Here is a 243,793-nt window from a genome sequence, read left to right as displayed (position 1 = left end):
TCTTTGGATCGACGTGCCCTCACCCCTCGAAGATGGATTGTCCTGAGATCTTCTAAATAAAATAGAGCTGTAACACTGATTTGTCTAAGAGCTATAACACGGTCCGTTCGAGACCTGAGAGCTGTGACACGCCGAGGGGGCTTTAATGTCCATCACTCCAAATCTTTGTTGTGATGAGACAAAAACTGAGGAATACATTTGCCTGACAGTATCCAGTATCCCCTCTGTTTTGAGGATGGTGACCACTGGGGACAGAGATCTCCAACTCTCTGCCTCTTGTTCCCAGACCTTTGGTCTCCTGTGACTTGCGTTTCAGTCTCTTTTCTGTGGAGGATAACTTGGTTGGCTAAGTCTTCTTGAAGACTGTGCTCTTTTTGCCAGCACCAGTGCCCTCCGTGCTGAAAACTCCAGGAACTCCATGCCTTCATTCCTTTTGTACTTTGTGTGGTCTCCTATTTCTTCCATGTCAAGTGTTAAAGGAGGAAGGGCTGCGCTATAACAAAGGCATTACAGGGGCGCAAAAATGACATCGTGCAGTTATGTAACAGTGACCGTCTTACAAAAGTTTCCAACACCAGACCATTCCCATTGTTGCTCCAGAAGACAAGAGGGATTATAAAGATGAACGTGTGACACACGGAATCAGACAACGGGCCCCAAGGACTTCACAAGCTGTTCAAGGAGGCAGAAGATCTCATCTGAAACCACTGAAAGGGAAGAGGAATCCTCGGATACAACAGGCACATAATAGGGAGGAGTTAAGAAGCTGCCAAACAGGATTTAACTCACAAAGAGCTTTAAAGTCCACCTCCGGAGTTTTCCTATCCTACATAGCAGCAAAAGAGGCCAAGCTCTGAAATTACCATGGGAACCTAATTTTGCTTTACAAATGCTGGCTCCTGGCCAGATTTCTGAAGATCAAGTCAACAAAGGTTTTCTTTATCAGCTGAAGTTCTCAGATTCCTATGCTAATAAGTACTATCAATGTAAGCAGGAGACTGATAACCAAAGAGAAAGAGAGAGATTTTAAAAATGTATTGAGTATATTCTAAACAAACTAAGACATCCTAGTGGCAAGAAGAAAATGTCACTATTTTACTTTTTGGAGCATTTTTTACAAATTCAATTGAAATAATGATTGAAGGCAGATTGAATGCTTTATACCCTGTGTGGCCCATGAATCAGCAGCAGCATCACATGGGAGAATGGAAGAAATAAAAGTTCTCAGGAGTATCCTGGTGGTCCAGTGGTTAAGACTCAGGGCTCTCACTGCCAAGGGCCTAGGTTCAATCCTTGGTTGCGGAACTAAGATCCCATAAGCCATGCAGCATGGTTAACAAAACAAAGGAAAGAGAGACAGAGAGAGAAAAATACAAGTTCTCAGGCTTCAACCCAAACCTGCTGAACTGGAATCAATATTTTAACAAGATTCCCAGATCATGTGAACATTAAAGCTTGTGAAGCACTGTGTATGTAACTTTTACATTATTATATATAATAAAGGCACATATCTGTTCCTGAAAGCACCTTTGGAACAATGCAATTAATATATTAAAATAATACCTATTTCATATAAGATATAAGTGATACTGTTAATATTACAAAATTGTTCTCCTTAGATCTTGCATAACTTAGATTTTTTTAGATACACATTTACTTTTACTTTGAAATCATTTATGTGTTAGGAAAATTAGCAAAAACAAGTCACTTTGAATTTTCAGATCTTCAGTTTGAAGGAAGATTTAAAAGCTTTTTTTGGCCGCACCCTTGGTTTGTGGGGTCTTTTGTCCCTGACCAGGGATCAAACTTTGGTCCTTGGCAGTGAGAGAGCCTGGAGTCCTAACTACTGGACCGACTAACTGAGAGTAAAATCAAGGATCCTGAGGCTCTTGAAGTTCAATGGGCAACACCAAGAGGATCATGGTAGCCATGTTTAGGCATTAGGTAGAAATCTGTTTTTAGCTGAAACCTAATTTGGAAATTACTCTTCCTGAGGAATGAATAAGATTCTGTACCCAGTTCCATTGTAACCATGAGAGAAGGGCAGCAGGCTGTGAGGATAAGGTCTGGGGCAAACAGTCTGCGTGAACACAAGGCCGACACATTGCATTCCCGGGTGAGACACAAAAAATGTAAGGAGAGGCTTGTTAGCAAAGTGTTGGACAGAAGCAAACCCTCCCTAAGAGTCCACTAAGTCAAAGTTTGTTCTTAGTTCCACCCTTGAGCAATTGTACACAAGACCCAAGAAATCATTCTGCTGTGAATAAGGATGAATCTGAAAGAATGAAATAAAACCCTAGTGATCAGCACAAGATCCACAGAGTAGAATCAGCAGAACCCCAAATACAATATGAAAAATGGTCCATATCTGCCTAGTCTCCAGTTTCCTTAGTAAAGAACAAGAAGTCACTATCAGATTCTCCTTTATGTGCGTTGATAGTTTATTGTAACGACTTCCCTTAGAGGTCCAGTGGTTAAGAAGACATGCTTTGACTGCAGGGTCATGGGTTCTATTCCTGTTGGGGAACTAAATTTCTGCCAGTCGTGTGGATCCCCCCCAAAAAAGAGTTGGGGCAGCTCCAAACTTTTCTATCACATTCTTTGGCAAAGAGAACAAACTCACAGCAATATTGCAGATCTCAGCATGTGCAGTGATATGTTAGAGCTATTTACAGTGACTTGAAACTTGCGATGGTATTATATGATTCTTCTTTGGTCCAGGCTTCTGAGTCGCTTCCATGAAGAATGAGGACATTTCTGGCACTCAAAGCTCCACATGAGTCTTTGCCAAATGTCTGTGCCTGATAGCAACTCTAAACAGTTTATTCAAGGACTGGTCTTGTGACTTCCACAGTGTTAGGAACTATTAATATGTTTTTCCATGTGGTTCCTCTAGAGTAGAAGGAATAAAGGGAATCGGGGGTGTGGGGGTAGGGTGCGAATAGACCAGATGGAGAACTGAAACAAGGAGATACACTGCTCTGATTACTAGGATTGGCCAAGATAGAAAAATGATGATGGAATAAATGGATTTGAACTCTACATGTAGGTAACTTCAAAGGAAAGTCTACCTCCTGGCAACACCGATAGGGGCCTAAGCCCAGGAAGGAGTTGCAGGAGGGATCTTCAGATCCACAACTCTGCTCCTGTAGCATACTCAGGCATCCTTGCCCCCTCACCACACTCTAACTCATAGAAGTCTCCAGGTGTCTGAAGGCTTTCAGACCATTCCGTGACCATTCCACATGGGTATTTCTTCTCAGGTGTATGGTTGCCTCATACTCTTAGGAAGTTCACTCAAGATGACCTGAGGATGCCAAGTCAAGAATGCAACCTATAATGTGCAGAAGCTTTTAAGGTTAATTAGGTCCCATTTGTTTATTTTTGCTTTTATTTCCAATATTCTGGGAGGTGGGTCATAGACGATCCTGCTGTGATGTATGTCAGAGAGTGTTTTGCCTATGTTCTCCTCTAGGAGTTTTATAGTTTCTGGTCTTACGTTGAGATCTTTACAGTCTTATGGACTCTGTGGGAGAGGGAGAGGGTGGGAAGATTTGGGAGAACAGCATTAAAATATGTAAAATATCATGTATGAAACGAGATGCCAGTCCAGGTTCGATGCACGATACTGGATGCTTGGGGCCAGAGCACTGGGACGACCCAGAGGGATGGTATGGGGAGGGAGGAGGGAGGAGGGTTCAGGATGGGGAACACATGTATACCTGTGGTAGATTCATTTTGATATTTGGCAAAACTAATACAATTATGTAAAGTTTAAAAATAAAATAAAATTTAAAACAACAACAACAAAAATAAAAAATACAAAAAAAAAAAAAGAATGCAACCTATAATACTCACACATGAATACCAATGGCCAGTAGAGACTTCTATCCTTTTCTATTCTGAGTATGGTATCTGTAGTCTGCATATACTGTATCATGTTCGTCAACAGCATCCAAACACTAACAGATTCATCATATCCTGAGATGTCCCCCAATAACCCATTTGTTAGTACCAGGCAGCCATATCTTCGCTGAATGGGTGGTTGTGATGATGGAACTTGGCTTGATTATGAAATAGGAGAAGCCTTTCATCCATTGTGGAACTATCTCTTTCAGCATGGAGCCTCCCCCTCCCACCTTCCCAGGAAGTTCCCTGAGAAGCTACCCTCAAAGAGAGGAAGAGAGGAACATTACAAACCATGACGAAGGAGTTGTCTTGCTAAGTGAACCGGGCCACTCCTTCATTTGCAAGATTTAAAGCAAAACTCCCAAGAAAGCACAATTGAAGATTCTGAGTTCAGTTTTGGGTCATTCAAGTGAGAAAGTCTAAGCTGAAACTGAAGATTTCCTGGACAAATAAGCTATAAATTGGGTTTCCCAGGTGGCGCTGGTGGTAAAGAACCCACCTGCCAATGCAGGAGATGTATGAGATGCAGGTTGGATCCCTGGATTGGCAAGATCCCTTGAACGAAGGCATTAGAACCCACTCCAGTATTCTTCACTGAAAAATCCCATGGACAGAGGAGCCTGATAGGCTATGGTCCATAGAGTCTCAAAGAATCAAACATGACTGAAGCACCTCAGCAAGCAAGCATGCATGGAAGCTATAAATTAGCACCAGTGAAATGAAATTCACTAATGTATCTGAATTCTGCATGGTGTTTCACACATGGTTATGTGACTTAGGCTCTCAGAAAGAGACAGATAATCAGGTTCAGATCTACAAGAAATAGAATCCAACCTACTAAACTGTGAAAAATTCTGAAAGAGATGGGAATGCCAGACCACCTGACCTGTCTCTTGAGAAACTTGTATACAGGTCAGGAAGCAACAGTTAGAACTGGACATGGAACAACAGACTGGTTCCAAATAGGAAAAGGAGTACATCAAGGCTGTATATTGTCACCCTGCTTATTTAACTTATATGCAGAGTACATTATGAGAAATGCTGGGCTGGAGGAAGCACAAGCTGGAATCATGATTGCCGGGAGAAATGTCAATAACCTCAAATATGCAAATGACACCACCCTTATGACAGAAAGCAAAGAAGAACTAAAGAGCCTCTTGATGAAAGTAAAAGAGGAGTGTGAAAAAGTTGGCTTAAAGCTCAACATTCAAAAAACTAAGACCACAGCATCCGGTCCCATTACTTCCTGGCAAATAGATGGGGAAACCATGGAAACAGTGGCTGACTTTATTTTTCTGGGCTCCAAAATCACTGCAGATGGTGACTGCAGCCATGAAATTAAAAGATGTTTACTCCTTGGAAGGAAAGTTATGACCAGCCTAGACAGCATATTGAAAAGCAGAGACATTACTTTGTCAACAAAGGTCTGTCTAGTTAAGGCTATGGTTTTTCCAGTAGTCATATATGGACGTGAGAGTTGGACTATAAAGAAAGCTGAGCACCGAAGAATTGATGCTTTTGAACTGTGGTGTTGGAGAAGACTCTTGAGAGTCCCTTGGACTGCAAGGAGATCCAACCAGTCCATCCTAAAGGAGATCAGTCCTGGGTGTTCATTGGTAGGACTGATGTTGAAGCTGAAACTCCAATACTTTGGCCACCTGATGCGAAGAGCTGACTCATTGGAAAAGACCCTGATGCTGGGAAAGATTAAGGGCAGGAGGAGAAGGGGACGACAGAGGATGAGATGGTTGGATGGCATCACCAACTCAATGGACATGGGTTTAGGTGAACTCTGGGAGTTGGTGATGGACAGGGAGGTCTGGCGTGCTGCAGTTCATGGGGTCTCAAAGAGTTGGACGTGACTGAGCAACTGAAGTCAGTGAGTACTAACTTAATCAGATGTAAAAGTTACTACAGGTTTTTGCAAATTCACAGAATATCCAGTAGAGATAAGAACTAGGATTGAAAGCTATGTCCGTCAACAGGAAAAATATGTCTGAAATCCTGCCACCAAGCTAGGCTTGTGAGGATACCCTTGCTACTGCCACTGGCCACACTTGCTCTAGACCCTGGACCTTGTTGTTAGAACCATGACCCCCACATCTCTGGAAACTGACTGTAGTAGTACTACCTAAGCCAGGTGGATTCTGTCTAGGTTGCTCTCGTGGCATCAGTAGTTCCTAGGTCAAACTCTTGTGTGGGTAAGTTCAATTGACAGAGATTAAGTAGGTATCTGGCCAAGTGGGTAGGAAAGAGGGCACTGCTAGGCGTGACCCCTTTCCCCTTCTAACCCCGACCAAATTTTGTTCTGATGTCTGTACTCCATGCCACCCTGTGATTCAGAAAAGATGAATTCAACTACCTCAGGAGTTGAATCTAGACCTTTTAGGGATTCCATTGCCTTGCCAGTGCATCCAATTTTAACCAGTAAGATGTGAGGATAAATCTGTTACAAGTAATATAGATACCAAGACACTCAGTTCTAACTTTAGGTGAACAAGAGAAAACAAGGCCTTAAATGTCCTCTGTACCAAAGAGAGCTTCATAATCTCATGTGTTTCATCAGTGCTCTTTACTGTGTGTGTGTGTGTGTGTGTGTGTGTGGTATCGGGAGAGAGCTGGCCTACTCTCACAAGGGGATATGAATAGGGGTGGGATCAGAATAGGGGTGGGATCCTTAGCACCATTTCCCCCCATTAAGTTCTTTAGTCATAGTACATGGAGTCTTGAGTGTTTCCAGGACACATGCCAATACCTGGGTCTAAAAAACAGTCATCAGCTTAAACACATCAAAAGAAAACTATAATATTGAGACAGTTATTTAACTAAATATTCATACAACACAACTAATGACAACTCCTTTCATTGCCAATTCTGATGTTTATAAACATGTTAGTGAAAGTGATTTGAAAGGCCTGATTTTCTCACCACACAGAAATTTCTAAACATATACACTGTTTGTAAGGATATCTATGGATAGAGATGTTAGAGTCAATCAAGGAAATGTTTTGCTTGTAGCCACAAAATTTCACTTCCCTGGTGGCTCAGACGGTAAAGAATATGTCTGCAATGCAGGAGACCTGGATTCGATTCCTGGGTCGGGAAGATCCCCTGAAGGGGGAAATGGCAATCCATTCCAGTATTCTTGTCTGGAGAATCCCAAGGACAGAGGAGCCTGGTGGGCTACAGTCCATGGGGTCGCAGAGAGTCAGGCACGACTGAGCGACTTTCACATACATACAAAATTTCAAAGCAAAATCCTTTCCCAAATGATTCCAACATTAAATACCTTCAGTAGAGTGTGAGTGTGTTTTGACATGGAAACTAATGTGGGGTGGGACTTATCAGAAATGTTCGGAGGCAAGGCCAGTTCTGTGGACATGTAACCAGGGCATTAGCACAGGGCCCCTATGTTTAGAAGGTGCTTCCCAGGTCGTGCTAGTGGCAAAGAATCCCATCAATGCAGGAGACTCAAGAGACTTGGGTTTGATCCCTGGGTCAGGAAGATCCCTTGGAGTGGGAAATAGCAACCCACTCCAGGATTCTTGCCTGGAAAATCCCATGGACAGAGGAGCCTGATGGGCTACAATCCATGAGACTGCAAAGAGTCAGACCTGACTGAGCACACCTCTTTAGAAGGGCCCTGAGATTGGTTTAATGATTTGCTGTTGTTATCTTGGAAGTCTTGATAATTTAAAAAAAAGGAACCTAGTATTTTCACTTGTCACTGGGCCCTACAAATTGTATAGCTGGTTCAGTCCAGAACTTAATACGATTTCAAAACAGCCCTGGGTGGAGCTATGCATCATTCTAAAACAATAAGGCTATTGCTTCCTTTGCTTGCTGTTTTTAAGTACTGTGTTTAATTCATTTGAAAAATGTATGAGATTTTATATATTTTAAAAGTTGGGAAAATATTAAACTACATGAAAAGACAAAACTCCCATTAATCAGAGACACAGACCAAGATCAGAAGGCATTACAAACAGTGCCAAGAATTTACAAAAAAAATAACGGGTGCCTCAAAATTAAATTCAGACTAAGCACTTCAAAAGGGATTGGTGGCCAAATTGCATCTAGGCTGGGAACCAAGAGTAAACAAACATTTACCTCCACAGATTAAATTTTAAGTTGGCTGCAGGACATTTTCAGCTAGTTCAGATAAAGTTGTGATATAGTTGTGTTCACAATCCATCAAAGTGCTGTCTAGACAGAGGATGGCATTTTCTGTTTGGGGAAATCAGGGGAGGAAAAACCTCAGGGCCACATCCTGCTGATATTCAAGGGGACTCAATGGCAGGATAAGGCCCTGAGCATTCACTTCACCCTCCCCTTTCCTCCCACGCCCTGGGGAGTCAAGGGCCAGGTGAGGACACTGCCATTGGTAGACATAAAAGGAAACCTCAATCCGGAGACTGGTGAGTGGAGACACACACTCCCTAGGAGTCCCCAGTGCTCTCTGGACAGGATGAGGGGAGGAGAACCAGCGGGAAGGGACTGGTTCATCAGCTTCTTCATCAGTTTTATTCATTACATAAAATTTATATTAATTTGCTGGCTAATTTTTTTTACTCTAAAAATAATATCTTCTCATCATGCAACATTAAAAAACAGAAAAAAATAGAAGAAACCACCTATAATTTTACTTCTTTAAGACAAACTATTACATCATTAATACTTAGATACCTTTCTTTCTGGTCTCCCACAGTAATGTATATTTTTACATTTACTGTTTAAAATATATGTTCATATTGTACATATAAAATTTTGTTTCCTTTTTCCTCTTAAATGGTACAACACAATCAGGATAAATAATGTAAAAACTAAGATGATTCAAATTAAGTCCAAATATATCAGTTTTTATAGTAAGTTAATAATGATTAGTTTTACAAAATAAGAGAAAGAAAATATCATGTTGGAGGAAAACAAAAGCCAGACCTATACTGTTTACCAAAAATGAAACTAAACCAGAAAATCTATCAAGTTGAAAGAAAAAAAAAGAACATTATCAGATACCAGGTAATACTAGCTAAAAGAAAGTGGTAGCCATAGTCATATTATACAAAATATCCTTAATCCATAGCATAAGATCTGAATAAAAATGAAAATATTGCGTATTAAATTTCATAGGATGCAGATAAACTGTACTTATCAAGAGTTACATGTTATCTGTATCCAGGGCACCTGTATTTGGTTATCTGTGTCTATTTTACAACATAGTTGTTCCAAATTCCTTTGTTTTCTTGGCATACAGTTTTTTTTTTTTTTTTACATTTAAAATTTTTAAACATTTTTATTGAAGTATAGTTGATGTACAGTGATATTATATGCTACAGGTATGCAATATACTGATACAGTCTTTAAAGGTTATACTTTATTTACAGTTATCATAAAATATTAATACGATATAAAATAGGGATAGGATACCCACTCCAGTGTTCTTGGGCTTTCCTGGTGGCTCAGACAGTAAGAATCCACCTGCAGTGTGGGAGACCTGGGTTCGATCCCTGGGTTGGGAAGATCCTCTGAAGGAGGACATGGCAACCCACTCCAGTATTCCTGCCTGGAGAATCCCATGGACAGAGGAGCCTGGGGGGCTACAGTCCACGGGGTTGCAAAGAGTTGGACACAACTGAGCAACTAAGCACAGCATCGCTTATTTTTCACCTGGTAGTTTGTACCTCTTAATTTCTTATTCCTCTGCCCCTGTATTGCCCCCCTTTCCCTCTCACCACTGGTAAACACTAGTTTGTTCTCTGTATCTGTGAATCTGCTTTTTTTGTTGTTGTTATTGTTGTATTCACCAATTTGTTGCATTTTTTTAGGTTCCACATATAGGTGATATCATTCAGTATTTGTCTTTGTCTGACTAATTTCACTTAGCATAATTGGGCATATGTTCTTTTGTAGCGGGGTGTGTGGGGGAGCATATGCTCTTACTGCATCCCATCTCCCCGGCCCCAGATCCCTCCACACACATATTTTTGATACAGATAGGCATGATCAAAATACTTATATTTGGGTAGTTGCTACAAGATGGTTTCAGAAAAACATATTCCCATTTTTTTCTAGATTAAAGAGATTATTCACTTTAGGCCCTTTGTGTGCATCAGGACACTGTTGAAGGAAAGGTAAGTTTCCCAGTCATCCTAGACTCCTTGGTAACCCTCTCCAGAGTGGAAACTATTAAGTATCCACATACATGCAGGGAGGATGCATGCTACTGTTTGAGGGTTTCCACAAAATAAACATATAACAGTATTCTTTTCTGTCCTGTACTTTTCATCTCAGGATATATTTTGGATAATCTTTGATATTAGATAAAGCAGATAGAGCTCTACCTCATTCTTTTTGTTTCCCTGGTATTCCACTGTATTAATATAACCAGTCCTCCACTGATGAGCAGACATATCGTTGTAGCCCTTGCTTTTACAATCAATTTTGTGACAACATCTTTCTTCAGAGATGTCAACACACAGGCATGATCGTATCTTTAGGATGTGTCCCTGAAATACATGCTGTGTTGAAACACACGTCTGTCAAAATTTTTAGATTTCTTTTTTTCATAAAATGTCACCGAGATGTTTAAAGACGCCTGTTTTGACTCTCTAGCCAACACATTTCTTTATCTTTTGCACTCTGTAAGGTGAAAAATTGCATATTATTGTTTTGAGTTTCCCTAATTCTGAGCAAGATATTGAGCATCTTATCTGTGGTTCATAAGAAATTTGCATTGTTCCCCTATGATCAGCCTTGATCTTTTGTTCAATTTCCAGTTGGGCTGTTAGTATTCTTCTTACTGGTTTATCTGATATCATTGTAAATGAAAGGAACAATCCCCTTCATCTCCAGCATGCTGCTAAGTCGCTTCAGTCGTGTCCGACTCTGTGTGACCTCGTAGACGGCAGCCCACCAGGCTCCCCTGTCCCTGGGATTCTTCAGACAAGAACACTGGAGTGGGTTGCCATTTCCTTCTCCAATGCATAAAAGTGAAAAATGAGAGTGAACTCGCTCAGTCGTGTCCGACTCTTAAGGACCCCATGGACTGCAGCCTACCAGGCTCCTCTGTTCATGGGATTTTCCAGGCAAGAGTCCTGGAGTCGGGTGCCATTGCCTTCTCTGTATCTCCAGCATAGTGATTGCAATTATCTTGTTTTCCTAGCTTGTCATTTTCATTTATGTGATTTTCGCCATACAGCAAACTTCTATTTTTAATAAATCCATTTTAACAGTCTTGTTCTTCATGGTGTCTTGGTGTCTGTGCTTATGACTTTGGTTTCCTAACAAACTATTTTTATTTATTTATTTGGCTGCTCTGGGTCTTAGTTGTGTCATGCAGACTCTTTTAGTTGTAGCTTGTGGGATCTAGTTGCCTGACTAGGGATTGAACCAGGCCCCCTGAGTTGGGAGCATGGATTCTTAACCACTGGACCACCAGGGAAGTCCTTGAGTTTATGACTTTTAAAGAAAGTTTTCTCTGAGTCAAGATTATTAGAAAGAGATCACCTATGTTTATTTCTATAACCTTTATAGATTCTGTTTTTAAAATATCTAAATCTTTGACTCATATATATTATATATATATGGTGTAAGGTATGACATGTGTACCAAGTTTTATCTTTTCCAAATAACCTATTACTTTAATACCATGTATTATTGCTTCTTTTTTTTCCTTTTTAAAAAATTTAAAAAATATTTTTGGCCTTGCCTTGTGGGATCTTAATTCGCTAACCAGGGATTGAACCCAGATCCTCAGCAGTGAAAGCACTGAGTCCTATCCACTGAACTACCAGGGAATTCCAATTTAATGCTATTTATTCAGTCCAGTCTGTTGTATTTTATTATTGTGCTGGTGCTAAACTTTAATTATTTTGCATTTATTTTCCAAGTTGTCAATTCATGTTTTTTTGTTTGTTTTTTAACATTTATTTATTTATTTGGCTGTGCTGGGTCTTAGGTGTGGCATGTGGGATCTAGTTCCCTGACCAGGGATCGAACCCAGGCCCCCTTCATTGGGAGTGTGGAGTCTTAGCCACTGGACCACCAGCGAAGCCCTTCAACTTGTATTTAGTTCCTTTCTACTATGTTATCCTTCCTTGGTGGCTTCCCTGGTGGCTCAGATGGTAAAGTGTCTGCCTGCGATGCGGGAGACCTGGGTTCAATTCCTGGGTCGGGAAGATCCCCTGGAGAAGGAAATGGCAATCCACTCCAGCACTCTTGCCTGGAAAATCCCATGGACAGAGGAGCCTAATAGGCTACAGTCCATGGGGTCACAAAGAGTCAGACACGACTGAGTGACTTCACGTTATCCTTATCCTTATGTACATTTATTCCTTATCCTTATCCTTACATACATTTATTCCTTAAGTCCTTAGATTTCTTCTTGGAGCTTTTGTTTCAGACAAGCCATAGTTGCTTTCATGGATTAGTATTTACCCCAAATTTATTTTCGGATTCCTGACATGTGCTGTCAGAGATTTCTGATGGAGACTTGGCTCTGTAGGGCAAGCCTACTGCTTAGGTAAACAGGTAGGCTCCACTGTCCAGGGGGAAAGATTATTTACCTTGGAATTATCTCCACTGTTTGGGGGAGAGTCACAATTATGTCAATGTATGGTGCGTAGGCCTCCTATAACATGAGTTGTCTTGCTGTAACCTTGACTGTTCAGTTTGGAGCCATATAAATTGCTATGTAATGTTAGTCCCATGTGAGGGAATAAATTTTAACTGGACCTTCTCTTTTGAGTGGCTGCAGACCTCTATTGTGAAGGAAATGGGGGAAGGTGGGTCTGGTCTGAGAGGCAAGAGATTAGGACATATCAGACATAGCCCTTCAGAAGCTGGACAGTATTATGGAAAGTGATGGGGGACTTTCCTGGTGGTACAGTGGATGGGAATCTGCCTGCCAATGCAGCGGACACTGGTTTGGTCCCTGGCTCAGGAAGATTCCACTTGCTGTGGAGCAACTAAGCCAGTATGCCACAACAACTACTGAGCCCATGAGCTTCAACTACTGAGTCCTCCTGCCTTCAGTCTTTCCCAGAATCAGGGTCCTTTCTAATGAGTCAGTTCTTTGCATCAGGTGGCCAAAGTATTGGAGCTTCAGCAGCAGTCCTTCCGATGAATATTCAGGACTGATTTCCTTTAGAACTGACTAGTTATGATCTCCTTGCAGTCCAAGGGACTCTCAGGAGTCTTCTCCAACACCACAGTTCAAAAACATCAATTCTTCAGTGCTCTGTTTTCCATACATGATGACTGGAAAAACCATAGCTTTGACTAGATGGACCTTTGTCAGCAAAGTAATGTCTCTGCTTTTTAATACACTGTCTAGGTTAGTCATAGCTTTTCTTTCAAGGAGCAAGTGTCTTTTAATTTCATGGCTGCAGTCACCATCTGCAGTGATTTTGGAGCCCAAGAAAGTAAACTCTGTCACTGTTTCCATTGTTTCCCCATCTATTTGCCATGAAGTGATGGGACTGGATGCCATGATCTTTGCTTTTTGAATGTTGAGTTTTAAGCCAGCTTTTTCATTCTCCTCTTTCATTTTCATCAAGAGGCTCTTGAGTTCCTCTTTGCCATAAGTGTGGTGTCATCTGCATATCTGAGGTTATTGATGTTTCTCCCGGCAATGTTGATTCCAGCTTGTGCTTCATCCAGTTCAGCATTTCACATGATGTACTCTTCATATAAGTTACATAAGCAGGGTGACAATATACAGCCTTGTTATAATCCTTTCCCAATTTGGAACCAGTCCATTGTTTCATGTCTAGTTCTAACTGTTGCTTCTTGACCTGCATACAAGTTTCTCAGGAGGCAGGTAAGGTGGTCTGGTAGTCCCATCTCTTGAAGAATTTTCCATAGCTTTGTTGTGATTCGCCACAGTTAAAAGCTTTAGTACAGTCAATGAAGCAGAAATAGATCTTTTTCTGGAACTCTCTTGCTTTTTTTATGATCCAGTGGATGTTGGCAACTTGATCTCTGGTTCCTTTGCCTTTTCTAAATCCAACTCCCAGTAATTTCTCCAATGTATTTAGCTCCCTATAGTTTGCATTTCTGAAAAAAAAAAAAAAAAACCACAAAACCTAATCTCCTTTTCCTTTGTCTTGTAACATCATGAATCTATGTTTCTTTGTTAAGATGCTATACTTACCCTAAGTTCTAAGGACCCATTTGAGTTAACACTGCATTTCTCTCACATGCCTGCATGCTGCACATGTCAATAAAACTGTCTTTCTCTTGTTTATCTGTCTTCTATGAGTTGACCTTCCAGGGCCCCAGTATTTTGGAAGGGTAGAAGAAAAAGCAACTTTCTCCTCCTCTAATTGGTAAAATGTAAATAACATTGAAATTTACCTTACCAGTTTTCAAGTGTGCTGTTCACATTGTTGTACAACTGTCATCAATATCCATCTCCAGAACTTTCTCATCTTCCCAGACTGAAACCCTGTACTGATTAAAACAGCTCCCCACCCATCCCAAACCCCCATCCTCTGGCAAATACCATTCTACTTCCTGTTTCAAATACTGGAATGGGTTGCCATTTCATTTTCCAGGGGATCTTCCCCACCCAGCGATCGAACCCAGGTCTCCCACATTGTAGGCAGATTCTTTACCATCTGAACCACCAGGGAAGTCCATTCATATACATGAAATTATTGCCAAAGGCAAATTCACGTGCCCAACGCACAGTGAGGCTAAACAAATGCAAACCAGAGGTTAGAGCAGAGAAAGGTTTACTGCGGGGCCAAGAAACAGGAAGATGGCTTGTGCTGAAAAAACAAAAAGTCCCTGATGCGTGTCAGGGAGTTTTTGTAGGCAAAATTTGAGGTGAGGGCTGCAGGTGGTATGACTTTCTTCTGACTGGTTGGTGGTGAGGTAACAGGAAGGTGCTCCAGGGATCCTGGGTTCAGCCAGAAGCAGCTCCACTTGGATGGGGGCCCTAGTTTCCCTAGAAGAACTCAAAGGTATCGTTAAGTATATTCCTTGAGGAAGAACCGGGCTTCTGCTTTAATCTCTGCACTATAGTTTTTTGATTGTTCCTCCTGTGTCTTTGCATCCCCTTACCCCCTGAATCTTGATTCCAGCTTGTGTTTCTTCCAGTCCAGTGTTTTTCATGATGTACTCTGCATATAAGTTAAATAAGCAGGGTGACAATATACAGCCTTGACGTACTCCCTTTCCTATTTGGAACCAGTCTGTTGTTCCATGTCCAGTTCTAACTGTTGCTTCCTGACCTGCATACAGATTTCTCAAGAGGCAGGTCAGGTGGTCTGATATTCCCATCTCTTTCAGAATTTTCCACAGTTTATTGTGATCCACACAGTCAAAGACAGAGGCAAAGTCAAAGGCAGAAAGTGGAGAGGAACTAAAAAGCCTCTTGATGAAAGTGAAAGTGGAGAGTGAAAAAGTTGGCTTAAAGCTCAACATTCAGAAAACGAAGATCATGGCATCCGGTCTCATCACTTCATGGGAAATAGATGGGGAAACAGTGGAAACAGTGTCAGACTTTATTTTTCTGGGCTCCAAAATCACCACAGATGGTGACTGCAGCCATGAAATTAAAAGACGCTTACTCCTTGGAAGGAAAGTTATGATCAACCTAGATAGCATATTCAAAAGCCCAGACATTACTTTGCCAACAAAGGTCTGTCTAGTCAAGGCTATGGTTTTTCCTGTAGTCATGTATGGATGTGAGAGTTGGACTGTGAAGAAGGCTGAGTGCCTAAGAATTGATGCTTTTGAACTGTGGTGTTGGAGAAGACTCTTGAGAGTCCCTTGGACTGCAAGGAGATCCAACCAGTCCATTCTGAAGGAGGTCAGCCCTGGGATTTCTTTGGAAGGAATGATGCTAAAGTTGAAACTCCAGTACTTTGGCCACCTCATGTGAAGAGTTGACTCATTGGAAAAGACTTTGATGCTGGGAGGGATTGGGGGCAGGAGGAGAAGGGGACGACAGAGGATGAGATGGCTGGATGGCATCACTGACTCGATGGATATGAGTCTGAGTGAACTCCAGGAGTTGGTGATGGACAGGGAGGCCTGGCGTGCTGTGATTCATGGGGTCGCAAAGAGTCGGACACGACTGAGCGACTGAACTGAACTGAACTCCCTGAATAGTAACTGTTGCCACCTTCTCTTTGGTATTGAGGAAAGCCTAGGTGGCTGAAGTCTTTTTCCTGCAAACAAGAAATGAGGGACAGGGAAGGGGCCCCACAGCATCCTGCCCCATTTCAGAATAGTTGTCACTTGGTGACTTTCAATACTTCTGGCCACCAAATGGTGCAATTTTTCCCCACACTAACCAGTTCTCCAGAAACCAACATGTTACTTTCTCCGCACATCTCACCCTCTCCTCCCTCTCCCCATGTTCGTAAGTCTGTAGTTACTTCTTCTATTTTCTGTTCCTCCTTAGAGCAAAATTTCTCACAGGAGCTGTGTACAACCATTGTGTCCACACTTTTACACACCATTTTCTGCTCAACACATCTTATAGCGTTTCTACCAGTGGTCATGTATGGATGTGAGAGTTGGACTGTGAAGAAAGCTGAGCGCCGAAGAATTGATGCTTCTGAACTGTGGTGTTGGAGAAGACTCCTGAGAGTCCCTTGGACAGCAAGGAGATCCAACCAGTCCATCCTAAAGGAGATCAGTCCTGGGTGTTCTTTGGAGGGACTGATGCTGAAGCTGAAACTCCAATACTTTGGCCACCTCATTCGAAGAGTTGACTCATTGGAAAAGACTCTGATGCTGGCAGGGATTGGGGGCAGGAGAAGGGGACGACAGTTGGATGGCATCACCAACTCGATGGACAAGAGTTTGGGTAAACTCCGGGAGTTGGTGATGGACAGGGAGGCCTGGCGTGCTGAGGTTCATGGGGTCGCAAAGAGTCGGACACGACTGAGTGACTGAACTGACTGAACTGACCACTGTCTTTAAAATACTGCTTTTGCTAAGTCAACAAATACCTCATCTTTGCCAGATGTAATTGTTACTCTTCTGTATTCAAATTACTAACTTCTCAGAAGCAGAAGCAGAAGATTGCAGAGAGACATATCAACAACCTTAGATATGCAGATAATACACCCAAATGGCAGAAACTGAAGAGGAGCTAAAGAGCCTCTTGATGAGGGTGAAAGAGGAAAGTGAAAAAGCTGGCTCAAAATGCAATATTAAAAAAATTAAGATCTTGGCATCCAGTTCCATCACTTTATGGAAAAATAGAAGGGGAAAAGTGGAAGCAGTGACAGATTTTATTTTCTTGGGCTCCAAAGTTACTGTGGACGGTGACTGCAGTCATGAAATTAAAAGATGCTTGCTCCTTGGAAGAAAATCTATGACAAACTTAGATAGTGAATTAAAAAGCAGGTATCACTTTGCCAACAACATTTTTTTGTTTTAATACTAGAACACAGTGAACTTTATTTCCATTATTTATATTGTAATGAACGTCTTCACTCAAAGTTTGGACTCTAAGGATGGAAATTGCTTGGTTGTAAGCTCTATGAGAGAGCTGGACTATAAAGAAAGCTAAGCACCAAAGAATTGATGCTTTTCAACTGTGGTGTTGCAGAAGACTCTTGAGAGTCCCTTGGACTGCAAGGAGATCAAGCCAGGCAATCCTAAAGGAGATCAGTCCTGAATATTCATTGGAAGGAATGATGTTGGAAGCTGAAACTTCCACCTGATGCAAAGAGCTGACTCACTGGAAAATACCCTGATGCTAGGAAAGATTGAAGGCAGGAGGAGAAGGGGGTGACAGAGGATGAGATAGTTGGATGGCATCGCCAACTTGATGGACATGAGTTTGAGCAAGTTCTGAGAGTTGGTGATGGACAAGGAAGACTGCCATGCTGCAATCCATGGGGTAGCAAGACTCAGACACAACTGAACGACTGAACTGACTGACTGAAGCTGTGTGAGGGTATGAAATATACAGTTCTTTTTATTTATTTATTTGGCTGTGGTTGGTCTTAGTTGTGGCACGGGGGATAGTTACCTGACCAGGAATCAACCTTGGTCCCCTGTATTGGGAGCTCAGAGTCCCAGCCACTGGACTACCAGGGAAGCACCAACATACATTTCATTTAGATGCAATTTGCTACTTTTACACCTACAGCTTCCCTGAGAGCTCATATCTAAAAGGAACGAAAGGAAGTCTGTTCAGAAAACAAACAAAAATTGTTAAGTTTATTACGTTTGGGAAGAGTGTTTCTGCTTTTAAATCCCTGAATGTTATATATCTGTGCTGTGCTTAGTCTCTCAGTTGTGTCTGATTCTTTGTGACCCCATGGACTGTAGCTGACCAGGCTCCTCTGTCCATGGGATTCTCCAGGCAAGAATACTGGAGTGGGTTGCCATGCAGTCATCCAAAGGATCTTCCTGACCCAGGGATGGAACCCAGGTCTTCTGCATTGCAGGCAGATTCTTTACTGTCTAAGCCTATCTATGACTATCGAAAACAAAGATTAAACATTAACACTATGCAATACCAGTTAATTTTATAAATATCTTTCTTACCTCAAGTTGTATTTATTTTGGCTTAATATTTAATAAGCCAAATAATTTTTAGTGAAGAAAATATGGAACTGATGATGGTAATTTTAAAGGGATGGAAAGCAGATTATGATGATAACTTTGGTGATGTTATATACTGTATTTTTAAAAGTTGACATGAGAAAAGCTAAGTCTGCCCTTCCAATTTTCTTGATTGGTTTTGGAAAAATATATAATGACATTTTCATCATTATTGAATGATACAAGGTATTTTTGTTGTCCCAAAATCCTCTGTGTGCCACTCTTCATCCCTCATTCCCATCCCCAACCTCTGGCAACCACTGATCTTTTAACTATCTCCGTGGTTTGCTTTTTTGGTCATATAGTTAGCATTACACAGTATGTAGCCTTTTCAGATTGAATTTTCACTTAACAAGTCGCTTCAATCATATCTTACTCTTTTGGCCCTATGGACTGTAGCCCACCAGGTTCCTCTGTTAATGGGATTCTCCAGACAAGAATACTGCATTGGGTTGCCTTGCTCTCCTCCAGGGGATCTTCCTGATCCAGGGATTGAACCCACATCTCTTATGTCTCCTGCACTGGCAGGTGGGTTATTTGCCACTTGTGCCTCTTTCACTTAGTAGTAAGCATTGTTTCCTCCCTTGCATTCATGGTTTGGTGCATGCGTGTCCTTTTTGTGCCAAATAATATTCCATTGTCTGGCTGGGCCAATTTATTTATCCATTCATTTACTGAAGGGCTTCTTGGTTATTTCCAAATTTGGGGAGTTATGAATAAAGCTGTTATAGACATTTCACAGATTCAAAAAAATTCCTTTTTCGTTTAAAATTAAACATATAATGAACCAGCTCACTTCCAATATGCATCCAAACCAGACTGAAGAGGCATCTCCTTTCTTCTACTTCATGCTCTCTCCATGTTTGTATTAATTGCATTGTTAATGTTAGCATACTATTTTCTCCATTTTCCATTCATTTGTTTTAGACAACGCTACTGCTGCTAAGTCGCTTCAGTCGTGTCCGACTCTGTGCGACCCCATAGACGGCAGCCTACCAGGCTTTTCCGTCCATGGGATTTTCCAGGCAAGAGTCCTGGAGTGGGGTGCCATTGCCTTCTCCTTAGACAATGCAGGAAAATGCAATAAAACCCCCAAATGGATCAAGAAGTGTCATTAAGGTAGAGATGGTTGTTTTATGAAAATCGAAAAATTGACTTATAGGCAGAGATGGATGGCTCATACTCAAAAACTCCAAACTCCCAGATGGTTTTGGGGTCGACATTTCTATAGGCAAAATTTGGGGTGAGGGCTGCAGGGTGAGTGACTTTCTTCTGATTGGCTGCTGGTGACCTAACAGAGCAGCGCTCCAGGAATCCTGGGCTCAGCCTAAAGTAACCATCTTCCACGTGGGTGGGTGGGGGGCTTAGTTCTTATGCAAGAACTCAAAGATAAGGATTGTTATGTTTATACCTTGAGGAGGAACCAGGATCCTGCTTTAATCACTGCACTTTGGTTTCCTCCTGATTCTATTAGCAACTATTTGAATTTGCTTTTTGGAACAGGGAGGTTTAGAAGTCTGAAGTTTGTATCCAACAAATTAGAAATGGGGGATAAAAAAAGAAAGGCTTTTGTGCTCAGGAGGCCCCTGCAGGGTTTTGCTTGGTTACAAACTTATTCAACCTGAATAACTGAAGCTAAAAGCTGTTTTGTTGTGTTTTTTTTTTTTTTTTAATTTAAGTATGGGACCCAACTGAAGAGACTTAACACACATGCACACATTGTTGATTTACAAAGTTGTGCTGTCATTATTAATAAAAAACATGATTTTAGTCAAGGTACATGGGAAATTATCAAAGTGATCTTGTTATAAGCACCAAGAACTTTGATCTTTCCTCATTTAGGGTGGAAGGGACCAGAAACTGCTGAGCTGGTATGAAGGCCACACAAATAACTAAACACTTACTGGGAGTCAAAGTTTTTGTTCATTCAGCCCAAGTTACTCATTCAGTGTATTCTAGACACCCGTCCACACACACTGTCCATCCACCAGACCAGGCTGAACTATGCATCCAAATCAGAATTCATCATTTATTGATTTTTAAGACCTTGGACAAGTTCTGTACTTAAGCCTCATCTGTGAAATAGGGATGATTATAAGTACTTAATTAGGGCATCCTTATAGTTAGAAGTTGGCTTTCCAGGTGACTCAGTGGTAAAGAATGGGCATGCCAATGCAGGAGACCTGGATCCTGACAATCCCCTGAAGGGAACGGCAACTCACTCCAGTAATCTTGCCTGGGTAAAGCCCATTGACAGAGGAGCCTGGAGGGCTGGCTACAGTCTAGGAAGCACAAAGAGTCAGACCCGCCTTTGCGACTAAACCACAACAACATAGTTAAAAGTCAGGTCAGGTCCCCAGAAATGCGAACCAACTTCATGTTTCGTGACACATGTCACTGTTAACCCACTAGGAGCTGAGTATATGATGAAAGAAATCATAAGTGAGTCTGCCTCTCTGCAGATTCCCTTTTCCCAATCTAAGTGTGTGCTTCAGTCCTGTCCGACCGTGTACCACGTTAAGGACTGTAGCCCCCCCCAGGCTCCTCTGTCCCTGGGGATTCTCCAGGCAAGAATACTGGCGAATTGGAAGCAGCTGGGTTGCTATGCCCTTCTCCAGAGGATCTCCCCCACCCAGGGATCGAACCCCCATCCCCTGCCCGGTCTCTTAGGACTCCTGCTTTGGCAGGCGGGTTCTTTACCAATAGCGCCACCTGGGAATCCCTCCCAATCTAAAAGGGCAGCGAAACGCGCAGAGGTCCCTACACAATGCAGCAACACGAGTGCCAACAGCCTGTCCCCAGTGGCAACATTCACTCATCTTCCAAAATCGTTTTGAGTTCTTCTAATCCTGTTACTTTTCTTTGGCTCTTGACACTCTGCAAACGTAATTTGTGCTAAACCATGCTGTTGTCCGACGTCAAAGGCTTGGCCGCAGGTCGGAGGACTTCTCAGAGGACCATAGTTTGGTACTAAGAGGACAGGGTGCCTGGAGCTCCAACTGTTCACGCCTTCTGTCAGCTTTTTCAGGATATTTGCAAAGTCGCAGCCGAAGGGGCGTTTCCGAGCAGCGGGGGGCGGGCAGATACTGCGCCTCCCCTCTCCACGTTCTGGGCCGGGGGGCGGGTACCCGGCTGGGAGCAATAACTAAGGCCGCGTTCGCAGCCAGGTGCGAGCACGTGGACGCCTAGGCGCTGAGCTCCGTGTTGCCGGGCGGTCCGTTTACCCTCCCTTCGCCTCGTACCTTCGCCCGCCTCCGGGCAACCTCAACCCCGGCCAACGTTAGGCGCCTCCGCCGCCCCTGCTCGCGGCCTGTGGCTCTGGGCTCTGGGCTCCCGGCGATCCGGCCGCGGAGCTTTGCCGGCGTCCTCCGGGCGGGCCCGGGAGGCGGCGCGGCCTTGGGAGGCGGGGACCCGGCGGGCCGCAGGCGCTCGGCTTCCGGAAGCCAGTGGTTCTCCGGCTCCCGCTGCGCGGACCGGCGCGGCGGCCTGAAGTCCAGCATCCCGGCCAACACCTCCCGGAGCAGCGGGCGGCACCGACGCTTCAGCGGCTGGATCCCAAACCACGCTCGCCCAGGCCGGCAAGATGCAACCGGTGTACCCGGAGGTGAAGCCCAACCCGCTGCGGAACGCGAACCTCTGCTCGCGCATATTCTTCTGGTGAGCGCCCCGCCTGGGCCGTGATACCCCCGCCGCCGTGGGGCGGGTACCTGATGCCGCCTTCGCCTTTCGGGGGCAGAGGCGCTTTCCGTTCTCCCTCAGGCCGCCCGGCTTCTTGCCGCCGGTGGGGCCGCCCCGCGCCGGCCGCGTGGTCCCCGTCGGCTCGCCGGCTTGCGGGGGTGTGGGGAGCAGGCCGAGGAGGGGGACGTGGTCGCGGGGTTGCCGGCTATCCCGGTATATTTGCTCGCCGCTCCGGCAGCCTCCGGTTCCCAAAGCAGGGGGAGCAGCTGGAGCCGGAGGCGGAGAACGGAGGCTGCCCATGGGGAGTCACCGCCCCGCCGGAGAATGGACCGGACCCTCCCCCTCACCCCGCTGCCCCCCTCCACCCTACCCTTAGCCGGCTTCTCCAATACTGCTCTGGGAATTTGCTCTTTCGAGCTAGAGCTGCACTTTTTTTTTCGTTTTTTACGCCCCCTAAGCAAGCAGCTCATGAGCAGCTTCCTTTATGTAATTAGCGCTCTGGACCAATTGCCGTCTTCCAATAATGTCTCCATCTTTAACCATATTCCTTATGTGACATCTGCCGGCCAGTTGCACCCGGCTGTCTGTCTGTCTGTGACCGTGTCTCTCTCCCTCCCTCTCTGTCTGTGTGCGTCTGGTACCTAATTAAGGCAAATTTGTAATGGGTAAAGAGACAATTTTTATGTAATGAATGGGGACACTGTTCTTGAACATGTTTTGCTTTTGCCTGGGACACAGCGACGACTGGCTTTTGACCACCCGCTTTCCTATTGTGAATATTTATTTACCCTTCCACCTTTGAGGACTACTCTGGGCTTGGGGTCCCTGAAGCCTGTGGGGTCTTGTCCAGATCTCTAGCCTTCAGAGAAGCGATTTGTGGTTGTTCCTATAATTTCAGGCAGGGCAGGCAGGGCAAGGAACTCTCCAAGACAGTTTTTGTGGATTTTAAAAATGTATGTATGGAAATGGAAAGTGAGGACCTCATTGATTGTGGTAGGCACCCATTTCCAGTTTTCCTGTGGGAGCAGATGGAGCTATTATCTTTTACAGCTGAAGGTACTGAAGCATAGAGATTGAGGAAGTTGCCTACATCATATAGTGAGTAAGTAGTGGAGTGGGATCCTGAACTAGGCAGTCTGACTTCTGAGCCTGTGATTCCTGTGTGTAACTCCAGTTCTGTTAACTGTTCTGTTTAACCAACTGTTTCTGTTGGTATGCTTACTTGTTCCTAAATGCACAAAGAAGGTGATTCCAAACACACCTTTGTTCTTGTAGACAATTCAGGTTCTTGCTGTGGGAGATGATGCATGTGAAACATCTATAATCAAGCTTTAGGGCTCAGACCTGCCGCATCCTCCTCACCTGGGAGCCTGTTGTTGTTCAGTCGCTCAGCTGTGTCCGACTCTTTGTGACCCCATGGTGTGGAAGACACCAGGCTTCCCTGTCCATCATCATCTCCCTCAGTTTGCTCAAACTCATGTCCATCGAGTTCCTGATGCCATCCAACCATCTCATCCTCTGTCGTCCCTGTCTCCTCCTGCTTTCCATCTCTCCCAGCATCAGGGTCTTTTCTGATGAGTCAGCTCTTCACATCAGGTGGCCAGAGTATTGGAGCTTCAGCTTCACCATCAGTCCTTCCAATGAATATTCAGGATTGATTTCCTTTAGGATGGCCTGGTTTGATCTTCTTGCAGTCCAGGGGACTCTTCAACACCACAGTTCAAAAACCTCAGTTCTTCGGTGCTTAACCTTCTTTATGGTCCAGCTCTCATATCCATACATGACTACTGGAAAAACCATAGCTTTGACTATATATGTGGACCTGGGAGCCTGTTAGAAATGCAGTTTTCCTGCACTCATTCTAGATCGGTTCTGTAAAATTAGAAGCTCTTGGGATGAGGTTTAAAGAAGCGTTCCAGGTGATTCTGATGGCAGGTTGATGCTGGCAACTGCTTTTTAAATTTTTTTTTCTGGCAGCTGCTTTAAGCCACTCCTTGCACTGGCATTCAATATAATCTTTTAAAAAGGGATCCAGACTTCCCTGGCAGACCAGTGGTTAAGACTCTGCTCTTGTAGTGCAGGGGGTTGACGATCCAGAGGAGAGGGGTTTCAGAGTTTGCAGACTTAGTTGTTGACCATAATTGACCATAATAGCTGTCTTGTATTCAAAGCCTGAAGTACCTTAGTGATTTCCTTCTGTACCCAACTTCACTACCAAGGGAATGATGAACTGAGCCCAGCCAGGAAGTTTTGCCCAGAGAGAAGGCTCACTTTGTAGAGAAAAACCAAGTTTTCATGTTCTCATTGGGTATATACTTTAAATTTCATCTGCAGTTTAGTGTTTCACAGCAGTTTGCAGGTAGGGTATAAGGATATGGATATTGGTGATTTTACCAATATGGGTGTTGGTATTGTTGTGGATTTTATAGAAAAATATACATTTTTTTATATTTTGTAAGAAATTTAAAACTATAAGGCAAGAAAGGAAGAATAAGGATTTGTTTTTATTAGCCAAGTACACTTAATGATATTTTGATTGTTTCTTAGTCTTTCCCCTAGAAATTTTTATGCACACCTGCTTACCCATAAACAGAGTATTCGTCTTTTGTATAAAACAAAATCGTTTTGAGTATTGAAGCTTTCTTAATTTTCTTTGGTTAACATTTAATATAAATCTTCAAAACATGGTATTTAATTGCAATTTACGCAGTCTTTCACTTTTGTTTAACAGTTTATTGCTGGTTATGATGTGATGAATATCCATGACCTTGTATTGTGGTGCATCTTTGCTTTTTCTATATTCTCAGACATAAAATGACCAGTGAAAGGCCAAATTGGTTTCCATAAGGTTCGGACCAATTTGCCCTCTTCACAGCTGTTTGTGAGCTTATTTAAGTGTCAGCTTTGAATACCTAAATTAATTCTTCTAGGTCTAAGGTTAATATCAAACGGTCTTTGCTTTTTGGCCCCGCCATGAGGCATCCGGGATCTTAGTTCCCTGGCTGGGGATGGAACCTGTGTCCCTTGGCAGTGGAAGAGTAGAGTCTTAACCACTGGACCCCCTGGGAAGTCCGATAATATCAAACATTTTTAATTTCAGTTTGTTTGATTTGTAAAAATAGAACCTTTTTTTGGTGCCTACTGACCGCTTATTTATTTTTTTGAATTGTGTATTAATAGATTTTTTTTTCCATAGGCATTTATATTTTTAAATAACTTGTAAAAGCACTTATAATTTTACAGATTTTCATTTCTCTGAATTTAAAGGTTTTAAATGATATGTGATTAAGTATATCAAGCTTTTTGGTTTCTCCTGTTGCTTTTATAATATGTCTTTGTAAAATCCCAGCATCATTTAAATCTCTGTAGGCATTTTATTTTAATCTTATTTCATTTCTAACAATAAAGCCAAGTAGAATTTCATTTTTTCCTGAAACAGCCCATTTTCCTGTCATGGTTTATTGAATAATTCTTGCTCATCCCTGTTATTGAAAATAAAGAGCACAGTTAACGAACTGTCTCCAGCTGGGGAATGGATTCTCCAGTCTGCTAAGACTCTCCCTGGCGATATCCTTGCTGTCCTGCACTTCAGCCCCCTGGGGTGTGCTCTGCATTTCTCAACCACCTTCGTCCCAGAGGCCAGCAGGTTGAGGGCTAGTACAGGACCTATCCACAGAGATGAGGGTTGAGTAGGGTCTTGGACCAGATGCACTTGTTCCATCAGTCATTCAGTTCAGTCGCTCAGTTGTGTCCAATTCTTTGTGAGCCCATGGACTGCAGCACACCAGGCTTCCCTGTCCATCATCTTCTGCAGTTTGCTCAAACTCATGTCCATCGAGTCTGTGATGCCATCCAACCATCTCATCCTCTTTCATCCCCTTCTCCTCCTGACCTCAATCTGACCTCAATCTTTCCCAGCATCAGGGTCTTTTCTAATGAGTCTGTTCTTCACATCAGGTGGCCAAAGTTTAAGAGCTTCAGCTTCAACATCAGTCCTTTCAATGCATATTTAGGACTGATATCTTTTTGGATTGACTGTTTGATCTCCTTGCACTCCAGGGGACTCTGAAGAGTCTTCAGTAACACCACAGTTCAAAAGCATCAGTTCTTCAGTGCTCAGCTTTCTTTATGGTCCAACTCTCACATCCAAACATGACTACTGAAAAAGCCATAACTTTGACTATGTGGACATTTGTCAGCAAAGTAATGTCTCTGCTTTTTAATATGCTGTGTAGGTTTGTCATAGCTCTTTTTCTAAGGAGTAAGCATCTTTTAATGTGGCTACAGTCACTATCTGCAATGATTTTGGAGCCCAAGAAAATAAAGTCTGTCACTGTTTCCATTGTTTCCCCTTCTATTTGCCATGAAGTGATGGGACTGGGTGCTGTGGTCTTCTTTTTTTGAACATAGAGTTTTAAGCCAACTTTTTCACTCTCCTCTTTCACTTTCATCAAGAGGCTCTTGAGTTCCTCTTCCTTTTCTGCTATAAGTGTGGTATCATCTACATATCTGAGGTTGTTGATATTTCTCCCAGCAATCTTGATTCCAGCTTGTGCTTCATCCAGCTTAGCATTTTGCATGATGTACTCTGCACATAAGTTAAATAAGCAAGGTGACAACATACAGCCTTGTTGTAATTCTTTCCCAATTTGGAACCAATTTGGAACCAGTCTGTTATTCCATGTCTGGTTCTAACTATTGCTTCTTGACCTGCATACAGATTTCTCAGGAGGCAGGTAAGGTGGTCTGGTATTCCCATCTCTTGAAGAACTTTCCACAGTTTTTTGTGATCCACACAATCAAAGACTTTGGCATAGTCAATAAAACAGAAGTAGATGTTCTTCTAGAACTCTCTTGCTTTTTTGATGATCCAACAGATGTTGGCAACTTTATCTCTGGTGCCTCTGTGTTTTCTAAATCCAGCTTGAACACATGGATGTTCTCAGTTCGTGTACTGTTCAAGCCTGGCTTGGAGAATTTTGAGCATTACTTTGCTAGTGGGAGAGATAAGTACAGTTGTGTGGTAGTTTGAACATTCTTTGGCATTGCCTTTCTTTGGGATTGGAATGAAAACTGACTTTTTCCAGTCCTGTGTCCGCTGCTGAGTTTTCCACATTTGTTGGCACATAGAGTGCAGCACTTTCACAGCATCATCTTTTAGGATTTGTAATAGCTTAGCTGGAATTCCATCACATCCACTAGCGTTGTTCATAGTGATGCTTCCTAAGGCCCACTTGACTTCACACTCACGGATGTCTGGCTTTAGGTGAATGATCGCACCATCGTGGTTATCTGGGTCATTAAGATGTTTTTTTGTGTAATTCTCCTGTGCCACCTCTTTTTAATATCTTCTACTTCTGTAAGGTCCATACTATTTCTGTCCTTTATTGTGCTCATCTTTGCATGAAATGGTCTTTTGGTATATCTAATTTTCTTGAAGAGATCTCTAGTCTTTCCCAGTCTATTGTTTTTCCTCTTTTTTTTTTGCATTGATCACTTAGGAAGGTTTTCTTATCTCTGCATGATATTCTGTGGAACTCTGCATTCAGATGGACATATATCTTTCCTGTTCTTCTTTGCCTTTCGCTTCTCTTCTTTTCCCAGCTATTTGTAAGGCATTCTCAGACAACCATTTTGCCTTAAATCGTAATTCCCCTGACACTGACCACATTTCAGTTAATGAACTGTCCCCTTGCAAAGGGAGTGTGGTTGTGGAAACTGCCATTGATGTCAAGACAGACTCTCTAGAGACTCGTGTCAGAGAATCTGATGACATGAGGGGGATGTGAACTGGCTGAGTGCTGAGATGGTTTAGGGAGGTTGGTTCTGTTAGGTCCTCAGTAACTATCGATGGTGAATACATATAAATGTTTAATTTCAAACTAGGATTCTTGGCACCATTTTCAGAATTCCACTTGTATGAATCTTGTTGTTCTTCATTAACAGTCAGAAATCCACATGTTGTTGATGGAGTCTGGGTGAGCTCTCCGGGGCTCTTTCTCTGGCTTTGTTCTGTTCTGCCTTTTTAGACACATGTAATTTTTTTAATTAATTAATTTGGCTAAGTTGGATCTTAGTTGGGGCATATAAACTCTTAGTTCGGGTAGGCGGGATCTAATTTCCTGACCAGGGCTCAAACCTGGATCCCCTGCATTGGGAGTGTGGAGTCTTAGCCACTGAACCCCAGGGAAGTCCTCCTAGGCATTTAGTTCGATTATTTTTGGTGATTTTATACAATAACTCCAGCTCCAAGGAAGATGCAGAAGGATCACCCTAAAGGTGTATTAAAGTTTACTACTAAGTCCTTGGGCTTCCTTCATAGCTCAGTCGGTAAAGAATCTGCCTGCGATGCAGGAGACCCAGATTTGATTCCTGGGTTGGAAAGATCCCTGGAGAAGGAAATGGCAACCCATTCCAGTATTCATGCCTGGAGAATCCCTTGGACAGAGGAGCCTGGCAGGCTACACTCCATGGGGTCGCAAGAGTCGAACATGACTTAGCGACTAAACTACTACTACTGCTACTAAGTCCTTACCGTGAAATAAACAGTGTAACAGATTTAACTCCTGTAGTTTATTCTCGATATTGGGGTTTTATACTCCACATCTGGTCAGCCTGAGAGATGGCAACTAGTGTCCATTCAGATGTGTCAAGTGAGTAATTTGCTTTTCTGAGTCATCCACGGGTCCCCCAGTGTGTTGACTCCCTTCCCTTTGTTGACCTGAAACAGACTGTCAAGATATTTCTCCCGCAAAGATGGGTTTATGTGGGAACAGCAGAGAATTGCAGTCTGCAGCCATGGGAAGCCATGTGCAAGTCTACAAAGGAGAAGGAAGGAGAACTCTTATAGAGGGAAAGGAGACTTGGCAGAGTTATTGTAGTGAACAGAATCCATGGCTTTTCACTGGCTGAATCCTTGCCAGGAAAGGAAGATTGTTACCTCTTGCCACTGGGCTCTGATATTGTTGCAGTCAGGAGAGCTCCCCTTCCTGGTCTCCCAACTATGTAATTGAGGTTTCTCTGTGTGTTAATTTTTTACACCTGTGTGTCTTTCCCCCCAGACTATGTCTCCTCTGTGATGTGTGGAACATTTTCATCCTAAATCTTGCCTGTAATGTTTCAATGGAGCCAGAGAACACTGTCCTTCTTACCATGAGGCCATTACTATGGGTTTGAGTAAGATAAACCTCTTTGAGTGTTTTCTGTAATGAGTTTGATCTCTGCTCCAGGAAGATCCCCTGGAGAAGAGAATGGCTATCCACTCTAGTAGTCTTGCCTGGAGAATTCCATGGACAGGGGAGCCTGGCGGGCTATAGTCCATGGGTTACCAAGAATCTGACCCAACTGAGCAACTAACATTATCTGTTAAACTTGCCAGTGCTGTTCTTACTAGTGAGTATACAGCAGTTTCTCAGCCCTCAATATGATTGACTCACCTTGTTGGCCCTAAAGTTTGAATGCCTAATCCCTCCCACTTTATATTATTTATTTTTTAAATCAATAAATTAAGATCTTTTTGTTGGGAGTTTTCAATGTCAAACTCAAAAATTAATAGACTGAATAGACAGAAAAATAGAAGGATATAGGAGACCCAAAAAGCACTATGAACCAGTTCAACATGGTTAAGATTTATACAATTTTCACACAACAGCAGGATGCAAATTCTGTTCACGTTCCCATAGATGATAAATCTCTCCAGTGTTGAGGAGACACTGATACATATCCAGGGTCATGAAACAAGGTGCAGAACTTTCATGGTCTAAAGGTGTTGAAATCATACAGAGTCTGTTCCCTTATTACTGTGGAATTATGTTAGAAACCAATATCAAAAGATACTTGAAAATAACCTACATATTTTCAAGATCTGCACCCTGTTTTTAAGTTCCTCTCAAAGCATGAGAACAGCTGGCTTGTTCACTCTTGTGGGGACTCAACAAGGTATTGGGGAGGAAGGGGGCTTCCTGTGTGCGGAGATAAATATACCTGGTCCTTGACTCCTTGGATAGTAAACCCTCGTTGCACCTGGTTTTGTCTCCCTTTTACCAGAGTAGGACATTGAGGAGCTCAGAGTTAAGTCAAGGTGACAAATTCCAGAGTATGGGCTATGACCTCCGTGTTGCTGTGTGTATTTCCTCACCCGGGGCACACAGAATGCCTGGATTGACTGAGCTTATAAGGGTGATTGAGTGGAAATCTCACATTTGTCAACAGAAAGCTCGTGAACATAAAGTTGCTCACCCAATAAATTGCTTTTATTTTTCAGACCCTTGTTGGTGTGTTTTGTTGGTGAGGATGTGACAGATTATGTGATAAACCCATCTGGCTACTACTTTAAACTTCTACTGAAGAGATTTCTCAACTCTGAAGAGATTTCTCAACTCGGCAGTGTACCTTCTTCCCTTTCTGTAAAGAGAGAAAGTTGTCCTGGTTTTTTTTTTTTTTTTTCTGTTCAGAGAGGAGGTTTAACAATTCCATTTCTAATTACAGTATTTCCCATCAGTTTAAAAAAAAGCTATTTACAAGAAGCATTATTACACTGCTGCTACTGCTGCTAAGTCGCTTCAGTCATGTCCGACTCTGTGCGACCCCATAGACGGCAGCCCACCAGGCTCCCTCGTCCCTGGGATTCTCCAGGCAAGAACACTGGAGTGGGTTGCCATTTCCTTCTCCAGTGCATAAGAGTGAAAAGTGAAAGTGAAGTCGCTCAGTCGTGTCCGACTCTTAGCGACCCCATGGACTGTAGCCCACCAGGCTCCTCCATCCATGGGATTTTCCAGGCAAGAGTACTGGAGTGGGGTGCCATTGCCTTCTCTGATTATTACACTACTTCTACTTTTAAATTCATTAAACACTTCTAAATATCTAGAAAGACTAGATATTTCATATATGAACTTACTTATCCACTATGTACACGGTACTGTTAAATAAAATTGCACACACCTAATAATGGTTATAATTTGTGGTATCTTCTAAATATGACCATTTTGGCCTGAACCATTTCCTACCTCACTTCCTTCTCTCTACCACCAATTGTCCTGTTTTTAAACAGAAATTCAGTTCTGTTGCTCAGTCATGTCTGACTCTTTGTGACCCCATGGACTGCAACACGCCAGGCTTCCCTGTCCATTACCAATTCCTAGTTGCTGCTGCTGCTGCTGCTGCTGCTAAGTCACTTCAGTTATGTCCGACTCTGTGCGACCCCATAGACGGCAGCCCACCAGGCTCCCCCGTCCCTGGGATTCTCCAGGCAAGAACACTGGAGTGGGTTGCCATTTCCTTTTCCAGTGCATTAAAGTGAAAAGTGAAAGTGAAGTTGCTCAGTCGTCTCTTAGCGACCCTATGGACTGCAGCCTACCAGCTCCTCCATCCATGGGATTTTACAGGCAAGAGTACTGGAGTGGGGTGCCATTGCCTTCTCTGACCAACTCCCAGAGCTTGCTCAAAAACTCTGGGAGCTTGCTTAAATAGAAGGAAGATGGCTTAAACCTTAAGCCTGGGCCTGTAGGGGTTGGTGTATTGGTGCCTCAGATTACACAGGTGGCGTTTATATGAGTTCTGAATGTTCGTTGAGCAACACAGTTTGTTCACTTGTAAAACAATACATTTTTAATAGCACAGGTAAGTGCCTCCGGCATATCAAGCCCTCAATAAATGGGGACACTGAAGATTATTGCAAGACCCTCCCTCCCTCCCTCTCTCGAGTGGATTTGGTCTTCTCTGCTAGGAGCCACTCAGAAAGTAAGTTGAAGTATTTTGAAGGGAAATTCCGCAGGGCCGCCTTCTCATCAGCCCCGTTCCTCAGGAGGGATTCCTTTCCTGTAAAGGGGGGAGACCTTCTTAGAAATCCTTACAGGAAGGATGAAGTGCCACTGGAAGGAATCCTGCAGAGCCAGCCGCCAGCTCATAGACACAAAGAGGGAATCAGTTGCCTTTGATTTCTGGGAACTGGCCTCTTTAGTGAGGGCAGAGCAAAGTTAGGGAGTAGTACCTAGTGCTGAACATGTGTGGAAAGGTTGGGCTGGGGTTGGGTGAGGTTCCTGTGGGTGAGATTAAACTCCACTTGCAAACTGCGGGTGAACCCGAGGCCGGCCTCGCCATTCTGTGACTCCCAGTCATCTCCGGCTGATTCTTCTGGAAAGTCTTACTCTGAGAGGTTGGTGGCAGGCGAACGGCGGGTGGGGTGTCCACACACAGGTTGAATCCAGCTGGCCCAGAGCCACACAGACAGCCTGTCTGTGGTTTAAAGCCGCACTGTGGTTTCCTCCTGCTCACGTGTTTAGGCTAAATTCTGGCAAGAATGTCAAGGCAGGCAGAGGTGAACATGAGCACCGCTGCAGCCCCCTGTATGTGGAAGAAGCCACCGGCCCAAGCGTGGTGAAGCGTGTGGGCCTGAGTGAGGTCAGGAGCCCCTCCAGGCTGGCGGCGGCCTCCAGGCAGGAAGGGGTCATCCTCCACACTTCCTGCCTCCTTCGTGCTCACTTCCTCCGGCCTCTTTCTGCTTCCTGCCCCTGCCTTCTGTGTTCTCTGCTTTATTTTGTAGCTCATTTTTAAACTTTTAAATTTATTTTTAAATGTTTTTATCTTTTGGCTGCGCTGTGGGGAATGTGGAATTTTTAGTTCCCTGGCCAGGGATTGAACCCCTGCCCCCTGCACTGGAAGTGTGGCATTTCAACCTCTGGACTTCCAGGGAAAGTCCCTCTGTTTTGTTTTTTATCTCTGCCCTCCCTCCCTCCCTCCTTAGAAAATTAGCCCCACTTGGTAGTCCCACAGAAGTCCGCAGTGAGGTTTGGTGATCTTTGAAGATGTGGGTTGAGGATTATCAGTGGAGGGCCTGGCCTCCCTCCATTTCCTCTCTCAGCTCCCCTCCTGCTGAAGTAAGAGGCAGGGTCTCCTCTCATTGTGGGCACAGCCACGCTGAGCACTCCTGGACTCGCTGAGATATTCAAGAATACCTTGCTACCTTAAGCAGATTTCTATACTACCAGGTAGAAGGCTGTCACAACCATGATTAATGTTTGTATCGATAAAAGATTGGCCAAGCACAGCCACTTTCTTTGCCTCCAGCTGAAGAAACTGAGGTGCAGAGAGGTTAAAAAAATTTCATGTCCAAAGCAACACAAATTTGTAAATGGGGAGGAGGCTGTTATTTCAGCTTCAGATGTTGAAAGTCAAGTGCCAGAGACCCTTGGATGGCAGAGAATGAGTTACATACAGCTCTAAGAGTGGTGTGAGCCAAGAAGACAACAGGTGGTGCTTGTAAAAAAAGCTATATTGTATCTTCATTTGTGCAGAAATTCTCAAGTCCATTTCCAAAAGCATATTACACTACAAATGATGCCTTTATTCCTAAACATTTAACAATCTGGTGTTGATGTTCAGTCTTAAATTTCTGACGTGTCCCCTGGTTCCTAATGGGTGTTAGCATTTGACTTGATTGTAGAGCAAAGCAAAACCTTTGTGTTCCTTATATCCTGGTCTTTTGACAGGCCAGGATCCTAGTATTCTTGCGCTTGCATCTTTTTGTTTTATTTATTTTAAGATTTTTGTTTATTTTGTTTATTTTTGTTTTTTTTTTGGCTGGGCCATGCAGCTTGTAGGATCTTCGTTCCCTCACCAGAGATCAAACCCCAGCTCTCAGCGGTGAGAGCATGAAGTTGTAACCGTTGGGTAGCTAGGGAATTCCTGCATCTTTTTATTTTGGAAGGAAATTATATGGTATGGCAGCCTCCCTTCTGCTCCTCTCCCCAACAAAAGGGGGGAAAAAAAACCCTTGATTTGATAGGAAATCAGATTAATAGTAAAATTTTTGATTGCCTGAAGTTGTAGAGCTGTTCTCAGTCTGTTTTCAAAAAGTTGCTCCTTTTGGCCTGCCTCAACTCCTGGTTTGCCCAAGACAGTCCTGATTTACACTCCTTAATCACACTGTAATTATTAACAGCACCCTGTTTTACTCCTAGCAGTATCTTAGTGATAGTGAAGTCACTCAGTCGTGTCTGACTCTTTGTGACCCCATGGACTGTAGCCTATCAGGCTCCTCTGTCCGTGGGATTTTCCAGGCAAGAGTACTGGAGTGGATTGCCATTTCCTTCTCCAGGGGATCTTCCCTACCCAGGAATCGAACCCGGGTCTCCTGCATTGCAGGCAGACGTTTTACCATCTGAGCCACCAGGGAAGCCCAGCAGTATCTTAGGTTGGGTGATAAATAATATGGTCGCTCTAACAGAGCTAAATTCATATTCCATAAAATATGTTCCTCCCTCTCCAGTGGGTTCAGTTCCTGCGTGGGGAAGATCCCCTGAAGAAGGGAATGGCAACCCAGTCCAGTATTCTTGCCTGGAGATCCCATGGGCAGAGGATCCTGGCAGGCTACAGTCCATGGGGTCGCAAAATGCTGGACATGACTGAGCACAACACACACACACACACACACACACACACACACACACACCCACCCACCCACCCACCCCCGGACACACACGCACACACACACACCCACCCCCACCCACCCACCCACCCACCCCCGGACACACACACACACACACACACACACACACCCCCACACACACCCACCCACCCACCCACCCACCCCCGGAGTTCAGCTAAACTTTGATGTATTTGAGTAATGGCAAGTGAAATCCTGTTACTGTCACCACTTGAGCAGGTATCCTTCTAAGATAATCCCTGACCTGTGATTTGTACGTGAGAGTGATGGCTGTGAAAGCTGCAAGGAGAGTGTGTGCTCCTGGAGGTGGCACTTTGGCATCTGGGTTGCGGGAATGCACAGAGTCACTGGGGCTGGAGGCACAGTGCCTAAGGGGTCTCCTGAAGGTGTATGCAAGTCCAGCCATTGAAGGTGCTTATCTCCAGCTGAACAGAAAGCCAAGACGAGGGCACTTTGAGCAGCCAGGCACCAGGGAAGCCCTGGGTCAGGTGGAGAGGCTGGCAGTTCCCCAGATGACCCGCACCCTCACCGTCTTAGGTAGCTAAGACGATAGACTGGTTACACTGCTTTTGCAGTGGGTTGGAGGAAGAATAGGCCGAGGGTTCTGAGGGGCGTGGGGGCTCCCTTGGGCTCGGCCAAGGCTGAGGACCCCTCTGCCCTGTTGGAAGGACCCCATGTCTGAGATGAGGCTCAGTAAGTGACTCTGAACTCTGTGCTGACTGTCCTGGCTGGTAACCAGCTGTGTGATCTCGATCTTGGTCCAGATCCAATCTGAGCCAGTTTCTTTATTCGCCCAATTGAACATGTTAGCATTAGCCTCGTGGGTGGATGGAAAGGAGATTTTAGATGTCAGCCACCTTTGCTGCTTTCCTCGGGGACCTCAAGCCCAGCTACTCTCTCTCTCAGGTTCCCTGGTTCTCTCCCTCCTACAGGACATTCTTTTATGCTCTCTGTTGCTTAAGAGGCAAACACTTAGCGTCTCAGGATTTTTCTTTAAGTGCTTTAGGCCTTTGGGCTTCTGCCCCACTGTTCCTTTGGCTTGGAACAGGATGAACCACTTGTCCTTCGGGTCTTGGTCCTCACCTGGCCTCCTTGGTGAGCTGTGTTCTTCACCCCGTCTAAAGTGGCCGTCCCCACCCTCAGTTGTGTCTTCCTGTTTTATTTTCTGTCTGGTTATTATCATTGTTCTTGACCTGTCTCTATAATTTGATTATCATCCCTCTTCTCAAGTTTGAACTCTGTAAAAAAAAAAAAAAAAAGACCCTATCTAAGGTCTCAGAGAAGGCAATGGCACCCCCACTCCAGTACTGTTGCCTGGAAAATCCCATGGATGGAGGAGCCTGGTAGGTTGCAGTCCATGGGGTCTCTAAGGGTCGGACACAACTGAGCGACTTCACTTTCACTTTCCACTTTCATGCATTGGAGAAGGAAATAGCAACCCACTCCAGTGTTCTTACCTGGAGAATCCCATGGACGGAGAAGCCTGGTAGGCTGCAGTCCATGGGGTCGCACAGAGTCGGACACGATTGAAGCGACTTAGTAGTAGTAGTAGTAGTAGTAAGGTCTAGAACCTAGAAAAGTGTCTTACTTAATGGGTGATGAAGATTAATTTGAATTAAAGTTATAATTCTGGTTTCCCTATAGTCCTGTGATTGAGATTCCTAGTGAAAAAAAGCTTGTGGGTTGCATCCTTTTTTATTAATAAAGGGGTCATGCATATCTTATGGTTTGAGGGCTACTTCCCAGGGGATTGAGGGAGAAAGGTCTCATCTGGATATGCCTCTCTTGACCATGGCATTCAGCTCACGGGCTGGTTTAGGGCTGGGAGACAGAACGGCCTGGAGCCAAGGTGACACTTCAGTTCAGGCGCTCCGTCGTGTCGACTCTTTGCGACCCCATGGACTGCAACACACCAGGCCTCCCTGTCCATCACCAACTCCCGGAGTTTACTCAAACTCATGTCCATTGAGTCACAGGGCATCCGTAAAGAATCTCCTGCAGAGCATTCTCCCTGCTGACAAAACCTGTTTCTGTTGTTTTTGGTTGCTTTTTTCCCACCTCTGCAAGCTTTTGTGCTTATAGGAAACTTTTTTTTTAAGCAAATGGGAGAATGTACCAAAATTATTAAGGAAGCTGTTTTAGCCTGTCCTCAGATTCACTAGGGAGTTTTCTCTCTCTCTACTTAACTTCCAATCAAATAAGCCCTTTAATAATAGATCACATACAGAGAGGCTTTTCAAAAGATGTTTTTGTTCTTTCTGGATATACAGTTAGCTATTCAAGCTAAGGGTTGTTATGTTCATAATTGACCTATAATACTTCAAAGAATGAACTGGTTTAGCTGGAATTTTCCTAAAGTCAGTCCTGTTGACTTTGTATTGCCCAGATAGAAAGTGTATGATTTATAATTAGCCTTCCCCCTTTAACTCTGAGTAATAGGCAGAAAGGCTATTAGATTTTAAATTGCTGTTAAATTTTGGACAGCTGTTCTCAATATTGTGTAAAGAATTCCACATTGTCTGTCTGGAGTCTCTGCTGAGAGACGAGTTGCCTAGAAGACAGACGGACAGAATAGTCTTAAAGAAGGACTGACCTGTTGCGGAAGAGTGGTTTTATATTCAAAGCCAGTGTGGGCGCTGGGGGTTTTTCCATCACACCCTCTGCCTTAGGGCTGTTGGGCCTTGTCTGTTTTGTTTATGGAGCTTAAGCATCTTTCAGTAGTTCAGTCGCTCAGTCATGTCCGATTCTTTGCGACCCCACGAATCGCAGCATGCCAGGCCTCCCTGTCCATCACCAACTCCCAGAGTTTACTCAAATTCATATCCATCGAGTCGGTGATGCCATCTAGCCATCTCATCCTCTGTCGTCCCCTTCTCCTCCTGTCCCCAATCCCTCCCAGCATCAGTCTTTTCCAATGAGTCAACTCTTCGCATGAGGTGGCCAAAGTACTGGAGTTTCAGCTTCAGCATCAGTCCTTCCAAAAAACACCCAGGACTGATCTCCTTTAGAATGGACTGGTTGGATCTCCGTGCACTCTCAAGAGTTATCTCCAACACCACAGTTCAAAAACATCAATTAAAAAGCATTAATTCATGACCACTGGAAAAACCATAGCTTTGACTAGATGGACCTTTGTCGGCAAAGTAATGTCTCTGCTTTTTAGTATGCTATCTAGGTTGGTCATGACTTTGCTTCCAAGGAGTAAACATCTTTTAATTTCATGTCTGCAGTCACCATCTGCAGTGATTTTGGAGCCCAAAAAAATAAAGTCAGCCACTGTTTCCCTATTTGCCATGAAGTGATGGGACCAGATGCCATGATCTTAGTTTTCTGATTGTTGAGCTTTAAGCCAACTTTTTCACTCTCCAAATATGAACTCAAATCACTGCTTTTTGGAGAAGGAAATGGCAACCCACACCAGTGTTCTTGCCTGGAGAATCCCAGGGACGGGGGAGCCTGGTGGGCTGCCGTCTATGGGGTCGCACAGAGTCGGACACAACTGAAGTGACTTAGCAGCAAGCAAAGAACTATCCTGTATAAATGACTTAACTGCCTCTTTACTGCCCTTCTCAGGGGGATGCCCGCACCCTTTCTCTCCAAGTGTGTGCGCATCTCTGCCTTGCTCCTCTCTTAACTGAACAAACTGTTTCTTTGTGTGCTTTCCCTCTTGTTGTAACGCTGTGTCTAATAATAAACTTTGTACCTACATTTACAAAAAAAAAAAAAAAAAAATCACTGCCTTTTTTTTTTTTTTTAATAACTGCATTTTCTCCTAATCATGTAGGTTGGTGACATAGAAATTCAGTGAAAAGGTAGGCTCAACTACTTTATTAGTTATTCTGTTTACTTGGAGGAAAATCATAGCTGTGTTATCAGCTGCATTTCTTTTCAAACCTCATACCATTTGCCACAAAATATTTTGGATTGTAGGGCAACATCGGCCAGGGGCTGAAGTCTCTGTCAGTGTTCCTGCCTTAAATATTAAAAATCAGTTGCAAAAAATATAAATAAATAAAAATTAGTTGCTATGCTGTATGGTTCAGTGGTAAAGGATCTGCCTGCCAATGTAAGAGATGCAAGTTCGATCCCTGGGTCTGGAAGATCCCCTGGAGGAGGAAATGGCAAACCACTCTAGTATTCTTGCCTAGGAAATCCCATGAACAGAGGAGCCTGGTGGACTAGTCCACGGGGTGTCAGAGAGTCAGCCATGACTGAGTGAATCACCAGGTCAGGTCATCTTATAGAAGCATCTGATGATCATGCCTGAGGAGAAAGAAGCTTGGGCAAAAACATGAAGAGCTGAAGTAGGTTGTTAAGAAAACCCTGGAGCCAGTTAGAAGAGGCATTGGACAGAACAAGAAGGTCATGGTGCTGCACCAAGAGTCCTCTACCCTCCCAGTGGAACAGAAGGAAATGCATCAGATGCTGCCTCAGTGAACAGGGTGCCTTTTTTGTCAACTTACTGTGTTTTCAGTGTCTTCCTCTGGGGAATTGAAGGCACAATGCGAGTCTGATAGGTGGACCTGAAGAGTCATGACCCCAGGGGAAGGGACTAGGAACAAAAAGAAGCAGTAACAGAGGGTGTTATTCCGGACTTCACACCTGAGCCAAGTTGAAAGCTACCGAAAATCTGCACAAGACAGAATTGCACCCTGAGATTCACTCCTGTGTTGAAGGGGGCCCTTGTTTGTCCCTTCTGAATGAATCATCGGAGAATGAGAATGTCTAAAAATTAGAACTATGCTGTGAGGAGACTTTGGGGGATAAAAGTTTGGAAATTTGGGGGAAGCTCCAAATAAGTGTTCTGAATAAATTGTATTTGAAATAGAGATAATTGGAATTGATGCATCTTTTTTTTTTTTGATGCATCTTCTTGATTTTTTTTTTTTTTTGATGGCAGAGTTATCTGTTATTCTTCTCCTTTTTGGGGACATAAGATCAGTGGGGACACATATGACACATAGGTTTGTTTTTGTGTTAAGTATTTTGTGCAAGAATTTAGTTCTGCCCAGAATAGACTTTGCAATATGTATTAGGGGATTTGGGGAAATGAACACAGTAAAGATAGCTTGTGGCCTCATGGGGCTTGAACCCTCCACTGAAAGTAGAGAGGGTTGATTTAGATTTCTTATTTGGCTGAAATTTGTGGCAATTCCAACAGCGGTTGGCTGGAAGGTGCTTTCTTTCCTGGCTATGGAAGGTTTTTCCTAAGTACACGAACAGTGTGAGATATTGTCTCAGGTCCCTGATATTAAGCAGTCTGCACGTCTTTGAGGTCATCCAATAATTTAGATTTCTCATGCATCCCAATTCGGGCTTCCCAGGTAGCTGAGTGAGTGGTAAAGCATCTCTGCCTGCAAATGCAGGAGACACAGGTTCGATTCCTGGGGTCGGGAAGATCCCCTGGAGGAGGACATGGAAACCGACTCCAGTATTCCTTGCCTGGAGAATCCCATGGACAGAGGAGTCTGGTGGGCTACATACAGTCCATGGGGTCGCAAAGAGGTGGACTTGACTAAGTGACTGAGCGTGCGTGTACATACACACCCATGAATGCCAACTCAGATGGCTTTTTGTTAGATTTCGTGGGCAGAGGCTTGCGATGAGAGTTCTTGGGAAAAGCTGAGGGGAAGGGTTGGAGCTTCCTGAATATTACCCAGGCTTTGGTTTAATGGTGATTTTAGGTTGAGGGAACGCTGTCCCTTCTCCTGGTTTCATGCAAAGCCATGTCATGTTCTGTGCCCTGTTTCTCTTAGGCCTAATGTCTGTTGCGCTAAATAGCAAAGGAACATGAAGTTAAGTAAGCTTCACCTTAAACCTCAAAGAAGTTCCATTGCAAACTGGAGCTATCGTGGGAGTTATTGCCAAGTTCTCATCTGCTTCTTGCAAAATTTTGGACAAACAGGTTGATATTTATATGTAGGTCTTATAAACCCTGGACTGCTAGGATGTCCAGGGCTGCAAATATTTGCCCAGGTTTTATACAGACAGTCTGTTAACGATATCTGTGGTCTCAGAGAGTAAACAACTTCCACATGGACTTCTGTGCGAGACTGGCATGGCTGGTGGGGCCTGTGTGTGAACCCAAGGCCCGTGTGTGCCCCTCTTGTCCTCTACTGCTTGGCTAGCTGTCGGTGTTCTGTCCTCTGGAGATTTCACTGTTGACAGCCCTGTGCTCTGACTCAGGGTGGCAGATACTGTTTTTAGTAGAACCCAGCCAACTAGTATCACGTTGCACATACTAAAGCAATCTGTCTGCAGCTGTCTCTGAATTCATTTGCTAGCTGCACTTTGAGACCAGAGTTAATCATAGAGCTGAGTTAAATTCTGTCATGGGTCAGGAGAGAAAGGCCAGCCGGCTATTTCTGGTGGGTCTATTTTGGCGTGTCTTCTACTGCTCATCATTGGACTGCCATCTCTGAGGCATCAGAAAGGAGAACCTCTTCGGTGGGTGGCTCTGCAGACCAGCAGTATTACCGTCACCTGGAGCTTGGGCGAAATGTACTCTCAGGTCCTGCCACAGGCTTAGTGAATCAGAATCTGTATTTGACCAAGGTCTCCAGGTGATTGAAATCCATGGGGCTAGGCCAGGCTCCTCTTGTCTTCTGCTTCGCTGAAGCAGGTTCTGAGGGTGGAAGAGGAGAGCGTGGAGAAGGTGTGCTCATCATGGTTTTAAGGTCTGGGTCCTGTGTGTGAGTCACACACAGCCCTTTTATCTCCCACATCACATGGTCTCACCTAGCTGCAGGAGGCTTGGGAAATAGAGTCAGACCATGTAACAGGAGTAAGAAAAGGAAGGATCAGACTCAGAAATGGGCAAAGCAGTGGATTAGCTGAGCTACGCTGTGGATGGAGTTCAGCTGTAAACTTTATGCCCAGCTTTCTTTTTGTTACTCCTTTTATTTTTTTCTTAACTCATTATACCAAAAGATTTAAAAAAAAATATGCTCATTGCTGATGAGAGGAAAAGATTAATTTTATTGCTAAGCTCATACAACACCAATATTATCATTGGGTGACTCACTTTCACAGAGGAAATAACCCAACATCTACGACTGATGTAAGATGTGGATTTCCCCCTAGTCTTCCCTTCCCTGTCATGATGGAAAATGGCAAGCATATATACAAAGCAGAGGGAGCACCCATCTGTGAGTGTCAGCAAGTGGACCGCCTCATGGCAAATCTTGATTCAACTCACTTCTGACTCACTTCCTGTCCTAAACATGAACTGTCCTTTTTTTTTTTTTTTTGCAAGTCTGATGAGTGAAGAATGCTGTTATGGGTTGCATTGTGTCCCTGTAAAACTTATGTGTTGAAACCCTAGTGCCCAGGACCTCAGAAAGTGACTGTTGTTTGGACATTGGGCCTTCAAAGAGATGATTAGGTGAAAATTAAGATGTTAGTGTGGGTACTAATCCAATATGACTGGTGTCCTTGTAAGAAGAGAAATATTGGACACTAGTGATGAATATGCATAGAGGAAAAGGGCCTGTGAAGACGCACAGGAAGTGGCCCTCTGTAAACCAAGGGGAGAGACCTCTGAGGACACCAACTCGGCCGGCACCTTCATCTTGGACTTTTAGCCTCCAGAACTGTGAGCAGCTTCCATAATTTTAAGTCACATAGTCTGTGGCGTTTTGTTGTAGCAGCTCTAGAAAACAAAGAATAAATGGTATATGGAATAAAAATGGTACACCTACCGTTGCTGTGTTTCTTTTCCTTTTTAAAGGAAGAGCACTGTAACCTACTTTTCTTAATAAGTCTCTGTACACATTTGTTTTACAAGTCTTTGCAGGAAAGGGTCAATATGATTATATACACTCATACAGACCTGCTAAATTATCACATTGTATATCATCTCGCTTCATATTTTTGTTTTTGCTCTGTGTCATGCAACAGGCACAGAATATTAGAAAAACAAAGCCATAGCTTTAGAGAATTATTATAAACTTAATACCTTGTAAGTTAACCAGGTCATGAAAGAAGGTTCTGCCAGCTCTGCTTGCTACCCTCCAGTATTCTATTCCAGTCACAAGCCCTTCCCTTTCCTCAAAAAGAAAATTCTGCTTCAAACTCTTCAGGGTCTATATTTAACTTTTCATCAGTGTACCTGTAATGTATTTATTTTTTTAGTTTGAGTTTTAGTTAGTCTGCATACTCTGGGTTCACATTCTGCCTCTTTTTGGAATGCAGTATAATTTACTATAGGCAGCACCTTTTGGTAACTAGCACAGATCCTATATTTTTAAAATAGCTCTAAAATATTCTAGCATGTTAGCATATTTTAGCAATATATCTGTTTTGGGGCACTTGCAATTTGGCTACTTTCTAAGGAAGTATTTCAAATATAATCATCATATCTGGACTGATTCTTTAATTCCGAACCATATAACCCATTCATCCTGAAACTACAGATGAAAATGTGTATCTCCGCCCCAGGTGCTGGTCTGTGCACTGGGGAGAGAAAGTGCTGGCCTTCTCCCCCAAGCTTCAGAGCTTAGCTCTGTGGAGTAATTTCTAAAAGTTAAATTTCTGAGGCAAAGGATACACTGGCTTTGTATTAATAGCTTTAATGAAACCTATCTGGATGGTTTTAAAGAAAAATTGGATCGATTTGAAATATGCCAATGCTGTAATTGGGTCTGTGTTGACTTTGGAGGGAAAAATAAAATTGGGTCTGGCATGGTACCTTCGAATTATTCTGATTCCCAACAAGGCTGATGTTTCCCCAGCACTGATTACTGTTGGGTTTCCTGAACAGGTTGACTGTTTCTCCCTCTGTCGTGGACCCTTGGGCTTCCCTGTTGGCTCAGTGGTAAAGGATCTGCCTGCCATTACAGGAGATGATCCCTGGGGATTTTATCTCTGGTCAGGAAGATCCCCTGGAGAAGGAAATGACAACCCACTCCAGTGTTCTTGCCTGGGAAATCCCATGGACAGAGGAGCCTGGTGGGCTACAGTCCATGGGGTCACAAGGAGTTGGACATGACTGAGCGACTCAATAACGGGCTCCTTAGCAGTGAGGCAGGGCCGTCTTCTCCTCACAGGTGTGCCTGCCTCAAGTCCTTCTGCTTACTAGTGTGGTCCCTGGTGCTTGGAATTCATCAAGAGCTTTTCTCCTACCTCCTGCCAGTTACGGATCTCCATTTCCACCGCTGTGTGGAGGCTTAGACCTCTTCCACTCCTGAGCTAGTGGTCAGTGGTGGCCAGACCGGTAGACGAGGGGTCACCAGTGACGGAGCCCTGTGCATCCCCTTTCAGGAGCTGGTCTGCTAGGCAGTATTTTGAATTCTTTGCCCATCCTTTGCTCAGGCATCCGCCACAGGTAGATTCTAAGGTGAGGGAGAGATCTTTGACTTAACCTATTGTAAGCTTCCTCAGGCCAGGTACCTCAAAGCATGAGTTTTTGCTTCTAGTCAGTCATTTAACTGACCTTGGCGTCTTGGGCCTGTTTTCCTCTCTGGGGCTCTTGGACTGCACTTAGGTTTTTCCAAAGAGGGTTCTAGCTCTCACCTCCTTTGATCTAACAGTCATTTACCACCGCCCATCTTTCCTAGAAAGACAGTTCTCCGTGTGGTTCGTGACCAAATCCACGAGAAATGCTTGCTTAAAACGCAGATTCTTCGTCTCCACCCCAGTTCTGGGGAGTCGGAACCCCAGTGAATGGGGTCTGTGTCTATTTTGAAGAAGCTTCTCAGGTGATTTCATTGTAGATTAAAATGTGGGAAGTCTATCCTAGAGCGTGTGGCCACCAGGCAAGAGGAGAGAGCTCTTAAAACATTCCTAATCTCTTCCTTCAGAGTTGGCAGAAGTGTTCATAGTGACGGAAATAGGTCTAGGACCTCAGTTGTGTGTCAGCTGAGGGAAGGACAGCAAGGTTGTGGGAGAAAGAGGTGGTCAAAGCAGGGGGAGCCAGTTGGTGAGCAGACCTCTCGGCCAGCAGAACGTTTCCTGAGGTGTGAGCTGATAATGTGTGATCATAAGCTCTAGGGAAGAGTCCCCCTTAACGCTGAAGTCTGGCCCCAACTCCCTGGAGCTGACCCAAGCCTCACAGGTAAAGGGCATGTTCCTCCCCAAGACTGCCCTCTTTTCAGAAACCAGCTCTCAGTCCCGAGGTCCCCAGGCCACCCTCACTTTTGACCAACTGGCTACAAATTTAGCGGTTCCCACCACCCCCTCCTGTTCACTAATTCATCGAAATAACTGAACACTGTTTTGTTCTGGCAAACAGATTCAAACTGGAAGGCTGAGGTCTGAGAGGGTCCTAATCTCTAGGCTTCCTTGTCTTACCCCAGTGGAAACGGGTCGTGTCACCTCCCAGCACATCAGTGTGTCATGATACTCAGAGTATGGCCAACCAGGAAATCACCCCCAAGATTTGGAATCCAGAGTTTCTATTGGGGATTCATTATGTATGCATCACGAAATGGACCGCTGGGTATGTGATTGATCTTATCTTCAGACCCCCCTCTATGGAGATCAGACTGAAAGTATGTGACTCACAGGGGCAGCCTTCTAATTCCATGGTTGGTCTTCCTGGTATGGCGAGCCCCCATCTTGAATCATCTGTTAGCATAACCTTTAGGGGGTCAGGCATGAGTCACCTTGTTAGCAAAAATCATCAGAGTTCACACTAATGTTACTTGGAAAATTCCATGGACTTAGAGGAATGAGGACAAGTAGCAGTCACAGTCTTTTTTTTTTTAGCTTTATCGAAGTAAATTGACAAAATTGTAAGATACTTGCTTTACAGTTTGAGTTGATAAATGTATGCAATGAGGAAAGATTCCATCAAGTTAACTAATACTGATATATCGATCACCCCATGGTTACCTTTTTTGGGTGAAAACATGTTAATTCTACTTTCTTAGCAAATTTCAGTTGTACAATATACTGTTAGCAACTGTATTCACCATGCTTTATATTAGACCGTCAGACCTTATTCATCTTAGAACTTGAAAGTATGTGTACTTTTACCAGCTTTCCCTTTTTATTCCCAGCCTCCTTCCAAGCCCCTGGCAACCACTTTTCTTTTGTTTCTTTAAGTTTGACTTAAAAAAGATTCTGCATGCAGTATTTGTCTTTCCCTGACTTACTTCACAAAGAAAACATGATGCCTTCTAGGTACATCCATGTTGTCACAAATAACAGGATTCCTTTTTTAAAGGCTGAATAATATTCCGTTGTTTTTATGTGTGTTGGGGTGAGTGTGTGTGTGTGTGCGCACGTATGCATGCATGCCTACACGTGTATAGTAGTATCAGTTTCTTTATCCATTCGTCACTGGACGTGTAGGTCGTTTCCTTGCCTTGAGTGCTGTGGTTAATGCTGCAGTGAGCATGGGAGTACAGGTATCTCTTTGAGATAAAGATTTCATTCCTTCGGATGTTTACCCCAAAGTAGGATTGCTGGCCTGTATGGTAGTTCCATTTTTAACTTTTGCGGAACCTGCATACTGTTTTCCGTAGTGGCTACACCAGTTTACATTCCCACCAACAGTGTATGAGGGTTCCCTTTTCTTTATATACTCTCTAACACTTATTTCTCGTCTATTTTGGTGACAGCCATTCTGACCGGTGTGAAGTGATATCTCAAAGTGGTTTTGATTTGTATTTTCCTAGTGATTGGTTATACTAAGCATCTTTTCATGGGTCTGTGGGCCATCTTTTTACTTTCTTTGAAAAAATGTCTATTCAGATCCTTCACCTGTTTTTTAATCAAGTTTTTTGTTTGTTTGATGTAAGTACAGCTACTCTGCTTTTTTTTTGTTTCTGTTTGCATAAAATATCTTTTTCCATTCTCACACTTTTAGGTTGTGTAAGCTGAAGTGACTCATACACAGACAACATAAGGATGGATCTTTTTTTTTTATCCATTCAGGTACTCTGTGTCTTTTGGAGAATTTAGTCTGTTTACATTTATAGGAATTACTTATAGATGTGGGCTTACTGTTGCTATTTTGTTAACTGCTTTCTGGTGGTTTATGCTTTGTACCCCATTCTCCTGCCCTCTGTGATCTGATGCTTTTCTGTAGCGTGCCTCTGACTGCACGCAGAACCGGATTACCCGTACAGGCTGTTTCAGGCCCAGGTCCCTGTGTTGTATTTAGTTGTCATATCTCTTTAGTATGCTTCAATATGGAATGACTCCAGTCGCTCATGTCCTTAACATTTTTGAAGAATACAGATCATTATGGTGTAGACTGTTCTTCAATTTGGGTTTATCTGGTATTTCTTCATAGCAGGAATACTGAGAGACACAGTACTCAGTAAATCTTATGCACCTGCCCTCCACTTGGCCTCATTTCTGGATGGTAACTTTTGTCACTTGATTAAGATGGTGTTTGCCAGGTTTCTCCGTGTATTAAATAATTTGTCAGCTGAAGCCACTCCCCTCTGCAATGTCATTAGAATATAGTAATGCAGTTATTTTTTATTTTTGGGTCTATCCTACAAATCTGATGTAATAGTATTGTCTTCAGTCATTGAAAAAGTACAAAGTACAAAATTGAGAAAGTAGAAAATTGGACTTTTTACTCTTGTAAAACTATGTGTATTTGTTACTTCTCTACCTGTGTTTTTCCCCTCTTTTGTTAGCTGTTTGCATCATTACTAACAGTTCAATGAGCCATCTATTTCTTACATTTTGTTTTAATGAGAATGAACATAATGTAATGTGTCTTGCTCATGAGCAGAGTTGCTCATGGATATAGTTTTTTATACATTATTATATAGAACATATATTACAGAGTTTTTAATATGTCACTGGCATGCTGATCTTAAGGAATTTAATTAAGAATTAATTTGAGGACTTCTGGTGGTCCAGCAGTTAAGAATCTGTGTGCCAGTGTCAGAGACATGGGTTCGATCCCTGGTCTGGGAAGATTCCATCTACATGCCATGGAGCAACGAAGCTCATGTGCCACAACCCTTGAGCCAGTGTGGCAGCTACTGAAACACACGTGCCTGGAGCCTGTGCTCTGCCACCAGAGAGGCCCAGGTACACAATGAAAAGTAGCCCCTGCCAGCCACAATTAGGGAAAGCCCGTGTGTAGCAACGAAGACCCACTGCAACCAAACTAATGTTTAAAAAAAGAAATTAATTTGATATAGAGTTACTATTTCAGTTTATATTACATAGGATAATAAAATAAGTTGCAGCATTTTTTAATTGATTTGACTTTCTAGGGTTAACCAGTAATAGGATGTTGAATTTTAAACTGTTGATTCACCTGGGTTATCTCTATGGTAGTCTGGTTCAGTTCAGTTCAGTCACTCAGTTGTGTCTGACTCTTTGCGACCCCATGAATTGCAGCATGCCAGGCCTCCCTGTCCATCACCAGCTCCCGGAGTTCACTCAAACTCATGTCCATCGAGTCGGTGATGCCATCCAGCCATCTCATCCTCTGTCCCCTTCTCTTCCTGCCCCGGATCCTTCCCACCATCAGAGTCTTTTCCAATGAGTCAACTCTTCCCATGAGGTAGCCAAAGTACTGGAGTTTCAGCTTTAGCATCATTCCTTTCAAAGAACACTCAGGGCTGATCTCCTTTAGGATGGACTGGTTGGATCTCCTTGCAGTCCAAGGGACTCTCAAGAGTCTTCTCCAACACCACAGTTCAAAAGCATCAATTCTTCGGCATAGCTCCAGAATTAGGACCAAGCAGAGGACAACCAAGATTAGTGTTACTAGAGGAAAGCTTCAACATCAAGATGAATCTAATTTATTTCAGTGAAGCTACATGAATTAATGAAGTCAGTGTATTGGTCACACCTACTTAATATTTCAAAGTCAATGCCTAAGTACTCTCCTTGCCTTCCACAGTCCATTGTCTACAAAATGGCTTAAAAGATTCCACAATTTCCTGTTACTTTTCTTTGTGGCTCAGCTGGTAAAGAATCTGCCTGCAGTGCAGGAGACCTGGGTTGGAAGATCCCCTGGAGAAGGGAAGGGCTACCCTCTCCAGTCTTCTGGCCTGGAGAATTTCATGGACTGTATAGTCCATGGGCAGAGAAGGCAACAGCACCCCACTCCAGTACTCTTGCCTGGAAAATCCCATGGATGGAGGAGCCTGGTAGGCTGCAGTCCATGGGGTTGCTAAGAGTCGGACACGACTGAGCGACTTCCCTTTCACTTTTCACTTTCATGCATTGGAGAATGAAATGGCAACCCACTCCAGTGTTCTTGCCTGGAGAATCCCAGGGACGGGGGAGCCTGGTGGGCTGCCGTCTATGGGGTCGCACAGAGTCGGACATGACTGAAGTGACTTAGCAGCAGCAGCGTAGTCCATGGGATCGGGAAGAGACGGACATGACTGAGTGACTTTCACTTCACTTCACTTAAGGATAAGTCAACATTTTTTTTCTTATTTAAATAATTCTTTCAGTATTTTAAGTTGTAGCTTGATCAGTAATATAGACACCACTTTAAGTGTTGACAACAGAACACAGAGAATTAGTTAGTGAGGAATGCACAAAAGCTCTCAGAAATTATAGGCTATCACACTTAAGATTTCAGCTGCCCCTGCAATCAGGGAGCAATTTGAAGATTGGCCGAAACTGGTGAAGAATCTGTCTGCAGTGCAGGAGACCTGGGTTCTATTCTTGGGTAGGGAAGATTTCCTGGAGAAGGGCATGGCAGCCCAATCCAGTATTCTTGCCTGGGGAATCCCATAGACAGAGGAGTCTGGCAGGCTACAGTGCATAGAGTCACACAGAATCATAAACAACTGAAGCGATTTAGCATGCATGCACAAAGAGGGGACTTCTGTGGCAGTCCAGTGGTTAAGACTCTAAGCTTCAAATGCAGGGGGCATGGGTTTGGTCTTTGGTCAGGGAACCAAGCTACCCCACATGCCATGCAGTGTGGTTAAAAAAAAAAAACCCAAACCCCACAGAACCTCAGATTTGTTATCGGTTGAAGCCAATTGTCAAAAAAGCAGTAATGACTTCACCTCCCTTCATCCTGTTACACTCCATGCAAATACTTTTTCTTGGTTTTGTTTTTCTGGAAAGCTTCTTTCCTTGTCCTCTCATCTCCTTAGTGAATGCCAAGTGATTCTTCTGGACTCGACTCAAGCTTTGTTCTCCTAGAAATACTCCGTAACCTCCCTCTAGCAAATGGTTCCCAGACCTGGCTGATGACTGGAACTGTCTAGTGGGGTCTTTAAGAAGACCACCCCTTGGGTTCCGTCTTGGTTCACTCTGATTCATTCATTTGGGATGGGGCTCTGGATACCTGTTGGTCTTTATTTAAAAGTAACCCAGTCTGAGCTTGTGATTTTGACTTCACTGTGGTTGGGACTGTTGGTATAAATACCAGAAGTGTGTCAAAGCACACTCTATGGCAGGGTCTGGAACTTGAGCCAGCATCAGCATCACCTGGAAGGCTTGGTATAGTATGGATGGCTGAGCCTTACTCAGCGTAGATCATGGTTGGGACTGAGAATTTGTTTTTCTGATGAGGAGTTACAGGATGCTAATCTTGTTACTCTGGGGACCACAGTTTGAGAACCTGTTCTGTACAGAAGATGCGTAAGCTGGGGGTTTGATCCCTTTATCCCTACTGCAAAAGCCAAGAAGCAGATCCTGTGTGCATAGCTCAAAACCTCACTTGCCACTTCATATCTTAATGATATGTTAACGTTGATCCCTTGTTCCCCAGCCTTAACTGCTGGAGGACAATTGAAAGTGTTAGTTGCTCAGTCGTGTCCGACTCTTTGCAACCCTATGGACTATAGCCCACCAGACTCCTCCTGTCCATGAAATTTTCCAGGCAAGAATCCCGGAGTGGGTTGCCATTTCCTTTTCCAGAGGATCTTCCCTATCCCAGGATCGAACTCTGGTCTCCTTCATTGCAGGCTGATTCTTTATCATCTGAGCCACCACTAATAGTGATGTGTTGATGTCATCATCCTTGATTTGTTGGCTAAGGGCCTCCTGCCAGTATCCTGTGGCTACTCTCTGGGGCCAACCTTTGAAGAAAAGTTCTACCCCTTTTCCAGAAAGATGGTGGGGCAGTTGTTCTGATCCAGGAGATTTTGCTACGCAGGTATTGTCGCTGTAGGTTGTCACAATTTGGGGTGAGGAGATACTACTGGCATCTGGAGGAAATAGTCCTGGGATAGTGCTCACCCTCCTACAAAGCACAGAAGTGCCTCCCACAGGAAAGAACCATGCAGCCTGAGATGTCAGCATTGCTGAGCTGGAGAACTCCTGCCTTAGAGGAAACAGTTCTAGTGAGGTGGTCGGTTTAGCTGCCTAGTTGTGTTCAACTCTTGCAAACCCATGGACTACTGTAGCCCACCGGACTCCTGTGTCCATGGGATTTGCCAAGCAAGAATACTGGAGTGGGCTGCCATTTCCTCCTCTGGGGATCTTCCTGACACAGGGATCGAACCAGGGTCTCCTGCATTGCTGTTGGATTCTTTATCCCTTGAGCCACCAGGGTCTTACTGTGAGATCTTTCTGCGTGCCTCTCACTTGTCCCTCCCTCCAGCCCCTGCTTTTAGACTCGCTGACCCAGGTCTCCCTATTTCTGTAGCCCCCTTGCCTCACCAGCCCTGCCCAGGCTGGGCCACAAAAGCCTCCAGTAATCAGGGCTGGCAGAAGCTGCAGGGAACATTAACCAGTGGTTAATAATTCGCCACAGCTAAAAGTGCTTTAAAATGCATAATTTGTTCAACAATAAATGACTTACTTGAGTGGGTTGAGGGCACTTGAATGATTAAACTGGCCTCAGCAGACCTACACATTCCCCTCTCATCAAGAGACGTAGAGAGCGTGTGTGAGTGCTCTTCGACGCTGTTTCTCCACCAGACGGTCATCCATTCATTTACTCTGCCGAGTTCTGAATGACTCACTCGGGTGCCAGGCCCAGTGAATTGCCAGGGATCGACTGGGTCCTCTGCCCTCATGGAGCTCTTATTCCAGCGAGGAGAGGGACAAAATACATAAATGCGTTATTTTTTTCTCTCAACAAATAGATTGCAGTAAAAGGGTAAAAAGAAAGCTGGAAGAAGGAAATAGAAAAGCTGGATCTGCTTTTGTAAACAAGGCAGTCCAGGCCTTTCTGTGGAGGCAGCAATTGGCTTGAGACCTGGGAGAGAAAAGGTGTTAAGTAATCATGGGGGAAATGAGAAAAAATGTCTATTCTCAGGAAGGGGCACAGCAGTCAGGAGCCAGGCGGGCTCTTGGAAACACAACAGGTCAGCATGGCTGGAACACTGCATAAAGGGGCTGGACACTGAGCGAAGGGACTGAACACTGAGCAAAGTGGGGTGGTGAAAACCTATAAAGGTCATATCATGTCTTTGCTAATTTTTCCTTTCATTCAGTATTGATTTTCTTTCTTTCTTTTTTAAATTATTTTTAAAAATTTATTTATTTTAATTGGAGGCTAATTACAATATTGTGGTGGTTTTGCCATACACTGACATGAATCAGCCATGGGTGTACACGTGTTCCCCATCCTGAACCCCGCTCCCACCTCCCTCTCCACCCCATCCCTCAGGGTCATCCCATTGCACTAGCCCTGAGCACCCTGTCTGCTTTTTTTTTTTTTTAAATGCTCCACAAGTTACTGTAATTTCTGGGAAGATGTGCCAATGTTTCTGGGGCTTTGTGTACTCCTGGGGCATCCGTGAACCCTCCTGAGAGTGTGGGCCCGCCCAGAGAGGTATTGCCCTTTATAGATTAAGTACTTGGCTTCTTTTACATGTCACTTCCTTCTCACTCTGTGGGAAACAGCTGACCCGGAGTGGCCACCTAATGTGAGGGGGGGAGGGACGAAAGCCCTCAGAGGAGGTTATTACCATGCAGCTCAGTGTTCACTGAGCTTCACCGTGTCCCAGGGGCCGTGCTGGTCACGGAGTATGTGAGGCCGTCTGCCCTCAAGGGAGCCCCAGTCTGTTATGGAGATGGTGGCCCTAAGAGCGTTGCTGTCCACACCAGTGTTGTTCAGACATAACGTTGCAACCCATTAGTGCTGCTGGGAAATTAATTTAATCAATTTCAGCTGGTATTTCTTTCTTTTTAAAAACAATTTAAAAAATTTGTGGTAAAATATGCAACATGGTATGTACCACTGTAACCATTTTCAAGTGTACCCTTGAGTGGCAGCAATGATGTTTCACCCTGTGCAACTGTCATCAATGTCCACAGGATTCTCTCATTTTGATTCTTTTGGATATGGCATATAAGTTGAATCATATGGTGTTCTCAGTGTGATGGCTTATTTCACTTAGCATAATATCCTCCAGTTTCATCTGCGTTGTAACCTGTGTCAGAATTTCCTTTTTTCAAGGCTTAGAAATATTCCAATGTGGGCTTCCCTGGTGGCTCAGTGGTAAAGAATCCACACCTGCCAATGCAGGTGACCCAGGATTGATCCCTGGGTCAGAAAGATCCCCTGGAGAAGGAAATGGCAACCCACTCCAGTATTCTTGCATGGGAAATCCCATGGACAGAGGAGCCTGGCAGGCTGCAGTCCAGGAGGTAGCAAAGGAGTCAGATATGACTTGGCTACTAAACAACAAAACAATACTCTAATGTATGTGTGTGTCATGTACCAGAAAACGTGTACCACATTTTGGTACATTTCATCATTGTCCTCTTGGGTCACTTTCACCTTTTGGATACTGTGAGTAATGCTTCTGTCATTATAGGTATACCGCCTGGCATTTATTTTGTAATGAAGTAGGATAGAATAGAAAATATCAGGGGACATGTGCCCATAGCATGGGCAGACCCAGAGCACTGATGAAGCCCGAGGTGCAGCTTTGTGAGCTCTATGAGCCTACATTAAGCTAAATGCACCAACGTTTATTTCCCACAGACTGATACACTTTGAGCAATCTGTGAAAAGCATCAAGATGACCCTCAGTTCTGTAGCCTTGGGTTAACCGGGTCCTTTTGACAAAGAAAATGTGACTTCATGTTCATATGTATTTAATTCAGCTTCTGGAATTGTTCTTTGACCTAAGTAAGGTAGTTTCTTTCCTATGCTTTGTGGTTTCTCAAATCCCAATGAAGAGCCATCAAAGCCTTGCTTGGGTAGGCAGTCATACTCCCTACTGTCAGCGGGGATACCTGGAACTTGGAACCAAAGCTCTGTCTTTCCTCATGGGGGGAGAACTTGAATAGTTTGGAAGGAAGCGCTTGATTGGAACAGGCCCCGAAAGCCTGATATTCAGAGGCGAGTCAGCACCAGGCACTCAGGAGCTCAGGGGGACTTTGGTGATGACGGAGTCCTGTATCTAGTGGTGGCCTTTCATGCTGCACTAAGTAGATAAGGTTGATCACCTGCTGGATGTGAGGTCCCTTACTTGTTAGTTCCAACAAGCACTGTTTTAATCCCTTCAAAACCTTGGGAGGTGGCCAGCGTGAGTATTATTTTACTCGTGATTCCTTGTTTTATTCTCATTGTTAACTGAATTGTGTCCAAATGTGTCAAAATAATTTTTTTCTTTTTTTTGAGAAGGGGATTAGGGTAGTTACCATGCGCGATAGTTGTAGATTCTCAGTGTTGGTTGTAGTGTGGGAAAAAATGTTGGGAAGGTATGTGGTGATAAGACAAAGGACACTATGAAGATGCGAAAGGCATGGATTAGCCAGTGGCAAGAAAAGGGAGTCAAGAAGGTCAGGGATGAAATAGAAAAGGCCTGGAAGCTGTGAGGCCGGAAGGTTTTGCCGGCCCCACAGGCTGGGAGGACCCTGGTGGGCCCCAGGACAGAGGATGTGCAGGGAGCTGGAGAACCTTGGGGAGGGAGGGGTACGCAGCCTGTACTATCACTTAGCTTAGCACAAGGATGAGAAAATGGATTCTGAGCAAGTTTTAGGAAATGAAGAAAGTTAAAGAAGAAGAAAGTTAAAGAACCTCTTGATGAAAGTGAAAGAGGAGAGTGAAAAAGTTGGTTTAAAGCTCAACATTCAGAAAACTAAGATCATGGCATCTGGTCCCATCACTTCATGGCAAATAAATGGGGAAACAGTGGAAACAGTGACAGAGTTTATTTGGAGTGGGGGGGCTCCAAAATCCCCACAGATGGTGACTGCAGCCATGCAATTAAAAGACGCTTACTCCTTGGAAGAAAAGTTATGACCAACCTAGATAGCATATTGAAAAGCAGAGACATTACTTTGCCAACAAAGGTCTGGCTAGTCAAGGCTATGGTTTTTCCTGTGGTCATATATGGATGTGAGAGTTGGACTGTGAAGAAGGCTGAATGATGAAGAATTGATGATTTTGAACTGTGATGTTGGAGAAGACTCTTGAGAGTCCCTTGGACTGCAAGGAGATCCAACCAGTCCATCCTAAAGGAAATGAGTCCTGAATATTCATTGGAAGGACTGATGTTGAAGCTGAAACTCCAATACTTGGTCACCTTATGTGAAGAGCTGACACATTTGAAAAGACCCTGATGCTGGTAAGGATTGAAGGTGGGAGGAGAAGGGGATGACAGAGGATGAGATGGTTGGATGGCATCGCTGACTCAATGGACATGAGTTTGAGTAAACTCCAGGGGTTGGTGATGGACAGGGAGGCCTGAAGTGCTGTGGTCCATGGGGTCACAAAGTCAGACACGACTGAGGAACTGAACTGAACTGAAAGAAGAAAGGAGAGAAGGTTCTAGCTTGAGCATTGCCAGTCAAGTATGGCTAATTGGATTTGGCCGAGGGCCACTTGGGGAAAGCCAGGGTGATGACATGTTTTGAAGATAGCTCACCAGCAGCGTGGGTGTTTTGATGTCATTCTGGATGGATTCCAGTGTTGTCTGTGCCAGGCGCCGTGGCACGCGAGGCTCATGGAGAGTCCATGTAGTGTGTAAGTAGTCATTGCCATGAAGGAGGTGTGCTCTCTGGGACAGTGAGGAGGAGATGCTGCTGCTGGGTAGAGATACTGGTGGGAGGGGAGGAATGGGTATCCTTGGTGGGGAGGACCACTCTTGGAGGAACTGAATTGGAGGGAGGGCTTACTTGGCAGAGATGGAATTGTTGAGCAAACGCTGTCAGTGACAAATTGGAGTCAGGGTGTGAATTGACTCAAGTCTCCCTGTCTAGCTCTTTTGTTCAGGTGGGGAGACACACTTTAGCCTCCTGTCAGTCAGCACGCCATGTGATGGGAGTGAAAACCTTCACCCCTTGATGGTACCCAGAAGGCTCGGCTTGGCTTTTTGAGATATGATATGGTGAAGGGCTTGGTGAGGGTCCTTAAATCAAGAACCGTGGGGAAATAAATCTGCCTAGTTGAGCACCGTCATCTATTTTTTGCTGGGGCTTACATGGGAATTATTCAAGAGCGTTGCCGTGGCGATGGCTGTTCTTTGTCTGACCAGACTTGGTTGTGTTCAGAGCATCACTGACCATTTCAGTTGATCTCTCAGCAGCCCAGGTGAGTGTTGTTATCTCCAGGTGTTATCCCCATTTGCTGGAGGCCAATGTCGAGAAGTTCTATGGCAAGTTGAAGTTCCTGCAACGAGAACGTGGCACAGTATCATTACATTAAAAAAAAATTGTGATAAAGGCATGCAACAAAGAATTTTGCCACCTTGACCATTTTAAAGCATACGGTTCAGTAGTGTGAAATACATTCACATTGTTGTACAGTCAGTTTCCAGTACTCTCTTCATCCTACATTCATGTGTAATTAAACAATAACTACCCACTCCCATCCTGCCCCTGGCAGCCTTCGGGCCACTTGGTTTCTCCCTGAATTTAAGTTCTTCCTGTCAGTGGAATCCCGCCGTATTTGTCCTTTGTGACCACATTACTTTACACTCCCACCAGCAGTGTGCAAGGGTTCCAGTTTCTCCACATCCTTCCCAACACTTATTATTTTCTTCCAGTCTCCTCCCTGCCTTCCCTCCTTTCCTTCTTCTAATAGCCATCCTAATATATGTGAGATAGCATCTCATTGTAGTTTTCATTTGCATTTCCCTGATGAAGCGATGTTGGGACTCTTACCCCGGGGCAAGCAGAGTTTTAAAGAGGGCCTTTCAGGGTTACGTCCCAGTGCTAATTCCCTGCGCATTTTCTGTAGGGAATGCTGCTGCTGCTGCTGCTGCTGCTACGTCGCTTCAGTCGTGTCCGACTCTGTGCGACCCCATAGACGGCAGCCCACCAGGCTCCCCCGTCCCTGGGATTCTCCAGGCAAGAACACTGGAGTGGGTTGCCATTTCCTTCTCCAATGCATGAAGGTGAAAAGTGAAAGTGAAGTTGCTCAGCCATGTCCAACTCTTTGAGACCCCATGGACTGCAGCCTCCTAGGCTCCTCCATCCATGGGATTTTCCAGGCAAAAGAGTACTGGAGTGGGGTGCCATCACCTTCTCCGTGTAGGGAATGACTGTAGGATGAAGGGCCAAGCATGTTTCAAACTTGTGTAGTGGTTATGCTTACAGATCTATACTTTTGTTTTGGAAGGAAATTGAGACCTAGAGATATTAAGGGTCATGGAGATGCTGAACTGGAGGGGATGAAGTGGAGGGAGGCCATAGTTGAGACCTGGGGTCTTCAGGACCACTGCTGGGACTGGAATCCTGGACTGGGGTTCTTTAGAGATGCCAGGAGGCCAGGGTGAGCAATACCTGAAGCTCAGTCTCTCTTATGGCTTCTTTGATAATTGAAAGACATTTCATTTATTCAACAAAGAATTCTTGAGCATCTCTTTACCTATATTATGCTGCTGCTGCTAAGTCACTTCAGTCGTGTCTGACTCTGTGCGACCCCATAGACGGCAGCCCACCAGGCCTCCCCGTCCCTGGGATTCTCCAGGCAAGAACACTGGAGTGGGTTGCCATTTCCTTCTCCAATGCATGAAAGTGAAAAGTGAAAGTGAAGTTGCTCAGTCGTGTGAGTGGGGTGCCATTGCCTTCTCTGTGTATTATGCTAGGAATAACGCAATAAATAAGAGAAATGTGGTCTCTGCTTTCATGGGTGATTATCATCTGGCTTTGGAAATTTCCTTACCCTGTCAAAATCAGTAGATGATATTCATCTTTGGGCTGTCTTTGCATATTAATCATTATCATTTAAATGATACATAATTGGTTTGAATAAGGTCTTTTAGTCTTTTGTACAGTTACTGTTTTTTCCATCAATAATAAGTAATTTGTAGAGGGATAGTTTGAGACTATGTAAATATCATGATTCACATTAAACTTTCACACTAGTTTTAACTTCTACTGATCATTTCCTGACTCTATTGTTCCCTCTATATTTGTTTCTGTTGTAGAATGCAGGCTTTCCCTTCTCCTATTTATGAAGCAGTAAAGAGTCATGGATTTTTTCATTATTACTGGGTTATCACTTATTGACACTTACTTAATATCCTAGTATCCCAGATTTGGCTAGCATGAGTACCTCAAGCTGGCTTCTTTGTCCTCTGGACACATGTTTATGATTCCTTGAGCTGTTTATTTTATGAGGCAAGTTGTCCCCGGCTTATCTTACACTTTACATGCCTGTTGGTCTCAGCCTATCAATAGTGATGCTGTTGCTGGGAATGCCTGGGGCTCTGCTCACCTGGGCCCATTCTTGTTACAGCAGCCCCCACAGACATTTTCCCCATTGGAGCCCATGCTGTGGCTGGACTTGTCCTTGTGGTTCTTGACTATGACCATCAGGGAACTTTGAAATGGCAAAGTTTATTATGCACATGTCCTGGAGGGTACAAGGCATGCCTGGGGCCACACAGCAAGGTCCTAGGCAGAGAGCGAGATGGATCATGAGCAAACCTGGACCTGTGCTTCTGCCTTGTTGGGGTCAATGGCTGGGTACATGGGGTTTCCAGTCAGTATCTGTTGGTAACTAAAGACATGAGTGAGAATTAAAGTATAGGAATGGAGAAATAAACAGTCTGTTATCAGAAATCAGATGGTCTGTTAGCAGGTCAATTAGAGCTTTCTGAAAAAGGGAGCTTCAGGAGTGGAGTGGCCTGGCTCCTTAACTAGTTGTCTAGGTGTCCTGTGTTTATTCTAGCTGAAGTCTCCAAAGTGAGTGTCTCCAAAACATAATGTCAGGCGCTTGCATTATGACCAAAAAAAGCTAATTGTCAGCTGCTAATACATATTGTCAGCTGCTAATATTTTAGTACTTTCCTGGTGGCTCAGTGGTAAAGAATCCACCTGCCAATGCAAGAGACTCAGGTTTGATCCCTGGGTTGGGAAGATTCCCTGGAGAAGGGAATGGCAACCCACTCCAGTATTCTCCCTGGAGAATCCCATGGACAAAGGAGCCTGGTAGACTACAGTCCTTGGGGTCACAAAGATTCAGATATGACTGAGTGACTTACAGTACATATGGCAGCAACATTGGACTCAGCCATTGCTTCAGGGAACCCTGGCTCCTCTTAGAAAGAATATTAAAAAGCAAAGGTCTGGGTGAAGGGGGCCAAGAGGCAGAAACTTCAGGTACAAATAAGTCAGGGAGACATTCAGCATGGTGACTATTGTTGCTAATAATGTGTCACATATTTGAAAGTTGCTGAGAGTTGTCCTTAGAAGTTCTTCTCAGAAACGAACAAATTGTAATAATGTATGTTAAAAAACCAAAACACCAAGGTCTGGGGGCTTGAATGATCTTTGGTACCAGTGTGTCATTGCTTCGAGGGTGTCTCACCATGTAGAGTTAGGGACTACGTATATATGTGTCTGTGTTTTTCCCATATTTGTATATATTTAAAACTGAAAGTGAAAGTGTTAGTCTCTCAGTTGTGTTCAACTTTTTGTGACCCCGCCATGGACTGTAGCCCATCAGACTCCCCTGTCCATGGAATTCTCTAGGCAAGAATACTGGAGTGGGTATTCTGTCAGGATTCCCTTCTCCAGGGGATCTTCCCGACCTGGGAATCAAACCTGAGTCTTCCGCATTGCAGGTGGATTCTGAGCCACCTGGGAACCTATTTCTGTAGACCTCTTTTTAAAAACAAACAAACAACAAAGCCTGTCAGAGTCGGAATCTGATTAGACAAAGATGTGTACTTTGGATATATGTCATTCTCCGTTTCTCTTAATTTTTCACAGGTGGCTAAACCCCTTGTTTAAAATTGGTCACAAACGGAGATTAGAAGAAGATGACATGTACTCCGTGCTTCCAGAAGATCGCTCCCAGCATCTTGGAGAAGAGCTGCAAGGGTGAGCACAGACAGCAGGGAGAAGGGGAAGGACAGTGAGAATTTTCACGTGTGGCTGAAGGTGTGGGGTGGAGGTGGGGGTTGCGGTTTGCCTTCCTCTGGGTTCTTCTGAGCCTCCTCTCCTGACCCTGCACGCTCAGCCCACTTTGGAGGGCTGAGCCCTGTACGTTTGTGGACGTGGAGGGAGCCCGCAGTCATGGCCCTGCAGGCCGATCTCTGTCCCTGGAGGTGGGGTCCCTGGAGGAGGGAGTCTGCCCTCTGAGCTGCTCATGGTGCTGAGAATCCAGCAAAACTTGGCAGGGGCTCTCCCCTCAAGGTGCGTTTTTCTGGTGCTTCAGTCTGCACCGCTCATCTTTCAGGAGCCCTGTGAGCAGCTTGCCCGCACCTGTGGGGCAGCCACAGAGCGCCCTGTGGTAAAGGCTTATCTCCCACCCCGCCCCTCCCCTGCGTTCCCTGTGGTGGACACCTGTTGTTTATTGTGTTTTGTTTCTCATCGCAGGTACTGGGATCAAGAGGTTTTGAGAGCCGAGAAAGATGCACGGGAGCCTTCTTTAACAAAAGCAATCATAAAGTGTTACTGGAAATCCTATGTAGTTTTGGGAATTTTTACATTAATTGAGGTAAAAGCTTTTACATACAGTGCATTGCTTTTCAGTGTATGTGGTTCAGTACTGAGATGGATGAGACCTGTGGGAGAGAGGTCACAGGATACAATGTGTCTGAAAACTTATCTGTGATGTAGTCAGTGGTTGATGTATCTTTAGAATAGACAGATGCTTAAAGTACTGGACCTCCGGGGATTATTATTTTCCTTTTAACTGATTAAAACAGTGTTATGGAAAGATGACACTGAAAAGGAGAATTTTATGCCATGTTAGAGTGTTCTTGGTGTTCAGTATGAATGCTAAGAGTGGTCCTTGATCTAAAGAAGATCCTACAACCTCAAAGAATGTGTACCCTGTGGTTTTGAGGAAGTAAACTTGGATCCGAGCCCAGAATTCATGCGTGTGCACTCAGTTGCTGAGTCATGTCTGACTCTTTGGGAAACTTTGGCCTAGTAGTCCTCCAGGCTCCTGTGTCCATGGAATTCTCCAAGCAAGAATACTAGAGTGAGTTCCCATTTCCTTCTCCAGGGGATCTTCCTGACCCAGGAGTTGAACCCACATCTCTTGCATTACAGGCAGATTCTTTACCACTGAGCCACTTGGGAAGCCTTGATCCTAGAAGACATTTTACAGGCACTCAGCATATGATTGTTAACTTGCCCAGGTCACATCTGATAAATGGTTTCCTAAGAAGGGATTGTCGCTTCTCCTCTTCTTGTGGAACAGAACCCAGGGCCCTGCATCTGGGCAGGAGCTGCTAGAACTTCCAAGAGCATACTTTTCCCCAGGAGGGTGCCCCCTCCCCACGGGCCCGGTCACCCAGGTCAGATCCCCGCTGTGGGGAGGAGCTCCAGCTTCACCATGACTTCTGTGCACCCTCCATGCTCTTTTCTTTTTTTCCCATGCTCTTTTCTATCCCTGACTGTGGGGCTGGTCTGCTGGTTGAAGGGGGATCCTGGTAGCCTGGCATTGGCAGAGGGTAGAGGAAGGAATGTACAGGGCAAACCAGAGTAGAAAGCCATTAGGTCAGTGACCTCCATGACCCTGAAGATCCTGGGTCAAGAACCCCCAGAGGACAGTCCACCTGGGGACACAGTGCCGTCAGCCCCCTGTTCTGGCTGAGCCTGCTGGGGGTCTGCTGCAGACCCCCCTGGGTGGCTCGTGCTTTCCGTGGTTCCTTAGTGCTGCCTTAGGGACACAGGCGGCCTGTGAGTGTGTGAGGGCTGGAGGGATGGAAGATGCAGTTGCTGTGAAAGGGGTGTTTTAGGTGGAGAAGGCGTGAGTTGTCCTCAGTCCATCATGTTGGGGTGAGGTGATAGGCCAGGTGGCAGGTGGGTGGCGTGGCTCTTGTTTAAAGGCTGAGCTGAACTGAAGGGCACTGCCCGCAGTGGGCAACTGGGCAGGTAAAGTCCACCCCACACAACTGGAGAGACAGAGAATCTGTCAGCTCCCAGGTGACTGAGTGGTCCTGGGAGGTTTAATTCTTGATGACCAAAGGTGGGTTGGCCTTTGCTACAAGTGAATGAGCTTGTGACTATTCTGATGACTTTAAGTTCTAAACATCCATCCACGCTGTTATGAAACCATTCCAGATCAGCTTCTTGAGATGGACCAGGGAAAAGGCGGAGGTCATAGATAGTGGCTGTGTTAGGACGTTGATAATCTGCACAGAGGTGGAATCTTCTTTGTTGTTTTTTTAGTACATGTGCTAAGTTGCTTGCTAAAAGCTGATATCCCAGTGAATCTGGGAATGCATCTGTTCAGTGAGAGTGAGAACCCCAGGTCAGTTACCAGAGTGTGGAGAAGTTTTCCTGTTCTGGTGTCTGAATACACTTTCCCACATGCAGGGTGTGTTCCAGGCCTGAGGTCTTAGGGTGGGAACCAGACAATCTCTGGGAGGGTAGCAGATTAATCAGGTGAAACTGGGCTTCCTCCCAGGAGGGAGGTTTCTTGATCTTGCTGTGTTGCGACCTTGGTGGTTTAAAGCATAAAACTAGACAGTGGCCTGTATTCCCTTGGTGACTGTTCCTATATTCCTAGGTGACTGGCATACAGTGCTAACTCGAAATTTGTGTCCTTGGGACACTGGTAGAACTGGTAAACTCTTAGTTCTGATGCATTGGAATTCAGGGAGTTCAGGGCCATTGAAGCTTAAGAAGTTTGTCGTTGTTGGCAGTCAAAAGAAGTTTGAAATCCAGCACAAACATTCCTCTTTTCCTTGACTTGCCTTTTGACACACTGCTGTTTTGGAGAAATTAGAAATCATTTCTTATGACGAAGCTAGTAAGGATCTGATTTTAGAACTCATTTTCAGGTACTCTTTTGTGTTTTCAGTGATTAAAGCTACTGAGAAAAGTGCAATGAACGTTAGTTAAATAATTGATTTTATGAAGCAGCTTTCCGGTTTTTGATCTTCTATCTATGCTGCTTGCTGATCTGTGTTAGATACTGGAAGATCTAAACTCAGCCCAGGATTTTCTAAAATGCAAACATGTTTTCTGTGTGACCTGCAGCCCTCTTTTGGTTCATCTGGTGCACAGAATGCTGCATGGATCATCCATGATTCCCACGCAGTGTGCTCTGATCAGCCACAACACAGGCAGGGCCTTCCCTTGAACTACTGGCCGCAGCACCAGTGGGAAGAGGCAGGGTGATTGCCAGTCTAGGGCGAGGCATTTAGGGTTCGGATTTCAAAACCATGAAAACCTCTCTCCTGTGAGTATTAGGAGTGACTTTAAGGGTTCGAGGAGCTCTTGCAGGCTGATGCTAATTAGAACAGAACAGAACAGCCAATGAGTTCCCAGCACGCCTGGCCTCTGTGTGTGCCTTCATGGGGACCGCAGGTGGGGAGGACAGGTCTCTGCCTGCCCAGGGCCCTCAGGGTGGAGAGGAGGGGCCTGAAACCTCTGCCTGGACCAGAGACACAGAGACCACCTCCCCAGGTCATCAGTGCTTCTCTCTGAAAGGTGAGGTCTCCATTGCTGCTGTGTAAGTGGGGTGACCTCAGAGAGCCAGAGTGGGTTCACGCAGTCCCTTCCCCTGAGAGGGGAGGAGTGGCCAGGGTTTATGTACTCTTTCTGGGAACCTTAGAAATGGCCTGGCCTTGTCCTGTCACTTGGTCTTTGTTCAAGGCCGTTTTTGCTGGTTGTCTGTGTTTTAGGTGGAAGCTGTAGGAACACGCACATATTTGTGTACGTTTTCACTTGGGAGCTCAGCTGATGGGCAGGAAGTAAACAGAATCTTCTGCGTCCCACAGTGGGCTTTGTGCCTCAACTCAGGGCTGGTTTCCCAAGAGCTGAGTGGTCTTTGCATTTATTTCCCAACCCTCCTTCCATGTGTCCCTCACTTCTGCTCCACCCAGGAGGCTGAGGAGTGGCTGCTGGTGGCAAAGAAACTCTGGGGCTGGAGTAACCCCTGAGGACTACGCCGCAAGAGAGAGGAGGAGGGAGCATTGAGCAAAGCAAGACAGGAACCTGCAGAGCAGACTTGCTGTGTGCACCCTTCGGGTTCTTAAGAGCATCATGAAAGTCACACAGTCGTGTCCGACTCTTCGACCCCATGGACTATACAGTCCATGGAATTCTCCAGGCCAGAATACTGGAGTGGATAGCCTTTCCATTCTCCAGGGGATCTTCCCAACCTAGGGATCAAACGCAGGTCTCCCACAGTGCAGGTGGATTCTTTACCAGCTTAGCCACAGGGGGAGCCCATTAATACTGGAGTGGGTAGCCTATCCCTTCTCCAGCGGATCTTCCCAACCCAGAAGTTGAACCAGGGTCTCCTGCATTGCATGCAGATTCTTTACCAACTGAGGTATCAGGGAAGCCCCTCTTAAGAGCATAGCACTAGCCATTAGGTGTTATTAATATCCACAGTGACGACCTTGAGGCCTAAATGAGGGGAATGCTTTTCAATCGTTTTTGTTTTTAAAAACATATGTTAATTTTTATTATAACAATTTTTTTTTTCAATTTCAGAATGGTAGACTTAAAATATTATATTAGTTTCACATATATAACATAGTGATTAAACATTTCTGTACATTACAGAATGCTCACCCTATTAAGTCTAGTTACCCTCTATCACCATACAGAGCTCTTCCAATATTATTGACTATATTTCCTATGCTGTACATTACATTCTCTTGCCTTTTTAATTTTACACCTGTAAGACTGTACCTTTTAATCTCCATCACCTATTCTACGCATCCCTTCAACCTGTTTTCTTTTTGAAGTCAGGAAGTAGGTAACTTATTTTTACAAGACTGCATTTATAATGGATCAGATTTCAAAAATCTGGCTAGAACTGATACTTTTCATTACTGTCCATAAGAGTGAGCTTTTATGAATGACTTTTCTCAAGAGTTCTTGTTCTGCTATGATCGCCTGTGAGCAGTGAAGAGTTGTCCAAGCTGTTTGCGAAACCAGCCTCTGCCAAAACCAGCCTCTGCCATTAAGAATACAATAGGTCTCTTCCTGGAAGTTATGTATAGTAAAGTGATCGTAGTTTACATTTGTTTTGATTCTAGTTTAAGAGCACTCTGAGCTGTTGTAACTCATTTAGTTGTCCCAGGATTCCTCTGAGGGAGGCAAGGCAGGTATTTCCAACGATGAGGACCTGGGGGTTCAGGAGGGCCCAAGAGGGGCCTGGGTCATGTGATTCGCAGGTGGCCAACCTGGTTTCTGAAGCACAGTGTTTTGATTCCTAGACCAGTGTTCTTTGTGTTCTGTCCTGAGATTTCCTCTCCTTCCACAGCCTCCACTGAAGAGTCACAGGTTTAGTTGCTAAGTCGTGTTGTACTCTTGCAACCGCATAGACTGTAGCCCACTAGGCTCCTCCGTCAGTGGGATTTCCCAGGCAAGACTGGAGGGATTGCCATTTCCTTCTCCAGAGGATTGAACCCAGGTCTCCTGCATGACAGGTGGATTCTTTACCGATTGAGCCACTAGATCACAGAGCCAAGACTTTTTTCTGACAACAGCTTTGTACTCCTCTTTCTGCTGCTTCCTGCAGTGTGGGGTTTTCTTTTTCCCTGGAGATTTTATTTCAAAAAATAGAAGAATAGAACAAGGTCGCAGAATGCATTACCCTAGAATCTGCCTTTTTGGAGTAAAGACTATTTTGAGCTGACGTTTTTGAGACAGAGACACAGGAAGGAAATCTCCATTTGTAAGGGCTTCTTCTGCTCTGTACCTGAAAGAGAGTGTTGGCCCTGAAACACAAAAGCATTTTGTCAGTGGAGAATGGATTTGCATAATGAATCCAACTCTATCTTTCTGCTTTGTTTATTCTGGGTTGCCTATTAACTTCTCATGAGCCCCCCCTCCTGCGCCCTACCCTTTAGCTGGAATGTCAAGACCTGGGTTCATATGGGTTTTTCTTGAAAGTATGATAGATCTCATGGAATTCTGCTTAAAACCCTTTGTGGTTCTTGTAAATCATTCACGATAGGTCTGTTATCCCCCCAGGCTCAGCTGCCTTGACACTGTAGGACAGGAGGATCGCAGATGCTTATGTGGGGTTAGTTTCTGCATCCAGAATCTTCCAGGGAGAGAGGGGACTTCAGTCTCCATTCCTAATTTGTTGTGAGTTTTGGGGGTCTTCCCTGAAAGCTCAATTGGTAAAGAATCAGCCTGCAATTCAGGAGACCCCGGTTCAATTCCTGGGTTGGGAAAATCTGCTGGAGAAGGGCTTAGGTACCCACTCCAGTATTCTGGCCTTGTGACTCAGCTGATAAAGAATCTGCCTGCAATGCGGGATACCTGGGTTTGATCCCTAGGTTGGGAAGATCCCCTGGAGAAGGGAACAGCTATCCCAGTCCAGTGTTCTGGCCTGAAGAATTCCATGGACTCTATAGTCCATGGGGTCGAAAAGAGGTGGACACAACTGAGCAACTTTCACTCACTCACTCAAACCAGTTTCTGGGGGCTGGGCTACAGGCATCGGAGCTCTCAGCTCCTCTTGGGTGATGCCCTCAGGATGAAGTCCACTGTGTAACGGAGGAGTGAAAACTGATAGACTGGAAGACTGATGGTTTAATTTCCCCAAATTCACTGCTTTCCCTCTTAGCTCTGGATCTTTCTCAAGTCCAGCATTGTTATCTCTTCAGTTTCTAAAGATTAGCTGCCTGTTCATTTTCCCATAAGCTCACCCACTTACTTCCTTCTGTGTTAGATGGTTTCTAGTTCCTGTGTTTTCTTTTTTTTCTCATGAATCAGAGATAACAGACTTGGGCAAGAAATGTTTAAAGCAGCACATGTGGAATCATAGATGAGGAACTGTACCCACTGGGGAGTTTCTAGCATCAAGCTGTGTAAGAAGTTCCCCTAAAAACAAGAGATAGGGTCACATGGGAGGTGCTCTCCGGAGGCTGAATACCAAGGACTCCACCAAGCAGTGTCTGCTTCAGAGACTCGAACCTCGAACCATGCGGTGTTGTGGTATTATATTGGGATCTTGTAAAAATCCTTTTTGGCTTTGCAGTTGTGAATAATTCTTGTGAAGGAATAAAAACTGTCTTCTCAGTTGGTTTGTGGAGTTGTAGTTTGGGTATCAAATATGAAGGGATTATAGGAGTAATTTTGACCTTGTTCCTGTTTATCTGGAAAGTTTTCATTTGGCTACTTTCAACTTTGATACTGAATGTTTTCTCAGTTTTATTTCTCACTCAGTTGAGGGTTAGGGTCAAGAACAGACAGAAGTGTGGACACTTTGGGTCATGGACCAGATATACTCCTTAATGAGACTGTTTGATAAACTGGGTTATTCAAGTTGGCCTCAGTGGAAAAAATCAAGATGCTAAGGCAGTAGTGATCCTTATTTTACAAAAACTAATTTTTCCTGAATTTGTTACTTCTGTTGGTATTCTCTTTGGTGGGTTTTCAATGTTAGGCCCAAGTGGAGAGCTGAGTCACAGACAATAGTGATTCCAGAGATAATCTTAAGTTTTAGGAAAGTTTGGGTTGGCGGCTGTTACCACTGGGCTTCTGGTGCAGAGCCCCAGGTCTGTAGGCTGCAGCTCTGGACTGCTCTGGGTCACACCTGGGCTGGGACTGCCTTTGTGTACAGTTTGACATTCTTGCTTCTCTGTGTAAGACTTCTTCAGACTTCTCTCTCAGTGAAGTCTATAAACAGTGTGTTTTGCAATATACTATGTGAGGGGCTTTTTAAATAAGCTCTTCATGCCCCTTGGGATGAATCATGGGGCTTGCTGGAAATGTAACAACGAGCCTTTGTGTTCTTGGGAAAACTTACTCTCATATGATCATCTTACTCATAAATATTCAGCTAAACAGTGTTCACCTTCTTTTCCCTACTAGATGAAACCTTCCATGACCTTGTGGAAGGCAAGGCCGTCAGTGAATGTGTGGGTTTGTGTGTGCAGAGCAAGACATGAGTATTGGGCTTCCGTGTTGCATTCCTGTGAAGGACGGAGACAGCATTCTGTGAATAATCTGATCAGGCATTAGTTGACTGAGCAGAAAATATGTGTTAGTTTTGTTTGCTGATTGAAGTTTTTGATTCTCCTTCCCTTTGTCCTGCATGTGGCTTCTTCGGCTTTGGACAGACAGAGCTATCAAAAGCAAACCCATCAATTATATACCTTGTCTGTATTATTAAGGAGGGACTGCTTAAAAGGAAAAACCAAATTCTGGAACAATCTCCAAACTTTCTGGCATTTTGTCCTTTGAGAATTCTGGAGGAAATGATGTCGAGGGCCAAGGTGTTTACTTTTGGTGACTTGGATTTCATGAGTGTTTGGTTTTCCTTGGTGAGAGAGAAAGGGACCTTCAAGGAGCGACAAGCGGGCAGAAGTAGATTGTGGGGTGGAGTGTCCGTTTGGCAGAGTGGGCAAGTGTTGCAGTTTTTTTGACATTAGTTTTGTGAAAGAAAATTGTTTTCCCTATGCCATACTTAAGATATAAGTCCCAATGCTTCCCAACTCATTGGTTTAGAATTGTAATTTTTGCCTTGGGGAAAAGAAGATTGTTAATATGTATTCTAAACCAGTACCTGTAGTGTTTGGCAGATGAAGAAACATGGATGACATCATTTTTTTAGCTTGGCTTCTGCTGTATTTAATTTTTGGCTCCAAGGAATATCGCAACTTCTGGGCTGGAGAGACAGTGATACAGTGTACCCTGGGCCTGGGATCCTGGGAATCTCCCAAGCCTGATTTCTTCGAGAAACTCCAGCAGAAGCTGGACTCCATTCTCTTGATCCCTGTATGTGTAGAGTTCAGGGTTGGAAAGAGGGTATCTTATGTTTGTGCCAATGTCTCAGTTTATAAAGGCTCCTGATTAGGTTGTTTTTTTTGTTTGTTTTTTTTTTAATATTTATTTATTTGGCTTCTGCAGCAGGTCTCAGTTGTGGTATATAGGATCTTTAGTTGTTCAAACTCTTAGTTGTTACATGTGGGATCTTTTTCTTTGACCAGGGATTGAACCTGAGCCCCCTGCATTGGGAACATGGGGTCTTAGCCACTGGACCACCAGGGTAGTCCCTCTTAATGAGTTTCTGATGTATTTGTGGGGAGGCTGACGATCTCCCTGTGCTGTCGTCTTCAGCTTCCCCTCCATAAAGGCTCTTAAAGCTGACAGAGTTGGCAAGAGTGGTCCTCTTGTATGTGAATGACCTTGAATTTCTGTTGGGCTGGGACACTGAGAATACAGGGGATCAGGAGCAGGCTGCCAAAAGGGCTTGTTCATATGCAAACAAATTTCTTACCTTTCTTATGCTCATCTGAAGCCAGGAGTCACTTGGTATTTTGCCAAATGGGTTCTAAAGCACTGGTTGTAGTATTTACTGAGCGTCCACAATGTACTAACCACAAGAACCCACAATGTACTAACCACAGTGCACTAAGCCTTTATTGTTTTTACCACATTTTTGCCTAGGTTAAAACTGTTGTCTGCTTGTCTTATAGAAGATAGTGTACCTGTGGATTTTTTCTTTAGATTAACTAGGAATGTTGTATTTTGTCAAGATGCCTTTTTAACAAGTAATAATAAAAGTAAAGCATGTGTTAAGAAAACCTGGTTTGGGGCTTCCCAGGCGGTGCTAGTGGTGAAGAACCCGCCTGCCAATGCAGGAGACCTAAGAGACCTGGGTTCGATACCTGGGTAGGGAAAATCCCCTGGAAAAGGGCATAGCAACCCGTAGCCTGGAGAATCCCATGCACAGAGGAGCCTGGCGGGCTACAGTACGTGGGGTCGCAAAGAGTCGGACATGACTGAAGTGACTTAGCACCCACGAATCCAATTAGGTTCAATCGTCCAACTAGATTTTACGATTTAAGGTTTGAGGGCTGAATAAAGTCTTTACTCTGTTGAGTGGGAAAAAAACCAAAACACCAACAAACCAAAGCCTAAAAGAAAACCTGATTCGGCTTGTATGTCTAATGAAGATTTTTTAAAATTTGTTTTTAGGAAAGTACCAGAGTAGTTCAGCCCATAATTCTGGGGAAAATTATTGGTTATTTTGAAAACTACGATCCCTCTGATTCTGCTGCTTTGTACGAAGCCCACGGCTATGCCGGGGTGCTGAGCGCCTGCACGCTTGTCTTGGCCATTCTACACCACTTGTATTTCTACCACGTCCAGTGTGCGGGGATGAGGCTGAGAGTAGCCATGTGCCACATGATTTACCGCAAGGTAAGTGTCACTCGGTACCAAAGTGTGTACCTCTCATGAAGTACCAGAAGCATTTTGGGAAAGTTCTCTGTCAATTACAAATTTTATAACTAGTGAAAATCGTGAATCACTATTGTACACGTGTAATATATAACATTGCACATCAAGTATACTTCAGTAAAAAAGTAAGACACATTATACCCGAGAAGAACAATTTCCTTTAATGATTATGCTCATTTACACCATGCTATGGAATTTTGCTCTTTGCATCCAGCCCATTTTGTTGTTTAAGAAAATGTTACGAAAACATAATGAAGAGATTTGTATTGAGATCAGGTCAGGACAGCTTTTGATAACGTTTATTCACAGGCTCTTGTATAATATTCAGTAAATTTATAAAGAAGTCTATAAGCATCAGAGATAAGAAGTTGATTTTTAATGTTTTCATGCCAAAATCACATAGTGGTATTAATGGAAATTTTGTTGTTCATGAAAACCTTTATTTACACAAAGTTGTATTTACTAGAAAGCTTCTGTAATTGGATCTATAAAATTAAATCTAGGAGAAAGGAATGTATTTGAGAAAAGGAATGCTTATTTTTTTTCAAACACTGCATCTAATCATATTCATTATAATTATGTTTACTAAAAAAATTAAATGGAACCCATGCCACATATAGACTCACTCATCGTGTTATATAGTTGTGATTGTTAATAACAGTAGTAAAGACAGTAGATGTTTGGATAAAACTTGAGATTTTTCATTGTTTTTAGTAATTTTGAAGAGCATTTGTTGGTTGCCATTCATTTAGTTTTTTTCATAATAGATTTCCTTTTTTTCTTTAGTAAGCAATATAGCAGTTTTAGTATGACCTGGTTTGATGATTTTAGTGCTTTTGTGCTGAGAAATACCCATAAAATTATTCCATAGGTTACCCTGGTCTTAACAAGTGTAAAGAGAGTGAGGATTTCAGGTGGATTTACAGAGAAATTGCCACTGTCAGGAGCTGAAGTGCCCTTTATAAACTTGATCCTGGGTATCTCTGCCCTGTTTACTTTTTAAAGAATTTTCATTTGACTGTATTAGATAATTTGAAATTTACTGAGATAGCAGACACACACAAAAAGGACAACAACATTGTCAATGTGTTAAATGGCTTTACTATAGTAATTTTTGCCATTGTATCTGAGCCTCACATTGTACACCTTATATATATACAATTTTTATTACAAAACAATTAAAATTGTCATTGAAGTCTAAAGCCAAACAGTTTAAATTGAAATTATCACTTCTTCATGCAGTTGCTACTTATTTAGACTTCTGCTTCCTGAGGGTACATTTGTTGGCAAAATGTGACTTGTCTCCTCATTTTCTCTTGAGCGGAGTCTTGTTAATCTCAGGGCTGGGTCATCCCCGGGGGCCTGGCATCTCACTGTCTGTGTTTGGCGGCTGCAGCATCTGAGCCAGTTTCCTCCTGCGTGATGTGGAAATGGCCGTGGTGCCCCTACACTCTGGTCAGGGGCCTTCCTTGTCGTTCATCATGTTCTTTGATATTCTATGATACCATCTACTATTTAGGAGATAGACACTCTGACTCCCCAAATTTAGCTAGATGTTTGTCTTTCCAGATCATGCTTAGCTCCCATAAATAAAGAGGAAATTTCACCAGATCCACATTGTAAAAATCTTTTGTTAGGTCTGATGGTTCAGTGAAATAAAGCTTTCTCTTTGCTGCACAGGTGAGCCAGGGTCCACCTGTTTTTCTTCCTCTTCGCACTAACACTTTGGAACATTGCCTTTGGGAAATCCGATCTGGCCCTGGCACTTTTGCTTGGATGAATGTAAACATCTCCCAAAGCCATTAATTTGCTGACTTGATTAGGCTAAGAGAATTGTCCCTTTATGAAGTCAGGTATTATTGGGGTACGTAACCAGGAATTCCAGAAACATGAGAAAGAACTTTTTCCAGCCTTGCATCTAAGATCCCTCTGGGGTGGAGAAATTCAACACTTCTATGCAGGTTACCGGCAGACTGATTCATTAGGGCAAAAGCTGGTGCTGCTGAACAGCTCTGAAAGGCCCCTCAGAACGATTGTGGTTCATGCTCAGGCCCCACCTCCTGATCTCTGGTCCTGGAAAGAAATCAGCTTGGGTGTTATAAATGGCTGCTAAGGCACAGTTGTAACTTTGAATGATCCTTTGGAATATATCATATATACAGGTGACTTATTTAATTTACCTTTTGACTGCTTTGGTAAAATTACTTTTGGTCATTGCTTTTTATTTATTTATTTATTTATTTTTGTTTTTGTTTTTTTCTTTCGGTCATTGCTTTTTTTAAAAAAAATTGTAGTAAAATATACACAACATCAAGTTTACCACTTTAACTTCTTTTTTAAAAATTAATATATTTGTTTGGCTGCACCAGGTCTTAGTTGCAGCATGTGGGATCTGTTTCCTAACCAGGGCTCAAACCCGGGCCCCCTGCATTGGGAGCGCATAGTTTTAGCTACTGCACCGCCAGGGAAGCCCCCCTTTTAACTCTTTTTAAGTGCAGCGTTTAGTGACATTAGGTTCGTTCACATTGTTGTTGCAGCCATCAGTGCTATTCATCTTCAGAACTTTTTCGCCATCCCAGACTGAAACTCTATACCCATTAAACACTGACTCCCCAGCGCCTCACCACCATTCTACTGCTCTGAATTTAATGACTCTAGATGACTCAGGTGTCAGAATTCAATTCCTTTTAAAGGCTGGATAACATTCCATTGCAGGTCTATGCAACATTCTGTGCATCCTTTCATCTGTTGTTGGACATTTTGGCTGTTCCTACATTTTGGCTGTTGTGAATAATGCTGCTGTGAACATGGGTGCACCAGTATTGGCTCAAGTCTGTGCTTTCAGTTCTTTTGAGTGCATCCCCAGGAAGCTGAATTTCTATACTATATGCTAATTTTATCTTTAGTATTTTAAGGAACTTCCAGACTCTGTTTTATTGTGATAACGTTATTTTACATCCACACTTGATCACTGATCTTTCTGTTTGACTTGAGGACTAAATGAAAAGTTTTTATAGACATGACATTTCATTTGGATTAGTGACTCCAATTGGTGGTCTATTGAAGCAGCTCAGGATGTCTATTCAGATTCCTCAGATCTCTAGGGCAATTTTTTTTCGAACTTCTTACCAAATATCGGGATTATGCAACATGGGCTGTGGTTTTTTGTGAAGTCAGCTAACTGGCATTAAGAACACAGATCCGTCAAAGGAATAGTGTTTTAAACCTTGTTGTTGTTCAGTCGCCTAGTCGTGTCTAACTCTTTGCGACCCCTTAGACTGAAGCACACCAGGCCTCCCTGTCCCTCACTATCTTCTGAAGTTTGCCCAAGTTCATGTCCATTGCATCAGTGATGCCATCCAGCCATCTCATCCTCTGACGCCCTCTTCTCCTTCTGCCCTCAGTCTTTTCCAGATTCAGAGACTTTTCCAAGGAGTCAGTTCTTTGCATCAGGTGGCCAAAGTATTGGAGTTTTCAGCTTCAGCATCAGTCCTTCCAATGAATATTCAGGGTTGATTTCCCTTAAGATTGACTGGTTTGATCTCCTTGCTGTCCAAGGGACTTTTAGGAGTTTTCTCCAGCACCACAGTTCAAAGGCATCAATTCTTCGGCACTCAGCTTTCTTCACAGTCCAACTCTCACATCCATACATGACCACTGGAAAGACCATAGCCTTGACTATACAGACCGTTGTCGGCAGAGTAACGTCTCTGCTTTTCAACACACTGACTAGGTTTGTCATCGCTTTCCTTCCAAGAAGCAATCATCTTCTGATTTCATGGGTGCAGTCCCATGAAATAAAATCACATCCGTAGTGATTTTAGAGCCCAAGAAGAGGAAATCTGTCACTACTTTGACCTTTTTCCCCTTCTATTTGCCATGAAGTAATGGGGCTGGATGCCATAATCTTAGTTTTTTTTAGTGTTTAGTCTTAAGCTGGCTCTTTCCCTCTCCTCCTTCACCTTCATGAAGAGGCTGTTTACTTTCTCTTCACTTTCTGCCATTAGAGTGGTATCATATGCATGTCTGAGATTGTTGATGTTTCTCCCTCCTATCTTGATTCCAGCTTGTAACTCATCCAGCTCAGTGTTTCTCATGGTGTGCTCCACATATAGGTTAAATAAACAGGGTTTAAGCCTTATACTGTCTCCTTTTAGAAAATCGCCAGGAGTCCCTGGTGATATTCCCAGCATGAGTCACCTATCACCTTTACAGTGAGACCAGTGTCTTAATTCCTGTCTGTTTATGGTTGGAGCACAGAAGAAGGAATACTCTGCCAGCTTCAAATCTCAAAGGGTAATAACTCCCCCAGCTTAGAGCATGGGAGGTGGACCTGGAATAGGGAAAGATAAAAAAGCAAGCTGAGCCTGCATTGAAGATAGTTGTCAATCTCCAGCCCAAGTCAGTAGTGAGAATGTCTCTCCCGTTTGCCAGTCCTGTCCTTGTCTTCATGCCTGAATGCTGTGGATGTTCAGATGCGGGACAGGCAGCATGAGAGTATCACTAATCAGGATGGTCTTGTCATATGGCACAGAGATTTTAAGAAGCATGGTCTCCCACGGTGAGTCCTGATAATGGGATGGTGTGCTCCCAATGCCAGGTAAAGCCAGAGCAGATAGTCAGGGAAGTCACTGAGTGTTCTCTGCTGCCTGTTACCCAGGGCAGATTTACCTGCAGAATCTGATCAGTTTGCCAGACTTCTTAATGTGACTGATAATCTCATCCTAATTCTCTTTAGTGTTTGTTACCCAAAGGGTGGTTTGCAGGAGAGATTTCGTCATTTGTTGTTTCAGCTTCTAAGATGACTTGATTCCCTGCAAACATCCCAATTTGCCTTTATCTTTTGTTGTAGATCTGTAGGGATTTCCCGGTGGCTCCATGGTAAAGAACCCACTGCCAGTACAGGAGACATGGGTTCAGTTCCTGGGTAGGGAAGATTCCCTGAAGAAGAAATGACAACCCACTCCAGTATTCTTGCCTGGGAAATCCCATGGACAGAGAAGCCTGGCAGGCTACAGTCCTTGGGGTACAGTCCATGGGGGTACTTGATGTAGTGTTTGAAAAACAAGAGTATTCCTGAATACTCATAGGTTCTGTATTTGGAAATTTGCCTACTTGCTAAAATTTATGTGTAATTCTAAAAATCATTCTAAAATTTACTTGTAATTCTAAAAATCATTAAAAAAAATTGGGATACTTTCCTGGTCTTCTGCCCATGTTCATACAGTCCCTTAAGTTTCTTGTCATCTGACGTGCATACTCCCAGTGGGGTGGAATGTATTTCTGCTTTCATACTGTGGAACAGATGGCTTTTTTGTGGTCTGCTTGGTGCCTTGCTTTTCGTGTTTTTGTTCTTTTCAGAGGAGTTTGCAGCTTAAGAGTGCTGAAGTGTTGTCTCTTGTTCCTAAGCAGAAGACTGTGATGTGTCTTTCGGGGAAATATGTGTGTAGGTGAGCTTGGTTCTGGTAGTGTTCTAGTGCTGCTGGCTGTGTTTGTGTGAGGCCAGTGTTTGTGAATTACCAATGGCAATTAAATAAGGTTAAATAGAAACATACATAAAAGAAGGTCATCTAAGTGTTGAGGTTGATGAAGATGCTTTTACCAAAGGCTGGCCAGAACCCTAGCCCTGTAGTTCCCTTAGGAACAATTAGTATTCACTTAGGTTCATGTTGTTGCTTAGTTGCTAAGACTCTTTATGACCCCATGGACTGTAGCCCACCAGGCTCCTCTGTCTGTGTGATTTCCCAGGTAAGAATACTGCAGTGGGTTGCCATTTCTTTCTCCAGGGGATCTTCCTGACCCACGGATCGAAATCTCCTGCATTGACAGGTGGATTCTTGACCCCTGATCCACCAAGGAAGCCCTAATTCACCTTCGTAGTGACCATAGAGTATGACTACTGATATTCATACAGTACAACTCAGAGAGGTTGTTTCTATACATTAGCATCTTAAAGAAATATTCTTACTTACCTTAGATCCGTTTACAGTTTTCATCTAAGCAATGTAGTTCTAGTTTCAGAAGTTTGTAATTTGGGGGAACTTACATGCTCCTTGTATCCACACCATTTCTATTTCATGGTTTCAGGTAACCATCATCTGTCTGAGTGAAGGACTCTTTCTCTTTCCTTTAATCCTGTCTCTTAAGACCCCTTCCTTCTCCGGATCATTTCCCATCTCTTTTGCAGACACTTGTTCAGTTAAGTTATGTTTTAAGATCAGTGATCAGGACAGCAGGCATCCTTTCTCCTGGAGCCTGAACTGGAAGTAGGAGCCCTTCCAGGGTGCCAGGAGTGGTCAAACTTGCAAACTCCTCTGGATAAATGGAGCCTGACTTTAAAAACAACCTGTGTACCAAGTGTGCTCCAGAGGAGCCTGGAGGCCTACAGTCCATGGGATCATAAAGAGTTGGACACGACTGAATGACTAATGTTTATTTTACACATGGAATGACAGATATTCAACTGATTTGGGGTAATGAAACGGCGATTTCTTATGGTCAATCTAATATCTTGCTTACGAGTTTGCAGTTATATTTCTAAGAGACCAGGATGTTGAGTATTGTTCAAGTGAGACAGTGTGGTATTTATGAAAATAGAATGACTCTCTTACAGCATCGGATACCTTGTTTGGACTTTCTCTTCTAATGGTATTTTCTAACTTCCAGATAAAATTAGAATGTGCTAGTAATGTTTCTTGCACTGTTTAGCAGTTTAAAAAATATTTTCCGCCTTTATTGCTGATATAAAATCGCATTTTGTGAAGAGTTAATCTCATCAAGGAGCCTCTGGGTGAGGATTTACTTTTCTGTGGGCAGGAGATTGAGCAAAGCAGGTTAAGCAAGGAGAGGCTGTTTGGTTTAAACTGCTTTGTTCAAAGGATATGTTTCTGTTGCTTGAGAATAAAAGGTGTCAATTGCATACTACCTGGTAACTTGCTATGTGGGGTGCAGTGCAAACTGGAAGGGAACACTTAGCTCCATGGTTCCCAAACTGCTGCACTACACATTCATGAAAATTTTAAAAACACGGATACCTGAGCCCTCTTTGTGGAAATCCATTCTAATGGCTTGGTGGTGGAGTGGGGAGCAGATTTATTTCTCACCACATGAACTGTTGGATCTTAGTTAATCATGGAGGCTTAACCACTGGGATAGCAGTGTTTTTTTTTTTTTTTTGCATGGGGGAGTTTTAAAAGGTACCAGGTGATAGTGATAGGCCTCAAATGCATTTTTAGCTTAATTTCTTTCTTGTATCTTATAACCAAGATCTTCTAGTACATTGCAGTAGCATGTGGATTAGATGTTTAACATTTCTCAGTGGAGATGCCCTTTTGAAATTGCAGCTATAAACCTGACCAATGGTGGCCATTCTGTAGTTCTCCCGTGGCTCAGATTCTAAGCTGGGAATCTCCTGTGCACTGAGTGATCAGGTTCTTATCAGGTGCACAAGTACTTGCTAGATGACAGTGTGGCAGGTCAGATGGGAGAGAGACTGGGAGCGCAGACTGAGCGCAGTCAGACCCGAGATCCAGGCTTGATTTCGCTGTCTGCTGAACTGTGAGTGAGTGAACCCACTTCTCAGAGCCTCAGTGTCCTGAGTTTAAACACTGAAGGAGACAATATATGCTTCATTGGGGTTTTTGTGAGCACTGATTTTGCAGGGCACCTGTTACAGAATCATGTATTCAGTTTAGGAGGGTGGAGGGTCATACACACAATAGGACTCTGTAGTTTGAGTGCTTTTGTATGAATCACAGTTTTCCCTCTTTGTAGACATTAGCCTTAGGCTAACTGCTCTATGCCTACATTTCCTCATTTGTAATAGTACCCAACTCTTAAGGTTGTAGAGAAGATTAAATGAGCCAATCTGTGTAAAGCGTTTAACGTAGTGCCTGGCATTTAGCTAGTGTTCACACGTTCCTGTCATCTTCATTACTGGCACTCGGTTACAGAAGGCTAGAATACCTACAATTAGATGAAATAGAAATATGGGTGTTAAGTGGTACTCAAGTGTACAGACTTAATGGTTCAGGAGAGGACCCCTTCGAAGGGTGGGTGATGTGTGCGTGTCTGTTATTCTGTGTCAGTGTGTGTGTCTGCAGCGGGCCAGTCCATGCATGGAGCAGTGTTGCAGTAGAAAGCCAAAATGATTTATTCAGGGAATTGTAGAAGCACAGTTGGCATAGCACGAGCCTCCAACATACATCTAGAAAGGAATATTGGGACCAGGGTCTTGATCATGAGCTTAAGGCTGTTGGAGTTACTGAACTGGTAAAGGGGAACCCTTGGAAATTTTGATTAAGGTAGTAAATGATCAGAGTAGTGATTTAGGAAAATGCAATGAAGGCTATTGTGTGTGGGTACATGTGAAGTTGTGAGTCAGCTGAAAAAATGATTGGAAAGGACATCACATCTGGCTATTCATTCCTTCATTTCATTCTTACTATTTTGCCCATTTAGTGAAGAGTTTAGTGAGAGTGGTGGGTCATTGAAAGAAAAAAATAATGTCTTATTTAATCTCATATGTGAACTGATATAGTACAGTACATGTTAGACAAAATAGCAAAATGAATTAGGTGTGGACTTTCTAATGCATTATAATATTCATGAGAGATGGAGAAAAGAAAGGATTCAGCTTGCAGGGGTTTATTGTAGAAGGGGAGAAAAGTGTTCGTTAGGAAATCCTAGTTCTGATAGGAATCCGCGAAGGCAGTCTGCCTTGAAACTTCGGCTGTTTCATAAGCATCGCTGGTTTGCTTACCATTATTCCAAAATTTGGGAGGAAAAACCCCAAACACCACCATCCTATAAGGGCAGGCATCATTTTTGTAGATTCTTTCCCAGTCTTTATCCAGTCACACATATTAATATAGTTACTGTGTTTATATATATGGCTTGTGTTCAGTTTCTGAGTCACTGTATTGACTGCCCTTTACCTCCTCACTAGCTATATTCATGGTCGAGTGGACTCACTGTGTTCACTAGTCTTAGGGTGACAGGTGTTTGTGTTCATGGCCTTACAGGGAATGTCTTTTTGATCCATGTTTTTTTCTTGGCTGCATATGCCAAAGTCATCTTCAGACAGGATTTATTTTGTTGCAGTTGTTTGCAAGACCGAGTTTGGTGGCACACTGTTCCACTTGAGCTGTGCCAGTCCCATAGTGACAATATGTGTACCCCTGGAGGTGGGCTGTGCGTAATGGGGAGTAATAGGTTTTTACTAGGTAACCATCTGGAAAGCTAATTGGTAATCCCTGCTTTCTTTGAAAAATTCCTCAGCAACAACCAAACTCCTATACCCTTCCATCAAAAGTCAATGTAAACAAACTCCTAAGTTTTGGGTATGTGCTGTGCTGTGTGTACTCAGCTGTGTTTGACTGTTTGCAACCTCGTGGGCTATAGCTGGCCGGGCTCCTCTATCCATGGGATTCTCCAGACAAGAATACTGGAGTGGCTTGCCATTTCCTATTCCAGGTGGGGATCTTCCTACCCAGGGATCAAACCCAGGTCTCCTGCATCTCCCTTCATTGTAGGCAGATTCTTCACCATATGAACCATCAGGGAAGCCCTCTTAGGCTTTAAAAGTCAAAGTCAAAGTCGCTCAGTCATGTCCGACTCTTTGTGACCCCATGGACTGTACAGTCCATGGACTTCTACAGGCCAGAATACTGGAGTGGGTAGCCTTTCCTTTCTCCAGGGGATCTTCCCAACCCAGGGATCGAACTCAGGTCTCCCACATTGCAGGCAGATTCTTTACCACCCGAGCCTCTAGGGAAGCCCAAGAATACTGGAGTGGCTAGCCTATCCCTTCTCCAGCAGATCTTCCCAACCCAGGAATTGAACTGGGGTCTCCTGCATTGCAGGTGGATTCTTTACCAACTGAGCTATTCGTCTTTTCCAAGACAAGTCTAGAGTATCTCTGTTTTAAGAGGCGGGTTTCTAAATCTCAGGCTTCCCTGGTGGCTCAAATGGTAAAGAGTCTGCCTGTGGTGTGAGTGACCCAGGTTTGATCCCTGGGTTGGGAAGATCCCCTGGAGAAGGAAATGGCAACCCACTCCAGTATCCTTGTCTGGAAAATTCCATGGAAGAAGGAGCCTGGCAGGCTACAGTCAGACACAACTGAAGTGACTTAGCAACGCACCTCCCACTTGAACATATCTCCCACCTCCCTCCCTATCCCACCCCTCTAGGTTTGAATTCCCCAAGTCACAAAAGCATTGGTTACCTTTACATATGGTAATGTAAGTTTCCATGCTACTCTTTCCATATAGCCCGCCTACTCCTTCTCCCTCCAGCCTGCATCTTATGGCGAATGGGATTTTAGTTCCCTGACCAGGGATTGAACCCAGGCCCCCTGCATTGGGAGCATGGAGTCTTAGCCACTGGAGCAGGGAAGTCCCTCCCTTAGCATTTTTTAAGGAGGGGGCCTGGAAATCTGTATTGTTTAATCTGTGCCCCAGGGATTCTTAACCATGGAGAAAGTTTTGGAAACTCTGTACTGGGGAATGGTGAAGGGAACAGCAGGCCAGATCAGGCTGGTGGAGATGTGGTGCCTCCCTGGAAAGGGAACGAACAGCATGTATATTCTTCTTCCTTTCCCTGGGGCTTGTGCTGCTATCATGACTCATACCTATTTTTAAACATTTTAATTTTTTTGTCTACCTGTGTTTTCTCGTCTCCATTCTTTAAAATATTTCACTGCGTTTACAGTTTTTGATTGGTGGTTATTTTCATTTTGGTCTTCAAAGGTCATTGTTTTTTAAATTGTTTCAAACAGTCAAAACATAAAATTGACTAGGTTTGCCGTTTTAAAGTCTACAATTGAGTCACTGGTGTTAAATCCATTCACATTGTTGTGCAGGCATCACCACCATGCATCATCAGGTCTCTGCCTCATGAGTGGCAGCTTTCCATTTTACTTTCTGTCTGAGTGTATTTGTCTGTTCAAGGAACCTCACATATGTGGAATCGTATAGGAGTCGTCCTTGGGTGGCTGGCTTATCACTTTGTCCTCAAAGCTAGGTTAGCTGTACTCAGTATTCATTGGAAACAATTTACTGTTTACCCAGGCCCTCAGCTGTGGCGATGACTTTGAATTAGTTATGGAGGAAAAGGAAGGCATTTCAGAGAGAACTGCATCCTCTCTGGGTGCTTTTCCGAGCAATCTGCTCTGCCTTGGTTCTGTTTTGAAGCCTTCATCCCCTGCTTCCTCTGGGACTCATTAGCTGAACTAACCGGGCCGTTTTCTTCGCTTGTGACCTCTGGGAATTCACAACTCTGGTATTTTATATGCTCCACTCCAGTGAGTGGGAGAACGTGGGATTTAGGGATATGAAACTGGGTGAAGAGTGTGTAAAGATGGCTTTCTGGGAGGAGCTTGTGCTCTTGGCTCTGTGCATTTTTCTCCTAATTCCCTCATTTGCATCAGTAAGAGAAATTAAGGCCTGGCTGGGTATGTTTGGTTGTAAAACTGTATATTGAAAACATTATTTAGGGAGCATCTCCTACTTTTGTCATTCTGTTTTTCTTTTCTGCTGCACAGATTTCATTTTCTGAAAGCATCCAAGGTGACGTCTAAGGGAAGGGTAATGCAACTAGTTCTGTGACATTATAAAAGTGAGCACCATTGGTTACTTTAGGTTTATTCCTTGTCCTCCTCAATCAAATTCAACACTTTGCTACATAGAAAACATTAGGAAAAAGGAAAAACCCTTACAAAATATTATCATTTTGACAAATTCTCAGTGAAATGATTTACCCTCAGTGAGTTTAGACTGGGTATGTTGTTTTCCCCTTGTATTCTTTTGATCTGAAAGGAAGCATACTAACAATAAAATAATTGGAAAAATGGTTCTCAGTTTAGTTGCTGTAAAAGACAGCATATGGCCTCACGTATAAGTTCTTACCACTGAGCATTCCATTTGAGAAGATAGATTATTACTTTTTAGATGTAGGAAAACATGATTCATTAAAGAAAAATGCTGATAGAAGTCTCCCCTTCCTTCTTTTGGGGTCACAGTTGATTTGTATTCTCATTAAGATTCTTCTCTTGCTGAGCCATAAATGTATATTTATGCATGTTCTTGGATCTCCTTTCTCTTCATTGTGGAGTTTTCCACCCTTTCTGTGGTTTTCCTCCTTTCTGTTGCCCTAGCTCACGTTGATCTGACCAGGGTTCTTGGTCTTCCCCAAGTAGAGGGAAATTGCCTAGAGAACCCAAAAGAAATTCAGGCAAGGTTGTACTGGGGCTCCTGCACTGGTTGTAGGAGGTAAAACGGGCTCTCCTGTTGTCTCCCCAGGTGAGGAGGCCAAGCTCCTTCCTTACGTGGGGTGAGGGTTGTGGTGGGGGTAGTTCAGGTGGTTTGCCTTTCCTTTTGTGGTGTTGAGTGTGGGGGAGGGGGCACTCTGTTTTTGCCACACCTTTGGTTTAGGTCCAAGCTTTTCAGAAATGGCACTTGGTTCTTTTTGTCTTTTTTGTATCTTTTGGTCCAGAATTTGCCCCAACTGCACATGAGCACAGTTATTTTTAGTCCCATATAGTTTCTTTGTATTTTGTAGCTCTAGGAGGGGTGTGTCCAGGTGTGAGCTTTGCCCCATTGCAACAAAAGTTCCCTGATCCCAGGCCGGGGGCAGGGCAGTTCCAAGGGTATCATCTCGGTGACTCAAAGCCCTTGGAGAGGATGAGGTCTGAGAATATGCACAAACTCCTCCTGAGGGGTTCACGTCCTTAGCCTGACCCCATGGTGGCTATCAGGGGCTTCCACCCACCAGTGGTGCTTAAAGTAAAGTGTTAGTTGCCCAGTTGTGTCCAACTCTTTGCGACCCCATGGACTGTAGCCCACCAGGCTCCTCTGTCCATGGGATTTTCCAGGCAGGAATACTGGAGTGGGTTGCCATTCCCTTCCACTAGGAGATCTTCCCAGCTCTGGGATGGAACCTGCGTCTCCTGCATTGCAGGATTGCTTTTTGAGCCACCAGGAGAGCCTGGATTGCTTGGAGTCCACATTTTGGTTCTCATACTCAGAGGGTCCCTTGTCAGCTCTGTATACGTGGTGTTCTGGTGCCTCCAGTAGGTGCTGTGGATTTAGGTGAAAGCTAATGGTACTTGCAGGAGCTAACTGCTACATCCTTCAAAGCTTGTAGAGAGCTGAGTAGGTTGTGCTGGCTTGAGTGCCAGCCATGGAAAATCAGGCCAGCAACAAGAAAAAGGCAGTGGAGTTGTCAGATGAGAGAACAGCAGGTGGTTGATCTTGTATTGACTTTGTTTTTTATTTCCTGCAGTGAGTTTTTTTGTCCACACAACCATAGAGGCAATGTGATTAGTTTTATGGCAGTTTCATTAGTTTAATAGTCACCCATTATGTTCATGCTGGGGGAAGATATTAGGCAGTTTCTGCATCCTCTCCGCAAAAGCAGAGATGAATGGCTTTAGATTATGTAATCATGTAAGCAGGTATGACAGCAACTCTAAGCAACTCTAGGCAACACTCTGGGAAAAATACAGCAGTATTCTGTTTCAGGTGAGCTAAACATACGCTTACCCTAGTTGCCTGTTGGAATAATTCCCATTATCAATTCTGAGGGGCAGGGCCATGAACCAGGAAATAAGCCAAATGCAAAATAAGTGATGAGAGCCTGAGTCTGCTTTCTGTTCTGAGTCCTTTAGGTTCTTATTCGGGGTCTGCTACTCTGATTCACTTATGATATTACGATGCCAGAACCTAGTTTAGAAATAGCAGTAGGTAATGGTGAGCTAGTCAGTTGAAGGGATAACCTGATGGCAGGGGAAAAGATAGAATTATAATGTATGAAAAACCCAAAAAGCATGGCCATTTGGAGCATTCCGTGGGACAGAAGCGCTTCTATGCACTGAGGGTCATCGGCACTGGATATAAGTCTTGCTGGTGATGAGGAGAGTGCAGCATTAAGACGGTGAACTGAGTTCTCGTCTTTGGTTTTAAAGGCCGACTGCAGCAGGGTTTGGGGGAAGATGCTGTTCAAATGAACATTGGATTCTTAAAGGATTAATACTTCTCACTAGTCTGGAAAACTCAATTCATGTGCAGAGAACATTTTTTTCTCTGCTCCTTTGATGATGATATTTGTGTGTCCATATGTGGGTTATGGAGTTTCACATCTGATTCAAAACAGTTGAGAAAGGAGACATTGTTTATTTTTCAAATGGAATGACTAATATTTTTTTACACTGTATTTTTTAAAAAGTTGAACAAAATTTATGTTTTGGCCTAGATTATCAGTTCAGTTCAGTTGCTCAGTCGTGTCCGACTCTGCGACTCCATGAACCTCAGCACACCAGGCCTCCCTATCCATCACCAACTCCCGGAGTTCGCCCAAACCCATGTGTATTGAGTTGGTGATGCCAACCATTTCATCCTCTGTTGTCCCCTTCTCCCACCTTCACTCTTTGCAAACATCAGGGTCTTTTCAAATGAGTCAGCTCTTCGCATCAGGTGGCCAAAATAACATCAGTCCTACCAATGAACACCCAAGTCTGATCTCCTTTAGGATGGACCGGTTAGATCTCTTTGCAGTCCAAGGGACTCTCAAGAGTCTTCTCCAGCACCACAGTTCAAAAGCATCAATTCTTCCGCGCTCAGCCTTCTTCACAGTCTGACTTTCACATCCATACATGACCACTGGAAAAACCATAGCCTTGACTAGACGGACCTTTGTTGACAAAGTAATGTCTCTGCTTTTTAATATGCTATCTAGGTTGGTCATAGCTTTCCTTCCAAGGAGTAAGAGCCTTTTAATTTGGCTGCAAATCACCATCTGCAGTGATTTTGGAGCCCAGAAAGATAAAGTCAGCCACTGTTTGCACTGTTTCCCCATCTATTTGCCATGAAGTGATGGGACCGGATGCCATGATTTTAGTTTTCTGAATGTTTTCAGAAAAGCCAACTTTTTCACTCTCCTCTTTCACTTTCATCATGGAGTTCTCTTAATTGTCCCATAGGTAATTTCTCTACTGCCTATCCTCCACCTCCCCATAAATGGATCCCTGCTCTGATGGAATGAATACTCCACAATTCGTAGTATTGTTCTTAATGGCCATGCGGATTCTAGCATAATCAGTAATTAGATATTTAGATTGTTTTCTAATTTTTAGTAATTTGACATGTAGATCGTTTCCAGATTTATATATTAACAAATAGCAGTGCAAATGAACCTGATTAAAGCCAAATCTTTCTAGACATGTTTAATTTCTCAGGGTGTGTGCATTGGAAAACTTTTGATATGCTAGGTTTCCTTCGAGAGTTAACTGCTTATATGCTCTTTGATGATATGAGATGTTCCTACACCGCTGCCAAACTTAGATGTCATATTTTGAGTATATTTGATTATTAGTAAATTTTCATTAACATTTTGTGTTTCTTTTGTAGTGTATTTCCTGTACATGTTCTTTGTCCCTTAAAAAAATTGGTAGGCTTTTATAATTGTTAATCAATATTTAGTTCTTGATTTATTAAAAGTTAATAACTTATTAATTAACTTAACTAATTTAGGGTCTGACTTATAGAGCAGATTTGATCCAGTTTATTTTCCTTTTATTGTTCTCATGGTAGAACTATTTTGCTTCCACAAGGAAAACAAATTTAACCAAATATTGATAATATCCCATTGTAACGTTAGTTAAGTAAATATAGAACTAAAATAATAGCATTAATTTGTATGTTGTTTTCTCTAAACTGGATGTGAACTGTTTTTACTATAACCTATAGATGCGAGTTCGATCCCTGGGTTCGATCCCTGGGTCGGAAAGACCCCTGGAGAAGGGAATGGCAACCCTCTTCAGTATTCTTGTCTGGAGAATTCCTTGGAAAGAGGAGCCTGACAGGCTACAGTCCACAGGGTTGCAAAGAGTCGGACATGAGAGCAACTGAGCACACACGAACACACTTTATTAGAACTGAAGATTAATTTTCTATAATTAATGGGCAGCAGTGTGTGGACCGAAGAAAAAACAGTACCTAGAAGTTGAGAATTATGTTTTATTTGGTGGGCCTGGAAAATCCCATGGACAGAGGTCGCAAAGAGTTGGGCACAGCAGAGTGACTAAAAAACAGCAAGCCTTGGATTAGATGATAACTGAGTTTTGTTCTGATATGGAATTCCTGTTAGATTGGTTCTGTTAGTCTGTCTGGGGCAGTTATTTCCATTTTGAACTTAGTCCAAGTACATGGTTCTTACTCTAGTTTGTAAGTCATGTCCTTCCTGACAGCTGAACTGGATGTCTGAGCTGTTTATTAGGAAGATCTCTTTCTTGTCGTTGGGTAGAATCTGCAGTCTCCTGGCACTGAGTGACCTCAGCGAGGCCCCGTGGAGTCTGCCTCTGTTCACATACAGTGATGTTCAGGCAAAGTCCTTTGGGAAATCCCCACAAGATGTTCTGGGCTTAACCTCTGCTCTTCCTGCCCAAATTGCAGCCATTTCTGCAACTTACAACATCCATTTCTTCCTCTTCAGTTCAGTGACACTTTAACTCTGCTTGGGCACAATATACCCCCAGGTAGAAAACAGGTCAGCCACAGGGCACACTTCTTCTCGGGGGTCACAGTCCTGCACTGCTGGTCTTTTACTGCCTGAAAACAGGTGCTTCGTATATTTTGTCCAACTTTATAGTTTTGCAGTGGAGGGCAAGTCCAGTACCCATTATTATTTCATGGTTGGAAGCATAAATCTGGCAGATTTGCTTGTAAGTCATGTCTTCCTCATTAATAATACTATTGTCGCATCATGTTCTGTTTTTTTTAATCCGGTGTAGCATCTGAGTGATTCTCTTGTGACCAGTTCTTGATTTCTGTGTTGGCTGCAGTGTTATAATTGCTTCATGTTAACTTTTGTTCCAAAACCAGCCTTTTGGTCCATCAATTCCAATTAGGTGGATTTTTTTTTTTTTCCCCTTTGATATTCAGTTTAAAGTCAGAGTTGGTGTGCACTTCTGCCTTCTTTTAGTTGTTAAAATTAGGGATCAAATATCTACTTCTTCAAAATATGTGTTTTCTGCATGAAAAATTACCATTTTTTTGTATATAAAATTGCCTTTAAAAAGTAAATTGGAACCTTTTAATATATCTGTTTATATTTTGCCCATGTCCAAATTCATCCAAACAAAAACAAAAACAAGACAGGGTTGGGGACTTTGCTGTTTGCTATCCTTGTGGACATGTCTGTCACCACATTGAGGGGTGAAGGACAAACGTGGGTCCCTAGAGCCCCACTGCCAGGGGTCACGCTCCTCATCCTGACATAGCTCAAGACCCCATCAAAATGGGCTCTGTTGTGTTATGTTCCAAGAGTGACTTGGTGTCACCACAGGAATCCAATTCTGTCTCTTTCATTTCAGGCCCTCCGCTTGAGTAACTCGGCCATGGGGAAGACCACCACAGGCCAGATAGTCAACCTGCTATCCAACGATGTGAACAAGTTTGATCAGGTGAGCTGCCCAAGGGATCCTCTTCCATTTTCCATCCTTCTCACTGCATTCAGCTTATTGGGATGCCAGGTTCTAGGGTTTGGTGTCAGCCAGGGTTCTGTTGAGGACATAAGACAAGGGTTCTCTTTATCCAACTCATTTCGTCTGTGTGCAACTTAGATGTAATCATGTGTATTGCCCTGTAGAGGAGAATTTTGTTTTTCTGACATTGTGTACAACATGCTTCAGTAATAGATAGGCAGCAGAGTTCTTGCCCAGCTTGGTTGGTGTCTCCCTTGGTTAGGGGTCCTTCTGGCATGGCCCTTCTTGGCACATGATGTTAGTTTGCTGCCTGATCTGTTTTCCTCCTTTCGAGGTGATGAAGGCCTGGTGGGCAGGAGTTGTTCTTTCCCCTGTGCCCTGTTCAGTGCCTGCTGCATAGGGAGCCTGTGAGGAATAATGCCAACTGGGTGGTCCCTAGCCAGAAGCAACCTACTCTCCACTGTCCCATTACAATCTTTTTTTACACTTTTTGAATAGATCACATTACCCAGGGCATTATAGCTTCTAGACAAATCTATATTGCATTAGACACCTCTCTTTCAGTTATTCATTCATCAAACATGAACAGAGGCCCCTACTCAGTTTCAGGGATGCATAAGATTTAGTTTTTGCCCTGGAGAAGCCACGACCTGTTAGGGAGGTACATACACAAATAATTACTGGAGAGTGAGGGGGAATTAGACTTTCCTGGGGTGCCGGGCAGCTGGAGGGGACACAAGGACTGAATTCTGAAGTAGACGGAGTTTGGGGAAACCCTGAGCTCACCTCTAGGGTAGACAAGATTGAAATCTTCCCAGGGCTGCCAGTCAGCTTCTCCCTGGACATTCCTGCAGCTGACCTTGCGCTGCCCTAGAACAGCATCATCTCGGGCAGATGCTTAGATTTCTGCTTTAGCAGGTTTAAAACCCACTGTGATCATTTCTGTTTAGGTTCCCATCTGTTCTTTGACAGGAGATTGTTTTAAATTGTGTCCTTATGGGTTTTGTTTTTGTATAGTCCTAAGAAGGCTTTGTCTTTTTCTTTTAAGGTAACGATATTCTTGCACTTTCTGTGGGCAGGGCCACTGCAGGCTATCGTAGTGACCGCCCTGCTCTGGATGGAAATAGGAATATCGTGTCTTGCTGGGATGGCGGTTCTCATTATTCTTCTGCCTTTGCAAAGCTGCATCGGGAAGTTGTTTTCGTCACTCCGGTAAGACAAACACTGGTTTAAAAAATTGCTAATATGTAATTGATTAACATCTACCATCTGCTTGAAGTCATTTGCTGGCTCCTCGAGGCACCATACCTGAATAAGTAGAGTGTCCTTAAGCAGAATGTACCTTAAATGATGTTATTTAAGCTTTATTAAATAGTAACAACCTTAGAGGCCCAGTGTCAGATGCATACATTTTTGTTATGCTTGTGTTAGAGCCATTTTCAGGTGTGTATATGTCTGTATCTTGTTTTTAATACGTTATAAGCACCCAAAGAGCAAGATCAGTCTTAAATATGACTTTGTAAAATAACACAGTCCCAGCAGCGTTTGTGATAGAAAAGAGACAGGTGATGTAGGACCTAATGGTGATAAATTAGAGCTGAAACAGGTCCCAGAGTGTTGGAGGTGGGTCATTGTCCAGGTTGTCAGGTGATGGAGATCTTGTGCTATTTGAAGCCCATTTAAGTTTTTTTTGTGTGTATACTTTTTCATGTTGTGTTTTTCTCTCCTTGGAATTTCATTTCCTACCTTTGCTGTGAAAAGCTGTTCCTTATCCTTCGAGACCCTGTTCTATTGCTACCAGTTCTCTGAAGCTTTTCTTGCTCTCCTTTCCCAGTGCCATTAACAACCCCATCTTTTCTGCTCCCCAGCACTTTACTCCTATTTTATTACATCACCTACACTGTCTTCCTGTTAGATTTGGGTGTCTTTCTGACTTCTCTACCCAACCACAACCTCCTTGGGCAGGTGGTTTGTATCTGACTCATTTCAGGTCTTCCTTAGCCAATACTGTAAGTTCTCCAGGTTACTTCTTGAAGTGGGCTGAATGGTTGACTCCCTAATTGAAGTCTTCCTCCGTTTGTACTCTGAGTAGGACCTGCCTGTGCTGTCAGCTCAAGAGAGCTGTAGGGAATCATTTTATCCCTGGTGCTTGGCTGTGCCCCTGCTGCTGTCGGTAAGGAAATTCTTGCTGTGGTCACTAAGGCTCGTCTCTCACGTCTGTCCCCTTAGGAGTAAGACTGCAGCCTTCACAGACACCAGGATCAGGACAATGAATGAAGTTATAACGGGCATCAGAATAATAAAAATGTATGCTTGGGAAAAGTCTTTTGCAGACCTTATCACCAATTTGAGAAGGTAAGTTTTTGTACACACACCTATTTTCTGGTTTATTTCATATTTACTGAGTGGTTTAGAAGTCTTACCAAGTTTTCAGATTAAGGTGAATTTAAAGTTCACCCTTTATACACATGGCAGGAAGGTTAAATAGAATAGGAGAGACGTCATTTGAGTAAAGGAACAGATATATATGCTTCTTACTTATACAGAAATTAAGTAACAAGTGTTTCTTAATACCATACATCCCAAATGAGCAATGATTTAAGATTTTAGCATTTAAAATGATATTTAAACTGAAACTATAACTTATATAGCACGAATGGGAAGATTATAGAGGTTGAGTGTACATGTATCAGGCCAGACTTTATGAATCAGTATTGTTCCAAACAGAGCCATAAAAATATTTTTTATGCTTTGCTTTATGTTTATAGAATGTTTTCTTCTGTTTTTCATTTAAATATCTGATGAGTGTTTGTACTCCAGCACTGGGTGCCTAGAATTCTCTGGCTGCTCCCGTCACCTCTCACTTTGCACCTTTATGGGTGCCCCTCCCTCTGCTGGGGATGCACTCCCATCTTCCTTCTTCTCTGGCCTCCGCCAGCCCTGACTGACTCCAGCTCATCTTCTCAAGTTCCTCGTCCCTGTGACCTGCCCTGACGCCACTGCTCCGAGTTAACACGCCTTTGCTCTTTGTTTCTCTGCTCCCTGCTTCTATCTGTTGTCTTCGAGTCTCTCAGTTTTGGGGTTGCTTATTCTCTTTCCTCTGATTTCATGAGCTCCTGGCAGGGACGGGCTCTGTCTTTTTGTCATCAGCGAAGAACTTAGCCCAGGACTTGTTACAAATGCTGGTTGAATGAAAGTTCAAACCTTGTCTAATTGACCCAAAATAGTGTGATATCAAGACTCCATTTAGTTGGAAGAGTGAAGTGGTGATGAAGTGTGTGGTCCTTATCTCGACGCAGAGCCCCTGGGCATGCAGTGTCTCCAGGACGTGAGGGATGGATTATCTTAATCTGTGTCCACTCTCTAGAAAGGGACCACTCACACAGGGCACTGAATGCATGTCTTGGATGCGGATGCTTCTTTTAAAACCTATTTCCTATGCTTTTTTTCCCCAGAAAGGAAATTTCCAAGATTCTGAGAAGTTCCTACCTTAGAGGAATGAATTTGGCATCATTTTTTGTTGCGAGCAAAATCATCGTTTTCGTCACCTTCACCACCTATGTGTTCCTTGGCAACGTGATCACAGCCAGCCGTGTGTTTGTGGCGGTGTCGCTGTACGGGGCTGTGCGGTTGACAGTCACCCTCTTCTTCCCTTCGGCCGTCGAGAAGGTGTCAGAGGCATTCGTCAGCATCCGAAGAATCAAGGTTTGCTGACATATAAATTTATTATGTTGTAGGTGGATTTTGTGTCTTTTTTTTTTTTTTTTTGCCTCTTTTTATTTGGTGTCAATGTGTTCCAGTTAGCTGAGGTTTAGTTTTCTTAGTGCCAAGGCTGGCAGTCATTCCAAAATGTCTCAGTACTCCCCTGCCTTCTGATACAGCTGCTGCCGCCACTAAGTCGCTTCAGTCGTGTCCGACTCTGTGCGACCCCATAGACAGCAGCCCATGAGACTCCTCTGTCCCTGGGATTCTCCAGGCAAGAATACTGGAGTGGGTTGCCATTTCCTTCTCGAATGCATGCGTACATGCTAAGTCGCTTCAGTCGTGTCTGACTCTGTGCGACCCCACGGACAGTAGCCCACCGGGCTCCTCTGTCCACGGAATTCTCCAGGCAAGAATACTGGAGTGGGTTGCCATTTAGAGTGCATTGTTAATATCATATGATCCCTGCTTACTTATAGGTGGTAGTATGAGTCGCAGGGGTACAGGCTCTTGATGACTGCAGGATGATTAAGTTGTTTGAAAGTAGGAAAAGCAAACAGATTGCATCTCCTGTGCTACCTTGAATGACTAGGTAATGACTGTGCTCAGTCCTGGCGTGAATAGGATTCCTCTCTAGGCCAGGAGGGGAGGAACTTACTGAGAGGTCCCTGCTCACTAAGTGGCCTCAGATTCACTAAGTTCTTTGTATCTATTTTTAAAATAGATTCTTTCCTCCATAGTTGTTTCACTTGATTTCTGAGCTTCCCCTTTTGATTTGCCTCTTTTTGTTTCTGCCCTTTTTCTGTTACTGCTTAATCCTCTCTAGCTGCCCTCTTCCTTTCGAACTTGTGATTCCAACATACCCACAGTCTGTCCTGTTCTCTTTTTAAAAAGTGTCTTTAAATTGCCAGAGATGAATAATTTCCATCACCAAGATAAGACCCTGTAGATATTTAAGGATTTGTGTTTTTATGAATCAGTCAAAAACGAAGATGAATTGGCTCTGTGAGGCAGCCTGGGCATGAAGTGTTTGGGCTTTATAGAACTTCTAACTTGTTTTGTTCCCATGTCTCCACAGTGATGGTTGGCCAATAGATTTCTAGTGAAATTAGCTTTGGCTGTGGTTTTGATTTTATTTTTTGGTCTTGCCATAAAATCTGAGATATTTTATGAAGTTTCTGTAGTATAAAAAAACCATTGCACCTATCAGTCTTATGAGGTCAGTTTGGTCCCCTGAGTTTATCTTTATTTCTGATGGGGCTTCTAACAACACTGTTAAGGAATGGTCCATGTAGTTCAATAAAATTTCTTTGTGCTTTCACATCTTGAAGCAGAACATTTAGGAATGGATTTGGACCATAGTAATGTTCTCAGTGACACGGTGACCTGTCCAGATGGAAGCTTCACATGTGTGTTGTGTTGCTGTGGTTTTGTTATCGCTGCTGCCAGGGCTCCCTGTGTGGTCCAGAATCTCTGAAACCCTGTACACATCATCTAATTTTATCTCCACAGCAATTGAATGAGATAAACATTAGTGTCCCTACTTTACAGATAAGGAAACAAGTTCCTGTGTAACAGGTGAAATAGCTCACCCATCCTCACGCAGCTTTCAAATGACATAATTAGGATTCTGCCGAAACCTGATTTTTTTTTTTTTTTAAACCACTGTTAACAGAACCTTGTTCGTACCTTCTGGCATGTGGAATGGTGGAATCTCTTGACTCACTCTTTTGGGCCCCCTGGGTCACCTTCTCCTCTGTCCTTGATTTAAGTAAATGCTGCTGAACCTCCAGCAGCCCTGTGACCCTCTCCCAGCACTTTCGTTCACCTGGATCTAGGGCTTTATCTATATGCATGGCCAGCCCTGCACTGCCCAGCATCATGTCCAGTAGAGTGATGCTGACTCCCTGGGAGTGTTCAAAGTTCCCGGGCTGCTTTGAGTTTTAGGGCTGGCAAGTCACGTGGAAGGAGAAGAGCAAGAACTTGGTTCCTTCTCTTCCTTGTCTTTCACCTGGATGTGTTCATGCCCAATTAGAAGGTCAAAAGGACAGCTGGAGTGGAAGAAAAGGTCAGCTGAGTTTACTGACCCAAGTGGTCAGAGCTGGGCAGGGTTTGATCACAGATGGGCTGGAGGCGTGGTGGCCATGTAGAGTTTAGAACAAGGTGTGGTATTGAGTCCTGCTGCCCCAGTGCCTCCCGCAAGCTGGGACTCAGTAGACTGGGTGGTCGTCTCCCAGGATTTCCACTCAGGTCATGTCTGGGAGCCCTAGGAAGGAAACCCACCACCCCTGCGCACCTTAGAGCGGGTGCAGTGGTGCCTTTATTTTTCTCTTAGTAATAAAAGGGGACTGAAGGCCTTGGCATTGTGCTACTGCAATAGGATTATAAATATCTTGTCTTAACTTAAAAGTACCAAAAGTCTTCAGTGTCTTTTACATCCAATGAAATGTGTCTCGGAGGTTAATATTATTCAGAAAGCTGTGTAGGTTTTCCCTTTCCAGCCACTGGGAAGTCAATCTTTTTGGCTGCAGTTCTGACGTTGATACTTTCCTGCATGACCTGTTCTGGGTCTGCACTTCATGGCTCTAATGGCCATTTAATTCCAGCTTTATCATCAGCCTGAGCCCTGGGGAAAAAAATGCAGCCAGCACTTTTGGCTCCTTTACAAGCTGGTCGTGTGTTGGAATCTCATTTAACCTCTGGAAGATTATACTGTCTTTCCCCACTCAGACCTATTATTTGTGGACAAATGCTCAATAAATTTAATTCTTCATTTAAGGCATAATTTTTCCTTTTTTTGAGTCCGTTTTATTTTTGAAAGTGATGAATTTCTAGTTGACTATACACACACTGAATATTGAGTTTTTTGGTAACACTCTTAAGCTAAAATTTTAATTTCTGCCTAGACAAGTTGGATAATATACACGTACAACCTTTTGCTTGTTGCTATGTGAACTCAGACTGTGTAAGGCTGTAGCCATGCAGTCAGTGAACAGTCAAATCCATGCAGCCACTACATGGTACAGTCTCTTCCTTTAGCTAATTCCCATGATGGGCTGACTTTGTGCAGGGCTCAGTCTTAGTTGAAGTTGGACAGTGTAAGTGAATGAATGACATAGTATCTCCTCTCTATATGATTTGCTATCCCTCTGGGGATTCAAAGGTGGGGAGGATGGTGGCAGCCTCAAAGGTTTTGAGCTGGCTCCCAGGAGGGTTAGCGTTTGAGTTGGGCTGGAAGGATGGATGAGATTAGTACTCAGGGTGTCTAGGCAGAGGCCACTTGGGGACTGTGGACTTAGGTGCTGGTGGGACATTGTGGGTATTTAAATGTGGTGGACACGTTCAGTCGTGCTGTAAAGAGATCAAGAGGGAATGGTGTTGAAGTAGGGTCAGTGGTGGTGGGGAGGGCTAGGGAAAGAACCAGCAAAGAAATATTTATGTATATCAATATTTGAAATAATTAATAGTGAGTGAGATGCTGAAATGTTGTTTCAAGAGGAATGGAGAATTGGCAGAGAGATAAGCTGTGTCAGAACAGGCAAGAGCTGGTACATGGCTGACGATGGGACAGGTGGTGTGGAGAGAGAACTCAGGCTGCAGTGGTTGAGAGTCTGCAGAGGACTGCTCAGACAACTGTCCGTCCGTCCTTCCTCCTGCTGGACACAGGCTCAGGGCAGGGAGGATTATCCGCGCCCCGTGTCCAGGTTCTCGGTGAACCTGGATGGGAGGAGGAGGGAACAAGTGGATTGTGACTCCCACCAGCTGGTCTCTGGAGAGATGCAGGGATCTCTTCTTCTTTTTCCTGCACAGAAGCAGGTTTTTATGTTGTTTTTACCAGTTATTCTTTTGAAGTTGAAGGTGCAAACACATGTGTCGCTGTGTGGCATGATAGATGAGGATGTCGAGGACTTGAAGGCTGTTCATGATGTTTAGCAGAGAAGGTCCCTGCTCATGTGTTGTTCCGTTTCTCAGACGTCCTCATGTGTTGTGTCAGTCCCCACCTGTGTTGGTGGGGATTCGGTTTGCCTCTTGGACCTAGAATTACCCGCCCTGCTTACAAGTTGCTTACAATTAACGAAGTTGCTTACAAGGATATTTTGTTTTTCTCTCATGCAAGAGTCCCTTTAAGTTGCTGTATGGATTTCCTGGGGCTGCCATAAAAAGTACCCCAAACTTGGTGGCGTAAGCCACAGAATTATGTTGTTTCACAGCCTTGGAGCCTAGAAGTCTGAAATCAAGGTGTCAGCAGAGTCAGGATCCCCCTGAATCCGTCAAGGGTAACTCATTTCCTCTCCTCTGTTGGCTTCGGAGTTTGCAGGCAAACCTTGGAGCTCCTTGACTTGTAACTGCCATCACTCCAGCCTCTGTCTCTATAATCACGTGGTTATTTTCTGTCTCTGTGTCTCTCTTCTTATAAGGACACCAGTCTTATTGGGTCCAGTGCCCACCCTATGCACTGTGAGCTCACCTTAATTGATTACATCTGCAACAACTCTATTTCCAAATAAAGTTGTGTTTTGAAGTATTTAGGGTTAGGACCTTATGATATTTTTTGAGTGAGGGGTTACAATCCTCCCCAGAACAACTTCCATGTGTATATATATATATATATATAATATACTTTATTGTATGTTATTATAATAATGTATATATATAATATACTTTATTATATGTTATAATGTGCATATATGTGTGTGTGTATATATATATATACATATACTTCATTGTATGTTATTATAATAGTATATAATATTGTATATATTATCTAGTTTGTTCTAGAGTAAACTACACATTACATACAGTTGGCATAGCAGTATATAGGCTGCATAAAGTTTTTTTTATTGCAAATTCCAAGGAAGCAATTCTTTTTGTTTATTCATTGTTCCTACAGTTTAAATAATCTGATCTGTGTGTTTCCTTCTTTTGTAGAACTTCCTGTTACTTGATGAGATAACACAGCTCCACTCTCAACTGCCATCAGATGGTAAAATGATCGTGAATGTGCAGGATTTCACTGCTTTTTGGGATAAGGTAGCAAACCTTCTGTTATAAGATCTTGACTGCTGAAAGATTTATTGGAGACTATTAAGGTTTTATATATGGCATAAATGTGATTTATTCATTTACTGAAAGTATGTTATAAAAATTCTCAATGAGGAATAAGGTTTGCATGTGATGGAGATTCAGTGTAAAGTCAGCCTAAGACATTTGGCATGTTGCTCTCAAGAGAACTATTAACCCATTTGGAACTTAAAGTACATGTGTTTGTAATGGTAGAATTTGCAGCATTGGAGAGAAAATGCCTCAGTGTGATATGGGTTAACCAACAAATACACAACCAGTTATTAAAGACAGCAGGTTTTTGGGAATCAGTGTATGTTTTTTGCCTTGATGTTGTCAGACCATCACTGCAGCCTAGTAAGACCACGCTTGCGTGCTCTGCCCTGTCTGACTCTTTGCAACCACATGGACTGTAGCCCTCCAGGCTCTTTTGTCCATGGGATTTCCTAGACAAGAATACTGGAGTGGGTTGCCATTTCCTACTCCAGAAGATCTTCCTGACTCAGGGTTTGAACCCTTGTCTCCTGTATTGCAGGCAGATCTCTTTACTGCTGAGTTAGGTTTTTTGCTGTGAGTTAGGGTGGGGGACTCCCCCATCGTAAGCTTCTGCATGGTTCTGGCTACTTTGTTGGCAGCCAGGGACTGGGAGGAGACAGCAGGTGGGCATAGTGAGCACCAGTGATTGCCAGTTGAAGGGTTGCAGTGTGTGGACACTGACAGGGAGAACTGGAAATTTTCCAGCACTTGTTTTATTTATGAAATAAAGGGCTTCCCTTGTGGCTCAGCTGGTAAAGAGTACGCCTGCAGTGAGAGAGACCAGGGTTCAGTCCCTGGGTTGGGAAGATCCCCTGGAGAAGGGAACGGCTACCCACTCCTGTATTGTGGCCTGGAGAATTCCATGGACTGTATAGTCCATGGGGTCGCAAAGAGTCGGACACGACTGATCGACTTTCACTTTCACTTAAAAAAAACAAAAAAAACAAAAAAACAATAGGGACCACTCTCAGACTTGTACATGCAGCGCCTCTCCCTTTACCAGGGACTGAATGTTTCCTGCCTCCCTGGTTCCATGGTTTTCTGTGCACATCCTCCTGCACTGGTTTGGCAGATTCTTTACCAACTGAGCTATCAGGGAATTAATCAGAGTGCGGAAGAGTAGGGTAAATAGAACCCATGGTCCAGGAGAGGGAGTTCCATGCAGGGAATTACTTGTGCAGACAGTGGAAGAGCCTCTCTGCTGGTGGCATTGGGGACCACAGTGCAAGTGTCTAGACCCTGTAGACTCGTGTGTTTTCCTGCCTGTGACACTACATATCGTGCCACTTGAGTGTGTGACATGACTTATTGTGCCACTACTTCAGATTCAGTACCTGCCTCTGCACCTACAAAAGAGTAGTATATTTCCAAATAAATAATAATATACCCCTACAGCTTTTGCACATGGAAATTCAAACAAGGTGACTTTTCCAACCTGGTAGTTGCTCCTAGCTTAGTATTACAGATTTTCCCTCCTATTTTTGTATTTCTCATCATAATACAGTTGAAACATTTATGGAAAGCAGCATTAAAATTCCGTTATAAGGGCTATTATGTAAATGCTAACATTACCAAATTTATCTTGTTCCAAACTATGCAGCATTTTAAAGTGAACTCTTTTGCTCTTAGTCCAAAGAAGTTAATAGCATGTTCTGATACTTCTGCGCAGTTTGCATTACAGTACATCTCAGCCTTCTGGCCTTGCCTAGGGAAGGAACATGTCCCTTGCTGGGCTCATTAGTAATTAGGAGCTGTCAGATTAGGTCATAGGTGAGAGAGCCCTTGGGTAGGGGGAGGGACATAGACATTGGAGATTTAGAGAGAAGTTGAGTCTGAATGAAACCCCTGCTGGGCTGGGAGGCCGGAGGAAGACATGAGCTTTGTAACCTGCTCCCCTCCATAACCAGCCGGGCAGGTGGGGGAATATGTCAGGATCCAGGTCTCATTCATGAAACCGGAGAGTGGGGCTCAGCTGATGATGCTTATCGACCCAGCATCTCCTGTGCCAGGATAACCAAGAGGGGAGGGGACCCAGTAGCAGTGAGCAGTCCAGTGCTGCCCCCTTCTGGGCACAACAGAGCAGTGCCCAATCCTGAAGCCTGAGCAGGGAGTGAATTCAGTGTCTGGCCCGGACAAACTGTGAGGGTTGGTGACAGGGAGCTGATGTTTGTAGGTGGCTCACTATTTTTAGTCTTAGCTGAGTGAAAAGTAGTAAAATAGAAGCCCTAAATGTTAGAGACGAATAAAGAATTGGAGGGTGCTTTAAAAATGTTTCTTAGGTATTAAAATCTAGCCTCTTATTGATAGCTTTGTAATTGCTATGAAACCTGGGGCTAGTATTTTAGTAATGAAAAGCCTCAAGCCCCAACGGGAAGGGAAGTCCATGATTTTTGCCCTGCCCAACTGAAGGGCTGCACCAGGAAGCTATGCTTGTGTATTTTGTCCACAGAATCACGAACCGTTGTGAGAGGAAAATAATGAAGTATTTCTGAGTGAAAAATAATTATGGAATCCAGGGGTCAATTAAAAAAAAGGAGTGAAAAGATATTTCTCTTAAAATCTAGGGATAGTTATTTTGATGATTATAAATAATTATTTTTGTTTTTAGTAAGTGACTGTATCTATAATCGGTTCAGTTTTTTCCAGAGAAATTTTTCATATAGAACATCTTTTATTAGTCTTTTGGGCATTTTATGTAATGACATTTAACTACTTTAAAAAAAATTAGCAGTTAAGAATGCAGTATATGTAATGACGCACATATACACCCTTAAGTTTGTTCATGAACATGACCTGTATTGGCATGATGAATACTTTGTTCTTCTTTGTGGATGAATACTTTGTTCTTCTTTGTGTTGGATTGTTGACCATCACAGGTAACTCCCTGGTTTGTTTTTGCTTTTACAGTAGAAGTACTTTGTTCTCTCTGTTTAGCATGTAAGAGGTATAAAATTGAGGCATTATCACTGACCCACGATGTTATACTTAATCCTTTCCCCTTTTTTTGATTTTGTTTTGTTTTTGGTGTGAAACTACAGCTCTGGTTAAATTGGAGCCTTGACTACCATTTATGCAACTTTATTTACCAAGAGCAACTATATCATATAAAATGCTCTGCTGCTTGCTGAGCATTAGTAAGACTCATTCTTTACCAAGTGAAAATACAGAGGTGTGAGAGGAGGTATCAAATTATTAGTAGAGGAGCAGGCATGATATGTTTGTATTCTGCCACCTTGTGGACAATACTGAAGTTGACATAACCAAGGGGTATAATGAAAATTCACAGTTGATTTAAAAACCTCCCATACTGGATATTCAATTAAGTATATTATTATAGTAAGTTAGTGTGCAACGTGCAGGTACATATTGAACACGTGACTTGTTATTTCAGTCCTTAAATCCTGAGAGTGTCTGGAACAGTGTCGTATTGAAATCTGGTAAAAAGTAGGACCTCCCTAAAGGCAAATTAAAGCTGTTTCAAAGATATTTTGGGATAAAAGGCCCCCAGGGCTCAGTATCTTAAAACAGGACGGAGGAAAATATGGGTTATATTAGCATATCAATGATATATTATTTTCTACACTTTTCAGAGTTCCTTGTGTTATTTTAATGAGATGAACAAAGTTTTCTAAACGTATATTTGCAGGCATCAGACACCCCAACCCTACAAAGCCTTTCCTTTACTGTCAGACCCGGTGAACTGTTAGCTGTGGTTGGACCTGTGGGAGCAGGAAAGGTAAGTTGTGACGCCTTTTGTCAGCCTGATGCGACGCCACAGCCCCTGTTAAATTCTCAGAGAGAGCCCAGAGCTGTGTATAATTCACTTTGAATTGAGGGTGTCTAGAACAGTGTTTCTCTAGGTGTGTTCCATGGAACATTAGTTTTTCAAGAAGGTTTCATGGCCAGATGAATCTGGATAAATGCACACTCTGCTTTCCTTCTTGGGGCTTCACGTTGCACATTTGGAAACTGCTTGTCAGGCTTTTGACCTGTCAGTGAAGGAAATTATTGTTCTGACAGCTGTTCAGGACAGAGTGAGATAGAGGGGTCTTCTTTTTGTGACGGTTGTCCCTCCAGGGAGTCTGGAGGTTGGAAAGGCTCTTCTGGGAATTTTGAGCATTTCCTCACATGACATGACTTGGTCCCGTCAGTGCCCAGGGTAGTGAGCGTGTAGCCACGTGCCGGAGCTAAAGGTACAGGTGAGAGCAAGACTCCAACGTCTCTGCCCTCCAGAGGCAACCAGGTTCCAGGGCAGACAGATTATTTCAGCCCAGTGTGGTAGAGTTGTGATGTGTGGACACGGACACACCACTTCTGTGTGGTAGACAAGATTTGAACGACATGCACATGAACCTCGTCTGAAAGAACAAAACACAGAGCTCTAAGTGAGGGGTATGTACACGAGAGGGTGATGAGTTCCTATATGATGGACTTTTTTGAAACATGACTCCAGAGGTTTTTTTTAAAAAAAATAATCATCTTTGGATATGTTTAGTCACAGAAAGCTTGTTAAGAACAAATATTTGATAAGTAAAGGATGCCTGGGATGCAGGGACAGCTGAATTAAACATCAGATACATGAACCATGCACCCTGCTGGGCTGTTTTATTGGTTAAGGATGTTAAACATTCTTAATTAGTCTTTGCTGAGTTTAGCATTTCATTTGGGAGAAACTATTTAGTTTCTCCAGTTTAGGTTGTTATCTGCGCTTAGTCACTCAGTCATGTCCGACTCTTTGTGATCCCATGGACGGTATCCCGCCAGATTCCTCTGTCCATGGGGATTCTCCAGGCAAGAATACTGGAGTGGGTTGCCATGCCCTCCTCCAGGGGATCTTACCCACCCAGGCATGGAACCCAGGTCTTCTGCATTGCAGGTGGATTCTTTACTGTCTGAGCCACCAGGGAAGCCTGTTTAGGTTGTTTCAGTATTATATTGATAATAATGTTACTTATCAACTGAATATATTCATTCATTAGTTTATATTGACCAATAGTGTTATTTCTTCTTTTTTTTTTTCCCCTGCAACTGCTGTTCTAAATGAAAGGATTCTATCATTTATCAAGCACCAGGGTGGGGTCGGTTGTGCTGTGGGGCGTGTGCTGTCCTGAGTGCTCCCTTTTCACACGTGTGGGTTCCTGTCTGTTTCAGTCGTCACTGTTAAGCGCTGTGCTGGGGGAGCTGCCCCCGAACCAGGGACAGGTCAGCGTGCATGGGAGGATCGTGTATGTTTCTCAGCAGCCCTGGGTGTTCTCAGGAACTGTGAGGAGTAACATTTTATTTGGGAAGAAATATGAAAAGGAACGATATGAAAAAGTAATAAAGGCTTGTGCTTTGAAAAAGGTGAGTAATGACTTTTGAGTTGCATATGCTCAGATTTCAAATGACGATCATGTTGGTTTAAGCTACAAGATCTGTTAGAAGGTCTTTTAGTGTTGTTTAATATTTGAAGCTGGTTTTCTCACGAACATTCACACACATTGCTACTCTTTGAATTCTGATGTTGTAACACAGAATGCCTTTTTGGAGGTGGGGATTGTTTCGTCTTTTGCAGTTTCATTCACTTTTACTTCTCTTTTAGTGCACAGTTACAAAACTTTATAAAAATAGCGCCATGTAATGAACCCTCATGTACCCACCCCAGGTTCACCCCGGTTCAGATGGTGGCCAGTCTTGCTGCATCTCCACTCCTGCCTTCTGCCTGCCCCACCCCCACCCTAGACTATTCTGGAGCAGATTCTAGACTTCAGATTAGTTTATCAGTAAATATTTCATTAGTTTTTCTCTCAGAGACTGAAAAGAGACCACAATATTTCAACTGAAAAATAACTCAAAATCCTGACTATCATTGGCTTTCTCATCAGTGCTTACATGCTGTTGATCATCTCACTGAGAAACCTCCTTCACCGTTTTTGGAATCCACATGAGATCTGCCTCCTGCACTTGGTTGATGCCTCCTTGGTCCCTTTCTATCTCTAGGTTTTCCTCTCCACTTCGCTTTTCCTTAGTAATTAAAGAAAAACGACTCCTTTAACATTTCTTCTTAATTACAGCCTATTTTCACTGGAGGAGAGATTGTTTTCAGAAACGGTATTGGGTTTCACAGAAAATGGAAATGGAAACATTTTACTGTACATGGAGATTTAGTAAATAAAATTAGGGAATCAGTTATGCAAACTGGGCTTACCTAGTAGGAGAATATATTGATAATTTGATGGAAGGAAAGGAAAGAAGGTAAATACTGATTAGATGCTATGTTATTTTCTTTGGTTATAAAAACCAGGGAATAATAGCATTAAAGGGCACCCCCTGGGTCAGTTCAGTGCAGTCTGGACATCCGACTGTTCTTTTATACTGTGAGGAAAAAGGCTGGACAGCCTTTCAAAGGTGTGGGGGTGAAGACCTGTGAGGAAATAGTTATTTGGCTTGAACAGTGGCTTGAACATCATAGAGTAGCATTTGATGATTTTGTGAACATAAGAGAATTGTTTGCTTGTTCTTTTTTTTTCTATTTCTTTCTCCTGAGTTGTTTTAAATAGACTTTTCATTTGCAGAAATGATGTAGGGTTGGCAGGATTGAGGTAGCTTTTTAAAAAAATATTATAAGGAAAGGGTAAGTGCAAATGTAAAGTAGTAAGAATGCCTCTGTGCGTGCTAACTCAGTCATGCCTGACTGTAACCCAGTGAACTGTACCCACGAGGCTCCTCTGTCCATGGGATTCTCTAGGCAAGAGTACTGGAGCAGGTTTTCATTTCCTCCTCCAGGAGATCTTCCTGACCTAGGGGTCAAACCCACATATCTTGAGTCTCCTGCATTGGCAGGTGGATTCTTTACCACTGAGACACCTGGAAAGTCCCAGTAAGAACAATAGCTCCCATTCATTCAGAGTTGATGTCCAGATCATCTTTGTCATTCCCATGCAAGCATACATAAAAAGGCCTATGAGTTATTAATGTTTTACCAGTGTTTTCTATGTTGTTGATAAAACTGAAGCTTAGAGAGATGAAACACCCCATCTCTACGTTTGCGGTTCAGGTTCGGATCCACGACGGTCAGTGCTTTGCTGCAGCCTTTTGGGGTGATTGGACCAGTAATGTGGGGGAGTGTCCTGGGGCTTCACACACCCTCGGGGCTGCATGTGTAACAGACTCTGGTGGGAAGGAGCCCTGCAGAACTGGGCTGCCCAGTGACGTATGTGGTGTGATGTTTATAAACATCAGCTGCCCTCCTGTTCTCTGCGTGGTCAGAGCATAGAGGCAGGGCCCCTTGTGCCCATTCCCTCCTTGGCAGGAAGGGAGCCGAGTCCCTCCCCCGATTTTGTGACTTGGCTGCTGTCCCTTTGGACACGTCCTGTTACCTGTCTGGGCATCTCACATTTCTGCCGCAAGACGAGGACGTTGGGTCAGAGTGTTTCCAAGAGGTTTTGTTGCTCCTCTGAAATGTCAGCTATGACTCTGATTACCAAGCGGTCAGCCAGGTCTGCACGACACCTGGGAACCACTTAATGCATTTTTGCAGCCTCTGCTTATCTCCTTTTGGAATCCATGTTTCAATGGATGGACATAAGACAGTCACAAACAGTAGAGGTGCCATGGGGGTATTTTTACTCGTAGAGACAGATTGCATGTGTAGTAGGAAAAAAAAAAAAGTGTGTCCTCTGGAGAGCATCATCTTGGATTGTAATTTGAGGAGTCTGTTTCCTTGCTTATAAAATGAGGGGGGTACGGGTTTATTGCAGTAAACGTGGCAACTTTTGTAAAATGGAAACCTACCAGGTTTTCAATAAATACATGCATACAAACTAAATACATACAGACAGACAAAAAAATATTTCTAACAGGTGACCCCCCCACACCTGGAAGATAAAACAGGAAAAAGGAGCATTTCGTGTATCACATGCACTAATAACAACTAGACACATGATAACTAGATCTAATTGAGGCAAGCGTTTTAAGTTCATTGAGCTGCAAACATTTCTGTAATAAAACATGAAGTAATCACATTTGGCAACACGGAATTAAGCTGATGCCGTATTCAAAGTGACAGTATAGTGAGTTACACAACACAGTTCAGGGTACAAGCCAAAATGTTTGGTCAGCTGGAGGGGTCGAGCTTAAACGACAAGGCTTAGGAGTCATGAGGCTCAGGGATTGAGTTTGTTTCTCTGTGATTTTGGCTTCTTTTCTGAACCTAACAAGGCCCCAGTTTCATCGTCTTTAAAGGAAATCGTCGTGCTCTGCCATCAGCGAAATGGAGTTACAGGTGTGATAAAAGTCAGGGTCCTCCTGCTTTGACTCAGGAATCCAGCCTTCCTCTGACAGAAACTCAACAGTCTGCTCTGTGCTGTTCCTACACCAAGAAGCCAGCGTCCCTGAAGGGCCCTCCATGTGCTCCTGGCTGATGGCATCAAACCAGCGAGCCATTTCCTAGTTTCCCTGTAGTTTGTGTGTCTGCTCTTCATTGGGAATTGGTTTTAAAAAATAAATAAATAAAAACTTTCTTGTCCATGGGAGGCATTGTATTATATGCTGAACTCAGACTTCTTCCGCTTTTACCTAATCAGAAAATGGTGGCTGGAAAATTAGGCTGACTTGGATTTTTACTTCAAATCCTGTGAAATGCTTTTCCCATTTGTGGCTGGCCCATAAATAGTTTGCAGAGTCAACAGCATACTTGGAGTCCTGGTACCGGACTCAGAGAGAGCCTGTTTCTTGGAGCCCAGCTGTGCTAAATGGAAGAGTGGACTTAAGTGCCTTTTCCAGAGCATGGCTGAGATTGCCGTGCTACAGTGTGGTGCTGTTTTGTGAAGGAAACCAAAGCAACATAAAATCTAGGCATTAAAAACTGAAAGAGTTTGCAGGGGCTGTCACCAGTAAAACAGAGACCAAGTAAACTGTGTGTGTGTGTGTTTAGGGTTGGGAATGTATCTTAAACCGGCTTACTGTATCTCCAGAAAATCAAAAGCAAGAATTAAAGTAAAATAATGATGAATTTTCACAACAGAGCAATTGCTGCCTTTCACTGGATGCACCCCTGTTAAGCTTCCAGCGAGCAGGGAGGCTGTGTGTGTGTGTGTGTTTGTGTGTGCGCGCCTGTGGCTTTCAGGGAGGGTGATGATGGAGACAGTCTCTTTCTTCTCCTTATGGTCATGTGCCTTACATGCTGTGATCCACTCGGTGAATGGGGTCCCAGTGTTGGTTTGATGAGAAGGTAAGCCTCATTCACCAGTAGCAAGTTATAATCAGTCCGTGTCCTTTTTCCATTTATGGAGGGTGTTTATACACTTTGGGTTCTCATCGCATCCTTGAGTTTAGTGACTCTTTGTTTCTGCAGCACATTTTGTAGAAGAAGAAGTTGAGACTTAGAAGGTGAGAAAGCTGCTTATCCTGGGGGCTTCACTGTGCTGTTTCTGTTCTTCCCAAATTTGCTAAAGTACAGAGAAGCTCCAGCTTCGTTTGCAGAAAAGTGCTGCTGTGCATCCTAGGATGATGCCTCAGGGTTTAGTGGATAACAAACTGTATGAACTCTGCTCGCCATGGCAGCATCACTTGAGTTACAGGCAGTCTACGGAAGCCCCCCTCCCCGCCTCCCACTGATCTGCTCACACCCACTCTGTGAGCCGTGCCCTCCTGACCGCAGTGTGGACTCGCTTCCCTCCTTTACTCTCTGTTGCCCTGAGCTGGCATCCTTTTCTTTCTCATCCTCAGTACTTGCACGCAGGTTCATTTTCCATATCGTCTGTCTCATACCATGGAAAGAAACTCTAGGGACTTTGTTTCCTCATCCCTGAATTCACTGTGCCGAGAATAATGCCTGGAGTATAATCAATCCTCAATAAATACTTCCTTGTTATCATGGTCAAATTCATAAATGCAGTGAAAACCTATGGAATCAGAACAAATGAGGTTTTTTTGATATTCAAGATTACAATTCAGTCATTATGAAATATACTCATTGCTGTTCATAAAATACTTATATGTAGAGCTAAGGCTAAAAGGTTAGGATGGCAGGAGGAGAACACATTTTAAATCTTTTTCTTTTTTCCCTTTTCTGTCTCCATGTAGGATTTACAGCTTCTGGAGGATGGAGATCTAACTATGATAGGAGACCGGGGAACCACACTGAGTGGAGGGCAGAAAGCCCGGGTCAACCTTGCCAGGTAAATGGGGTTTCAGTTGCCATCCTGCCCCTCCTCCTCTGCCACTCCTAGTGGACGTGAGCACACAGACCCCACTCAACAGGTGGGCCTGTGTGAAGCATGGTCTTGGTCCCTTCCCTGGGCTCCTGGAATGAACATGGAGTTGTTAGACACCATTGTGATTCGGAGATGAGACCCAGGGAGTGTGAAGTGTTTTATCCTAACGTCTCTCTACGTTTTCTAGAGCTGTGTATCAGGATGCAGACATCTACCTCCTAGATGATCCGCTCAGCGCAGTGGACGCAGAAGTTAGCAGGCACTTGTTTGAACTGTGAGTTTGCTCCTGTTTCCTATTACTTCTGCTTTCCAAGAACCGATTAAAAGATCAGGGAAAAGAGCTCAGGAAAGCCTTTGTGCTTCAAGAGACTCAGCTGGCTCTGCCCTGGTATCCCTCTCTCCCTTCCCTTCATTCTACAGAAGATCCATCGTAGAGACATTTTGATCATGATGAGGTCAAGATAGGAAAATACAGAAGGTGCTTCCAGGGTGTGGAGGAGAGTGGACTCTGTCCTTAGGGAGTGAGGAATAGATGGCTGATTTCCTCCTGCTACTTGCAGTTGATAACCAGACACTGTGGATGGATCCAGACCCCAGAAATAAGAAGGAAGATTTACAGTTTTTAAATCGGAGAGTGGGACTCAGTAATCTGGTACTTGGCTGCCAATCCTTTTCCTTCATCTTTTTTTTTTTTTTAAGACATGTTAAAAGTGATGTTTTCAGGACTGACATAGGGCTTCTGTGGAAAGACCTTGATGATGCTTATTATTCTGTAGGTTCAGAAATTCTGAATAAGGTATAGAATCTGAGAATGATTTGTTGCACCTCAGAATGTCTTCAGTCATTGCTCATTGCTTCATGGATTCTTACTAGAGTTTTTACTTAAATCCACAATGTATGTGTAACTTGATTGTGAAACTAGGTATCTAGAATCTGGCTGAACTCCTGACTCTCATGTTTTTTTTCTGAAATTTGTTGTTCTTGTTTGTTGTTGAGTTTGTTGCTCTTGTCTGGCCACTGAACCTCTGAAGTAGAACAACTCTGATGTTTTTCTGTGTATAATGTGTCTAAGTCACGCTAACCGAGGCCTCTGGTGGAGTTTAGACTGACCTCTTTGAAAGCTTCATGAACTCTCTCTTTCTGAAACAGTATCTGCATCTCCTCCACGGTTGGTTAGTTAGCTCCCTTGCTGCTGTTCACCTTGTTAAAGCCAATGAGCCTTCCAGCTGCACTTATTAACACCCTGCTGTGTGCACAGAGATCAGTGCCCTTACAGATGTTACTGCACAAAACCTCTTAGTTTACCAGGAGGACAGTGTGCCAGGAGAGGGAAAGGACCCACACTGGGCAGAAAAAGGAGACTTGGATGTTCAGCTCTCATTCCTGCCTCTAAGGAACCTGTCTCCTTGGCCTCTGATAGCATCCACCTTCCGGTTTCCTCTTGTGGGCTTTCTTCTGTTCATGTGCCCTGCCCTTCTGTGTTAGGCTCCTTTGCTTCTGGAGATACAAGTCAGATTGGATTAGACCTAATGTCGTTAGGGGTAACAATTATGTATTTAAAGGCCTTATCACCAAATTCTCGGGTGTCTGCATTTGAATTGGAGGGGAAATGATTGATTTACAGCAGAGCCACAACTGCAAAGTAGAGAGGCTTCAGCAGAGTCTGCAGATGTGTGAGAGAGAGAGAGACGTGTGAGGAGCGCTGAGCTCTGGATACGAGGACCTGGGATACCACATCCACTAAGCAGGATCATGGGGCGGGTTCTACCAAAGTCTGTGTGTAACTTGTGCTTAGTTTGGGGTGATGAAAACACTCTGGAGACAGATGGTGGTGATGGTTACAGAGCAGTGTGAATGGGCTTAATACCACTGAGCTGTATGCTTAAACATAGGCAAAGTGGTAAATTTCATGTTATGTAATGATATGTTTTATTAACCACAATAAAAAGGGACTTCCCTTGTAGTCAGTAGAGAATCCACCTGCAATGCAGGAGGCCCAGGTTCGATCCGTGGCTTGGGAAGATCCCTTGGAGAAGGAAACGTCAACCCATTCCAGTATTCTTGCCTGAAGAATCCCGTGAACAGAGGAGCCTGGCAGTCTACAGTCCATGGGGTCGCAAGAGTCAAACATGACTTAGCAACTAAACCACCACCACCACCACGATAACAAGTGCAAAGAAGCATTAAATTGTTCAGAACAGGAGAGCAGGGCATGTGGCATTGCTTCCAGCTGTGTGGTTTCATCCAGCTTTCCCACCCTCTCCTGATTGTGACCTGATAGAAAAGTGCCTTGTCATGGGTTTGGTAACAGGGTGTGAGCGCTGTAAGCTTCATTTGCCATTCCTCACTCCTGGAATCATTGGCAGTTCAGCCTGTTCATTTCTCTTGTACTTATCACAGAAGTTCTCAAAAGTTCTCCTTCAAACAGAGAAGTTTTTTTTATAGCTCTTGGGTTTAATGACCTTGGATGTACACTTGATAGAAGCAAGCTTGTTTGGATTGTTGTTTGCCAATCAGAACCACATTCTCTGGGGAAACTTAGGGCAGGGAGCACGAATGCAATTTAGGAAATCACTCAGCAGCAACTGAGGATGTTCTCAACGAGTTAGAAAATTGGATGGAACAACATGCTATGAGAGATGGTGGTCGTGTCAGAGCTTAGTAATGGGGAGTGTTTTCTATTAAAAGTGAGTGACTCACACTTCTACTTGCCATTAACAGTTTCCTCTAGTCTTGAATCTATATCCAAGGTGATTCAGGTTCATGAGTGTTACAACTTTATGCTGTGAGCATAGTGGGTTCTATAAGCTACAGAAGGTGAGGGGCCTTAGATGAGCTGATTAAGTCCTAGCTGTGTCCGCTGTGGATCCTGATGTGTTTCAACTCCACATTGCCAGACCCCTGCCTCCTGTGTCATCAGATCTTCATGTCTGTCTTGATCGGATTCTCATGCTGCTGTCTACACAGCTCACCCTCCCGCTCCAGCCATTCTCAGACAACCCCACCCCCACCCCAGCCCGTTCAGGAAGCAGCTCCAGGTCCTCAAACAGAGAACAGGCTTCTTTGCCATCTGCCCACCTCAGCCTTTCCAGCTCTTCCGCACACCCACTCGGTGTCCAGCTGTACTGGCTCTGTGGGGTCCTTTCTCACCCCTGTCTGTCTGTTCACACTGGTCCCTCTGTCCCAGAGCCAGGAGCAGTGCCCCAGAACACAGAAGGAAGGTGGGCCCTGCCGTTCCCTCCCGCTCCTCTAGAGGGCGCCCGTGCCCTCTGGCTTCCCACAGCCCTCAGTGGGTGCCCTTGACCATTTATGAGTCCCCCCACCCTCCATACGCTGTGAATGCAGGAAGGCGCCTCAGCCCTGCGTGTTCAGTCCCAGGACCCCTGCACCTGCTGTGTCTTCTTCCAGGATGTTTCCCCAGACAGTCTCAGGGCTCCCTTGTTTCCCCGTCTAAGACAGCAGCCCCTCTTGCTTTCCCTCAGAGCACACATCACAGCCCCATAGGCATTTCCTGTACTCTTCAGTGTCCCCCTGTGCGCAGTGCAGAGAATTCTTTGCTGTCTTGACCTGTGGGTGTATCCATGGCTTTTGGGACAGTGCCTGGTACCTCACCAAAGTTTGTTGATTGAATGAATGAAGATAGGGACTCTTATTTTGTTCATATTTGATGTATTCTATGGGATTTATCCCTTCTTAACACAGCTCTCGTATAGGAATAATTTTAAAGAATTCATCGCTGAGTCAATTTTTATGGTATGTCTTAGAAATCTTTACTCTTCAAAACTTGGAAGATTATTTTTCTAGAGATTCAGAATTAAAGTCTTACTTAGGAATACATTCCTAGCCATCAAAACTGATCACTTTATTGTGCTTATTTATATTACCTTATCTGTGGTGGAATGTCAGGAAGGAAACCTTTAAAAAACTTGTGGGTTAGTGCCATCTTGGACCTACCAGCCCATCTGCCTTCAGTGGTTAATAGCAGGTAAATTTTGAATGTAGCAAAAAATTCCATTGAAAACTGAAAAGGTATGCTTGGTCAAGAAATTTAGCACACACACACACAAAAAGAAATTTAGCACAAAAGCTGAACTAAGACTTATCAGAAGGTATAAATGAATCTTTTTGAACTTGATGAAGCGATGGCATATGTGTCTACATCCCCGGTCTTCTGACCACAGACACAGTGTCCCCTTAGGACTTTTCTGTCCTGTGTCCGAAGCACATGACAGCTTGTGGTTAGGAGTAGGGAAGGGGGCTGACATTTACTGAGCGGATTGGTGGTTTGATTTTTTAGAACATATGAATGGGTTGTCATTGGCGTTATTTTGAGATGAAGAAAGTGAGGTTTAGTCGTCAGGCTCATGAGAGGGACTGAGCTGCAGTCTGCGGCCTCCAGACTCCCCATCTGACTCACTCACAGGCTGAGCTCTGGCCCAGGTTCCTGAGATTTGCTCTGCAAGGGCCTCAGGCTCCCAGAGTACCTGTCTGGACCCCTGCCCGTGGTCACCGGGGCCCTGTAATTCTTCATTTTCACATTGAGAGAGTTTTCAGTGCAAATGAAGTAAGATTTACTTCCTGGATGCGACTGGGAATGTTGTAGAGACTAATAAAGGCCACACTTGCATTCATTTTCCATCTAATGTTACTTAGGAAGAAATGTCTATGGAACGGAGTATGGCTAAGGTTATCGAGAAAATATGACTCTTTTAGGGTGGTTAATATGTACATCATAAAGCAACATTTAAGAAACTAAGGAAAATGTATGTATATTTCTGTGACATCAATCACTGTTCTCATTCTCAACATAACAATAAAATAATTAGTATTTTAATTTAGTCAACTTTTGAAATGTCAGTATTGCTCCATTGTTTTTCATCATGAAATATGTAAATAATTAAGATCAGTTTTAGGAAAAACAGCAGCGGATGCATGTTTCGCTAGACTGGTTTTTAGAATTTTTCTTTTTTTTAGTGGAGCTTGATTCAGACTTGATGCTGAATAATTTGAGGTCCTAGCTGAATTCATCAATTTGTATTTAATTTGTATTTTTATTCATATTGGTATTTGAACTACACGTCTTTGCTGTCTTGTCTTTGTCTCATTGTGTTTTCAAAATGTATGCTTGCAGTTTGGCTGACTTCCACTAATGTGTGTTTGCATACTGTCCCTTTTCCATCTGTAGGTGTATTTGTCAAGCCTTGCACGAGAAGATCAGAATCTTAGTGACTCATCAGTTGCAGTACCTAAAAGCTGCAAGTCAGATTCTGATATTAAAAGATGTAAGTAATTTCTAGAAGTCTCTGGAATTGCTAACACAGTGGTGTGTTGAAGGCCAGGCTGCCCTGCAGGGCAGTCTGCTTGGATTTGTGACAAAGCCCTCTTAGCTTTCAGTTTTTTGCCTTCTTCTTCTTACGACCCATATCTCTTTCTGTGTCTGATACATGTGGGAGCCTGTGCAGAAGGAGAATAAGGCCCTGCCTACGTGGGGCTTGTTTTGAGAAGACAACCTCAGGTTTAGTATTGAGTTGGCCAAAAAGTTTGATCAATTTTAAGCAACAAGAAAAGACTTACTTTTCATTGTCACCAAGAACTTTATTGAAGAATATGCTCACTCACCAAGTGAACTTTCTGGCCAACTCAGTACTGTCGGAATGACCAGTTGTCTCCTGGTGAGCACACCTGGATGAGTTGGGGACCATCCTTGCAGTTGTTCTGGTCCTCCCTCACAGCAGAGCGGGGACGGCTGCCCCCTGGAATGGTTAATACTTGGTTGTTGAGTAAAATTGCTGTCTTTGTGCCACTAGTGGTTTCTGAGTGCATCTTACTAAGTAGAACGTTGTATGCAACTTTCCTTAAATAAGGTAAATGCACTTGTCTCCCAGGTGAGGACAAGATGTACAGCATATCCTCAATCATTTCCTTGTTCTGCAGTATCAAATGGTCCCCAAAGGCTTCATTGGGTTTCTCCCGGAGAGGGGCGTCCTAGCCAGCATGCGGGGCTACCTGACTTGCCTTAACCAGAGCTGTCTTCTTTGTTTCGTTTGCATCCTGGGATTTTTCCTCATATTTTGTTCACCACTGAGTGAATCAGCTGAGTCTTGTTTCATATGGTGAAAAAGTACAAATCTTCTGCAGCTTATTTTATGTAACTTTGTAAATGAGGGACGCTGCAATGATGTGTCGCACAGTTTTTGAAGAAGATGAGTCGACTGGCTGTAGCTTAAGCAGTTGCCTAATTTGGGGAAGACCAGCCGCTGGTGATGGGTTGTGCCTATGTTATCCTCGGATTTAAGTGCTTTGCTTCTGGCTTAGGTTTTTGATTGTGGCATACCAAGGCATTAGAGCATCCCGGTCTTATGACCTCCTTGCTGAGGTAGTTCTTCCGGGGGAATACTGAATTTTCAGTCGAGAACTTCCTGAGTTTGTGGGGAGGTGTTAAAGACTATGAAGTCATATCTCTTGGGTTCTCTGTGCAGGGTCAGTTTCTTCAGGCCCTGTCCTAGTCAGACATGTGGTACTGTGGCAGTGGTCAGCAAAGACTTGTCTAATGACCCTTACCTACACAGGTATGCCAGTGCCCACCTCTGTGTCAACAAATTTCTTTTACGGAATATCCTCCCTAGTGGACTTTTTAAAAATTTCTGCTTGTCTCATGAGACTTCTCTAACTTTCCATGTTGTCTTAAGAGATTGTGCTGATCCTCCCACCAAACTGTTATTTCTTGCTTTCCTAAGTGCCCAACGGACTCCATCTTTAACACATGAGCACACATTTCTTTCTCGTCCCCAAACCTTACACAGGGTTTGGCAGAGAGCACAGTGCTCACTTCTGTTCTAGTTGAACTGAACTAGATTTGTCCACCAGAAATTCAGACCTCAAGATCATTTTCTTACAAACATCATGATTTAATATCAGTTTACTTCTCTTGATTAGTGTTTACCATTAGCTTCCTAGGTGGCGCTAGTCGTAAAGAACCTGCCTTCCAATGCAGGAGACATAAGAGATGCAGGTTTGATTCCTGGGTGGGAAATATCCCCTGGAGGAGGAAACAGCAGCCCACTCCAGTATTCTTGCCTGGAGAATCCCATGGACAGAGGAGCCTGGCAGGCTATACAGTTCATAGGGTAGCAAAGAGTTGGACACGATTAAAGTGCTTTAGCATGTATAACATGCATGTATGCACGATTGGTTAGTATTATCAAATGAAAATCCATTTGGCTCAAATTTTTTTTTAATTATTTGTTTGAAATGAAACAAAGATGAATATTTTTAATGATAGAAGGTACAATTCACAAAGAAGATAGATATCATAAATGATTAGACACCTTAACAAACTCTCAAATTCTTTATTGCTGTTTTAGGGCCAAATGGTGCAAAAGGGGACTTACACTGAGTTCCTGAAATCCGGGATAGATTTTGGTTCCCTTTTAAAGAAGGAGAATGAGGAGGCTGAACCATCTCCGGTTCCAGGAAGTCCTACCCTGAGGAATCGCACCTTTTCCGAGTCTTCGGTTTGGTCTCAACAGTCTTCCAGACCCTCCTTGAAAGAGGCCACTCCAGAGGGCCAAGACGTGAGTTTCTCGTCCTACAGCATGCGTGGGTCTGTCGCTCTTGGTGGCCTCATGGACCTTCAGTCTGCTCTGTTTATGACATCTCTGTGTTCCAAAGAAGACACCAAATTTCCACGGCCTTGTTCCATGAAATTGGTAGAACTAAAACAGCATGCGGGGAGCCAGCCTGATTCGGCTTCTCCTTTTGGCGTAGGATGGAGACAAGTCCTGGTTGTACTGCTATGACTTGCATGATGTATGTGGTATTGACAGTGGAACTCTTGTTACCATAGTTAATTGTATGTGCTCTGGTGGACCCCGGCTTCCCTTATTCATCCAGATGGTTAATTTGAAGAATCCCTCATTCCTAGCCTGCTATGACTTCCATTAAATCAGCTGCTTTTGCTTTGTGTTGGAATATTCTGACATTGCAGGTGACTGATGGTATTGTTTTGCTTCAGCATCAGATGGTCTGTGACAGGACACCTCTGTCACCAAGGTGCAAAGCACCCAACACACAGCAGACACTTTGGAATGTGTTCCCATCTTCCTTTCTTATTTTTCAAGATGTGGAACCATATGTTGTCATCTCGCATATACAGTAGGCAGCAAACCTTTGGCCCATGTGACTGTGTAATATATTCTAAATCCTATAGACAAAAATGGACAAATGCACTAGGTCTCCTTTAAAATCATCTAGCAGTTTTCTCAGTGTCCAGACTCTCATTGTCCATACCCGGGATTCTGGGATGATTCTGATGAGTATTCAGATTAGTCCCTCAACTTCCACATTCAGGAACCACTCTGTCGTCACTGAGGGGCACAAATAAATTACATGGATACTTTGGTTATGTACCATTTCGTGTATTATTTTGGAGAAAGCATCTATGTTTATGCTTTAATCAGGTACTTTGTACGTGTGCGGTTAATCATGCTGTTTATTTAAGCGAAGGCACCTGAAAATGAGTAACATTTTGCAGATGACATTTCCTTATTTCTGATAGATTTCTAGAATTGGCATGGCCGGGTAAATGCATACATGGTTTGGCTCAGAGTTTCCACATTCTTCTCTCTCTGTAGGATCTTGCCCTCCTACCAGCATATGAGTTGTGTCTGTTTCACTGCAGCTTTGGAGTGGAGGTTATTGTTGATTTAGGGTTCATTATTTAAATTTTTGTCTCTCTCTGCCTTTCCTTCCAAGACCGAAAATATACAGGTTACCCTAACTGAGGAGTCCCGTTCGGAAGGAAAAGTTGGTTTTAAGGCTTATAAGAATTACTTCACAGCCGGTGCTCACTGGTTTATCATCATTTTCCTCATTCTAGTAAACCTTGCAGCTCAGGTAAGTAAGGATTTTTATTTTTATTTTTTCCATGGGAAAAAACCCTCTTGTTTATTTGATTAAACAAAAATAAAATAAGCTGCAAAGGAACAATTTTTATTTTGATTTGTGCCCTAATGTTGATATTTTTAATACTATTTATACTGTGTTTACCTTACTGTATTATTATTTTTTAATATGTGAATTAAGAGATTTCTTTGGAATAACTGGCTCATGAGGTTGTGGGATCTGTCTGAGTGATTCTGAAATCAGAAAGGCAGGCCTGCAGGCTGGAACCTCAGGCAGGAGCTGAACCTGCTGTCTTGAGGCAGAATTTCTTCCTCCTCCAAGAAGCCTCAGGGTTTGCTCTTAAGACCTTCGTCCGACTGGACGAGGCCACCACAGTGTTGAGGGTGATCTCCTGTAAGTTCTGATGATGGATGTGAACCACACCCACAAAATACCTTCACAGTAACATCTGGAGTAGTGTTTTGTTGAATCAGTGGAGACTGGTATGGCCAAAATAACACAGAAAACTAGCTATCACAGTTCCTAGGAAGCTTTTATCCTATGAAAAATCCTGACATGTATATAAACACTGTGTTTTGAAGTCCACTGGAATTTGCATTGAAAAGTATCATATGTGCATAGCAAAATAAGTGAAGCTTCGTGGTGGTGTGTGTACATGACAGAGAGGTTCTAGAAATAAACAGCGTCTTTTAGAGATATTAAAATGTAGCATGCCCTCCCCTGACCTGTGGTCATCTGGGGTGTGGGGCTTGGCACAGACCTGAGCTGGAAGGACTGTCTCCATGTTCTGGAGCCTTTCCATCTCCCAACCTAGTGAGCGGGGTGTGAGGCTCAGTGATGTCAGTGTGTGAGTAACTGTTGTTTCCTGCTCCAGGTTTCCTACATCCTGCAGGATTGGTGGCTTTCATACTGGTAAGTGATTTCTGGTCTGACCCAAAGTGCTGTGAAATCTACATGAACCTCACCTTTCCACAGAGTCGGTGGGGGAGGCGGGCTTGTTCAGCCTCCTCTTCTGACTGACCCTCTCGTAGTTTGCCTGAAGAAAAAGTAAAGATCCTGCTGGTGGCGTGTGAACTCCCGTGATCCTTAGCAGCTTCCTCACAGACAGTTCAGAGAGCTGAAAGTCGTGATTCAAATTGAAATTTTTTTTACAGTAGAGAAACAAAGGGCCCTGTGAGCTGGGAAACATTTTGCAGCATAAATCATGTCTCCTAAATCAAGGATTTGCCTGGAATGCGGGAGACCCAGGTTCGATCCCTGGGTCGGAAGATCCCCTGGAGAAGGAAATGGCAACCCACTCCAGTACTCTTGCCTGGAGAATCCCATGGAGGGAGGAGCCTGGTAGGCTACAGTCCATGGGGTCGCAGAGTCGGACATGACTGATGCGTGTGACTTCACAAATCAAGGATGATTTTTTTTTTTTTAATATTTACCTAATTGTATCTATCGTGTAATCTTTTTTTCTTCCCTGTTCCCTAGGGCCAATCAACAGAGTGCCCTAAATGTCACTGTTAATGGACAAGGAAATGTAACCAAGAAGCTCGATCTGAACTGGTATTTAGGAATTTACTCAGGTAAAGTTGAGTCATCTGGTCTATTATCCGAGAGTCTGAGTCGCTTACAATGAGCCCATGTGAGCAACTAGGGCTTCCAGGAGTAATTCAGTAATGTCTTAACAGATTAAGTTTCTGAGCCAGCCGCATTTATTCTGTGAATTAATTAGAATAATTATTTTAAAAATCTGCTAGAAGAAAAGAGGTTGAATGAAGACTCTTAATTTGCTCTGTACTGGATTTTGGAAGTTAAACCAGCATTGCATATTGAGAAAATCAGCCACTGGAAATATGTGACTATTGTCTATTCTAATAGGTTGCTTTAGCTAAATCTTATATTATTTTATGGATGTGTGAGGGGATTAGAAACAGATCCCCACCTTATGGTTCAGATTGTTCCAATTCTTTCTGAATGAAACTTGGCTTTTATTGACCTTGGTTGAAATCCTCTGGCAGCCAGGGTCCCAAATAAAAGCATTACTGCCTCGCAGGTGTGCAAACTCTCCTTCGCCACACTGCTCATCTCTTGGGCTTTACTAATTTCTTAAGGCAGAAGCTAAGTAGGGAGAAATCCAGTCAGTGTCTGGGAATTAGGGTTCCTTCTCCTCCTTTCCTGAGATCACAGTGTTATTATGTCCATAACTGTGTGATTAATTGAACATCTGGCTTGCCTACTAATATCAACACAGCTCTTTGTTTTCACACCAGTGCCTAGAATATACGTGGCATTGCATACTTTTAAGAGGAAATCCTCATCTAAAATTTTAAATATTCGCACAGGAAATATACAAACTTTCTGCAAAGATAGTGAGTTATCTTTGTAAGAACCCACTCATTGAAATTTTCTATGTATTTTGTTGATCTCTTGCTAAGAACTCTAAATCCATTAGCTATTTACCTTCTGAATTGGACTATGGGGGCTTGAAGGAGGAAGGGTGGGTTTATGTTACATATTCATATAGGATGGTGGTCTAAGGCAAATGCCTGTTGATGGAACCCAGAAATTTGAATAGCTTTCAGAATTTAAATACTGAAATTTAAATTTCAGAATTTAAGTGTCTCATCAGAAGGGAATAAAGTACTTAATGGAATATTTATTACAGAAGTTATCCCCTCTCTGTTTAGCATTGTGAATTCAAAAAATGTTGGGAGGTATTCTACTTTTTATATGCACAGTGGTACTCATTTCTGTCATTAACAAAATGTAATTTAAATGCTGATGTTCATTTACATTTATAATTTGTATTTTCCTACAGTTCAGTTAGATTTTTTGCTTGCAGATTTATGTGGTATTTTTATACTCTTTAAAGCTACTTGGGTTTGTCTATAAGGACATGATAGTAAATCATTTCTTGTGTTTCCTATTCATTAACATGCCGATACCAAAGCCTTTCACCGTTTTAGATTATGAGACATCGTAATTATTAACAATTGAAATGTGAAGGGAAGACCAACAACTTTTAAAAATTTTTCTGAGTTTTATTGAAACTTATAATTGAATTAGAAAATACTGGAATGAAATTTTATTTTACACTTCATTTCCTTCCCCCTCATGAAGTTTATATTTAATGAGAGGAAAACGGTGTATTTTGTTTTCTTCTTTTTAAAATGTCTGTCGTGAATGACTTAAACTCTTCTAGAATCCAGATACTTGATGGGATAAGGATATAATATCTTTATAAGCTGCTTGGCATGGCTTAGCATTCTTGTATCAAAGGCAGAGATCTTGGGCTTAATGATGTTTCTTTATTTCAGGGTTAACTGCATCCACTGTCCTGTTTGGCATCGTCAGATCTCTCTTGGTATTCTTTGTCCTTGTTAGTTCTTCACAAACTTTGCACAATCAAATGTTCGAGTCCATTTTGAGAGCTCCGGTATTGTTCTTCGATAGAAATCCAATAGGTAGGTCAGACACCAGACTTTTCAGTAAGTGTGTCCTGTTATCGTACTTAATTAACGCCTGATTCCTTTTTTTTAAAATTTAATTCTTTTTAATACCAAAAACATTTTGTATTGGGAAATAGCCAATTAACAATGTGATGATTTCAAGTGAATAGTGAAGGAACTTGTAAATATGTCTTGTTATCGTACTTAGTGCCTGATTACTTTTTTTAATTTTATTTTTTTTAACATCAAAAACATTTTGTATTGGGATATAGCCAATTAACGGTGTTGTGATAATTTCAGGTGAACAGTGAAGGAATTCAGCCACACGCCTACATGTATCCATTCCCTGCCAATGCCTGATTACTTTTGATATTTGAATTGCTTGGAAGAAAATCTCTGTGCATATCGATCCATTTTGTGCAAAAAAATTTACTGATATTTTTCTTCTACCAGGGGATATCTGAATATAATTTTATTCCAATTTTGTATGAGTGTGGAAGTATAAATGTATGCTTACTTTGCAGAATGATTCAAGAGCTGATTTGTGTGGCAAATGAACCTCTCTACATTTAATGCAAACATATTTACATATTTTGTGCTTGTTGCTAAAACATAGGCTGTGTTACATACTTTAGGTAGGTCTCTATTCAAACCTTGTTACACTGAATCTCTACTCAAGACCAGCTATGTGGTTTTTTCTTTCATTGCCCATGCATATCTAGGATCCCTTTGCTTGTGCCCTGAGTATGAGATCTATCTAAAATGGTAATGAATAATTAATTAACATCCAAGATGAATTTAATGTAGATATCCTCTTCAAATAAAACAACTGTATAGCTTATAGTGGAGTTTTGGTAACACGTAAGAGGCTTTGTGGTACATACGTAGCAGGTGGATGCTCAGTAGTAAGTTTCTCAGTATGAGTGTCCTGGGAGGTTTCCCAGTGTTTGCTTACTCCACCTTGAGGCCTTCAATCTGTCTTACTTCAGAATGTAGCCTCCTGAGCTATGTTTCCATGAAGTTCATCAGTGGATGTGTCCACGCTGTCTAGTTGACTACACTTGTGCTGAATCCCGGGGTAACTTTGTTTTTGCAGGTGATGATTGACAGGACCTGTTGAGGCAGGGAGGTGGGCTGCAGGGAGGACAGAAGTAGCCTTGGCCTGGCCATCAGCTAGCCATGTGACCAAGGCCAATGCAAGGTAGATCTATTGGGCAGGCAGATCTCAAGGCAGGATGTTGTCTGTCTTGGTTTTGAAGTGTGGTCTGTGGAGCCAACTGCCTGGGTTCAATCATGGTGCTAGTTACTAATGGTCAAATTTTAATTAATACTTATGTGTTGTTTACTCTGCATCTCAGTTTTATTTGGAAAGTGGGGTGCTATTCCCACACTTGCCAGAATGTCGATACTGTTAGAATTCAGCAGGTGAGTATATTCACAGCATTTAGATTGAAGTCAGGGCCTTATGACTCTTCGAGTCAATGACCACATGCTATGTGGGCACTTCGTCTCCTGTGAAATGGGAATAACTGCTGCCCTTCCTATATCACTGTGTGAGGATTAAATGAGGCTCTTCTTGCAGCATCTTGTGTACATTTATCCAGCACGTGTTTCATCCAAGCACTGGGTGGAGCACAGGATGGTAAGTTGCAGGGGCCCATACAGATCTCATCTTATTATAAAGCTGTGGACACAAACTAATTGGAGGGGTCCGTGCTGTTATGGTTGTGGTGTTGCTCCACTTTTCAGTTAATGTGAAAAATACAGTCATAACGTTGGAAGCATCAACAACCCCTGTAGGCTTCTCCAGATGCTGGTTAATTATTTCGGGATTTGGGCCCAAGCGTAAATCTTCAAAATCACTCATCTTACTGCAGCCGGCACACTAGGGTGTATCTTGTCTCCCTGTCCTGTGACTATTAATAGGACCTGATTCCTTCAAGAAAATAGAAGCCCAAATAGTACTGCAAAGACAGGCCTGCCTTGCCCAAATTAGGAGCCACAGGTTATTTATTTACTCTTTTGTTAATAGAGTAAAACTTTTTTTTAATGGAAAATTTTAAGTGATGACTTTTAAATTTCTATTCATTTTTTGTACTTTTAATACTTGTTTTATCTTGTTCTTCTTTGGAAAAGCAAGTAATGTGTAAGAATTATACCTCATAGTTGAGATTATTGATTATGTGTATCCTAATAGTTATAATATTTTTTAAAAAATCCCCTTCTATAGCAGAGAGACTGACTTGCTCAACTTTTTGCTTCTGTGTTGATTTTTTTTCTTGGCATGTGGGATCTTGGCTCCCTAATCTGGGATCAAACCCACAACCCTTGTGTTGGAAGATGAAGTTTCAACCCCTGGACTGCCAGGAAGTCCTTCAACTTCTAAGTTACCTTAAATATCTGGGTTTAATTCAACAAAGTTCCCAGCATAAAATTGTGGGTGATTTGATTTCCAGAGTCTGTTTCCCCTGTAGAATGTAGTGATAATGAAGGGTGTCTCTCTCCAGGATATCGTAGGGGGTCAGTACATTTCCTATGATTTCAGGATCCTGACAACCTCCCAGAGTTAGAAAAGTAATGAAAGGAAGGACTTTGGGCTTGGGATGGTGAAGTTGGGAAACACAGGCCCATCGGGTCTGCACCTTCCCCAGTCTGACTGGATTTGCACTCATCTCACCAGAGTTCCCTTGTTTCTACTTGTCTCCAAGCCCACTTGTGCCAGTGGGTTCTCAGTGACCCTGAACTGGATGGTCACAAGGCCTTACACATTGATTCATTGGTGGACCCACTCTAAATGTTCTGTTTCCATTCTGATGCTTCATCCCAGATCTTCATGAATTTTGTTAGACACTGGGGGAGTAACTGGTTGTAACTGCACTGGTTGTGCTAAGAACCAGGGTTCCATGGGAAGTTGCTGAAAACACCAATTGCTCTACCAAATTTGCAAGTTCCCTTACTTTCATTGTATTTATCATATTCTGTGAAGGAAGCGTCAGCCTAGAAAGTGCATGGTTTCTCTGCGTACAGTTTAACATTCCAGCAGTGCTCCTGTGGCTACTCTCTATTTTGAACCTGTGTTTCGATGCACGTGCTTTACTTTGTTGATATAATGTGATGCTTCATTGCCTACTGGTGTTTTATAATCTGTGTGTGGCCTTAGAATGGCAAAACTAGGTTTCATTTTTTCTTTTCTCTTCCTTTTACCTCCCGTTATCTCACCCGTCTCTCTCTTTCACTTTCTTCCTTTGATGTATTTTGGTAATGGTGTGTGAGGGCTAAGTTGCTTCAGTCCTGTCCAACTCTGTGCAGCCCTATGAATTGTAACCCGCCAGGCTCCCATGTTCATGGGATTCTCCAGGCAGGAATACTGGAGTTGGTTGTCATGCTCTTCTCCAGGGGATTCCCCTGACCCAGGGATCAAAACCTACTTCTCCTAAGTCTTCTGGTACCACCTGGGACACCCCTCGGTAATGGTATTATATGTTGAGTTATTTAGTTCTTAATTTTTTAAAAAAACTAATTCTATTTATTTAGTTATTTTTTTTGGCTATGCTGGGTCTTTGTTACTTCTTGTGGGCTTTCTCTAGTTACGGCTTGTGGGGGCTCCTCTTCCTTGTGTTGCACAGGCTTCTTTTTGCAGTGGCTTCTGTTGTTGTGGAGCATAGACTATTAAGCCTGGGCTCACGAGTCGCAGCCCACGGCTTGGTTGCTCTGAGGCATGTGGGATCTTCCTGGACCAGGGATCAAACCAGTGTCCCCTGCATTGCAAGGCGGACTCTTAACCTCTGGACCACCAAGGAAACCTCATTAAGTTTTTTTTGAGGTCGTAGTTTTAATGAATGGATTGTATTTATTTATTTTTAATGTGTACTTATTTATAAATATTTTTTTGCTGCACCACGTGGCATGTGGGATCTTAGTTTCCTGATCAGGCATCGAAGCCACGCCCCCCTGCATTGTAAGGTGGGTTCTTGACCACTTGGCCCCCAGGGAAGTCTCACTTCCTTTGTGTGTTTCATAAAGAGCTACAAGTTTTCAGGAGCCAGAGCAGACATCCCTTGCATGTTTTGATTGCAGCTGGGTTTGACTAGTGCCTTTTGGGCATGTGGGCCGCGTTCGTGTGCTGTTTGTCATGTCCACATCTCCCTAGCCAACCTTTTGTCTTCTGTCTCTGAAGTCAACTTTCACTTGCATCAGATCTTCATACTCGGGTAACACAAATCGCAAGTCAACAGTAAGTCATTTAGAAATTCAGAGATGATTTCTGTTAAAAACCCAGATTTTGTTTCCCTTGTGAGGACGAAATTTGTTTTATTTTCTACATCGGGCACAAGAGGGCAGCATGATCTACATTATTTCAGGGATGTACTGTAAGGGGCATCTTCCTGCAAAATCTGGTGTTCTTATACTAAAGCTTTCTTGGAAATTCTATTTTTATGGCCTGAGGCTCTGTATTCTGTAGTGTTAGTTTTTAAAGCATTGTTGAGGTTCGTTATGTCTGAAACATTAAACTCTTTTGCTGTCCTTAAATAACTAGCAATTCAAAGATGGTATTTGGATTTCTTAATTTATATGGTTTACCCTAGTAACTGAAATAGGCCACTGCTGACATGTTTACTGGATTTTATTTTCATTCCTAAAGAGTAGAATATGATCAGTTGCAGGACCCGAGTCGAACATGAGCTTTGGAAGATATTATGATCAAGCACTTATCATCCACGCAGTCAGAGTTCGTAGAAACATTTTATCTTTATCAAGTGTCTAAAGTTTCATGCTTTGATTTGGAGACAAGATGAGAAGATAGTTGTCCTGTTTGTTCCTGCCTAATTATTATGGCAAAACACTTGGCTTAGAGCTTTGCGTGTAATGGATTCCAGATAAATATTTGTTGATTTCCTTTCAATTGGCTAATTTGGCTTTAAGATACTGAGCCACGGTGTGAGTAGATGTGTATCTTCTCTGAGGAAAATGCAGGCAGCTGGGTTGTGGCTGGTATGTTTGTTTCACACGACTGATTTTTGTGCTCTGTGTGTGTGTGTGTGTTCGTTATTCAGTGTTTAAAAACTACAAATTTATATCTCTTTTTTTAATAGATCAAGTTAAGTTAGAGCTAATGCACTGTAAAAAATTTACTAATTTCTTTTGTTATTTTTATTCTTCTGGTAGTACTACAGTTTTGGAGAAGGCAATGGCAACCCACTGCAGTACTCTTTCCTGGAAAATCCCATGGACAGAGGAGCCTGGTAGGCTGCAGTCCATGGGGTCGCGAAGAGTCGAGCACGACTGAGCAACTTCACTTTCACTTTTCACTTTCATGCACTGGAGAAGGAAATGGCAACCCACTCCAGTATTCTTGCCTGGAGAATCCCAGGGACAGAGGAGCCTAGTGGGCTGCCATCTGTGGGGTCACACAGAGTCGGACATGACTGAAGCAACTTAGCAGCAGCAGCAGCAGCAGCAGCAGTACTATAGTTTAAGAGAAGACATATTCTTTTATCTTCCATAATGAAAAATCTGGAATTGCCCTAATTATTAATATTTCCTACTTGACTGCGTGGGAGATGAGGCTATGTAAATTTCACCCATGTAAAATACCAAGAACGAGGAATTTAGTTTGGGACAAGGAGGAGGAGGGGTGGTCGAGATTTGAATGATTGCTGTTTCTTAAATCTGGAAAGGAACTCATTAGCCTCCACTTCAAGTTGCTGATGAACTCATGAAGTAGTGGAAAGTAAATTGAAAGCAACGTGCTGAGCTTTTTGTACTACTGAGAGTAACTATCTTGCTATAGTATTTATAAACTCAGTTGTCAACGGACTGCTGCCTTGCTAGGAAAAAGAGTCATTGGTAGAAAAGAAGAATAATTGTAGGGATCCATGTCTGTTTATTCAGTGCAAATGACCACTGAGGTTTGTGCTAAATGCATATTCTTAACAAGGATAATATTTCAGCACTGTCAAAATTACCTTGACGATAATAGGCCTGTTAAATTATAGCTCTATAAGTTAGGCGGTAAGATGGCTCTGCTTAGCGCACATTAATCTATGCCTGTTCGCACAAGTGATTCTGCTGAGCAGGTAGCGTGTTAGAACAAGAAATACTGGTCCTAAAACCTCTGATTTATGGTAGGTGTTGTTTTGACACAACATCATTCAGACGATTTACAAGGCAAGGCTTCGTGTTAAAATATTTCACCAGTGTCATCATTCGTCACGACATAAATATTCAGTAGTGATGCTGGAAAATTGGTAATACACCCATTCATGCCAAATCACTCGCTATGTTTCCTTTCAAGTGAGATCTGTTGTGGGTATGGTTTTAAAGAAACTACGAGTTTTCTTCCTTGAGAGCAGATGAGCTGTAAGAAATTGAGAATAAGAATAACAACTTTCCAGACAGCTTTCATGGACTCAATCTTGCCCACGTTGCTTTGAATTCTGGCTTCAGTCCTTCAGCTCCCCTCTCCCCCTCTTTTTCTTTCCTTTCTTGGCTTAATGCACATAGTAAAGAACATATTTGTATGTACATTAGTTACAGAGGCTTTTTTGTCTTCAAAGGAAGAGGTTAGTCACCATCTGAAAAGCTTTGTTGCAAAACAAAAACACACATTTCCCCTTTCATTTTTCCTTGTTATTTTTTAACAAATGTGAGTGACTATAAAGGGAATAACACAAAAGATCGCATCAATCATAGTGAATCTCAATGGCCACATAAATATTATTTCTTCAGGTTTCAATGAAATAGCTAATAGTCTGAAGTAGGTGTGGTAATTAAATCCTGTTGGCTTGTGACATATTGAAAATATGTTTTTCACATAACAATGGCTATATGTACTTAAACTCTTATCAGGGTGATATTAAGTCATATTTTATGGGAGTTGCTGTGTTACTGCTAATAGTATCATAAAAGCCTTTGTTAGGAGTTTAAATAGTTACATAGTTACATATATTTGATTGCTATTGTTATTTTGTCAGTAATCTTTATAAAGGTAATTGTTAGAGTGCTTGTCTACTCCTGGTAAATATTGCACCATTTTGGTGAACATTTTTAATCTGTTAGTGTTCTGGTTACTCATTCATTTTTTTGTCTGTAATAATCATACATGGAAATATTGATAACTTAGTAACAGAGAAAGCACTGTAGTTCTCCAACAAAATGTTAAAAAAATAAGATTTGAGAAGCTCATACTGTGTTCAGAGTGCTGGTCCTAATTATTGTTGTTTATTCACCAAGTGCTGGCTGACTCTTTGCAACCCCATGGACTGTAGCCCTCTGCCCATGGAATTCTCCAGGCAAGAAGACTGGAGTGTGGAGCCATTTCCTTCTCTAGGGGATCTTCCTGACCTAGGGATTGAACCCTCATCTCCTCCACTGCAGGCCAGTTTTTTTAACCACTGCACCACTTCAGGGGATCATAAGGATGACATTTTATTTGATTGCACTAATACTTCCTAGTATTATAGTATACATAGATTGTATGTATACATACATTCTTCATTTTAATATCTGTATTGTCTCAGCCTTCAGCTAAATCAGAGCCAGGCAATGTATGGCCCCAGGACTTCACTTTTATATTCCAGTTTCTGGCATAAGTGTTCTCAGTTATTTGCCATTACAGTTACCCCTTGGCATCTTTGTTGGTTGGTTCCACGACCCCTGTGGATACCAAAGTCTGAAAATGCCCAGTGTTCCTTATATAATCTATGTACATTCTCCCATATACTTCAGATCCCTTCTAGATTGCTCATACTTTATACAAGCAAATTCAAGTTTTACTTTCAGGAATTTTTTTTCCAAATATTTTTGACCAATGGTTGGTTGAATTCAAGAACCCATGGGTAGGAAGTGTCATTCAAATAGTGCTATCTATTGCCACCCCCCACATCTCTCTCTCTCACACACACACACGCACACAATTACTTCAACCTTTAGCTGTTTGTAACAGAAAATACCTCAAAGTAGCCTTATGACATAGTTCATCTTTGTAGTACATCATTTCAAGAGAAATTGGCATAGTTCTTTGAGGTCAGAGTCAACATCAATAAACATTGAGAAGCATATCAATTTGTTGTATTAAATTCTGAGTGGTTCTGCTTTATGACCCAAGTCCTTCCCCTCAAAGATTTAATATAAGATTAATATGTGGCTGCGGCTGCTGCTAAGTCGCTTCAGTCATGTCCTACTCTGTGCGACCCCATAGACGGAAGCCCACCAGGCTCCCCGTCCCTGGGATTCTCCAGACAAGAACACTGGAGTGGGCTCTCATTTCCTTCTCCAATGCATGAAAGTGAAAAATGAAAGGGAAGTCGCTCAGTCAACTTAGCGACCCCATGGACTGCAGCCTACCAGGCTCCTCTATCCATGGGATTTCCAGGCAAGAATACTGGAGTGGGGTGCCATTGCCTTGTCCATGATATGTGGCACCCTAAGGCAAAGTCTGATTTTCATTTTCTGTTTAAAAAAAAAAAAATTATTTACTTATCTTTATTTTTGGCCATGCTCGGTCTTCATTTCTGCACGGGCTTTTCTCCAGTTGAGGTTCACGGGCATCTCATTGTGGTGGCTTCTCTTGTTGCAGAGCATGGACTAAGGTTGTACGGGCTCAATAGTTGTGGCGCCAGGGCTGGAGAGCCCAAGCTCAGTGGTTGGGCCACACCCATCAGGTTGCTTGCTCTGACTTAGTTCCTCTGAGCCATGTGGGATCTTCCCAGATCAGGGGTCGAACCTGTGTTTCCTGCATTGGCAAGTGGTGCATTCAGCCACCAGGGAATCCCTGATTTTCATTTTCTAACTGAAGACTTCATGTTCTGTTACCATTTCTTCCCTGCTCCCCACCAACCTCGCCTTTAGTTTAAACGTTATTATTATTATTTGACATCAAGAAAATGGGAAAAAATCCAAATATTAATAATATTGATGCTTATTTCACAGTTGTGTTTTCAGTCTCATTTTTATAATGCTTATCACAAAGTAAAGTATTATTTAGGTGATTTTGTATTGACTGTCTCTTATCGTAGCCTTGTGTGCTATGCCCTCCTAGAGTATATGATGTTTCTGTGAAAGCCTCCACTTCCAGGATTGGGCAACTTTAGCTGCTTAGTAAGTATTTGTTGAGTGGATAGAAGAAAGGGTGTTCAGGAATGTGTTTGAATGTCTCCATGCTGTGATCTCATACAACAGTGGAACTTCAGTCTTTCAAGTGAATTAGAGCTATTTTTTCCTTCATACTTGTTGTTTATATAAATTTAATTTTTATAGTTTATTTTCAAAGGTTGAGTTTGTAATATATTTTTATATGGTGGACTTTGTTTCTGTTATTTGGTGGCGTAAAGAATAAACCATGTTTCTTTGGAAAGTGCAGTTCATGAAAACAGACTATGCAAGTTTCCAAGTTCTCCTAATGCCAGATAGTCATGGAAATGAAGCTGTCCAACACTTAATATGTTTGGTGGTGCTTTAAAAATGAATCTTGGGACTTATATGGGTTAAATATTTGATGCCTGGTCGTTTTTACCTTATAAATTACAGTCCCTTAAGAAGTAAAGAGGAAGAATTCATCCATTATTTAAAAAAAATCAGTAGGCATTATTAAACTGAAGCTGAGATGTCATGATGTCCCAGTTCTGCTGGAAACATAGCTTTGCAAGAGCTGGGCCAGTCACTTAACTTTTCACTGGGGCTTTTTCACTCATCAAGCATTTATTGCTCATTTACTGGTTATCAGGTGTCGTCTCAAACATTGGAAGAAAAAGTCCTGTCTTCTAGGCCTTTTTCTCATTTAAATAATTGTTGACAGTGAATTGTTGTTGTTTTTTCTTTTAGATCTAGTACCAATATTCTATTATTCCCTATAGAAAAGATTCAGATTCAGAATTTAATACAACTGTAGATTGGAGCTCAATCCATGTATAAACAAAACATGCATATGGTAATCACATAAGAGGTTGCCCTTGATTTCATAAAACTTCCAAAACCTGTTTTCCTGGAACTTTAAACAAGCATTGTTTTCAAAATGAAATCGCACCATTGGGAATGTGAGGAAATTAGGAAATAAAAGTAAGTGATTCTTTATTTAAGGTGACTAACTTACTAACTCATAGCAGACTCATCCTGGCTTCTAAAGAGACTCTTTGACAATATGGAAATGATTCTTTAGGGACTGATTGGGTGGTATGCACATCGCTGAAAGTATTTTAGGGAAAAAAGAGGGAAGCCGGCACTTCAGGTGTTGCCTTTTACAAATATGTACGCACAGCTCTCTTTGGGCTTCTTAGAAGTGTGTTACAAATGCTTTGACAGTAGGTGAAATGTAAGCAATGATGTTTTCTCCATAAGTAGTGTTACTTTGAAATCAACTATCATCTGTTGAGTGTTCTTTTCATTCTCAGTAGACAGGATGATTCTGTTAAAAACTTTCCCATCATTTAAGATAGAAAGTCTCTCTGACAAGCTTCAAAGTACACTTTGAGTGGAAGTTTATTAAAATAATGTAGTTATGTGGAAAGCTATCATGAAATTAAGTTCTCTGTTCTGGAAATATTTTCCTTTCATTTTGCAAGTGTTAATAGATTGTATCACACAGGGAAATGCTTCAATCTCTTGAACACCTGGAAAGTCTATTTTAGACTTGTTGTGTGTTTAAGAGCCTTTATCCCTGATGTTACTCCAAATACAGTCATGCTTCCGCTGATGGGAAAGTCCTGCCTCCAGGTCTGCTGTTGGGGGAGAACAGGGCTAGAGTGGCGTGTTGATAACATCAGTGAAAACCAGAGTGTCTGCCCTGGGTGCTTTTCAGCCTCAGTTCCTGGTTTGGGGATGTTTAAGTCAATAATTAGTTAAGGATTACTCTCTGAACTTCAAGTGGATATTTCACTGAAGTGTTCTTTTGACTCAGTCCCTGATCTTATTCTTTACTCTGTGTGAGGCATTAAATGAAAATGTATAGAGATTTTTAAGGGTGTGGTAAGAAAAACAGAGCATCCATGTCTTTGGTTCTACACAAAGATACTTAAACAGTGTGTGTGGATTTGTCCTTAAATATATTTTTGTACATGAATAATTCCATCCATCTAGGTCAGCAATGCTGCGTCAAGATCATGGAATAATTTTTTTTTTTTCCATTAGCTTCAAATATTTAAAAAGAGAATAAGAAGAAATAGTTGCTTTCCTCTATGTAGTCATTATTTTTAGAATTTTTTTCACTTTTTAGTTCATCAGACTGATCTGGGCTCATAAAATTTATTTCCTATGGTAGAACTATAAATCTATTATTCTTCCTTTTTGGGGAATAAAGTGGCAATAACATCTTAAAATTATATCTCATGCTAATATAAATCTTCACTCTATTTTCCTTTTTACTTAGCATAAAAATGAAAAAGTTGTCAAATATGGCTTAATGAGTTTCACCAATGGGTTATACTGTAGACAGACGTATTTCTTATTGGTGCCAACTTTTAAATGTTAGTCGTGACATAATCCTGTAAACAGAAGGGAAACAAGCACATAATTCTAGATGATGATTAATCAGTATTGCTAGAAAATTGTTCTTCCTTGACTTCAAGATTAAATAAATAGTTGTTGACACAAATGGCTGTGGTAATAAAATGCAGCACCTCTGTAATCCAGACAGTCAGTGGTTTATCAGATAAGCTGCTGTTTTTTGTTTTTTTTTTCTTAAATAAATTGTCAAGCCTTTAGACCAGGTGAGTAGATTTCACTCATACATTAGGGAGTTCTAAAATTTGAGTGATGGTGGTTTAATACCCCTTGATATCTAATTTTCTAACCATTCAAATCTCCTTTACTAGTTAATCTCCTATACTAGCCTCCAGGTGTATCTTTTGCTTCTTGTTATAACCAAGTTGCTAACTAACCTAAGGTTAGGGTTTGAAATTTTGGGTGACACAGTGAGTACCTTATAGGTTTTAGATAAATATTGAGTATTTTTAAAAAATATATAGGTCATCTTTCGGAGAAGGCAGTGGCACCCCACTCCAGTACTCTTGCCTGGAAAATCCTGTGGATGGAGGAGCCTGGTAGGCTGCAGTCCATGGGGTCGCTAAAGAGTCAGTCGTGACTGAGCAACTTCACTTTCACTTTTCACTGTCATACATTGGAGAAGGAAATGGCAGCCTACTCCAGTGTTCTTGCCTGGAGAATCCCAGGGACGGGGGAGCCTGGTGGGCTGCCGTCTATGGGATTGCACAGAGTCGGACATGACTGAAGCGATTTAGCAGCCCCAGCAGCAGCAGGTCATCTTTTTTCTCCCCGTTAATTCTTATGTCCATTTTTCATTTGATGTCAGGTGAGAAAACTGTGTCATTAGTAGAAAATTTAAAGCTATTAATGGACAGGGAGTTGGGATGTAGGTGGAAATGTTAGAGCTTTCAGAGAGCTGTGCTAGTAATTTAGCTGGCACAGTCAAGTTCCTTTGGATTGGACCATAATTGTCTTAAGCAGCATTGACGTATGTGTGTGTGTGTGTGTGTGTGTGTGTGTGAGAGAGAGAGAGAGTGTGTGAGAGAGAGAGGAGGACTTCTTTGAGTTAGATTGCTATACCAGCATAAGATCCATATTATTAGATTCTATTAAAGAGATGTGAAATTTAAGATTTGAAAATTAATCTAATGAATAAAGTGATCTTGGACATACCAACACCACACTGAGTTGTTTTCTTTTATTTTCCAATAGTGGTTTTGACCACTATAATTTGGGACCCAAAGTGCCCAGTGGTAAAGAGAACGGACTTTGGAATCAACCCATCTGAATGAATGTGAATACAGCCTGACTGCAGATAGACCTTTGTCCAGTGATTTAATCTTTTTTGTTATATACTGGGGATGATTATATGGGTATAATAATAGTCACAAGGTTTTTTTATATGTGTGAGAATTAAGAGACTTAGTATATGTAGAGCATTCATTTTATAGGGATGAACCATAGGACTAAGTCATGCAAGTTTGTGATTTTTCTTTTTGTCTTTTTCTTCCTCCTACAAAATCCAAGGGAATATGTTAATTGTGATAAAATCGTGGGAAAGGATGTATGTATCTTCCCAGATACAAGGAAAAATGTATAAATGATCAAACTAACAACCTGGAAAATAGAATCAATAGCATGTTTTTTTTGTTTGTTTGCTTGTTTTGTTTTTGTTTTCATAGGGCCTAAGTTTCATTTCTCAGTTCATTTTAATTTGGTTTCACAGCAGGAGCTGAGTTTACATATAAATGCCAAACATCTGGATTTTTTTGTGTGTTTGAAAATGATATGGCTGAAGTTTATTACAGAAGTCTATTGTGTAATTAGAAATACAGTTTGAAGTTTTATAAAGTAAGTTCTATTTAAATGGAACATTGTAATTCTTCCAGGGAATAGCTATACTTCTTAGGAGCAGCAGGAACTTACTTTTTATTTTTTTACGAAAATGCAGTAACTGGTCAAAATGTATTCACCTTTTTCAAAAGCATGAAAAATGACAAATTTCACATGTGAAAGTTAAAGTTGACCTAAGGCAGTTTTAGATTGTCAGGCCTTCAAATTTTATTCATGGGATGTTTTTAGAGACATTTTGTGGTTTGTTCACTCCAGTTAATTCCAGGCAGTCTTCCTGCATTTCTATCAGATGGACATTTTGATACTTCACAACTTCTTCTTGCACAATATAATGATGAAAGTAGCTTGGGATGCAAATGAGAATTGCCTGTTAGATCTATAAAAATGTAGATTATATTTTTAATGCAGATAAGAGTATAACAAATGCAATAGAACAAACACAACTTTCTTATAAATGGGCTTCCCTTGTGGCTCAGCTGGTAAAAAAAAAAAAAATCAGCCTGCAATGCGGGAATCCTGGGTTCGATCCCTTGGTTGGGAAGATCCTCTGGAGAAGGAAAAGGCTACCCACTCCAGTATTCTGGCCTGGAGTATTCCCTGGACTGTATAGTCTATGGTGTCACAAAGACTTGGACACAACTGAGCGACTTTCACTTTCAGTTCTTATAAATACTTCCCAATTATTGTTAATAAACTAACCATGTAAATACCACAAATTACTGGCTGGGTATAATGGCATTGAAGGAGTTGAAGAAATAGCATAGTTTTGAGTGGAGAGACCTTAGTGAAGACAGTTGCACTTAACACCTGGATGCCAGGTAGCTGTGAGCACCTACCTTTCCTGAGTCTTGGCATTCAGCCTCAATCACGTCTGAAAGGCTTTGCAGCTCTGAAATTCAACTGTTCTTTCATTCTGCAGAATTTGCTAGGAAATAATTTGATGAAAAAGAAAACCAAAAATAAGTTGTAAGAAGTTCAGAGTCTTTGTGATACACCGCCTAATGTTTCAGAGATCTGTTGCATGACAGAGTTTTCATCTGTTGGCAGGTATAATCTTGTTCCCTATCATATTGAACATCAGCCTGGAGTATGATAAATTTGAACCATCGCTCTTTGTCTTGTCAATTCAGGGCAATGTTGTAAATTTATATGACAATTTAAACTTGTTAAAATACTCTACTTCCATTGTTTCATTTTTAATAGCAACCAAACACAAGAAATCTTTTGCAGTCTCTTCTGCTTCTAGAGCCATGTTTTTTTTTACCTTCGTGCCGAATCCTCTAGTTACTGTTCCCATTGGTTTTTATGTGGAAACCATAGAGCTCTGGTGCCTAGAATTGAAAATGAAGAACCAGTTTGACCCAAATCATTAATCATCATACAGTTACATAACCCAACATTTTAAAAGCATCTTTATATGCCAGCATGCTGGAAATTTCACATGAAGTAACCAGATAATGTATTCCGAAATCTCCATGGGCATTTTCGAAAGATTCAGCACCCATACCTACATATTATATATTACACAATAATAGCCGCTCTCTCATGGAGGTAAAATTACGTTTAGCACAGTATTTCCTATGAAATGAATATGGACATTATCAGAAACTGTTTAAAACATTTGCACGATCTGGACAATCCACACAAACAGGTACTTCAGTGTGTGTGAAAGATCGATATGTGTGTCTGAATGTGTCTGTGTGTCTGTACTTTTTTGACCTTCATCTTCCTCATTTTGTTTATCTAGCTTTTACATGAGCTTCTTGCTTTGGCCAATTTTCAAAAGGATTTAGCATTTGAAGATGAATTAGCCCAGCATGGGGATGGGAGGTGGATGTTTCATCTTCAAGGAAGATCACTATTTCTGAAAACTGGATGATCATTTTTTTGCCTGTTCTCTTGGCCCTAATTTTTAAGACTTCTCCTAGTGCCTTGTCATGACTTTTAAAAAAAGTTAAATTTGTGGTACAACGTGGTATAAGTTTGAAGTATTGATTTGATTGATGCATTGATTTGATACATTTATATTGCTGTATGATTGCTCTGATTGTATTAGGTAACTAACACCTATGGCATCACATAATTATTCTCATGTTGGGAATGAGTAAGATCTAATCTCAGCAGATTTAATGTTTATAGTACTGTTTTGTCTCTTCTCACCGTACTGTATGTTATGTCTCCAGGGCTTATTTATTGACCAATTGCAAATATAAACCTTTAGACATCTCATTTTACTGTCTGGTTTTAAGAATTATAGATTCCACATGTAAGAGCTATCACACCGTGTTTGTTTTTCCATGTCTGACTTCACTTAGCATGATTTCCTCAAAGTCCATCCATGTTCTTGCAAATGGCACAATTTTCTTTTTTCCTGGCTGAATAATATTCCACTGTGTGTGTGTGTGTGTTTATCTATACACACATTCATCTGTTGATAGACTCTTCAGTTGTTACTGTATCTTTATTACTGTGAATAATGCTGCAGTAGAAACAGGAGTGCACATATCTCTTCTGTATCCTATTCCATTTCTGTCTTATTAAAGTTTTTGTGATTTTATAACTGCTTATAAGTTAAGAAAATGTCAGCTCTGCAATTCATATTATTTGCTATTATAGGAGAATATGTGGGATGTTGGTATCATAGTAAGCTCTTCTTTGACATTTAACCCCCTCCTAGGAGTAAAAACAACTTCATGTGTGGTTTTTTTTTTTTTTAACGTAACTTAAATAGGGAGGAAAAGAGTTCTCTAATCCTATCATATTAGAAATGCTGTTAAACATCCCATGATGTCTTTTATAACTTGCATAAAGATAAAACTACCTTTACGGAGGGTATTTTGGAAATGTAGTATTATTTTTAATTGGGCTCATGTTGATTTTAAATGGGAGAATAATATGGTTAGAGGACTTAGTAAGTGGAGTAGAAAGAATGGAGATCTGAGAAGGTTTCTATAGGGAGAGCCACAGAACATGACTCCCTATGTTTCAGAAGCTCTTCTGTAGATGTAAAGACTTCAGGGCTATCGATGGCTGGGTGACTTCTCACATTGGTTTAGTATATTTAGTTAAACCCCGTTACTAACATGCCTCAGTACCAGGAGCTTAGAGTTTATGATAACAGCAACTGGGAGCCATAGATGTATCAATCGAGATGAAATCCCACTAAAAACACCATTTTATTCTTTCTTTTATTCTGGCTTTGGCACCTGGTTCAATCATGCCCCCACCCACCAAATTTATGGTGACTGGAAAGACAGAGATTCTTCTATTGTCTGTTTTACTGTCTGTATCATCATATTTTTGCCGTGATGTTAGTGTTTTGCTTTCTTACTTGTTTGACTGCCTGATACAGAAGTGAAAAAATATTTGGAAAGTTTCAGAAAAATAGTGTCTAGGAATTTCTTTTTGTCTCTATAAGGCTCAGTATTTTACAGTGAGAGTTTTATTTCTGCTAATTCAACTTTTGCTTATTCTCGTTATCTCAAGTAGTAAAACTGTAGGACCTAATCCTAATTTTAGTCATCTTTTTGTTTTTTTGCTATAAGCTTAGGTTTATAACCTGTAAGTATCACTGTGTCCTCTGTTCCTAGGAAGCCTGTTTCTAGTATCATTTGTGTTTTGCAAAAATAGATTTTTGAACTCTTGGGGGCTTGGCCGGCTCCCTGGGTGTTACTTGGACCAGTGTCTTCTTTGTTAAAGGTCTAAAGAGACTCAGTGGCCTGGGCCCAGTCCCTGGTCATTGGTTCCCCCAGTCGCTGCTCAGACACAGAAACATACTAAGATTTATTGATCAAAAAATGTCATTAATTCCACGCCCCCCCCCCCCCCCCCGCCATGATATGCAGTTTAGTGAAAGATTGAGTCGGGGGCTTTCTGTTCTTGTAATAACCTGTGTTCTCTGTCTTCACGTGTTCACGTTGCACTTCAGGGCAGTCTTGCACTTTCAAAACTTTTTCTTTCCTTTACTGAGGACACAGACAAGTTAGGGAAAAACAATTGGCTGGTGAACACTGCTTTTAGAAAAAAGACCTGGATAAAAAGTGAATTTTTTTTTTTAATTATCCTAGAAAATCAAGGATAAGGAATGATGTGTTTTGATCTGAGAAAAGTGAAATGTTCTATTGGCCTCTTCTCCATACACGTTCTGATGACTATTTCACAGCATCTGAAGGAGAGATCCATTTGGCCTTGGGCCTCCTGGCAGCCTCCAAGTTGTAACATCGTGTTGAATTAAATCTCTCTTAGTCCTTTCTGGTGAAAATATTAGCAGTTTCGGAATTGAGACTAGTGGATCTATACAGCTCTGAGGAGGCCTGTCAGTAGTGGGCAATGGGACTTTTCATCTGAGGCCTTTGACCCCATGAGATGAGGCTCCCGCAGTGATTTCTCTTCATTATGAACACACACCAGCATTATTTAATGCAGCCAAGTTTCGAATGCTGGTTAAGGAACACGGTTAAGGTCTTGGTCTCAAAGGACTTTGATGTCCTGTGGAAGCCTGATTTTCCCCTAATATCCATGAACAGCTTGTGCAGTATAGCTCTTGGGAGATGAATATTTGTTCACGTAGGTTACAATAGCAGACATATCCTGAGAGTTATGGGGATGTCAGGCAGAATATGTATTTTGATGGAAAAGAAGGACTAGTATGGGAAAAGTAGCCATGGAAATCCATAAATACCAAGCCAAGAATATTCCAGCCGATCTGTCAGTTGGGTTTTACTAGAAATGACAGACTGCTACTTTTGCAGGTTTTCCTAATAGAGAATTTTTTTTAAAAGTTCAGCAGAATGATGCCTTTATAGATTTTAAACCTTTTCCCCCTTACACAGAAATTTCTCCTTTCCTTAGTTTCTAGAGTTTTCTTTTGAAAGAATGCATGAGAGACCTTTGTTCTATGGACTGTCCCTTAAGAAATGAAGGGTCTTCCTAGGTGGCTCAGTGGTAATAAAAGGATCTATTTGACCCAAGAGATGCAGCTTCGATCCCTGGGTTGGAAAGATCCCCAGGGAAGAGGGAATGGCAACCCATACCATAATTCGTGCCTGGGAAATCCTATGGGCAGAGGAGACAGGCAGGCTGCAGTACATGGGGTCATAGAATCAGACACCACTTAGTGACTGACCAGTAGCATGAATAAATGTATACCGACTTTAGTGACCGGTACTCTGTGGCAGTCTTTGGTAGCCTGAATTACTGAGAGGGTTTGCTTTTCATATTGTTCACTTGTGCAGCGAGAAAAGGTTCCGTTTCTGATCAGGTTTTACTACACCTGCAAATTCTTTGGCCATCTGTAGCCTGTCCTTAGACTAGCTTTGTTGCCTCTCCTTTGAGTCTGTAGAAGATCTGTAGCCTGCCCTTTCTTCTGAAGGAGATCAGAGAATGGAGACACCCACTCCCCACAGTTGAGGAAAGGCAGAGCCTAAGGGTGTATCCATCCTGAGGGCTGGGCAGAGCACCCCGAGCTGGTGAGAGGGCACTGGGCTGGTTTTGATGTCTCAGTTTTTTAGTGGCTGACTTCACCATGAGGAGAGTCTTTGAAAGTAGAGCCCGAGGCAGGCTGAGGTAGCAGAATCATTCTGAGTGGCATCAGGAAAGAGGGGGAGTGGGGATAATTGAGGCAACAGAGAATTCAGCTTTGCTGGTGGATTGTAGAACAGATCAGAATGAGTGCTAGAGGCTAGGATGTCAGCATGGAGTTGACAGAGTTTTCCATTTGGGTTGCTGCCAGCTTCACGCCAGGGGATGCTGTGCCAATTGTGGAAGCACATGTTTGTATAGATGTGATTAACCACTCAGAGGGTTGGCACCAAAATCTTTCCCTTTTAGAACAGCTACCGAGATGAGAAGTTGGCTACGATCTAAGTGGGGAATCACAATTGAATGCAACCTTGGAACTTTAAATATCTTGAAGCTGCTAGGAAGGAACTTAGAATGACAGGCATGATGAAGTCCTCTTTTCTTTGTTGAGTTTACACAATTTCCATAGATCCTACTCTCCTTGAGATGGAAGCAGACAGGCACCATATACATGTGACTGTTGTTTCTGGGAGCACATGGCCTCATTTAGCATGAGCAACGGAGGTGCCCAGGCAGTCCTTAGACTAGTTTTGTTGTTCAGGCAGTTTTGGGGGAGGGAGTGGCTAGGGAGGCAGGGGGCGGGATTCCTGGAGCCCGAGGTATCTCTCTCTGCCTAGCCATCATGTTTTTGTCACAGGGACAAGTTGCTGTCTGTGTTGCAGTGCAACGTAAAGAAGGTGCAGCATTCCTCTTCTTTTGAATTTGACCAATGACTGTCCCTGTGTCCCCAAACCCACCTTTCACATCCTCTTTCATCAGTCCTTTGGGTGGTCAGTGTCAACCTGGCTCAACATTGCCCTCAGTTCTCATAACAAGATTCACATAATATCTCCTCTCTAATGCCAGTCTATAAGCACTATGCATCTTTTTTTTTAATCCATCTGCTGGGGTAAGGGCTCCATACGTATTTCTCAAATCATGCATGGCGTCATCCAAACTTGTGTGTTTTCTGCTGAATACAGTAGTGATTGTGGAAGAAGCTGTGATTGGCTGTATAGGGCCAGAGATGCTCAGTGTGTGCCAAGAGACCTGAGCAGATTTCAGGAGAGGCTGCTGTTGGATGACAGGATGGTCCAGAGAATGAGTCTGGATTACCCAGGACATGGGACCTGCAAACCAGGGAGGGAAGGCTGCTTGTCTGGAGTGGCATCACTGTGGGCAGGATGGAGGGAGCAGACCCAGGCCAGGATGGGAAGGCTTTCAACTCTGTCCTGAGATCAGTAGCATCTGCTTGGTGAGAGGACTGATCATACACCTTTCTGGCTTTCCAAAGGTCTGTCACGTTGTGGAACCTCGTAGTGGGGTAGATTGGGAATTTGGGGCATTTTCGTTTTTTAAATGGCACTTCCCTGGGGGTTCAGTGGCAAAGAATCCACCTGCCAGCACAGGAGACCTGGGTTCGATCCCTGGGTTGGAGAGATCTGGAGGAGGAAATGGCAACCCACTGTAGTGTTCTTGCCTGAATATTCAACGGACAGAGGAGCCTGGCTACAGTCGGGCTACAGTCCACGGGTCAAAAGAGTCGAACATGACTGAGCACGCATGCTTGTACACACACAGTTCTTTTTTTTAAACTTTCCCAACTCTCTTACTCTTAATTCACACTTAACCACATGGTTTGTGGTCATTTGATTCTTTGTTTTTAATTTAATTTTATCAGGCATAACCATGGCAAATTCTATATTCTCACTGTTTATCATTGTTCAGAGGGCCTCATAAAGAGGAAAAAAAACAATGTATTTTAGCATCCTTTTAACACGGAAAATTATTGTATAATGAGTAATTTGTAAAATCTGTGCAAACTTCACATCAAACTCAAGTGAGATTACCGTATTGTCTGGATTTATTTTTGTAGTTCTAGGTAATGACTGTTATTTTATACCATTCCACGATGAGTTATTAAAAAAGTGAATTTTGGTCCCATCTTTTTTCTGGGCTAGTACTGAAGTTCCTTCTTTTGTAGCTATAGAACATCAGAAACTCTCCTTTCCCCATGACATACAGACTTCAGCTTTCTGAAACTTTTGTCATGTCAGAGGGGGGTTTATCGTACGGAAAGAATAGGACATTTTTCCATAAAAATAAAAATGCTGTTCAGTGGGGGTTTCTTCTCTGCTACCCACACCCCTCATCCCTGAAAAAAAAAACTTTGGTGCTTAATCAGGGTTCCAGATGTTTGTATGTATTTATTTATTTCGATATTTATAGTGTTTGCTGTCAAGCCATTTGCCTCCCCGGGTGCATTCCAGAAATTTTAAAAACATACATGGCAAAGCCACAAAGATCAAAGACCTGTGTCTTAGGAACTCTTTGTAGCACTTTAGGCCTGTCCCTAAGAAGATTTCTGTGAAAGGAGCCGCAGAAGAGCTCTTACTGTCCAGGTCACATCTTGAGGAATGTTCTGGATGCGGACCAAGCACCTGGTGAAGAATCCATCCAGGGTTGGGTTCTTCCTCTGCTCAGTGAGGGGCCTTTGCTTGAAACCTCCCTGCAGTGCACAGCCTTCCATCGCTCATTAGGACACCTCCTGCCTCTTCTATTTTCACGTTTTATCACTGGTCTTTCTGTTATTTCTTCCTTTAAAACAGGGAATAACTGTTTCTCCACCCTCCTGTGAAAGTATGGGTTTCATTTTCTGTATTACTTTTAAAACACATAATATCTACCATCTCAGTGGGAAACAACAGGAGTTTTGTAGTAACCATACTGCCTTCGTGACTAATACGTCTGAGAGAGAAGGTGCCTTCAGGAGTTGAGACCGGAGAGAGAAGCAGCCGAGCTTCCCAGGTGGTGCTAGTGGTAAAGAACCCACCTGCCAGTGCGGGAGACGTGAGACATGGATTCATCCCCTGGGTCGGGAAGACCCCCTGGAGGAGGGTGTGGCAACCCCCTCCAGTATCCTTGCCTGGAGAATCCTATGGACAAAGGAGCCTGGTGGGCTACAGTCCATGGGGTCGCAAAGAGTCAGACATGACTGCAGCGACTGAGCACAGTCATGTGCTCTTGTGTTCTGCGTAACAGAGTCTCAGACATTGAAGGCCTCCTTTGAAGTTCTTTTCTGAATGTTTTAAAAGATCATGGATTTAGCTTATGGGGTTATTGATCAATAGATATTTTCCTGCTTAGGCCTGCTTACTGCTGATCTCTTCCGGGTGGTAGTTGAGGTGGAAAGAGAAGTGGGAGGATGAGGCAGGCAGTCTTGTGACGCGACAGCCTTGAAAAGAAACCTCTCGTACCTTTATACCTACTCTGAGGATGCAGCAAGCGCTACAGAGCAAACCAGCCAAGGTATAAACTTGACCTTAAAATCAAACTCTGGGTTTTACCCATCTAGAAATCTGTGGTGCTTTCCTCACTAACCTGGGAAGCTTCTGCCAATAGCAGCATGTGACTTGCCAAGCAGATAAGGAGCTGGCAGGTTGGGCCTCACGCCTCTTGCTCTTGGGCATTCCGTGTGCCTCCTTACCTTTTCAGGTGTTTGACTCTGCCCGCCCTTTTTCTCTCCAGCATGTCCACCTCCTTTAGGTGAGAGAGTTGAAAGGAATTGCCTTCAAGCATAGTAAGCTTAGCACAAATTGTGTGGAATTCTATATCTTCTCCAGGTTGCCCTGTTTGGAGAGGAACCTTTTGCCTTTACTTAGGGGCTGGATCTCCTCTTAGAAATCCAGCCTTGTCAACAGTGACTTCAAGAATATAACTTGGCTTAGGTTCCCCACACTGCCAGTTCATGCTGAGTATGCCCTCAGTAACTGGCTGTCTGCTCAATCCGGTTATCCAGCCCTTTTGGTCAGATTTCAATTTGAGACCTTTCCTGATAATAAAAGCCTTGTTGTTTAGTCACTTCAGTCATGTCCAACTCTTTGAGACCCCAAATACCGTAGCCCACCAGGCTCCTATGGTTCTCCAAGCAAGAATACTGGAGTGGGTTGCCATTTCCTTCTCCAGGGAATCTTCCCGACCCAGGGATTGAACCTGCATCTCTTACATTGGTAGGTGGATTCTTCACCACCAGAGAAGCCTTAATAATAATAATAAAAGCCTTAAATATTTGTTAAAATCATTAGTTCACTTTTTCTATTTAATGAGTTTCACATTAAATTTTGTCTGAAAAGTCACAATTTAGCAATGTTTTATAAAATCCTTTGTTTCAGTTTTGCTAAATGTATTTTGAAGCCCAGGTTGAAATTTAGCTACAGATGCTTTCATACTTAGTGTTCTTTCACCCATGGGAACTGGTGGTTTTGTTTTTCAACAGAATTTTTATATTTTATGTATGTGAGACCAGTAATGGCTTCAGATTGCTGTTTACTATTAGATCTCCACAATTGCATGCTGTAGGTATGGGTAGTTTTATGCCTAATGACCGAAAAGGCTAAATTAAAAATAACTGTTAAAATATTTTCTCTTTCTAATTGAATGCTGGCAACATCTTGATTTTTCTGACAAGAGTGATGGGTATTATTAGAAGTTTATCTTATCCTGAATGATAAGAGTTCAGGGGAGAAACTTTTGTGTTGAGTTTGTGGAATTCTATTCCCATGCTCCTCATTTAATTTTCTTTGGTTCTGACATCATTGTTCCCTTTTACTTTGTCTAAGGGTCTGTATTAAATGTCATGTGAGCAAAATAGAAACTTTTTAAAATGGCATCACGTTTAGAACGATGTCGGCTAAGTCATCATGTCTGCTAAGTTCTACTGAGGCTTATTCAGAGGTTTTCAGTTTTTGCATAAGGGCAAAGATATTGACAGTTCTGTATATGTGTGGTATCCAGAGTTTAGAAACAAGCAGACCTGTATTCTGAAAGAGAGGCCCCACATGCTAGGAGTCTTCCCTGCATGGCATTCTCTTCTGCATTTGTAGCTTTCTTTTTGGTCCCTTCCTTCAACTCCCCCCAAACATTTAAGCTTCAAGGCTCCTTTCCATCATTTAAATGGATCCCCGGTCATCCTTCCTTTAATACAAGTTCTTAGATGCTCGCTTCTAGCATATTCTGTGGGATTTTGTCTTCTTTAAACTCCAGGCTCGCCCATCCTTGCCTCCTTTGATCTAATGATACATCTTTTGTTATTCTTGTTGTTATTCAGTTTATAAATCGCCTCTGACTCTTCGCTACACAGTGGACTGCAGCACGCCAGGCTCCTCTGCCCTCTACCATCTCCCAGAATTTGCTCAAATTCATATTCATTTGGTCAGTGATGCTATTAACCATCTCATCCTCTGCTGCCCTCTTCTCCTTTTGCCTTCAGTCTTTCCCAGCATCAGAATCTTTTCCAGTGAGTTGTCTCTTCACATCAAGTGGCCAGAGCATTGGAGCTTCAGTCGTAGTCCTTCCAGGGAATATTCAGGATTGATTTCCTTTAGGATTGGCTGGTTTGATCTGCTTACAGTCCCAGGATATATCTACCTTTGCTTTTGATTCCAGGAGAAACATGCCCTGGAAGGATAGGGAATGTAAACACTCACTGTCATCTTCTATTCAGATCCACTTTGGATTTATTTTGGTGTTTTCCCCCTTAGCCTTCTGTTCTTTTTATAACCTCCTCTACCTTCTTTCTGAATGTTGAGCTTTAAGCCAACTTTTTCACTCTCCTCTTTCACTTTTATCAAGAGGCTTTTTAGTTCCTCTTCACTTTCTGCCTTAAGGGTGATGGTGTCATCTGCATATCTGCAGATGACACCACCACCCTTAAGGTTATTGATGTTTTTCCCAGCAATCTTGATTCCAGCTTGTGCTTCTTCCAGCCCAGCGTTTCTCATGATGTACTCTTCATATAAGTTAAATAAGCAGGGTGACAATATACAGCCTTGATGTACTCCTTTTCCTATTTGGAACCAGTCTGTTGTTCCATGTCCAGTTCTAACTGTTGCTTCCTGACCTGCATATAGATGGGGAAACAGTGGAAACAGTGTCAGATTTTATTTTTGGGGGCTCCAAAATCACTGCAGATGGTGATTGCAGCCATGAAATTAAAAGACGTTTACTCCTTGGAAGGAAAGTTATGACCAACCTAGATAGCATATTTAAAAGCAGAGACATTACTTTGCCAACAAAGGTCCGTCTGTCTAGTCAAGGCTATCCAGTGGTCATTATGGATATGAAAGTTGGACTGTGAAGAAAGCTGAGCGCCGTAGAATTGATGCTTTTGAACTGTAGTGTTGGAGAAGACTCTTGAGAATCCCTTGGACTGCAAGGAGATCCAACCAGTCCATTCTAAAGGAGATCAGTCCTGGGTGTTCTTTGGAAGGACTGATGCTGAAGCTGAAACTCCAATACTTTGGCCACCTCATGTGAAGAGTTGACTCATTGAAAAAGACTCTGATGCTGGCAGGGATTGGGGGTAGGAGGAGAAGGGACAACAGAGGATGAGATGGCTGGAAGGCATCACCGACTTGATGGACATGAGTTTGAGTGAACTCAGAGTTGGTGATGGACAGGGAGGCCTGGCATGCTGTAGTCCATGGGGTTGCAAAGAGTCAGACAAGACTGAGCGACTGAACTGACTGACTGACTTCCTGAGTAAATCATAGGAGGTGGATTGCGATATCATTCCTCTGTGGCAGCAAGCCTGCATCCCACCTCGCAAAACAGTTGGACAACAGGTCCCTGAAAAGAGGGTGCCCTGGTCGATCAAGTGCAGGTTTCTTTGGTTTAATCCAACACTTGAAAATTAGATAAAATGAAAACCGTGTTTAGATTTATTTACAGTTTTTTGGGGGCTTCCCTCATGGCTCAGAAGGTAAAGAACCTACCTGCAGTGCAACGTTCAATCCCTAGGTTGGAAAGGTCCTCTGGAGAAGGGAATGGCTGTGCACTCCAGTATTCTTGTCTGGAGAATCCCACGAACAGAAGAGCCTGGTGGGCTGTAGTCCACAGGGTCACAAAAGAGTCAGACATGATCGAGTGACTAACACTTTCACTTTAAACAAATTTGTTAAAAACCCCTCCTGACAGACTTGGTGTAAGAAATCTGTTTAAGTAGTAAATTAATTTAGGTGGCAAGCACCCCACCTGAATGTTGTTATATGCTGACAGTTTAGATGAATGGATATTATAATCTCAGCACATTTCTGCCCTTTGATAGTGTGTCTGTTTGCAAGAGTCTACAAACGTGGTAATATTTCATCAGTTTGCGGCATAGAAGAAAAAGAAGAAAAATGGCATAGTTTCTTATTTGTATTTATAGGATGCCGATATGAAGCTGAAAATGCTGCCTGGCAGGTTACATGGCTAAATACACATGAAGAAAGATAAGAAGCCTGGAGACTTTTGGCACGGGGTAGGGGGAAGACAGGGTCCGTACCAGTAACTGTCAGCTGTGTTGGAGGGACATTCTCCATGGCGACCAAATATTTTTTAACCTTCAACTCACCATTTCCTTGAGGAATGTAGCATATTTTTAATGACTTTATTGATTTGATGATTGGGTTACAATGTACTTTATTTAGTGCTGGAACGTTTCTCTCCTGTCAGCACTTTAATACAAATAAATCTACTTTTTTTGGCACCACTTTGATAGGCTGTAAAATTGGTTATATTTGCAGGAAAATTTGTTTTCCTATGGTATGGTATGTTTATATGCAGACATAGTGTGACCTTCCCCCCTCACACCCCTGTTACAAAATCATTATCTGTCATAGTTTACATGGAAATAAACACATGAAGGGCTGTTACTGCTGTGTCCTGTTAAAGCAACATAAATAAAAATGTGGGTTTTATGTCTGAGGGATCACAAAAATAGATTTAATAATTTTATTATACGTCAAATTTTTAATGCTTTAATCACTTATTTTTTGCTAATGTGTTACAACTTTGCAGTTGTAGACTCAGTTATGTATTTTTTTAAATAATAAGCATGCAGTATATCCTTCATTCATTGCAATGGTGTACAAGTGAATTTGATATTTTATATGCAATGAGACCCAGTAAAAGTGCATCTTTATTTTGTTTGTATCACTCAATTTATGAGCAGAATTAGAATACATTCTGCTAATAAGTTAAAGTTTCTTATGAAAAACAATGTCACATATATTTGTCTTTGGTCAGTTGTCATAAATTCAATCTGGGGGTTCAGATAATATATATATGTGTGTGTGTGTGTATATATATATATATATATATATATATATAATCTTTCAAAATAGTTTTTATGAGACTTTACTTCCCCTTCTAAGAATACTATCTAGTACATATTTTGTTATTAAATAAAAATATAATTAATTTTATTCATTCAGTTTCAAAAGATTTTTTAAATTATTTATTATTTATTTTTGTTTGCACTGGGTCTTTGTTGCTGCACATGGGCTTTCTCTAGTTGCGATAAGCAGGCCTGTCATTGAGGTGTCTTCTCTTGTGGAGCACGATCTGAGGGTACACGGCCTCAGTAATTTCGGTGCATGGGCTTTGTTGTTGCATAACATGTGGGTTCTTCCTGGACCTGGGATTGAACCCATATCCCCTGCACTGACAGGCAGATGCTTAACCACTTGACCACCAGGGAGGTCCTGCTTATTTTTAAAGCATGATAAAACATTGAATAAAGCTGCCCTAATAACCCCTCTCTAAAGAGGCAAGTAGAATTTTACAGCATTATAAAAGCTCTTTTCACCCCACTTTCAAATAATTTTGAAGGGCAGAAATTATGCATTTAATAAATAGCGGCGTTACTGAAACTATGGAATGCTTATAGTGCTAGTGTAGGCAAAACCCCCAGCAAATATGGACCAATGTCCATTTCTTTGATATTTTCTCCATGGGAAGAAAGGAACTTGCAGAAAGGTGATAGAGTCCACTTAAGAAACCCAGGGAAAAGTCAAACTTAAATGGCTGTCTGAGTTTAATGAGTGGTTGTTTTCTGAAGGGACAAGTAATTTAAGGGAAGCAAATTGATAAGGTAGGTGCAGAAAACGCAAATATTTTTCCTGGACAGTTATGTGTATCCAGGGTTTTTTTTTTTTTTTTTAATGGTGGGCAGTATGATGCCAAGGGAGAAAAAGATCATAGCTTGCTTTTGCTTGCTGGAAGGTAGGGTCTTTTAGTCCTTTCCTTGCTTAGAGTGAACAGACATTTTCAGAATTTGGTCAGCTGTCCAGCTCTTTTCCTTGGAGAAGAAGGGAGTTGCCTCGCCTAGGTACTGAGCACAGAACCCAAGGAAGACTCACAGATGCCTTGCTGCCCAGGAGCAGCCCAACACATCCGGAATCATGCAAATTGAGCTGCCTGCTAAGTGAGGAAGGAAAGAATATCGTGCACAGGCATTTGATGTCTTTTTATGGGAGAACAAAAGAGTTTCGATTCTTTCACTTGGAGTTCAGCCTGGCCATTGTGTGGCTGAGGAGGCTTAATGAATCATTGTTTAACTAAGATCCTGCCAAGTATTTGACCATTAAATAGCCTGCATGTGTATAGAGTTCTTCTCTGACAGACTCTTATTTGACTGTGATTAATTGGCATTGAATTGGTATTTAATTACCTCCCCAGAAATCTAAGAACAGTTTGTGTTCTGATTAAGTTATTTGATGTATAAACCTGCCTGGCGCTGGGAAAGTCGGCTCTGTCCTTGCTGTGTACCTGTTTCAGTGCTGACGGCCTGACCTCTGGTTGCTCAAAGCCGAGGGGCTGTCTCAAAGTACCAAAACGCAATATGGATTGGGATTTCAGTTTCTCTTTTAATGTGCAAAAGTTTTAGGAGTCAAAATACAGCCCGTAAAGGTTTTCTTTTATGTTGAAGTTCTTTAATATATTCATCGGGCTGTGTTAAACATTTTATGCAAATGTATCAGCTTCCTCACTGCATAATGTATTACTGTGTGCATGCACGTGAGATGGCCAAGGGTAGAGATTCCACCGGCTGGACACAGCAACAATGAAAGGACTCTTTGCGACCCCATGGACTGCGGCCTTCCAGGCTCCTTTGTCCATGGGGGTTCTCCAGGCTAGAATACTGAAATGGGATGCCATGCTGTCCTCCGTGGACCGAACCCAGGTCTCCCTTGTTGCAAACAGATTCTTTACCATCTGAGCTACCAGGGAAGCCTGATGAAGAGACACTCGGGGCCAGTTCTGGTTCAGGTGTCACTGTCCTTAGAGAACAGATGATAGCGGAACCAGTGGGAAATGACCATTTTGGGGAATAGAGTTCCAAATATAAGGGGGGCAGGTGCAAGCCAGGTCACGGGAATGAAGAGAGGTATTAAAAAATAGTTATATCCCGGAAACCAGCACCTAGGATGATTTTCTTTTTTAAAAGTCATTACAGGGATTAGCTATCACAGAAGAAGTCAAGATGAATGAGGATGGAGGGAAAGATACTGGTTTTACAAACCAGATGATGTGTGAAGAGGGTGGCAGCTGGACTGGAAGAAGGGTTTGTGAGATATTTGAATAGCCCACAATTTAATGTGAGGAATGTTTGACCAAGAGGGAATGTGTCTCCTATGCTCCCTCCTGCCTCCTTTTCTTTTTTGGCCTCTACACGACTTTCAGGATCTTAGTTCCCTGAGTTAGGATTGAACCTGTGCCCTTGGCTGTGAAAGCCTAGAGTTCTAACCAGTAGACCACCAGAGAATTCCCATCCAAAAGCTTTTTATAACTCATAGTACACTATATAGAATTATAACTCTTTGAGCAGTGTTTCCACTTCTTACAGCTTTTATCTAATTTTTAAAGGAAGGAATACAGTACTGAAAATGATTTTTCCCTTCCCCCTCTTTTTTAAAAAGAAAATTGAAGTGCAATCGATGTACAATGTTGTATTAATTTTAGATGTACAGCAAAGCGATTCAGTTATTCATATATACGTATATCCATAGTTTTCCACATTCTTTCCCATTACAGGTTATTACAGGATATCAAATGTAGCTCCCTCTGCTATACAGTAGTTCTTTATTGTTTATTTTCTATATAGTATGTATCTGTTAACCCCAAACTCCTAGTCTATCCCTTTTCCCCCTTCCCTATGTCTGTGGGGCTACTTCTTTTTTATAAATAAGTTTATTTGTATAATTTTTTAATCCCCTTGTTTTTAATGGTGTTCTCCATTTGTGTGTTTCATTTTCCTTCCCAACAAAGGCCCATGCTCTCACACTTAATACAACCCAACCACATTTGTGTAACAACTGTCGGGGGTTCCCAGAAATTAAAATGATGTACTATAGATACACCAAGATCAGATCTGGGTGTTGGTTGATCCCACTCCAGTTCACCTTCCGTCACTTTACATGGGATGGGTTGTGGGAGGAAGCATTGTCTTCAAGTTTAGTCATGTTCTCACACCAAATGTTCTGCTGTCCCATTTCTGAGCACTACAAGTTCTTGTACGCATATTGGAGAGGGAAGGGTTGATTTTGCATTCTGAATGGCAACTTCCTGATACTTGCCTTTGAAGAAGTGGGATGTCCCTGGTCAGATGACTTTATTAACAGATCTTTTAACCTTTGTTTCTGTGGGTGCACGTTTCCCAGGCGAGACTGCTCCGTGTTTTAACTACCCAGTTCTCATTCTTCGGGAAGTATGAGATGAAAACTGTGCATTTTGTCCTGAAACTTGGTCAAGGTGCAGTGTGCCGGGAAAAAAGACCTTGGAGGCAAAGTGGTGTGTTTCTGTGATTGGAAGAGTCCTGTGATGATGTGTGGTGTCCTGTCCCCTCAGAATTGACATTTCTTAATTGCCTAAGAAGAAATGTGGCCACCCCACTTGCTATGGTTCATAGTTTATGTATGTATGTATGTAAAGGTTGCTCAGTCCTATCTGACTCTGCAACCACATGGACTGTAGCCCACCAAGCTCCTCTATCCGTTGGTTTTTCCAGGCAAGAATATTAGAGTGGGTTGTCATTTCCTCCCAAGGGGATCTTCCCAACTGAGGGATGAAACCTGGGTCTCCTGCATTGCGGGCAAACTCTTTACCATCTAAGCCACCAGGGAAGCCTGGTTCATGGTTTAAGAATCCCCAGAAATCATGAAAGCTGTAGGCATTTTCCAGTGGGTATGCTCCATTGTTTTTATCAGGCTCACAGTGTTTCAGAGCCATCGTCTTTTTACTGTCTGTTGCTGTGTGCTAGTCTGTCCAGTCCTGACCTTCTATGAGCCGTGAGCCAGACTCCTCACATGACATGTGCATAAGATCCAGGGGTAAAGGAACTAGCCTGACCTAGCTTCCTGACCTCTTTTCCCCCCACCGTGCTTAGGCGATGTAAAAAACTACTCTCTGTAGAAAGACATATATGGCGACTGCAACAGGTGGTTTCCTGGGGCAATATGCAAGGTGTATCCACTCCTTCAAGGTCAGTGCGCTGCCATAGTTAACATTAGGTGATGGGTCTTGCCCTGTGTCACAGGATAGCATGAGGCTTGGAGAGGGTTCTCGAGCCCTGAATTTTCTTAATCAGTTATACTTTTCTTAGACTGTCTGGTTCATTCATTCTTTCACACGCTTATTCACTTCTTACTCCATTCATTGAATCTTCAGTAACTTGTTCAGTTTAATTTAGAGGTGGAGATATTAACCATTAATTATGGTTAGCCAGGAGATAATTCCGAGGAACTCGTCTATTTTAATGTTCAAAGCATTCAGCAGCCAGTGGAGCACGTGTTAGCCAGTCAGAAGGGGCCGGGCTGACAGAGGCCAGTTTGGCCTTAACACCAGCCCTGCCTGTAATTTTATTGACTCATTCTCTCTCTCTCTCTCTCTTTTTTTTTAATTTTATTTATTTTTAACTGGAGGATAATTGCTTTACAATGTTGTGTTTGTTTCCATTATACATCAACATGAATCAGCCATTCTTATTAGTAGATACCTAATAGAGTTTTTAGATGTGTCTGCTAAAGTAGCTCTATGTCGTAGATGTGATGGCATGAATTTTCTCAGTCTCTGTAACCCTGGATGCAAGTCTTGACCTGTTTTATAGCCGAATGTCAGTGAGTTAATTTCCTCCTGCCTCTAAGCCTAAACTGCCTCTTCTGTAAAATGGGGACAACATTGCTCTCAAGAGTTTTGATGAGATGATTCACCTGTGGTTTCTGGCACTTTTCGGTGCTCATGTGGTGGTGGTGGTGGTCTGTAACCAAGCAGGGGTGACCACAAGGCACGACCTCAAGGAAAAAATGCCGCCCAAGCTGTGGTGTGTACCACAGGCACGCTGATGAGTCTGTGCAGGGTTGGTCTGTGAGAACAGTGGCCGAGACAGAACTGGTCCTCAGCCACCTTCTGGGAGCACTCAGACTGTCACTCCCCTGGGTCACTCGTGTAAGTTGGTCCTCCCTCCTCTCTGCACCCAGCCTTCTCCTCAGGATGTCCTTCTCACAACCATGGCTTTGAAAAGAGAAGTCAGGCTTCTTTCTGACTGAAGGGAATTTTTCAGCTCAGGCCCCCTAAGACTGGACTCGTCCTCCACTCCTGTTCACACTCAGCTCTCTCCTATCTTAGCACTCCTGAGGTCATGCCCTTTCCATCAAAGAGGCAAATATTTGCCCTGCTTTTGCCCTTTCTCACCCCTCAGTCTGCACACATGTCATTCCTCCCACCTGGACAAACTCCTCTCTCCATCAGTCCATCCCCTGCCCTCCTCCCAAGCGCTCAGGCTGTGTTTCCTCCATGAAAAGTTGTTAGCCTAACCCTGCAGTTCACCCGCTCTGGTGTCACCCGCCACACTGTGACTCCGTCGTCGCTGCTTGTCTTCTGCTTGCTCCCGCTGTCACGCGTCCCTCTAACTGCTGTGTCCCCTCCTGTGTATCCCACGAGCCTGCACAGCATCAGATGACAAAGTGCCCCCACAGACACCAAACAAAAAGCTGGGTCAAGTTTTTAAATCCAAATAGCAAACTCTCTTGTTTCCAGATTCTGCCTACGTTAAAAAGCTGTGTTTTTCCAATGAAGAAGTCATAAAATTTAAACTGTATCTTTTAACTTTTTTTTTGATGTGTATATTCCTGAGTTTGGCATTGATACTTTGAGAAGTTTAAAAATAGCTAGGTGGGCCACAAAACAAGTAAGAATGTGTGGGAAAATTGCCCATCTGATGTTAATGGTCCTTAAGCAGAACTGATAGCCCATCGAAGTGTGGCCTGGGAAACAGCAGGAAGGGCCGCTTGGAGGAAATGCAGACCCTCTAGCTCCCCCAGCACTCCTGAATCAGAGTCTGCATTTTACCAAGTGGGCCCTCCTGCAGCACCTGCTGGGCTTTGCCAGGTGACATGATGTCTCACCTTATTGGTTGGGCACCTGTTAACTCACCCGGCGCTGTGACTTAATTCTTTCAACAGCAGGAGCCCATTTAATCCTGAGACTCACCTTCTATGAAAGCAGGCATTCATAGAGGCTCAGAAAAGTTGTTACTGGGGCATACAAAGGTATCACGAAAAGACAGTTTCTGGGTCTGTGTTTCCTAAGGGTGAGATAGGAAAGTTTAGGCCCAGCCTGTGAAGGTCTGGCCTGGCCAAGTGCAGTAGCCTCCAGCTCCTGGTGTGGGCACACTTGTGCTTCCGGTGAGCCAGGCTCCTTGAGGAGGACAGTGGAGCAGGCTCATCCCGGCAGTGGAACCCCGGCCCCGGCTCATTCATTGTCCAGCTGTGGCTGGTGTGAAGGGCCTCAGGAGAAAGTCACCTGTGACTGAGATCAGGAAGTGTAGGTAGAGGTCCCTCATCTTACCTACAGGCTGGCTTCCTGGAGTCTTTATTACAAAAGAAATTTAGGGGCATAGAGAAACGCACTTCTCGAGCTACTATCCCAGAATAGGGTCTGCATGTGTGTGTGTGCACGCATGCATACCTCTGTGCATTGTGTGTGAGTGCGCAAGTGCATGTATGTGTGTGCATGCATACCTCTGTGTATTACTTCAATTTCTTTGACTGTAATCATTAAAAAGACCAGAAATCAGTTCTCCTCTTCCAATCCTGCAGCCTTTAGGATATCCTGTTTGGGTGGATTCTGAGAAGGGAAATAGAAGCAATGATAGGAAGTGATCATTAGGCATCAAGTAATATTTCTGTTTTCTGCCTCTATCCCTCTGATCATCTTGGATGGTGAAACGTGAGCTGTGTGTTTGTCACATCTGGTATACCTCTGAAAGCAACAGCTTATCACCCCAATAGTAAACGCTCAGCTTGAAAGAACCCCAAATTTCCCAAAATGTAAAGTGCTTTTGCACCATCCTGGAGGCTAAAAAGTTGAGGAAAGGTTGTAATTACTTTTTAAAAAAAAAACAGTATCACTTAGCAAAATTAATTCTGGTAGCATAGTTAGTGTAACAATTAGGATTATTAGTTTATGTACTTTGTAATTTACCAAGCTAGCACTTGAATCCTTAAATAGTATGAACAGAAAAGGAGGGAATATTCTACAATCCTTCAACTCTTCCTGATATTCTCTTTTGGTAATATTGTATATTTTTTCTTCATCACTGACACTGCCTCATTTCATGTGAATCCCTAATATATTAAATACATATGCATTTAAAATGCTATTTTGATTTGTCCATGAATTGTTTCTGTTAAAGGGCTTGCCTGGGGAAATAAGTAATTTCTTGTGTCCTGTTCTTGCAGGAAGAATTTTGAATCGTTTCTCTAAAGACATTGGCCATATGGATGACTTGCTGCCGCTGACATATCTTGATTTCATCCAGGTAATGTTTAAGAGTCCTGTTAGAGTTCTCCCAGGGAAGAGCAGAGTACCTTTTTCTCAAGGCATTTTCTCAGGGGCTGAGGGTGGGTATTTCAGCCTGATGATGTGTCCTGTTATCTTAAATAAATGCCATGTTTGTGAGAGAAAGGTGCGGCTGTGACTGGGAGACTAAGTAAGTTAACATGAGTAACACCTGGGACAGGAGTGGCTACACAGTCACGTCAAGGTTGGTCTGCAGCAGCAACATGCAGGGTAAGTGGTTCTCCTTCTGCCTTCCAGGTGTCTGGCGTGGATTCCCTTTACTGTGTGCATTTCATAATATAGAAATAATCATCTCTCATGGAAAGATAGCCTAGATTAACTAAATTATGCATTGTATTACCACAAAGGACAAATATTTACTGCACCTTTTTTTTTTTTTAATATAAAGCTAGGTGTGGTTACTTACAAAGAAAAGATTAGTAATAATAAGGTGAAAATAATACTTTAACAAGGACAATAGAGAGCAGTTATGGAAGATACAAAGCCTTTAAAAGCAAGTACCTTTAAGCCAATAATTTGAGTATGGGATCAAAGTCATCTCAGAAAATGTATTTTTTTGTTTGTGTAGGCAGCTTTTCTTTTAACATGTTGATTGCTGTATCTTAAGGTGTCTTTTTTTTTTTTTTTTAAATCCTATAATCCCACAGAAATACCTTCTCTCCAGCCTTTGTTTTGTCTGTCAACTTGGAGGTTCTAAAGAATGGTGTTAGGTTATCTCAGTTCTCATCTGCTTATTCAGTACGGTTGCTATTTGGGTTTTTTTCCCTGTTGTTTTTTCCCTGTCTGCTTTTCACTTATTCAGGCTATACAGGGACCTTGTCAAGTGTTTATTTTGGATTTATCAAATATATACCATTTATCAAAAGCTGTATATTTTCTAAAATCCCAGCTGCTGCTGCTGCTGCTGCTAATAACTCCTGGATTTAAACCCTTCTCACTTTCTCTAAGTGCCAGTTAACATGATCCCATTTAAGGCCAGGAAGGAGAGAAATGTGGTGGTGAGGATGTGCAGTTATGGCCTGGTGCTGATTCTCCCAACTCCCCAGTTTTATTTCAGTGTTCAAATGCTCTCTAAATCAAAACTTAGGCTCTCTTCAGGAGCCATTGCTATAAAAGGAGTCCGAAGTACATAATTTAGAAAGTTAGCTATGTCAGGAAAATCAGTACTTGGTCTGAAATTATTCTAGGCATTCCTGTAAGTCACAGACAATGTGTCAGTGAATATCTGGCTGTAAAGGTGTAGCCTATGGGAGAAAGCTGCCACTGTCAACCAATGTGAAGTAGGCTGTGATTTAGAGGCAAACTAGTTTTTTCTGCAAAGATGTCTGATTCTGCTCCCCACGCGCCCGCCCCCCGCCCACTGCTTTTGCAGACTTATATGTTTGAGTCCTACCGGGCTACATAAGTTATCCTCAGAAACAATTTTTTACCAAAAGAGTCCTGTGTTGTGAGGGTGATTGTTAATTACTTTGAGAAGATTTTGTGGAAGTTTCTGTGTCTTGGCTACTGCTAGCCGGGCCAAGATTGGGTTTCCAGATCCGATTGGCCCACTCTGTGCTTAGCACATGGTTAATTAGTCTTCATAAAGATAATGCACCACATATATTAGTGTGCCCTAGAGAGGAACAGGGATAGATGCCACTTGCTGTCAGCATCCAGCATTCTCAGTGGTGTGAGGAGAAAATTCTAGTCTCACCATTCTTCTTTTTAACCTGAGAGACAAGGGTCTCAGTTAATCTTGATGGAACACACCATTGTTAAATACCAGTAGTCCCAATTAGCTGATTTCTTGAATCTAAAAGCAATGGTAAATCTCTGTATTATTGTCTCTAAGAAAGCAGTGTTTGTATAAAAGATGACTCAGTTATCAATTATGATAAAGATCTGTTGTCACTTGCTTTGTTTGCAGGTGTCTTTAATAAGGCAGCCATAATCCCTTCAGGAAGAAATATTTTCTCCTTTTAAAAATAGTATTAGCTAAATATAAAAGCCCTGATCCCTGCCATTGTTGTTGATTCTTTGAGGGACATTTCCCAACATTCATTGTTTAAATGGTTGTCAGGAGGAATCAAGTGAAACTTAATAAACAATGCGGTAACTGGTTCATCGTACTTTATGTGCTGAAGCCTTTCTGCAGAGGATTTGCATTCGATGAGTGGGCTTTTGATGAGGTATCACTGGGATCATTTTGAAGTATTTGGGCCTGTTGCTGTATTAGCAAGAGAAGATTTTTATTAAAGCCAGAAAAATGAAGTTAACCTGACCTCAATGAAAGGCCAACAACAAAAAAAAATGTAAATTGATTTTTTTTTTTTTTAAAGTTGGGTAGCACTCTGTAATGATGAAAAGAACTCCGAGGTGTGATCTGGGACTCTTAATGGAGTCATGTAAACTTAAAATAAACACTATTATGGTAAGCACATAGAATGAAAACTAATTTTCCAAATCAAATACATTATATTCAATTCATTTTCCCCAATCAACCAAATGTTTAAAACCTGTTAGTTATAACAGCAATCTTCTGGAAATTAATTAGAACCCTATTAGCTCTGCTAGCTGAGCCGAATGAAGAGGGTTACTCGTTACATTTCTAAATAGGCTCCTGAATTAAAGCAAAGGAAGGTCAAAATGACAATCAGCTTGACTCACCTTATGACTTTTCTTATGTTGATCTAGTTTTTTGTTTTTTTTTTAAGGAATTGTTTGATTTTTTGAATGGACATTTTATCCACTTTGACTTATCCTCAGTATTATCTCAGTGACCAGTAACATCCTCTCAAGTGCATGGGAATCTGAAATGGAAGGTCTCTTGTCTGGCCCATCAGCTTGTCTAAAGAGTTTTGTCATCCCCCTTCTTAACTGAGATTGAAAATTTCCTGTCTGCCTTTGATTTTAATGTCCTTAGCAAAACCTGCTGCCGACCTCAGGAGAAGCTGGGTTTTAATACCTCTCATCGGATTCTTAGGGTAAGGATCTTAGTGACTAGCAGCTGCCCCTGTGCTCAGGGAAACTCACACAACGCCAGTCCTCTTAAGCCCATCAGCTGAGTTTAGAAAGGGTTGGGAATTTCCATATCAAGAAGTTAACCTTGGTTTTATCTTGTGCTCCTTCCTGATCTACATGTCATCTCTGAGGCTTGAGCCAGAAAGAACTTGGTAGGATGTATAGCAAGAAATAGAATGCAAATCAAAATTCAAAGCTCAGATATCTTTCCACTTTTGAAATATTCAAACCAACACTGACATGTTTAACATTTGTTTCTTACTGATAAGCATGTGATAATACCTTACAGGAGAATTAAAATCAAATAGATATAGAAATAATGTAATTACACTTATCCATGGGAATTTTTTAATCCAGAGCATGTGTGCTTCATCAGTTTTTCTGTAAGACAATGACAGTTTTGTTGATCTTGAAAGTAAGAGTTCAGAAAATGGACCATTGGGTTGTAGTATAATTGAGTCTGCTGCTGGTGAATTGGGGAAAGGAAACAGAGAACAGGATCCTCATCAAGGGTTAGGAAAGGTAATTCTCCAGTGAGGAAGTCAGAAGTCAGATTTTATCATTCATTTCACTATCAAAGGGACTAAGATGAGAAAATGCTATTTAAAGTGTGAACCAGTTTGCTGGGCAGATAGAAACTATTTCCTTAACTTTGTCCCTTGGACTTCAGTTTGAATTTGTGTGAACATTAATGGGTTTTGGTTTATTTTTTGTTTCATTTTTAGTTTTAGTGAGTGATCCATATCCATGCTGATGAGTGACACAGCTCATTTTAAAACAAGTGTGCTTCACAACTGTCTGGCATTCCCATGAGAATTCCAGAGGCCCTGTGGGCTAACGTGTGGGATTTAGGAACCTGAGTTGACACAGGTACAGAACAAGAGTGAATGAACAGAAAGTTTTGGCTGCCAAGGCCTTCTGGAAGGGAAGGCCAGAAGTGAGGGAAGTTTTTGGATGTATCATAGGAAATAAATAATTTATACAAAATGACAACAGTCTGTAGGTTACCTCAGGGTTGCCGTGGGCTTATCAGATAAGTTAGCCAGTGGTTGGCAGCATGAATCTGGTTTATCAAGGTGTTGTTGAAACTCGTTTGTTTGTTTGCTTTTTCAAAAATCATAACAGCTTTGAGTACTAACAGTATTTTTAAAAAACCAAGTCATTTATGAAGCCACAACTTGGTGTTCTTCCCTCATTAAAACTAAATATCTTACATGTGAGAGATTTCAACATGGAAGGAATTCTTTGAAGAAGGGTTTGACTTTCAGAATATACTGAATTTGAATAAATACAAACAAGCAAAATACTGGTCCATTAAAATTCACGTTCTTAGTGTATGACTGATATTTTTAATAGCACAACATAAATACAAGCAACATAAATATAGCCACTCATTTTCTTAACAGTGATTAATTTAATTAATGGTATATACATACATAATATTTACAATGTTTCTGTCGTATTTAATTTTAAATTTTAATTTTATTTAGGATTAAATAATTCTTAGTGATTAATCATTCCAATAATGATTAATCATTCCAATAATGGTTAATCATTCCAATAATGCTTAATCATTCCAATAATACAGTATATTTATAACATTTGATGGGCAGTTATAGTCTTCAGTTTGCACTGAACAGTATTTGTATTGTTCTGTTTGCAACTAGATATATAATAATGGAAAACATTGAAGTTTTTTTTCGTAAAATGAGTTCTTCCTATTTCATATCTCACATCATATCTATATATCTTCCATTTGGTTTGTTTTCAGCAGTCTTTTATTGGACTTCTATGTCCTAGGGATGTGGGATGGAAAAAGTAAAGCCCTTGTCTTCATTCACTGAGTGTGTTCCATGTAGTAGGCACAGGCAGGGCTTGGAATATGGACGAAGTGAAGTGAAAGTCGCTCAGTCATTTCTGACTGTTTGTAACCCCATGGACTATACAGTCTATGGAATTCTCCAGGCCGGAGTACTGGAATGGGTAGCCTTTCCCTTCTCCAGGGGATCTTCCCAACCTTGGGATCAAACCCAGGTCTCCCGCATTGCAGGCGGATTCTTTACCAGCTGAGCCATGGAGGTGAATGAAACTAATTCCCGTCTTCCATGGTGAGACAGTCATCAAGTACATCAAATACAAATACAAATGTATTTGATGTATTACTGTGAGAGTGTACTATTTAGGAGAATGGATAAGGCTTGATTTCCGTGTGAGCCAAATGTGATTTACACACTCAGATCTTCCTTGATGTTTCTGGACCTCCACGTGGAGGTATCCTGTGCTTAATTGGAAGTAACAGAGAGAAACCTGGAATGAGCATGGCACCTGCATATCTGTCACTGAGCAGATAGTCACTGAGTCTGTGAAGAAGGACAAGTTTTCCCAGAAAGAGTGAATGATTTTCAGGGCTGAACCTCAGAAGCTTATGGAAGTATTGATGGGGTGGGGATTGGGGTTGTGCTGGGTGATATTTTCCTCTTTCCCTTCAACAAACAAGGGTTAGAGTTGAGTCCTTGAGGTACAAAGCCCTCCCCTCTTGAGTCTTCTCCAGCCCCCCAAGGAGAGGGAGCCCTCCAAGAATTCATCACTTTCAGAAGGAAGTCCTGGAAGGCAAACTAGATGACGGGGGGGGGGCGGGGAGGGGAGGTGCAGCTGGAGGCAGCTCCTTGTCCTGGGTCAGGAGGTGGGTGGGGCTTCAAGGAGGTACCTTTGATCCCAAATGAGACCCCTGTGGATGGTGGGGTTGGAGGTGTAGCTGGAAGCCAAGTGCCCAATGGGAAGCAGTCTTTTCTTTCAGTCACCAGCTGAGAGTAGGTATGGCAAGGGGTGTTTAGCGGGTTGTTCAGTTTTCTTTTTAAAGGATGTAGTTAGTGCCAAGTGTGTTCAAGCTCATTTTTGATGATTCTGCTCATCCTTGGGTATATTTGGTAAACCTTGAAAGATACTTGATAATTTTCATTTTTATTACTTCTAAAGTGTATATTCTGTATACTTTTTCTTGTCCTATTCCTTCTCACTCCCTAAAGAGAATTTATTTACTATTTTGTAGTTATATGAAAGACCTGCTTTGTTTTATTTCTTTGTTTCTTGTGTCTTTGCTTTTTGAACACTGTGTTGAATAGATTACCCTGCCCACAATTCTCTAAGACCAGCAGACACCTTTGTTTTTTTCCTTCAAATGCCCGAATGTTTGCTTATTTAGGAATCAAGTGTACTTTCTTCAGTGAAATACAGACTAATATATCATAGAAAGGTGTTAGAATTTCATAGATGACAGTACTTATTGGAACTGTTAAATTGTGAATTCCAAGTGCAAGAGTTGTTTGTCTGGCAAGTTGGATATTCTGGGTGGTCTTAATAAATAAAGGCTTTGCTTGAATAGAAAATATGTTAATGAGACAGCAGATGTGTGGGAGTGAGGGATGAATTGGAGAAATAAAGGAGAATTCTGTGCTGAGAGTTTCACAATTGTCGTAGATGTTCTCGATGACGCATTACAGATGGGATTTATACAGAGAAACTCTGAACTGATACCTATGCTGCTGCTGCTGCTGCTAAGTCGCTTCAGTTGTGTCCGACTCTGTGCGACCCCATACATGGAAGCCCACCAGGCTCCCCGTCCCTGGGAATCTCCAGGAAAGAACACTGGAGTAGGTTGCCATTTCCCTCTCCAATGTGTGAAAGTGAAAAGTGAAAGTGAAGTCACTCAGTCGTGTCTGACTCTTAGCGACCCCATGGACTGCAGCCCACCAGGCTCCTCCGTCCATGGGATTTTCCAGGCAAGAGTACTGGAGTGGCGTGCCATTGCCTTCTCCGAAATTATACCAAAACATTAAGATTCTGAATTACTCTAGCGTTGGCCAGCTATTTAGATTGCAGCAGTTAAGGGAGCATCTTCCGAAACCCTGCCTGGGGAGTTGGGAATGGCTTCCAGAACTTTATTTAGGGATGGATGAGGCACAAAGCGTAGGGAGCCCAGGAGAGTGTAGAATGTTGGTGTGGCTGGCATAGTGTAAATAGTTGGATTGTGAAGTTGGAGATCAGTCATTGGAGGAGACAGAGATGGAGAGGCCCAGTGGGGGTCAGAACATAGGATGACTTGTGTCATCAACACAGGAATTTGGTTTGGAATGTTTGTAGAATGTTGGGGTTTTGACAAGGTAGGGAAGACAGGAAGAGGCACTGGTTTGTCCAAGTTCATCGTTGGAACAGCCAGATCATGATGTCAGGTGTGGCTAATGAAAACCCTCCGTTCTTAATCGGGATTCTACCCTGCAATACAGTCTGTTCCCTCAGGTGATGGCATTGTTATCCTCATATCCTAACAGAGGGGCAGTCACAAGTTTGTACACTGCTAATTTGATTCTTCAGTTGCCTGTCCAGTGAAATTATAGTGACTGACTGTTCATTATAGAGCATGAAAAAATGCAGTTGCCGAAGTCTATTTAGTGTGATTCTGATGATGTGAGAACCCTGAAAATGTTTTTTTTTTTTGCAGAGTTCTTCAATCTCTAGGACAAACTTGATGTTTTCATGGTCTGAGGGTATATTGAATCATATACAGATTTTATGTTAACTGGTAATCATTCATGATGCCAAGAGCTTTAAGTGCTGGAGTGGGGAACCCCAAGGTCTGCCTTTCCAGTCTTGAATCCTAGGTCTCTCCCTTTGTCCCAAAAAGCTGTACTTTCCTTCTCCATAAAATAGAGATAATATGACCAATATCAGAAAACTTGTTCTGTAGACATAATGGAGTCAATAAAATTCTTGGTGTAACATCTAACTACATGTTAAATGATAAATAATGGCTGCTGCTAAGTTGCTAAATCGCTTTAGTCGTGTCCGACTCTGTGCGACCTCAGAGATAGCAGCCCAACCAGGCTTCCTGGTCCCTGGGATTCTCAAGGCAAGAACACTGGAGTGTGTTGCCATTGCCTTCTCCAGTGCGTGAAAGTGAAGTTGCTCAGTCATGTCCGACTCTTAGCGACCCCATGGACTGTAGCCCACCAGGCTCCTCCATCCATGGGATTTTCCAGGCAAGAGTACTGGAGTGGGGTGCCATTGCCTTCTCCGAAATAATGGCTAGTTTTTTTAAATGCCACATATATTTTTTAATTAGGAAAAATAATCCAATAATGCATTATGTTGCACTAAAGTAATTGTCACAGTTTCCAGGCCCATGTGTATCACCACGTGAATGTGTATCACAGTGTTTCTAGGTTTGTAATCCCTGAAGATTTTAATGGATTTTTAAACTTTTTGGCTGCACTCTGAAGCCTATGGGATCTTAATGCCCTGATCAGGAATCAAACCCATACCCCCTGAACTGGAATCGAGGAATCTTAACCACTAGAACACCAAAGTGAAAGGTAGTGTTGTTAATTGCTCAATCGTGTCCAACTCTTTGCGATCCCAAAGATTGTATCATCTCTCAGGTTCCTCTGTCCATGGAATTCTCCAGGCAAGAATACAGGAGTGGATAGCCATTCCCTTCTGCAGGTCGTCTTCTTGACCCAGGGAATGAACCCAGGTCTCTTGCGTGGCAGGCAGATTCTTTACTGTCTGAGCCACTAGGAAAGCCCCACTGGACTACCAGGGAAGTCCCTAATGGACACTTTCTAATGTATGCTCATTGGGTTGGGGGGCAGTGGGGAATAGAGCTAAATATTTCCATAGAATTTCTGAATCTTCAGGATCTCAGGTAACATGTAGCAAGGAATCTCAATTATTCCTGAACTCTTTCCATTAAAGACCTGGATTCGATCCCTGGGTTGGGAAGATCCCCTGGAGAAGGGAAAGGCTACCCACTCCAGTATTCTGGCCTGGAGAATTCCATGGACTGTATAGTCTATGGGGTCGCAAAGAGTCGGACACGACTGAGCGACTCTCACACACACTCACTTCCATTAAAAGGATGGAACACACACATACTTTCAAGAAGTCCTCCAATAGCAAAATATGTGGAAATGAGCAGTAAGAATTTATGCATATTAATAAAGTTTGAATTTATCCAGACTAAAAAATTGGGAGACTGCTCTGAGCATGCAAACTTGCATGCCACAAAATGCTGTAATTTATTGAGGAAAGCTGGATTGCCAAACCTGTCCTCCTCACACTCCTTATTCTCTCCCCGCCGCTCCCCGCCCCGCCTAGAAAACACCATAACAACAGCTCGGCTGGGCTCAAATAACTGACTCTTCAGGTCCTTTCATGGACACAAAGGGCTTATCCTGAGGCCTCTTGAGCCACCAATGCCGGCCATGGTGAGACCACCAGGGACCTTGTCATTCCCTCAGCACACACACAACGCACTGACTGCAGTTTTATGAAGTGAAAATGCCCCCAAAAAGAAAAAGTGAAGGAGGTGTCCTCAGTCATTTCTTTCCAGAGAGGGGAGCACAGAGGAACAGGCTATTGCATCTGGATATTGAGAACAAAGCCTGAGACTCAGCATAATAGGCTGGGTCACTTGCTTTTATAAAAGCAAAGAGTGGAACTGCCTTTACTTGTCTCGGTACCACTGACCCTTGCATTTCATTGTGTAGAGATGTCAGGGAAAGTGTGTAGAAAGCATTCCAGCCTCTTTCACTGAACAATGACTTTGTCATTTTGAGCTTTTCTGTGGTGTGTTGACCCCTTCCCCCAACCCCTCCCTCAAATCCTGGTTGGACAAAAGAGATTGTTAGTTAGGCAGCCTTGCCCTGTTTGAAAGATCTCTGTTTTACGGACTCTTTAAAAGTAAACTCATTCATTTGAACTGAGTCACAGCATTTTCACGCTTTTAAAATCAACAAAAGCGTTTTAGTTAGGAATTTGCAGGGATCGAATATTCCCTGGAAATGCTAGTCCCAGAGATTTATGCACACTGCAGAGTTAAAGTGGGTTTCCTTGTTAATAGGAGGGAGAATCAATGATATTGGTTACTGGAAATATTTACAAACACTTGACCCTTGGGTTTCTGATATCAAGGTAATATACTTCACATAAGCCCACTCATATGCTCTGTTTACCTTTCTTTTTAACGAAAGATGAGATGGTTGGGTTTTTTCCCAGCATAATAGCACACTAGAAATCAGCCCCGTCAGCGTCAGCCTGGTGACAGTTAATCAGCGGGGACCTTCTCAGGCTGGCAACCAAGTGTTGCTTTTTGTATGTGCCAGCACGTGTGCTCCAGTGATAATGTTTATAGTTTAACAAGAAGCTAATTAAGACCTAAGGAAAAAAATAAGGACCCCATTTTTATCAAACCTCCTGGTGGTGTTTAGAGCATAAAATTTTACATTGTAGCATCATTGGATGACGTCCATTCGAAAACTACAGCTGTCATTCACAATACTTTTCTCTCCTTGCCATCTTTATATTTAGAAATGATCAAACATCAAATAACTTACTCATGTTGAGGGCCATGTGCTGTTTGTTTGTTTTTTTTTTAATTATTTTTGTTTGAACTGGTTCTTCATTGCTATGCACGGGCTTTCTTTAGGCCCATCGAGCAGAGTCTGCTCTTTAGTTGGGATGCGCAGGTTTATCATGCTGTAGAGCACTCGGGCTTCAGTAGTTGTGGCACTTGGACTTAGTTGCTCCTTAGCATGTGGTATCTTCCCCGACCAGGGATTGAACCCCTGCATTGGCAGGCTGATTCTTATCCACTACACCAGGGAAGTCCTCCATATTCTATTCTTGGGCACATTTCTTCAATTCTGTCTACCAATGAGTTTTCTTAACAAAATGAAGAGCGTGTGTGCTGAAGAACTTCCTTGATTTTTGTTAAAACCCTGTACTTAGCATTTTACGTGTGGATATATTGCTTCAGTCTATTGTGGAACATCATTTATTGTAATGTGTTTATCTTGTGGTGGTTCTCCCCTTGTGAGTTTCAGGATGCATTTGTGTCTTGCAACTCTTGCTTTGGGTCTGTTGTTGATTTAGTCTTCCTTTGATTAGCACATAAACCCAGATTCAGAGTATTCTCCTCACCTCAGAAAATCTCTCCTGGCCCTCTGGAGTAAATGTCCACAGACCAACGGTTGTGATAGATTGCTGTCAGCGTGTGTCAGTTTTCCTGCTTTTGTGCTCCTAAAATAAATGGAGTCAACACAGTACAGGTTTTTCTGCGCTGCCTTCTTTTGCTTAACATGTTTTCAAGATTTTCAAGACCTACCCGTGTTGTGGCATGTTTCAGTGGTTCTTTTCTTTCTTACTCCTTTCTGAGTCATTCTATTGTATGAAGATGCCACAATTTATGTATCCATTCTCTAGTTGATGGACATTTGTGTTGTTCGTAGCTTTTAGCAGGGAAACTTCTCTAAGAAGTGTTTATATGGCCATAGGTTATCATTCCTCTCCATCGAATGCGTATGTACGGGTGGAATTGCTCAGTCATAAGGTAAGCATTTGTTAACTTAAAATTACCATAAAACTTTTCAAGATTGTTGCACCATCTTACACACCCGCCAGCAATATATGGGAGTTCTGGTTGTTCCACACCTTTGCAATTTTTGCAACACATAATATTATCAGGCTTTGTGTCTAGTCTTTTTGTGGATGACTACTCTCATTGTGGTATCAATTTGCATTTTCCTGATGATTAATGATAGAGTTCTTTTTCATGCATGCTTACTGGTCATTTTTTCCTCCAGTTATGCTAGCCACATTTATTTACAACACCATTATGGATTGAATTGGCACCTGACTCAAAATCATTTGACTCTATGTAGTCAAGTCTGAGTTTGTATACTTTATTTATTTGGCATATTTTATTTTGTTCCACTGATTTGTTTATCCTTCTACTGATACCTCGGTCTTAGTTATCGTATGTATAATGGTTTAATTCCTCTAATTCATTACGTCTTCAAGATTATTTTGATCATTCTAGATCACTTACGTTTCTGTATAAATTTTAGAAACCTTTTAATTTGTTTTCAAAGAAAGCCTTCTGGAATTTTGATTAATATTTCCTTTTATCTATAGATCAGTTTGAGGAGTGTCTGAGGTCAGTTATATATTTGACTTACTGAGGTCATCTTTAATTTTAGAAGTGTTTTTTAGTTTTTATAAAAGTCTTATCATGCTTTGATTGACTTCATTCCTGAATATTTGATGTCTTTCAATTGTATTTATGGAATTGTTTTTAAGATCCACTTAAATTGTTTAAAGATCCACTTTCTTGTTGCTAATATATAGAAATATAATGATTTGTTTGTGAATCTACTTTCCATTTCTTGGACTTGATTTTTCTTTTTTAATTATATAGAATTTTCTATATCCACAATCATGTCAGTTTTCTTTCTTCACTTAGAATATTTATTAGTTTTATTTCCTTGTTGTGGCAGAGGTTTGAGTAAAATGTTGAAAAGAGTGATAAATTCTTGTACTATTAAGGCAAAACTGTTTCAATATTTTTCCATCAAGAATGATGTTAACTACAGTTTTTTAGGTAGACTGAATATTTCCGTTAATTTCTAAATTCCTGATAATTTTACTGTTTTTAAAAATCAAGACTAGGTCTTGAAATTTGGCCAATATTTTTTCTACATTTGTTGAGATAATCATATGATTATTCACCATTAGTCTTTAAATGTGATAAATTATACCAAGTGATATTTGCAGGTTAAATTAACCTTATATTGCTTAAATAAACTACAGCTGGTCATAATGTGTAACGTATTTTTTTCTGTACATATCACTGTATGCAATTTGTTAGTATTTTGTCAAGAATATTTTCATTTCTTCATGAATTATATTGGTTTATACTTTTCTTGGAATGTTTTGCCAGTTTTTGGCATCAAAGGTATGCAGACCTCATAAAAATACATGAGAAATGTATCTTTTTGTTAATGTATTTTCTTTTTTTCAATTTTTGCCTTACCTCAAGCTTGTGGGAATCTCAGTTCCCTGACCCAGGATTGAACCCCAGGCCGTGGCAGTGAAAGCTTGGAATCCTAACCACCAAGCTACCAGGGTCAGTTTATGTGTCGGTTTGGCCAGGCAGCATTCCACAGTTACTCAGTCAAAAAGTAGTCAAGCTGTTACTGTGTAGATATTTTGTAAAAATGATTAAAGTGCATAATCAGTTCACTTAAGTAAGGAATCCTATCTTAGATAGTCTTGGTGGGCCTAATTCAGTCTGTTGAAAGGGCTTAAGAGCTAAGGTTTCTGTGAATAGAAAGAAATTCTGCCTATGTGAACAGTATTGGCTCCTGCCCAAAAGTTCCAGGCTATCGCTTGTAACAGCCAGCCCTGTGGGTTTCTGACTTACCTAGCCAAGTTTGATTGTGAAATATTACTTTTTTGTGTTGTTAGATTCAGTTTATTGGTGTGTCCCTTAGTGTTAAGACAGTTTGGATTATGATTTTTGTTTCTTTTAATGTTTTTGGTTTTTATATTATGATAATGTTGGACTCAAATTCCCTGGATGAATTTGGTAAAACTTTCTTCACAAGCTACTCGTGAAGCTCTCTGGGCCTAACGTCTTTTTGTGTGTGGAGCGGGGGAAATACACAGCATCTAAGCACAGCCTTAGTTGCGGCCTTCAAATTTTAATATCTGTAGATTTTTATTTTCTTTTATGTCAGAATACTTTAATTTTATTTCAATTTTGAATTAGATGATACTTCCAATGTGTTACTGAACTTCCAAGTATTTGATGATACAGTAGTTACCTTTTTGTTACTGATTTCTTATTAAATACACTTAGGTCAGAATATATTCTGTACTCTTTCTGTCCATTAAAGTTTGTTGATACTTGCTTTATAGAATAGGATATATAATTGAAAAGAACATCTAATGACTACCTTATCATGTATTTCTTGATTAGGTCATGTTTGTTAATGATGTTTTAAAAATATTTTATATCTCCATTGATTTTTTTTTTTTTAACTTGTTTATCCTATTAGTTTTTGAGGTAGGTAAGTTTAAATCTCCTATGGGTATGGCATTGTGTATTTCTACTAAGCTTTGTCAGATTTTGCCTTATACACTATTTAGCTATGTTATTAGGTGCATATAAATTTGGGTTTAGAAAAAAATCTATTGGATAAAATTGGCCCTTTATAATTTTTTAAAATTTATTTATATTTTAATTGAAGGAGAATTGCTTTACAAAATTTTGTTGTTTTGACCCTTTATTCTTATGAAATGTGTTCCTTTATTTCTAAAGCAGTCCATCCTAACTTCAAGTTAGATACTCCAGCTTTCTTTTATTTAATTTTTTTATGAGGTACCTTGTTCAACATTTTATTTCCGCTTTTATGTGGATTATTTTTAAGGTGTGCCTTTTAATTTTTTAGTTATCTTATTTATTTTAAATAAATTTATTTTTTAATTGAAGGATAATTGCTTTACAGAATTTTGTTTTCTGTCAAACCTCACATGAATCAGCCATAGATATACATGTATCCCTTCCCTTTTGAACCTTCCTCCCCTCTCCTGCCCCATCCCACCCCTCTAGGTTGATACAGAGTCCCTGTTTGAGTTCCCTGAGACACAGCAAATTCCCGTTGTCTGTCTGTTTCACATATGGTAATGTAAGTTTCCATGTTACTTTCTCCATACATCTCACCCTCTCCTTCCCTCTCCCCATGTCCACAAGTCTGTTGTCCATGTCTGTTTCTCCACTGCTACCCTGCAAAAAATTCTTCAGTACCATTTTTCTAGATTCCATATATATATGTTTGTATATGATATTTATCTTTCTCTTTATGACTTACTTCACTCAGTATAATAGGCTCTAGGTTTTTCCACCTCATTAGAACTGACTCAGATTTTTGAATTATTTCATTTTTAGCTGTGCTGAGTCTTCATTGCTGTGCTGGCTTTTGTCTGGTTGCGATGAGCAGGGGCTACTCTGTTAATTGCCGTGCACAGGCTTCCTGTTGTCGTGGTTTTTCTTTTTGTGGAGCTCAGGCTTCAGGGCATATGGGCATGCAGTTGTGTTAAGGTGGCCCTTTTTAAAATAGCAAATAGATGGACTCTGTGTCTTGAATTTCATAATGAGCTCAGACCCTGAGAAAGGTTAGACAGGAAGTATTGATCATTGAGATTTGCTGAACACAAAGGAAGGGAAAAGTGCACTATGTTTTCCTAATGGTTTCTGTTGTGTTGGGTCAGGAACTGTAAACCAAATCTCACCATTTACTCTTCAGTGGAGCAAAGTGTGACTCAGGATTAAGGGCTAACTGAAGAATTACACAGGTTTCGCAGCCAGGGTGGATGCCTCAGAAAAGATCTGAGGCAGTCAAATTAGGGATGAAAGGGATGGGTAATGAATCCTAAGGACAGCACACGTTTAGAAAACTTAATTCATACTAGAGTGTGTATGGATCTCATCATACAGATAAGACACACTAACTTTCCATCATTTTCTGATTTAACAGAATTAATTGGGTTAGGTGAGGTGAAGAGAAACAGGTGATAAACGAAGGGTCTGGAACCAAACCAGAGCTGGTCTCTAAACTCCCGTGAGCATTCAAGATACCATCTTTGCTTAACACCTGCAGACTCAATAATATTAACTCTAGGTCAGTATTAGATTTAGGACCTTACACTGAAGAGCTTTCCTTGTTTTTCTCTTTACTAATATTTATCCTGTGTTTGAAGGTTACTGAATATTGATTCATAGAAATTACATTTTATTTCTTAATACTTGGAGAGTTTTGTGTAACCTGTTCAAGATTTTAAAACAAGTACCTTGTATTATCCTAGCAGTACAATTGATGAGATAGTCATTTCATTGAAAGGTAATTTTTTTTATCTCACATGTTTCCAGAATAAATAGAATCACTCCTACACCCACATCAGCAGACACCTTACTGATCAAAACTCGGCAGCATTTGTTTCTTTCCCTAAATCAGAAGAAACTTGTGTCAAGAGATGAATCTTGTTTATGGCATTTAAGTCATATCTTCCATATAAATCAGTAGAAGTTTAAGGCAGTCAGGATGATTTGTACTTATTACAACTTCGAACAAAATTCTTAAGAGTCTGACAGGAAAATTCAAAGGTTTGAGAGTCTTCTGAGGTGTTAGCAGTCTTATGTCCCTGATTTTATTTTTTAATACTGTACACAGATAATAAAAGTAATGTCTACTTATTACGTGACTTTATGATTAAATACATATTTCACATTGTGCCTAATATGAGCATGAGCGAGAGAGAGTTCAAATAAGCATGGAGTGAGCCAAAAGTATGGATTGCATATTTATTTGCATAAAATAAGAAGAATACATTTTTACTGCTGTTTATAGAAAACATGTTCTTTGGCACAAGCTTCACAAAGACTAGCAGGAATAGAATCCTGTGGAATTAAGTTGAAAGTAAAATGTGGGTAGATACCTAGGAATTCCTACAGGACTGTAAGCAATTTGGAATTTAAATACTAAACAGGCAAACAGGCCCTCATATTTAAAACTGTGTTTGTGAAAGGAATACGTTAAATCTGCAATATTAGAATATAGTGTTAATTGTAGACTTAGAGAATTCCTGCGGAAACTTTAACCCAAATGTATATATTTAACTTATAAAACTTAGTCTCATTTTGTGTTCTTGGGGTTTATGTATTTATGACAATTAAATTGGGTTGTTTTTTAATTTTTTTTTACGCTTATGAAACTTTCCTTATTTAAACAGTATTTATTAAAATATGTAAGTGTTTATTAAACAGTGTTTATTAAAATGTGTAGCATTCAATTTTTTAAGACCTTTTCCTGATCTGTCTGCTTTTTGAGGTGAGCAGGCTCTTATGCCCTAATTAAGTAGTAAACACGGACTGGTCCCTGCATGGAAGAGACCCGTGTAACCCTAAGAAATTCAACAGAAATAGAAAATGCAGATAAATGGGCGAAAATATAATAGGGGATGATATTTAGATCTTAACTTTTTTATTATGAATTTTATGTGTATATGGGATACCATAGCAGGCAGAAATTAAAAGGACAGGCTTGGAGTCAAAATGAATGAATTCTCTGACTTTGAGCAAATTACTAAACCTCACTGAGCTTTTAAAAGAGAAATCTCCTATTCAGATTTGATATGAGAATGAAATTATATAATGCCTGTAAAATACTGGAGAGGTGGCACCCATGGCGAGCCTTATGAATTATCTATTATTGGTAATTTGAGGGTGAGGTAGTCACCACCACTTACTTGGTTGTCAACTTAATCTAGGAAATGGTGGAATTTCTTCAGTGATAGAGAATTTGCTGTGTGCAGTAGGAATAAAGCAGTTATTTTAGTTTTCACATTTTTCGAATGGTTTTTACACAAAGCCATTAACATTTTTTCAGAAAGCATTTCTTTTTCCCTTTCTCTGCCATGTTTGTATACTTAGCTTATTTAGATGCCACTGTGTTTTTGTCAGAAACAGCTGCTGTCCCGAGACGGCATCTGTTCAGAGGTGCTCATCAGATTTCCCTTCCACACGTGGTGGTGACAGGGTCCTCAGTCTTAGTCATCTTGATGTCCTAACCAGGCTGCTTGCTCCAAGAAGGCTGACCTGAGGGAGGACACAGTTGAATTTCCGGGGATTCACAAGTTTGCAAATTCTAGCTTTTTTCCTTACTATCAACTACCAATTCATACTGCATGGAATAGAAAATATCATTCATTTGGATTGATAAGCACACCACTTTTTCCCTTGGTCTCCCAAATGCTTAACATTTTTATAACAGTTAAATATTCACACAAAAGCTGAGTTTTTGCTCAGATTAAGAGTGTTGGAGTGTCTTACCCTTCCTGGTAGTATTTGAGAAGGTTAGCCCCAAGCTCTGTCTGAGATGGCACGATACCTGGGTAATGGATTTTGCTTTCCGGGTGTAGGTTGTCTTTGGCTGCAAAGAAAATAATCACTCCTCATTGTCCATAATGACCATATTCTCTCAGGTGAAAAACTGGATCGAATAATTGTTTGAAATGCACACTTTGAATCTTTAGCATAATGATAGAAAGTTGGCTGTAGGTTTGGGGGAAGATTAAATTTATCACAGTGACTCACGCCCAGACTACCCCTGGCTCTGTGACTTATGCTTTGCATTCGACATCAAGTTGATTTTGCTCTCCATCTACAAAATGAGATAATTATGCTGTTACTCAGTAGGGTTACTGTGATGAATAATGAGTTAATACATGTGATACTTTGAATGTGCAGACCTATGTACAGTCAGCACTCATAAACAGTCACTACAGACAGAAAACCACGAAAGAAGAATTCCAACTTTCAAAGGTCAATATTTGAGTGTTTCTTCCTTTTCTGAACTCAGAATTTGTAACCAACCACTTCTTTATCCCTCCATGTATAGCTGAGGCTTCTGGTTTCCTCATCTGTGATAGGATGACAGCTGACTATCTCATAGTTTGTTTTCTGAGCCTCAGATATTCTCATCTTTTCCAAATGGTACTGCCTGCGCTTTAAGGCTACTTAGTTGATCAAAAGAGCTTATACCTAGAAACTTCGTACTTAGCCCAGTGTTTCACACATGGTAAGTGTACAGTAAACACTACGAGGACCACCTTTTTCTAACATATCCTTTGAGGAAAAGGAGTTTAATCCTAACAAAACAACCCAATAAATTTTATTTTTTAGGAGAATGCTGGATAAACAGGCCCTTGTTTCTATATTTTCTCTTTCAGACATTTCTACAAGTGATTGGTGTGGTGGGCGTGGCAGTGGCAGTGATTCCTTGGATTGCCATACCCCTGGTTCCCCTTGGCATTGTTTTCTTTGTTCTCCGGCGATATTTCTTAGAAACGTCACGAGATGTCAAACGCCTAGAATCTACAAGTGAGTACCGGGGCTCTCAGGTTGGGATGTCAGTGCAGACTGACTTCCATTTATGATAATTAACCAGAACCCTGAAATCCTGCAGATTCCGTTTTGGAATTTCTCACCAAGTCTACATTTGGTAATGGCATATTAGGGGCCTTATGAGTCAGTGTGGCCTGTAAGGCACACAGAGCGGGTAGTGTGTTAATGGCAGCTTTGCATTATAGCACAAGGAGAACGAATGTGAGCACCGTGAGGATAGGGACCGATTTTTGTCTTGCTCATCACATGCTTCCTAACATAGACCAGCCACTCAGGAAAAGGAAATATTGCATCATTTTTCTAAAAAGGAAAATAGTGCATCATGTTAGAAGTAATGATCTTTTTCAGGAGATGCACAGGTAGCAAAGTGATGTCTGATGATATTAATACAACACAGGTTATCACTCGTCCCTGACAGAGGTAACAGGTTACAGTCTACCTATGGAAAAAAACAGCTTACAGCCCTGTTAACAATGGAAATGAGAACCATATGTGGTCCTCACTGCCCGGCAGCCTGCAGCCTGTTCCCTGATGATCAGGATCCTGACCCTGCTGCTTGTGGTCTCTGGGCTCTTTGAAAAGATGGCAGGAAGCAAGTGGCCAGTCATGTGCCACCAGGCCCAAACCCACATGAAATCACTCAAGAGAGAATGACCACTCTGAGGCCATGCCAGATTCTACAAGGGTGATGTGAGTGTCTCATGCCACAGTGACCTCCAAATTCCTCAGGTATTCAGCAGGGCAGTTATAAGAACATCCGTCAGTTTGCCAGAGAAGAAGACGCCTTAATTGCCCGGGTCCTGCGGTCACAAGGGCGGTATAGTGCCAGGTTCTCTGTGACCCTCCCAGAGACTCCTGGTGCAGGGGCAGGGATGATGCTGTGAGACGGCAGACTGTCCGCTCACCTCACTTATCGCACCCTGTCCTCTGCCAGCCCTTAAGTTTCTAATCTTTTGGTGGTGACAGCACAAAGTTCATCAAAATTCAGTGCAGTGAGGACTCTTTATGGAGGATTAGGTTTAAAAATGATAATCAAAAATTAGAGAATTATAACTTCTTACCTGGAGGGATGTCAGGGAAGAATAGGGAGGGAGGCAAGATTGAGGGGGACCTTGATGAATGAGTTAGTACAGAAATGTGTTATCTAAATACAGGTCCAAATTGAATTTGATCAAAGATGACTTTGAAGGGAATCTGTTATATGCGGGTCGTGAAAGTGAAGCTTGGGATGAGGAATTATTTGAGGGTCACAGTAGGTACTTTGCCAGGCAGTTGCCAAGAAGCCCTGGGTGTGCCCCTGGGGAAGATGAATGACCAGCCAAGCTCAGGAAACAGTTGACTTCCTTGCGTGCAGCCTCCCTGACGTTCTCTGTCGTGTGTCTGTCTCTGCTTCCCCAGCTCGGAGCCCGGTGTTTTCCCACTTATCATCTTCTCTCCAGGGACTCTGGACCATCCGGGCATACAAAGCTGAACAGAGGTTTCAGGAACTGTTCGACTCACACCAGGACTTGCACTCAGGTCTGTAGAATTCTGGAAATGATTTCAAAGGATGGGATGTGCTGCCTTCTGAGGCCTGACCTCCCTCTCAGGTGGCCCTGCTGGCCGCACCTCTGTGCCACCCGGTGTTCCCCTCTGTAAACCTGCCTCCCCCAGCCCTTCCTCTCAGAACCCTGTGTGTGCTCCCCTCTTCCCCGGTCACCCCCTGCTTTTCCTCCTCTTACTACCTTGCATTGTCCAACTGTCACCACATCCTATGGCTTTGGCCCTTTAAGAAGGATGTCCACAAACTTATAAAAAAACACACACAGTCTTTGTTGCAGCTACTCAGCTTTGCTATTGTAGCACTAAGGCAGGCAAAAAGAATACGTCAACAAATGGCTGTGACTATCTCCGAATAAAACTTTATTTAAAAAAGCAAGCTGTGTCCATTATTGGCCCACAGGCTGTTAGTTTGCCGACTCTTTTCTGAGCATGCTGTAGTTGGTCATTCGTGTCCGACTCTTTGTGACCCCATGGACTGCAGCACGCCAGGCTTCCCTGTTCTCCACTGTCTCCAGGAGTTTGCTCAAACTCATGTCCATTAAGTCGGTGATGCTATCTAAACATCTCATCCTTTCAGAGCATTAAGGAAAATAATTTCTCCATTATCAGATATGGCATCCAGAATTTCCTCTACATTAAAAAAATCCTGGTCCAACTGATGAAATGACATTTGGAAGTCCACATGCAGATACTGTTATCTGATGGTCCTTCAAATACTGGCTCCTAAGAATTAACACAATGTGGGGCCCTGTAGTAAGTGCAGGCAGTGCTGGAAACAGTGCCAGGTATCCTGTGCCAGCATAGACTTGGGAACAGTCAACTTTATGAGAGGATAAGCTTCACGTGGAGCCCAGTACCACAAGACACACGATGATGAGACCATTTTTGTATGTTAATCATTAGGATCATATTTCTGTTTATAACCTGTGGCTTGAAGTTTCCAGTGTCTGCTTCCCACAAGGCTCCTGGAGTGATTCCTATGTTCCCATACACTGTCATGTCAGAACCTAGCTTTTTGCAATCCTCAAGGTGCTTGAGCCTATAACTTTGCTGTCCTAACTTGTGTAAAAATCTTCTGTGGTTCACCTGTGCAGAAGACCCCATCCCAAATCAAAGCAGCCTACGTGATATCTCTGCTTATTCATTCTGCTTATTTCTGTCCTCAAATCCAGAGGCTTGGTTCTTGTTTCTGACGACGTCCCGATGGTTCGCTGTGCGTCTGGATGCCATCTGTGCTGTGTTTGTCATTGTTGTTGCCTTTGGGTCCCTGATTCTGGCAAAAAGTAAGTGCATCACTGTAGTTTGATTACCGTTACAGCTTCATTTGCAGTTATTAATTTACCTTATTGCCCCTTTGTCTAGTATACAGTTTCGTTCTAATGAATTGTGTTAAAGTGTTTGCACCATGTGATTCTGCAGTGTGGCCCCTGTAGAGGAGTCATTTGTGTCTTGATGAGGCTTTTGGTGAGACTTCTTGATGTGTTCTTTGGTCCCTTTAATCTGTCTTCAGTGGGATGAATTCAGCCTAGCAACTGACCTTCTGAACATGACTGATAGCATTTTAGGTTGGGAGGAGAGAAACAAGTTTGCTGTTAAGCTTTTTGTCCAGCTTGTGGCTTTAGGACTGCTCGGATCTCTTGGTTATAGATGCCTGGTGTACTGCGGTGAGAAACACTGTCTGTAGGAAAGAACACCATCCTCACTGCTGTGTGGGTACCAGATGAGCGGGTGGTGTTGGTGTGCATGGCATGCATTCACCATCCCTATTGTGAATTACTATTCCATAGTAATAACACTGAATCATTGGGTTTAATAATGGAACAACAAGAGCAGTATTCTAGATTTAAAAGCAGTGGCTCTTAGAACCAATTGACTTGTTTTTCGTGGTTTTCAACTGTGGCTGCGTTGCACGTAAAAAGTGGAATTACATGATGATCCTTGAAACCATAGTGACGAAAGTCTGCATGATGACGTGTTTCTTTCCCTACATTGTAACTGTCAAGAGTATGTCAACCCTGTCAGGATTAATATGCTCTTTTAATAGTTTTCTGTGTTCATAGTGGTTGTTTTATTTCTTCTTCTTCTTTTTTTTTTTTTTTACTTTCATGGTCTCTATCAGTAGTTAGCAAAAGTAACACTATCTGTGTGCCAGTGATCTAGGCACAGTGACAGAAGGAGTCCAGTTCAGGGTTAACAGTGGGACTGAAATGTTTCCTTTCTTCTTCCTCATTTAGCTTTGGACGCTGGTCAGGTTGGCCTGGCGCTATCCTACGCCCTCACACTCATGGGGATGTTCCAGTGGTGCGTCAGGCAAAGTGCTGAAGTTGAAAATATGGTGATGTTACCTTTTAGCCTTTTCCTTAAATGACATAAAGGCAATTATTATGTAAAAAAAACTCTTAAAACTTTTTTACATCATAGCTAACAGGGTTTGTTAGATCCTTCCAGCATCTGTTTAACATTTATTTAAAATAAAATATATACATCTTTTGTCAGTGTTATGTATGCCACGTCAGCTGGTTTTATATTCATCACAAGCTGTCTTCAAATTTAATCCATGTCTCTGTAGGAGGGAGTTTCTGACATCCTGCAGAAGATACAGCTTATTTCTTAGAGGCTTGTTTACATTTGTTATTTAATAGTTTAAGAATTTAGTATTTTGAGGTTTATTTGTTCAATTAATTTAATTATTCCCCACCATCTCCATTTTAGAATGTCTCCTTGTATGTGTTGAATGCCTGAACTTACCGATGGCCCTTCTTTTGGAAGGTGCTATCAAAGATGTCAAGTTAGGTTTGTGTAGGAGGCCTTGGAGAAGGAAATGGCAACCCACTCCAGTGTTCTTGCCTGGAGAATCCCAGGGACACAGAGCCTGGTGGGCTACCGTCTCTGGGGTCACACAGAGTCGGACACGACTGAAACGACTTAGCAGCAGCAGCAGTCAATATGTAAATTGCTTCCTTTTTTGAATATTTTCATTTTCTCCTAAAGAGAGAAAAATGATGAAACTGAAATTTGTCTGTTTCACTCTCTAATAGAATAGAAAGTAGCTAATTATTAAAATGAGATGTAGTGACCATCCAATTCTATTCATCTACAACAGATGATCCTTCTCTAGCAAAATATTAGTAATGATTTCTGTCCGTACATACTGTTTTCATTGACAAGTATGTCAATGCAAATAAGTTTTAAAAGCTTATATATGAAAATTGGGTCACATAGAGTATTCAATTTCTCTAGGTCATTTAGTCTTGATATAATGTTGAACATGGTAGCCATGATAAATGTGCTACAAGACAATGAAAAGGTTACACATCATCGTAGTACTTCTGTCTTTTGTAGATGCTAAGACCTGAGGTATTGTTAACTATAGAAATGCAGATATAAAGATACAAAAGCAGAAGTTTCATTTATAACCTGATATCCATTACAAAGACCCTCTGTTCCTAACATGTCCTATGTTTCAGATGATTTCAGTAGAAAGGGTGGTCGAGTATACAGATCTGGAAAAGGAAGCGCCCTGGGAATACCAGAAACGCCCACTGCCGTCCTGGCCCCATGAAGGCGTGATCATCTTTGACAACGTGAACTTCTCATACAGCCTAGATGGGCCTCTGGTATTGAAGCACTTGACAGCACTCATTAAATCAAAAGAAAAGGTTTGCTTCAGCCACTTTGTTCTGTAATAGTTTCCCTGTGAACATTTAGCCCTGCATCTGCTATTGGCTTCCTGAGCGGTGTGTCGGGGGGAAGTCTTTTCATCCTATGTGCGTGAAGATTCGATCGGTCTGTCGGTGGGAACCAGGGCAGGCTCTTGGAAAAGAGACTTAGTGAGAGTCGACAAGGTGGTAGGAACCTCTTCCCTGCCTACCTCGTGCCCCACCTCCCCTCTAGCTTCAGGTTCTGATGTTCACATACTCTCAGCACTCGGGTCGTTTGTAGGCTCTCCCGAAGCTTGCTGTCCTCCCGGCTCCCACTGCACATGCTGCCCTCCTCCTCAGAGACCCTTCCCCTCGGCACCTGCCCGATGAACGGCTCCTCATTTTCTGAGCTGACTCTAGCGCATCTGCTTCTGCAAGACTTCTTCCTCAGTGTCTTATGTCTAAAGAAAGTGACAGGCGAATGGATAAACAAATGTGGTCTATCCTCACAGTGAAACATTCAGCCTGAAAAAGGAAGAAAATCCCCATCTCAGGACATCAGGTTAAATGATAATATGGCAGACACAAAAGACACCAGTACTGTGGGATTCCACTTACTTGGGATTTCCTAGAGTACTCAGATCCATACAGAAAGAAAATCGGATGGTGGTTGCCATGACCTGAGCGAGGGGGATTGTTGTTGTATAATGCATACAGAGTTTCAGTTTTACCAGGAAAATATTCTGGAGGGGCAACAAAGTGAACGCGCTTAACACTAAACATAAAGATGGCTAAGTTGGTAAGTGTTGCGTTATCTGTACTTTACCACAGTTAATTGATGGCATCTTTGACACACTTTGTAATTTGGGTTCTGTATCTCACAGATCCCTAATGCTTCTTAAAGATCAGAGAGCATCTTATTTTTATCTCTGTTCCCCCACAAAATTGTATTTTTCAGGGCACACAGAGTGTGCTGAGAGACTCCTCGCTGGGAAAGTGAATGAGTAACACATAGCTATGAACAACCAGTAACCAAAACACACACACAGCACAACTGCGTAAATAACCTATTACCTACCGTGTTAAATACTTGGTATTTAACTGCTCTTTAAAACTCTTCCCACCACAGACCCATCTAGTGGACGGGAGCTGTAATTTAAAGAATGATACCCTTGTGACGCGAAAGAGTATTCAATTTAACGCCCAAATGATATGCACGGAGAAGCTTCAGTTAGTCACACAGGAAAAGCTGGCTCCTAGGTTGGGAAGGAAGTGAGGTTTGCTTGCTCGCAGACATTGTGTCCACCATATTTCCTGTTGTATACATATTTTCTGTTAATTTACCCATCTTAAGTTCCCCCAAATGCCATAAAATATGAATTATCTAAGAAACTGCAATACAACTACATGCATTCTTCCATCTTAAAATCCCCGAGTCATAGGTCTATCCGAGCTTCTAAAATGTATGTAGGCAAAGTGAGTCTGGAGAGTGAATTAAAAACTGCAATAATGTGACTTTTGATCTGTGTCTCAGTCCATTGTCAGTGTCACTGTTAGCGTCATTTCTGTGTTTGGAGATGACACTCGGGCAGTGTGCTCATGAAGTCCTTTCACTCTACCTGTGTGCATCCCAGGTTTCCCCGCCTGCTCACCTGGCCCAGCCCCCATCACTCCAGGACGCCCCTTTCGTGCTGGATTTGATTGAGAGCTGGGACTGGGGGGGATGTGGGAATGAGCCAGCCCAGCACAACTGGGGCTTTAATTCTCTTTCTCTCATTTTCTTTGCTGCCCCGATTCCCAGAAGTAAATGGGAAAAATTAATAAAAATTAATTATGCTGGTTTCTAATTCATAGAAGAAATAGCAAGTAAAAATAAAGAACCAAAATGAGGTAAATAGCACCGAGGACTTCCTGAGTAGATTCTGAACACGGGCTGCATTTTTCATTTAGATGATTTTGTGGTTGATTTGATCATTTTAGAAAGTACTGGGCCATTTTAAAGCGTTTTCCAGCTCTAGAGGTAGATTGATTTTGGTTTGTTATTTTTTTCTCGCTCGGAGCTATTACTTGGATAATACATTTTTACAGATGCTTACTAGACCTTGCTATAATGTGCAAAAATATTAGTTTCCTACCTTTCTCCTTTTTACATAATATATCCTCAGCAAACCCTCCCCTCACTCCCAGATTGTCCCAGCTTCCTAATTCCTTGCAACTCAGACTGTGTTGCCAGGGCCAGCAGCACCTACAACACCTGGGAGCCTCTCAGAAATGCAGAGTCTCAGGCCCAAAGAGACCTCTTTTCTCAGCATTGCATTTGAGCAAGACCTCTGTAAAGATTTTCTCTGAATGTCTTTGGTTTCAGGAATGTAAATTTCAGTGACACTGGTGGCACTCTCCATGGGCAATTCGTAAAACCTGTTGGTGACCTGGGAAAGACTTTCAGATGATAGTTTTGATGAGTGAACGGTAGAGATAGCCTGGTCTGGGTTTTATTTGAGTTGTTCTTTTCTTGCCTCTCCTCACTAGAGTGTTGAAGTTGCATTCCTATGGCCCTGTGCAGCCCTCAGTGTCCCTGCCACATCTTGGCCATTTACCCAAAGTCTACAAATATCCCAGTTTACACAGATGCATCAGTTTCAGTATAGCTGATAGATATTAATAGCATGGGCTTCCCTGGTGACTCAGTAAAGAACCTGCCTGCAACGCAGGAGACCCAGGTTCAATTCCTGGGTTGGGAAAATCCCCTGGAGAAAGAAATGGCAACCCACTCTGGTATTCTTGCCTGGAGAATCCCATGGTCAGAGGAGTCTGGCAGGCTGCAGCCCATGAGGTCACAAGAGGCGAACACAGCTTAGTGACTAAACCACCACCAATATGAGTAGCATAGTAGTCAAGTAGTCAAAATCACTCAGTTGTGTCCGACTCTTGCGACCCTAGGACCTGCCTAGATGCAGAAAGTGTCCCATCTATATTATATAACTCGGGATTTATCATATCGTACAAAATAGGTACAAAGAAAAGCCACTTTTCTTTCTGTTAATGTGTCTAAAGTTAAATTTTTGAAATTGAATTATTGTCTTTACAGACTTAAAGTTTGAAACTTTGGAAGTATTTAATGAGAAACTAAGTCAAGTTACCATAGTATAATCAGTGCTCAGAGTGGTTTGGTTCTTCCCTGTTTTTAAAATTTCTTTACAAGTGAGTGAAAAGCACGTCCCCCTCTATGTGAGTGCGAGCTTGGTGGTGAGGGAGATGATGATGAAGACAAAACACAAACGTCAATAAAGCCAACTTCAGAAGCCCGCAGAGGGGGCACTGCTGGTCACAAGTTGCCAGTGCTGGCTATGCCCTCTGGGCTTGGCTAATATCGTGGACTTCCCAGGTGGCGCTAGTTGTAAAGAATCCACCTGTCAGTGATAGAAATGAAGAGATGCTGATTTGATCCCTGAGTTGGGAAGATCCCCTGGAGGAGGAAATGGCAATCCACTCCAGTATTCTTGCCTGGAGAATCCCACGGACAGAGGAGCCTGGCGAGCTACAGAGTGTCAGATACGACTGCAGTGACTTAGCACATGTGAAAGCATATCATATGCCCCACCAGGGAATTTGTAGTCTGCCATCTAATTGGTAAAAAAGATGGATTTCTGCATACATGTTTGAATTCGGACAACTAACCAGTTTTTACAGTGAAGTTTTACTCCCGATCTGCATTTTACATGCATTATATTGAATCTTTGATCTTATTGTTAATGCACTTAATTTCTCTTTGCTTAGATTTTAATAACTTGGCTGATACTTGACACGTATCTTTCCAAGGTTTAATTATAAGTATTAATTGGTTTGTAAAATGTCTTTTGAAGTCCTGAGATGAAAGGTCCCATATAAATAGAAAGTGTTGTTTGTGTTGTTGTTTTTGTTGACCTCATTATGTGTGTTTTGTCTACCTGGCTACTGCCTTTTAAGACACTGAGACTTGCGTTTTAAATTTTTAAGATGTTTCCTTTCAAGATAAGTCATTAGTAAGGTATTTATTATCTGGAAGTGATTTAGTTTGTCTACGAAAGAATACTTCTATTAACTGAAAGAAATCTTGGAAATCTGAATATTTGTTTGTATGTAAGACTTCTGACTTGACTTGTTGATATATCTGCAAAATTGCTCAAGGTTTAAAATATCTAGACACTATGAATACAACTAATGTAAAAGTTGAATTCTAATGGAACACTTGGAAAGCTTCTGACTTTTTGCTGATAGTGGACTGATTCTGTTCTTCGAACCAGGGGTCTTAACCATGGCACATTTGTCAATGTCTGTCATTTTTGGTTTCCAACCATCTGGCACGTGCTCCTGTCATCAAGTGGGTAGACTCCATGGCTACTGGTCATCCTACAATTCTCAGGACAGCCTCCCTTCCCCAGCAAAGAATTACCTGACCCCGAATCTCAACAGTGCCACAGTTGAGGAACTAGAGAGACTACACTCAGTAGAACTTTTAAAATTCATCTTCAGCAACTAGGGTTTTTCCTAGGTTTGTTGCATATTGTTAATTCTTAATCCCTCCTGGATCTCTTTACAGGTTGGCATTGTGGGAAGAACAGGAGCTGGAAAAAGTTCCCTCATCGCTGCGCTTTTTAGATTGTCGGAGCCTGAAGGTAAAATCTGGATTGATAAGATCTTGACAACTGAAATTGGTCTTCATGATTTAAGGAAGAAAATGTCAATTATACCTCAGGTATGCACATCAGAGCATTTTCACATGTTCTTTTTATACACCATCTAAAGTTTAATTTCTTTTGATTTCTTGTTTTGTAGTTGGATGAAAGTGTTGATTCTTTTTCCCCCGGTAGAGCATATTTTTAAGTACAGGTATTTTCACAGATACTTTCTCAGGTATCAGGTTTTTTTGTGTTGTTAGTTTGTTTCTTGAGTGTGTGTGTGGTTTAATAACTTTTCCTGATAAGATTTCTGGATTTAAGCTTCTTCAGGTACTACTGTTTTGCCCACTGATAAGCACATAATTCTGGGAACACAATTATAAACGGTTTGTTTAACATATGAAAGGTTTCTGTCGGGAAAAACAGGCATCTTAAATGTCTTAATGATGGAATTTTGCTATAGGAAATAAGCTGCGTCTTTAGAGTTGAACGCTTTCTGTGAAAGTGTAGGACTTTGAGAATTACAGTGTATATAGATGGACAGGGCAAAGTTTTAGAAATTAGCCGTTAGTAAATGGTTTTAACCAGGTATGCAGTACAGAATAGTGAGGAAAAGCACAGGGCATGGAATTCCATGTCCTGTCCCTTACAAGGCAGCTAACAGTACCACCTCCTCGAGCTGCTGTGAGGACTAAATAGGTAAGTTCGTGTGGATCGATTCACTTAGGCCCAGTACATGGCTTCTGTGTTGGTGGAACATTGAATTAACCATCTCTTCCTGGTTTCTGATTCTTCCTTTTTTTTGACATCTTAAATATGTATGCTTTTTAAGGAGTGCTTGATTATTTGCATAGTAGACGCTCTTGTCATTCCTTATGTTTCATCCACTTAAAATAATGCAGAGGATGTCTATTGATCAGTTACTGTCCTCCATGTATATAGCCAAGGACAGCATAGACCCTGTGCCTTCATCTTTAATCTGCCCTCTGCTATGATAAACCTGCTGGTTTATTTTTTTATCTTTGGTGTTTTAAAAAAATTCTCTGCAATCAGCTGACCATCAAGGAATGCTGAGAAAAATAGCTACCTTTAAGAGAACCATAGAAAAGAGAGATTAAGAGCCAGGCAAATGTGCTTCCTGGAATGCGGGTATAATAAGCTCTGAAATGTTATTAGGAAGCATATAGAACATGGCACCCAAAGGAAGGAGAACATGGACTTGTGTCTTATGACTGTACAACTGTTGCTCCCTGTCCTCTAAAATACCTGGAATTAGTATAAGTCCTTTTGGAATCAAGATATTCTTTTTAGACCACAATGAAATGCCACCTCATACCTCTAAAGATGTCAACTATTTTTAAGAAAAAAAAAAAAAAGAACCGAGTGTTCACAAGGATGTGCAGAAATTAGAATCCTTGTGCATTGCTGGTGTGTGTGCGTGCTGAGTCACTTCAGTCATGTCCAATTCTGTGCGATGCTATGGACTGCAGCCTGCCAGGCTTCTCTGTCCATGGGATTCTGGACAGGAATACTGGAGTGGGTTGCCATGTCTACCTCCAAGGGATCTTCCCAACCCAGGGATCGAACCTGCATCTCTTAAGTCTCCTGCATTGGCAGGTGGATTCTTACCTGAAGTACTTAGAGCAGTCAGTTCTTGGTGGCTGACTTGGTGATTAATGTAGAAAATAAATGTTTCTAGATTCCCACTTTTAAGTTTTGATTTTACCCATCTCTGAAATGGGGCAAATGAGATTAGTTCTAAGACATAATGGGTGTGTCTGTTAAGTACTTTTATGTCCTTGGATAAAAGGATTCAGAAACATGCCATGTATTACTTTTAATGCTTCTTAATAAGAAAAGGTTGTATGCTTGTGTACATAAAAGAACTCTATAAATAAAGAAATAATGTTAGATGATTCTTGACTCTGCCAATAATGTTTTGGAAGCACATCTGAGCAAAGACTAAACATCCCTTGACATCACCACGTTTTGGTTCTGTTCCATCAGTTTCCACCCTACGTTTGAGCATGCTCTGTGTACACACTCCAGGGACCGTGCTTACAAAACAGTGCTAAGCTTTGTATCCATGTAGATAATGATCACTAACCATTGTAAACACAGAACTTTATTTTTTCACTCTCTATGTCTTTGTTTTTGAGGCGCAATGCTATTTGATAAAAGAGAATGTTTGTGTAAAGTGTCCCAGGAGATTATTCAGGAGGCACCCATGGATAGAGCATAGACTGAGTGTCAACAGGAGCCACCTTTTAATTCCTGCTCTGTCTCATAGGACTGTAGAGCCTTGAGGAAGTCACTTGTCTGGAGGTCCAGCGTCCTGGTCCTTGAACCAGGTCTAGAAACTAATGTGACACAGATTTGTTGTGAGATATGACTAAGGACTTTCCTGCTGCTTCAGTGGCTAAGACTCTGCTCTCAGTGCAGGGGGCTCAGGTTCAGTTCCCGTTCAGGAAACTAGGTGTCACATGCCATAACAAAGACCAGGTGCAGCCAAACAAATAAATTAAGCAAATACTTTTTAAAAATATGTGGGGTTCCCTGGTGGCTCAGATAGTAAAGAATCTTCCAGCAATGTGGGAGACCTGGGTTCAATGCCTGGGTTGGAAAGATCCCCTGGAGAAGGAAATGGCTACCAACCCCAGTACCCTTGCCTGGAGAATTGCATGGACAGAGGAGCCTGATGGTCCATGAGGTCACAGAGAGTTGGACATGACTGAGTGACTAACACTAAAAATGTAACTTAGATTAGAAAATGTTTGTGGCCCATGGCTGATTCTTGGCACCAGTCAGTCAATAGTAATTATACGTATTCTTAAGAATGAAGGCACTGACCTTTCAGGTGTTATTTCTAAAAGACTAACACATTTTGGAAAGGCTTTGCTCTTTCTTTTCATGTTTTTGTAGTCCTTGGTGATTTGCATTACTTTTATTGCTTATAATGTAAACCACATTGTTTATAGAAATTTAAAGAGCGAAGCAAAATTAAAAAGCAACGCAGTAGAGTTTTAGTGAAAAGCCTAACTGAAAAATCTATGAAATGTCTTTTCTCCAAGGAGCAAGAGGAAAGAATATCACTTTTTCTCTTAGTTATTGGCTCCCCTCCCACCAGGTTCTTTCCTGACGATCACCCTGTACCCCAGTCATACTTTTCAGTCTCCCACGAAGACCTCTGGCATTTTTCTCAATGCTTTCAACATTCTTGACAGCTGTCTTGCTGTCCTTGAAGACATGACTTCTGTCTCTTATTTCTATTGCTCTAGTTTTTATTGCAGCCCCTGACAAGTTACACAGTATTAATAATAATTCCTAACACTTGTGGACTTCTTAACACACGTTGGCCTCTTTCCTACCCTCTCCTCCTTAATCCTCATAATTCTCTTGTTTTCCTTATCTGACAGATTTGATAACTGAGGCACTATGAGCTTAACCCACTTAGCAAGTAAGCAGCAGAGCCTGAATTTCGTATGTATTTTATGGTGATTCCCAATTCCAGAGCCTGAGCAGCTGATCACCCTGTGAGGACTTCAATACCCTGTTGACTGTCATCCACAGTAGAACTGCTTTGTATCATGATTTCATGTCCACACACACACACACACACAAATTTAAAAGAACATTATTACCCTATATGCTGCTTTTCACTCTCCATTCTTCTAATTAGCTTTCCTCTTTTTTTAAATGGATTTTAAAACCATCTAGGATATCCATTCTGTTCCAGCTAATATAAAAGAGAAAATGACAGTCACAAGGCACAAAATTGACTTTCTGATCCGTTGACTGAGCTTGCAGTTGGATAGATCCTGCCCCTCCCTGTCCCCTGTTGGGCTGGGCTCCTGGTCAGTGTTAATCACTGTTGTTCCAGCTTCGCACATCAGCCTTGCACCGTTAGCCCCTTTTGCCAGTAAGGAAACTTGGGTCTTGGGAAGAATAATAAGTTATCCCGAGTCTAATCGCTAATACGAGCCTCTTTGGATGGTTCTTTGTACCTACAGAAAATGGCACAAGGAAATTTATGGCACAAGGAAATGTTTTCTGTTGAAGAGGGATTCCATGTCAATTCAGTGTTTATGATTGTAGCCCAGAGGTCAGCACAGATCAGCAGCCGTCATCTTAATTATGATTAGATTCATTTCCTATATTTAATAGTTTTTCTCTCTATCAAAGCAAAAGCTTGGTATTTTCTAAACAGCCCCCTCTGCTCTTTTGGTATTTCTGTTCCTTGCGTTTTCTTCAGTAAAGTTGAAGAAGGTTAACCAGAGCTATCTCTTTGACTTCTCCATGGTTTTCTGGTTTTCTTTCCCTTTTTATCTTGTTGAGAATTAAACTGAAAGAGAAGAGTAGGATATGTTGTTACTAGTAAAGAAATACAACTGGATTCTAGCCTAAAGTAGTCACCCTTTGTTCCTGACACTGAAGTCTTCTTCTTGGAACTGCTCCCTGGAGCTCCTGAAAGAGGACTTTACATGACTTAAATTCTTCTGTCTTTGTTGGCAAACAATGTCCTTTTCTTCTGAATATGGATGATGATTAATTCATTCAGAGGCTCCAGGATCTAAAAAAAAAAAGATGAGGGTACCAAAATTTAAAGTGACTTCAGGTGCTTCTCTTATTCTTGAAACAGGGAGATGAGTTTCCACTTATGAAAAGTCCTCAGATTAGAAAAGAGAACAGAGCTTTAGGACACCATTAAACAGCAGCACTAGATACTTTTTTTAAAAAATTAAATCATAGTTGATTTATGAAGCTTCCCTGGTGGCTCAGTGGTAAAGAATCCGCCTGCCAATGTAGGAGATGCGGGTTCAATCGCTAGGTTGCAAAGATCCCCGGGAGGGGGAGGTGTCAACCCACTCCAGTATTCTTGCCTAGAGAGTTCCATGGACAGGGTAGCCTGGCAAGTTTACAGTCTGTGAGGTCGTGAAAGAGTCAGACACGATTTAGTGATTAAACCACAACAATTGTTAATTTACAGTGTTGTGTTAATTTCTTAGTAGTAGCTACTCATGATAGTCTTAGTTTGGGACTGAAATGATTGTGCTTTATTTGTCTTGTTTGTTCCCGTTTGTACACTTTTTGTCTTGGTCCTGGGTCATTTTAAGCATTAGAAGTTTAGTAGGTAGGGTTTCTTTGTAGGATTGTTATCCTACAAAGATAACAATCTTTTCTTCCAGCAGCCTATACTAAGACTGCCATTTTTTAGTCTTTCTGTTGTGTCAAGGGTATCACTAAACTAAATGGTGTGATTCAGCGTGGCCATTTTTGGGTCACACACCTAATATGAACTCGTGTCATATTCATAACGAAGGAAAAAGTTACTGTTGAATATGGCACACAAAGGATTACATCTGACTTTAAACCTTGATGAAAAACAGATTGGAAACCGATGCTTCATTTAAAATACTACGTTGTACAAGAGTGTTTGTTCTTCAACTGTACTGTACTGTGCCAGCTACTTTTTATTAAGTGAGGTTTAATTCTGTGCCTTCAGAAAAGATTCTTAGCCTAATAAATTTAGTGTATATTTTCATGAAGCTTGTAGGTCCTACCATAAATCTCTGCACTGAAGTCTTCTGCCTGCAGAATAGTTTTACAACACTTATTTATATGATTATTAACTCTGTTGGTTATAAGTGGGTACTTTAATAATAATATCTGTCAGAAATGATCATTAATCTGACCATTGTCTGCCCTCGGAGTATGTGTCTACTGTGAGCACTTTTGTTACCTTTTGAAGATAATACAATGGTTTCGTATTTGGCAAGTGGATGAAAGTAGAGTGAGTAGAAACCAAAATAATCACCACACATAAAATACATTGACATATTTAAGCAGACACTGTTCACAAATTGCCTGTTGTCTTTATAGCTTCAATCAGTTAGTGCTCTAGCACATCATTCTTTTCATTCCACAAGTTTTGATTGAAATTTTACTGATTTTGAAATATGTTTTTGACATGTCATAGCAAACAGAAATATTCTTAGGTACAAAGCAATTGTTTCTCCTCCATTGCTGCTAAATAAACAATAGATGCTGCCAACTATATCCTCTGAGAGCAACAATATAGACTTAGGTGAGCACCCTTATAGCATTGTGAGATGTTAATTTCTTTTCCTTTTGTGACAGTCAACAGTGAATTGGTGATAATTAGCAGAATCCCCCTGAAGCCTATAGAGTGTCTGAGGGGTCCATTTAACACTTAGCATAAATCAACTACAGGCCTTGGTCAAGGGTTCAGAAGTGAAGGATCCTTCTTTCTGCAAAGAATCTCGTTTTAGTCCCCTAGTATTTGGAGAGACTCATTCACTCCAACAAGATTTCCAAAGAGAAGAAGTTGAAGGAAATGACAATGGAGCGAGGCCCTTATTATGAAATCTGTGATTGAACTTCAAATGGGGTCCCGGTTCCTTTTCTCTGGAACCACCCAAACACCATTCCCAAACATGTTGATCCTGTGGAACCTTTTATTGCTCAAGGAAGGAAGGAAGGTCTATCTTTTTTTTAAAAATAGTATTTATTTAGTCTATTTGGCTGTGCACTTGCTTTGTTGCAGCACATAGGATCCTTAGTTGCAGCAGGTGAGACTCTAGTACCCTGACCAGGGACTGAACCCTGGCCCCCTGCATTGGGAGCACTGAGTCTTGGCCACTGGACCACTAGACACATCCAAAAAGTCTTGCCTTTCAAAACCAATTTATTCCATAGATTAGCTTAAGTTATGACTCTAGAGTATAATATGAAAAGCAGATCACTTCATCAAAACAAACACCTCTTGGGACTGCCCTGGTGGGCCCAGCTTAAGAATCTGCCTTATAATTCAGGGGATGTGGTTTCGATCTGCAGTTTAGCACCTAGGATCCCATATGGCGTGGAGCAGCTAAGCCCTCATGCCACGTGACACAGCGAAGGTCCCGTTACCTTCTTATTAATGATTGTAATGAATGTTGGGTAATTTTTGAATTTAAGTTATTTTCTGTAAGCATTTGTGTAAGACAAATGTAGTTTACTGAAATAACATTTCCTATTTTGGGGTATATAGGAACCTGTTTTATTCACTGGAACAATGAGGAAGAATCTGGACCCCTTCAATGAGCATTCAGATGAGGAACTGTGGAATGCCTTAGAAGAGGTAATTTATGTAGTGTAATTAACATGTTAACATCAGTTCCTGTGTGTGTACCTTTGTAGCATTGCAGGTAATTAATGGGAGCCTATCAGTTTAACAGGCTTTGTTTACCTCCTAGAAGAATGTTGATGACATCGGTGCACTTAAAATATGTGTACTGATGATAATGAAAACCAGCAGTATAATGCCTCACATTTTTTGACTTTTTCCCTAGAACCCAAAGCAACTAGATAACATGGTTTTGTCCTTAGCAGAGCACTGAACTAGAAGTTAACATTAAGGGTTCAAATTCTACTAGTGACCTAGTGAATTAATATCCTAACTACCCTGCAGTATGGTACTGGAGATCAGTGGAGAAATAACTCCGGAAAGAATGAAGAGACTGAGCCGAAGCAAAAATAGCACCCAGTTGTGGATATGACTGGTGATAGAAGCAGGGTCCAATGCTATAAAGAGCAATATTGCATAGGAACCTGGAATGTTAGGTCCATGAATCAAGGCAAATTGGAAGTGGTCAAACAGGAGATGGCAAGAGTGAACGTCAACGTTTTAGGAATCAGTGAACTAAAATGGATTGGAATGGGTAAATTTAACCCTGATGACCATTATATCTACTACTGTGGGCAAGAATCTCTTAGAAGAAATGGAGTAGCCATGATAGTCAACCAAAGAGTCCAAAATGCAGTACTTGGATGCAATCTTAAAAATGACAGAATGATCTCTCTTCATCTCCAAGGCAAACCATTCAATATCACAGCAATCCAAATCTATGCCCTGACCTGTAATACTGAAGAAGCTGAACGGTTCTATGAAGACCTACATGGCCTTCTAGAACTAATATCCAAAAAAGATGTCCTTTTCATTATAGGGGACTGGAATGCAAATGTAGAAAGTCAAGAAACACCTGGAGTAGCAGGCTAATTTAGCCTTGGAGGACAGAATGAAGTAAGGTAAAGGCTAATAGAGTTTTGCCATGAGAACACTCTGGTCATAGCAAACACCCTCTTTGACAACACAAGAGAAGATTATACACATGGACATCACCAGATGGCCAACACTGAAATCAGATTGATTATATTCTTTGCAGCCAGAGATGGAGAAGCCTATATGGTCAGCAGGAGCTGACTGTGGCTCAGATCATGAACTCCTTATTGTCAAATTGAGACTGAAATTGAAGAAAGTAGGGAAAACCACTAGACCACTGAGTTATGACCTAAATCAAATCCCTTACGATTATACAGTGGAAGTGAGAAATAGATTTAAGGGACTAGATCTGATAGACTGAGTGCCTGATGAACTATGGACAGAGGTTCGTGACATTGTACAGGAGACAGAGATCAAGACCATCCCCAAGAAAAAGGAATGTAAAAAAGCATAATGGCTGTCTGAGGAGGCCTTACAAATAGCTGTAAAAAGAAGAGAAGCAAAAAGCAAAGGAGAAAAAGAAAGATATACCCATTTGAATGCAGAGTTCCAAAAAATAGCAAGGAGAGATAAGAAAGCCTTCCTCAGTGATCAGTGCAAAGAAAGACTAGAGATCTCTTCAAGAAAATCAGAGACACCAAGGGAACATTTCATTCAAAGATGGGCTTCATAAAGGACAGAAATGATATGGACCTAACAGAAGCAGAAGATATTAAGAAGAGGGTGCAAGAATACACAGAAGAACTGTACAAAAAAGATCTTCACAACCCAGATAATCACGATGGTGTGGTCACTCACCTAGAGCCAGACATCCTGGAATGTGAAGTCAAGTGAGTCTTAGGAAGCATCACTATGAACAAAGCTACTGGAGGTGATGGAATTCCAGTTGAGCTATTTCAAATACTAAAAGATGATGCTGTGAAAGTGCTGCATTCAATATACTAGCAAATTTGGAAAGCTCAGCAGTGGCCACAGGACTGGAAAAGGTCAGTTTTCATTCCAATCCCAAAGAAAGGCAATGCCAAAGAATTCTCAAACTACCATGCAGTTGCACTCATCTCACACACTAGTAAAGTAATGCTTAAAATTCTTCAAGCCAGGCTTCAGCAATACATGAACTGTGAAGTTCCAGATGTTCAAGCTGGATTTAGAAAAGGCAGAGGAATGAGAGATCAAATTGCCAACATCCGCTGGATCACTGAAAAAGCAAGAGTTCTAGAAAAATATCTCTTACTGCTTTATTGACTATGCCTATGCCAAAGCCTTTGACTGTGTGGCTCACAACAAACTATGGAAAATTCTGAAGGAGATAGGAATACCAGCCCACCTTACCTGCCTCCTGAGAAATCTATATGCAGATCAAGAAGCAGCAGTTAGAACTGGACATGGAACAACAGACTGGTTCCAAATAGGAAAAGGAGTACATCAAGGCTGTATATTGTCACCCTGCTTATTTAACTTATATACAGAGTACATCATGGGAAACACTGGGCTGGAAGAAGCACAAGCTGGAATCAAGATTGCTGGGAGAAATATCAATAACCTAAGATATGCAGATGACACCACTCTTTCGGCAGAAAGTGAAGAAGAACTAAAGAGCCTCTTGATGAAAGTGAAAGAGGAGTGTATAAAAGTTGGCTTAAAGCTCAACATTCAGAAAACTAAAATCATGGCATCCGGTCCCATCACTTCATGGCAAATGGATGGGGAAACAGTGGAAACAGTGGCTGACTTTATTTTGGGTTCCAGTATCACTGTAGATAGTGACTGCAGCCATGAAATTAAAAGACCCTTACTCCTTGGAAGGAAAGTTATGACCAACCTAGACAGCATGTTAAAAAGCAGAGACATTACTTTGCTAACAAAGGTCCGTCCAGTCAAGGCTATGGTTTTTCCAGTGGTCATGTATGGATGTGAGAGTTGGACTGTGAAGAAAGCTGAGTGGCAAAGAATTGATTCTTTTGAACTGTGGTGTTGGAGAAGACTCTTGAGAGTCCCTTGGACTGCAGGGAGATCCAACCAGTCCATCCTAAAGAGGATCAGTCCTGAGTATTCATTGGAAGGACTGATGTTGAAGCTGAAACTCCAATACTTTGGCCACCTGATGCGAAGAACTGACTCATTTGAAAAGACCCTGATGATGGGAAAGATTGAAGGCAGGAGGAGAAGGGGACGACAGAGGATGAGATGGCTGCATGGTATCACCAACTAAAGGGACGTGAGTTTGAGTAAACTCCGGGAGTTGGTGATGAACAGGGAGGCCCGGCATGCTATAGTCCATGGGGTCGCAAAGGGTTGGACACGACTGAGTGACTGCACTGAATTGAACTGAAACCTGTAGCATCATTGTATTCCTCTGTTCAGGTAATATCTACTCAGTGTGGGCAATAGTAGTTTTTCATTATTAACTGAAAGATAAACGAAATCCTGGTAATAAAATGCTGTGAAGTTTCAGAAAACTTTTTTCAGAATGGTAAATCACACATTTGGATTGTGATAATAATTATTTATTAGGAGTCATGTTATTTTAATGCTGTAACATGAATACAGGTAACAGAAGAAGCCTGGTGCTTCTGCTCAGTTTTTATATGGATAGGTTCATTTCTAGAGGATTTTCTATTATTTGTGTTTTAGTTTCTACCACTTCCTTGAATTTCTTTACCCTTGCATGAAATAGATTTTGACTGTTAGCGTGCTAATGGTTTGTATATTTTAATACTAATTATTTTGTATATTTGCCCTAGTTCTAAAATTGATTCTAAGCTACTTATGACAGAAACTCTTTCTAGGTTTCTAAACCATACAGAGGTTCTTAAATATTCCTCATGTGACCCAGCCTCAGTTTTTTGCTTTTAAAAAGTAAGCACTTAATAGTTACTGAATAATTGCTTGATCTCTTCATTTCAGAAAAGTGTGGCTTATTTCCTTTAAAGAAGTCATATTTTTGTCATTGTTGTACAAATCCCAGTGACCAATTGCTCACATTGTTGTTTTGAATTTGTACCTTTTGTCATTTAGTGTCAGTCTTCCAGGCTCTGAAATCTGCAATTTATAGGGAATTCAACTCTGAGCATTTTGATTCTGAGGTGTCACAATTTCCTGCCAGTATTTCTAGGTTCTGAAAGCAGATTATCTTTGGCAGTCAAAGTTTTTTTTATTTCTTTTTAATTTTGTAATACTGGTTAATCTTGTAACAATGGATTAAACACTATCCACTCCCATAGGCGGGGGAAATAAAACATTATGTTGTGTCTTGTGTTTCACAAGATCTTCATTCATTATGAAACTTTCACGATGTTGAAGTTAAATAGCCTTGAGTGGCCTAGTAGTATAGTGTTAAACTTGGGAAAGAAGCCCCCTGAATAGGCTTAAGGGTTACAGCTGTACAGTTAGTCATTGTTTGAATTTTTTTTTTTTTAAACTTTCAGACCTTCCAAAATGAATTCTTCATAGGATTATGTCTTTAGAGAACCATACTTCCTGCAGGAATTAAAAACATTTTTTTTCTCTGTAGAGTACTGACTCCACTGCAGGATGTAGTTTGGGAAACTTGAGTCAGCCATAAAGATCCCGATTAAATCACACTGAGAGAAACAGCTTCATTTTTTGAGAGACTTTCTGAACCAGTCCCTAGGTGAGGTCCCTAGTAGGTGTCCTGTGGCAGGATAGGTCACTGAGACCTTTCTGTCCTTCACTGACTCCACTGTCTTCCTTGCTGTTATGAAGGAGCTCTCCCTATCACCTGGCTGTACATGTAGGACATGTAAGAAGTCCTGATGACCTCAAAGCACTAAGTCTAAGAGGCTTGTCCCCTTTAGTAGTAGTACCTTTAGGAAAATGTCCTTCTTTCTGTATCCACAGGTGCAACTGAAGGAAGCCATCGAAGATCTTCCTGGTAAAATGGATACTGAATTAGCAGAATCCGGATCAAACTTTAGTGTTGGACAGAGACAACTGGTGTGCCTTGCCAGGGCTATCCTCAGGAAAAATCGGATATTGATTATTGACGAAGCCACGGCCAATGTGGATCCAAGGTACAGAGCTTTGGCCCATGAAATTGAAATGTGAAGTTTAAATGTGGTAAAAGGAAAACAAACGAATATTGCTGAGAAATGTTCTAAGTGCTCTCTTTTGCCCACATTTATCTCTTGATCACATTAATTTTAGAAAACAGAGAAAGAAACCAAAACGTGTTAATGTTGTTATGAGGCATCCTAAGAGAGTTTGATTTCTAGTCCAGCTCCTGATAGTTTCAGGAAATTTCTAAGGAAGACTGTTTTACATTGTTTTATAAAAAGTCTGTTAAAGAGACTTTTTTCTACTCAGTTTTTGGCGAGCAAGATTATGTCTTAAAGTATTGATTTTTAAAAGTCTTATGAAAATATTATGTGGTAATTTTTTCTGAAGTCTGCTCTTTCTGTCTTTACCGAACTAATTACTTCAACTTCTTTGTTTCTAGAACTGATGAGTTAATACAAAAAAAAATCCGTGAGAAATTTGCCCACTGCACTGTGCTAACCATAGCACACAGATTGAATACTATTATTGATAGCGACAAGATAATGGTAAGACGCTCTCCTGTGTTATTTCAGTTATTTCCATTTATGTTCCATTTTTCAGTGTATCTTTCCATGTAAAACATGATAGTAATGTCCAGTTAGTTAGTTTTTCCTCTTATTCTTGACAGTAACTCCAGTATGGACCCACACTTTTAGAATGTGCTATTAAATAACATATATAGTAACTTTATATTTTCATATTAAAAGTTTGTTTGATTTGTTATTTTTCATTAAGATGAAAAACCAGAAAAATAATTCAGATGCTAGGCAAGGCTTCAAATTTCACTGTTCAAGAACACAGTCATTTCCCCTATGTCACAGATTTTTTTCCCTGGATTTTTGGATTCCCTTAATCATAAAATCAGCCTTTCATTTAGACTGCCTAGAAGTTGTCAGGTTAGGTTGCAGAATTTCTCAGCTTTTGGAATATTGACAAGATTTCCTGAGGGGAGTCTTTGAGAAAAGGCCTAGTGAGAAAAACGAAGCATTTCAACAAATAGCATTTAATTTAGGAAATCTTATTACATAGGAATTGGAGGCATGGAAAAATAAAAGATATACTGTGCCAATTGTGTTAGTTAGCAACTATCTAGGTTAGATCTCCAGACATCGCTCTCATAATTTTGCCCTCTGGTGGCTTAGGCTAAGGTGGTAGCAGTGGAAATGGTAAGATGGTTGGATTTGGGATCGAGAAGAACATGGAGCCAAGTGGACTGTGTGATGGATTGAACGTGGGATCTGAGGGAAGAGAGAGAAGTCAGTGCTAGTGTCTGGGTGTGGAGACTGAGCATGTGGGTGAATGGGGAAGATGGAGAGAGAAGGGAAACGCAAGGATTCTCTTTGAAGCCTCTCCCCTTTGCAGTGACTGGACTTTTTTCCGTGGTTGACCTTGCCCTTCACTGTGGAGCTCCCCTTCCCACTCCTGTGTTAGGTGACCTTCGGTTTAGGGCTCCCTGGTTGGGTCGTCAGTGATGTGACGGGGAGGTCCTGTGGGGAAGTGTAAACTTGGCCACTTGCTTACATCTTGGTCTGAGCTGGTGGCAGTTGCTGACTCCTTTGGTAGGCAGGACAGGATGAGACTTGATGGGACCTAAGAGATGCGCTACCGCAGCTTCAGAGGTGGGGTATTGTCCTCTGTGCTCCACCCACCCCAGATTTAAACCTTGTGTTTTGTTCTAAAACTTCTGATTACCAGTCAACTTTTCAATTCGGCAAAAAAGAAACACCATAAATAATGTTCTTTCTCAAAGCTTTCATTTTTGAGACAGTTTTTTTCTTGTGTGATTTAGAAATATAGACATACTTGGTTTAACTGTGCTTTGCAGATGTTGTAGTTTTTACAAATGGATGGTCTGTGGCAACCCTAAGTCGAGAAAGTCTATCAAGTCCATTTTCCAATTGCATGTGCTTATTGCTCCATGTCTCTGTGTCACCTTTTGGTAACTCTCAGCTCTATTCCACATTCACTACTTTCACTATCATATTTGTTATGGTGATCTGTGATCTTTGATCACTGATCTTTGATGTTATTAGTCTGCCTTGCTGAAGGCCCTGATGATGGTTAGCAGGTTTTTGGCAATGAAGTATTTTTAAATTAAGGCAGACTTAATGCTGTTGCAGGCTTGCTAGGCTACAATGTAGTGTGAACATAACTTCAATACACCCTGGGAAATCAGAATATTTGAGTGCTTCACTTTATCGTGATATTCACACCTTCATGGTGTTCTAGAAATGAATCCCATAATTCTCTGAGGGATGCCCCCACTTGTATCCTTTGCAGAAAGTATTCCTTTTCAGAAAGTATTCCTACTTTCTGGAAATTTTTCCAGGAAGTGTTCCTAAAGCTTTAATGTGGACATAAAGACAAGTGAATTTGCTACAAAGCCCAATGCTCCAGAAAGCGGGCGGCCAGCCTCAGTCGGGGAGGGGCTGGGGAAGTGACAGATGCTGATGAAGGGCAGGGCCAACAGTGTTGTCACCATAAGGTCGTGTAATTACAAGCGCTTACGGTGTAATAATCACATTTTGTTGCACTGATGAATACTTCTGCACAAAGACGGATGGATATGGTTTTGTTTACTGTAAGTACATCAAGCAGAAGGCTTGTTGGGAAACAACTGTGACCTAATTAATAGCTTTGTTTATATGTTGACTCTCCAAAGGGATTTACCCAGTTTTGGTTCATTAAGCACCATTAATGTGTTAGGCTAAGAATTCTATTTTACAAAGATGTTCTCTCAATTTTAAGTTTATTAAACATGATGGAGTCATAATGACAGCTAATGTAATCTTCCTTACTTTCTCTGTTGTCAAAAAACAGTGGAGCAAGACAGACAAATGAGAAATCCTCTTTCTTCTACGACTCAGCACTATCTCTACATTAAATGCTCCTTCGTATACCGTTTAGAATTAGCTGGTTGCTTGTGTCCTGTTTTGTCTTCAGCCAGTAGCACAGCTTTTCCCTCCAATCCTTGCATACTCCAGTCTTCAGATCACCCCAGATTCTCCTTGGTAATATGAGCAAAGTTGGCCTATGAAAATCTACTATTGGCCTAACAGTATTGTTGCCCGTATTTTCAGTGTCTGCAGTTAGAGAATTTTTTGGAAATCTATGATGTAAAAAACAAGAGGCGAGAAACTCAGATCCCACCTCTTTTGTTTGTAGGCAGTCTTATGGTTTTTATATTCTTTGCTTTTCTTTATCAATTCAAACCTTGTTTTAGTAAGGTTTTCCTGGTAACCGAAAACCAGGAACTATTGTCGCGTGTCCACCTGGATTTGTCTCCACCCACACACAAAAAAAAACTGCCTTTATGCACAATCATTACATTGCTAATACTTTTAAGGGTCAAACAGATCTTTCTGCCTTTTATATTGTTAATCTTATTACTTTTTGAGAGCGTTACTTTTTTCCTGCCTTTCCCTTTATTAGGTATTGAGTAGTGCTGAGAACTACTATGTCCGTGACATCGTGTGTTTTAGACAATATGAAAGAAAATGGAAAGAGTTAGTGTTCATTCAAATTTGAATAAAGTAGAACGTTGGAAAAATATTAATGTTACTGCTTTCTATTGAAAAATATATAGTTTTTATAGTCAGAGAACTCAGAGGTGATTTTTAAAAGTTGTGGCTTTTGAAGAATGTGAAGCTCTTCATTGTATAAAGTAATTTAGTCTCTGGCATGAGAGAGACCTATGTTTTAAAATTGCATTTTTTTTCTTCAACATCAGGAAGAATGGTTATGCTGTATAATGCTATACTTAAGTAAAATTACACATTCAGGGCAAAGAAATTGGCATGTCAAATTATAGGACATTTTAATAATTATGTAGATGTAACAGATTCATTTATTTTTGAACTCTTTTGTGAGGCCTCCTCTTAGCAGGGATTCCCAGTAGTAAACAAAAGTTTAACAGGAAAATGGCCTTTATGAGACTTAATAAAATGTTTGCGATTAAATACCCTGGGACAGAGTTAACTATAATACCTAGATGTGGAAAAACAACCTGTGTCCTGCTTAGTGTCTCAGCGTATTCTCCAAAGATGCATTTACTCTAAATATGACCTAAATGAAGAACTAAGTACCACTTAACATCAGAACTGTTTTCCTAGGTACGTCATTTGGGCCAATGGCTTCAGACTCTTCCTTCCCTCTGAAACCATTAAGCAAAGCCACTAATAAGCAGAAAGGCAGAGTTAAGAGCCCCTTCCTCTACCTTTCAGTTTCTAATTAGTGGACATATTAATGAGCAATGAAATGCCCAAAAGGCCGGCAGCTGAAGAAAGAACAAGAAGCAAGGAAAGATAATTTGCGACAACAAATTCAGATGCTCGGGAATTCAGATTGGGTTGTCCTCGTGTGCTGTGCACGCAGGGATCGCTGGAATTTAGAGCTCAGTTTTTTAATTGCTTCTTTAGTCTCATCCAAAGAGAAAATTGGATTTCTAGAGATTTGTTTCTGTGCTGAGCAGTTCAGCTAAAGCTGTTGACGTAGCAGCTCTTTTTGTCAGTCTTTCACTCAGAACAATAAGCTACAGCCAAAGTCAGCACCTGAAATATTCCAGGAACCCAAAGAAATTCCAGAAGCATTTACTTTTTGTCCCCCCAGTGTTGCTCAGATTCTGTGAAACCAACGTGGAGTTAATTAATTTGGTGTCAGGTTACTGCCATCAGTTTATATGACATCAACCTACTTTGTAGCTAGATTGAGTTTGATTTTCTTGAATCAAAAAATTTCCCAACTCTGTGTATCTGTATAAACAGCCTTCAAAGCTCAGAGTCTGAGAGCTAAAAGCACTTACTAATGATAACAACCCCATGGGGCAGAATATAATATGGCGAGTGCAAGTAATCATAGTCTGAAACTTTCATTTTCTTCCTTTAACATTATAATAATAAAAGGTCGGGTTAGGCCTTTGTCTGCCTGGTAAAACAGGGTAATCAAACCCTTTAAACACCAGCCAGTGCTACCACCCAAATAGATTCTCTGTTCTCCCTGTCCTACCCCTTTCCGAAATATTGTCTGCATTATAATACGTTACTGCAAAACATTGTGTGCTAATGCTTTCTTTCTGCTGATCTACAGGTTTTGGATTCAGGGAGACTGAAAGAATATGATGAGCCATATGTTTTGCTGCAAAATAGAGACAGCCTATTTTATAAGATGGTGCAACAACTGGGCAAGGCCGAGGCCGCTGCCCTCACTGAAACAGCAAAACAGGTGAGCCCACTGTGGGGAGTTGTAATTAAAGTTCGTCTCCATGGTTCACTCCTCAAATGCTCTGGCACCAGGGGTCTGGTAACAAGCACTCTGTGCCCTTTTCAATTACAAGCCTTCAGAGACAAAGCTTCATGACTAGGTCTTAAGAATACTTTTGAGGTGGAAGACAGGGCTGCTGAGAATCTACAGCAGAGGTGGGGGAGGGGTCAGGATGTGCTCACACAAGTGAGATTTCGGATTGAACTGGCCACACGTTGGGACTCTGGGTTCAGATTCTCAGGGAACACAGAATAGTCTCATTTTGCAGACCCTTTACATTCATTCTGATTGGTGCTCAGCACATTTGTGATGCAAGTGCTGTTGAGGAATATCCTGGAAATTTGAGTGTTGGAAGAGAAAAAAAATGGAATGTTGTTTATCAGTCTAGAAAGATTTAGCACGGAAATGTGTGAATCACTTCTGTTTTCTAATCTGTAAGGGAATCTCCTCCATGGTATGTCACTTTCCTCCTGATTCTTCAGTGTTTAGAATTAGGTCCATTTGCCCCCCCACCCCCTACCTCCCCCCACCCCCCCCATGCTTCCTTTGCCTTCTAGAAGATGAAACTGTCATCAGGATAAGTCAGGATTCACAATGCCTTCACACTGTGGACTGAATTCTCTGTCATTGTTTTATCTCATTCATCCTCTTGGAAATGAAGACCAGTACCTGGGCAGGGTCACCAAGCTGGCTAAAAGAGTTTGGAGACAACAGAGACTGTGTTCTGAACTTTTCCTAATCACTTATATTGTATGCAAATATAGAGAAGCTGTACTCAGAGCGCTATATTTTCTTATCCCTGAAATTTCACATCACGAAACACTTTCATCCACTAGAGTGTCTCCCGGTTAGAACTTCCTGCTAAGATCCCATCATCCTTCTGGGATTCCCTGTGTAATCTCGTCACAAAACAGCCAGGAATCTCACTTTCTTTCACTTTCTACAGAAAGACATAAATACATATCCTGATTCCCATCCCAGTTGAGTATTTTAACATCATTTCTGCATATATACCTGGTCCTCGTAAGAGAACAGGCTGTCAGATTGTCAACTTTTAATATGTAAAAACATCAGAAATCGATGTACACTTCAGAGCTGTAACACCAAGAGGATTAGCCTGAGTCAACAAGCTTTTCACTCTAACAGAATTCAATCATTTGAAAACAAAACTCAACATCTGCAAAAGGGTTCTTCCAAGTCACGTTTTCTTGACTTCGTTGTTGATATCTGAAAATGTTGGTACAGGCGAGCTGAATCACTGTCTGATTGACCCTTTTAAATGATCCATGAAATAGTAAAGAAAAGTACCTGCTAGCTACATAAAGAGAACCACAGAGTAGGCTACTTAACAGAAACATTTCTCACAGTGCTGGGGGCTGGAAGTCTGAGGTCAAGGTGCCGGCAGGGGAGGCTTCCTCTGGGGTCTCTCCTTGGTTTGGAGGCGCCGTCTTCTGTCTCACATGGCCTTCCTTCTGTGTGCGTGTGTCCTGCTCTCCTCTTCTTATAAGGACTGCAGTCTGTTAGATTAGGACCCACCTTTATGACTTCATTATAACTGAATCATCCCTTTAAAGACCCTGTCTCCAAAAAAAATGACATTCTGGGGGACTGGTTGATTTAGGACTTCAACATGTAAAATTGGAGGGGACCCAGTTCATCATGTAACAAAGGATTATTGCCTGTCATTCATTTTCTTCTGTGATGAAGCAGACCTGATTGAGGGTTTTTTTTTTTTCTTTCTTTTTCTCGTTTTGTTTTTTGAAGTTTCTGTGTTCCCAGTATGTAACAGAAATTTCATTTTATCTATTCATGTTATCACCAGATACAACCCAAAAGTTATGAAATGTCATATCCTAGATCTAGGAGCCTGGACCAGTCTGAACAGATAGAGTTGGCACTTAGCATCCATGTAGCCTTGTGTCCCCCAAGGCCTCTGAGCCTCAGGTCCTCACCTGTGGGTAGGGCAGGGATTACAGCCCTGCCGGCTTCTTCCCTTATTACAGGGATCAGATGAGAGAGCAGGTGCTTAAGCGCTTTGAAAATATAGAGTGTTTTGTAATATAAAAGTGGGATCACTTTTTAAAAGGGTGTATATTGAACCCTTAGCTCCCAACAATAAGAAAATGTGCCCACAGTTCTTCTGAGTAGCATCAGAAAATAATTAAATTTTATTTTTAATAATCAGTTTTTAAAGAAATGATATATCTAATGCTACAAAATTCAAAAATCTTACATTTTAAAATCTTAACGTTTTAAAATTTTATTTATAAAATTACTTAATAAATTAAAAAGTCACTTTACCATTCCTGTCATTACAGGGCTCCTCTCCCAGGGTGGAGCCCCAGTACCATTTTTGACTATTCTGTTGACTTGTTCTGTGTACCAGTAAGAACTTGTGCATATGTGGCCTTCCTGTTTTTAAGCACAATGATAGCTGTTCCTTTTTTCATTATTACTATCTATGTGTATAGTTATCTCATTCTTTAATGGCTAAAAAGTATTTATCGTTTTTCTTCTTCTTTTTTTGTTTTTTTTGCTTTCTCTTTTCTAAACTTATTTTTAATTAAAGGATAATTGCTTTCCAGTATTGTGTTGGTTTCTCCAAAACATCAACATGAATAAGCCATAGGTATACGTAGGTCTCCTCCCTCTTGAGCCTCCCTCCTACCTCCCCACCATCCCACCCCTCTAGGTTGTTTCAGAGCCCCGATTTTCCATTCACTACTTTTATCTTCCCTTTCACTTTGTCATGTTTCATCTTTTGTTACTATTGCATGTTTCATTGTACTCAGATCTCTGTTGTTTACCGGTTGATTATCCTACTACATTTTCTTTCAATACATTATTTTTTTCATAATATTTGTCTGTTCAGTGAGTATTTCTTTCATCCATCATGTGCTTATCCTGTTCCTTTTCCTTTTTTTTTGTTTTACAAACTGTATTACCTTTTATTTATTATTATTGCTACTACTCACTTTTTAATTCTGTTATTTTAAGACCATATATTTGCTGGATAGTTGTGGCTAGCGCATCATTTCAGACTTAAGGGAATTCCCTCTGCTTTTAACATAGAAGCGCTCCCCATGACCCAGATTAAGACAGTGAGCATGTGTGTGGTAGAGAGAAACTGAGAATACATACTCATTTAGCCTGAACTTTTCCCTAACCTATAGAGCTGGGCAGCTACAATGCTGATTGTATTTCAGAATCTCTCTTGTCCTAGGACCTCACCTAGGACATGCTTTAGGCAAAGACAGCAATTCTCTATGATTCCTCATTGGCATCTTGGAATTCACCAGGTGGTTGGAGACCTGCTCTCCCATTGTTTCTCAGATCTGTTCTCTTTAGGTACCTTCTGTCTGGCTGGCTGCAGCCCATTGGATCCAGTTGCATAAGGCAGTTCATTCAGATATTTTGTCATTTGTGATTTCAAATCATTCCTGATTTCATCATATATTGGGCTTACTTTTTAATCTCCAGTGTCCTTGCTTCTGAGAGGATAAGAGAGGAAATCCAAAATTCTGTTAAATGAAAAGAAGAAATCCTCTCTAATTCTCCAGATAACTTTGATAATACACCTGCCAGGATGTGTACTAACATTATACCTGACTTAAAGATGAGGAGTTAGAGGGTGGCTGTGGTTAAACTAGGGCCACGTGGTTCAGTGAGAATGAATGGACAGAGTCTTGACTCCTAACTCTATATTTTTGAACCATCCATTGCTGACCTTTAGCCATGCATGAGAGAGTTTATAGCTTTGTTTCCATGTTGGAGTTGAAACACTGTTTCAACCTACATTGGAGGATGTCTAATGAACCAAACCGGAGTAGGACATGAAAAGTCTCAAGAAACCCAACACTCACTGGCCTTAATGTTTTGCTTGCCCTGAATTTGAACTTCTTTGGCATTGTGTCTTTTTAATCTTCATTAAAACCATTTTGATCTGGTAGTATTTTTCCTCAGATCAAGAAATTGAGGCAGAAGGGCCTAAGTAACTTCTCAAAGTCACAGGTGAGAAAGTGTTAAGTCTTTTAATTACCTGTCTGCCTCCTGAAAGTGAAAGTCGTTCAGTCGTGTCCAACTCTTTGCGACCCAATGGACTATACAGTCCATGGAATTCTCCAGGTCAGAATACTGGAGTGGGTAGCCTTTCTCTTTTCCAGGGGATCTTCAAAACCCAGGAATTGAACCAGGATCTCCTGCATTGCAGGATGATCCTTTACCAACTGAACTATGAGGGAAGCCCTGGATTACTGCCTCTTGGGTTACTATATTTATTGATTCAACTGTGTTTTAACTGCAAGCCTGCCCTACTGTGACGATAAAATCAGAAGATTCACCAAGGGACTCCTAGATGTTTTGTTTTCATTGTTCAAACCAGATGATGCTGCTACTTTCCGTGGGCTAAGGGGCCATGTCTCTGAGCCCAATCGTAATCACACCCAACATTTAGCTTACCCTGTTTTCATCCTGCAGTTTGTAGCCATCAATTAGTTCATATGAGGTAGGTCGTTGTCTCATTTCACAAAGTAGGCAGCCGATGTGGAGAGAGCTTAAGTGATTTTTCCAGGGTCAGCAGTGGTCCCAGGAGAGAGAGGTGAGACTGGGCTTTTCCATCCCAGGCTCAGCCCATCCACAAGGACTCTGCTTGACAAGCGTTCAGTCATCTCAGCTCCCTTCATAACCCACCCTGAAAAGGATGCCTTCTCTCACTCCTGCTGTCAGAGTGTGGGCTCCACCAGGGTAACAGATGAGACAAAGATCAAATCCAGGAGCTTATGCACACAGGAAGCTTGTTTTCATTTGGTTTCAAGTATTTTAGACCATTTTGGTTAAAAATTGCTAATAAAATTTTTTAATAAAAAGTGACATTGACAAGTGGTTTGGAGAAAGAACCAGTTGATGGGGGTGGTGTGTCAAGCATTAGAAATTGAAACTAGTTTCCTTTGAGGGAGTGCTGTTTTTAGTTTCACTAACAGTATTGTACATAAATATATAACAACTCAAGTATGGCAATTTTTGTAAAAATTGCAGAGGAAGATGAAATGCAGTTAGGCCCCCCCCAAGACCCTTACTTTTAGATACTTATATTATAATGGAAATAGGTTCAGATTTTACCCAGTGGGGTCCAAGCATTCTTGGAGAATTTCTTCTTTTTCTCAAGTGATATTTTAATATACAGCATTTCATATGCAGTGTGGTTTTGAGATTAGCAAGGATGCAGGCAATAAGAGAAAAGGTACACCTAATAAGAAAGTAGGTGTCTCAGAGCTTTTCTGTTTCAAATATGAAGCCCACCATCTCTCGTGATAACTTTGTTGACAGCATCCACAAATGGACTTAGAGTGAGGTTTAGTAAGAATCGTGTGTCTAAGCGACCCAGCATGTGACACGAGTCAGCCTCAGCTAGATGGTGCATTTTCTGTTTTAAAGACTTAAACAAAACTTTTCACATTCTTCCTTGGAGGAAAAAAATTACTTTTGAAGCCCTTTTTCACCTAAACACATTTGGAGATAAGAGCTCACAAGTCTTGACATTATTTCATTTTGTTATGTGTATCCGTCAAGGAACCAAGATACGATACAGCTACTAAAAAGTGATGATTGTGGAACAGAGAAACTTGACAGCATTTCATTTCCTTTGTGTTCTGATTATACATTTATCAGAAAACCTGTATCTCTTCCAGTTCAGCTAGAAATTGGTAGAATTCAAGAACTCAAAGGCCTGGCAAAGAACTGTCGTATTATTTGGTATCATCTTGCATTTTAGAGAAGTTGCTTGGTTGAGTCATTGTTAAAGCTTTTGATTCTCTTTTCATTCTTGGGACCCACTATCCACAGATCACATTTCTATAGGCTCTATAACTGCTTTGCCGCACAAATTAAACGCCAGGATATTTCATACATATACGCCAGCGTTTCAATGCTTGTCAATCAGAGTTTATAAAATATAGGGATTACAACCTGATATTAACATCCAAATCGATTGTGCTCATTTTATGTGTGAAAATGAGAAAGCCTCATGCAGACGCTAGATTCCCAGCCTCTTTGTCACGTTTTTAATTTCTCTCCAGGCTTTGAGTCAGTAAGATGATTTTGCTTATCAATTTAATGTACTGATAAAGCATATCTGTGGATCAGAATGATCAGAACTGTAGTGGATCTACAGGTTGTTTGGCATTAAGCCCAGCCCCACTGAGGGTTTTAATGGGGCTACTTCCTCCATAGAATAAATACATCCCTGGTTTTTAATATTGTGTCTCCGCTAGTGATTGCTTCATATGAAAAGTGGACAGAGAAATGCACTGCCTTAGGCAGGAGGACTTGAAAACTTTTAAACATGTTTTTATACCTGTCTTTTTTTTTAGGTGTACTTCAAGAGGAATTATCCAGATATTACTCACAATGGCCATGTGGTTATGAACGCTTCCAGTGGACAGCCCTCAGCCTTAACGATTTTTGAGACAGCACTGTGATTCTACCATGACGTCAAGTCTGTTCCAGAGGCAATTTTCCAATAGTTTTTGCACTGTGTTAACTACATTTTACTTATTTTTATATCAGCAGCAGATATTTACACATAGAATATTGTTAGTCTATTTGGATTTTTTTCCTGCAACTTCACCCAGTGGTTTCAGGCTCTTAACAAAATTATTATTATTATTTATATGTTAATAGTATTTTTGTCTTATCTAAATCAGAGGTACGGGCCACCAATAAAAACTGTCTACCAGGTTTCGTGCCTTAAAGAGACTCCAGAGCCAAAGCACATTTTCTAAGGTGTAAGACAAAGTTGTCATAGATGTTTTTTTACTGTCCCCAAATTACATATTCCTTTCTAGTTATATCAGGGATTCTGTTTACTTGAAGACTCTGTGAAAGTTGCCATTTTGCCTTACCACTTTCTTTAACATAAGTAGGATCCACTATTCCCCACCAAAGACCTCTAATTAAGCTAGTACAAAATAGGGAAAACAAAAAATACACTTTAGTTGAAATTACAATAGGACGCGTTACCTAGGAGAGCCCCTCCTCCCCACCCCCCAAGATAAATGGTTAAAATACATGAAGGTCAGTATTTCATTATATCTTCTAAAAGAGATGGAAGAGAAAGGAATGCTTTCAGAAAATTGCCACTCTATGGGAATTTGATAATGATAGACACATGAGTGATTGATCAGCTTCTAGAGTCCATGGCTCTGACTTGATATACCTGTTGCAGTTTTAGATTCAGCTTGGTGATATTTCAAAAAGGCCATGCTGCTAACTGAAATTCCTGAGTATGAGGTGGTGATTTCATCTGGATTTCTCATGACGATTGACCCTCTACTGGCATAAGCCTTTTGGTTTAGCCATCATTGAAATCCTGTCTAAATAGAAAGAGAAAAATAGAAAGTGAGAAAAATAGAAAGCCGTTGCCTACATTGACTGCGTTTATGCCCTGTGTTCTCAGGATGCATCAGGAAGGTTCACTTTCATGAGCCTGCCCAGGTTAGTTTACTTCTGACCACTAATTGCACTTTGTCTAGATCTTTCAGATCAGTAGATCAACAAACCACAATACTTCTAGGGCCTACAGTACTTGATTTGAGCTGTAGGTCCTTAGCTTTTCTTCATGGTGGTGGCTATGGTGTATTGATTTCAAGTTACTAAAGTTACTGCCCTGGTTTTAAGTGTACTCTCATGACCTCTCAATAAGGCATAACCACCCTCAAATTGCATATGTTTATATATATATGTGCCTTCTGATAGCTGGTATTTGGACTCTTTACCAGAGAGAAACAGATATTTCATAGAATCAAGCCTTAAAAACCACATACTCAGCAAACTACCCAAATACATTGAGTGTAGTTTGTATTTAGAAATAATACGGTTAATGTTTAGTCCAATAATTATGTAGTAGTCATCGTTCTTATTTCAGGAGACTGAAATGACAACAAGGATAATATTGAGGTTTGTTAAAACAGTGGAAATATTTGAAATGTATATGTATGTGTTTATTTGGCCTTTAGAGGTTTGTTTGGGTGTTTTTGTTTTTTTTTTTTATCTTTAAAGGCAGTTAAATGTTTCTATTTTATTTCTTTTTCAATGGCATTATAGACTTTTTAAATGGAACAAAATTTAGTTGAAATAAATTTTTTCATCTCCAATGATCTGTGTTTTCATTTTTAGAGGTCTGACTCATGTCCTTCCTATTGAAAGCTTGTGTGTTTCCTTGAGATCCGTTCCCATCTCTTCTTGGTTAAACGTACACCAGATGCTCTATGCCGAGAGGTGGGTGGCACTGATTTAAACAGTTGCTACTGAAGTAAGCCCAGCTGTATCCCTTCCATTAAGGGAAAATCATAGCTTATGTTCCAGGATTGCTGCTGCTGCTGCTAAGTCACTTCAGTCATGTCTGACTCTATGTCACCCCATAGACCACAGCCCACCAGGCTCCCCCATCCCTGGGATTCTCCAGGCAAGAATACTGGAGTGGGTTGCCATTTCCTTCTCCAATGCATGAAAGTAAAAAGTGAAAATGAAGTTGCTCAGTCGTGTCCAAGTCTTAGCGACCCCATGGACTACAGCCTACCAGGCTCCTCCGTCCATGGGGTTTTCCAGGCAAGAGTACTGGAGTGGGGTGCCATTGCCTTCTCCGGTCCCAAGATTGAATCAAGTATTAAATTGTTGGAGTTGGGGGGTTTTTATTTTTGTACCAAACTAGCAAGAAACCTCTACTGCTGCTACATTTAAATTGCCTACAGGATATATGTTCTCAAAGTGTAGTCATTAGGCCAGCAGCAGCAGCATCACCTGGAAACTTGTTAGAAATGCTGATTCTTGTGTCCCGTATCTACTAAATCAGAAACACTGGTGGTGGGGACCACTGGTCCCCAGTTGCCTTAACAAGGCCTAAGGGTGATTGTGATGCAGTCCAACGTCTGAGAACCAGTAACACAGGAAATAAAGAACTCCTAAAACTCATTAAGAAAAACACAGAACGCCCAATTAGAGAAATGGACAAGAGACTCAAATAGGCCCTTCACAGAAGAGAATATCCAAATGGCCAAAAACTGCAAAAGGGCTCAGTCTCATTAGTTACCAAGGAAATGCAAATTAAAACCTCAACAAGATACCACTAAACACCCAGTAGAGTAGCTAAAATTAAAAAGGTTGAGAATAAGAATTAAGTGCAGATGAAGCAGTGGGAACTCTTGTGCACTGCTGCGTGTGCAAAAAAGTATATGTTGACATAAACTTTGGAAAACAACTTGACAGCATTTACTCATACTGTGTGCCCTCAGATCCATTAATTCTGCTCCAAACATACACACTTGTTCAAGGATGTTCTTAGAAACCTAATTCCTAGTAGCCACAAACTAGACATTATCCATATGCTCTTCAACAGCAGAAGGAAAATGGGCTGTGATGTAATAGAATATCCCCCAGCAATGATAGCAGTTGAACATCAACCACCCAGGTGCAACACAAACTTAAGCCTGACCCCCAAAGAAAATGTATGATTCCCTTTACACAAAGTTCAGACATAGTTACAATCAAATCATAGTGTTCAAAGTCAGCTTCTGAGTTACTTAAAATCTCTTGTTGGGGGGAGTGGGGTTAGGTGGATATTGGTTGGGCTCTTCATTTCTTTTCCTCACTTCTTTGTTGCATGTCATAATTCACAATTAACTAAAAAGAAAGTTCTCGGCCTCATTTTTCTTGTAGAATCACATTCAAATGCAGCGGTCCGGTAATCTAAAGGTGAACAATCTATACCTGAGGAGTTATTTTTGCTGAGTTGTTAAAATATGAACTCTGCACAACGGTTGTCTTCTAGCCCATAGCAAATGGCTTCATGTGAAGCTCTTGGTATAATAGAGTTCAAGGTCTGCATCTTGTCTGAACAACCAAAGTAAATCCTACTTCGTCTCTCCAATTCTGTCCAAGTGGTTCTAGATTTTATTTTTTTTTAACCACTTTATTGAGGTATGATTGACATACCAAAAGTTGTACATAGTTAATGGAAACACCTTGAAAAGTTTGAAGATAGTACACACTCAATGAAATCAACCTCACCAGCTATGCCATAAACATATCAATCACCTCCAAAAGTTTCCTCCCACCCTCCTTTTTAATCTCCACTAGTAGGAAAGAGACAAGCACGTCAGTCTAATGCTAACTGCTTTCAATAACAGCATAAATGTGTTTTCTGAAGAAACAATTGAAGTCAATTCCACAAGGCAGTGATTTAGACTAAGTATGATGATTTGGTGAGTTAAATATTAATATGTACCTTTACATAAGGTACATATGACCGTATGTAAATTGATGAAAATCTGGGTTTTTCTTTCGGATAGTTTGTCTAGAGATAAATAGAAGCCTCTCTTCTCAAATCTGAGTATTTTTCATATCGAATTCTGAGAAATTTAAAGATGTTCAGATTCTTAGGGCTTGAGTGTGTTAGATTGAGCACCTGTGTTTGTAAGTCAGGCTGTGTATGACATTCTGGATACCACATCTCGAGAAAATTTCTTTGTAATTTCACTAATGTATTTCAGGGAACGGATGAACTTTTATTAAAAGCAAGGAAATCTTTCACATGGAATGAGGAAAACAGAGACAGTTCAAATTCAAAACAAAACTCCAAAATCCATGTTCGTATAATCAACCCAGTTTAGTCTCCAAATGACCTAATTCTCCAAAGTTCATTTATTGAAACTGAATAAGTACAGTATGTGTCACTAAAGGAAATTGGTTCAGTTCAGTTGCTCAGTTGTGTCTGACTCTGCAACCCCATGGACTGCAGCACACCAGGCTTCTCTGTCCATCACCAACTCCCAGAGTTTACTCAAACTCATGTCCATCAAGTTGGTGATGCCATCCAACCATCTCATCCTCTGTTGTCCCCTTCTTCTGCCTTCAATCTTTCCCAGCATCAGGGTCTTTTCCAATGAGTCAGTTCTTCGCATCAGGTGGCCAAAGTATTGGAGTTTCAGCTTCAGCATCAGTCCTTCCGATGAATATTTAGGACTGATTTCCTTGAGGATTGACTGGTTTGATCTCCTAGCAGTCCAAGGGACTCTCAATAGTCTTCACCAAAACCACAGTTCAAAAGCATCAATTCTTCAGTGCTCAGCTTTCTTTATAGTCCAACTCTCACATCCATACGTGACTACTGGAAAAACCAGAGCTTTGACTAGACAGACCGTTGTTGCAAAGTAATGTCTCTGCTTTTTAGTATGCTGTCTAGGTTGGTCATAGCTTTTCTTCCAAGGAGCAAGTGTCTTTTTAATTTCGTGGCTGCAGTCACCATCTGCAGTGATTCTGGAGCACCCCCAAATAAAGTCTCCCACTGTTTCCATTGTTTCCCCTTCTATTTGCCATGAAATGATGGGACCATATCCTCTGATCTTAGTTTTCTGAATGTTGAGTTTTAACCCAACTTTTTCACTCTCCTCTTTCACTTTAGTCAAAGAGGCTCTTTATTTCTTCACTTTCTGCCATAAGGGTGGTGTCATCTGCATATCTGAGATTACTGATATTTCTCCTGGCAGTCTTGATTCCAGCTTGTGCTTCTTCCAGCCCAGCATTCAGTATGATCTATTCTGCATATAAGTTAAATAAGCAGGGTCACAATATACAGCCTTGACATACTCCTTTCCCGATTTGGAACCAGTCTGTTGTTCCATGTCCAGTTCTAACTGTTGCTTCTTGACCTGCATACAGATTTCTCAGGAGGCAGATCCGGTGGTCTGGTATTCCATCTCTTTAAGAATTTGCCACAATTTGTTGTGATCCACAGAGTCAAAGGCTTTGACGTAGTCAATAAAGCAGAAGTAGATGTTTTTCTGGAACTCTTGCTTTTTTGATGATCCAGTGGATGTTTGTAATTTGATCTCTGGTTCCTCTGCCTTTTCTAAATCCAGCTTGAACATCTGAAAGTTCATGGGTCACGTAGTGTTGAAGCCTGGCTTGCAGAAGCCTGGCTAGCATTACTTTGCTAGCGTGTGAGATGAGTGCAATTGTGCGGTAGTTTGAACATTCTTTGGCATTGCCTTTTTTGGGGATTGGAATGAAAACTGACATTTTCCAGTCCTGTGGCCACTGCTGAGTTTTCCAAATTTGCTGGCATATTGAATGCAGCAGTTTTACAGCATCATCTTTTAGGATTTGAAATAGCTCAATTGGAATTCCATCACTTTGTTCATAGTGATGCTTCCTAAGGCCTCAATTGGAATTCCATCACTTTGTCCAGTAGCTTTGTTCATAGTGATGCTTCCTTTTTTTTTTTTTTCATAGTGATGCTTCCTAAGGCCCACTTGACTTCTCATTCCAGGATGTCTGGCTCTAGGTGAGTGACCACACCATCGTGATTATCTGGGTCGTGAAGATCTTTTTTATAGTTCTGTGTATTCTTGCCACCTGTTCTTAATATCTTCTGCTTCTGTTAGGTCCATACCATTTCTGTCTTTTATTGTGCCCATTTTTGCATGAAATGTTCCCTCAGTATCTCTTATTTTCTTGAAGAAATCTCTAGTCTATCCCGTTTATATTCTCCATTAAAAAGTTACAGACTTCATCATCCCTCAAAAATTTTTTTTTAAAAAGGTTAGCATGTTGCCTCAAATTTCAGTAAATTCATAGATTAATATTCACGAACTATGTGGCATATGTGCTTTCATCCTTATCAAATTAAGAATTTTGAGCCAAAGAGGGACCACATAACACACAAAGTCCTTGTTTCCACCACTCTGTATTCTATTTTGGGATTTTAAAATGTTACAAGTATGTAAATATCCAGTAATTGTTAAATAAAAATCCTCCCCAAATACTGGGATTTTTTTTGGATACTGGTTGCAGATTGGTTCTCTGGGATGTACTAGATAGAGTTTAGTGCTGGAATGTTTATTAGGGGCACCCCTAATATCACCACTGGTGGAATCAGAAGGGATAGAGCAGAGGAAAAAATTGAGCTGGAACACCGGCCAGGTGACCTTAGATGTCCCCATGGGGGCTCTGAAGAGAAGATGGCTCTTCAGGGTTATCCTGACACGTCCAACGACCAGGCCTTTTTACCTTCACCTGGATGGGTCATTGCACAGAAGCTGCCCCCAGAGGGGCTGGTGGTTTAAGGTTGCCCACTGGCAGCACTTCCAGCAGCTGGACAACAAGTCCTTGAAGGGAGGTCAGGGCAGCATGTTTCCATGTCCCCCCCACAGCATGTGTCACAGCTCCAGTGGTTGGTGATTAGGATGTACAGTCACAGAAAACTGCTGGTGACTTAACATTTAAGTCAAAATGATGACTTAGTCATTCTCCTCAATACTATATGGTCTAAAAAACAGAGAAGCTCCATCTAGGGGAGATATCCTCATTCTCTAGGGTCAGCCCAGTTGTCACATCTTCTAGGAAGTCAACTTAAGGTCAATCATCATCCTAGGTAACTCAGATTTCTGTAATATCCTGAGCACCTCTCATTAAACTGAACCATGCTTGGCTAGTGTCCTGTTGTCCTGAGAAAACTTATTTTTTGAACAAGGGACTCTGTTCTTTTCATTTTGCTCTTGTCCTATAAATTATGTAGCCTTCGCTGACTATGAGTATTCATATGTGGTCTGTTTTCTCACTAAACCACATGAGAAAAAGTCTTGGAACTGTGCCCTATTCATGTTTTTAATTACATCTTTCAGCACCGTGTCTGTCACATAGAGGGTGTGGTGCCTAGTAAATGTTTGGTGCATGAATAGACAACTGAGAATAAATCTTCTCAACTTCATAATTTTGAAATTCTAAGGTAGCCTAGGATAACAGAAAAGCCCTGGCTTTGAAATCAGTCACACTGATCTGTCAGTTCTTTCTCTACTGCTCACTAGCAGCGTGGGTGTCCAGAGAATGTACTGTCCAGAGAATGTACTGTCCAGAGTGGAACACTTGAGAGTTAAAGGAAAGCAGTAACCAGCAAAGGTACCAGGATAATAAACTGGCATCATCCTTGACAAAATGGGCTCTGGTCACCTTATATCCATATAGCCATAGTTACATGCTTGGCTAAGTGTTTCAACCTCTTTGAATCTCACTTCCTTCATCTGGGAAATGAATACAGTTCCTGCCCTTGGACCATTGCTTTGGTTGGGGTGATGGAGGGACCAAGAGCATCCAAAGACATGGTGGACTCACTGACCTTGGTGATTCCTAACCACCAGGAGAGGAGAGCAAGATGAGTGTGGATGAAGGAGGTGTGTAGACTGTAGAAGGTATATTTGAGGAGGTCCTCATCTGATGGCCTAAACCAGACTGTTCCTCCTTCACGTGTAATTAAAATGATACAAGCACACGGGGAGGAGCACAAGCTCTGGAGTCAGTCTTCCAGGGGCAAATACCAGCTCCTCTGGACCCTAACTGGATTTGGATTCAAGTTCTGTTAACTGATATTCACTGGGTCTTAAGGTTCGGAACCCCACTGTGCCTCAGTTTCTTTGTAACGTTGAGATGAGAGTAGTATGTTTCTCAGAGGGTTATTGCCAAGATTAAACACGACAGTGACACTCACAGTGTGGCCTGTGGGCTAATGTTAGTCCACAGCCTGTTTGTAACCAGGTTAGAAGTAAGTACAGGAATTTTAAGAAAGTAGTGACAGCCATACTTCGGATGGGTCAGATCTTGAACAGGCCATAGACCAGCGTGTCACACTTGCAGGGGAGGTGCACGTGGCTGAGCCGCACACCAGCCATGCACAGTGGGGTCATTGATTAGTTTGCAATGTAATGAAAATATAAATAAAACTGATTCTTAACCCCAGACAGTTTAGACTCTCTATAACACTAGTGTCTTTATTCATTGTTTTCATGATATTTACGTTTAAAATTAGACCATATAAACTTTCAAAAGGCCCCACTATACATTAACAATTCTTTTTTTAAGTCTTTCTTTTGTGTTGGCACATAGCCTGTTAACAATGTTGTGATAGTTTCACAATGAAGGGACTCAGCAGTACATATACATGTATCCATTCTCCCCCAAACCCCGCTCCCATCCCTCCTGCCACAAAACATCGAGCAATTCCATAAGCTGTGGTGTTGGAGAAGACTCTTGAGAGTCCCTTGGACTGCAAGGAGATCCAACCAGTCCATTCTGAAGGAGATCAGCCCTGGGATTTCTTTGGCGGGAATGACGCTAAAGTGGAAACTCCAGTACTTTGGCCACCTCATGTGAAGAGTTGACTCACTGGAAAAGACTCTGATGCTGGGAGGGATTGGGGGCAGGAGGAGAAGGGGACAACAGAGGATGAGATGGCTGGATGGCATCACTGACTCGATGGATGTGAGTCTGAGTGAACTCCAGGAGTTGGTGATGGACAGGGAGGCCTGGCGTGCTGCGATTCATGGGGTCGCAAAGAGTCGGACACAACTGAGTGACTGAACTGAACTGAACTGATACAGTAGGTCCTTGTTGGTTATCCATTTTAAATATAGCAGAGTGTACATATCTAGCCCAAACTCCTTAACTATCCCTTCCCTCTATCCTTCCCCCACCCTGGCAATCATTTTGTTTTCTAAGTCTGTGAGTCTCTGTTTTGTAAGTTCATTTGTATCATTTCTTTTTGGATTCCACATATAAGGGTCATATGATATTTCTCCTTCTCTGTCTGACTTACTTCACTCAATGTGACAATCTCTAGGTCATCCATGTTGCACATTAGCAATGTTTTTAATAGCATTAAAAAGTTAAATTCCTGCTCAACATTAGGAGGGCTTTTTTCTTAAGTGTGTTTGTTGGGTGTGTTTGTACCCACTCTATTCGTGAATGAGTAGCATGCTCCTGATGAAGATAGTACTTGGAAACACAGCAGGCCCCTTTAAAAGCCTTTCGGAGAACACAGGACTTTATGTGTAAGCTGTTGATTTTTCTTTAAAAACAGAATATGGATTAAAAAGCTCCTGCTTTTTAAATCTAATGTTCTAAAGGAAATTCACCTCACTTTTCTTTCAAAAAACTGAAACAGCAGTCTATGTGTTGAAAAATCTGAGAGAAATATATATTTATTTGAATTTAGAACTGAAAATAGAACATTAATAGAAGAAATAACATGCCCCAGCCCTGTAAGACCTCAATCTATACTCCAGGCCCATCTAACTCGCCTCAGGGGTCAACACTGGAATTTGTATAATTTTTCAAGAAGCAAGATCAAGACTTAGATACACCAAGAATGCTTTATGGAAAGCTTACTTTGGACGGTTCTGACTTAATTTACTTTTTCACTCAGCAACTAAATTCTTGCTCCTAAAACTAGCCAACTTACAATTATCCATCCCAATAGGTAGAAGCTTTGAGTATTCCAAAACAGTGTTTGATCCAAAAGCTATTTAATTTTGGAGTACATTATGTGAAAAACATTTTTTTAATTAAATTTTTCAGACTACCTAAACAAAAATTAATATGTCTCTGAGACAAAGTTTATATCATGTTAGAAGTGTTGTAAGTAAGAAAGAAACAGTCAACAGAGGATTGAGAATTTTAAAACTTTACATTTTATGACAATGAATTTTTTTTTTTTTTTTTTTTTAGCATGAACCCATGCCCCCTATGGTAGAAGTTCAGAGTCTTAACAATTGGACCACCAGGGAATTCCCTAACACAATGATTTTTTTTTTTAATCCAAGAGTTTATAATACTTTTACTAAAATATAAGATAGGTAGAGAGATAGAAAAATGTGAATGGAAAGGTCTTTTTTCCAGTAGAATGCCAACTAACAAATGTAGAAAAGTGTTTGACAGATAAAGTACCATATAGCAGTCATTGCTGTCATAAGTAATTCTGATAAAATTCAGCAGTTGGCTGATAAATGAATACAGAGTGATGTTTGAGGGATGGAAGAGATAGGGAATTTTCATGGACTGATTTCCCAGAGTAATTAGTTAATAAAAGAGTTGCTATATCGTTAAAGTGGAAAAATCGGGCAGACAGGACCCTAACCAAGTAACCAGAGTTATTTTCATCAGTAAGGGACCAACAGACACCCTTGACTCTTGATGTGTAAAGTAATGAATCATTAGTTTACATAGAATCATTGCTATGGTATTCCTACACCCACCTCCAATATAAAAAACAAAGCTTAAGTTAAATAAGGGTTCAGTTCAATTCAGTTCAGTCACTCAGTCATGTCTGACTCTTTGCAACCCCATGAACCGCAGCATCCCAGGCCTCCCTGTCCATCACCTTCTCCCGGAGTTCACCCAAACTCACGGCCATGGAGTCGATGATGCCATCCAACCATCTCATCCTCTGTCATCCCCTTCTCCTGCCCTCAATCTTTCCCAGCATCAGGGTCTTTTCAAATGAGTCAGCTCTTCGCATCAGGTGACCAAAGTATTGGAGTTTCAGCTTCAACATCATTCCTTCCAAAGAACACCCAGGACTGATCTCCCTTAGGATGAACTGGTGGAATCTTCTTGCAGTCCAAGGGACTCTCAAGAGTCTTCTCCAGCACCACAGTTCAAACGCATCAATTCTTTGGCGCTCAGCTTACTGGAAAAACCATAGCCTTGACTAGATGGACCTTTGTTGACAAGGTAATGTCTCTGCTTTTGAATATGCTATCTAGGTTGGTCATAACATGCCTTCCAAGGAGTAAGCGTCTTTTAATTTCATGGCTGCAATCACCATGTGCAGTGATTTTGGAGCCCCCCAAAATAAAGTCTGACACTGTTTCCACTGTTTCCCCATCTATTTTCCATGAAGTGAGGGGACCAGATGCCATGATCTTCGTTTTCTGAATGTTGAGCTTTAAGCCAACTTTTTCACTCTCCTCTTTCACATTCATCAAGAAGCTCTTTAGTTCTTCTTCACTTTCTGCCATAAGGGTGGTGTTATCTGCATATCTGAGGTTATTGATATTTTTCCCAGCAATCTTGACTCCAGCTTGTGCTTCATCCAGCCCAGCGTTTCTCATGATGTACTCTGCATATAAGTTAAATAAGCAGTGTGACAATATATAGCTTTGACGTACTCCTTTTCCTATTTGGAACCACTCTGTTTTTCCACGTCCAGTTCTAACTGTTGCTTCTTGACCTGCATACAGATTTCTCAAGAGGCAGGTCAGGCAGTCTAGTATTCCCATCTCTTACAGAATTTTCCACAGTTAATTGTGATCCACACAGTCAAAGGCTTTGGCATAGTCAATAAAGCAGAAATAGATGTTTTTCTGGAACTCTCTTGCTTTTTCGATGATCCAGCAGATGTTGGCAATTTGATTTCTGGTTCCTCTGACTTTTCTAAATCAAGCTTGAACATCTGGAAGTTCACAGTTCACATATTGCTTTTTGAGCATTACTTTACTAGCATGTGAGATGAGTGCAATTGTGCGGTAGTTTGAGCATTCTTTGGCATTGCCTTTCTTTGGAATTGGAATGAAAACTGACCTTTTCCGGTCCTGTGGCTACTGCTGAGTTTTCCAAATTTGCTGGCATATTGAGTGCAACACTTTCACAGCATCATCTTTTAGGATTTGAAATAGCTCAACTGGAATTCCATCACCTCCAGTAGCTTTGTTCGTAGTGATGCTTCCTAAGGCCCACTTGACTTCACATTCCAGGATGTCTGGCTCTAGGTGAGTGATCACACTGTTGTGATTATCTGGCTTGTGAAGCTCTTTTTTATACAATTCTTCTGTGTTTTATGTATGAACAATATCTTATCCACCTTCACAGAAGCTCCTGGCTTCAATATCCCCACACCATCAGGACACGCTTAGGACAGATAATCATTCATTTCTAAAACTTTGAAAACGTATTTAATAAATACATACATATCACTGTGAAAGTGTTAAGAAAACCCAGTGATACACACAAACTACTTTGTCATTGCAGCTCCGGAACAGCCACGTAATGGTCCTATATGATCTAGTTTTCACTGATAACTTTGGCTTCCAAATAACACAATGGGTCTAGATATGCTGACACATGTCTCTTGGGGAGGCACCTAAGATCAGTCATCAGGCAACAAGAAAAGTTAGGCAAATTTCCCTGAAAAAGTTGGTGGTTTTCCATATTGTATGAATGTTCCAGCTTCTGATTTACATGTGTAGGGGTAAAAATGCAGATGACAATTGGGAATCTGAGACAATTACTTCTTTGGGTGGAATTGGACTTTCAGGTGTTTCTACAGCAGCTGGGCGCCAAGGTGAGGACTGGCGGGTAAACTGTATCAACAAGCCAGCCCAGCCCTGATGTCTATGGCTGGACCTCAGTAGCCAATCCACAAAGGAGGACTAGCTACTTGTAGACGGCTGTTTGTCCTCTTTCTTGCTTTCTCATCTTGGTTTCCTCCCCTTCTATTTGGAACTCCTGACTATTAGTCTTTTGGATGGAGGCAGTAGAGTCTTTTTGAGAACAAGTTCTATGTTGGAGTCAGCAGTAGTTAACCCTACCTGATAAAGATATCACTATGTTGATTTCATCAGAGCCAGGAGCTTCTCTTCAAGGCTAGTTTTTGAAGAGATAGACCAGGTAGCTGCCCAAGCATTGTGATTTAAGGAGCCCTGGGGAAGATCTTCTATACAAACTATGTTTTCCACTGATGCTTAAAAGGCTGTCATTGTTGATTCATTCAGGTGGCTATCTTTCCTTGAGGTTCTTTTAGAACTGAGATCCCATAGTCTCATGAAAGTACAAAACATTAAGTCTTTGACACTTTAACTCAAGTGAGTTTGCCATATCACTTTCTCTCTAATAGAAGAAGCAGTGGATACCACCCACAGTTTGTAAGGGTGGGTGTTAGTGATCCACCTGGAAGGGAAGAGCTCATCCTCATTAAGTATGACAGGAAACTTGACCAGTAAATATATTTCAACAACCAGGTTGCCCAGTAATATCAAATCACAATAAGGAAATTGTCAATACCCTGGATAACACATAGGCAATTGAATTCAGCTTCATTTTGGGGATCCAGATAGAAACATTTGAGCAGCACCCACTCTCTGTGCACACATGCACGTGTGCTCAGATGCTTCAGTCGTGTAGAACTCTTTGCCACCCTATGGACTGTAGCCTTCCAAGCTCCACTGTCCATGGGATTCTCCAGACAAGAATATTGGAGTGGGTTTCCATGCCCTCCTCCAGGTAATCTTGACGTAGGGATCAAACCTGAGTCTCTTACCTCTCCTGCATTGGGAGGTGGGTTCTTTACCACTACTGCCGTATAAGAAGCCCTTCAGCCTTGCCTATTTAACCAAATTATCACTCAGATTTGCCCTGGGGCAGAATTGGTTGAAGGATCTTGTAGGCTTTGGCTTTGAGTTCATCATTCTGGGAAGAAGGAAGTTGAAGAACCAGACCTGCTTAGTATGGAGAGGGCTGGCCAGCTTAGGCGGAGAAGGCAATGGCACCCCACTCCAGTACTCTTGCCTGGAAAACCCCATGGATGGAGGAGCCTGGAAGGCTGCAGTCCATGGGGTCGCTGAGGGTTGGACACGACTGAGCAACTTCACTTTCACCTTTCACTTTCATGCATTGGAGAAGGAAATGGCAACCCACTCCAGTGTTCTTGCCTGGAGAATCCCAGGGACGGGGGAGCCTGGTGGGCTGCCGTCTATGGGGTTGCACAGAGTCGGACACGACTGAGGTGACTTAGCAGCAGCAGCAGCAGCAGCCAGCTTAGGTACCAAAGGAGTTACTGAGAACAGCTGGGTCTCATTCATCAGAGCCTGGCTAAATATGGCATCTGGGCCATAGAAGAATAACCAATGTTGGTGAGGAAAATGAATGGCTTTCATACTGAGCGTTAATTGAACAAGCTGATACTTGTTTCAGGCAAACAAATGTCACCTACATCTCAATAACAAAAAATTCAGATGTAGTTTAAACTTTTAGAAAACTGAATAGAGACAATGTATTTATGGACCAATGTGCTATGTTATACCAACACTTTTTCTGTTTGTTTTTTTCCCTCTACTTTACTATAGGAAATTTCTATTGCCCGCAGGGCTTGCTCCTGATATTTTCTAGCCCAGAACAGGCGCACAAATGGAGGCCCACATATTATATGTCTAAATAGGTAGAATCAACCTAACAGAGTGTTCAATAATGTGTTATCCTCCCACCTTGATAATCCTTCCCAACTACCTGGAAGGCTCAATTCGAATTGGCTCGATTCGAATTTAGAATTCTTGGATTCTCAGAGTTCTTGCTGAAACGTGGAGGTGTGGGGCAAGCAGGCCCATGCCCACAGCCCACACCTAAAAGAGCCTCCCTCACAGTAGTAGAGACACCCCAGCTGGTACAGGCAAGTTCTGTCCACCGCTCGCTCCCTACCCTGAAAAATGGGCCCTTCCAGGCCCAGGACTACTCACACCTGCGGTGTTGCATGGTGCTATCAACCTTGGGAGGATGGACTTGGGCAACAGGCCCATGCATGTTCTCGATGTGGGCTGGAGCCATTTGAGACAGCCATTCTGGGTCCTGAGTACCCTGAGTGTCTACATTAGTCCTTCTGGATCTTTAAGGTGCCAGTAATCCCCCCAGGGATCTTGTTAGAATGCAGACTCTTATTAACATGGGAGCCTGCATGTCTCACCAGTGTCCAGGTGATGCTGATGCTGCTGGTCTGTGGACCACACTCTTGTCAAGCGAGCATCTGGAGGAGAGGGCTCTGGACACGTGTGTCCTCTTGGTTCTCAGAGGTTTCACCCCATGTATACTGGGGAGGGGGTGTTAGAGGAGGGTTAGACTGGGGTCCTCTAAATTGTGAGTCTCAGGGCAGAGGCCTCTTGCCCTGCTCTAAGGGAGGTCTGGTCCCTTCTTTGCCCACGTCCTGATGCATCCGTGGGCTCTGTTCCCACACTGCAGGCCCTGGTCCTCCCCTACCAGCTCTGCCACAGCAGCCCTTTGATCTCCCACCCACTCTTCCCAAGTCATGTTTCTTTTGGCTCCTTTTTCTGCGGTGTTCCCACTCCTTCCCCTGATTTTCTCTTACGCCAAGAAACAAATGTAAAAATAACATTTCAAAAATATTGAAAATTAATGCTGATGAAATCATGGTTTTGTTTTCTTGGGATGTAAGCAGGCAGTAACAACAACCAGAGATACAACCTCTCCAGCGCCTGGCTGTTTTCCTGAACAGAATCCTACTGCTCACCCATTACCTGAAATCGGGATTTCCAAACACAAATGTTTGCTGGATCAGAGCAGACTGGATTTTTCTCCGGTATTTTTATTTTGACAAGGCTAAGAAAGCTGCTTTCTCATCATCTGATGGAATCAAATAGGCTGCTAAAAATAACCCCTGCAAGTTTCTATTACAAACAGGGAAACACCTCTCCCGCTCCTTGCCTGTTAGTTACCTTGCTGATGAAGCTTAATCCTTCGACTTGTATTCAAGTATTTGCACTGGTTTTGGGTTCCTTTATTCTTTCTAAGGCTGTTTTTCACTATTGATCTGAGTTATTTGAACAGGTGGCTTTGCACCACCTACGCTAATGGCAGGCTTTTGTCTGCTTTGAGATTGCACAGGGAGGCGTTTAAGAAACGCAGAAACGTTTCTTTCTTGCTAAACTATTCACACCTGTCCTGATAACCACCTGTGGCGAGCTAAGACACCATTCCAGAGAGGTCTTCCCCGAAGTGGACACACGCTCAGCCAGGCAGAGGCCCAGAGGACGGCGAGCAGGCAGGAGTCCACCTTCTCTCTCCTGCAGCTCATGTGACAAGCAGCTCGGGCTCTGTGTCCTGTGTCCGGATGCACCCCCACCCCCGCTCTGTCCGGAAGCGAGTGGACATTAAGGACCCCTGCGGGGCAAGTTTGGGGGTCTTCGCTGGATCTGGTCGGTGGCCCGGTGCAGGTGGGCGCACGAAGCCTCTGGGGGCCACAGCAGACCACGGCCGCCGGCCTGAGCCGGGTTTCCCGATTCCTTGGTCCGGGGCGCTTCGGGCGGCAGCCTGGGGCGCGGGCCCGAGCTGCGCTTCTGCGTTTGGCGGGCGATCACAGGTTGGCGCCCGGGACGCTGCGCGCGCTCCCTGGCCGCACATCACAGGCGCCCGCGCTCCGCCGGGCGGCAGGGAGCCCGCCTGCTGCCTGGAACGCGATCAGAGGCCGGGCCTCCGAGCCCCGCGGGCGGGGCGGGGCGCGCACGGGCCGCAGGGGACAGCGATCGCGGGCGGGTTCCCACGGGGATGTCCGGGGCTGAGCGAGGGCTTCTCTCGGCTTCCCGCAGGGTGTCCTCCTGGTGGGAAGGCGGCGTGGGGAAAGGAGGTTAGTCCTCGGCTCTCCGGAGAAAGGGAGGCCGGGGCTCACTGGCCCCAGGAGGGGCCGTGTAGACGCTGCATAGGTAGTCACCGAGTGATAGGCTTTTCTAGAACATTGTTTTTGGCGGGGGAGTTGGGGGAGAGGAGGGGCGTCTACACTATTAGTTACCTGGTCAAAAGAAAAGAAAGAAAAAAAGCACATGAAATAGACAAGGCCGGCTTGGATGTAGTTTAAAGGGAGCTGGTCCTGACCACAAAGGTGCCTGTGTTGGTGCCCAGTGGTTCTCACCTGGAGCTACTCCTCATCTGAGCGCTGTAGGTGGGCTCCCGAACTGCCTCCCCTTCTGTTACCCGCAGGCACTCAGGGCAGCGGTGTGTGTGTGTGTGTGTGGTGCATATGTGCGCTCACACGTGTGCACGTGAGTGTGCCTGGCCTGTGTAGACACACTCACTCTCTCTCACACACACACACAATTACAGGTAATCTTCTGAGTGGCAAGGAAGAGGGAGTGCCTAGTGCTCTTCACCTCTATAGACGGCCCTGTACCTACCACGACAATCCAGTACCTTATCATCTCTAGGGGAGGCGGAGGTCAACTGGCAGCTCCCGTGGGAATACAAGGGTTCCCATCCAGTGGACCACCCATAAGAGGACCCTCATCCTCTGACCATAGTGACTGTTTCAGAGACTAGCATTGGCCTGAGGCCTGAACCAATCAGCATATGATGAGGTGAGTGGCAGGGAGGGCATTTAGGAGACCAGAAAGAATGAAAGCAAAACCATGAGTATGAGATGCACTGTCTGTAAGAAACATGAGACATTCTGAACCCAGAAACACAGGGTACGCTGTTGAAGGTGGTAGTGATGAGGCTGGAAGACAGGTTTAAGAGTGTATTATTAAGAGTCCTAACTGGCACTGCACAAGAATTCCTCTGACAGGGGGAAAATTTGGGGTGTCACTATGGAGAAGGGACTGAAATAGAGAAGAACACCAGAAGCTGATTAAGAGGTGGATGTAGCGGCTAGGGAAGAAACTCTGTAGGTCTGGGGAGTTCCAAGACATTTTAGAAACTGAAAGGCCTTCCATGTCTCTTGGACAAATGTGGTCTTGCGATAGAATTCGTTTTACTTATCTTCTTCACAGTGGCTGAAAATGTATTCCAGAGCGGAGAGACAGGAAGGAAGGAGGTTTCTAAACTTTTCTTAAACCACAGGATAATGAAAAATTATATCATATTGAGGGGTTTGCCTGGTGGCTCAGATGGTAAAGAATCTGCCTGCAATGCAGGAGACCCTGGTTCAATCCCTGGGTGGAGGACATCCCCTGGAGGAGGGCATGGCAACCCACTCCAGTATTCTTGCCAGGAGAATCCCCATGGACAGAGGAGCGTGGCAGACTACAGTCCATGGAGTTGCAAAGAGTTGGACATGACTAAGCGACTAAGCACATACCATATGGAAAGAATATTTTCAGGAGCTCAAAGGTGTCTCAGATTAAACACATGAAGTTATCAAAATTTGATTGATATGCTAGTTTAAAAGTGGGTTTATTGAGGTATGCAGTGCTGTGCTAAGTCACTTCAGTTGTGTACGACTCTGTGCAACCCTATGGACTGCAGCCTTCCAGGGCTCCTCTCTCTGTGGGACTCTTCAGGCCAGAATACTGGAGTGGGTTGCCACACCCTCCTCCAGGGGAATCTTCCCAAACCAGAGATTGAACTGCACAAGAACTGCAGAGTTCTTGTGCTTCCTGCACTGCAGGCAGATTCTTTACTGCTGAGCCACCAGGGAAGCCCTTATTGAGGTATACTTTATGAAAAAGGGCTTCCCTGGTGGCTCAGCTGATAGAGAATCTGCCTGCAATGAGGGAGACCTGGGTTTGATCCCTGGGTTGGGAAGATCCCTGGTGAAGGGAAAGGCTACCCACTCCAGTATTCTGGCCTGGAGAATTCCACGGACTATATGGTGTTGCAAGGAGTGGAACATGACTGAGTGACTTTCACTTTCACTTTCTTTTATGAAAAAGAAAAATTTTCAATTTTAAGTGTGCGGTTTGATGAGTTTTAAAGTGTATAAAGTCACATGTGCTGTGTGCTGTGAGTTGTGTCCGACTCTTTGTGACCCCATGGACTGTAGCCCGCCAGGCTCCTCTGTCCATGGAGATTCTCCAGGTAAGAATACTGCTGTGGGTTGCCATGTCCTTCTTCAGGGGATCTTCCTAACCCAGGGATTGAACCCAGGTCTCCCACATTACAGGCAGATTCTTTACCATCTGAACCACAAGGGAAGCCCAAGAATACTCGAATGCGTCGTCTATCTCTTCTCCAGGGGATCTTCCTGGAATTGAACCAGGGTCTCCTGCATTGCAGGTAGATTTTTTACCAGCTAAGCTACAAGGGAAGCCCATATAGTCACATAACCAATATATGTAACATTTCCATCACCCTACAATTCCCGTATGTCCCTTTGAAGTCAGTCTCCTTGCACCTCCAGCCCTTGGCCACCACTGGTAAGGTTTCTGTCTCTATGGTGTTTCCTTTCTGGTATATCATACACATGAAATCATACAGTCTGTAGTTTTTTGAATCCTGCTTCTTTCACTTAGCAAAGTGCTGTTGAAGTGCATCTATGCTGTTCCATTTATCAGTAGCTAGTTCTTTGTTATGCCCATGTGGTATTGCACTGTATGGATATATCACAATTTGTTTTTCCATTCACTCATTGATAGACATTTGGATTGTGTAAGGGGCTAAAAATACATCTGTATTCTAATCCTTTGATACTGTGAAAATTAATGTGGCAAAAGATGTGATTAAGTAAGACTCTCCAGAAGAGTAATTCATCCGGGATTATCCAGGTGGATCCTAAGTACCGTCACATGTATCCTTGTAAGAGAGACTCAGAGACTTTAGAGATAGACAAATGGAGGAGAGGTGACATGATGGTGGAGCAGAGAGAGATGCAGCCAGGAGCCAAGGAAAGCCAACAGCCACTGGAAGATGGAAGAGGAAAGATTCTTTGCTAGAGCCTCCAGAGGGGATGTGATTCTGCCTGCACCCTGAATCTGGACTTCAGGGCTCAAGAACTGTAAGAGAATAAATTTCTTCTGTGCTAAGAAATGAATGAGAAGTCCGTATTCCTCACATCATCACCAACACTTGGTATTGTCAGTCTTTTTAGTTTTCGCCATTCTAGTGGGTGTGTCATGGTATCTCATTTGGTTTTAATTTCATATCCTTAATGACTAGTAATGTTCCACATCTTTTTATCTATTCATTTGCCATACAGATTTTCTTTCAGTGAGATACTTTTTCAAATATTTTGCTCAATTTTTAATGAATTGTCTTTCATTACAGATAACTTAGATACTTTTAACATATACTATGGCTTCCCTGGTGGCTCAGAAGGTAAAGAATCTGCCTGCAATGTGGGAGACCTGGGTTTGATCTCTGGGTTGGGAGGATCCCCTGGAGAAGGGAATGGCTGCCCACTCCAGTACTCTGGCCTGGAGAATTCCATGGACACAGAAGCCTGGTAGGCTACAGTTCATGGGGTCACAAAGAGTTGGACACGACTGAGCGACTTTCTCTTCACTTTACTTCACATATACTATAACTTATACAAATATGACTTTATTTTATTGAGAACAAGATCCCCAGGGATCAAACCCATGTCTCTTACATCTCCTGCACTGGCAGACAGGTTCTTTACCACTAATGCCACCTGGAAAGCCCGTATAAAGAACAAAACATCTTTCAGTTTATACTTTGCATTATAACTCAACATACTGAATACATCTTTAACAAACTCTATTTTATATCTTTCCCTTTATCAGATATTAACATTTGGAACAATAGGGCTGAGTCAGACTTCATATCGGGTGCAACATCAAGTCTCTTCATTTATTCTGTTTTTGTTGGAGCATAGAGGGTGTTGTGGCAAAGAGGTGAAGAACACAAACGGCATGTTTTGCAATATTTGGGCATCTTTGCAATAAGCTGCTCCAAAAATCATTAATGATTTCATCTTCGATAGCTCTCCTTCCAGTTTTTCAGGATCTGAAGGCTGAAATTATTCATCTTCATTCTGAATTATTCAACTTTTTGTTTGTTCAGAGCTACAAGATTGACTTTTTGTTTCAAACTGCCATCTTTCTTGCCAGTCCAGGTTTGATGCATGAGACAGGGTGCTTAGGGCTTGTGCACTGGGATGACCCAGAGGGATGGGATGGGGAGGGAGGTGGGAGGGGGGTTCAGAATGGGAAACACATGTACACCCATGGCTGATTCATGTCAATGTGTGGCAAAAACCACTACAATATTGTAAAGTAATTAGCCTCCAATTAAAATTAATTAATTAATTAAAAAAATAAAACTGCCATCTTTTAGGTTCATCCATGAGAGAAGTAGAATAGAATGTTGTAGAATAGATGTAGAATAGAATTATTCAAGTAGAATAAATGTTGCAATATACAAGGAACATTGATACTCTCAGAAATGTGTGCTGAGGTTATAGGACTAATGACAGGCAGGTGACTGGTGAGTAAACATCATGCTGCTTACCTGTCCACAGGCATTGTACATGATGCTTCAGGTGCCTTTCCTCCTGGTCTCCCTGGTCTTCACTTTCACTTTAACTTTCCCCTTTCTCTAGTAAGTAGCATTTAGCCGCAAATTTGTCAACATCTAGGATAATCTGGTTTGGCTATTCAGTTGTACACTGTGTATTACTTCAACTACTGTGGAAAAGAATAAGTGACCATGAAATGTGGTGAAGTGTTTCCAGTGGTCAGCAAACTATGGGGAGGAATTTACAAGCTGCTTTAAAGGAAAAAGTTTTAAATGAGAAACAACATGGCAGAGAGTCGAGAATAAGCTGTGATCTTGATTAAAACTATTGTCAACAAGGACATACCTGTTCTTTGTTTTCTTTGGTAGCACTGTGGGGCATGTGGGATCTTAGATCCCTGGGCAGTGAACGTACTGGAGTCTTAACCTCTGAACCACCAGGGAATTCCCTAGACACCCCTGTTTTGTACTGCAGTTGTTTGAAAACTGGTCATGGTAATAGAACCGGGCTCCTTGGAGATACGGCTAATTCTCTGGTCGGGACATAGTATATACAGGATGAGCCTGGAGTGCCTCCAAGTAACTGAAAGAAAGACAGTACACAGAAACAAAACAAGGGGGCCACAGAGATGGACACATGAGCCAACCTGAAAGATCTCTCAGTGGCCAAACCTGCAACAATTTGAATGACAAAATCAATGTTGGGTTATATCTTAAGTATAAAGTACAAAATAAAAATCCATGGGTCCACAGTGAATGAAATGAATGGCTGAATAAAAAGTAAGGGAGGAAGAGAGAAATATACTACAGAAGAATTCAAAATTGTTTATGTAGATAATCCCCCCTAAAGGAGATGGAGCTTAACTCCCACTCCTTGAGTATGGGCTGTGCCTAGGGACCTCCTTCCAAAGAGATTATGGAAAGGAGACTGGAGAAAAAGTGGGAAACACTACTTCTGCCATGTGATTAAGATGAGCATTATCAGTGGTAAGTCATGTTTCTGGCGTATACTCTACCTGATGTGATGACAATGGCTCTTCACCTCTGTGGTCTTCATCCCCAACACATACAATCCCAGTATAACCAAAACATCAGACAAACTAGCATTCAGTTCAGTTCAGTCAATCAGTCATGTCCGACTCTTGACGACCCCATGAATTGCAGCACGCCAGGCCTCCCTGTCCATCACCAACTCCTGGATTTCACTCAAACTCATGTCCATAGAGTCGGTGATACCATCCAGCCATCTCATCCTCTGTCATCCCCTTTTCCTCCTGCCCCAATCCCTCCCAGCATCAGGGTCTTTTCCAATGAGTCAACTCTTCGCATGAGGTGGCCAAAGTACTGGGGTTTCAGCTTTAGCATCATTCCTTCCAAAGAACACCCAGGGCTGATCTCCTTTAGAATGGACTGGTTGGATCTCCTTGCAGTCCAAGGCACTCTCAAGAGTCTTCTCCAACACCACAGTTCAAAAGCATCAATTCTTCAGTGCTTAGCTTTCTTCACAGTCCAACTCTCACATCCATACATGACCACTGGAAAAACCATAGAACGTTATATAAACTACCTGACCAGTACGTCTCTAAGTGGTCAAAGTCATCAAAAACAAGTGAAGCTTGAGAAACTGTTGGAGGCCAAAGAAACCTAGGGAAACATGACTTCTAAATGTAACGTGGTGTCCTGGATGGGTCCTGGAACAGAAGAGGGGAGTTGGGGGGAAAATACAGTTAAATTCAAATGAAGTATGGAGTTTACTTAATTGTAATGTACTCATGTTGGTTCCTTAGTTATAACTAGTGTATATCATGGTAAGGTAAGAGGTTAACAACAGGGAAAACTAAATCTGTGAAATTTTTTCTATACATCTAAAACTATTCAATAATAAGTGTTTTATTTAAAAAGCAAAAAATATAAAACAACTGGTCATGAAAATGGATATGTTTATTATAGAGCCTGAGGTTCTATAAACCTGAGGTTCTAAAAAACTATAGCTACCATGAATAAAATGAAGTGGTGGTCAATTAAATTTTAGCATGGATTAGATCTAAAATAAAGATTATTTTATTATCTTGTTATTAAAAGCTCTGTTATTTAAAAAACACAGTGAGATTGTTTATTTTTCTTTCACAGAAATTAGTTAAATTTATCAAGAAATATTTGCTAATTTTCACCAATATTCATTACCCAATTTCTGGGCCTATCATTGTTACCAGTCTCACTCCATTACCTGGACTTTATTTTCCTTATTGTAAAGAACTTTACTTACATTCTTTTATTGAGGTTAGAGGGATAGAGTTATGAACTGAATGTTTGTGTCCCCCTCAAAATTCATATCTTGATGCCCCAAACCCAATTTTGGGGGAGTCCTTTGGGAAGTGATTAGAGCATGAGGGTGGGGTCCTCAAGCTGAGATTAGTGCCCTTATAAGAAGAGATACCAGAGATTGCCTATCACCTCCCTCCCCTTCCCCTTCTTCCCTCCCATTATTCTTTCTCTTTCCCTGGATCTCCCAATACCTGCCTTCTGAGGACACAGCAAGAAGACAGTCATCTGACTTACTGTGTTTAGTATGATAATCTCTAAGTCCATCCATGTTTCTGCAAATGGCATTATTTCACATTTTGTTCTTTATTCACGGTCCATCAATGCACTAACAGTGTGCTGTTTATAGAGACAGTAAAATCCCCTTAAGCAAAGGCCACATTTTATGAATATTCATTGCTCCCTGGGAGCAGTGTGTTTCCCCAGATTAAGTGCTCAGGATTTCTTTGGAAGGAATGATGCTAAAGCTGAAACTCCAGTACTTTGGCCACCTCATGCGAAGAGTTGACTCATTGGAAAAGACTCTGATGCTGGGAGGGATTGGGGGCAGGAGGAAAAGGGGACGACAGAGGATGAGATGGCTGGATGGCATCACTGACTCGATGGACCTGAGTCTGAGTGAACTCCGGGAGCTGGTGATAGACAGGGAGGCCTGGAGCGCTGTGATTCATGGGGTCGCAAAGAGTCGGACATGACTGAGCGACTGAACTGAACTGAGACATTGGCTAGCACTTTTTGACAAAGTGGAAAGATACACATAGTTTGTGATCAATTATGAACGTAACTGGGCTTCCCTGGTGGCTCAGACAGTAAAGAGTCTGCCTACAATGCAGGAGATTCTGGTTCTATCCCTGGGTTGGGAAGATCCCCTGGAGAAGGAAATGCCTCCCACTCCAGTATTCTTTCCTCGAGAATTCCATGGACTGTAGCCTGCCAGGCTCCTCAGTTACACTCCTCATGAGTTATACTCGTCATGAGTATAACTATGCTAATTTGCCTAGTTGATCAGTGGTGCTCAACATTATGAAGTCTGATGCCCGGAGAGTCACCTTAACCCTCCCCAGAAATTGATTGAGTCATCGATTTGGCCCCTAAATCACTGATCTCTGAAATGGTAGTTTCTCTTGCTTTCTGCCTTCATAACAAAATCAGACCGAATATGTGGCATTTGCATCAGTTCAGCAATGGCCCAAACAATCCAAATCAGCCGACTGTGGGAACTGTACTTATTATGATGACAGCAGGGAAAATTGGTATGTGTCAGCTTTTTTTCAAGGCCACACCTTCCACCCACTGGGCATTTGAGGACAGAGTTATAGTGCAGACTCTCTTGGCAAGCCTTTGTTCAAACTTTCTAGAGCTCATTTTCCTAACCATTCAGGCAAGTGAGGGCTCAACACATTCAGAGGGGAAATTTTAAGAAATTTTCCTTCTGAGTCCTTTCTGGAAAATATCAAGTTATACAATTCTTTCAGAAAATATTTCCCTAGGGAGCCATTGTTTTTGCGTACCTGCTCAAATTCCCTGGAACTGCACTAGAGGATAAGTTTGTATGAAATCATGCAGGACCCCTCAGCCCATTTTTCTGTGCATCTTGCCAGAGAACAGATCCATGACATGTTCTTAACTTGGGGACTTTTTATATTCCACAGAAGGGCCCTCTCGGGGACCATTTCTTCCACTTGTTGTTGCTGTTGTTGCTCAGTTGCTAAGTTATGTATGATTCTTTGCGACCCCGTGGACTACAGCATTCCAGGTTTCCCTGTCCTTCACTATCTCCTGGAGTTTGCTCAGATTCATCTCCACTGAGTCAGGGATGCTATCCAATTATCTCATCCTCTGCTGCCCCCTTCTCTTTTTGCCTTCAATCTTTCCCAACATCAGGGTCTTTTCCAATGAGTCGATTCTTCGCATCAGGTGGCCAAAGTATTGGAGCTTCAGCTTCAGCATCAGTCCTTCTAATGAATATTCAGGGCTTATTTCCTTTAGGATTGACTGATTTGATCTCCTTGCAGTCCAAGGGACTCAAGAGTCTTCTCCAACACCACAGTTCAAAAGCATCAATTCTTCAGTGCTCTGCTTTCTTTATGGTCCAACTCTCACATCTGTACATGACTACTGGAAAAACCACAGCTTTGACGATATGGACATTTGTCAGCAAAGTGATGTCTCTGTTTTTTAACACACTGTCTTGGTTTGTCATATGTTTGTCAAATGTTTCTTCCATTTGGTAAGACCTAAATGCAGGCATTTGATTATGACTTATTATCAGCAAAAGAGACGTCAATGTGGAAGAAACTCAGAGATTACTTGGCAACCACACTAAATTTCTCTTTCTGTGTCTTCCTAAAGAGTGTAGATTACACAGGAAAAAAAAAAGGTAAATCCAAGAACAGGCTTGAGTAGCCTCTAGTTCCCTATGGAAAACATGCAAACAGACTCTAGTATAATACGAAAGAGCAAAACAAATAACGTTGTACACAGTAAGTTTTTCACAGACAAACCTGAAAACTGGAAATTCCTCAGCCAAATTGTGGCAGGTGGGAGAAATTGTAGTGAAACATCAAGCACCACAAAGTCCCAAAGACTCATATTCAAAAGCACATGGTCTGTGGGAAAGGCAAATACAGAGTGGTGAATAAGATATTCCGAGTGAACACTTGAAGTATATCAGCATGTGTATCTAAATTCCTTAATTACTGTGTTCAAAGGAGCAAATATTAAGGTGCCATAACTGTCTCCCAAATATTTACTTTAGGGATAAAGCTTTCTATGCTTACTTTTAATCCTTAGGCAGTTTTCAGAGAGAAAAAAAATCAGATGAAATCCATCCAGCCATGTCTAATTATGCGAAAGAAGGAAATAATACACTTTTCTTAATACAAAGAAAAAAAATTATGATTGTTCCTTTGATGAATATGATGTCTTTCATTTTGCCTCTGTGTGTGAAGTTTTTGCCGATGTATTTCTGATATGTAACTTTCTACAGATAAAGGTCCAGAAGATCTCTTTCTTCAGCAAGCTCCTGGGGGGTGACTAACCAGAGAAGGCGGATAGAGCTGTAGAATAAGCTCACTCATTCATTCATTCATCCCTATATATAACACTTTGAATGGATGAGCACTTTAAGTGGTGACACTCTAAGTCACCTCTCCTGCAGTGTCCAGAGACTTGGTGGGTAAGTGTAAAATAGGACTTAGACTTTGACAAGGGAAGATCTTGAGGGTCATTGCTGATCATTAAATTAACCTACTATAGAGGACTTCCCAGGAAAATGGAATACAGCGGGTAAGTCACAGGTTCAATTGAGAATCCCGGGATTCTTCAATTCTAGCTGTACAAAAGGATTACCTGAGAAGATTTTTCAAAAGCTGGACATTCCCCGCACCGACCCCCACCTCACACCCCTCCCCCCAAATCTGGCTCAAAGTTTCAGGGGTGAACTGGGCTGAGTCACTTTTTAAAAGCTCTCAGTGATTCATGCTGATGTATAGCAGAAATGAAACCAATGTTGTAAAGCAATTATCCTTCAGTTAAAAATAAATAAATAAAAGCTCTTGGTGAATCTGATATGTCACCAGGGTTAAGAATCACCAACCCAAAGACCAATTATAACGTTCAATAATGAAGCAAAGTTGGTAGATTTAAGTTTAAGAAATTACTCAGTAAACATGTTTCTGGTGAGACTGTCAGTATTCTGGCGGTTTCAGAATTTCTGGGACAAGCAAAGGGTGACACAGGAGACAGGAAATGCTGTAGGATTCCGCCTGATTCTACCTCTCACTGGCACCTGCCTTTGACAAGATATTTCTTTTTTTGTTTAATGTTTTTTCACTTTGTTTTGCAACTCTCAGCACCATCCATCTCCTGAATTTTTCACCTTCCTAAACTGAAACTCTTCCCCCATCAAACACTAACTCCCCATCCCTTCTGCCCACCCCTCTGTCCCCCTGCCCCCAGCAGCGACCCATGTACTTTCTGACTCTGGATTTCACCACTCTCGGTACCTCGTATAAGGGGAATCAAAGTGTTTGTCTGCACCTAATGCATATCAGAATGCATTTGTAATAAGGTTAACTTGATACATGTCCTACAAACAGATTGTGCCTTCTTTTTTACCCCTCGTACTATAGAGTAGGTTCCCATTAGTTACCTATTTAATACATGGTGGTGTGTATATGTCAGTCCCAATCTCTCCACTTATCCCACCCCCTCTTCCCACCTTGGTGTACGTACATTTGTTCTTCAGGTCTTTGCCTCCATTTTTGCTTTGCAAATAGGTTCATCTGTCCAAGGCACTTCCTTACGCCCATAATACCCCCAAACAAGAAAAACAGCTCACAAGGTTTTATGAGGAAATGATATGGTCAACACAGTGTTTAGCATTGTGCCTCCTTCTTACCGAGTGTGGGACATTGAAAAATGACTCCCCAGCCCCGGCAAATGTATTCAAGGCACATCCCTGGAGTCTGTGAACATTATCTTGTCTGCAAAAAGGGTCTTTGCCATTCTGATTCAGGATCTTGAGATGGACAGATCATCATGGGTTATCCAGGTAAGCCCTAAATTGTATAAGTGTCCTTATAAGAGAGACGACAGGGGTGGGGGGGCACTGAGAGAGGACTCGCAGAGGAGAAGGTGCACGCAGAGGGCAGTGCATGTGACGACAGAGGCCTGACTGGAGTGCCGTGGCTCCAAGCCCTGGAACCCCCTCAGAGAGCGGACTCCCCCGGAGCCCACAGAACCCACCCTGCCAGCACCTTTGTTTTGGACTCTGACCTCCTGACCTGCAAGAGAATACATTTCTGTCTTTTTAAGCCCCCAAGTTGGCAGTAATTTTTTCCAGCAGCCCTAGCAAATGAACACAGCAAGAATTCAGTGAATGTGGCCTTGTTTCACAGTCAGGATGGGATAGAAAGCTCTGGAAAGGAAGTGGTGAGGATCATTTCCAGGCAGAAGCAAAGCCTCTTGATGGTGTGTCTAAAGATGTTTCTGGAGCAGAACGAAGACTCAGATACAGAGAACAAACCATGCAGAGAGAAGGAAGCTGGAAGTTCTTCTCCAGGCTTTCTGCCACAAGGCGACGGGGAAGCGATGCAGAGGCGTGACCCACAGCGAGCTATGTGTATATGACATACTCACCAGAGGGGCTAAACGCCGAACGTGCCAAGTGACGGTGAGGATCCTGGGCTACTGAAACAGCTGTGGGTACTAAAACTGGAAACTGTATGCTCTTATAAAGGTAAACATACATCTAACATGTAAGCTAGCCATTCCACTCCTAGATATTTACCCACAAGAAATGAAAATACATGTTCACACAAAGACTTTTCCTGAATTTACATAGCAACTTAATTGTAATACCCTCTGCATGAAAACAACCTCAATGTCCATCAGCAGATGCAGAGATAAACAAAATGATACCCATTCACACAATAAAATACTGATTATCAGTAAAAATCAGTATTTTTTATACTGACGGGGCTTCCCTTGTGGTTCAGCTGGTAAAGAATTTGCCTGCAATGTGGGAGACTTGGGTTTGATCCCTGGGTTGGGAAGATCCCCTGGAGAAGGGAAAGGCTACCCACTCTAGTATTCTGGCCTGAAGAATTCCATGGACTGTATAGTCCATGGGGTTACAAAGAGTCGGACACAGCTGAGCAACTTTCACTTCACTTCATTTCATCAATAAAAGAGGAGACAGCTACTACCCTTAATAACCTGAATGAATATCAAAGCCTTTGCCTGCGAGCTAAACCACTTCATTTGTGTCCAACTTTTTGCGACCCTATGTACTGTAGCCCACCAGACTCCTCTGTCCATAGGATTGCCCAGGCAAGAATACTGGAGTAGGTTGCCATGCCATCCTCCAGGGGATCTTCCTGACCCAGGGATTGAATTCGCATCTCTTATATCTCCTGCATTGGCAGGCGGCTTCTTTACCACTAGTGCCACCTGGGAAGCCCATCAAAGCCATTATGCTGAGTTAAAAAGACAAGATACAAAAGAGTGTATATACACTGTATTATCCCATTTATATCAGTGTTTAGAAAATGAAAACATTTTTTATGAATGAAAAATCTATAATGACAGAAAGCAGATGGATGGTTGCATGAGGATATGGTGAAAGATTTAGAGGGAGCTGGGAGGGATCACATGCAAAGGGGCACAAAGAAACTTTGGGAGTGATATTTACCCATAAAATCTAAAATTTGGCATGAATAAACTTGTCTACAAAACAGAAACAGACTCACAGACATAGATAACAGCCTGTGGTTGCCAAGGTAAGGGAAGGGAGAGGGATTGACTGGGAGTTTGGGGTTAGTTGATGCAAATGATTACATTTAGACTGGATAAACAACAAAGTCCTATTGTATAGCACAGGGAAATATATCCAGTCTGCTGGGATAAACCATAATGGAAAAGAATATAAAAGAAGAATGTATATATGTATATAACTGAATCACTTGCTATATAGAAGATTTGCCCAACATTGTAAATCAACTGTACTTCAATTTAAAAAAAATAAAAAACTTTGGGAGGGATGGAAATGTTGATGTCTTAGAAGTGGTTGTGATTTCTTGGTTGTATAAATTTGTCAAAACTGTTCCGAATGCATATTTTTAAAATGTGCACTTCATTTCTTATTAACTCAGGCTCAGTAACGATACTACAAAAGAAATATCAACCCATCTCTAGGAGAGCAAGTAGACCAACGGGAAAGCCATTGGGAATCCAAAACTTGAGAGAATTTAGAATTGACTGACAGGAGTGATGGAAGGACAGGAGTTCTGGGTCAGCATCATCAGAGCATTAATGAAAGTTGATGTTTTGTAGTGTTTCACAGTAATGATCTGAAAGAGTGACTGAGCAGTGCAGTGATACACAGGATTACCCCATTTCAATCAGGCGCTCATTTCTCAGGTCGGGAGCCTTCCTGGGTATTGTTCACATCTGCTCTCCGGTGCTTGCAGAGGATCCTTGTTATTGGTTTGTCTGATCTGGGAGATGCTCTGGGATGTTCCTGTTAATTGCTCCTCTCTTCCAGGGCTCAAGCTGCATGCAGGTAGGGAGAGTTCTCCTGACTCCCTGACCTGGGTTCCCCATGAAAGCAAGCTGAGAAGAGAGCAAACTGCACCCTCACTCCAATTTCTTCAGGGGATTGCTTGCTCTTCTCTGTGTCTGAGGTATCTTCTGCTCCAAAAATGTCTTCAGACCCACTGCAGAAAGCCTTACCTATCTTTGAATATGGCAGAGCAGTTGTCACATTTCCACTTTAAAATGAGATATGCTGAAAAAGAAGTTGAGAAGTATTGGAAAGTGGCAATAAAGGAAAATATTTCTTGCCTTTGTTGTTGTTCAGTTGCCCAGTCGTGTCCTACTCTTTGTGACCCCATGAACTGCAGCACGCCAGGGTTCCCTGTCCTTCACCATCTCCCGGAGTTTGCTCAAACTCGTGTTCATTGAGTCAGTGATGCCATCCAACCACTTTATCCTCTGTCACCCCTTTCTCCTGCCCTCAATCTTTCCCACCATCAGGGTCTTTTCCAATGAATCGGCTCATCACATCAGGTGGCCAAAGTATTAGAGCTTCAGCTTCAGCATCAGTCCTTCCAATGAATATTCAGGGTTGATTTCCTCTAGGATTGACTGGTTTGATCTCCTTGCAGTCCAAGGGCCCCTCAAGAGTCTTCTTCAGCACCACAGATGGAAAGCATCAGTTCTTTGGTGCTCAGCCTTCCTTATGGTCCAACTCTCACATCTGTACTTGCTACTACCACCGGTCAAATATACGCCCAAAATAACTTTCATTATTTCTAACTTTTTTCTATTTAAAGACTTTTTAAGAAAGCAATTGTCATTTTGCTACATACACAGCCTTACTTTCTGCTTCTTCCTTTATCATTACTTCTTGGTCACTTTTCTTACTCATCTTATTAACATCTGCAATTAAAACTTCAGGCTTGGAAGGGCTCCTCTGAATTACATGGAGATCACTGGATTTGTTCCATATGTAACAACTTTAAATTTGCAAGATTGTACGCCTCCAAAAATAATAGGAGAGACTCCTGCCTGGCTGTCTGGAGCCCGATAAACAACTCCATTAATTAAAAGGTGCAAGTCATTAGCATATGTTACTGCTATTACTCTGTACTTTAATGTAATTTACATTTGCTTCGTTATGCCAGGTTAAACTTTCTGCTGCTTCTGAGCCTTCTTTCTTTTTTTAACCAGCAGCTTCTCTTTTATGTTTACTGAATAGTGTTATGAGCAGGATTAATCTCTTTATTTCTATACGAGAGCAAATCCAACCTTAATAATTTAATCACTACTTATAGAAATTTAAGATGCAAAGTAAAATAATACTTCAAAAGAAAAGTATTAGTATCTAGAAATATAAAATCAATACAGGCAGATAACTACTTTGCTAATATGCCCAAATGATGTTGCTACATAGTGGTCAAAAACTTCATCTAAAATATCACATCATGGCTAGAACAATAACAACAAAAAAGAATATAAGAAAATATAAAAGTATAACTTACAAAACAATGATGTTCGTGGTGTTCCTCAACAGAAAAAAAAATAGGAAGAAAGGGGAAACAAAATAAAAATACATTTTCTCAAAATGTTTTGTAATTTTTAATTATCTCTTGCTAAATTAATTCTAGTTTGCTAAAAATGTAGACTATTTTCCTAAAATTGAATTAAAACTAGAAGAAAAATATGATCATCTCATTTCCCTTTAGTCTTCAGTTTGCTTTTTATGAAAGGTAGAAGTTTTGGAAAACTGAACTCATTAAATTACTATGAAAGTCTATACACTTCTTTCACTTGGAAAAATTTTGTTAGTTAGCAGAATCTTAAGATTACCAATTTATATTTTATATAAGTTCAGTAAACTTTAAATAAAAATCCTCTAAACTTTGCCAATGGAGTTCTAATCTATAAAGAAAATTATATTTGAGATGATTTAAATGACCAGAAACTATATAAGTCTATTGATTTTTCAAGATGTTAAGAAAAAATGAAATATTCCTGTCATTCTGTGGATTTGTTAATGTCTTTATTTGCTGCAAAAATGCAGGCTATGTCTCATTCAATTACTGACAGTACCTTAGGGTAGGAATTCATTCAATCAAGAGAGCCACCGATCAATAGAAAGTGGGAACCCCATTCATTTAGTTTATCCATTCAACATCCTACTGAGTGCTCCCTATGTGCCCGCACACAGGAGGAAAATGCTTAATTACAAAATCTTAGATCACAATCAGATGCTCCTGAAAATCACCACAAAGCCTTCCTAGACACACTTGCTCCTAGTCCCTACATCTCAGAAACAATCCTGGCAATTGCTTTCACAAACGTAACATATCCCTCCATATAAGTCATCAATAATTATTTATGAAAGTGAAAATGAAAGTTAGTCACACAGTCATGTCAGATTCTCTGTCATCCCGTGGACTGAAGCCTTCCCTGCTCCTCTGTCCATGGAATTCTCTAGGGAAGAGTACTGGAGTGGGTTGCCATTTCCTTCTCCAGGGGATCTTCCCGAAATGGGTATCAAACCCAGGTCTTCTGCATTGCAGGCAGATTCTTTACCGAGAAGGAAATGGCAACTCACTCCAGTATCTTTGCCTGGAAAATCCCATGGATGGAGGAACCTGGTAGGTTACAGTCCAGAAAGTTAAAGTTACTTTCTTTACCAACTGAGCCACTACGGAAGCCCCAAGGACTACCCTTCTCCAGAAGATCTGCCTGACTCAGGGATCAAACCCAAGTCTCCCACATTGCAGGCAGATTCTTTATCGTCTGAGTCACCCGGGAAGTTTTTTCATTATTTATGGAGAGCCCCTTGAGTGAGTGAAAGTCGTTCAGTCGTGTCTGACTCTTTGCGAGCCCATGGACTATAACAGTCTATGGAATTCTCCAGGCCAGAATGCTGGAGTGGGGAGCCTTTCCCTTCTCCAGGGGATCTTCCCAACCCAGGGATGCAACCCAGGTCTCCTGCATTGCAGGCAGATTCTTTACCAGCTGAGCTACAAGGGAAGCCCATGAGAGTCTTTTATGTATAGACAATGCATAGATAAATATGGTAAATTCACCACCATCAGACAGGTTACACCTACTGAGAAAAGAGGCAGTGTTCCAAAACATTAGTGAGAGTCGGACTGTGAAGAAAGCTGAGCACCGAAGAATTGATGCTTTTGAACTGTGGTGTTGGAGAAGACTCTTGAGAGTCCCTTGGACTGCAAGGAGATCCAACCAGTCCATTCTAAAGATCAGCCCTGGCTGTTCTTTGGAAGGAATGATGCTAAAGCAGAAACTCCAGTACTTTGGCTACCTCATGTGAAGAGTAGACTCATTGGAAAAGACTCTGATGCTGGGAGGGATTGGGGGCAGGAGGAAAAGGGGACAACAGAGGATGAGATGGCTGGATGGCATCACTGACTCGATGGACCTGAGTCTGAGTGAACTCCGGGAGCTGGTGATGGACAGGGAGGCCTGGAGTGCTGTGATTCATGGGGTCGCAAAGAGTCGGACTCGACTGAGACTGAACTGAACTGAACTGAACTGAACTACTTGTTTCTGGAAAAGGAAATGGCAACCCACTCCAATATTCTTGCCTGAAGAATCCCAAGGACAGAAGAGCCTGAAGGGCTATAGTCCATAAAGCCACAGAGAGTCAGACACGACTGAGTGACTAACAGTTTCACTTTGACACTACTAATTACAGCAGTCCCGGGAGTGGAAGGGCTTCTCTTGTGGCTCAGCTGGTAAAGAATCTGCCTGCAATACAGGTAGACCTGGAAAGACCCCCTGGAGAAGGGAAAGGCTACCCACTCTAGTATTCTAGCCTGGAGAATTCCATGGGCTGTGTAGTCCTTGGGGTCACAAAGAGTTGGACATGATTGAACGACTTTCACTTTCATTTTGGGAGTGGAAGACCTAAGTGTGTACAGACCCCACCGGAGCTCAGAAGGGGAAGAAATTACTTCTGTTTGGTGGCTGGCTCAGAGTTGTTAGATTTTCTTTCTTTTCTTGCAATGTAAGGGCAGGTGTGTGTGTCTTAGTTGAATCCTTGGTAGGTGCTCAAGAATATTTATCTAATGAATGAATGACTCAATATTTGACTTAAAGATTAGGATTTGGTCCCATCACTGATGAAGCAGGTGGCTGGAGAGGAAGTCCAGGTGCAAATCAACTTCAGGTTTCCAGGTTGAATTCAAAAGGGTATGTAACGCTAGGTGCTACAATAGAAAAGTCCCTAAATCACAAAGGCTTAGTACGATAGTGTTTGATTTCTCTCTCGGGTCAGCACTTATGTGAGTTGGGCAGTCCTCCTTCCTGGTTTTGTAGCTTCCTTGTGTGGAATATGAGCTTCCCAGGTGACTCAGTGGTAAAATAATCCTCTTGCCAATGCAGGAGACACGCGTTAGGTCCCTGGGTTGGGAAGATGCCCTGGAGAAGGAAATGGCAACCAGCTCCAGTATTCTTGCCTGGAGCATCCCATGGCCAGTGGAGCCTGATGGGCTACAGGAGCCTGATGGGCTACAGTCACAAAGAGTCAGACACGACTGAGCATGCAGGTTTGAAATACACTCCAAGGTGGCCAGAGAAGAGGAAGAGAGGAATGGAAGAACCACCTGAGTCTTAACTGCCTTGGTCTTCATGCTCAGTTAATTAGGATTAATCATGTGTCTGGAAGAGAGGCTGGCAAAGTGGAGAAGGACCCAGAGTATTCGGGAGCACGACCTCCTTGCCACTCAAGTCTACGTATATTTGAATATCACGTCTTGTGCATGTGTGTGTGTACATGTGTGTATGTCTGTGGGCATGTCTGTGTATGGGTAATTTTCATTTGCTCCCAATTCCTCTGCATTTGGGCTAAGTCACTTCATTCAGGTCCAACTCTTTGAGACCCTGTGAACTATAGCCCACAAGACTCCTCTGTTCATGGGGATTCTCCAGGCAAGAACACTGAAGTGGGTTGCCATGCCTTCCTCCAGGGGATCTTCCCAACCCAGGGATTGAACCCTCAACTCCTACATCTCCTGCATTGGCAGGCGGGTTCTTTACCACTAGTGCAATCTGGGAAGCCCCCATTTCCTCTAGCTGTTTCCAAATCATAGGTCAAAACCCTTACCTCATTTGTCACTCCCACAAAGTAAAATGCTTTATCCTATCCAGCTGCTTATGAAGTGCAGGTGTTAACAAGGATTATGTTCAGATTGAATTTTATTCATAAATAGAAGGGAGATTTTCTGTTATAATTTATTTGATTAAAATATCTTTGAGTTGGAAATCTGATTTAAAGGGATTTGCATTTGGAGCTGATTATCAGAGAATTCTGGCTAATATCCAATCAACCTTTCTATGCCTCAGTTAACTTATCTGAGAAATGGAGTTGTGATATTCGTTTATGAGATTTTTGGTTTCTTCAAATAATCCTGATGCTTTCTTCCAGATTGAGCCAGTTCAGTTCAGTTCAGTTCAGTCACTCAGTTATGTCCGACTCTTTGTGACCCCATTAATTGCAGCACGCCAGGCCTTCCTGTCCGTCACCAACTCCCAGAGTTCACTCAAACTCATGTCCATTGAGTCGGTGATGCCATCCAGCCATCTCATCCTCTGTCGTCCCCTTCTCCTCCTGCCCCCAATCCCTCCCAGCATCAGAGTCTTTTCCAATGAGTCAGCTCTTTGCATGAGGTGGCCAAAGTATTGGAGTTTCAGCTTTAGCATCAGTCCTTCCAAAGAACACAAAGATCAGGACTGATCTCCTTTAGAATGGACTGGTTGGATCTCCTTGCAGTCCAGGGGACTCTCAAGAGTCTTCTCCAACACCACATTTCAAAAGTATCAATTCTTCAGCACTCAGCTTTCTTCACAGTCCAACTCTAACAGCCATATATGACTACTGGAAAAACCATAGTCTTGACTAGATGGACCTTTGTTGGCAAAGTAATGTCTCTGCTTTTCAATATGCTATCCAGGTTGATCATAACTTTCCTTCCAAGAAGTAAGCGTCTTTTAATTTCATGGCTGCAATCACCATCTGCAGTGATTTTGGAGACCCAAAAAATAAAGTCTGACACTGTTTGCACTGTTTCCCCATCTATTTGCCATGAAGTGATGGGACCAGATGCCATGATCTTAGTTTTCTGAATGTTGAGCTTTAAGCCAACTTTTTCACTCTCCTCTTTCACTTTCATCAAGAGGCTCTTTAGTTCCTCTTCACTTTCTGCCATAAGGGTGGTGTCATCTGCATATCTGAGGTTATTGATATTTCTCCTGGCAATCTTGATTCCAGCTTGTGCTTCTTCCAGCCCAGGGTTTCTCATGATGTACTCTGCATAGAAGTTAAATAAGCAGGGTGACAATATACAGCCTTGACATACTCCTTTTCCTATTTGGAACAAGTCTGTTGTTCCACGTCCAGTTCTAACTGTTGCTTCCTGACCTGCATATAGGTTTCTCAAGAGGCAGGTCAGGTGGTCTGGTATTCCCATCTCTTTCAGAATTTTCCACAGTTTATTGTGATCCACACAGTCAAAGGTTTTGGCGTAGTCAATAAAACAGAAATAGATGTTTTTCTGGAACTCTCTTGCTTTTTCGATGATCCAGCGGATGTTGGCAATTTGATCTCTGGTTCCTCTGCCTTTTCTAAAACTATCTTGAACATCTGGAAGTTCACGGTTCACGTATTGCTGAAGCCTGACTTGGAGAATATTGAGCATTACTTTACTAGCGTGTGAGATGAGTGCAATTGTGCGGTAGTTTGAGCATTCTTTGGCATTGCCTTTCTTTGGGATTGGAATGAAAACTGACCTTTTCCAGTCCTGTGGCCAGTGCTGAGTTTTCCAAATTTGCTGGCATATTGAGTGCAGCACTTTCACAGCATCATCTGCCAGGATTTGAAATAGCTCAACTGGAATTTCATCACCTCCAATAGCTTTGTTGTTAGTCATGCTTTCTAAGGCGCACTTGACTTCACATTCCAGGATGTCTGGCTCTAGGTGAGTGATCACATCATTGTGATTATCTGGGTCATGAAGCTCTTTTTTGTACAGTTCTTCTGTGTATTCTTGTCACCTCTTCTTAATATCTTCTGCTTCTATTAGGTTCATATAATTTCTGTCCTTTATCGAGCCCATCTTTGCATGAAATGTTCCCTTGGTATCTCTGATTTTCTTGAACAGGTCTCTAGTCTTTCCCATTCAGTTGTTTTCCTCAG

At 42.1% G+C, this 243,793-nt stretch overlaps 1 protein-coding gene across 3 annotated transcripts; it reads left to right on the top strand.

Moving 5' to 3' along the window:
- The first annotated feature begins 22,060 nt into the window (after positions 1–22,060).
- On the top strand, positions 22,061–206,156 carry LOC133258052 (ATP-binding cassette sub-family C member 4). Of its 3 annotated transcripts, XM_061434388.1 has the most exons (31): positions 22,061–22,143; positions 59,624–59,734; positions 60,233–60,353; positions 69,767–69,991; positions 87,399–87,488; positions 88,558–88,721; positions 89,739–89,864; positions 90,965–91,214; positions 96,141–96,242; positions 99,955–100,044; positions 101,460–101,651; positions 106,374–106,468; positions 106,692–106,778; positions 111,690–111,786; positions 113,869–114,078; positions 115,259–115,399; positions 116,283–116,320; positions 116,888–116,982; positions 118,717–118,863; positions 153,300–153,379; positions 172,048–172,198; positions 173,621–173,740; positions 174,937–175,047; positions 175,999–176,099; positions 177,232–177,423; positions 181,985–182,140; positions 189,115–189,204; positions 193,987–194,159; positions 194,585–194,690; positions 199,270–199,404; positions 205,812–206,156. In XM_061434388.1, exons 1-31 carry the CDS (start codon positions 22,070–22,072, stop codon positions 205,917–205,919), a joined length of 3,978 nt encoding a protein of 1,325 aa, XP_061290372.1. In that variant the 5' UTR covers positions 22,061–22,069; the 3' UTR covers positions 205,920–206,156. The 3 variants fall into 3 exon arrangements, with proteins under 3 accessions (XP_061290372.1, XP_061290375.1, XP_061290373.1); XM_061434391.1 differs by lacking the exon at positions 69,767–69,991; XM_061434389.1 differs by lacking the exon at positions 174,937–175,047.
- Positions 206,157–243,793: the final 37,637 nt, after the last annotated feature.

This window comes from Bos javanicus, chromosome 12, assembly GCF_032452875.1.
Source record: "Bos javanicus breed banteng chromosome 12, ARS-OSU_banteng_1.0, whole genome shotgun sequence".
Classification (NCBI taxonomy): domain Eukaryota; kingdom Metazoa; phylum Chordata; class Mammalia; order Artiodactyla; family Bovidae; genus Bos; species Bos javanicus.
This window is presented reverse-complemented; position numbering and strand designations above follow the sequence as displayed.

Bases quoted from the DNA above. Each gene is read 5' to 3' on its own strand.
- LOC133258052 (XM_061434388.1), top strand. From the start codon at position 22,070: ATGCAACCGGTGTACCCGGAGGTGAAGCCCAACCCGCTGCGGAACGCG. The intron at 69,992-87,398 runs GTAAGTGTCACT...CTTTCATTTCAG, and splicing joins GCCACATGATTTACCGCAAG to GCCCTCCGCTTGAGTAACTC. The intron at 189,205-193,986 runs GTAATTTATGTA...CTGTATCCACAG, and splicing joins TGTGGAATGCCTTAGAAGAG to GTGCAACTGAAGGAAGCCAT.